At 45.3% G+C, this 288,358-nt stretch overlaps 1 protein-coding gene and 1 pseudogene across 6 annotated transcripts; one reads left to right on the top strand and one right to left on the bottom strand.

The window, feature by feature from the left end:
- Positions 1-24,020: 24,020 nt before the first annotated feature.
- LOC141246538 (uncharacterized) lies at positions 24,021-30,509 on the top strand (annotated as a pseudogene).
- A 45,525-nt stretch (positions 30,510-76,034) lies between these two features.
- TADA2A (transcriptional adaptor 2A) lies at positions 76,035-269,158 on the bottom strand. Of its 6 annotated transcripts, XR_012288948.1 has the most exons (17): positions 269,011-269,158; positions 262,634-262,740; positions 227,375-227,434; positions 211,583-211,674; positions 173,976-174,133; positions 158,722-158,810; positions 147,101-147,173; positions 130,705-130,768; positions 129,965-130,008; positions 123,248-123,358; positions 122,496-122,567; positions 111,129-111,261; positions 110,890-110,922; positions 95,371-95,414; positions 89,149-89,222; positions 77,249-77,571; positions 76,037-76,785 (listed from the first exon to the last, which is right to left on the bottom strand). XR_012288948.1 is itself a non-coding variant. In XM_073666415.1 (16 exons), the coding sequence occupies exons 3-16, from the start codon at positions 226,622-226,624 to the stop codon at positions 77,380-77,382; spliced, it is 1,242 nt and encodes a 413-aa protein (XP_073522516.1). In that variant the 5' UTR covers positions 226,625-226,655; positions 227,375-227,434; positions 262,634-262,701; the 3' UTR covers positions 76,035-77,379. The 6 variants fall into 6 exon arrangements, 5 of the variants coding, with proteins under 5 accessions (XP_073522516.1, XP_073522512.1, XP_073522518.1 ...); XM_073666415.1 differs by lacking the exon at positions 269,011-269,158 and adding an exon at positions 226,562-226,655 and having other exon boundaries at positions 76,035-77,571; positions 262,634-262,701; XM_073666411.1 differs by having other exon boundaries at positions 76,036-77,571.
- Between the last annotated feature and the right edge of the window lie 19,200 nt (positions 269,159-288,358).

Below are 288,358 nucleotides of genomic sequence, written 5' to 3'. Positions count from 1 at the left end.
AGTCTGGCTCTCGTCCAAATATGTCCGGCTCAAGATCCCTTCCTATAAGTTAGGGCCTCGGTTCATCGGCCCACTGGAGGTCATCAGTCAGATCAACCCGGTGGCCTATAAATTGAAACTCCTGGCCAACTTACGGATCCCTAACTCCTTCCATGTATCTCTCCTCAAACCTGTGGTACTTAACTCTTTTTCCAAGTCTACAGGTACGCCTCCTGCTCCGGTTTCTGCTGAGGACGAGTTTGAGGTAGAGAACATTCTTGCCACCAAAAGGGTAAGAGGAAAGACCTTTTTTCTGGTAGATTGGAAGGGGTTTGGTCCTGAGGAGAGAACGTGGGAGCCCCGGGAGAACATCCATGCCCCTCTCATCCTAGCTAAATTTCTGTCTGGCCTAAAAAAGGGGGGGCCTAAAGGGGGGGGTACTGTAGTGCCGGCGTCCCTGCCCTCTGCTAGGCAGGGACGCTGCTCCCCTCACCGCTCTGCTCCGTGCCCGGCTTCCTTCCCCCGCTCTGCTGTCAGCGCGCGCTCCGTCCCGGCGTCCTCCTCCTGCTCTGCTCTCAGCGCGCGCTCCTTCCCGGCCCCTGTGCTTAGGGCGCGCGCGCGCGCGCTCCCCTCCTCTTAAAGGGGCCGCGCGCGCCGCCCTAAAGAGTCCCCGGCCAATGGCCGGAGGACTTCATCATATATAAGGCACCTCCTCCAAAATGGAGGTGCCCGAGCAATGTTGTTTGCACCTGTGTCTCACCTGTGCTTCAGCCCTCAGGTCCCGTTGCCAGTTACCTGCCAGTTACCTGCCAGTTTCCTGCCAGTTTCCTGCTAGTTACCTGCCTGATTCCTGCCTGAATACTTGTTACCTGCCTGCCTGCCTGAGGTCCGACGGTCTGCCTTACAACTCCGGTCAGTCTGTCTAAGGACCAACTTGTCCGCTCACCTGGGAGCGCACATCAGCTACCTGCCTGCTTGCCTGAGGTCCGACGGTCTGCCTTACAACTCCGGTCAGTCTGTCTATGGACCAGCTTGCCCGCTCACCTGGGAGCGCTTCTCCGCTACCTGCCTGCTTGCCAGCCCGGAGGCTCCGTTGTCACGTGCTGTGACCACCAGCTATCTCAGAGACTCTTGCCCGCTCACCTGGGAGCGCATCTCCGTTACCTGCCTGCTTGCCAGCCCGGAGGTCCCGTTGTCACGTGCGGTGACCACCAGCTATTCCAGAGACTCTTGCCCGCTCACCTGGGAGCGCTTCTCCGTTACCTACCTGCCTGCCAGCCCGGAGGTTCCGCCGTCACGTGCCGTGACTACCTGCTATTCCAGAGACTCTCGCTTGCTCACCTGGGAGCACACATCTACCATCTGCCTGCTAGCCTACCCGGAGGCTCTGCCATCACAGGTCGTACCTACCCCTTACCCAGAGACTGCCCTGATCACTTGCCGTAACTCCCTGTCCGTTCATCCAGAGACTGCCACCCGCTCCCTTACAAGGGCCGCCCCCTTGTATAGTAGCTCAGAGGTTCCGCCTCCCGGACCCGTTACACCTACATCAGGTTGCAAACTGAATATAATTTTTTTCTGCATCTAGCTCTGAAAAAATATTTGGCCTTCTAGCAGTGTGTGGGACTTTCTCTGTTAGTCCATCTATACTGACCTCCATCAGGTTGCAAACTGAATATAATTTTTTTCTGCATCTAGCTCTGAAAAAATATTTGGCCTTCTAGCAGTGTGTCGGACTTTCTCTATTAGTCCATCTATACTGACCTCCATCAGGTTGCAAATTAAAAATAATTTTTATCTACATCTACAGTACCTCTGAAAAAATGTTTGGGCTTCTAGCTGTGTGTGGGACTTGTTGTATTAGTCCATCTATACTGACCTCCATCAGGTTGCAAACTGAATATATTTTTTTCTGCATCTACCTCTGAAAAAATATTGGGCTTCTAGCTGTGTGTGGGACTTGTTGTATTAGTCCATCTATACTGACCTCCATCAGGTTGCAAACTGAATATATTTTTTTCTGCATCTACCTCTGAAAAAATACTGGGCTTCTAGCTGTGTGTGGGACTTGTTGTATTAGTCCATCTATACTGACCTCCATCAGGTTGCAAACTGAATATATTTTTTTCTGCATCTACCTCTGAAAAAATATTGGGCTTCTAGCTGTGTGTGGGACTTGTTGTATTAGTCCATCTATACTGACCTCCATCAGGTTGCAAACTGAATATATTTTTTTCTGCATCTACCTCTGAAAAAATATTGGGCTTCTAGCTGTGTGTGGGACTTGTTGTATTAGTCCATCTATACTGACCTCCATCAGGTTGCAAATTGAATATAATTTTTTTCTGCATCTAACCCAGCCAATAGTTTTGGCCTAATACCACAGTTTGGCCACTCAGCTCTGCTCCGTTACCATCCATTGTTTTTTTGTGCAAACAACTCCAGAGTTGTGAATTAGTTAACCACCAAAATGAGTGGAAAAAGGCCTGCTGCTGGTGGAAAGGGGAATAGGCGTGTTGGGAAGGGGAAAAAAGGTTGTGTCCGTGGGGTAGGTGTTAAAGCAACAGTAACATCTGCAGAAGAAAAACCATCTTCCAGCCAAACTAAAATGTCTACTTCTTTTAGCGGACAATGTGATAAGATCCCTTTCTTACGGCCACGCCAATCGCTACAAATTCCAGATGAGGCACAAAAACAGCAGGTGCTTCAACGGATATCAAGTGCTCCTTTAAGTGGGCTCTCCTCCACATCAACTTCAACATCACAAATACTCCAGTCCTCAAAGGTGTCACCCCAATCGCACTTGCTTCCTCACAGCTCCCAAATCTCCAGCTGCCCGTCTGAGTATGAGGTAGAACAGATGGTTGAGTCTGCAGAGCTGTTTACTCATACTATAGCCTGGGAATCAGAGGTCGACTCCAGCGCTTCTGTGAATCCAGACGAGGAAATGATCTGCACTGATGCCCAGAATCTTTATGAGTCGGATCCAGGACCAGACGCAGAAGGTTCTGACCATAATGTAGACCCTCATTCCCAAACTGTAACTCCTGTTGGTGGAGACAATGAGGAAGACGATGATAAGACTCAAATACCTGATTGGAGCGACAACTTTAGTTTTTTGTCAGGGCAGGAACAGGTTGGCTCTGAGGACGACGGGTGTGATAACGCACAGGGTGATGATGATGAGGTTGGAGATCCCACTTACTGTCAACCCACAGTCAGCCAAGAGATGAGGTCAGCAGAGGAGGTGGAGGAAGATGCTAGTGACGACGAGGTCAGGTTGCGCCTTCCTGGACAGAGACGTAGTACTGGAAGCACGTCAACAACTGCATCCTCAAACACAACTCTGCCTCTCACCACAAGTCGTGGTGGCTTTTCAGGTCGCATGGGTGCTAAGCCTTGCATAGCCTTGGCATTTTTTCAGATCGATAAAGATGACCCAACTCGTGTTATCTGTAACATTTGTCAGCAAAAGCTAAGTAGAGGCCAAAAAATACATAGTTTGAGTACTTCATGCATGAACCGGCACATGGACATGAAGCATAAGTTGCAGTGGGAAGCTCAGTGTGCTACAATGCGGCCTAGCCGGCCGGGCCAACCACCGTCTGCCATATCTTGTGCATCCGCGGCCTCTTCATCCTCTGTGACTGGGGGGACAGCAGTCACACCTGTTTTGGGGCGCAGACCTGCCACCTCTTTACCCGCAACAGCCAGCGTGATTGGCAGGTCATCATTTTCCTTGGAGGTGGTAACACCAGCTGGTGTTGAGCGCTGTCCGACATCGATAGCACCACCTTTGGATCAAGGCAACCTAACATGTCCGCCTGCATCTTCCTCACAGACCGGCAGTTTGCCGGGGACACCCTTATCAACCCCGTCTAAGCACAATAGCCATCCCTCGGTCCCTCAGATGTGGACAAGTAAAAGACCATTTCCTCCTAGCCATGAGAAAGCTAAGAGGTTGAATTTCACCATCTGCAAGCTCTTGGCTACAGAAATGCTGCCTTTTCGCCTGGTGGACACAGATTATTTTCGAGACCTTATGTCCGTCGCAGTGCCCCAGTACCAGATGCCCAGTCGGCACTACTTCTCAAAGAAAGGTGTGCCTGCGCTCCACCAGCATGTCGCACACAACATCACCGCTTCTTTGAGAAACTCTGTGTGTGACAGGGTGCATTTCACCACAGACACTTGGACGAGTAGGCATGGACAGGGGCGTTACATGTCGCTGACTGGGCACTGGGTAACTATGGTGACAGCAGGACAAGGGGCTGCTGTCCAAGTCTTGCCGTCCCCACGAGTTGTGCGTCAATCCTCTTTATGTCAAAGTTCCTCCACTGCTTCTGCCTCCTCAACCTCCTCTCGGTCTTCCACCTGCACCCAAAGCCTGTCTGGTCATGCCACAAGCTTTCTAACTGCGCAGAAGGGATCCTGCACACCTCCTTACTATGCTGGCAGTAGGGCTCAACGTCATCAGGCGGTTTTTACATTGAAATGTCTGGGAAATGTGAGTCACACAGCTGAGGAGTTGTGGTCAGCTCTGGAGAACCAATTTCATGAATGGTTGTCTCCACTGGACCTGAAACCAGGGAAGGCCGTGTGCGACAATGCTGCAAACCTGGGTGCGGCCCTTTGCCGGGGCAATGTCACACACGTGCCTTGTATGGCTCACGTGTTGAACCTTGTTGTCCAGCAATTTATAGCCCACTATCCCAGACTAGATGGCCTTCTGCAGAGGGCACGGTCGCTGTGTGCTCACTTCCGCCGTTCGCATCCCGCAGCTCAGCGACTTACATCTCTACAGAAGTCGTTGGGCCTGCCACTTCACCGGCTAAAATGCGATGTGCCTACCCGGTGGAATTCAACTCTGCACATGTTGCAGCGACTGTGGCAGCACCGACAAGCCCTGGTGCAATACGTTCTGACGTATAGCCTGGGCCAACGAGATTCAGAGGTGGGGCAAATCACGCTGGAGGAGTGGTCTCAGATCAGGGACCTATGCACCCTTCTGCACAGTTTTGAAATGGCGACGAAGATGTTTAGTGCTGACGATGCCATTATCAGCATGACTATTCCGGTGATTTACATGCTGGAGCACATGTTAAACAGAATTCGGAGTCAGGTGGTGGCACAAGAGGAGGTGGAGAAAGTAGAGGAGGAGGAGTTGTATGCGGAAGGGCTAACATCTGCAAGGTCCAGACGGTCGGCAGCACCAAGGCGGCAGGCATGTGAGGGTGGGGGAGATGGTTTTACCAGGGCGCATGGTAGCAGCCAAACTAGTGAGGAAGGTGCAGGAGCCCAGGAAGAAGTGGAGGACGAACTGATGGAAGACTCATCAGATGAGGGAGACCTTGATCACATTTCTGTTGTGCGAGGTTGGGGGGAGAGGACAGAGGAAGGAAGCATGATTGTTACCTCGCCACCAACACAACAGGGACTTGGTGCTCCTGGATGCGCAACACACATGAGTGCCTTCTTGCTGCACTACCTGCAACATGACCCTCGAATTGTGAGAATTAGAAATAAAGACAACCAGCAGACACATAGCCCCCCTAAAAAATAACTTTTATTAATAATCTCTAAAAAGGACCTAAAAGTCCATAGACAAACAACAATAATACTCTAAATGATAGGACATATAGAATCAGGTAATACACCGACCGGGAGGGAATACAGATTCAAGCTGTCCCTGTTATGTCCCTAAATCCTGTCCCTACCTGGCAGCGGAGGTTGGCACCCTAATTTGTACTTCGTGGCGCCCCCGCTCAACGTCGGTATCCCTAATGTCCCTACAAGGACCCTTGTCTTAAATTAAACAAAACCACAATAGTGAGAAAGGGTAGAAAAAGTGAACGTATAAATACAGAAGCCGATAATAGGTCAATGATTATAGATGGCCAAATTCATTTGGTCGGGTAAACATAAATGTTCTAGGGTAGAGGAGCACAGTGCTTGTTTCTCCATAGCCAAAACAAATCAAATAGCAGCCAGAGCAATCAAATATGGACACATGCTACACTTTGATAGTCCAGCTATATACCTCAAAAGGCGGCTCAGAAAGCAAAATCCCACCCAGGTAGATGTCTCCCCATACATCAAATGGAATTTAAGTATTGGTATTTGAAAAAGCATAATATTTATATCAAAGTATCAGGTCCAGACTCTGTCTGTCATAGATGTACATAATAGAAGGACACTTATCATTATTAGTCCCTATACCTTTTCAAAGAGAGACACTCATCATTATTAGTCCCTATTCCTTTTCAAAAGACCAGAAAATGGCAATCAGAATATACATTTTCATTAGTAAAAAAACAATAACACTAAAACCTTAATGGTCCCCAATTCCAGCAGTCAGAAAGTAGATATCATTAGTAAGTAAAAAAAGACACTTATCCTTAGTAGTCCCAACGCGTTTCCCCCTAGTTTCCACCAGGGTTCATCAGGGGATCTGGGGAAGACCTCAATCCCTCACCCCAGATTGCCAGACAATGCTGCATGTGTAGGAAATTCTTGCACATATACCTCCCTTATAAACTCAACTCAGCCCCATAATTAGTGATAATCGCAAACGCCTGTGTACTGCTGTCATCGTACACATGCCCGGCGTCCACCGCCAAATGTAAGTCCGTGGACCGCACATGGAATGCACGCACCCGGAAATGACGATATGCTAATGACGCCCACCGGAAATGACGTCACCAGACTGCATCAGAGTATCTGAAGCGCATCTGGAACGCACACACCCGGAAGTAACGGTGTCTAACTAGCGTCCATCGGGATATGATGTCATCCAAATGTGGCGGTACATGGTTAGGAGGCAAAGTCTACACCCATCCCCATATACGTTTGTCAGTAATTGTCATGGTAGCCAGCAATGCAAACACCGGCCAGACGGGCATACCTCCCACCAACATACCCCATATATTTAAAGTGCCATAGACGGACAGGTCGGCACCAGGGCTAAGATGTCCAAAAGTTATTCAGCGCAAAATAAATGTACACGCTGTACACCGGAAGACAAAGGCATTCAGTATATAATAAATAGGAAGGTTGGAGTCTGACTATTATATAATTGAAGTGTTATCCACATATTACAATGTTGTTTATCATCCACAGAGTATTTAACGCTGTTAGAGTAGGAGAAAAATAAGTCCCAAACATATAAATACATATTTAACCACAATGGGTATATACATATGGTGATCATTAGACCAATACCATATAGGCTGGTTCTATTCGGCCCCTAATATCACATTCTTGGAATCAGATAAAACTCGAGAAGCTCAATTGTTCATTAATGCCCCCAGGGGCCATTGACTCCATCCAAAAGATCCAACGGGCCTCCCGTTGGAGTATTTTTTTATTCCAGTCACCCTGCCTGATTGACCGTGCCACAACCTCCAAAACCCTAAATGAAATGCATCTCACATCACCCCCATGTTTAGATATTATATGTCTGGCGAGTGGTGTATCCCTGCCTTGCCTAACGTCTCCAAGGTGCTCGCCTATCCGGACGCGTAATTCACGTTTCGTTTTCCCGATATAATCCATTGGACACGTACACTTCACATAAAACTTCACTGTATCGTAAACCTTCTGCGACCAATAGCCTTCTAGAGTGGGGGAGCTTCCATCCTCCGCCTCTTAAAAGAGGCATTCCTAAGGGACAGTTCCTTAGGGTGCGGAGGAACTGTTCCTCGTGGAATGACTTTCAATCTGAGTCGTGTAATCTATCTCATAGGCTTAGAACTAGGGGTTATCCTGAAGGAGTAATAGACAAGGCATATCAACAGGCAAGGACGACAGATAGATCGTCCCTCCTCACTCCAAGAGATAGATGTAACTCTGAGTCCATCACACGACTGATAGGCACCTATGATGATCAGTCAAGAAAAGTAATTGGCATTCTTGAAAAATACTGGGGGATCCTACGAGCAGATCCGGATGTGGTGGGCTTGGTCCCAAAAACACCTTCGGTTACATATAGGAGGGGGAGATCCGTGAAGGATACAGTCGTACATAGTCACTTTACGCCTCAGATGAAGGAGATCACATGGTTGAGAAGTAGGTCTAAGGGTACGTTCAGATGTGGTCACTGCTCCTTCTGTAAATTTGTCACACCTTCAAAGAGTTTTGTGAGTGCAGTGACTAAACGCACATACGAGATGAAAGATTTCGCCAACTGCAAAACGTCAGGAGTGGTGTACCTCTGCACGTGTACGTGTCCAATGGATTATATCGGGAAAACAAAACGTGAATTACGCGTCCGGATAGGCGAGCACCTTGGAGACGTTAGGCATGGCAGGGATACACCACTCGCCAGACATATAATATCTAAACATGGGGGTGATGTGAGATGCATTTCATTTAGGGTTTTGGAGGTTGTGGCACGGTCAATCAGGCAGGGTGACTGGAATAAAAAAATACTCCAACGGGAGGCCCGTTGGATCTTTTGGATGGAGTCAATGGCCCCTGGGGGCATTAATGAACAGTTGAGCTTCTCGAGTTTTATCTGATTCCAAGAATGTGATATTAGGGGCCGAATAGAACCAGCCTATATGGTATTGGTCTAATGATCACCATATGTATATACCCATTGTGGTTAAATATGTATTTATATGTTTGGGACTTATTTTTCTCCTACTCTAACAGCGTTAAATACTCTGTGGATGATAAACAACATTGTAATATGTGGATAACACTTCAATTATATAATAGTCAGACTCCAACCTTCCTATTTATTATATACTGAATGCCTTTGTCTTCCGGTGTACAGCGTGTACATTTATTTTGCGCTGAATAACTTTTGGACATCTTAGCCCTGGTGCCGACCTGTCCGTCTATGGCACTTTAAATATATGGGGTATGTTGGTGGGAGGTATGCCCGTCTGGCCGGTGTTTGCATTGCTGGCTACCATGACAATTACTGACAAACGTATATGGGGATGGGTGTAGACTTTGCCTCCTAACCATGTACCGCCACATTTGGATGACATCATATCCCGATGGACGCTAGTTAGACACCGTTACTTCCGGGTGTGTGCGTTCCAGATGCGCTTCAGATACTCTGATGCAGTCTGGTGACGTCATTTCCGGTGGGCGTCATTAGCATATCGTCATTTCCGGGTGCGTGCGTTCCATGTGCGGTCCACGGACTTACATTTGGCGGTGGACGCCGGGCATGTGTACGATGACAGCAGTACACAGGCGTTTGCGATTATCACTAATTATGGGGCTGAGTTGAGTTTATAAGGGAGGTATATGTGCAAGAATTTCCTACACATGCAGCATTGTCTGGCAATCTGGGGTGAGGGATTGAGGTCTTCCCCAGATCCCCTGATGAACCCTGGTGGAAACTAGGGGGAAATGCGTTGGGACTACTAAGGATAAGTGTCATTTTTTTACTTACTAATGATATCTACTTTCTGACTGCTGGAATTGGGGACCATTAAGGTTTTAGTGTTATTGTTTTTTTACTAATGAAAATGTATATTCTGATTGCCATTTTCTGGTCTTTTGAAAAGGAATAGGGACTAATAATGATGAGTGTCTCTCTTTGAAAAGGTATAGGGACTAATAATGATAAGTGTCCTTCTATTATGTACATCTATGACAGACAGAGTCTGGACCTGATACTTTGATATAGATATTATGCTTTTTCAAATACCAATACTTAAATTCCATTTGATGTATGGGGAGACATCTACCTGGGTGGGATTTTGCTTTCTGAGCCGCCTTTTGAGGTATATAGCTGGACTATCAAAGTGTAGCATGTGTCCATATTTGATTGCTCTGGCTGCTATTTGATTTGTTTTGGCTATGGAGAAACAAGCACTGTGCTCCTCTACCCTAGAGCATTTATGTTTACCCGACCAAATGAATTTGGCCATCTATAATCATTGACCTATTATCGGCTTCTGTATTTATACGTTCACTTTTTCTACCCTTTCTCACTATTGTGGTTTTGTTTAATTTAAGACAAGGGTCCTTGTAGGGACATTAGGGATACCGACGTTGAGCGGGGGCGCCACGAAGTACAAATTAGGGTGCCAACCTCCGCTGCCAGGTAGGGACAGGATTTAGGGACATAACAGGGACAGCTTGAATCTGTATTCCCTCCCGGTCGGTGTATTACCTGATTCTATATGTCCTATCATTTAGAGTATTATTGTTGTTTGTCTATGGACTTTTAGGTCCTTTTTAGAGATTATTAATAAAAGTTATTTTTTAGGGGGGCTATGTGTCTGCTGGTTGTCTCTATTTATTAGGCCCCTCATGTGATATTTTGTTTAGGTGTTTAAAGAGAATTAGAAATAATCCTGACTACTGGGTTGCCACACTGTTAGATCCCCGGTACAAAAGTAAATTTGCAGAAATTATTCCTGCCATAGAAAGGGATGCACGCATGCAGGAGTATCAGCAGAGACTGTTGCAGAATCTTACATGTGCTTTTCCACAAAATACCAGTGGTGCACGTAGTGAATCTCACAGTTCCAACTTGCCAACCGTGGGACCGTCAAGTGTTCAGCACTCAAACCGTAACAGAACCACAGTATCTGCTGGTAACATCAATTTTGCGGAATCATTTCACCACTTTTTTAGCCCATCCTTTGCAAGGCCACAGGAGACAAGAAGTCTGACACATAGTCAACGCCTAGAGACGATGGTACAGGAGTATCTCCAAGTAAATATTGAAGCCACGACTGTGTCACTGGACCCTTGCTCTTTTTGGGCTTCCAATCTGGATAAATGGCCGGAGCTAGCCACTTACGCCTTGGAGATCTTGTCATGCCCCGCAGCCAGCGTTCTGTCTGAACGTGTGTTCAGCGCTGCTGGTGGTGTGCTGACAGATAAGCGCACGCGGCTCTCCACTGATAATGTAGACAGACTCACGTTCATAAAGATGAACAAATCATGGATCCGAAACGACTTTTCTACCCCTGTGTCATCCTGTGGAGAGTAAAAGCTTGATGATTGGTTAAAATCACCCTACCAACCGTTTTAAGCTTTCAAATTACTAATCATGTTTATCTGTATCTTGACTGGAAAATAATTTGGGCTTTGTAGCAGTGTGCAGCACTGATCCTATTAGGCCATCTATACTAAAGCTTCACCAGATTTAAAATTAAAAATAATTTTTAGCTGCATCTAGCCCGGAAAATAATTTTGGGGCTCCGAGATGCGCAAGACACATAAGTGCCTTCTTGCTTTACTACCTGCAGCATGACCCTCATATTGTCAGAATTCGAAGTAATCATGACTACTGGGTTGCCACACTCTTAGATCCCCCAAACTTTTCGATCAACCTTTTCATTTTAATAAAGACCAAAAAAATGGTCATTTTTGAAATTATAAGCATTAGCAGGTTGTTAGAAACTGAAATCAAACAGTTTTCAACTCAAAACTTTATTCTAGGTGATGTTACATTTTCACATAGGACCCCTTGTTCGAAAGGAGCTTCTGAACTCTCTCGTCCATTGAATTTGTCAGGTTTTGGATGTTTTCTGCTTCAATTGTTTTGCATGAGGACAGAATACCCTCCCAGAGCTGTTGCTTAGATGTGAACTGCCTCCCGCCATCATAGACACTCCTTTTAATGATGCTCCAAAGGTTCTGAATGGGGTAGAGGTCAGGGGAGCATGGGGGTCACACCATAAGTTTGTCCCCTTTTATGCCATATCAGCCAGAGATGCAGATGTTTTATGTGCAGCATGAGATGGTGCATTATCATGCAGAAAAATGATCTTGCTGTGAAATACACGGTTCTTCTTCTTGAACCATGGCAGGAAGTGCTGTTTGAGAAAATCCACATACATTATGGAGTTCATCTTTAGCGCCTTCAGGGATCCTAAAGGGGCCGACAATCTCTCTCCCCATGATTCCAGCCCAAAACATTACTCCACCTCCTCCTTGTTGGCGCTGTAGCCGTGTTTGCGTGGGGTGTCCATCAACCAGCCATCCTCCACTCCATCCATCTGGACCACCGAGCGCTGCACGGCACTCATCCGTGAACAAAACAGTTTTGAAATCAGTCTTCATGTAATGTTTGGCCCACTGGAGCCGTTTCTGCTTGTGTGCAGTGGATAGAGGAGGTCGACAGGATGGCATACGCACAGCTGCAAACCTCTGAAGGACCCTGCATCTTGTTGTTCGGGGGACGTTGGAGGCACAAGCAGCTTCAAAAACTTGTCTGCTGCTATGACAAGGCTTTTTTGCCGCTGCTCTTTCAACCTGACGTAATTGCCTGTAGGAAAGAGTCCTCAATTTGCCCTTATCAGCACGCACACGTGTGTACTGTGAATCAGCTACATACTTCTTGATTGCCAAGACACTTCATCCTGATAATCGCACAATGTTGATTGTAGTCATGCCTTGACCTAAACACTCCACAATTTGTTGCTTCTCAGCAGCCGACACATCCTTTTTCTTTCCCATTTTGGCAGAAAATGTAGGCTGCTTAATAATGTGAGAGTGCCTTCTTAAGTAGTCTTGCCTTTCATTGGACACACCTGCCAAACTAATTAGCACAGGTGTCTGCAATTGCTTACAGTGATATAAAGAGCCCTGACACACATCACCATCAATGAGTTTAACTGACAAACAAACAAATTCTTCCCTTATCACTCCTAAACACTTTTTGCATAATAATTTGGAACGCAGTGTACATGTGCTTTTCCACAAAACACCAGCGGTTCACGTAGTGAATCTTACAGTTCTAACTTGCCAACCGTGGTCTGTATGGAGTTGTTCAATAAAGGGCCCAAAATTAAGATAACATAGATGGGAGAGGTCTCTATGAATAGGAATTCCTAAGTATTTGATACCCTGTGAGGGCCAGGCAAAGGGAAAGTTGGACTGGATGGAATCCTATATGGATTTGGGGAGGGAGACATCGAGGGCCTCAGACTTCGCTGCATTGATTTTAAAATTTGACCATGTAACAAAGTGATCTATTTCAGCCATAACAGCATGGATGGATATATGTGATTGAGTGATATATACTAGGACATCATCAGCAAATAGAGAGCACTTGTTCTCGGTGCCTCCCGCCTCAATCCACCTAATATTGGGGTTATGGCGAATTGATGAGAGCAGGTGCTCCATCACTAGGATGTATAAGAGAGGGGACAGAGGACATCCCTGCCTTGTTCCATTGGCGATTGTGAAAGGTGATGAAAATGTTCTGACGCACCCCCTGGGCCTTGGGACACCCGGAGCCGGACCCTTTTTGGTGGATGCTGGTGGTTGTAGTCTTCGTGGCGGCGACCCGGTTCCGTGGCTCAGGGCGGTCAAACTAGTGGCGGAACTATTTATGTGGTTTTGATGTTTAAATGTACGACTACGCCACCCGTGGATTGCGGTCAGAGTGAACCGCCGCTACAGGGCAGACCGCTGAGGCTGGTGTTGTGGGTGCAGCAGAGCGTAGCATAACTCCCCACGGGAGGAGTATAGCCTCAGGGCAGTGTATGTGGAGGATGGGGGTGATGGTGCAGGGCAGCAGCAGTAACGACACGGAGTCAGTGATGCAGTTCATGGCCTTTACTCACAGTTCTTATTATCCAGACCACGTCTGCAGGTAACGGCTGCCCACGTCGTACTGTGCTCACCAGGTGAGGGGCTCAGACAACTCCCAGATAACTTTGGAGCACTTCACAGGACCCCCTTTGTGTGTCCTTTGTCTGGCCTTTCTTACCAACACTTCTGTCCGGCTGCCTCGGGCCTCCTCTTGGTAAACTTGGCGCCAGTTTCCCTGACCCTATGTGGTGCCTTCCTAGCGGGTGTAGCGAGGGGCTGCGCCACATAAAATGTCAGAGCCTCCGGTTTCTAGCTGAGGGTCGTTTCCTGCCTCCACTAGTTCGGGGACCGGTCTCCCCCTTTGGCCTGACCCCTCCACGCAGGTGGATTCGGGCGTGCGGTGGCGACTCGCCCGTCCGCACCCCTGGGATCCCTTCATTCCTCGTTCCTGGAGCCTTCTCCGCTCCTCTTCCTTCCTTCTCCCTCTTCCAGGCCTGGGCCTCTGTTACTAGGCCCGCCTCCGGAGCAGAGCTCATGCAGAGCCCCTGCTCCCTGCCACTTCTGCTCAGACTTCTCTGCACTGAACTAAGATGGTGCCCACCTTTTATACTCCCTTCTCAATGCACCCAGGAACTGCTTCCTCCCTGCTCCTGCACTACAGGGTTCCCCTTCCTCAGTGTTCCCTCCCCCCACTCCAGCCAGGGACAGGGACTGTCGTGCCCATCTCAGGGGCATATTGGTCGCCCTGCCCCACGGCAATGTGATGTAATGCATGCAGGTGTCGGGTCCTGATCCACACTCCATCCTTACCTGAGAGTGAGATATCACACCTCTGGGTGAGGTGCAATACGTCTGTAGCAACCGAGCCCTCAGGGTGCTACAGTTCCATTTATCTTCAGCCTAGGTGACGTATTGTGATACAGGGCCGTGATTTTGGCTATAAAAGGGTCCCCTAGACCCCTACCCCAAGCTTTTTAAGAGAATCATATATGGCGTGCCAGGAGACTCTATGGAATGCTTTCTCAGCATCCAACGAGAGTATCTAATTACAAATTTTTAACTGCATCTAGCCCAGGAAATACTTTGTGCCTAGTAGCAGTGTCTGCTAGTCAGCGGATTATCCCGGCTGTTAAGCAAGCTACACCACCTGTAGTTTAGACACTTAATTTTTTCAAAGGAAATGCTTCGGGACCATGGGATACTTAGTGAAGAGCATCAGGAGGCACCCCAAGGCATAGGGGCTGGGACTGGCAGTAGGATGCCTTGCGGTGGACAGCCGAGCTCGATCCTTATAAAAGCTTTTTAACTGCAGCAGCTTTAGTGGACGCTACTGGAGCTGGAATTACGCGGCTGCTGGCATGAGACTTGCCCTCCAATAGATCCTTGTAAATGGATTTAAAGTGTATTCATTCAAATTAGAGAGACAATTTAAATTAAAAAGCTTAGAGCTGCCTCCACCACAGGGGGCTCGCTCGACCCACCAGCGGACAGGCACCAGTATTGGGAGAGGGGGGCTGGCCATCAGGGTTCACCGCGGCTCTGGCACAAACCCGGCGACACGGAGGTGGCACGGGCAGGAGCGGACTGGCCGTGTCGGCTTCTCACTTTTTGGATTTTAGAAGGGCATGACATGCCTATATCTGTGTCTCCCCCTCCTTTTACTCCTCCACCTCTTTTATTTTCGCATGACTATATGTACTTGTCACTTTTCCATGTGTTAGTTATGTCTTCTGAGCAGTTTGTCAGCTTTTGGACACCTTTGAAGGTGTTTTCTATGTGTTTCTATGTGTTTTTGTTTGCCTGCCATTGGTTTTAACGGTGTTCGAAGGTGTTCGACGAACAGTTCGACGAACAGTTCGGCGAACACACGGGTGTTCGACGAACCGAACCGAACTCGAACACTACGGGGGTGGCTCAACACTAATGATGAGAGCGTGCACTGGTGTTTTTTCAGATTTGTGGCTGAGGAATGTGTGGATCCGGGAGGTATTTTTTACTTGGAGTCGGCATATTCCTCACCCTCATCCTCCTTCCTCCCACCATTCCGAGTAGTAATGAGCGAATTTGTTCAAAATCTGATCTTACAACTTAAATTCGACACGAATATGGAACATTCGGATTTGTGATCAGAAAGGTGAGCAAAATTTCTTAAATTTTGGAAAAATCGGCAACGTTCGGTGAGTAAATGCGGACACGTGATTGCGGGCAACTACAGCATTTTTAACTGTTTTGCTAGCATAGTGCTTGTGTATGAAGAGCGGGGGACCTGGTAAATGAGTGAGGGGGCTGGCGATAGCTTAGAACAGGTCAGATCAGTGGCACGCTTGTAATTTTTTTTTCTTCCTGTAGGCGGTAACTTTAACCACTTTCTGACGTGTGAACTAATAGTACGTCATTGTGACCTGGGCCGATTGGACCAATGACGTACTATTAGGTCATGGTCTTTAATGCGGCCCGCGACTAAAGTCGCGGTGATCGCATTAAATTTCCGGCGCCATCTTACCTCAGAGTAGATGGCGGACGGCATCCCGGGGGGGTGTCGCAGTCTCCCCGCACCCAAGATCGCTGTGATTGGCTGTTCAATTCTGAACAGCCAATCACAGCATTCTCACTGTTTCCGGCAATCCGATTGCCGGAAACCATGATGTGCAGCCTAGGATCGGTGCTCCTAAGAGCACCGATCCTAGCCTGTTCCTAGGAGATCCCAGCCCTGACCCCAAAGCGCTATGATCGGTGCGATCGCCAATCACATCGATCGCACCGATTGTAGCATGACCGCGCGGTGACAGGGCGGTTATGGGGCGGTGACCGGCTTGTGACCTGCCTGTAACTGCCCCATGACCCCCTGCAATGTTATGAAAGCCCCCAGACTGTTCTGATTGGAGCGATCGATGATGACATCGATGGCTCCAATCAGAGTACCTGAATACAGGTAACCAGGCGGTCACAGGGAGGTGTCACCTCGCTGTGGTGCATGCTCTGCCCCAGCCATGTCTGATTGGTGAAATCAATGTCACCAATCAGATGGCTGGGGCAGAGCATGCACCACAGGGGGTCAAAGGGAGGTGACACCTCCCTATGACCGCCCCATCACCTGTATTCAGGTACTGTGATTGGAGAGATCAATGTCATCATCGATCGCTCCAATCAGATTACCTGACCGGGAGGTGACTGGGTGGCCTGTCACCACCCTGTCACACCCTTGTGACTGCCCTGCAGAACTTCACACTTGGTGAGGATTTCTACAGAGCGGTCACATCTGATCTGTCTGTAGCTGGGTGTTGTAGTGCCACAGAATCTTCTGTGACACTACAAGACCGTCTTCTCACCTGTTCATGTCGCTGCTGCTGCTCTGGTCTTATGGATCTTCTGCTCCGGTGTCCTGGGTCTTCTGCTTCTGACCTGCTGCGGTTCCTGCTCCAGATCCTGCAGAAAAAAGAACAGAGAAGACTTTGGTAAGTCCATCTCTGTTCTCCCCTCATCCACCCCAATCCCCCCTCTTTTTACCCCCCTTCCCACCAGTATTTTTTTTTTTGTGCGTCCTGCAGCGGCCGAGCGCTGACCAGTGACTACGTAACCGATCAACGTCCGTGCTCGCTGCTTTTCAGGATTTTTTTAATTCTCTTGCTTCGGGTCTCCAGCTCCAGCTTCGGTCCTGGTTTCCTGCTTCGGGCTCCAGTTCCTGCTCCGGGGACTATCTCCTGCTCCGGGCGCCGACTCCTGCTCCTGGGTCTTCTGCGCCGGTCCTGCTGCTGATCCTGCTCCAGAGCCTGCTGCTAAAAGAAGAACAGAGAAGACTTTGGTAAGTCATCTCTGATCTCCCCTCATCCACCCCAATTCCCCTCTTCCCACTTCCCACACATCCGTGCGCACATGCAGCAGCCGAGCGTTGATCGGTGACATAGTTCACCGATCCACACTCATGCTCGCTGTTTGCACCACATACAGTAGTCCCTTTTTCCCTTTTTTTCAGAAAAAAAGTTCACACCAAGCACACTGACACATACACACTCTAAATAAACTACTGACACACACACACTCTAAATAAAGTACTGTAAGGCGGCGGTTTTCACACCGTGCAGTAACTGAGGCAGTGACCCAAGCAAGTCCAACATAAACAGCTTTATTCAGCAACTCACGGGTAAACAGAAAAGTCCTCCGGTTCGCAGCTGGGTTAACACGAGTCCTTAAACAACGGTTGATGTGGGCAACGGCCGCGGCGGGCCGTTCAGAGCCTGACGGGTGCAGAGCCATCCCAGGCGTGGGTTCAGCCACACTCAATCCTGCTGAGTTTTCCTGCTAAGCTCCTAGCAGGTTCCAATACAGAACAACACTAATCCTTAGTGCAGGGTTTTTAAAGGACCTGTGGCAAGAGCCACTGGAAAACCCAGGTTGGAGGGAGAAGGCCGCCCCACTGCCTTCCTGTAGCCTCCCCCAAGAAATGAAGGCCCTGTCGGGTTTTACTTAATCTGCCTTAGCCAGAAAGCCTGACCAGGTCAATGCTCACCTTCATTCCTGCATTGCAGCTGCAGGTGAGTTTGTATCAAAAGAATCTAGTCGGCACTCCGTACAGCTGGGGTGGTGCACGTGGAAAACAGTGTTTCTAGGAAAAGCAAATCCCAGCACTCACGTGTTGATCATTAATTTGTTTATTCCACAACTCACAAGACGTTTCAACCTGTCCAAGGCTTTTTTCAATTGTGGTTAAATGCATTCAGTCAAAATATATATAGACAAATCCACGGAAATGACACAATTCTCATTAACATAAAAAAGAAGACCAACAAACAATATATATAACAAAACTAAACAAAAAATTAATAATAATAATAAACATAAATTACAAATCACCCACAAGTAAATTTATATACCTAAATAATCTCTAAACAAATATAAATACATTAATCTCAAAATATGAATTCCATTTAATTATTCCCACATATACATATAATATATTTTAATACTTTCTCAAATATATATTTTTCAATAATGTTATATTGCTTTTATTAAATATGTTTAATATTTTATAATTTTTTAATTATTATTAATGTTTTAAGAATTTTTTTGCTTTTTAATTACTGCTCATTATATTTATATATACAGTCATGGCCAAAAGTATTGAGAATGAGACAAATAGTAATTTTTCCAAAGTTTACTGCTTAATTTTTTGTAATGGCTATTTGCATATACTCCTGAATGTCAAAGAGTGATCAGCTTAACAGCAATTACTGTACTTGCAAAGTCAATATTTGCCCAGAAAATGAACTTTAACCCCCAAAACACATTTCAACATCATTGCAGTCCTGCCTTAAAAGGAGCAGCTAACATTGTTTTAGTGATTGATCCATTAACACAGGTGTGGGTGTTGATGAGAACAGGGCTGGCGATCAATCAGTCATGATTAAGTAAGAATGACATCACTGGACACTTTAAAAGGAGGCTGGTTCTTGGTATCATTGTTTCTCTTCAGTTAACCATGGTTATCTGTAAAGAAACACGTGCAACCATCATAGCACTGCACAAAAATGGCCTAACAGGGAAGAGTATCGCAGCTACAAAGATGGCACCTCAGTCAACAATCTATCGCATCATCAAGAACTTCAAGGAGAGAGCATCCATTGTTGTCAAAAAGGCTCCAGAGCGCCCAAGAAAGACCAGCAAGCGCCAGGACCGTATCTTAAAACTGTTTCAGCTGCGGGATCGGACTACCAGCAGTGCCGAGCTCTCTCAGAAATGGCAGCAGGCTGGTGTGAGTGCTTCTGCACGCACTGTGAGGCGGAGACTCTTTGAGCAAGGGCTGGTTTCAAGGAAGGCAGCAAAGAAGCCACTTCTCTCCAGAAAAAACATCAGGGACCGACTGATATTCTGCAAAAGGTACAGGGAGTGGACTGCTGAGGACTGGGGCAAAGTCATTTTCTCTGATGAATCCCCTTTTCGATTGTTTGGGACATCTGGAAAACAGCTTATTCGGAGAAGAAGAGGTGAGCGCTACCACCAGTCTTGTCTCATGCCAACTGTAAAGCATCCTGAAACCATTCATGTGTGGGGTTGCTTCTCAGCCAAGGGAATCGGCTCACTCACAGTCTTGCCTAAAAACACAGCAATGAATAAAGAATGGTACCAGAATGTCCTCCAAGAGAAACTTCTCCCAACCGTCCAAGAGCAGTTTGGCGCCCAAAAATGCCTTTTCCAGCATGATGGGGCACCTTGCCATAAAGCAAAGGTGATAACAAAATGGCTCATGGAACAAAACATAGAGATTTTGGGTCCATGGCCTGGAAACTCCCCAGATCTTAATCCCATTGAGAACTTGTGGTCAATCATCAAGAGACGGGTGGACAAACAAAAACCAACAAATTCTGGCAAAATGCAAGCATTGATTATGCAAGAATGGACTGCTATCAGTCAGGATTTGGTCCAAAAGTTGATTGAGAGCATGCCAGGGAGAATTACAGAGGTCTTGAAGAAGAAGGGGCAACACTGCAAATATTGACTTGCTGCATTAACTCATTCTAACTGTCAATATAACCTATTGGTACTCATAATATGATTGCAATTATATTTCTGTATGTGATATAAACATCAGACAAACACTAATAAAAACCAGAGGCCAGCAGATCATGTGAAAATATAATTTTGGTGTCATTCTCAAAACTTTTGGCCATGACTGTACAGCTAATTCCTTATAAACAACCTGCATCAAATAATTGAATCTACCCTTTCTTTCACTTCCCCTTCCATTACACTTTAAGGAAAAAGGGCATTCAGTAGCCCAATTGAAATATCAAGTATTAGAACAAATAGATACACCTAGGAGGGGAGGTAGTATTAAAAAAATCCTTTTACGTAGAGAAGCTTTTTGGATTTACACCTTGGGGACTTTATATACAAATGGCTTGAGTCGAGAGTACGATGTTAGTGGTATTATGTGATTGGATAGTAATTAATACATACATCCTATCTTCTTTTCAGACATCACTGTTGCGATGAATTCTTGAAAAAAACAGTATGAGAACAAACAGGTTATATATTGCTCTTACTACTTCTTGCTGTAATAGAATTTGGAAAACAGAGATGAGAGGAGATGCAAGATAGACGGCTTCCTTATATTTTTGCGGTAATTCCCGGAGTAACAGATGGACATTAAGGCTATGTGCCCACGATGCAGAAATGCTCAGGATTTTTTCCTGAGCGTTTCTGCATCTCCCTGGCAGAAAAAAACGCATGCAGATTGTACATGTGTTTTCCTGCCAGGGACATTCGGAAATGGAGCGTTATTCACTGACATTTCCGCATGCGGATTGACAAGCGCTTTCCAAGCGATTTTAGCATCACTTGGAAAGTGCTTGTGACAACTAGGTCACACTATATATATCCATGCAAACGGCATGGATTTATATAGTGTAACCCGAGAGAGTGGTTAAAAATAAAAAAATAAATATATACTTACCCTCCGATGGCCCGCGCTGGCTTGCTTCGCTCGGTCCCGGCTGCCGGCAGCGGTGGTTTGAAAGACCTGCCGACGTCAGTGTCGCGTGACCCGTCACATGACTCTGACGTCAGCGCAGGTCCTTCAATCCACCGCGAAGTGCCGGGAAGCAAGGAGGAGCGCAGCGCGGGCCGCCGGAAGGTAAATATACATTTATTTTTTATTTTATTCTTTGTCGCGTTTGGAGAGCTCCTGTGTGCCTAAACATTGGAGCTCCCCCACAAATGACCCCATTTTGGAAACTAGGCCACCCAAGGCACCTATCTAGATGCATAGTGAGCACTTGGAACCCCCAGGTGCTTCACAAATTGATTCGTAAAAATGAAAAAGTGAAAAAAAAAACACTTTTTCATTTTTATGAATCAATTTGTGAAGCACCTGGGGTTCCAAGTGCTCACTATGCATCTAGATAGGTGCCATGGGGGGACTAGTTTCCAAAATGGGGTCACTTGTGGGGGAGCTCCAATGTTTAGGCACACAGGGGCTCCCCAAACGCAACATTGCGTCCGCTAACAATTTGAGCCGATTTTCCATTCAATTTGTTAGCGGACACCATGTCGCGTTTGGAGAGCCCCTGATGTGCCTAAACAGTGGAGCTCCCCCACAAGTGACCCCATTTTGGAAACTATACCCCTCAAGGATTTTATTAAGGGGTATAGTGAACATTTTGAATCCAGAGGTACGACACAGAATTTGATAACATTAGGTCATCATATTGAATAAGTTGTCATTAGTCTTGAGCACAAGTGCTCGCTACTTGAGTTTGCATGGGGTACTCAGGTATGCACCATGTACAGCATGAGCTCGAGTGACATGCTCGAAACCCTGCCCCGTATGTTTCACAGTTATTAGACACCCAAAAAAAAAACATGCGGGGATCGCTCGTGCATGGCAGGCAATCCCCGCAAAGTTTTTTTGGCCGTGAAGCATATGGGGCGGAGACTCGAGCATGTCGCTCAAATACCCACGATACTCAATGCATACCAGAGCACCCGATGCAAACTCAAGTAGCGAGCACTTGCGCTCAACACTAGTCGCCATATCGTCATCTTTTTTATTACTTTTGAAAAAAATCCCAACCCCATCACAACTCTAACCCCAAACCCAGCCCTAACCCTAGCCCTAACCCTAGCCCAACCCTAACCCGAGAGTTTATTTTTTACGCCATTCCTCGTGCGGTATAAGTGATTAGACGACCTTATTCTTCGGGTCGGTGAGACTACAGAGATACGAGAATCATATGGGGTTTTTATGACTGACAGCTGTCACACACTAAAAGACGCATTTTTTGTAAAATCTAGTTTTTGCATCGCCATATTTTGAGAGCTATAATTTTTCCAGATTTTGGCAGACAGTTATATGATGGCTTGTTTTTTGCGGGATGAGTTGACGTTGTTATTGGTGCCATTTTCAGGCACGTGACATTTTTTGATCGCTTTCTATTCTGATTTTTGGGAGGCAGAATAAACAAAAACCAACAATTCAGGAATTGTTTTTTTTGTTTTTTTTTATTCTGTTCCGCGTGTGGTAAAATTGATAAGGCAGATTTATTCTTCGGGTCAGTACGTTTACAGCGGTACCACATTTATATAGTTTTTCTATGTTTTGCACTTTTACATAATAAAAGCAATTTTATAGAAAAAAATATTTTTTAGCATAGCTTTATTCTGAGAGCTATAACTTTTTTATTTTTCGGCTGATGGAGCTGTATGGCAGATTGTTTTTTGCGGGACGAGATGACGTTTTCAGCGGTACCATTTTTATTTATATTCGTCTTTTTGATCGCTTGTTATTCCATTTTTTGTTTGGCGGTATGGTGATAAAGAATTGTTTTTTGCTTCGTTTTTTTTTTACCGTGTTCACTGAAGGGGTTAACTAGTGGGACAGTTTTAAAGGTCAGGTCGTTCTGGACGCGGCGATACCAAATATGTGTACTTTCAATGTTTTTTTGTTTTTTTTTTATAATAATATTTATTGATGGGTACATTATATTTTTATTTTTGGTGGATTATTTTTTTTATTTATTTTTTTATATTTTTACAACTTTTTTTTTTTTTTTCACTTTCTGACAGTTTTTATACTTTTTTACTTTGTCCCACTATGAGACTTTCACTTTTTTTATTCTGATCGCCTGCATGGCATAGGGATGGAACACCATCCCTGTGTCATGCAGGCTGTCAGCGCTGGACAGGGAGAAGATAGTTTGGAGATGCACTGTGCATGTCCAAAAAATCTTCCTGCTGTCTGGTGACCCGGATGTTGTCATGACGACATCGGGTCATCATGGCAACATCCTGGAAGCCACGGCAGACAGCGCTGGAGTCCGGAAGAGGAGGTGAGCATCTGCGATCACCTCCTTTTGCCACCGCAATGCTGCGATCGACTGCGATCGACTTCGATCGCAGCATTGCGGGGGTTAATGTGCTGGGAGCGGTGCGGGACCGCTCCCTGCACATTTTCACAGCTGACACCCGGTACTATCAGCTGACACCCGGCGGCAATCGCGCCCGCACAGCCTGTGTGCGCGCGCGATCGCGATGACGTACTAATACGGGTCTGGCTCTTAAGTCCCAGGGCACAGACGCGTATTAGTACGTCTAATGTTGTTAAGGCATTAATTCATTTATAGGACATCTACCAATTATCTGCTATCATTGCTTTTCAGAGAGGGAGGGCTTGGCTTCTATCTGTATATATATGCTTTTGCATGGGCAGATATTTTAGGGGTCTCGTGCACACACACCCACACTGCACGTTTTCTGACACGCTGTCCTGGCCAACCGCTTCAGAGGTTTTTTGTCACACTCACTAACGGAATGGAACACGGTTTTCCATGATATTTTTCATGTACAGTTTAAATACTTGCGTTAATTGTTTTGTTGAAAGTGTTCTCATCTTTTCATTTTATGTTTGCAGTTTGCACATCATGGACGACGGGCAGTGTGCTATTGTGGTTTCTGCATTGCTGGTTGAGGAAGCTCGGCGTCAAGATGAGGCAAGGGAGCTACAGAGGCGTTCCAAACGAAAGCGTCGCATGTGGACCAGAGAGTGGCTGCAGAAGAGGTCTGAATTGTCCCACATGCAACTTGTAAGAGAGCTTCAGTAGAAGAATCCTCATGATTTCCGCAACTATCTAAGGATGTCAGAGGAATCATTTAAAGTGTTACTGGAAAGAGTTATGCCACGTATTCAACGGAAGGATACAGCGATGCGTGCTGCCATTCCGGCAGATGAAAGATTGGCAGTCACGCTGAGATTCCTGGCCACCGGACGCTCACTCCAAGACTTGCATTTTTCTGCAGCCATTTCAAGGCCCATGCTCAGCGTTCTAATTCTGGAGACATGTAATGCGATTTTCCACAGTCTACGTAGTTACATACAGTTTCCCAACACGGAGGAGGAATGGAAAAAGATTGTCTCTGATTTTGAGCAGCTGTGGCAGTTCCCTAACTGTGGTGGGGCTTTGGACGGGAAACATGTCCGAATCACTCAGCCACCAAATAGCGGATCCTATTTTTATAATTATAAGGGCTATTTCAGCTTCATCATTATGGCCCTTGTTAACGCCAATTACGAATTTATAAATGTAGATGTTGGCATGAACGGCAGGGTGTCTGATGGTGGTGTTTTAGAGCACACACTTTTTGGAGATCGATTGGACAACTGTGACCTACCCTTGCCTTCCAACTCAGAGACTACAGGTAACCTTAATTTTGTTTTTGTCGGCGATGAAGCCTTCCCACTTCATCCCAATCTTATTAAACCGTTCCCCCAAAAAAGTCTTACACAGGAAAGAAGAATTTTCAATTATCGCTTGTCAAGGGCACGTCGTGTTGTAGAAAATACCTTTGGTATCATGGCCAACCGCTTCAGAGTTTTTCATACGCCAATTAACATGAAGCTTACATCAATAGACTCTGTTGTTTTGGCCTGTTGCACGCTTCACAACTTTCTTCGTCGACGTAATGCAATTACGTACTGTCCGCCTGGCTTCGTGGACTCTGTGGAATTAGCCAATGGGGAAGTAGAGCTCGGTGAATGGCGTGCAAACGATCCTGCAATTGCAGGCCTTCAACCAGTGGGATATGGCAGAAACAGCCATGATGCGAAGACCTGCCGCGACAACTACTGCCAGTATTTTAACAGTCCTGGTGCTGTTACTTGGCAGCAACAGAACTTATAGTGGGCAACTACTGACATTTATACACTACTTTCAGTTTTGTACTGATTTGTCTAATAAACTGCGTTTTACTTTGGAAAAGCTTTATTTCTCATTGTTTCAGTAGTAAGGGCCCGTATATACATACATGTACTCCAGGGGCATACATAGGAATCATGGGACCCCGTAGCAGAAGTTCTAATTGGGGACCCCCCCCAAAAAAAAATTAAAATAATTGTTGGGGGCACAGAAGAGCAGATCTCACAACTTTCCAGCCTTTGCATAGCAATTTTCTTTCTTGCTGAACTCCTAGATTCCTCTTTCATAGCCCCATAAAATGTGATGCCAACAAAAGTGTCCCCCTTAACACAGTATGATACCGCGATGGTGAATTCCTCCTCTTTAGCCTCCACATGCACAGTGTAATGACCCTACTGTCAGGGCTGTGGAGTCGGAGTGGGAGTAGGAATAAAATGGACCGACTCCTAAAATATATAATAAATTGGGTACAGTAGTTCAATGCAGTTTGTGTGGAATATTTTTTCCATAAGAATTTGGGAAAGTTATGAAATGTCCTATAAATGTTCTATTCCTGATTGGGTCTGGACTATTAGTGAAGATGAATCTGTGCTGCAGTAAATTTATCACTTACACATGAGCCGTGTAAGAGGGAGTCGGTGTCATGGAAATGGAGGAGTCGGAGGTTTGGCTTACTGACTCCACAGCCCTGCCTACTGTACCCCACCTCAACTCCCAGGGCAAAGTATGGTGACCCCAACACAGTATAATCCACCAACTGTGACCCACTGCCTTCCATGCAGTATAGTGGGCCTACATACAGTATAATGGCCCCCACACCTATCCACACTCCACTGAGTGTAATGCACTCTCCATGGTCCTCCATACAGTATAATGCACTCGCTATGGTCCTCCACACAGTATAATGCACTCCCCATGATCCTCCAAACAGTATAATGCACTCGCTATGGTCCTCCACACAGTATAATGCACTCCCCATGGTCCTCCATATAGTATAATGCACTCCCCATGGTCCTCCACGCAGTATAATGAAGCCCCCCATAGGGTAAAAGGCAGCCCCCACCATAGGGTAAAAGGAAGCCCCCAGCATAGGGTAAAAGGCAGCCCCAGTCCTCCAGTATTATCAGTACTCACTGATTTACAAAAATAAATAAAGATATACATACTTACCGCTCCTCGTTCCCCGCTGCTTCAGTCTCTGCAGCGCGTGTCTCTCAACACCACAGCAGCTGCCAGCTCCACTGTCTGACACAGCGTGGCACGTCATCACGCCACTGAGTCAGAAGCAGAGGAGCAATGATGGGAGATGGAGTGTCACATGACGTTCCCTCCTCCATCATTGCTTTCAACCAGGGCCGACTCCAGGTTTTCGTGGGTCCCGGGAGAAAGAGTCTCAGTGGCCCCTTTAATATATACACCATTCATGATGCACAGATACGGCGGAGAAATGTAGGTATACAACACAGGGCCCAGCCTGCCCCTCATCCTTCACATATGCAGACATGCACGTAGACACACAAACACAGTATGCAGACACGCACATACACAGATACGTACATATTTGAACATGACGCGCCCCCTGGGCGGTGTGTGCGGGGAACACGGAGCCGGGCTTTTGTAGGATGGGGGGGTTGTAGTCACCGTGGCGGCGACCCGGTCCGTGCCCAAGGTGGTCAAACCAGTGGCAGTATATTTGTTTATAGGTGTTTATTATTAATCGTCCGCTCCGAAGTTTGATTAATCGCTGCCCACCGGCACTGTATTCAGGAATAGCCGCGCGCAGTGTGCTGTGCGGCTGTGTCTTGTAGTAATGACGCAGCAGGTGCGACACAAGCACAATTAAAGGTGCAGTGTCGCCCCTGCCGTCATTACTACAAGACACAGCAGCACAGCGCGCGGCCATGTCTGAACACAGTGGCGGTGGGCGGCGGCAATCAAACAGCGGAGCGGGGGGTGCAGAAGGGGGGCGAGTGCTATGGGGTCCGGCGGCTCACGGGCCCCATAGCAGTTGAGTGGTCTGTACGCCACTGGTGTACTCATATGTATACAGATACATCCATATACACATCCATATTCAGATACATAAAAATCTACACCCATATACACACATATATACAGATACCTACATATACACATACATAGTCACAGACACACAAGTATGCATACCTATCTAAAAATATAGATATATATCCATACTTAAAACCACCAACAGACCAGGCTTCCCGTGTGACCGGAGACTCTGTATCAATAATGCGTCATTTGTAAAACGCAACAGCGTCTCCAGTCTGACGGAGATACTTATAATTCAGGCCGCTGCCTTCGCGCGCGCAGTAGCGTCCTCTAATAGGCCGCGTGCGGCCATTATGGAGACGTTGATGCATCGTGGGCGTTCTTTACGGCGATGATGCGTCGTGGGCATGGTTTACGACGTAGTTGCGGCCTAGCTTATCAGGAGAGGTGGCAATATGGCAGCCAGGAGAAGGGCAACTCCATGGGGGGATGCAGAGTTGCACTACCTCATTGCACAGCTGGATGCCAGGGACTATGAGTGCCTTGAGCACTCAGAGCATCCAGTGCTCCATAAACAGGCGGTGCTGCAGAGGATCAGTCGGAGCCTGGCCCAAAGATTCGGGGTTCAGTGGTCCACTACCCAGATCCGAAAGAAGCTGGCGGATCTGAGGTACAGATCGAGTGACCACATCACCAGCATCCGGTCACAGACCCAGTCCCATCGTGGTGAGTGGTGTTAATCAGGGGTGTACATATGAATCATGGGGCCGCAAAGCAGAAGTTCTAATTGGGCCCCCCTCCAAAAAAAAATGTAAATAATTGTCGGGGTCACAGACGAGCAGATCTCACAACTTTCCAGCCTTTACATAGTAATTTTCCTCTTGCTGAAGTCCTAGATTCCTTTTACATTGCCCCATAAAGTATGATGCCAATAAAAGTGCCCCCAAACACAGTATGATACCCCCATGGTGAATTCCTCCACATGCACAGTATGATGACACTAATGTACCCCACCTCAACTCCCAGGGCAAAGCATGCTGACCCCAACTGTCAGGGCCGGCGTCAGCACCCGGCGTACCCGGGTAAGTGCCGGGGCCCTGGACCATCACAGGGGCCCACTCGTTATCGTGGCCCGGGCCTCTTCCCCGGCATCTGTGCAGGGCCGCCGATGCTGTCTGAGCCCTGCCTTCCTTCATGCAGCAGCAGCAGCAGTTTCCGGTCGTTGTGTTGCTGCCGCTCCGCCAATCAGGCCCCGTGCTGTCACTTTCCAGACATGGCCGCGCGCTGCATGCTGTGCGCTGCGTGTCGTGCGTTGCGTGCTGTGCGCTGTGTGCTTTGCGGCTGTGTTTGGTAGTAATGACACGGCATGGGGTACACTGCGCCTTTAATTTTGCTTGTGTGTCGCAACTGCCACGTCATTACTACCAGACGCTGCCGCACAGCGCGCGGCCATGTCTGGAAAGTGACTGCACGGGGCCTGATTGGCGGAGCAGCAGCACACTGACCGCACACTGCTGCTGCTGCATGAAGGAGACAGGGCTTGAACAGCAGCTGCGGCCCTGTACAGATGCCGGCGAAGCGGCCCGGGCCCCGATAACGAGTGTGTGTGTGTGCGTGTGTGTGTGCGTTCCGCCGCTGCGGAACAGACCACTGAAACTGATGGTATGTGTGCAGCTAGGTGATGTGACTCCCCACAGGAGAAGCATAGCTTCAGGGCAGCGTATGTAGATGATGGTGGTGTTTGTGCGCGGGAGCGGCAGTAACGACACAGAGTCCGTGCTATGCAGTCCAGGGTCTTTACTCACAGTTGTTAGGCTGTGTGCCCACGTAGCGTTTTTCAAGCATTTATGCTGCAGTAATCCGCCCCCCATGGTCCTCAATGACAAGCCGCACTGTCAATGCCCATGCTGCGGATATTTCCACAGCGTTTATGCTGCGCTCAAAAATCCACAGCATGTTCATTAATTTTGTGGAAGTCGCCATTGACTTGCATTTAGACGCATATAATTCGTGTCAGTACATTTGTACACGCGGATTATATGCGTTTCAATGAGCGGATGGTACCCAGGTCTGGAGGAGAGAAGACTCTCCTCCAGACCTGGGTACCATTGTACCTGTGAAAAAATGAATAAAATAACAAATAAAGATTATATTTACCTTCCGGCGGCCCCCGCAGCGCTTCTCCTCCTTTGCCGGCACATCGCGTTGCTCTGTAGGACCTGCGCTGACATCACAGTCATGTGACGGCAGGTCCTAGTGCAGTGTCCCGCGATCAGCTGGCAGCCAGGATAGGAGCGCGGCAAGACTGCGGGGGCCATCGGGGGGTAAGTATAGTTTTTTTTTTATTTATTAAGCCGCTCCGCAGCTTGATTGCCACCGCCGACACGATCTTCGGGCATGGCCGCGCGCAGTGCGCTATAAGGCTGTGTCTGTTAGTAATGACGACAGGGGCGACAAGCACAATTAAAGGCGCAGTGTCACCCCTGCCGTGTCATTACTACAACACACAGCCACACAGCGCACTGCGCGCGGCAATGCCGGAAGACAGTGCCTGTGGGTGGCAATCAAGCTGCGGAGCTAGGAGTGCAGGAGGGGGGCGAATACTATGGGCCCTCCCAGCTCACGGGCCCCATAGCAGTCGCGTGGTCTGCCGCCATTGGCGGTACGCCACAGGTGTTAACATAGGTTAGCACAGTATATGGCGGCACATTGGTTACAACTGTAATTACAGTGCAGTACCTTTGGTATGTAATAACTTATTTTTTCTCCAGCACCTGCAGACCCAGAGCCCCAGCAGGAGTCACCTGGTGACCCAGAAGCCCAGCAGGAGTCACCTGGTGACGCAGAGCCGCAGCAGGATTCACCTACAGCCTCGTCACCTACAGGCTCACCAGCTTCCCTCCGTGATATGGGTGCAGCTTTGTCTTCCGGTAATTCTTTCACATAAAATAAGGTGCATATGACTTGGAAAGTATAGGGCTGTCATGTACTATGAAGTATTGTATCTTTCCCTAGCCGGTGATGCCAGAGGATCCGGTCGGTCCTTATGCTCATCATCACCCGAGCAAACTGAAAACCGTAAGTGTTAAATAACAAACATGTACCTGTTAATTAGATGAATGTACAGAATTATTAGTCTTAAGTTTAACCATTCCCTCCGTAGAAATCCCTACATTAGACGACCTCGTGGCGTCACACAGGACGATGATGGCGTCACACCGGAGGATGATATCCCAATTGGCAGAAACAGTCAGACAGCATGAAGTGTTGTTGGCAACGTACGTGGCGGCCCAACAGCGGCGCGGCAGCCACTAATTTTTTTGTTTTTTGTTGTTATTTGTATTTTGTTATAAAAAAATGTTCAAGTTTATATCCGCTGTTGTGTACGCTTTGTTAAAAACAAATCACATGTTTCATCACTCACACCCATTATATCTATGCATCTGTATAGATGCACCCAGCAGGGGTGGATTAAGAGTAGCCAGGGCCAAGGGCATTTTAGAAGGTGTGGACCCCCCCAGGTACCCGATGTATCACGTGACATGTCACATGACCCCCTTTGATAGATCATGTGATAGGTCAAGTGAGCAGCACACAGATGTTCTGATCACATCTATAGACAGAGAATGACGAAAAAAAGGACACATACCATGATCTCTGGTGAGGTTGAATAAGTGTGGTGTCACAGTTCATGCATGCGCAGGTGCGAACTCCAGCGCCACACTCCTCCAGCCAGTTCGAGGATGCGCTGCAAGGGAGAGGGGAAAATTGAGTAGGAGTGTTTTTTGTTTTTTTTTGTATGGATGGAAGAACAGCAGAACAGGCAGGATGGGGAATATATACCAGGATGGGGAAGCATATAGCAGGATGGGGGAATATATACCAGCAGGGCTGTGGAGTTAGAGTAGGTGCTTATTTTAGTGGAATCGGTATAAAATTTACTGACTCGTCAAATATATAATAAATTGGGTACAATAGTTCAATGCAGTTTGTGGGGAATATTTTTTCATAAGAATTTTGGAAAGTTATGAAATGTCCTATAAATGTCTGTCCTATTCCTGATCTAAGGGTCCGGACTTTTAGCTGAGATGAATCTGTGCTACAGGAAAGTTATCACTTACACATGAGCCATGTATGAGGGAGTCGGAGTCATGGAAATTGAGGAGTCGGAGTCGGCGGTTTGGCTTACCGACTCCACAGCCCTGTATAGCAGGATGGGAGAGCATATACCAGGATGGGGGGGGGTTCTGGGAGCATGTACCAGAATGGGGAACTAGGATGGTGGAGCATATACCAGGATGGCGAGAGAGCATATACCAGGATGGGGAGAGAGCATATACCAGGATGGGGAGAGAGCATGTACCAGGATGGGGGAGCATTCGGTTTTAGTCATGGGGTCTGGCCCGGTGCAGTTTCAGTCATTACTTTGAGTATACAGAGCAACCGCTGTAATCCTGGCCCTGACTGACAGCCGGACTCAATGTAGAGCCAGTGTCAGTCAATGCTGGGGGCTCGGTTACAGCGGACGCTCTGTATACACAGAGCGGTGACCGAACCGGCACTGCCCCCATGACTGTAACCGAATGCTGGCAAGGAGAATAAAGTTCATTTTCTCCTCACGGCACTCAGCTGCTGGGAAGTGTAATAACGCTTTTAACCTGCAGGTTAATAGCGTTATTTCTGATCAAAGGATCCCTTTAATTTTGTAGCACAATACTTCAATGAAATGGTGCCAGAGTCAGTGCATGCACATACCACGCTATCCGGCGCTATTTTATTGAAGACACTGTATATCAGAATTCGCAGACACAGTGTCTTAAAAAAAAAATGGCCCAAGAAATGTACCACTAAAAATGCTCGTGACCCAGGTGTAGAACAGATTCAAAAGCTAGTATGATATACTGTGATACAGACATTGGACGTTATATATGTAGCGCCCCGAGGGTTTGGTCGCTACAGAGCTATTGCATCTCACCCAGAGGTGTGATATCTCACTTCCAGGTAAGGATGGAGTATGGCTCAGGACCCTAACACCCACATGCACTACACCACATTTCCGGGGGACAGGGCGACAATGCTCCCACTAGTGAGCACAACTGTCCCTGATCCCTGGCTGGAGTAGGGAGAGGGAACACCTAGAAAGGGGGAACCCGGTAGTGTGTGGGTGGGGAGAGTAGATCCTGGGTGCACCTCAAAGACTTGTGTCATTACTGTCGCCTCGCACCACCATAACCCCCACCATCTACACTCATGCTGCCCTGAGGCTATACTCCTCCAGTGGGGAGTCACAACATCTAGCTATACACCTTATCAGCCTCAGTGGTCTGCCCCGCAGCGGCGGTTCCTCATGACCACAATCCACAGGTGGCGTAGTCGGACATTTAATTAATCATAAAAGCCCATAAACAGATCCGCTACTGGTTTGACCGCCCTGGGTCACCGCCACAGTGACTACAGATCCCCCAGCAATTACAAGGCCCGGCACCGGGTACCCCATGGCCCAGGGGGCGCGTCATATACTATACACATTGTTATATCCATCTGATGTCTGTACCACAGTATACCATACACTAATCTGTATACTGGATGTGACATTTTGAACATGGATATACACCGTACTGATCACACCTGGACCTGCACACAGGACCTCACATATTATATATGGAGCAGTATAGTAAGTGATGTCCTGCAGGTTCAGGGTTGATCAGACAGTATAGGATCCTGTATGCGATGTCTGTGGTCGCTCTGCTGGGCTCAGTCTGATTTATTGCAGGACTCTGACCTTTGCTGCAGATCAGGTCACTCTGGGTCATCCCAGCATCACCAGATCTGCAGGAAAATTCAAAGTCCTGCAATAACTTATACAGAGCCCAGCAGAGAGGCTGCTGAACTGACACTATGGAATCCTGTGTGCACTCATCAGGAGGGGCTTTCACACCCGCCTGCTAATTGAGGTTATCAGCTGATGTTGTGCGGGGGCAGGAAGGCCGACTCCAAAGGCGCCTTTCACAGCCGCCTGCTAATTGAGGTTATCAGTTGATGTTGTGCGGGGGCAGGAAAGCAGACTCCGAAGGTGCCTTTCACAGCCGCCTGCTAATTGAGGTTATCATCTGATGTTGTGCGGGGGCAGGAAAGCCGTCTGAAGTCGGCTGTCACAGCCGCCTGCTAATTGAGGTTATCAGCTGATGTTGTGCGGGGGCAGGAAAGCCGACTCCAAAGGCGCCTTTCACAGCCGCCTGCTAATTGAGGTTATCATCTGATGTTGTGCGGGGGCAGGAAAGCCATCTGAAGTCGGCTGTCACAGCCGCCTGCTAATTGAGGTTATCAGCTGATGTTGTGCGGGGGCAGGAAAGCCGACTCCAAAGGCGCCTTTCACAGCCGCCTGCTAATTGAGGTTATCATCTGATGTTGTGCGGGGGCAGGAAAGCCGTCTGAAGTCGGCTTTCACAGTCGCCTGCTAATTGAGGTTATCAGTTGATGTTGTGCGGGGGCAGGAAAGCCGACTCCAAAGTCGGCTTTCACAGCCGCCTGCTAATTGAGGTTAGCAGCTGATGTTGTGCGGGGGCAGGAAAGCTGACTCGGAAGTCGGCTTTCACAGCCGCCTGCTAATTGAGGTTATCATCTGATGTTGTGCGGGGGCAGGAAAGCCGACTGAAGTCGGCTTTCACAGCCGCCTGCTAATTCAAGAAGAAGAGAGAAGAGGAAAGAATAGGAACATAGTATGAAAAGTTGAAGGAAGACCTAACATGTTGATCCAGAGGAAGGCAAAAAAAAACATGCTCCATTTCGGGGAAAAAAAATTCCTTCCTGACTCCACATACGGCAATCAGACTAGTTCCCTGGATCAACGCCCTATCAAGAATCTAGTATATATAACCTGTAATCAGAGTCAGACTCATGGTGCACGGTATGGCAGATCATTGCCATACAGTGTACCATGACTATGACCCCAAAGACTAAAACAAGGGAAGTAGGAAGAGGAGGGGAAGAAGACCAGCTGGGAAGAAGACCAGAGGACACAGGGAGAAGACAGAAGACAGGTGATGAAGCCTGGAGCGGGAAGAGGAGAAGGGGAGGAGGTGATCACCAGCCGAGAGCAGGGATGGGCATGGAGGGGAGGGAACGGAGCGTGGGGGGGATCGGAGGGCAGGGGTGAGGGGTCCCACCCTCGGGAAGAGGTAAAGCAGAAAAGACAACAAAAAACATTTTTATTTCAATCAGGGGGAGATCGGAGGGCAGGGGTAAAGTTAAAAAAGAGGACAATAAAACATTTTTTTTAAAAACAAACAAAAATGTGAACAATTCTAACAATTTAAATAAGTATTAAATTAACAATATTTACAAAATGATAACAAAAATAGAAATTAAACATCACTACAGTTTTTCGTATCGATTGTCTGTATTTGTATATCCATGCCTGGGGGAAACAAAAGAATCCGAAAACATGGGATACTGTGGGGGGGGGGGCCAAGGCTTTGTGGATGCCGGATCTTCTGCACTGGTGTGCTACGAAGTGGATCCGCCATATGGGTCCAAGAATGTTGTTGAAAAGGGCCAGGGTCGATCCGAGTGTGTACAGTAGAAGTCTCATTAAGTTCACCGGCTGCCGCTTTAGTTAAAGTCTCAAACATGACCCTTTCTGCGTGCGCCCTCTGTCGGTCATCCAGCCTCTGTAGTCTCTCGCCAGCAAATGTTGCAAAGCTGTCTCACTTGGCCTGGGTCTGTAGCAGTAGAATCTTGTTCGCCAAAGATATTAGATCTGGCGATGGCTGCAAGCTGGCCTTTCTTTTCCTTGATTTTCTTTGTCACCGAGGCACAAGGTCTTCACTTGTAGAGGCCATAGGGTCTTCATTCGTCGATGCCATAGGTTCCTCATTCGTTGACAGCACACTCGCCTCCTCCATACCACGTTCCGTAGCCGGGATGTCGTCATCTTGCCGATGGTGCTGTGGGAACACAAAATTAATGTTAAGATTTTGGTTACAACATCCAGCAGGTATGTCATGACCAGCATGGGTACACGTGCACTAAAAACAAATGTGAGGGGCGGCTAAACTATGGCATGTACATTGAAAGTATAAATGCTATTTACAGGGAAGCAAAGAAGGTACTTACATCTTCAACAGGGGAGTCAGTCCGGATATCAGGGTCTTCTTCCAGGGTCGGCCACATCGTACACGCCATTCGCCGAGGTAGCTCCTGGTCACAGGTGAAGGCAAGCAAGTCATAATACCATAATGTTGGCACATAAACCTCATCTGTGCCGGTACCCGACTTCTTTGACTTCTCCACCCTGTTAAGTTCTTTCTTGTATATGGTGCGTAGACCCTGGATTTTTCTCTTCACAAGCTCCTCATCCACCTTCTCATTGGTGCCATGCCTTTTAAAGAGGGCAATCAATTGCTGGTACGCCTCCCTCTTATTTTCTCTATTGCAGTAGTCAGTAGATTTTATTTGCCAAAGGCACGGCAGGGAGCGGTACAGGTCAATCATTTCCCTGAGGAATTCTTCAGTTTTAAAAGCCATCTGAAAAAAGGATAGCATACAGTGAGCATACATGAAACATTTTAAAACACAGTAAAAAATACCGCACACTGTTTGTTGACCCCCTTAAAATGGCCTCCGATGCATAAGCAAATGTATACTTGTTGGGTGTGGCAGAAACCCACTAAAATAACTTACCGTGTAAACAAAGCAATATAGGTGTCTGAAGAACCAAGAAATCGATGTGAAGTCACAGCTGAAGAAAATCCACAAACCAGAACGCTTGTCAGGAACAAAGCCCAGATGAATGGATACAGAATCACAGCCAAAGAACACTGCTACAATCCAAAAGCCAGGATGCAATCAGGAACAAAGCCCTGATGAATGGAGTCACAGCTGGAGAACGCTACTAGAATCCAAAAATCAGGACGCTGACAGGGTCTTAACAAAGCCCAGATGAACGAATATTGCCCGGAGAACACTGATACGATCCGAAACCAGAGCGCAGATAGGAACAAAGGAACGATCCGAAACCAGAGCGCAGATAGGAACAATGGAACGGAATTGCTGCAACGTGGCCTTATTTTAAACCTGCCACCCAATCAGAACGCAGTAGCGTCCACCAATCGGAGATGAGGGGGCGCGGAAAAGTAATTTTATGCACGCTTTTGTGACACAGTACAGGTGTGGATCGTTGAAATAGCTGATGTGTGAAAGCGCCCCAACGACCGAGATCGTTAGTTAAATTGCTGGGGTGGCCGAAATCGTTGGGAAGTTCTGCATGTTTGACGGCTCCCCAACGATCACGATAAGACTCTCCAGCGATTTCAAAACCGTGAAGTAATAGCGATCTCGCTAGCGATCTCGTTATGTGTGACAGGGCCATTAGGGAAGGGGATAGAAGATAACAGAGGACGAGTGTAGGAGCCTCTCTTATCTCGGATAACGACCTGTGGAATGTGAGAATAACTTGGAATGCAGGCTTTTTTATCCCCATGTGTTTGCAGTGATTTCTATAATAGTGGCTGGATGTCAAAACATACCTCTCTGAACGGGATAGGCTGAATTTGGATAATGAGATAAGTAGAAATAAAGGAACATTATGGTAAATCATTCTTACTAGAGATGAGCGTTGTTCGACTCGAACTGTTCGCCAATCTCAAATTCGGGCTGTTTTGGGCGGTGTTCGAGCCGGTCGGCGAACACAAACGATTTGAAAAAAATTTGGCTGTTCGAGGTTATGTTCGATAACTGTTTGTGCACCAAAATCATAACTGGATTTTTTCTCAGTAATGATGAAAATTAATGTTAATACGCAGTTTGAGTGTACAGCGGGGCGGGGGGAGGGGCAGGGGATGGATCTCTGCAGGAATAATGAAGATCTCCATTTTTTTTTTCTCTTTCCCGCATTTACAGTGGGGAGGTGCAATCTGTCAGCCTATCAGCAGCGCACACATGGAACGAAGTGCTTTTTTTCACACAAGCAAGGGCATGTGTCATTGGCAGTGTATGTCACATGTCCTTGCCCTATAAGACCCAGCCATTTTCCCCGTCGCCACCATTTTCTCACTGCTGCAGCTGCGTGTTAGACGGCACCACTGTTGCTGAGTGCGCTATACCTTGTTAATTTCAAGCCAATTTTCGCACAAATCTACAGATAGCTTGGGAGTAGGGAATAGTTGTGATTGCAGTCCTTTTAAGGAGTAGGTTACAGTATTTCCTATGACTTTTATCAGGCAGGTCTGTGCTCTTAAATAGATAGGTTGTGGGAGTAAAGATTAATTGTAATTGCAGTCCTTTTCAGGACTAAGTTACATCAGTTCCTATCAGTTTTTGCCAGGCAGGTCTGTGCCAGTGCTGTGCAAGTTTTTTTCACAGCATTTGGCTAAATCTAGCAAAGCTAATCCTTTTTGGCCTATTGCAGAGTGTGTTAGTCAGTGGAGTAGCCTATCTGTGTTGCAAGCTACACCACCTGTGTATAGAATACCAATTTTTTTACTTCACCTAGTGAAGTAAAACCTTTTGGGCATAGCATCATTCTATTAGTCCATCTATACTGACCTCCATAAGGTTGCAAATTGAATATAATTTTTTTCTGCATCTAGCTCTGAAAAAATATTTGGCCTTCTAGCTGTGTGTGGGACTTGTTCTATTAGTCCATCTATACTGACCTCCATCAGGTTGCAAATTGAATATAATTTTTTTCTGCATCTAGCTCTGAAAAAATATTTGGCCTTCTAGCAGTGTGTGGGACTTGTTATATTAGTCCATCTATACTGACCTCCATCAGGTTGCAAACTGAATATAATTTTTTTCTGCATCTAACCCAGACAATAGTTTTGGCCTAATACCACAGTTTGGCCACTCAGCTCTGCTTGGTTCCCATCCATTGTTTTTTTGTGCAAACAACTCCAGAGTTGTGAATTAGTTAACCACCAAAATGAGTGGAAAAAGGCCTGCTGCTGGTGGAAAGGGGAATAGGCGTGTTGGGAAGGGGAAAAAAGGTTGTGTCCGTGGAGTAGGTGTTAAAGCAACAGTAACATCTGCAGAAGAAAGACCATCTTCCAGCAAAACTAAAATGTCTACTTCTTTTAGCGGACAATGTGATAAGATCCCTTTCTTACGGCCACGCCAATCGCTACAAATTCCAGATGAGGCACAAAAACAGCAGGTGCTTCAACGGATATCAAGTGCTCCTTTAAGTGGGCTCTCCTCCACATCAACTTCAACATCACAAATACTCCAGTCCTCAGAGGTGTCACCCCAATCGCACTTGCTTCCTCACAGCTCCCAAATCTCCAGCTGCCCGTCTGAGTATGAGGTAGAACAGATGGTTGAGTCTGCAGAGCTGTCAGGGCAGGAACAGGTTGGCTCTGAGGACAACGGGTGTGATAACACACAGGGTGATGATGATGAGGTTGGAGATCCCACTTACTGTCAACCCACAGTCAGCCAAGAGATGAGGTCAGCAGAGGAGGTGGAGGAGGAAGCTAGTGACGACGAAGTCAGGTTGCGCCTTCCTGAACAGAGACGTAGTACTGGAAGCACGTCAACAACTGCATAAGTTGCAGTGGGAAGCTCACTGTGCTACAATGCGGCCTAGCCGGCCGGGCCAACCACCGTCTGCCCCATCTTGTGCATCTGCGGCCTCTTCATCCTCTGTGACTGGGGGGACAGCAGTCACACCTGTTTTGGGACACAGACCTGCCACCTCTTTATCCGCAACAGCCAGCGTGATTGGCAGGTCATCATTTTCTTTGGAGGTGGTAACACCAGCTGGTGTTGAGCACTGTCCGACATCGATAGCACCACCTTTGGATCAAGGCAACCTAACATGTCCGCCTACATCTTCCTCACACCCTTATCAACCCCGTCTAAGCACAACAGCCAGCCCTCGGTCCCTCAGTCCCTCAGATGTGGACAAGTAAAAGACCATTTCCTCCTAACCATGAGAAAGCTAAGAGGTTGAATTTCACCATCTGCAAGCTCTTGGCTACAGAAATGCTGCCTTTCCGCCTGGTGGACACAGAGAATTTTCGAGACCTTATGTCCGTCGCAGTGCCCCAGTACCAGATGCCCAGTCGGCACTACTTCTCAAAGAAAGGTGTGCCTGTGCTCCACCAGCATGTCGCACACAACATCACCGCTTCTTTGAGAAACTCTGTGTGTGACAGGGTGCATTTCACCACAGACACTTGGACGAGTAGGCATGGACAGAGGCGTTACATGTCGCTGACTGGGCACTGGGTAACTATGGTGACAGCAGGACAAGGGGCTGCTGTCCAAGTCTTGCCGTCCCCACGAGTTGTGCGTCAATCCTCTTTATCTCAAAGTTCCTCCACTGCTTCTGCCTCCTCAACCTCCTCTCGGTCCTCCACCTGCACCCAAAGCCTGTCTGGTCATGCCACAAGCTTTCTAACTGCGCAGAAGGGATCCTGCACACCTCCTTACTATCCTGGCAGTAGGGCTCAACGTCATCAGGCGGTTTTTACTTTGAAATGTCTGGGAAATGTGAGTCACACAGCTGAGGAGTTGTGGTCAGCTCTGGAGAACCAATTTCATGAATGGTTGTCTCCACTGGACCTGAAACCAGGGAAGGCCGTGTGCGACAATGCTGCAAACCTGGGTGCGGCCCTTCGCCGGGGCAATGTCACACACGTGCCTTGTATGGCTCACGTGTTGAACCTGGTTGTCCAGCAATTTTTAGCCCACTATCCCGGACTAGATGGCCTTCTGCAGAGGGTACAGTCGCTGTGTGCTCACTTCCGACGTTCGCATCCCGCAGCTCAGCGACTTACATCTCTACAGAAGTCGTTGGGCCTGTCACTTCACCGGCTAAAATGCGATGTGCCTACCCGGTGGAATTCAATTCTGCACATGTTGCAGCGACTGTGGCAGCACCGACAAGCCCTGGTGCAATACGTTCTGACGTATAGCCTGGGCCAACGGGATCCAGAGGTGGGGCAAATCACGCTGGAGGAGTGGTCTCAGATCAGGGACCTATGCACCCTTCTGCACAGTTTTGAAATGGCGACGAAGATGTTTAGTGCTGACGATGAAATTATCAGCATGACTATTCTGGTGATTTACATGCTGGAGCACATGTTAAACAGAATTCGGAGTCAGGTGTTGGCACAAGAGGAGGTGGAGGAAGTAGAGGAGGAGGAGTTGTATGCGGAAGGGCTAACATCTGCAAGGTCCAGACGGTCGGCAGCACCAAGGCGGCAGGCATGTGAGGGTGGGGGAGATGGTTTTACCAGGGCGCAAGGTAGCAGCCAAACTAGTGAGGAAGGTGCAGGAGCCCAGGAAGAAGTGGAGGACGAACTGATGGAAGACTCATCAGATGAGGGAGACCTTGATCACATTTCTGTTGTGCGAGGTTGGGGGGAGAGGACAGAGGAAGGAAGCATGATTGTTACCTCGCCACCAACACAACAGGGACTTGGTGCTCCTGGATGCGCAAGACACATCAGTGCCTTCTTGCTGCACTACCTGCAACATGACCCTCGAATTGTGAGAATTAGAAATAATCCTGACTACTGGGTTGCCACACTGTTAGATCCCCGGTACAAAAGTAAATTTGCAGAAATAATTCCTGCCATAGAAAGGGATGCACGCATGCAGGAGTATCAGCTGAGACTGTTGCAGAATCTTACATGTGCTTTTCCACAAAACACCAGTGGTGCACGTAGTGAATCTCACAGTTCCAACTTGCCAACCGTGGGACCGTCGAGTGTTCAGCACTCAAACCGTAACAGAAACACAATATCTGCTGGTAACATCAATTTTGCGGAATCATTTCACCACTTTTTTAGCTCATCGTTTGCAAGGCCACAGGAGACAAGAAGTCTGACACATAGTCAACGATTCGAGACGATGGTACAGGAGTATCTCCAAGTAAACATTGAAGCCATGACTGTGTCACTGGACCCTTGCTCTTTTTGGGCTTCCAATCTGGATAAATGGCCGGAGCTCGCCACTTACGCCTTGGAGATCTTGTCATGCCCCGCAGCCAGCGTTCTGTCTGAACGTGTGTTCAGCGCTGCTGGTGGTGTGCTGACAGATAAGCGCACGCGGCTCTCCACTGATAATGTAGACAGACTCACGTTCATAAAGATGAACAAATCATGGATCCGAAACGACTTTTCTACCCCTGTGTCATCCTGGGGAGAGTAAAAGCTTGATGATTGGTTAAAATCACCTCACCAACCGTTTTAAGCTTTCAAATTACTAATCATGTTTATCAGTATCTTGGCTGGAAAATAATTTGGGCTTTGTAGCAGTGTGCAGTACTGATTCTATTAGGCCATCTATACTAAGCTCCACCAGATTTAAAATTACTAATCATGTTTATCTGTATCTTGGCTGGAAAATAATTTGGGCTTTGTAGCAGTGTGCAGTACTGATTCTATTAGGCCATCTATACTAAGCTCCACCAGATTTAAAATTAAAAATAATTTTTAGCTGCATCTAGCCCGGAAAATAATTTTGGGGCTCCGAGATGCGCTAGACACATGAGTGCCTTCTTGCTGCACTACCTGCAACATGACCCTCAGATTGTCAGAATTCGAAGTAATCCTGACTACTGGGTTGCCACACTCTTAGATCCCCCACACTCTTCGATCAACCTTTTCATTTTAATAAAGACCAAAAAAATGGTCATTTTTGAAATTATAAGCATTAGCAGGTTATTAGAAACTGAAATCAAACAGTTTTCAACTCAAAACTTTATTCTAGGTGATGTTACATTTGCACATAGGATGCCTTGTTCGAAAGGAGCTTCTGAACTCTCTCATTCATTGAATTTGTCAGGTTTTGGATGGTTTCTGCTTCAATTGTTTTGCATGAGGACAGAATACCCTCCCAGAGCTGTTGCTTAGATGTGAACTGCCTCCCGCCATCATAGACACTCCTTTTGATGATGCTCCAGAGGTTCTGAATGGGGTAGATGACAGGGGAGCATGGGGGTCACACCATAAGTTTGTCCCCTTTTATGCCCATATCAGCCAGAGATGCAGATGTGTTATGTGCAGCATGAGACGGTGCATTATCATGCATGAAAATGATCTTGCTGTGGAATACATGGTTCTTCTTCTTGAACCATGGCAGGAAGTGCTGTTTGAGAAACTCCACATACATTATGGAGTTCATCTTTACCCCTTCAGGGATCCTAAAGGGGGTGACAATCTCTCTCCCCATGATTCCAGCCCAAAACATTACTCCACCTCCTCCTTGTTGACGCTGTAGCAGTGTTTGCGTGGGGTGTCCATCAACCAGCCATCCTCCACTCCATCCATCTGGACCATCGAGCGTTGCACGGCACTCATCCATGAACAAAACAGTTTTGAAATCAGTCTTCATGTAATGTTTGGCCCACTGGAGCCGTTTCTGCTTGTGTGCAGTGGATAGAGGAGGTCGACAGGATGGCATACGCACAGCTGCAAACCTCTGAAGGACCCTGCATCTTGTTGTTCGGGGGACGTTGGAGGCACCAGCAGCTTCAAAAACTTGTCTGCTGCTATGACTGGGCTTTTTTGCTGCTGCTCTTTTAACCTGACGTAATTGCCTGTAGGAAAGAGTCCTCAATTTGCCCTTATCAGCACGCACACGTGTGTACTGTGAATCAGCTACATACTTCTTGACTGCCAAGACACTTCATCCTGATCATCGCACAATGTTGATTGTAGTCATGCCTTGACCTAAACACTCCACAATTTGTTGCTTCTCAGCAGCCGACACATCCTTTTTCTTTCCCATTTTGGCAGAAAATGTAGGCTGCATAATAATGTGGGACAGCCTTCTTAAGTAGTCTTGCCTTTCATTGGACACACCTGCCAAACTAATTAGCACAGGTGTCTGCAATTGCTTACAGTGATATAAAGAGCCCTGACACACATCACCATTAATGGGTTTAACTGACAAACAAACAAATTCTTCCCTTATCACTCCTAAACACTTTTTGCATAATAATTTGGAACACAGTGTACATGTGCTTTTCCACAAAACACCAGTGGTTCACGTAGTGAATCTTACAGTTCTAACTTGCCAACCTTGGTCTGTATGGAGTTGTTCAATAAAGGGCCCAAAATTAAGATAACATAGATGGGAGAGTTCTCTATGAATAGGAATTCCTAAGAATTTGATACCCTGTGAGGGCCAGGCAAAGGGAAAGTTGGACTGGATGGACTCCTGTATGGATTTGGGGAGGGAGACATCGAGGGCCTCAGACTTCGCTGTATTGATTTTAAAATTTGACCATGTAACAAAGTGATCTATTTCAGCCATAACAGCCTGCTGATGGATATATGTGATTGACATCATCAGCAAATGCAGAGCACTTGTACTCGGTGACTCCCACCTCAATCCACCTAATATTGGGGTTATGGCGAATTGATGAGAGCAGGTGCTCCGTCACTAGGATGTATAAGAGAGGGGACAGAGGACATCCCTGCCTTGTCCCATTGGTGATTATGAAAGGTGATGAAAATGTTCTGACGAGCCCCCTGGGCCTTGGGACATCCGGAGCTGGACCCTTTTTGGTTGATGCTGGTGGTTGTAGTCTCCATGGCGGCGACCTGGTTCCGTGGCTCAGGGCGGTCAAACCAGTGGCGGAACTATTTATGTGGTTTGGATGTTTAAATGTCCGACTACGCCACCCGTGGATTGCGGTCAGAGTGAACCGCCGCTGCAGGGCAGACCGCTGAGGCTGGTGTTGTGGGTGCAGCAGAGCATAGCATAACTCCCCACGGGAGGAGTATAGCCTCAGGGCAGTGTATGCGGAGGATGGGGGTGATGGTGCAGGGCAGCAGCAGTAACGACACGGAGGTAGTGATGCAGTCCAGGGCCTTTACTCACAGTTCTTATTATCCAGACCACTCCTGCAGGAAACGGCTGCCCACGTCGTACTGTGCTCACCAGGTGAGGGGCTCAGACAACTCCCAGATAACTTTGGAGCGCTTCACAGGACCCCCTTTGTGTGTCCTTTGTCTGGCCTTTCTTACCAACCCTTCTGTCCGGAGGCCTCGGGCCTCCTCTTGGTAAACTTGGCGCCAGTTTCCCTGACCCTATGTGCTGCCTTCCTAGCGGGTGTAGCGAGGGGCTGCACCACATAAAATGTCACAGCCTCCGGTTTCTAGCTGAGGGTCGTTTCCCGCCTCCACTATTTTCGGGGACCGGTCTCCCCCTTTGGCCTGACCCCTCAACGCAGGTGGATTCGGGTGTGCGGTGGCGACTCGCCTGTCCACACCCCTGGGATCCCTTCGTTCCTCGTTCCTGGAGCCTTCTCCGCTCCTCTTCCTTCCTTCTCCCTCTTCCAGGCATGGACCTCTGTTACTAGGCCCGCCTCTGGAGCAGAGCTCATGCAGAGCCCCTGCTCCCTGTCACTTCTGCTCAGACTTCTCTGCACTGAACTAAGATGGTGCCCCCCTTTTATACTCCCTTCTCAATGCACCCAGGAACTGCTTCCTCCCTGCTCCTGCACTACAGGGTTCTCCTTCCTCAGTGTTCCCTCCCCCCACTCCAGCCAGGGACAGGGACTGTCGTGCCCATCTCAGGGGCATATTGGTCGCTCTGCCCCACGGCAATGTGGTGCAATGCATGCAGGTGTCGGGGTCCTGATCCACACTCCATCCTTACCTGAGAGTGAGATATCACACCTCTGGGTGAGGTGCAATACCTCTGCAGCAACCGAGCCCTCGGGGTGCTACAGTTCCATTTATCTTCAGCCTAGGTGACGCATTGCGATACAGGGCCGTGATTTTGGCTATAAAAGGGTCCCCTAGACCCCTACCCCAAGCTTTTTAAGAGAATAATATATGGCGTGCCAGGAGACTCTATGGAATGCTTTCTCAGCATCAACGAGGGAATCTAATTACAAATTTTTAACTGCATCTAGCCCAGGAAATACTTTGTGCCTAGTAGCAGTGTCTGCTAGTCAGCGGATTATCCCGGCTGTTAAGCAAGCTACACCACCTGTAGTTTGGACACTTAATTTTTTTAAAGGAAATGCTTCGGGACCCCGGGATACTCAGTGAAGAGCATCAGGAGGCACCCCAAGGCATAGGGGCTGGGACTGGCGGTAGGACGCCTTGCGGTGGACAGCCGAGCTCGATCCTTATAAAAGCTTTTTAACTGCAGCAGCTTTAGTGGACGCTACTGGAGCTGGAATTACGCGGCTGCTGGCATCAGACTTGCCCTCCAATAGATCCTTGTAAAAGGATTTAAAGTGTATTCATTCAAATTAGAGAGACAATTTAAATTAAAAAGCTTAGAGCTGCCTCCACCACAGGGGGGCTCGTTCGACCCACCAGCGGACAGGCACCAGTATTCGGAGAGGGGGGCTGGCAGTCAGGGTCCACCGCTGCTCTGGCACAAACGGAGGTGGCACGGGCAGGAACGGACTGGCCGTGTCGGCTTCTCACTTTTTGGATTTTAGAAGGGCATGACATGCCTATATCTGTGTCTCCCCCTCCTTTTACTCCTCCACCTCTTTTCTTTTCGCATGACTATATGTACTTGTCACTTTTCCATGTGTTAGTTAAGTCTTCTGAGCAGTTTATCAGCTTTTGGACACCTTTGAAGGTGTTTTCTATGTGTTTCTATGTGTTTTTGTTTGCCTGTCATTGGTTTTAACGGTGTTCGACGAACAGTTCGGCGAACACAAGGGTGTTCGACGAACCGAACCGAACTCGAACACTACGGGGGTGGCTCAACACTAATTCTTACCTTTTGAATTAGGACTTGTGGGAATGCGGCAATATACTGATTTATGTACAGGACAGTAATTAGATAGTGACTTGAAACGACTGGTGGATTTTAATATTATGGAGAGGAAAGAAAGGGTAGATTCAATTATTTGATGCAGGTTGTTTATACGGAATTAGCTGTACATATAAATATAATGAGCAGTAATTAAAAAGCAAAAAAATTCTTAAAACATTAATAATAATTAAAAAATTAAAAAATATTAAACATATTTAATAAAAACAATATAAGATTATTGAAAAATATATATTTGAGAAAGTATTAAAATATATTATATGCATAGGTGGGAATAATTAAATGGAATTCATATTTTGAGATTAATGTATTTATATTTGTTTAGAGATTATTTAGGTATATAAATTTACTTGTGGGTGATGTTTTGTCATTTATTATTATTATTAATTTTTTGTTTAGTTTTCTTATATATATTGTTTGTTGGTCTTCTTTTTTATGTTAATGAGAATTGTGTCATTTCCATGGATTTGTCTATATATATTTTGACTGAATGTATTTAACCACAATTGAAAAAAGCTTTGGACAGGCTGAAACGTCTTGTGAGTTATGAAATAAACAAATTAATCATCAACACGTGAGTGCAGGTGAGTTTGTGACTGCAATGCCCTCCAATGGATTTAATAGGTCTCTGTACACATTCTGGGGGATATATAACGTCCCTCGTATACGATCCCGGTCACTGCCTCACATATCCCCCTCCCTCTGTTCAAACTTGTGGGGTTGAACATTTGACACCATACAGGGTGCCCGGGACAGGGCATCCGCGTTTGCCTGTGACTTTCCAGGGCGATGTTCAACAGAAAAACTGAAATTTTGCAGTGACAGGAATGAACTGGTGACTCGCGCTTTCCTCTCTTTGGCATTCCTAATCCATACCAAGGGTGAGTGGTCCATCACCAAGCGGAACTGACACCCGAGTAAATAATAACGTAGCGATTCCAAGGCCCACTTAATAGCCAAACACTTCTTCTCTACCACGCTATAGTTTTTCTCTGCCGGGACCAGTTTTCTACTCAAGTAGGTGACCAGGTGCTCTTCAGAATTCACTTTTTGTGACAATACAGCCCCCTAGGCCTACCTCCAAGGCATCGGTCTGTGCAATGAAGGTTTCCTTGAAGTTGGGGCTGATGAGGACTGGCTGTCCACACAGGGCCATCTTCATGGACTGTAAGGCTTCTTCTGCCTGAGGGTTCCACCGAACCATTACCGATTTTTTTCCTTTCAAGAGACCGGTCAGGGCCGCCGTTCTCCCAGCAAAATTAGGTATAAACCGGCGGTAATACCCAAGGATGCCAAGGAACTCCCTCACCTGCTTTGTACTTGACGGTTTAGGCCATTTTTTATGGCCTCAACTTTATTGATTTGGGGCTTGATAACTCCTCGGCCAATCACAAAAACCAAATATCGGGCTTCCTCTAGCCCAATCGCACATTTTTTGGGGTTTGCCGTTAAGCCCGCAGCTCTGAGAAAATCCAGCACTGCTTGTACCTGGGATAGATGCGAGTGCCAGTCGGTGCTAAAGATGATAATATCATCTAGATACGCGGACGCGTACTCCTGATGAGGCTTTAGCACTATGTCCATCAACCTCTGGAATGTAGCCGGGGCCCCATGTAACCCAGAAGGTAAGACCACAAAGTGATATAGACCCTTCGGAGTTATGAAGGCGGTCTTTTCCTTTGCTGACTTCGTGAGAGGTATCTGCCAGTAACCCTTGGTGAGATTGAGAGTGGTAAAGTACTGGGCCTGCCCCAGTCTCTCAATCAGCTCATCCACCCTGGGCATTGGATAAAGGTCAAACTTCAACACTTCATTTAGTTTTCGGAAATAGTTACAGAAGCATAACGATCCGTCTGGTTTCGGAATCAGTAAGATGGGGCTAGCCCACTCACTCCATGATTCCTCGATGATGCCTAACTGGAGCATTTGTTTTACCTCAGCCATGATGGCTTGCCTCCGGGCTTCAGGTACCTGGTACGGTCTCATTCGGACCCTTACCCCAGGTTCGGTGACAATGTCATGTTGGAGAACTGAAGTCCTACCCGGTAGCTCTGAGAACACGTCGGTATTCTGCTGCACCAGTGAGTGAGCCTCCCATCGCTGCTGTTTAGTGAGAGCATAATTTATCCTGACCTCTACTCCGGATGCTGTAGAGAACTCTCTGGTGATACGCCCGGAGTGACGTCTGTAACTAAACACTCTCGATCTTTCCAAGGTTTTAGCAGGTTTACATGATAAAGCTGCTCAGGGTTCCTCCTTCTGGGCTGATACACCTGGTAATTTGCCTCCCCCACCTTTTCTCGAACCTCATATGACCCTTGCCATTTGGCCATGAGCTTACTCTCGGCTGTGGGTACCAGTACTAACAACCGATCGCCCTTGTTAAAAGACCTGACCGTGGCTCTTTTATTATATGTGCGCCGCTGGGCTGCCTGGGCATCTAACAGATGTTCTTTCACGATGGGCATGACCGCCACCATCTGCTCCTGCATACTAGCCACGTATTCAATTATACTCCTATGTGGAGTCGGCTCTTGTTCCCACGTCTCTTTGGCTACGTCCAACAGACCCCTAGGGTGTCTGCTGTACAATAACTCAAAGGGAGAGAACCCTGTGGAAGCCTGGGGTACCTTATGGACGGTGAACATCAAATAGGGTAGCAACATGTCCCAATCCCTTCCGTCCTTAGAAACCACCTTTTTTAACATGGACTTGAGGGTTTTATTGAATCGTTCTACTAGCCCGTCGGTTTGAGAGTGGTACACAGAGGTGCGTAATTGTTTTATTTTTAGCAGTTTGCTCAGTTCCCTTGTCACTTTGGACATAAAAGGGGTCCCCTGATCTGTCAGGATCTCCTTAGGTAGTCCAAGGCGACAGAACATGACAAACAGCTTCCGTGCAATCAGTTTCGCCGAGGTGTGGCGTAGCAGTATAGCCTCCGGGTACCGGGTGGCATAGTCGACGACCACTAGTATATGTTGGTGGCCACGAGTGGATTTTACAATGGGCCCTACCAAGTCCATTGCAAGCCATTCAAAAGGTACCTTTATCACTGGCAGGGGTACCAATGGGCTACGGAAACTTGCGGTGGGTGTGGTCAACTGACATTCGGGGCAGTATTCGCAGTACTTTTGGACCTCCGCGTAAATCCCTGGCCAAAAGAACCACTGCAAGATACGCTCTTACGTCTTTTTAACCCCTAAGTGTCCACCCAGCAGGTGTGTGTGTGTCAACTCCAGAACCGCCCGACGGTACGACTGAGGTACCAGTTTCTGTTCCACGATCTCGTCCCTGATTTTGTCTACCCTATAGAGCAACTCACCATTGACTACCATGAGTGGAAAAACAGTATCTGAACCGGGCTGTTGTGCTACGCCATTTACCTCTAACACCCTTTTCAGTGCCCGAATCAGAGTGGGATCCTGTAGCTGAGCTGTTCCAAACGTGACCCAGGACACTTCCAGCTTGGGGATCGATGGGGTCTCCTCGACCTCTCCTGCCAGCACCTCTAGGGGAAACCTATCAGGGTCACACTCTGTCCCTAGATTGGACACCCCTACGGCAGGTACACCTGACTCGAGTTTGTGGGGTACAGGGCCTGTAATACATTTTACCGGGGGAGAGTGGATTTTGTTTTTCCACAGAGTCCAGAACAGGGGCAAGTCTCTTCCCAGCACAGTCCCATGGGGAAGAGTTTTTACCACCCCCACCACATGTTTTGTGACGCCTCTTACTCGAAAAACCCTTTAGTTTACCCTGGGAGATGGGGGACTCTGAGTCGGGTCCTATGATGTAGAGATGGGGGTGCAGCCGTGGCCCGGACCCGACCCGTGCTTAGGGCCGTCACATTAAAAAGGATGGTGTGGGCTTATCCGGGTTGAGTGGCTGATTTACGACTACGCCACCTGTGGCACCTGGTGAAGACCACCAGCGCCGCTGCAGTCTGCTGAGGCCTGGTGTTATGGCGGCCAAAGTTATTCCTACTCCCCACAGGCGGAGCAAGGCATCAGGGCAGAGGGCAGGATGGAGGGGGTAGTAGTAGAGGATGACGGGCACCGCGTCGTGCGGTGTAGCACAGAATAGACAGTCCGGAGGCCATAGGGGTGAACTTCCAAGGCTTTATTCACTTTAGAGATGGCAGAAGGAAGGCGACTCCCTGCTCCCCGCGGAGTCCTGCGGTCACCAGGGACGGGGGTACGACAACCTCCGAGTAAGTCCAGAGTTCAATCGGGACCCTACACCAGAGTGTTCCTGAACTAAAGACCGAATCCTTTCCTGTCCGTGTGTATGCGAATAGGCCGGGTCTCCCTCTGAGCTCCTCTCAGAACAAGGGCACGGGTGGCAGCTCCGCTCCTTCCGATACCTGGTGGGATCCTCAGGGCCTACCGGGCTTTCCCGACCAGGACTTGGAGTAGCAAGGTCGGGTGTCGGGGGCCGGTACCCCTCTTGCAGCCGGACTCCCTCTGAATATATCAGCATGGCGAGGACAGGTGGCATACACCGCTCCATCTGCATCCTTCCTGGGATCCATTTGCTGTGGAGCCACACTCCTAAGCTCCGGGCCTTCTTGGTCCTGGTCATTGGTCGGGTTGAGACATTCCCCGTCTGCAACCTTCCCCTCGTCCCAAGGCCGGGGCATGAGGGCCGTGTCTCCCTCCCCTGCAGGTCCACACAGGATCCACGCTCAGGGTGGGAGGTCACAGTTACACACAGTATTTCACAGCACAAAATGACTGCTTGACAGACCAAGACCAAAGATGGCTCTTTATTAAATATGAAATTTAAAGTGTAACTAACTTGTAGGTCCTCCACCCTCACCCACTAACTGGTTCCCCTAACTCTTGGTTCCCCAGTCTCCCTGTAACCAGGGGAGCAGCACCTAGTGCATACTAGGCCTCTCTGGTGTAGAAATGTGGTGTTGGATGCAAAGGTTGGGTCACGAGTATCACACTGTTCTTGCCTCAGAAGAGGAATACTACACTCCATTAGAGAAGTGCAGCATCCCTGTGGCGATCGAACCCCCAGGGGCGCCACAGTTTTAAGTCTCCACATGGCGTGGACAAAACTACCTCCGCGGTTGGGTACTGTTGGAGGTCCCCATGGATACACACAACCCCGACTGTCCGTCCACTGGGGTTGTCTCCTGCCACCAGCGACCCATGTACCCAAGTCACTAGGCTCCCTGAATCTAGGAGGGCCTCCGTGGGGTGCCCATTAACCAGTACCTGGCACAGTTGGGGTTCACTGTCCGGGGGGCCGGACGGTCTGGGCATACATTGAGACCCGGCGGTTATACCCATAGCCCATGGGTTCCGTAGTCAGGGGGCAGTTCACAACCACATGTCCCAGCCCCTGACACCGAAAGCAGCTAATGGTGGAAGTACTGTTAGGTCTTATGACCGTTTGGGAGAGAACCGGTCTCCTGCCACTCTCATTCCGGGGTACCCCTTCAGCACAGGTACGGTGCTGACTGTCCTCAGCAGAGGGACGCGACACCTTTCCCGGTTCCTGGGTTGGCAGGGATCGGCGTGACAGCCGCGAGGGGGCAGAGTCCCGGTTAAAGTCCTGAGTGGCCGAGTAGCGCTCGATCAGGCTGACCACCTGGCAGAGTGTGCCAGGGTCCCCTTGTCCCACTCAATGTTAGATAGCGGCTGACAGCATCCTCACCAGCCGGTCAACCACCACCCTCTCCACCATCTGGGCTGGAGACAAAGTCTAAGGCTGGAGCCACCTCTTTACCAGCTGCAGGAGGTCATAAGCCTGAGATCGGGCAAGTCGGGTCTCCACATAGGCCCATGAAAATACACGCTGAGCCCTCATGTATGTCGGGCAAGGATCTCACCTTTGAGCCTCTGGAAGTCGACTGAGGTCGAAGTAGGCCTTTTGGGCACCGCCGACCAGAAATGGAGCCATCACTTCTGCCCACTGGCCGGCCGGCAGGTTTTTGCTGCTCTGCTGTGCGCTCGTAAATGGTCAGGAAGGCTTCCAAATACTCCTCCGGTCCCATCTTCCTCAACGCTGAGCAAACCTTGTTCCGGGCCTCGCGATGTTCTGAGGCTGGTGCAGTCGGTGTCTCCCGCAGGGCAGCAATCTGTTGCAGCAACAGTTCATTAGTTTTTTGCTGCTGCTGATTATGCTGCTGTTCCCGCTCCTGCTGTTGCCGTTGGAGACTCTGGTGCTGCTCCTGCTGTTGCCCCGGAGACTGCAGCTGCTGCTGCTGGGTAAGTACCAGCTGCTTTAACAGCTCCTCCATTTTGTCCAAGGGATTAGGCTGAAAGGCAGCTGGCCGGATTGTGGTCATGCAGCTGCCGGTGGGGTATGTCTCAGTCACTATGCCGGCATTCTCCACCAAGCTGTAAGGCAGCGGTGTTCACACCGTGAAGTAACTGAGGCAGTGACCCAAGCAAGTCCAACATAAACAGCTTTATTCAGCAACTCACGGGTAAACAGAAAAGTCCTCCGGTTCGCAGCCGGGTTAACACGAGTCTGTAAACAACGGTTGCCGTCGGCAATGGCCGCGTCGGGCCGCTCAGAGCCTGACAGGTGCAGAGCCATCCCAGGCGTGGGTTCAGCCACACTCAATCCTGCTGAGCTTCCTGCTAAGCTCCTAGCAGGTTCCAATACAGAACAACACTAATCTTTAGTGTAGAGTTTTTAAAGGACCTGTGGCAAGAGCCACTGGAAAACCCAGGTTGGAGGGAGGAGGCTGCCCTACTGCCTTCCTGTAACCTCCTCCAAGAAATGAAGGCCCTGCCGTGTTTTACTAATCTCCCTTAGCCAGGTAGCCTGACCAGGTCAATGCTCACCTTCATTCCTGCATTGCAGCCGCAGGTGAGTTTGTGACTGCAATGCACTCCAATGGATTTAATAGGTCTCTGTACACATTCTGGGGGATATATAACGTCCCTCGTATACGATCCCGGTCACTGCCTCACAGTACAGACACACACGCACTACATACATATCAAAAAATAAATGTCCCGCTCATCCCAAACTCGCTATTCAGCGGAGGAAGCATACGCTCTTCTTGCCTCCGACACTGACAGCGAGGGCGAGGATCCCACATTTTTTTATTTTTCTGACTCCTCGTCCTCCTTTTCTTCCTCCTCAGGTGCTGCTGGACCGCCCCGCAGCCGTCCCAGGAGAGAAGACTAACCAGCGCCCCCCACTACTGACCCCATATGGACCCCGCCCCCCCGAAAACTATGAGCCATTGATTCCTGATTTCGTGGCCTAATCAGGAATCAAGTTTGACACCACTGGCCTCACAGAAATAGACTTTTTCAAAGTCTTTTTCTCTGAGGATTTTATTAACCTCATGGTGGGCCAAACTAATTTGTACACATCAGTTTTTAGCACAAAACCCCTCTTCTTCATTTTCTAACTGGTCTCCTGTAGACGCAGTAGAAATGGTGAAGTTTTGAGACCTGGTCCTTCATATGGGGATCCTGAAGAAGCCAGAAGTTCGGCAATACTGGAGTGTTGATGTTCTGTATAACATTCCAGTGTTCCGAATGGTCATTACCCAGACACGTTTTGAGGCCATCCACAAGTTATTGCATTACAACAATAATGGAAGGTGCCCTGCACGCGATGACCGTCTTTTCAAAGTTCGGCCGGTCGTCGAACACTTCAACAACTAGTTTGCTGAAGTGTATTTGCCCCAAAGGGACATCTGTGTGGATGAGTCCTTATTTTCTTTTAAGGGGCGGCTTGCATTCCGGCAGTACCTGCCCATTAAGAGGGCCCGGTACGTTATCAAGCTGTATAAACTTTGTGAGAGCACCTCAGGGTACACTCACAAGTTTAGAGTTTATGAAGGGATGGACTCCCGGATTGAACCCCCTGAATGCTCCCCTGTTCTGGAAGTGAGTGGGAAAATTGTGTGGGACTTAGTGCACCCACTGCTGGATAAAGGTTATCACCTGTACGTGGATAACTTTTATACCAGTGTCCCTCTCTTCAAGTCCCTCTCTGCGCGACGTACCGCAGCCTGCAGTACTGTCCGCAAAAATCAGAGCGGCCTCCCAAAGATGCTAATTGGGCAGCTGCTCAGAAGGGGTGAGAGCAGAGCCCAATGTAGCGACCACCTGTTGGTGGTCAAGTACAAGAGGGATGTCCTTCTCTTGACCATGATACATGGTGATGGCAGCACCCTCAGCACTATACGAGGTTCCAATACACAGGTCGAAAAACCAGACTGTGTAGTGGGGTACAACAAGTACATGGGGGGGGAGTTGATCTCTCTGATCAAGTCCTCCAGCAGTACAGTGCTTTGAGAAAGGCCAAGGTATGGTATAAGAAGTTGGTGGTGCTCCTTGTACAGATGGCAATGCACGTTTTCCTTCTGTCACAATGTGCAGGCCAGACTTCTGAGTCGTACCTTCACTTCCAGGAGACAGCTATCAAGGCCCTGATATTTGGCAGTGGTGACGGAGTGGGCCCCAGTACTTCTGGGACTGAAAGACCGAGAATTGTACCAGGCCAGCATTTCCCAGGGGAGATCCCTCAAGTTGCAAAAAAAGGTAAGTCACAAAAGAGGTTCCGAGTGTGTTATAAAAGGGGAATAAGCAAGGACACCATTTATCAATGTGACACCAGCCCCAACAAACCTGGCCTGTGCATTAAAGAATGTTTCAAAAAGTACCATACTTCCATGCACTACTAAATTAATTTCTGACGTATGACAACCTGATGAACACTACACATCTGACGTAGTGTTCATCAGGTTGTCATACGTCAGTTGTGTAGTGTTCGTCAGGTTGTCCTACACAACTGACGTATGACACTACATTATAAACTTCACAAATCAGGTATCAGTTCCAAAAAGGGGGCACTTGTTGGGCATTTCCACTGTTTAGGCCCATCAGGGGCTCTGAGAACGTGACATGACGCCCACAGACAATTCCATCAAAGTCTGCATTCCAAAACGTCACTCCTTGCCTTCCGAGCCCTGACATGTGCCTAAACAGTAGTTTTCTCCAACACATGGGGTATCAGCATACTCAGGAGAAACCGGACAACAGATTTTGAGGTCCACTTTCCCCTGTTACCCTTGTGAAAATATTTTAACATTTTTGTGGAAAAAATGTTTTTTTTTTATTTTCACAATTCAACATCATAATTTTCTGTGAGGCACCTGGGAGTTCAAAGTGTTCACCACACATCTAAATAAGTTCCTTAAGGGGTCTAGTTTCCAAAATGGGGTCACTTGTGGGGGGTTTCCACTGTTTAGGCACATCAGGGGCTCTCCAAACGCGACATGGGGTCTGCTGTCAATATCAGCGAGTTTTGCATTGAAAACGTCAATTGGCGCTCCTTCCCTTCCAAGCCCTGCCGTGCGCCCAAACAATGGCTTTCCCCCACAACTTTTGTGGTCCAATTTCTCCTGGTACCTTTGTGAAAATAAAAAAATTGGGGTCTAAAATAAAATTTTAGTGAAAAAAAGTTATATGTTCATTTTTTCCTTTCACGTTCAATTAATTGGTGTGAAGCACATGAAGGGTTAATAAACTTCTTGAATGCGGTTTTGAGCACCTTGAGGGGTGCAGTTTTTAGAATGGTGTCACTTTTGGGTATTTTCTGTCATAAAGGCTCCTCAAAGTGACTTCAAATGTGATGTGGTCCTTAAAAAAAATGGTTTTGTAAATTTTGTCGTAAAAATGAGAAATTGCTGGTCAACTTTTAACCCTTATAGCTCCCTAACCAAAAAAAATGTTGGTTTCAAAATTGTGCTGATGTAAAGTAGACATGTGGGAAATGTTATTTATTAAGTATTTTGTGTGACATATCTCGTTTTTTTCACAAAGAAACGCAAGTGATAACGAAGAAATTTTACCACTACCATGAAGAACAATATGTCACAAAAAACGTTCTCAGAATCAGGGGGATACGTTGAAGCGTTTCAGAGTAATTACCTCAAAGTGACAGTGGTCAGAATTGTAAAAATTGGCCCGGTCATTAACGTGCAAACCACCCTCGGGGGTAAAGGGGTTAAGTCAGAAAATTGCATCTAGCCAATCAGAGCGCAGGAAGCATCCACACTGTCCAGACACAAGGGCTTCTGCAATTGGGCCATGTTTCCGCAGCGCCATTTTATCCATGTCACTACTGGAGACAGTCGCTGCTGAGTGAGGCCACAGAGCAGGTCGTTGCAGTAGTCGAGGCGGGAGATGATGAAGGCGTGCACTAGTGTTTTTTCAGATTAGTGGTTGAGGAATATGCGGATCTGGGAGATATTTTTTACTTGGAGTCGGCATATTCCTCACCCTGATCCTCCTTCCTCCCACCATTCTGAGTGCCCTTAGACAACTGATCCCACACTTGGACACTCTGAAGAGCTGTTTTGTTCATCTTTCCATTTATAGATTCTGGCCTCTCGCTTAGTCCGCTCGGAAGTGGAAAGAGCTTGGATATGTGGTGTGAAGGAGAGATTAGAGTCCAGGGTTACCCCAAGAGCTGTTCACTTTTCCATTTATAGATTCGGGCCTCTCGCCCGGCCCGCTTCAAGCAGGGAAACAGAAGATCACATGTAGCGATGCCCAAATATTTCTGCCATGGTCACCCTAAAGTGATGGTGGGAAAGTGCAATTACTGTTGCAAAAGGCGGATGATGATGAGACACAATGAACTGAAAGTCAGTAGGAGGACAAGTGTGCAAAAGTGTAAGACAAGGTGGGGGGACGATGAAGTCTATGGGCCGAATGCCAGGGTCCAGAAACAGTGTCTGCGGGCGACACCACTGCCTCTTCCCCTGTTGTGCGTGCACAGCAATCCCACATTCGTGGCGCATTCGAAGATGCCTCCCATGCTGCACCTGTTGTTGCACACTTGAAACCATCAGCAACCACGTCCACATCCTCATCCCAGCGCAGCATTCAGTTGTCCCTACCCCAGTCCTTTGACTGCAAACTCAAATATGCAGCCAACCACTCCCAGGCCGCAATTCTAAACTGCCATATTTCTCGACTGCTTGCACTAGAAATTTTGCCTTTTAGTCTCATGGAGGCAGAAGCTTTCCGCAACCTCATGTCGGTGGTTGGCCCTCAGTACTCGGTCCCCAGCCGCCACTATTTCAAACACGTGTCCCAGAACATTATCTGTACACTCACTAGCGGAGTTAGTGGGAAGGACCGCCTAACCACAAACACGTGGACAAGTGAATGTGGCCAGGGACGGTACATCTCACTGACGCATCACTGGGTTAATATTGTGGTAGCCGGGACCCAGTCGGACCCTGGGATGGAACACTTCTTCCTGACGCATAGGATTGTGGGCCCTGTGTCAATCAAGCTTCAACACAATGTTCACAAGGTAGACAGCAGCAGTAGTCAGTCTCCTAGTCAACAAGCAAATTATTCATGATGATAGAGGCCATCTCCTTAGCTTTCTGGTACATTTCTGTAGGAATGAGCTTGTCTCCAACCAGCCAGGAATATTTCCAGTGAATTATGGCACAACGCCATGGTATTAGCAGTGGCCCCAGTACCAGAAGCAAAGCCATTCACAATTTCCTTCTCAGGAATTTTATTTGGTAGACTGAGTGGCAGCCCAAATACATTAGTTTCTCACATAGGAGATGAAGATACTGAGTGGCAGTAGGTGCAAGTTTCTCCAGCATGTTAGACCGGATATTACGTAAGGTAATATATGGGAGATTAGTTCACAGATGTACGGAGGAGAAAGGTTATGGATGGCTTTGCAGGTCAGTGTTAGTAGTTTGAACTGGATACGCTGGGCAATTGGGAGCCAGTCAAGTGATTTTATAGATTGCTGGAGATAGTCCACAGTAAAAAAAAAAGCAGCCACAGAGTGTCCGGGAACCTTCACACAGACTTTTCTTAGCAAGGGCTGCTTCTCGGCAGGGTTAGATGGGCCCACCAGAGAACCGGAGAATCCTCCGGTGAGCCCTGCTTCTCCTTTAGGAGAATTCATAGCGCAAACCTTGCAGATGCTATTGGGCTCTTGAGTGGGGGCGAAAGGTGGACAGTAAGAATCAAATCGTCTGGTGGGCCCAATGTTCTTCAGTTGAACACTGCTTCTCAGTGACAGTTGTATTTCACCACAGCCATATTCTTTAGCTCGGAGAAAAGAATGGCATAGAGGAAAACTGTATCGACTCCGGCTGTCATTTCTCCATCACCATGTTCCTGCCATTGTCACTCACAACCATGCCTGGCTGTATTTTCAGTGGTGAGAGCCACAGATCAGCCTGCTGTGTTACAGCTTACAGCAACCCTGCGGTTTGTTACCTAAGCATTAGCATATTAACTTAAGCACAGCCTGTTGCCTCTTGGCCGAGGCAGTGCTTCCAAGTTGTGACTGATGTGGTCATTTCGGAGATGGAGGCTGAACAGTAGGAGGAGGAAGAGAAGGTGCAGGAGCGGTACAACGTGATTACTTTGAGGTTACATTGGCGAGTCTGGTTTTTATACTAAAGATCCTGCTGTGTTTTCATTTATTTTTGTTTTTACGCTTATTGGAGTGCGCCCTAATTTTTGCCAGCCCTTCTAATTGCTGTATATACGGAATAACAGTATAGGAGACCCACTCTTTAATAATGGGAAGGATAATTCAAATAGATTCTATATTCTAGAATATTACCTGTAATATCTGAAATTCGTTTACAGGTGAGGTATCGCAGTATGGTTAGCGTATTACACCGATTCCGCCAGGTATTATTGACTTATACTGCATGCTGCTAGTGCTGCCCAAAAAAATTAAAATCTATTTTATTCCCTATGGATGACACTGTTAGATGCATTTACAATAGGGACAGGTGCTAGGTAGTATCATCAGCTCCAGATGAGTGTTCATTCTCGTTGAATAAATGTCTTCCATAGTTCTTAACTTTTTTTTTATTACTTCTTTGCCCTTATATACAAGTCATTACCCTGGAAAGAATGATTTTTAATATTTTTTCCATTTTAGCTTGTTTTTTGTATTTTTTTTTATTGTTAGTCCGTAAAAATTGCGTGATACTCTGACAACATTGTTCACAGATATGCTATTTTCCAGCAACCAACTGTGAATAGGTTTGAACACACAACTGCCATACTTTAAATGTAGTGTGATATCTGACACATTCCCAAAAATGTATGTATTATTACAGCAGTCATATGGGATCACGTCTGATGGCCACTGTTTCATGCAGTCGCCTAATAGTACGGTACTTGTCAACGACCAAGTGTCAATTGGTTCAAAACACAGCTGGCTGACTTTAAATGGAGTGTAATATTTGGGATCACGTCTGATCATTGAAAAAAGTTTCTCTGCCTCCATAATACAGTAATGCAAATAAAATCAAAAAAATCTGTCTGTATTCTGCTAACAAGTAAATCGACAAGTAAAATAGGGTACTCTGGATTGCTTTTTAAGCAAATAATCAGGATTAAGAGCAGAAAAAAAAATTAGCCCATATATGTAGGGCTATATGGATATCTGTAACAGCAGAAGCAGCAGACAGAATGTGCAATGGACCCTATTGTGCTGTATACACTGCCACAAACCCTGCATTCCTGCCTGATTACCTCCTGCTATCACCACTGAATATATGCAGCTAGATTAGTCCTCAGAAGGACTTTAAGTTCAGATGGGTATGTATCCTTGTGTGGAATACCTATATCTAACTATTACACCACCAATTCTCTCCCTAGCTCAGCAGCATCTCTCCCTACTCTGCCTGTTTCTGGGTTAAACTGTGACGAGCATAGGGCCATCAAGTGTTATATAGACCCGATGACGCTATGCGGCCAGCCAATCACTGTAATGCCACAACCAACATGGCTACAGCATTACAGTGTGTGGCAAGCAATCCCTGCATGTCATTGGCTTTCTAAAGAGCACCAAACATGCAGGGTGGATAGCCGAGCTCCCGTCCGAGTATGCCGGAAATACTCACCGAGCATGTCGAGCAGTGAGATGCTCGGGCGAGTACAGAGCTCATCACTACTGGCCAATACATTTGATGGACCAGAATTTAAAGAACAAGATCTCCCCTGCTCCCCAGGTAACATATCGGAGAGGCATATCTCTTAAGGACAGAATTGTCCACAGCCATTTTGAATCTGGAGTCACCCAGCAGTGGTTGGATCAAGGAGTCAGGGGATGATTTCACTGCAACTGTAAGGCTTATGAATTCATTACACAAGGGAAAGAATTTGACAGCAATACTACAGGAATCACATACACATTTAGACATTTCAGCAACTGTCTATCTAAGGGAATAATCTATAAGGCTACATGTGAATGCAAATTGGAGTATATTTGGAAAAGAAAAAGGGAACTATGCAAAAGAGTGGGAGAACACATTAGAGACATTATCAACAAAAGAGACACTCCTATAGCAAACCATATGAACTTAATGCATCAAGGGAGCATAAAGAAAATCTGGTTTATGGGGATAAAGTCCCACCACCGGTTAGAGGAGACTGGGATACCCTTATCTTATGGAAAGAAACATGCTGGATTTTTGAATTGAATACTATTACTTCAAATGGCCAGAACAAGCAACTGTCCTTCACTCCCTTCCTGAGAGGATAAGCCAGATAAGGGTAAGTGAGTTAGGGACGGTCGTCATTGAGCGGGGGTGCCATTTGCGCAGGATTACTAGGGTGCCAACCACCAAGTGGGTAGGGTACGGCCAAGTGAGGGCCATAGTAGAGTCTATTATGATCAGGATACCCCTCTTCCTTTCCCCTCATTCTTTCTCTCCAGTTCCGTTTGGTATTTTAACAGGCCTGTTTCCATCCTCCCAAATATGGTTGGGATACATCTGGCCTCTTTATCTCATTTAGGCATCATCCATATGGGCATGGGTAGACAGACATTATTACTCCCCAACCTATTTGACTATACATCTGGCAGAGTTTGTCCATCATGCCCGTACCTATACACTTGTTTCTCATTCCTATAAATTATGACTTCACCCTCAAAGCTTTGTAGGGTGGTTATTATAATCTTCTAAAATATCATATTTTTTCCTCTGATCCCTTTTATATACAGTTGAAACCAGAAGTTTACATACACTATTTAAAAATACACATATGCATGTTTTTCTCAATATCTGACATGAAATCAGAATAAACCTTTCCCGGTTTAGGTCAATTAGTCCAACATGTGCATATCAAAAGAAGAATAAAAGCAAAAGACCTTGATGATGATGGCGGAAGCAGATAAAATTGTGTTGTAATTTCATCCTAATTCAGTTTGAGATAGCACCGATAGGCAAGCATAATATCTCAAACTGGATTATGATGAAATTATTTATGGGTTTTCTCCATGATATACAGTGGAGGCCAAAAGTATTGGCACCCCCTGCAATTCTGTCAGATAATACTCAGTTTCTTCCTGAAAATGATTGTAATCACAAATTATTTGGTATTATTATCTTCATTTAATTTGTCTTCAATGAAAAAACACAAAAAGAATTGTCCTAAAGCCAAATTGGATATAATTCCTTACCAAACCTAAAAAAGGGGGTGGACAAAAGTATTGGCACTGTTTGAAAAATCATGTGATGCTTCTCTAATTCGTGTAATTAACAGCACCTGTAACTTACCTGTGGCACCTAACAGGTGTTGGCAATAACTAAATCACACTTGCAGCCAGTTAACATGGATTAAAGTTGACTCAACCTCTGTCCTGGGTCCTTGTGTGTACCACATTGAGCATGGAGAAAAGAAAGAAGACCAAGGAACTGTCTGAGGACTTGAGAAACCAAATTGTGAGGAAGCATGAGCAATCTCAAGTCCATCTTCAAAGACCTGAATGTTCCTGTGTCTTCCGTGTGCAGTGTCATCAAGAAGTTTAAAGCCCATGGCACTGTGGCTAACCTCCCTAGATGTGGACGGAAAAGAAAAATTGACGAGAGATTTCAACGCAAGATTGTGCGGATGGTGGATAAAGAACCTCGACTAACATCCAAACAAGTTCAAGCTGCCCTGCAGTCCGAGGGTACAGTGTCAACCCGTACTATACATCGGCGTCTGAATGAAAAGGGACTGTATGGTAGGGTACCAGGAAGACCCCACTTCTTACCCCGAGACATAAAAAAGCCAGGCTGGAGTTTGCCAAAACTTACCCGAGAAAGCCTAAAACGTTTTGGAAGAAAGTTCTCTGGTCAGATGAGACAAAAGTAGAGCTTTTTGGGAAAAAGCATCAACATAGAGTGTACAGGAAAAAAAAAGGCATTCAAAGAAAAGAACACGGTCCCTACAGTCAAACATGGCGGAGGTTCCCTGATGTTTTGGGGTTGCTTTGCTGCCTCTGGCACTGGACTGATCGACCGTGTGCATGGCATCATGAAGTCTGAAGACTACCAACAAATTTTGCAGCATAATGTAGGGCCCAGTGTGAGAAAGCTTGGTCTCCCTCAGAGGTCATGGGTCTTCCAGCAGGACAATGACCCAAAACACACTTCCAAAAGCACTATAAAATGGTTTGAGAGAAAGCACTGGAGACTTCTAAGGTGGCCAGCAATGAGTCCAGACCTGAATCCCATAGAACACCTGTGGAGAGATCTCAAAATGGCAGTTTGGAGATGGCACCCTTCAAATATCAGGGACCTGGAGCAGTTCGCCAAAGAAGAATGGTCTACAATTCCAGCAGAGCATTGTAAGAAACTCATTGATGGTTACCAGAAGCGGTTGTTCGCAGTTATTTTGGCTAAAGGTTGTGCAACCAAGTATTAGGCTGAGGGTGCCAATACTTTTGTCTGGCCCATTTTTGGAGTTTTGTGTGAAATGATCAATGATTTGATTTTTTCTTCATTCTCTTTTGTGTTTTTTCCTTGCAAGCAAATTAAATGAAAATAATAATACCAAAGAATTTGTGATTGCAATCATTTTCAGGAAGAAACTGAGTATTATCTGACAGAATTGCAGGGGTGCCAATACTTTTGGCCACCACTGTATAGGGCAAAGTATAATTTGTGTACTGATCATCAGAAAATAAGTGCATGCCTCACCCAAATTATTAATAATATTATGGGAGGGTGCTTTGGGATGGACATTTACCCAGGTTGGGCTTTCTGGGTTTTTACTTGTTTAATTGTAATTAAAGTGTTTTGTTTTTCTATGTACTAAAATTTATGCATGTAGAGGTGCATCTGTACTTATTTGGTGATCACTGCAATATAGCATTTCTCTTTTCTTCTTTTGCTTAGCTACTTTTTGATGTGCTGTGGGTTGATTGCACTTATTAGATGGTGCTCTCCCTGTTTGTTGTTGAAAACCACTATTAGTCAGTGACTCATGTATATGCTTATACCAGGCTATATGGTCCGTTTGTTTTACTGACCATTCATCACTTTGCGCACCCCCTCCCACCCGGCTTTGAAAGAGTTTATCCCTCTACTGACATGATGAGACACGGATTGCTGGGCGTCTCATATCCATGGCAATGGCCGGGGCAGGGCATTATACTCACCTTCCGGTGAATGGGACCAGATATGATGCTACTACCGCTCCCACCGGATGTGACATTTGCGCTCCAAACTCGGGACTCGAAGGAGGAAGTGCAGGCGGTCTGACCGGATGGGTGTCCGACACCGCGGTCTGTTACAGTGCAGCGCTCAATATAAAAAGGGTGGGTTTGTGTACCTTCTGTAGCAGCACATTTTGGATGCCATTTTGCGTGCATGTGGCCTTCCTTCTCTGATCTAAGGATTGAACCTGATTCCCCTTGTAGACCGTGTACCGGGGAGGTCTCTCTCAGAATACAGCAGGCCGAGGACAAAGGATACTAGCAGACAAATTGTTAGGGAACACCTTTTTGCTAAGAACAAAACTAGGTTGCCCCGGCAACACAAGAAAAGAACATAGATAAACTTCACACACACCCAGCTCTGAAAAGCTGGGATCCCTGTGCTGCAGAACTGACAGGATCAGGATGTAATACAATATGAACTATAATTTGCCTAAACGGTGGCTCCAGCTAATACGGTAACCAAGTGTTACCCAGAACAAGGATATAATCAGATGGGTGCAAGAGGTAGCCCTTGCAGTGGTGCAGCGCATAAGTTCATAAACCTAACAATGTTGTTGAATTACAATACCGTTATTCTATCTATACACAAACTCACCCACTGAGGGGAGAAGCTAGCTAAGGTTAACCAAGCCCTGCTAGCAAACAATGTCTCTGAGAAACTGTGTTTGGCGCCAAATTCTTTCTATTTGCGTGCATGCATCCACCGGGATCCCTGTGATGGTGTCTGAGATCAGGACTTACCGGCCATTAACTGTTCTCTGAAGAAGCTGTCTGATCGTCCAATTGGGCACTTAGCTGAGAGACTGAGGAGAGGGTCTTGACCTTGTCACAGGAGCGCAGTTTCAGTCTGACAGACTAGCAGAAGACCCTTCATGTCACTCAACTGCCTTGAGGGGAATCCAACTCTGCAACCAACCATAGTCGTCCCCCCAAAGTGATTCTTTCTCTTTGGCTGGAGCCACAGGCAAAGTTTCACCTTCACTCAAAGTTCTGTTCTGCTCCCAGCACGCTGCAGACACAGAGCTTGTTGAATGCCGCACCACCATCTGCCTACACTCCTCACTCTCTGTGACTCAAACACCATCAAGTTCACCATAGAGTCCCTTTCAGAGGCAACAGAGACCTCTTGTGGCCAGAGGCTGATACCGCAGCACTGTCTGCACATCTCCCTCTCACACCCTGATGAATCCATGTGAGGAAACAAGGTGGGAGGTTCATCTAAAAGGATAGATACTCGGACCTATGAAGGCTGTCTGTGTGTCTCTAATATCCTTGAGTGAGATCCCTCCATTATTCTTGCCTTACAACCCTGTCATATTGATAATAAGGGGGTACTTTTGTAAGGTGACAAGGACTAGTCTGAATAATATTCCCTTTGCCTGTGAGCTATTTGTATTGGTCTGCTGAGACTATATATACCAGGACAGGAAAGGGCATTCTGACCACATGAGCTGCAGCATGGATGGTTGATACCATGTCTATTGTGAAACCCTGTTCATTTTTGCATTAACCATACAATTGATAAGGTGTGTTCTTGTATTTGCCCATCTGGTCTCTGGGCTATCCATACTATACAGGATGGGAAATTACTATGCCTAATTTGTGACACCTTGTGTGTTTGGGCTGGGTAATCAAGATTATGTGGATAAATTATCAAAATTTTCTATACAGAGTGAGCAGGTCACTCTCTCTTCCTTTTTTTCTGTTGTTTTCTGTTGAATTTTGGTATTTGAGCACTTTGATTATATATACTGTGTATTATATATATATCCTGTTTTGTGCACCCCATCCAGCACCTCCATCCTGTTTTGTGCGCCCCCATTCTGTGCCTCCATCCTATGCCTCCATTCTGTTTTGTGGGCCCCCATCCTGCGCCTCCATCCAATTTTGTGTGCCCCCATCCTGTTTTGTGCTCCTCCATCTTGCGCCCCCATCCTGTTTTGCGCTCCCCCAGCCTGCGCCCCCATCCTATTTTGTGCTCCCCCATCCAGTGGCCCCATCCTATTTTGTGCGCCCCATCCTGTTTTGTGCACCCCCATACTGTTTTGTGCTCTGACATACTGTTTTGTGCTCCCCCATCCTGGTATATGGTCCCCCATCCTGTTTTGTGTGCCCCCATCCCGCTCCCCCATCCTGTTTTGCGCACCCCCATCCAGCTCCCCCATCCTGTTTTGTGCGCCCCCATCCTGCTCCTCATCCTGTTTTGTGCGCCCCCGATCCTGCGCCCCCATCCTGCTTTGTGCCCCCATCCTGCTGCATCCTGTTTTGTGCACCCCCATCCTGCTCCCCATGCTGTTTTATGCACTTCCATCCAGCTCCCCCATCCTGTTTTGTGCGCCTCCATCCTGCTCCCCCATCCTGTTTTGTGCCCCCCCCCCATCCTCCATCAATTAAATAAAAAAACACTCCTAAAACGGCGCAGGAATCAGTGTCTGCATACCGCGCTGTCTGGCGCCATTTTGTTGAAGACACAATGTAAATGTGTCTTCACTAAAATGGCGCCGGATAGCGCCTATACTAGCCTCCCGCTATTCATTAGATTTCAAGAAAGGGACTATTCATCCTCTTCTATTCAACGTAGCTACTTAAGAGCAAAATCAACCTCTAGACATCAAGAACTTACGGCAAAAAATGTCAATCTAACACAAATGATAAGGTACGCTTTATTCATTCATACAATTCAAGATGGCGTTTAGATATACTTTATCTAAACATTGGCAGATTTTACAACTTGATCCGATACTTGCGCAATATTTAACACCTAAATCAGCCATCACATATAGGCATGCAAAAATCTGTTTTTTTTTTTTTTTTTTTTTTATAATGGCTATGCACAAGAAAATCTCTGCAATCCCAAATCAAAATGTTTTGGCTCAAAAGGTCCTTCTCCAGGTTCCCGCCCCTGTGGTTCCTGCATGGCCTGTCCTAATATTGAAAAAAACTTCTTTCTCAATTTTTCAGATTCAGTTGATAAAAAACTTATCAGATTTTACATCCTATCACATGCACAACCACAGCTGTTACATACTGTGCTACTTGTCCATGTACTTGTCCATGCAATGTTAAATACATTGGAGTCACATCCAGAGAGTTCAAACGCACAACACAAGGGAACAGGTCTTTGATATCATATCAGCCAAAACCTGTGATGATCCTAATACTTTAAAAACTCTACTTAAACATTTTAAATTATTTCGTGATTGTGATGAACCATTATTAAAAGTTAGAGGCATTCATAGAGTCCTCCTCAGCTCTAGGGAAGGTGACATAAAAAATATGCTTTAGCTCCTCTCTCTAAAGTAGTTTGTCCCACACGTACCTTTCTAAACGTCTTTCTGATTTTTTTAATATTCTTTTTAATTTGAATATTCTTAGTAGTATTTTATGTTTGTTTTTAACTTCCTGATTTTGTCTTTTAGCTCACCTCATATCTTGCCTCATCCCATCATATGAAGATCGATTTCATCATGTCTCTATACGGGTGCTTCTCACAAAATTAGAATATCATCAAAAAGTTAATTTATTTCAGTTCTTCAATTCAAAAAGTAAAAACTCATTATATAGAGTCATTACAAACAGTGATCTATTTCAAGTGTTTATTTCTGTTAAATGTTGATGATTATGGCTTACAGCCAATGAAAACACAAGTCATTAGTTCAGTAAATTAGAATAATTAAAAATCACCTGCAAAGGCTTCCTAAGCATTTAAAAAGGTCCATTAGTCAGTTTCAGTAGGATCCACAATCATGTGGAAGACTGCTGACTTGACAGATGTGCAGAAGGCAGTCATTGACACACTCCACAAGGAGGGTAAGCCACAAAAGGTCATTGCTAAAGAAGTTGGCTGTTCACAGAGTGCTGTATCCAAAGCATATTAATGGAAAGTTGAGTAGAAGGAAAAAGTGTGGTAGAAAAAAGTGCACAAGCAACCGGGATAACAGCAGCCTTGAAAGGATTGTTAAGAAAAGGCCATTCAAAAATTTGCGGGGAGATTCACAAGGAGTGGACTGCTGCTGAAGTCATTGCTTCAAGAGCCACCACACACAGACGTATCCAGGACATGGGCTACAAGTGTCGCATTCCTTGTGTCAAGCCACTCATGACCAATAGACAACGCCAGAAGCGACACACCTGGGCCATGGAGAAAAAGACCTGGACTATTGCTCAGTGGTTCAAGGTGTTGTTTTCAGATAAAAATAAATGTTGTATTTCATTTGGAAATCAAGGTCCCAGAGTCTGGAGGAAGAGTGGAGAGGCACACAATCCAAGCTGCTTGAGGTCTTGTGTGAAGTTTCCACAATCAGTGATGGTTTGGGGAGCCATGTCATCTGCTGGTGTAGGTCCAGGAAATTTTAGAGCACTTCATGCTTCCCTCTGACAAGCTTTTAGGAGATGGAAATTTCGTTCTCCAGCAGGACTTGGCACCTGTCCACACTGCCAAAAGTACCAATACTTGGTTTAAAAACAACAGTATCACTGTGCTTGATTGAATCTATGGGGTATTGTCAAGAGGAAGATGAGAGACACCAGACCCAACAATGCAGACGAGCTGAAGGCTGCTATCAAAGCAACCTGGGCTTCCATAACACCTCAGCAGTGCCACAGGCTGATTGCCTCCATGCCACGCCGCACTGATGCAGTAATTGATGCAAAAGGAACCCCAACCGAGTATTGAGTGCATTTACTGAACATATATTTCAGTAGGCCAACATTTCGGATTTTACAATTATTTTTCAAGCTGTTATAAAGTATTCTAATTTACTGAGATAATGACTTTTGTGCTTTCATTGGCTGTAAGCCATAATCATCAACATTAACAGAAATAAACACTTGAAATAGATTACTCTGTTTGTAATGACTCTATATAATGAGTTTCACTTTTTGCATTGAAGAACTGAAATAAATTAACTTTTCGGTGATATTCTAATTTTGTGAGAAGCACCTGAATATGGTGATCTATTTGGATTTCTCTTTCAATGTTAAAAAATATATATGCCCCCATTATTAACCCTATAGTAAAGGGTTTCAACGCTTTTTAGATAAAGACACAGCCAGAATAGTCTTTTATTGAAATAAAATGCCACACGGTTTTAATAATTTATTATTCTCCTTATCCCCGAAACCATAGTCTCCTGAAGACAAAAATAAAAAACAACCATATCTCTCACCTGTCTGCCATCATGACGTAATCCACATGGTCACATGGAGATCGGAGTTACTTCTACAGCAGCCACATCAATCACTGATGTGACTGCTGTAGAAGACAGCACTGTCCACTGACAGGAGTGTAATCACTCCTGGCAGTGTAGATCGCTGTGCTGCTGGCAGAGGTCACCCGAGTTCATCAGCTGATCAGCTCTGGTGACCTCATTACTTCATCAGTGATTCGTGGGAACATTTGTGAGGATATTCCCACACAGCACCGATGCTGTAAAGTGAGGTCCCGGAGCTCGTCCGCTGATCTCCAGCTGACGAACTTTGGTGAACTCAGCCGGCAGCTCAGTGATGTACACTGCTAGGAGCGAGCGTGCTCCCATCAGTGTACTGCTGGCTGCCGGGTGATCGGGTTGCCAGGGGACATCAGGAAGATGGCGGACAGGTGAAAAAGGTGGTTTTTTTTATTTTAAATAGATGTTACCGCACAATCACCGCACAGACGCCGGCTCGGCTGAGGAGACTACTTCTCCCTCAGCCGCTCCACTCTCGCTGTTATCAGTGGGAGAGACGGTTGGATCATGGGATAAGTAGTCTTCTTCCCTGACCCGGGTACCATTCTTTGAGCGTTTTTGCGCTGCAGAAACGCTACAAAGAATGGATGTGCTGCGGGTTTTAACGCAATGACAATCCTGAGAGGAAAATTCCACATCATGTGCACAGCACATAGGGATTGTCATTGCATTAGCTGGCAGACGGATTACCAAGCGTTTTTGGTGCATTTACGCGTGGAAAAAACGCCACTGATGGTGTGCATTCCACCGTGGTACGCACGCATCAGATAAGCGGTAATGTGTAGTGATGAGCGAGTATGTTCTGTTAACCCTTTCGCCGAGTATGCTTGGGCGAGCACTGAGTAGTTACAGCTGCTCGGTGTTATGTTTGAATCACTCCCTGGGGCATGATTTGCGACTGTTTGACAGTTTTAATACATGTGAGGAATGTGTAAGAAATAGACATTCCTCACATGTATTAAAACTGTCAAAGAGTCGCAAATCATGCACACGGGAATGATTCAAACATAACACCGAGCAGCTGTAACTACTTGGTGCTCGCCCGAGCATACTTGGCGAAAGGGTTAACAGAACATACTCGTTCATCACTAGTAATGTGACTTCCGGTTCTCAGTTATTTTTTCTGCATGTTCCACGCTTCTAGCGCATGCCTCCATTTCTTGGATCGTGTGCGTTTCATCGTGGAACGCATGTGTCATACAGGCATTCATGTGATTCCGGTTTTTGCCCACTTTCAATGCTTACATCATTTCTGACTTACTGTTTTTAGACATTTTGTTTGGGTTTGTGTTCCACACTAGAAAGCATCACCATCTTCTTCCTGTCACATGTGTGCGTTCCAGCTTGGAACATAAATACTATACAAGTACAATGTAACTCAATGGGAAACCCAACCATTTTTCTGACGGCCTACCCCCGGAGGTCTATAGGGGGACTAAAAATTTGTCAGATCGATGGAAACAGCGCTGAAATGACATGGGAACAGCATGGGGATGACCCCTGGAAGCATCTCTGACTCCCAGGTCACTGCTCTGAACAATGTTGTCAGAGTATTACGCCACTTTTACGGACTGACAATAAAGCATAAAATAAGTTAAAATGGATTTTCCTGGAAAAAATGTTAGGTCCGGGAATTTGGGTTAGCCACTCCATAACCTCAATTTTGTTGGACTGGAACCAAGATTTTGCTCGTTTACTGATGTGTTAGGGTCATTGTCTTGTTGAAACATCCATTTCAAGGGCATATCCTCTTCAGCTTAAGGCAACAAGACCTCTTCAAGTATTTTAATATATGCAAACTGGTCCATGATCCCTGGTATGCAGTAATAGGTCCGGTACCATAGTAAGAGAATCATGACCATATCATGATGCTTCCACCACCATGCTTCACTGTCTTCAGAGAGTACCGTGGCTTGAATACACAGTTTGGGGGTCATCTGATGAACTGTCTAAGGCCCTTAGACCCAAAAAGAACAATTTTACTTTCATCAGTCCACAAAATGCTTTTCCATTTCTCTTTGGGCCAGGTGATGTGTTCTTTTTCAAATTGCATCTGCTTCAGTAGATGTCTTTTTTAACAGTGGTACTTTGCGGGGACTTCTTGCTAAGAGATTAGCTTCACAAGCGTCTTCTAACTGTCACAGTACACAAGACACAGGTAACTTGAGACTGTCTTTGATCATGCTGGAGCTGATCATTGGCTGAGCCTTTGACATTCTGGCTTTTCTTCGATCCATTCGAATGGTAGTCTTCCGTTTTGTTACGGATCCGGGTGGTTTAACCTCTGTGCTGCGGTGCAAGGAGGGACTAGAGGGGTGTAACTAGGTATCAACTCGGACTGACCAAGGTCGCACGGAAGCTCAATCGACTCCATGAACCAGGGAAGGACCGAGCAGAGGGACCAGGTGCTACTCTGGACCAGTCCTTGCATGAGAGCAGGTGACTCCCACGGGTAAGAAGGCAGGGACTGACCGGTACAGCAGATGAGCACGGCAGACAGGCTGACGGGTGATCAGGGAAGATGGACTGGCAGACACCACGGGTAACTGGCAGGAGCCTCCAGGTGGTAGTCAGGCTGGCAGACTGGACCGGTGGTAGTCAGGCTGGCAGACTGGACCGGTGGTAGTCAGGCTGGCAGACTGGAGCGGTGGTAGTCAGGCTGGACCGGTGGTAGTCAGGCTGGCGGACTGGACCGGTGGTAGTCAGGCTGGCGGACTGGACCGGTGGTAGTCAGGCTGGCGGACTGGACCGGTGGTAGTCAGGCTGGCGGACTGGACCGGTAGTCAGGCTGGCAGCGGGACCTGAGGGCTGAAGCAGAGTTTAGAATACAGAGCTACAACCTTGGAGGAGGTGCCTTTTATATGAGAGGTCCTCCGGCCATTGGCCAGGGGACTCCTTAGGACGGCGCGCGCAGCCCCTTTAAGAGGGAGGGAGCGCGCGCGCCCTAAGCACAGTGCTCGGGAAGCGCCGGCAGCAGCAACAGCAGGAGGACCAGAAGACGCAGGGCCAAGAGCACGGCGGTAAGGGGCACGGCGTCTCTGCCTGCCAGGGGGCAGACACGCCGATGCTACACGTTTTCTTCCACATCTCTCTGATTTTGCTTTCCATTTTAAAACATCGGAGATCATTTTAGCTGAACAGCCTATCATTGTCTGCACTTCTTTATAAGTTTTACCCTCTCCAATCAACTTTTTAATCAAAGTACGATGTTCTTATGAACAATGTATCGAACGACTCAGGCTTTCAAGGAGAAATGCATGTACAACATGTGTTGGCGTCACCCTTAAATAAGAGCCACCTGATTCACACCTGATAGCTGCTTTTACAATAGGGACAGATGCTAAATAACAGCGGTATCAAAAGGGAAAATAATATATATTTTTTTGCAGGCGCATCACACAGTATAAGGCAATAATCTCTGGCTGGATGAGTGCAATACGCTATCCATAGTGTGATAGGTCACCTGTACACAAATAGCAGATAAGAGAGGTAATATTCTAGAATAAAAAAAATTGATTTTAACTGGCCTCAAAGGGTTTTTTTGGTACTTGACAGCACCAAACTTTGGAGGAACAAGCAACCCTGCCCTCTTTCATGAAATTCTGAGTGCCGATTGTGTTAAAAAACATGAATCTGTCTGATTTTTTGGAAAAAAGTAATCAAATTATAGTGTAAGATGTATGCGACCAGAATGAACACTCATTTCCAGCTGATGATAGCTGCATTTAGAATAGGGACATGTGAAAGGTAACAGTAGTATAAATATGGAACATATATTTTTTTTGTTTTCTTGCAGCAGCAAGAGTAAAAGGCAATAATCCCTGTCTGGATGCAGGTAATACGCTATCCATAGTGCAATAGCTCACTTATACACGAATTGCAGATAAGAGATGCAATATTGTAGAATATAGTGCAAGGGCTGCCAAAAATTAGGACGCACTCCAACATACCCCTTTGTAGAGAAATAGTGGAGGGCCTCAGTCAAATTTTTTTTCCCATTATTAAGAAGTGAGTCTTCTAGGCTGCTAATGCCCATGGGCTGAAAAACATTTACCCCTGGGGGGCATACATATATACTTTATAGAATGTTAGAGGTAGGACTCTAAAAATAGTTCCTACGAGCATCATAAATTTGGCCCCCTTGAACTTTTCTACCTTTTGCCACATTTCTGGCTTCAAACAAAGATATAAAATTCTAATTTTTTTGGGAAGAATCAACAAGTGGGACACAATCGTGAAGTGGAACGAAATTTATTGGATCCTACGGGCATCAAACACCCTTAAAAAATGATGTGGGTGTTGCATGATGATCACCCTGGTGATATGGTGGTGGAGGATGAGAAGGAGGAAGACATAAAATAGACAAAATCCTGAAGCGTATACTCATATCTGGGTGTAAAGGGCTGCATGGGAGTAGACTCCCAAAAAACTTTTTTTAAAAAATTCAAAACTGAAAAGTGGGGTGTGCAATATTATTCGGCCCCCTTGAGTTAATACGTTATAGCGCCACCTTTTGCTGCGATTACAGCTGCAAGTCGCTTGGGGTATGTCTCCATCAGTTTTGCATATCGAGAGGCTGAAATTCTTGCCCAATCTAACTTGCAAAACAGCTCGAGCTCATTAAGGTTGGATGGAGGGCGTTTGTGAACAGCAGTTTCAGTTCTTTCCACAGATTCTCGATTGGATTCAGGTCTGGACTTTGACTTGGCCATTCTAACATCTGGATATGTTTATTTTTTAACCATTCCATTGTAGATTTGTCTTTATATTTGGGATCATTGTCTTGTTGGAAGATAAATCTCCGTCCCAGTCTCAGGTCTTTTGCAGACTCCAACACGTTTTCGACTGGAATGGTCCTGTATTTGGCTCCGTCCATCTTCCCATCAATTTTAACCATCTTCCCTGTCCCTGCTGAAGAAAAGCAGGCCCAAACCATGATGCTGCCACCACCATGTAAGACAGTGGGGATGGTGTTTTGAGGGTGATGAGCTGCGTTGCTTTTACGCCAAACATATCGTTTTGAATTGTGGCCAAAAAGTTCGATTTTGGTTTCATCTGACCAGAGCACCTTATTCCACATGTTTGGTGTGTCTCCCAGGTGGCTTGTGGCAAACTTCAAACAAGACTTTTTATGGATATCTTTGAGAAATGGCTTTCTTCTTGTCACTCTTCCATAAAGGCCAGATTTGTGCAGTGTACGACTGATTGTTGTCCTATGGACAGACTCTCCCACCTCAGCTGTAAATCTCTGCAGTTCATCCAGAGTGATCATGGGCCTTTTGGCTGCATCTCTGATCAGTCTACTCCTTGTTCGAGATGAAAGTTTAGAGGGTCGGCCGAGTCTTGGAAGGAGTATCAGACCACTGCAAATCTACCATTTCAATATGATCGCTTGCACAGTGCTCCTTGAGATGTTTAAAACTTGGGAAATCTTTTTGTATCTAAATCCGGCTTTAAACTTCGCCACAACAGTATTTCGGACCTGCCAGGTGTGTTCCTTGGTCTTTATGATGCTCTCTGTACTTGAAACAGAATCCTGAGACTATCACAGAGCAGGCGCAATTATACAGTGTCTTTGTTTTGGGAGGTCTAACTATTCCCATGCACCTGTCTTCACACCCAGACATGGGTATACGCTGCCTGATTTTGTCTATTTGCTCTTATCCTCCTCCTTCTCCGCATCTTTATCCTCCACCACCATATGTACCATATCAACATATCTACGTCTCTTGCAAGGGGCATTGGAGTTTCTCCAAATTTTTGGCAGCTGTAGCTTCACTGAATAGGCAAGACCCACTTCCTAATAATGGGAAGATTTTTTGCAGGCCCTCCGACCTCTACATCTCTTGCAAGGGGCATTGAAGTTCCTCCAAATTTTTCACAGCCGTTGCTTCACTGCATAGGCAAACTGTATTGGCAGCCGTTTCAGTCACTGCATACGTAATCACAGTATAGGAGACCCACTCGTTAATAATGGGAACAACAAAGCATAGCCGACTGCTGGCCCTTTAAGAATAGTAAGGGCCGCCTGATGGCCCTATAAAAATAGTCTTTGTGACCTTCAGAGTCCCTCCATCATAAATGAAACAAGATGTGTCTAATGATGTGTCACACCACATGGCCAGATAAGGTTGTAAAATGATAAAATTACATTTCCCGGTGAATGCATTTGTCTTTGTTGTAAGCAATGCAAAAGTGCAAAAACGCAATAAAAACGCTACGTGTGAACATAGCCCAAGGTGTGGAGGAGCATTTTTGTTTTTGGTTATTTATTTTGCCTTTTATTCAAGTCATTAGACTGGAAAGGATGTTCCTTAATATATTTCCCAGGAAAATCCATTATGGTTTAGTTTTTGTATGTTTTATTGTGAGTCCGTAAAAGTGGCTTAATACCTTTGACAACGTTGTTGACAGCATTGACCTGGGAGTCAGAAATGCTTCCAGGGGTCTTCCCCATGCTGTTCCCATGTCATTTAAGCACTGTTCCCATAGATTTGGGCAATTTTTAGGCCCTCTGAAGACCGCCGGGGAGAGCCGCAGGAAAAATGCTCAAGTTTCCCATAGACTTACATTGCGCTCGCTACTCGGTCCGAGCACTTGAACATTCCAATTTGCTCGATTCGAACAACGAGTACTCGAGCATTTTAGTGCTCGCTCATCACTAATGGGGACACTTTCTTTCCGAGGACTCATCATCCCACTAATCATATCACGCTACTTAGCAAATCTCTGCTTCCCTGACAATGCGCATCTCGGCTTCATCATCGCACTGCACAAGCTCAGGGGGGGCAACAGTGATGTAGGACACAACAAACCACGAGATTTGCAAAGCTGGTGGTAACAGCATCTGTCACTGTTGCCACCCGGAATATGCACAGTGAGCTGATAATGATGTCAGGGGGTCCCAGCTTCAGTTCACATTGTCAGGAGGCAAAGGTTTGCAAAGTGCCGATGAGGGGACATAACATAAGTGCGACGATTAATCCAGGGAAAGAAAATGCCCCCTCGATTGGCCAAATTAAATAAACATTTTTATGGAAATTAGTTAAACAGAAAACAAAATAAAGGGGCTAGCTGGAAGTCGTTATAAAGGGTAGCTTAAAGACATTGCATTATTGTTTGGGACATGAGGAAGCTGTCTGGTTCCCTTTAATGATCACAAAGTAGAGGATTAATCTTTAGAAACTCCTTTCAAAGCACTTTTCCATTGCAAGTGTTTTTCTGCAATTAGTGTGGCAATATGGAATTTACTTTATCACCAATAATCAGAGGTATATCTGAATATCTGAACCATATAACCCGACAAATAAAAGATGACATATGTGCAGAAACAAATATACAAAAAATACAATTTTATTTAATAATGTGTTGCTCACATTTACATTATGTCTATTTTGTAGCCACAGTGAAATACTGTGTTGCATTTAACTCTTATAACCAAACTATATCAAACACAAAACATGCTGGCTTGAATTAATATTTTTTTATATTCCCTTTTAATGAATACCGTATACTATCAGCTAAAGCTCCTTACACACTAGTGTTACTTGAGTAACATGCTCATTTTTATGGTGAGCCATTGTTTAACGCATCTGCTTGGGTATTTGCTTCTTTGTAGGCTGGGTTCTCCGCACTCTGTTGGGTGCTTGCATCTGAATACCTAAAAAACTGAATACAGTAGCATAGTCTACATGTTAAATAAAACAGAGGGCTAAAATTTTGAACTCCACTAGAACCCCTTTCTAGTGGTGTTTGATTAATTTTGGAATCTAAAATATAAAACTTAAAGGTATGTCTAAAGTACATCTAACTACCGGTTTTCGGTTATTCAGGTGAACGCCCTTTGACAGAGTGCTGAGTGGGAAAGTGATTGTTGTGTGAATCATGATTAGAGATCCCGTTATCTATTGGTTATGGCACTATAGAGATTATCTATTTTCCTATTTTAAATAATGACATAACAGAATAATCGTAGTGTGTATGGGGTCTAAGAGGTAATTCTCAGAATAGCTACAATTGCAGCTAATAAATATTACTGACAAAAAAGGATCAAAGTTGGAGACTTGTTCAGATCCATGGGAGCTAGCCTATATTTTACAAATATTAAAGGAAACCTGGCATGTGAAATAATCTGCAGATATGGGGTTATTCGGCAGGTTAAAAGCGTTCCAAAGCCATGCGAATGCCGTACTGAAAGCTCAACTAACGGAAGGAAATTAACGTTAATCCTTCCGACAGCCTCGGGCTTTCAGTCATTGAGGTGAGGCTTCAAATCATAGCTCAGTACATAGTGAGTGGCGCCTGTAACCAAGCCCTCAGCACTGATCGTACTGATGCACTGCAGAGCCAGCAGTCAGTGTCGGGGGCATAGTTAAAGATGCCACTTCACTACGTACTGAGCAGTGCTTGAAGCCGCACTTCTATGACTGAAAGCAGGAGGATTTTCTCCCAGTAGTTGGGTTTTCAGTGCGTCAGCTGAACAGCTTCAGAAAGATATTAACCTGCAGATTAACCCCATAGCAGTAGGTTAACATTGTTTTTTCACATGACAGGTTCCCTTTAACAATTGCTGGAAACCTCAGTTGCATAACAAAATTATTCACCTGCAAGAAACTACAATGTTACCATACAAACATAAATTTACCCATGAAAACAGACAATTACCAGGCCATGTCTCTGATGAACATTACGATACTGAAATGAGTCATTTATGGCTGTGGTTTTGTAATGTATCCTTCTTCCAATAAAAAATCATAAATTTTGCGGGTTTTATTAACATCAATCTTTATAAGTGCTCGTGCTTGTGCCAACCGTAAGCTTCCCTGTTTGTTGCACTCATTAACAAGGGCAGCCTTATACTCCAGATAAGCTCCAGGGACCAATCTCACCACTTGACACAGCTGTAAAACAAAAACAGAAATATTTTAGAAAGTATTCTTGATTTTTATGTTGAGAGGAAAGGTTTCTTTGCAACATATTTTTTTCTTCATCCTCATGTACATGGGTAGTAGAGGGACTACAGAGTTAGCCCAGGGTCCCACTAGCGTATGGTATCCGATGCGATATGCTAAGGACACTCTGCTCCTGCCCTGCTGCGAGCCTGAGCCGAGTGTCAGTGCTGCGATCCTCTCGCACAGATAGGATCACAGCACAGCTGCAGACTTCTGTGTTTTCATTAGCTGTAAGCGATAATCATCAACATTAACAGAAATAAACACTTGAAATAGATCACTCTGTTTGTAATGACTCTATATAATATACGAGTTTCATTTTTTGTATTGAAGAAATTAAATAAATGAACTTTTTGATGATATTCTAATTTAGGGAGATGCACCTGTAGACATTGTAAGGGAATTAAAACAACAACAGTACACCATAACAAGTATGCAGCAACAATAACTAGGCATGAGAACATGTGCATCAATTTATTAAAGTTTAATTGTTGCATCTAACAGAGGAATAAATAGTTAAAAGTAGTATTCCTATATCAAAGATCCCAATATGTAGTAGTTGTAATAATAATATTAGCAAATACCTTCAATTAGAAATGTAGTATAGTTCTTATAGTAAACTATGTAATTTACTCCATATGAAGGGCATTGCAGTAGCTTAGGCGTCAATGGTTCTGACCACCAACAACTAACTAACTGTTGCTATAGGAGTGGTCGTATCCATGGATATCTAAGCTACTGCAATGCCCTGCACATGGGATAAGAAATATAGCTTATCAGAAGAACTATACTACATTTCTAATTGGAGGTATTTGCTATTATTATCATCACACCTACTACATATTGGGATAGGACCCTGGGGATGGGAATACCGATTTAATAAAATAAAATTAACTATTTTATTTTATGTATCTAACTCCTTATAGAGACTCATGTCTTCATGGCATCAAGTAAATACACAATTGTATTAAGATCAATCTTACATTAAGAAAATAATTCAAGCTCGACTAATCAAAACAATTTGTCATTGATCAGACTTTGCATAAAAATTGGAGAAATTCATGCCTAATAGAAATATAAATGGGGTTGGTTCTACACATGGTAGAAAACTAGAAGGCAATATCTGGTCTTGGCTCAGGGTGCAAATCCTTCTCAAACCCCAAAAAGGTCTGAAGTACCTAAAGGGAACCTGTCAGGTCCCACATGCCCTCCTATCCAGCAGCATACAGCTTTATGAAATTAAACCTCTCCCTAATTAGGCTTTGACTAGTCGATGGGGCGTTAGTTGCCCCAGACTAGTCAGCCCTCTTTCTATGTTATCACGCCCCTGTGGGTGTTTGCTTCCCGGCTTCAGAGACGCAGTGATGCTACCAAAATGAGCAGCATGCCTACGCAGATTTGCATTAGCTGGCAATGACACCAGCTCGTGTAAATTATTTTATCACGCCCACAGGGGCGTGATAACATTGAAAGAGGGTCGACTAGTATGGGGCAGGTAACGCCCCATCGACTAGCCAAAGTCCTCATTAGCATAGGGAAAGCAGAGGTTTTAAATCCTTTTTAAAGCATTTATTTAACGGAATTACATTACACAAGGATGGTTAGGGAGGGGGTATAATCACATATAGCTGAATGCTGATGGATTGGAGGGCACGGGGGACCTGACAGATTCCCTTTAAAGCCTCAAAAACAGCAGCACCACTCAGTTTTCAAGTTGGAAAAAAAATAAAGAAGTCTTCATTAATCCACATCTAATGACAAACTAAATATAATTTACACTGCTCAAAAAAATAAAGGGAACACTTAAACAACAAAATATAACTCCAAGTAAATCAAACTTCTGTGAAATCAAACTGTCCACTTAGGAAGCAACACTGATTGACAATCAATTTCACATGAGGTTTTGCAAATGGAATAGACAATAGATGGAAATTATTGGCAATTATCAAAACACCCTCAATAAAGGAGTGGTTCTGCAGGTGGGGACCACAGGTCACACCTCAATAAGTACCAATGCTTTCTGGCTGATGTTTTGGTCACTTTTGAATGTTGGTTGTGCTTGCACACTCGTGCTAGCATGAGACGGATTCTACAACCCACAAAAGTTGCTCAGGTAGTGCAGCTCATCCAGGATGGCACATCAATGCGAGCTGTGGCAAGAAGCTTTGCTGTGCCTGTCAGAGTAGTGTCCAGAGGCTGGAGGCGCAACCAGGAGACAGGCCAGTACACCAGGAGACGTGGAGGGGGCCGTAGGAGGGCAACAACCCAGCAGCAGGACCGCTACCTCCACCTTTGTGCAAGGAGGAACAGGAGGAGCACTGCCAGAGCCCTGCAAAATGACCTCCAGCAGGCCACAAATGTGCATGTGTCTGCACAAAAGGTTAGAAACCAACTCCATGAGAGTGGTATGAGGGCCCAACGTCCATAGATGGGGGTTGTGCTCACAGCCCAACACTGTGCAGGACGCTTGGCATTTGACACAGAACACCAGGATTGGCAAAGTCGCCACTGGCGCCCTGTGCTCTTCACAGATGAAAGCAGGTTCATACTGAGCACATGGGACAGACGTGACAGACTCTGGAGATGCCGTGGAGAGCGATCTGCTGCCTGCAACATCCTTCAGCATGACCGGTTTGGCAGTGGGTCAGTAATGGTGTGGGGTGGCATTTCTTTGGAGGGCTGCACAGCCCTCCATGTGCTCGCAAGAGGTAGCCTGACTGCTGTTATGTACTGAGATGAGATACTCAGACCCCTTGTGAGACCATATGCTGGTGCGGTTGGCCCTGGGTTCCTCCTAATGCAGGACAATGCCAGACCTCATGTGGCTGGAGTATGTCAGCAGTTCCTGCAAGATGAAGGCATTGAAGCTATGGACTGGTCCAACCGTTCCCCAGACATGAATCCGATTGGGTACATCTGGGACATCATGCCTCGCTCCATCCACCAACGTCACGTTGCACCACAGACTGTCCAGGAGTTGGCAGATGCTTTAGTCCAGGTCTGGGAGGAGATTCCACAGGAGACCATCCGCAACCTCATCAGGTGCATGCCCAAGCTTTGGAGGGAGGTCATACAAGAATGTGGAGGCCACACACAATACTGAGCCTCATTTTGACTTGTTTTAAGGACATTACATCAAAGTTGGATCAGCCTGTAGTGTGTTTTTCCACTTTAATTTTGGGGGTGACTCCAAATCCAGGCCTCCATTGGTTAATAAATTTGATTTCCATTGATGATTTTTGTGTGATTTTGTTGTCAGCACATTCAACTTTGTACAGAGCAAAGTATTCAATGAGAATATTTCAATCATTCAGATCTAGGATGTGTTATTTGAGTGTTCCCTTTATTTTTTGAGCAGTGTAGATACATATACACACACAGTGCTTAGCATAAATCAGTACACTCCTTTTGAAAAGCAAGATTTTAATCATTATATCCTTTAGCACAAGAACAATTTCCAACATTTTTGACAAGACAGACTCACAGAATGTTTTTTTAATCCATAACATGAAAGTAAGGTTAATAATATAACTTTCATTATAAAAGCTTAAATTTTACTCAAAATTAGTTGATGCAATAATGAATACACGCCACATCAAAAACTATATTTCTAGTAATTTGTATGGCCTCCAAGATTTTCAAGTATAGCACTAAGTCTTCTAGGCATGGAATGAACCGCTGGGTGAAGTTGGGTAGAAATGCGCATCAGGGTCTGAGGTGGATGTTGATGCTGTGATACACTTATTAACTATGAAGATGCACAGTCAAAATATGTAATAAGGGTGCTACATCAATAGGAAATTATTTAAACCAACAAAAAAAAAAAGCAATACAATGCACTCCTATGTACAAAAGTATATTTTATTCAAAACTACAAATCAATACTCCATGATTTGTAGTATTACAGTTTGAACGCTGCTGACTGGCATTATCAATTCCTTGGATATTTTTTTGTATCCCTTTCCTGTGTTATACAGTTCAACTATCTTTTCCTGTTGATCTGTTGACAATTCTTTTGCTTTCTCCATTACTCACAATCCAGAAACGTCAGTGGCTGGATGAAAGATGCAAGAGTCTGTCTGGATCCCAGATACTAACTCAGCTTTTATGCACACAGCTATTTAATGAATAATTACTTACCTGTGGTTAAAGCCTAGTTAATTAGAATTTTGCAGCCTAAACTTTAGCTTTGCTCCTAAGGCCATGTGCACACGTTCAATATTTGGTTAGTTTTTTACCTCAGTATTAGTAAGCCACAATCAGGAGTAGGTGAAAAATTGCTGAAGTGGTGACGTGTTTCTATTATACTTTTCCTCTGACTGTTCTATTTCTGGTTTTGGCTTAGAACTACTAAAGTAAAAAAAACCTCACCAAATACTCGAAGTGTGCACATTGCCTAACACTTTCATTGTGGTGTACTCATTTTTGCAACATTGACTTAAATTAATTTGTTAGGAAAAGACTGAGTTGCTTTCAGGTAATGGGATTTTCCAGTGCCCAAGACAGCACCACATGAGAGGGGATCAGACCCACAAGGACTGGGAATCTACTGAATAAAAGGGTGGCACCTCTCCCCCGCATCAATTGCGTTACAGAGCATGAGAGGACCTCCAAACAGTTGTATGCACATACCGTCACCAGACAATAAACCCAACATCTTCTAGACCACACACCCAAACTTAATTAGCGCACACAAACCCAGTTATAGGGAGTAAATATAAGGATGCAGTCAATGGGCTCTGGAAAATCCTATTACCGGTAAGTAACTTAGTCTTTTCCTTTCGCCCATGACAATGACAGCACCACCTATGAGATTTACAGAGAAACCAAATCCACCTTAGGGAGGGACTATTGCCTGTAGAACCCTTCTTCCAAAGGATAGATCCGCAGAGGAGGATAGATCAAGCTTAGAATGTTTATAGAAGGCCGAAGGAGAGGACCATGTTGCTGCCTTAGATATCTAACAACCAAGCAATGTGAACTGAGGTCTAAGATGGTAGACATGCAAGAAATAGGAGCATGTTCACACTAGCAAAAAGAAGCAAAACCTACAAAAGACAAAAATATATCTCATACCCTACCATCATTATATATAAATGTAAAGCAAAGTTGCATAATAAATATAGGGTACTTAGTGAACTATTTTTGATCAAAAAAAGTATACAAGCCGTCCCACCAGCGGCAAGGTGACCCTAAATGGGACGGTACCTATACTGCCTATATTAAAAACCTTACTGTATATCAAAGTTGAAGTAATGCATATAAAAGGGTAGACAAATAGGACCGGGTCCCAACTCCAGACCACCTAGGCCCGTGGTAAGCTACATATATACTAATCAGCTCAACAAAGGGGATGCCACACCCTTAAATTGCACAGAATGCAAACAAGACAAAAAACCAAGCAATGTGAACTGAGGTCTAAGATGGTAGACATGCAAGAAATAGGAGCATGTTCACACTAGCAAAAAGAAGCAAAACCTACAAAAGACAAAACATGCTCCTATTTCTTGCATGTCTACCATCTTAGACCTCAGTTCACATTGCTTGGCTTTTTGTCTTGTTTGCATTCTGTGCAATTTAAGGGTGTGGCATCCCCTTTGTTGAGCTGATTAGTATATATGTAGCTTACCACGGGCCTAGGTGGTCTGGAGTTGGGACCCGGTCCTATTTGTCTACCCTTTTATATGCATTACTTCAACTTTGATATACAGTAAGGTTTTTAATATAGGCAGTATAGGTACCGTCCCAATTTAGGGTCACCTTGCCGCTGGTGGGACGGCTTGTATACTTTTTTTGATCAAAAATAGTTCACTAAGTACCCTATATTTATTATGCAACTTTGCTTTACATTTATATATAATGATGGTAGGGTATGAGAAATATTTTTGTCTTTTGTAGGTTTTGCCTTAGATATCTGTTTGATTGACACCCCTGCCTTCTCTGTGCAAGAGGTTGCGATAGCCTGAGTAGAATGAGCTTTTATATTCTCTGGGACTGACACATCAATAAAGGAATAGGCTAATCTAATGGCTTCCCTAAATACACCTAGCTAGGGTACACCTTGACACCTTTCCTAGAAACTTGGAAAATAAACAAACAAGGACTGACTCTTCATCCACTTTTTGTCACTAACATGTACTTAACTAGAGCCTGTCTAACATATAGCATGTGAAATTTTTCTCTTTTGGGTTCTTAGGTTCATTTTAAAAAGAGGGCAGAATAATCTCCTGGCATCTATGAAACTTCCTGGCCACCTTCCTGAGATAGGGTTGTCTTAAGACCAGACCCAACCTATCTTCAAAATTCGGTGTAAATGGATGGTAAAATGACAAGGCCTGTATATCACTAACTCTACGGGCTGAAGTCAACGCTACTAGAATGACAGTCTTTAAAGTCACACAGATGACCCTTACATTGGTTCAAAAGGGGGTTTAGTAAATGCCTCTAGAACCAAGTTCAAATCCCAGGGAGGCACCTTCAGACTAGGGATTGATCTGGACATAACAAAAGCTTTAATAAACCTGGTTTTCAATCTGTTGGCTGCCAAGTTACAGTTATACTATGCCCCTAGGGTTGCAAATCTGGACTTTAAGAGTGCTGGTGGATAGCCCAAGCTCCATTTCTTTCTGGAAAAATACTAAGATAGAATTAATTGGTATTTTTCCATCCAGGCAGTCTCCCGAACTAAACAGGAACTTTTGCCCAAGTTCTACCATATATTTTGGTCGTCACTGTTTTTTTTACTCTTAAGGTAGATACCAAATTCGGCGAAAAACCTCTTTGGATCAATAGTGACCTTTCAAATTTCAGGCCATTAAATGAAGATCTGTCGCTTGCAGTAGCCAGACCGGACCTAAGATGAGCAGATCTGAGAATTCTGTCAGGATCCATGGATCAGAGATGAACATCATCCTCTTCCATGAAAAGCAGGGTCTTTTGGGTCAGAATGGGGCTATCAGAATTATTCTCACCCGGTCCTCCCCGACATCCCTCAGCACTGATGGAATCAATATTACTGGAGGAAAGGCATAGGCTAGGGTTGAAGTTACAGGGTATCTGAAAAGCATCTACCACATGGGGATTTTAGTTTGGATTTAGCGAGCAGAATTTGTTCACCTTCCTGTTCTGCCTGCTTGTGTGCAAGTCTCTGCTTGGAGGACCCCATAGATCTACAATCTGCTTAAATATTATCTGATTCAGAGCCCTTTCTCCTTGCCTCAGCTGATTACAACTTAGGAAGTCAGCACTGTCTTTTTCCTTTCATGTGCAATGCTGTTAAAGACAAAAGGTGTTGCTCTGCTATCTGAAAAATTTCTTCTGAGAGCGGGATCTTGTTCCCCCTTGATCTTTGATGTAAGCTACTGTAGTTCGATTGTCCGACAGGATGCGAACATGAAGTCCTTGAAGAGATTAGAGAATTTTTTTTATTGCATATTTTACCGCCAGTAGTTCTTTCATGTTCAACGAACACCTTCTCTTGCCTTCTGACCAGATATCCTGGACTACACAGTCTCTCAGATGCGCTCACCATCCATTTATGCTTGCATCAGTAGTTATGACATCCATCGGACCCCCACCAACAGATTCTCTACCCTCAGCCACCATAACATAGCAATGGTTGCTACTCTAGAAAGGCTACGTTTTTTCTTCCAAACAGCCTCTCTGAGCCTTCTCTCACCTACCAGTATCTCCTGCTGTATTTGTGTTCAGTGTAACTGAACCCACAGGAATGCTGGGATACATGAAGTCAGGATCCTCAATAGTAACTTTGCCATCCTGAGAGTCATGGTAGGTTTGTTGCCGATGATACTAAGGTCATAATTTTGCGCATTTTCTCTTTCGGTAGGAGACAGGTCTGATTTACTGAATCTAAAATAAGACCTAAGAAGCACTGAACTCTTGATAGCACTAATTTTGACTTTCCTATGTGTAGCAGCCAACCTAATCCCTCTAAGATGGTTCTGACCCTTGCAAGCTGACAATTGCAATGTTCTACTGATCTGCCCACCACCAGGAAATCATAAGTATGGGATTATTAGAATATCCTGCTCCCGAAGATGTGCTGTCATTTCCACTATGAGGTTTGTGAATACTCTCAGAGCCATGGCCAGACCGAAGGTTCAAGATCCTGATACTCTTGTTTATAGGCAGGGCCACTCTCAAAAATGTTTGATCTTCCGCATGGATTGGAACATGGTAATATGCATCTTTTAGGTCCACCACATTCATGTAGCAACCTGCAAACAGAAGTATTAGAGCCGATTTTATTGACTACATCTTGAAGGGTCGGTATAACACGAACCTGTTCAGACCTTTCAAATTCACAATTCTGGAGGTCAGGGCTGGCTCCAGGGTTTCGTGGGCCCGGGGCAAAAGAGTGTGAGTGGGTCCCTTTAACACATACCACAATTCATGATGCACAGGTACGGCAGAGAAATATATGTATAGTAAAATGCCAAAGATTTCACTTCTTACATTACGAGTGATATCTTTTGTAAATTCTACAATAGCTCAGAAACCGGTGAATCCTCACTGCGCACAGTGCATGTCCTGGGAGGGATACATCCGTTTTTAGACTGAACAGTATAGTTCTCCATACAGTATTTTGAACACCACATAGTCCTCTATACAGTATTATGGGCACAACATAGTCCTCCATACACTATTATGAGCACCACATAGTCCTCCATACACTATTATGAGCACCACATAGTCCTCCATACACTATTATGGGCCCCATATATTGCTCCATGCAGTATGGGCCCCATATATTGCTCCATGCACTATGGGCCCCAAATATTGGTCTTTACATAAAAAAAATGAAATACACACCTCTCCTCCGGACTCCTCAGCATTGCAGTCTTCCGCCTCTCTGCACTGTGACGCTCAGAGCAGAGGGCGTGCTGGCGACGTCATCGCGCGCTCTGACCCGAGACATCAGACTGTCAGAAGATGCCAGAGCTGCTGAGGAACAGGGAGAAGTATTGCAATTGCCAGGGCCCTGAGCAAGCAGGGGGGGCACACTTGCAGGCACTGGCACCAGGCTCCACCGCCTCACGGGCCCCATAGCACGGCGGGGTCCCCGAAGGGGAGTTTGACCCCCACCCCTCCGCCGCAGGTCAGGGCCCTGGCCCATCCTGGTATGCATGGCACCCTTATCCCCATCCTGTTATGTATGGCCCCCCCTCCCCACCCAGGTATGCATGCCCCCCCCCCCTCCCTCCCTGGTAAGCATGGCCCCCCCCTCCCACCCTGGTAAGCATGGCCCCCCATCCTGGTATGCATGGCACCCCATCCCCATCCTTGCATGCATGGCACCCTGTCACAGGTGTGTCAGATGTGACAGACAGTCACCCTGCAATTGGTTGCAGAAGATCTATTCGTTTGGCACTACTACCTACGTCCATGGGAGTAGGGAGTAGTGAATATTCATGCTCTTTATTAGCGGACACACGTGACCGCCGAGTCGCTGCAGGAAGCCGGCGGCTGGGCTGACACTGCGCGCTATTAAGGAGAATGAATATTCAGTGGGCACACGCAAGAGCTGCAGCCGCCGGCTCCTGCCTCCTGTGCCCCGCTCCTCCGCCGCTGCTGCTACAACTCCCCTCCCCATCCACAGCAACAAGTATCCATTTGGATTATAAAATGCACCCCCCTCCTTTCCTTTAAATTTTGGAGGAAAAAAGTGTGTGTCTTATAGGCAGCACAGTGGCTCAGTGGTTAGCACTGCAGCATTGCAGCGCTGGGGTCCTATGTTCAAATCCCACCAACGACAACATCTGCAAGGAGTTTGTATATTTTCCCCGTGTTTGTGTGGGTTTCCTCAAGGTTCTCCGGTTTCCTCCCACACTCCAAAGACATACTGATATGGAATGTAGATTGTGAGCCCCGATGGGGACAGTGCCGATAATGTCTGGAAATTGTCTGAATTGTAAAGCTCTGTGGAATATGTTGGCGCTATATCAATAAAAATATTATTATTATTGTATGAAAATACAGTATATACAGTGGGGAAAATAAGTATTTGATACACTGATGATTTTGCAAGTTTTCCCACCTACAAAGAAAGGAGAGGTCTGTAATTTTTATCATACGTACACTTCAACTGTGAGAGACAGAATCTAAAAATAAAAAAAACAGAAAATCACATTGTATGATTTTTACATAATTAATTTTATTGCATGAATAATTATTTGATCAATAGAAAAACAGAACTTAATATTTGGTACAGAAACCTTTGTTTGCAATTACAGAGGTCAGACATTTCTTTTAGTTCTTGACCAAGTTTGTACACACTGCAGCAGGGATTTTGGCCCACTCCTCCAGATCTTTCAGGTTTTGGGGCTGTCACTGGGCAATATTGAGTTTCAGCTTCCTCTAAAGATTTTCTATTGGGTTCAGGTCTTGAGACTGGGTAGGCCACTGCAGGACCTGAAATGCTTTTAACAGAGCTACTCCTTAGTTGACCTGGTTTTGTTTTGGGTCAGTCATATTGGAAGACCCAGCCACGACCCATCTTCAATGCTCTTACTGAGGAAAGGAGGTTGTTGGCCAAAATCTCGTGATACATGACTCCCCTTCAATACCGTACAGTTATCCTGGCCCCTTTGCAGAAAGCACCCCCAAAGTATGATGTTTCACCCACCATGTTTCACGGCTGGGATGGTGGTCTTGGGCTTGTACTCATCCTTCTTCTTCCTTCAAACACGGAAGTGGAGTTGATACCAACTAGTTCTATTTTGGTCTCATCTGACCACATGACCTTCTCCCATGCCTCCTCTGAATTATCCAGATGGTCATTGGAGAACTTCAAACGGGCCTAGACATGTGCTTGCATGAGCAGGGGGACCTTGCGAGCCCTGCAGGATTTTAATCCACAACGGCATAGGCTGTTACTAACGGTAATGTTTGAGACGGCGGTCCCAGCTCTCTTCAGGTCATTGACCAGGTCCTTCCATGTTATTCTGGGCTGATTCCTGACCTTTCTCAGAATCATCCTTACCAAGCGGCTTGCCTATTGCCCTGTAGCCCATCCCAGCCTTGTGCAGGTCTACAATTTTGTCCCTGGTGTCCTTAGACAGTTATTTGGTCTTGGCCATGGTGTAGAGGTTGGAGAGAGCTTGATTGAGTGTGTGGACAGGTGTCTTTCATACAGGTAATGAGTGCAGAGATGTAGGGCTTCTTAAAGAAAAACTAACAGGTCGGTGAGAGCCAGAATTCTTGCTGGTTTGGGGGTGATCAAATACTTATGTCATGCAATGCAATAAAATGCAATGTAATTTTTAAAAAAATCATACAATGATTTTCTGTTTTTTATTTGTAGATTCTGTCTCTCACTGTTGAAGAGTACCTACAATAAAAATTACAGACCTCTGCATTCTTTGTAGGTGGGAAAACTTGCAAAATCGGCAGTGTATCAAACACTTATTTTCCCCACTCTATATTATAATAGCATATGTATGCATATAGGGTCTTATGTGACAACATAAATGGTACTGACGAGTCTGAAAACACTTATTACCATACCTCTTTTTCTTTATCATTGAGCTTTTCTGTCCCAGGAAGTCCAGTTAAGTCTAGAGGAGGAGCACTTCTTCTTCCTAGAACATATATAATTATAGCATTTATTGAAATTGTGGCTGGTACTAAAGGTTTATTCACACATCCATTATCCAGCTGTGTACAGGGGATCAATATTTATTCTAAAAATGCATTAGACACAGTCATGGTAAAGCAAATGCTAAATTATCTGCAGAATTCATGCTTTTCTAATGATATAATCAGTCCAATGTAATAATCAATCTTGTTCAATCTGACAAATGAGTAGCGTGCACTCTAAGAGAGCTTTCACACTGTGCTTTGTCCTACATCTGTTAGTCTCGTCTGGACTTATGTCCAAACCCCCTGCAAGTCATATGAACCAATGGGGTAATTGACTTTAATGGCACCGACATAGTCAAAATGTGTTCTGTTGTGCATGATCTTCGTCCGCATACGCCTACTGGAGACGGACTAGAAGACGTAGTTTACTACATATAGCTGTCCACCTCCAATAGGTGTAGAACACGTTGACTTCGTCGGCTCAATTATAGCCAATGGCCCCTTCAGAAAAGAGGGAAAAAAAAAAGAAGATCCATGTAAACCATAGTGATCACCTCAAACTATTTTTTATTTATTAATAACAAAAATAAGCCACAAAAAGAATTTTTAAAAACACTTAAAAAGAACTAAAATGGTTATATGAACAAAGACAACCAACCTGGTCTAGATATAGGCCAGGTGATCCTATCCTGTGGTTTCAGATAAAAAAATATGCACTAGATACACAAAGTAAAGTGCATTGTGCAACTGTAACCTCATGTATATTAAACTCATGTATATTAAACTCAAAACAGGGACATATTGTAAACAGAATTGTCATAACTTCAGATTTGATATGCATAAGAAATACAAAGTATGTGGCTTTTTGTGTCTTGCTTTTGTTATTTGGTATTAATAAATATAAAATAGTTTGAGGTGATCACTTTGGTCTACATATATCCTTTTTTTCTTCTTTATGATACTTGAATTGATATGTAACAGATGACCCCTTTTTGTCTACTAGGTGGCTCCCTCCTTAATACGATATATAGAGTCAATAGCCCCTTCGGCGCATATACCCAAATCCCATTTTGGGGGTTCAGACAAAAACCCCTACGGGACCACTAAACGTGTCGAAGAAGGCAGTGTGAAATGGCCCTCGTACCGAGAAAAAAAATATTCAAAGCATCACTGTCTATAAGGACATGTATGACCATGTGATCTCCCTTTAACTATATATGCGTAGAACAAGTTTGCACAATTTTAAGTAAACAAACATCAGTACTTTCCACCCTGGCCTATATATGACAAAAGTGCGCTTAATGAATAAATACCGTATCTTGTGGATTATAAAAGATGCACCCCAAATTTTGAGGAGGAAAATAGGAAAAAAAATTTTTTAATACACTGATGCCTATTATAATCAGCCTACCTGGGGTGGGCGGTGATGATAGAGGGGGGTCCCAAGGCTGCCGCTGGCGCTTCAGGAGATGCTGCGGAGGCAGGACGGGGTGTTTTTATGGCAGCCACAGCCCCGCACCTTCCATACTGTCCTATGCGGTGGACTCCGGGAAAATGGCCGCCCGGAGTCCCGGGGTCCACTGCGTAGGACAGTATGGAAGGCGCGGGGCTGTGGCTGCTACAAAAAGTCGGCGGAGCCCCAACACCACCGAACACCTCCAGCAGAACCTGGCAGACAGCATGGGGACCGCAGTCATCTCCCGACTTCGAACACCCCGTCCTGCCTCAGCAGCATTTCCGGGACCCAGCAGCATCTCCTGCCTCTCCATCATCTTCGGGATCCCAGTCCACCGCGGCCGATAAGGTGATTTCGCTTTGTAAGAGGCACCCCTATTTTCCTCCCAAATCTGAGGGGGGAGGGAGTGCGTCTTATAAAGCGAAAAATACGGTAACTTGATCACAAATCTACAGCACAGCTGTGTTCAAAATAACAGCAGTGTGTTCAAAAACATGAGTTAAGCACAAAATCGTTATACTACTTTTTATTTCCATGCATTGGGAACATTGCACACTGTTATCTAATCCAAAACATGGAGAAATGTATCTAATTTTTAACTACTTTACCGAATATAACAAAAAATGAACATTAGGATGTTCTAAAAAATAGCAGCATCTGCATTTGTCTTTACAAACTCACAATATGTACATTTTTTTTTGAGGATTTAGCATTCCTGTGAATTACTAACCTAATATTTAGTTGCATACCCACAGTTTTTGTTAGAACTGCTTCACATCTATGTTGCACAGACTCAACCAACGTCTGGCTCCTGTCAACTGTTATTCCAGCTCAGGATGCTTTGACTACATCCCACAACTTTTGGCATTTGTTGGTTTTGCCTCAGAAGCTGCATTTTTTCGATCACTCCACAAGTGTTCTATTGGATTAAGGTCCGGGATTGGGCTGGCCACTCCATAAACTCAATTTTGTTGGACTGGAACCAAGATTTTGCTCGTTTACTGGTGTGTTTAGGGTAGTTGTTTCGTTGAAACACCCATGTCAAGGGCACATCCTCTTCAGCATAAGGAAACATGACCTCTTCAAGTATTTTAATATATGCAAACTGGTCCATGATCCTTGGTATGCGGTAAATAGGTCCGGCACCATAGTAAGAGAAACATGCCCATATCATGATACTTGCACCACCATGCTTCACTGTCATCAGAGTGTACCGTGGCTTGAAGGCAGCATTTGGGGTCATCCGGCAAACAATTTTATTTTCATCAGTCCACAAAATGTTTCTCCAGTTCTCTTTAGGTCAGTTGATGTGTTCTTTGGCAAATTGTTTCCGCTTCAGTACATTTTTTTTTTTTTTTTTTTTTTAACAGTGGGACTTCGTGGGGACTTCTTGCTAAGAGATTAGCTTTACACAGGCATCCTCTAACTGTCACAGTGCTCGCAGGTAACTTGAGACTGTCTTTGATCCTCCTGGAGCTGATCATTGGCTGAGCCTTTACCATTCGAATGGATTGAAGAATAGCTGGAATGACAGTATTCTGTTTTCTTCCAAGTCTCTTGTTTTGCTTTCCATTTTAAAGCATTGGAGATCATTTTAGCTGAACAGCCTGCTGGTTTCACCCTTAAATAAGGACCACCTGGTTCACACCTGTTTCTTCACAGAATGATTGACCCCATGAATTGAACTCCACACTGCTATTTTAAACACACACCCTTTCAATTATTCAAATACAAAGACTCAAAAACCTGCAGATCATGAATGCTGAGTCTGTTGGTAAATTGTTTGACATGTGGTAATAGAATTTATAGCAAAAACAATGATTAATCTGGTTAGTCATATTGGACTGCTATTATTTTGAACACTACTGTAATTAGCCTGAAAATAGAGAAGACAAAGGAGACACTGTAGATCAACTCCAGATAACAGTCTTCCAAACAATCACCTAGCCAAGCCTATACTTCCCCAGCATGTTTTGTATTATTCAGCTGCTTTTCTGTAAGGCCACCTATTCCCAGTTAGCATGGGAAAAGAGGTTGTACCCCTTCTCCATCTGATCTGGAATAGAGCTCTCAAAGTAATATGCCGGCTCTGATGGACGCGGTCACTGGAAGTGACGTTTTGTGTGTCATCACGGGCACCTGCATTCCACCAGCCGGATGTGTGTTCTGAAGAACAGAAATGCGGTCCAGGGACCTGACACACGTCACGCGCTGAAGGCGGCGTTTAGATGACACAGATAATTTGAAGGTGAGCAAGCTGGTGAGTCTTTACCACAGCAGCCAGGATGTCTGGCAGACGTTATAAAGGTCCAATAAGGTGGCCATAAGACAGAGAAGGCTCCCCTGATGATTCCTAAAAGTGATGAAAAAAGTGTCGGCAGGTTCTATAAGGGTTGATACACCACTATACAAACAAAGGCAGAGTAACCTTTAGTCCTCTCTCCTTGGTGTCCCGCGGTGTACTGGCAGGACCTGCGTTGACATAATTTAGTCAGCTGAAAATCAAAAACGCTACAGAAACGCTTAAAAAACGCTTGGTAGAAGGCCTGCCATGTTCCCCAATGATAATCTGCATGTGCTGTGCACATGCTGCGGAGATTTCCGCTGCGTGTTATCATTGGGGAAAAAAATGCAGCACTACCAATTATTTTGCGAAAGCGCTGCGATTTCGCCGCCATTGACTTGCATTGTATACTGTATATGTAGATGCAGAATCCAAGCGTTTCAATGTGCGGATGGTACCCGGGTGTGGAGGAGAGGAGACTCTACTCCGGACCCGGGTACCATAGAACCTGTAAAAAAAAGAATAAAATAAAAAATAAATGTTATATTTACCTTCTGATGGCCCCCGGTCTACTTGTCTTTTTTGCTGGCAGATCGCGGTGGACTGAAGGACCTGCGCTGACGTCATTTAGTCATGTGACGGGTTACGCAACCGCTGACGTTGGCAGGTCCTTCAGTGTACCGCGAGCTGCTGGCAAACCAGGACGGAGTGAAGCAGGACACCGGGGGCCATCGGAAGGTAAGTATAGATTTATTTTTTACCATTCTTTCGGTCACGCTATATAAATCCATGCCGTTTGCATGGATTTATATAGTATGACCAAGTTGTCAAGCACTTTCCAAGTGATGCTAAAATCGCTTGGAAAGCGCTTGACAACCCGCATGCGGAAATGCATGTGAAGAACGCTTCACATCCGCATGCCCCTGGCAGGAAAACGCATGTACAATCCGCATGTACAATCCGCATGTACAATCCGCATGCCCCTGGCAGGAAAACGCATGTACAATCCGCATGTACAATCGGCATGTACAATCGGCATGTCCCTGGCAGGAAAAACGCATGTACAATCCGCATGCGTTTTTTCTGCCAGGGAGATGCAGAAACGCTCAAGAAAAATCCGGAGCATTTCTGCATGGTGGGCACATAGCCTTACCTGGAGTTGATCTCCACTGTCTCCTTCCTCTCCTCTATTTGCAGGCTAAATATTTACTTTGTTGTTTCCTGCATAAGATTTGGTCACACTTGGCCCTTCTTTAAGGTATTTTGTGGCTGGATTAAAAACAGTCTTGCATATTGCACTGATAATTTTGGTCTTGGGAGTGAGGTGCTCCTTTGACACTAAACTAGACTTGATGCCCCATTGGGCATTTAGATAATAAGACCAGAAAGTTTGGCTTATGAGTGGTAATTTAAACCTTTTACCCCATATGTTGATATATCTTAGGCATTCAGCAATCAAAGCCATTCAGAAATTGAACAAGTGTTTTTTATACCTATCCACTATACAACCTGTATGTTATAGAGAAACAACTAGGTGGCTGGATCTCTCTCTCTCTCTCTCTCTCTTTATATATATACACATTGAGATGCCAGATTGACAATAAGTACACACGTAACCAAAAAAAGGTGATAATATTTGAGATCACCAGGGAGGCAAGGGTGGTCGAGCCTTTGGGTGGAAGGTAGTGCAATATAAATGTCACTATTTGTTTGTCTTAAGCACTATTTTCTGCACTTTATGAAATAATTTTTAAGAGATTGAAGTAAAAGTTAAATTTTATACAAATCCCAAGTGTTTGCTATACTTGAACAGGAATTTTGTTTTGGTTATATTCTACTATTCCCTTGCTTTGACATTTTCATTCTGGATAACCACTTTGGTTCGGAATCACAAGCTTAATCAATGTGAAAAGCTCACATGACTATGACACCAAGAAATTATTTGAAGAGTATTTCCTCATTCAGAATTGTATTCATATATAACAAATACAAACCCACATTAAATGGGTTGTCCGGTGAAAACAAGATGTCATCTATCTACAGGATAGGTGATAACTTAATGATTGGTGGGAGTATGACCACTGGGACCCACACCGATCAGCAGTCCTCAGTTACAAAAAGGAACATCAGGTTGGATGCCTGAACATTTATTCTCAATGGAGCTGCAAAAATAGCAAAGCAAAGCACTGGGCAGCCTCATCGGGTATAAATGGGACGACGTCAAGCTTGTGCACTGCCACTCGATTCTAATGCCTTTATCTGCTGATCTGTGGAGGGTCACAGCAGTGTACTCCATCGATTAATAAGTCATCACCTACCCAATGGATAGGTAATATCTAGTTTTCACCAAACAACGTCTTTAAAGAACAATATGTAAATTTACTGAATGAACTGCAGGGATAAATACCTGAACTGGAAACAATAGGAGCAATCTGAAGTAAACCAGCATCACTAAAAAAATACAAATAAACAAGAACATTAAGAAAAAACTCAGATTCAAGAGTTTAACAAAAATAAATAAATAACTCATCCAACAATGTTGACCACACACATCTTTTAGATGAACCAATATGATGTTAAATGGTCTAACTATGTGTGTTTAAAAAAAAATTTATAATATATATATATAAAAAAAAACAAAAATAGTAAACACAGCACAAAAAATATTTTGATGCAAAATTATATATATCTCTATAATATAACGGGAGATGCATGTCAGAAATCTTTATAGACAGCGCAAGAGCGACACGCCTGCGCAGTCTGGCTCCAGACAGAAGATCGCATCGAGCCGTTACAGGTAAGAGGAGTATAAGGCACCGAAGGTCGCAGTATGCGCAGGCACTGAACGTATACCGCGATCTCCGGCGCCATACTTACCTGACCGAGAGGAGCATTGCCGCGGCTCCTCTGTTCACCAGAGACCGGGGCAGGAGTGAGGCGTCGGAATCGGCACATTGCGCATAGCGCTATCCGGCGCCAATTTACTGAAGACACATTTGCAGTGTGTCTTCAGCAAAATGGCGCCGGACAGTACGGTATGGGCATGCGTGTACTCCGGCACCACACTCCTCCCCCGGCATCCGGCAGAACAGGACACAGCAGTGCTGGAGCACAGGGAAGAAAGGTGAGTATAAGTGTTTATTTTTTTTTGTATGTGTGTGCAGGGTGAAAGGGGTGAGGGGAGCCATGCATACCAGGATGGGGGGCGAGGGGTGCCATGCATACCAGGATTGTGGATGAGGGGTGCCATGCATACCAGGATTGGGGGATCAGGGGTGCCATGCATACCAGGATTGTGGATAGGGGGTGCCATGCATATCAGGATTGTGGATGAGGCGTGCCATGCATACCAGGATTGGGGATGAGGGGTACCATGCATACCAGGATAGGGATGTGGGGGTGCCATGCATACCAGGATAGGGATGAGGGGCACAATGCATACCAGGATAGGGATGAGGGGTGCCATGAATCCCAAGATGGGGATCAGGGGTGCCATGCATACCAGGATTGGGGATGAGGGGTACCATGCATACCAGGATTGGGGATGAGGGGTACCATGCATACCAGGATAGGGATGTGGGGGTGCCATGCATACCAGGATAGGGATGAGGGGCACAATGCATACCAGGATAGGGATGAGGGGTGCCATGAATCCCAAGATGGGGATCAGGGGTGCCATGCATACCAGGATTGGGGATGAGGGGTACCATGCATACCAGGATTGGGGATGAGGGGTACCATGCATACCAGGATAGGGATGTGGGGGTGCCATGCATACCAGGATAGGGATGAGGGGCACAATGCATACCAGGATGAGGGATGGGGTGCCATGCATACCAGGATAGGGATGAGGGGTACTATCCATACCAGGATGAGGGGTACCATACATACCAGGATAGGGATGAGGGATGGGGTACCATGCATACCAGGATTAGGCTGAGGGGGCCATGCATACCAGGATTTGGTATGAGGGGGCCATGCATACCAGGATGAGCGGTGCCATGCATACCAGGATTGGGGGTGAGGGGTGCCATGCATACCAGGATTGGGGGTGAGGGGTGCCATGCATACCAGGATAGGGATGAGGGGTGCCATGCATACCAGGATAGGGATGATGGGTGCCATGCATACCAGGATAGGGATGAGAGGTGCCATGCATACCAGGATAGGATAGGGTTCAATGGAAAATAATCCAATTCGATAGTGGCGGCGCTCCCCGTAGTAATGATTTTAAGAACTTCTTGTCCACAAATAAAATTTATTGCTCAAGCATAAGAATGTAAAAAAACGGATACAACGTGTTTCGGCAGGAACAACTGCCTTCCTCAGGTATCTTTATATCTATACACAGGTGCTTCTCAATAAATTAGAAAATCATCAAAAAATTCATTTATTTCAGTTCTTCAATACAAAAGGTGAAACTCATTATATAAAGTCATTACAAACGGTGATCTATTTCAAGTGTTTATTTCTGTTAATGTTGATAATTATTGCTTACAGCCAATGAAAACACAAAAGTCATTATCTCAGTAAATTAGAATACTTTATAACGGTTTTTAAAATCCAAAATGTTGGCCTACTGAAATGGATGTTCAGTAAATGCACTCAATACTTGGTTGGGGCTCCTATTGCATCAAACACTGCATCAATGCGGCGTGGCATGGAGGCGATCAGCCTGTGGCACTGCTGGGGTGTTATGGAAGCCCAGGTTACTTTGATAGCAGCCTTCAGCTCGTCTGCATTATTGGATCTGGTATCTCTCATCTTCCTCTTGACAATACCTCATAGATTCTCTATAATAGATTCTCTATGGGGTTAAGGTCAGGTGAGTTTGCTGACCAATCAATAACAGTGATACTGTTGTTTTTAAACCCGGTATTGGTTCTTTTGGCAGTGTGGACAGGTGGCAAGTCCTGCTGGAAAACGAAACTTCCATCTCCAAAAAGCTTGTTGTCAGAGGGAAGCATGAAGTGCTCTAAAATTTTCTGGTAGACGACTGCGCTGACTTTGGTCTTGATAAAACACAGTGGACCTACACCAGCAGATGACATGGCTCCCCAAACCATCACTGATTGTAGAAACTTCACACTAGACCTCAAGCAGCTTGCATTGTGTGCCTCTCCACTCTTCCTCCAGACTCTGGGACCTTGATTTCCAAATGAAATGCAAAATTTATTTTCATCTAAAAAAGAACACCTTGGACCACTGAGCAACAATCCATGTCTTTTTCTCCTTGGCCTAGAGTATGTTGTTTCTGGCATTGTCTATTGGTCATGAGTAGCTTGTAGCCCATGTCCTGGATACATCTGTGTGTGGTGGATCTTGAAGCAATGACTCCAGCAGCAGTCCACTCCTTGTGAATCTCCCCCAAACTTTTGAATAGCCTTTTCTTAATCCTTTCAAGGCTGTGCACCTTATTCTACCACACTTTTCCTTCCACTAAACTTTCCATTAACATGTTTGAATACAGCACTCTGAACAGCCAGCTTCTTTAGAAATGAAATTTTGTGGCTTACCCTCCTTGTGGAGTGTGTCAATGACTGCCTTCTGGACATCTGTCAAGTCAGCAGTCTTCCCCATGATTGTGGAGCCTACTGAAACAGACTAAGGGACCTTTTAAAACACTTACGAAGCCTTTGTAGGTGTTTTTCGTTAATTTTCTAATTTACTGAGATAATTAATTTTGTTTCAATTGGCTGTAAGCCACAATCATCAACAATAACAGTAATAAACACTTGAAATAGACCACTCTGTTTTTAGTTACTATATAATATATGAGTTTCCCTTTTTCTGTGGATGAACTGAAATAAATTAACTTTTTGATGATATTCTATACGTGTATATGTATGTATGTATATATGTACATGTGTATATATATATATATATATATATATATATATATATATATATACATACACACACACACACATTATATACACACACACATATATATATATATATATACACACAGTACAGACCAAAAGTTTGGACACACCTCATTTCAAGATTTTTCTGTATTTTCATAACTATGAAAATTGTACATTCACACTGAAGGCATCAAAACTATGAATTAACACATGTGGAATTATATACTTAACAAAAAAGTGTGAAACAACTGAAAATATGTCTTATATCATAGGTTCTTCAAAGTAGCCACCTTTTGCTTTGATGACTGCTTTGCACACTCTTGGCATTCTCTTGATGAGCTTCAAGAGTTAGTCACCGGAAATGGTCTTCCAACAATCTTGAAGGAGTTCCCAGAGATGCTTAGCACTTGTTGGCCCTTTTGCCTTCACTCTGCGGTCCAGCTCACCCCAAACCATCTCGATTGGGTTCAGGTCTGGTGACTGTGGAGGCCAGGTCATCTGGCGTAGCACCCCGTCACTCTCCTTCTTGGTCAAATAGCCCTTACACAGCCTGGAGGTGTGTTTGGGGTCATTGTCCTGTTGAAAAATAAATGATGGTCCAACTAAATGCAAATCGGATAAAATAGCATGCCGCTGCAAGATGCTGTGGTAGCCATGTTGGTTCAATATGCTTTCAATTTTGAATAAATCCCCAACAGTGTCACCATCAAATCACCCTCACAACATCACACCTCCTCCTCCATGCTTCACAATGGGAACCAGGCATGTAGAGTCCATCCGTTCACCTTTTCTGCGTCGCACAAAGACACAGTGGTTGGAACCAAAGATCTCAAATTTGGACTCATCAGACCAAAGCACAGATTTCCACTGGTCTAATGTCCATTTCTTGTGTTCTTTAGCCCAAACAAGTCTCTTCTGCTTGTTGCCTGTCCTTAGCAGTGGTTTCCTACCAGCAATTTTACCATGAAGGCCTGCTGCACAAAGTCTCCTCTTAACAGTTGTTGTAGACATGTGTCAGCTGCTAGAACTCTGTGTGGCATTGACCTGGTCTCTAATCTGAGCTGCTGTTAACCCGCGATTTCTGAGGCTGGTGACTCGGATAAACTTATCCTCAGAAGCAGAGGTGACTCTTGGTCTTCCTTTCCTGGGGCGGTCCTCATGTGAGCCAGTTTCTTTGTAGCGCTTGATGGTTTTTGCAACTGCACTTGGGAACACTTGCAAAGTTTGCCCAATTTTTCGGACTGAGTGACCTTCATTTCTTAAAGTAATGATGGCCACTCGTTTTTCTTTACTTAGCTGCTTTTTTCTTGCCATAATACAAATTCTAACAGTCTATTTAGTAGGACTATCAGCTGTGTATACACCTGACTTCTGCACAACACAACTGAAGGTCCCAACCCCATTTATAAGGAAAGAAATCCCACTTATTAAACCTGACAGGGCACACCTGTGAAGTGAAAACCATTTCCGGTGACTACCTCTTGAAGCTCATCAAGAGAATGCCAAGAGTGTGCAAAGCAGTCATCAAAGCAAAAGGTGGCTACTTTGAAGAACCTAGAATATAAGACATATTTTCAGTTGTTTCACACTTTTTTGTTAAGTATATAATTCCACATGTGTTAATTCATAATTTTGATGCCTTCAGTGTGAATGTATAATTTTCATAGTCAGGAAAATACAGAAAAATCTTTAAATGAGAAGGTGAGTCCAAACTTTTGGTCTGTACTGTGTATATATATATATATATATATATATATATATATATATATATATATATATATATGTATAGATAGATAGATAGATAGATAGATAGATAGATAGATGGAGAGAGAGAGAGAGAGAGAGAGAGAGAGAGAGAGAGAGAGAGAGAGAATCAAATCACACTAGCTTGAAACGGGTGCACATCCTCCAGGTATAGACCAAACCAATAGATGGACATAAAAAAATTGAAGACAGCACTCCTGTGGAAATTCCAGTGATTTAGTAGCTCAAAGGGGCAAAGGCAACGTTTTGGCTGTGTTTGAGCCTTTCTCAAGGCATATATATATGTGTATGTATGTATGTATGTATGTGAATACTTCGTTCTGTACAAAGTTGAATGTGCTGACAACAAAATCACACAAAAATCATCAATGGAAATCCAATTTATTAACCAATGAAGTCCTGGATTTGGAGTCACCCCCAAAATTAAAGTGGAAAAACACACTATAGGCTGATCCAACTTTGATGTAACGTCCTTAAAACAAGTCAAAATGAGGCTCAGTATTGTATGTGGCCTCCACGTGCCTGTATGACCTCCCTACAACGCCTGGGCATGCTCCTGATGAGGTTGCGGATGGTCTCCTGTGGGATCTCCTCCCAGACCTGGACTAAAGCATCCGCCAACTCCTGGACAGTCTGTGGTGCAATGTGACGTTGGTGGATGGAGCGAGACATGATGTCCCAGATGTGCTCAATCGGATTCAGGTCTGGGGAACAGGCGGGCCTGTCCATAGCTTCAATGCCTTCATCTTGCAGGAACTGCTGACACACTCCAGCCACATGAGGTCTGGCATTGTCCTGCATTAGGAGGAACCCAGGGCCAACTGCACCAGCATATGGTCTCACAAGGGGTCTGAGGAGCTCATCTCAGTACCTAATGGCAGTGAGACTACCTCTGGCGAGCACACGGAGGGCTGTGTGGCCCTACAAAGAAATGTCACCCCACACCATTACTGACCCACTGCCAAACCGGTTATGCTGAAGGATGTTGCAGGCAGCTGATCGCTCTCCACGGCGTCGCCAGACTCTGTCATGTCTGTTACATGTGCTCAGTGTGAACCTGCTTTCATCTGTGAAGAGCACAGGGCGCCAGTAGCAACTTTGCCAATCCTGGTGTTCTGTGGCAAATGCCAAGCGTCCTGCACGGTGTTGGGCTGTGAGCACAACCCCCATCTATGGACGTTGGGCTCTCATACCACCCTCATGGAGTTGGTTTCTAACCGTTTGTGCAGACACATGCACATTTGTTGCCTGCTAGAGGTCATTTTGCAGGGCTCTGGCAGTGCTCCTCCTGTTCCTCCTTGCACAAAGGTGGAGGTAGCGGTTCTGCTGCTGGGTTGTTGCCCTCCTACGGCCCCCTCCACGTCTCCTGGTGTACTGGTCGGTCACCTGGTAGCGCCTCCAGGCTCTGGACACTACGCTGACAACACAGCAAACCTTCTTGCCACAGCTCACATTGATGTGCCATCCGGGATGAGCACTACCTGAGCAACTTCTGTGGGTTGTGGAGTCCGTCTCATGCTAGCACGAGTGTGCAAGCACAACCATCATTCAAAAGTGACCAAAACATCAGCCAGAGAGCATTGGTACAGAGATGTGGTCAGTGGTCCCCACCTGCAGAACCACTCCTTTATTGCGTGTGTCTTGATAATTGCCAATAATTTCCATCTATTGTCTATTCCATTTGCACAACAGCATGTGAAATGGATTGTCAATCAGTGTTGCTTCCTAAGTGGACAGTTTGATTTCACAGAAGTTTGATTTACTTGGAGTTATATTCTGTTGTTTAAGTGTTCCCTTTATTTTTTTGAGCAGTAAATATAAAATATATTATATATATATATATATATATATATATATATATATATATATATATATATATATATATATATATATATATATACACATACATACATGCACACAGTACAGACCAAAAGTTTGGACACGCCTTCTCATTTATAGATTTTTCTGTATTTTCTTGACTATGAAAAGTGTACATTCACACGGAAGGCATCAAAACTATGAATTAACACATGTGGAATTATATACTTAACAAAAAAGTGTGAAACTACTGAAAATATGTCTTATATTCTAGGTTCTTCAAAGTAGCCACCTTTTGCTTTGATGACTGCTTTGCACACTCTTGGCATTCTCTTGATGAGCTTCAAGAGGTAGTCACAGGAAATGGTTTTCATTTCACAGGTGTGCCCTGTCAGGTTTAATAAGTGGGATTTCTTGCCTTATAAATGGGGTTGGGACCATGAGTTGTGTTGTGCAGAAGTCAGGTGTATACATAGCTGATAGTCCTACTGAATAGACTGTTAGAACTTGTATTATGGCACGAAAAAAGCAGTTAAGTAAAGAAAAACGAGTGACCATCATTACTTTAAGTAATGAAGGTCAGGCAGTCCGAAAAATTGGGCAAACTTTGAAAGTGTCCCCAAGTGCAGTTGCAAAAACCATCAAGCGCTACAAAGAAACTGGCTCACATGAGGACCGCCCCAGGAAAGGAAGACCAAGAGTTACCTCTGCTTCTGAGGATAAGTTTATCCGAGTCACCAGCCTCAGAAAAAACAGTTAACAGCAGCTCAGATTAGAGACCAGGTCAATGCCACACAGAGTTCTAGCAGCTGACACATGTCTACAACAACTGTTAAGAGGAGACTTTGTGCAGCAGGCCTTCATGGTAAAATAGCTGCTAGGAAACCACTGCTAAGGACAGGTAACAAGCAGAAGAGACTTATTTGGGCTAAAAAACACAAGGAATGGACATTAGACCAGTGGAAATCTGTGCTTTGGTCTGATGAGTCCAAATTTGAGATCTTTGGTTCCAACCACCGTGTCTTTGTGCGACGCAGAAAAGGTAAACGGATGGACTCTACATGCCTGGTTCCCACCGTGAAGCATGGAGGAGGAGGTGTGATGGTGTGGGGGTGCTTTGCTGGTGACACTGTTGGGGATTTATTCAAAATTGAAGGCATACTGAACCAGCATGGCTACCACAGCATCTTGCAGCATGCTATTCCATCCGGTTTGCGTTTAGTTGGACCATCATTTATTTTTCAACAAGACAATGACCCCAAACACACCTCCAGGCTGTGTAAGGGATATTTGACCAAGGAGGAGAGTGATGGGGTGCTATGCCAGATGACCTGGCCTCCACAGTCACCAGACCTGAACCCAATCGAGATGGTTTGGGGTGAGCTGGACCGCAGAGTGAAGGCAAAAGGGCCAACAAGTGCTAAGCATCTCTGGGAACTCCTTCAAGATTGTTGGAAGACCATTTCCGGTGACTCCCTCTTGAAGCTCATCAAGAGAATGCCAAGAGTGTTCAAAGCAGTCATCAAAGCAAAAGGTGGCTACTTTGAAGAACCTAGAATGACATATTTTCAGTTGTTTCACACTTTTTTGTTAAGTATATAATTCCACATGTGTTAATTCATAGTTTTGATGCCTTCAGTGTGAATGTACAATTTTCATAGTCCGGAAAATACAGAAAAATCTATAAATGAGAAGGCATGTCCAAACTTTTGGTCTGTACTGTATGCATGTTTTTCTCAATATCTGACATGAAATCAGAATAAACCTTTCCCGTTTTAGGTCAATTAGGATTACCATAATTTTTAATATTTGCCAAATGCCAGAATAATGAGAGAGAAAGAGAATGTTTTAAGGCATTTTTTATTACTTACTGCAAATTCAAAAGTTTACATACACTAAGATTATTATACCTTTAAATAATTCTGGACTGCCCATATGATGATGTCATGTGTTTGGAAGCTTCGGATACATTTTTATCGGTCGACCATGATGGCACGGGCACCATGAGAGAGGGGATCCGCCCACCAAGGACAGAAAACCTACAGGCTTAAAAGGGGTGGCACCTCTCTCTCGCCTCAGTTTGGTTTCCTGTCCTTGATGGGGGAACCAAGCAGGCTTACATGTTGAAGATGTCCGGATATGACTGGAGAGGCAAGCTGCCGAGCGGCGTCCCTGCCTGGGGTTGGCAGCTCCACCATCGCTCTGCACTTCAGTGGAGGACCAGCGCCCCTGCCTGGGGTTGGCAGCCCCAGCATCGCACTGGCGCTGGATGGTAGCGGGAGCTGCGCCCCTGTCTGGGGTTGGCAGCCCCAACATCGTACTGGCGCCGGATGGTAAGGGGGAGTGGCGCTCCTGCCTGGGGTGGGGCGCTCCAGCATCGCTCTGGCGCCGGGTGGGAGCGGCGCCCCTGTAGGAGGTTGCGGCTTCAGCGCCACACGATACAGCGGGGCCACGCACTTCCGGTCTTTCTATGTAGCCGCTGTGCACCACGGTGGTCACATGACCGGACCAGGTAATTCCGGCCACGTGAGTTCTGACGCCGAGGCAATGCTGCAATAACTCCTATGGCCAGCAGGTGGCGCGCCCAGAGGGCAGTCGCACCTCACATTAGGAGAAATGTGTTAAAAAAAAAAAAAAGGTGCTGCTATATAAGCATCATGCACAATTGCTCCAGGATTCCCAGCTACTTCTGTCTCAGTCATAAAATGGAGTCAGAAAATGAGCAGCAGCAGCAAATTCAGCAGCCGCCACCTTCACCATCTCAGCGACTGCTTGGGAAGCCCCAGGAGACACGACGCCCTCGAGTTACCGGTAACACCCGGACCTCAGGAAAGCGAGGATCTGCGACCAGGTCCAGCCATCGTAGCTCCAGCAGGATGGACGAATTTGTAGCCTCCAGGGATGATCCCCCGGCTGAGAAAGGTCCTTCCTCCAAACCGGTACCAGCCCTTTGAGCAGTCTGGGTAAGTGATCTTCGAGAAAGTTCACTTCATAATGGAGTGTGCCTTCTAGTCTATTCTTAATAGGGGAAGAAGTGTACCTCCAAATCCAAGCACAAGGAATGTGCATTATGCAAGGCCGTATTGGCGAACTCATATCCCAAAAGGCTGTGACAATCCTGTATTAACCAGACTTTGGCAGACGAGACCCCTAGTTTCGCCTCAGGGTTAAAAACCGTAAAAAAATTAAGAGAAAGGAGGATAGGTGAGGTCTCCCCAGCCCCTGATCTCTATGCCTATGAGGTGGACTCTGATGATTCATCTTCTTCCTCCTCGTCATCCTCGAACAGTGGTGCAGGTCAACATTGTTTACAGCTAAATGAAATTGACGGTCTGGTTAAAGCGGTCCACTCAACTATGGGCATTACAGATACCAGACCAGAAAAATCAGTCCAGGAAGTTTTTTTTCAGGGGACTGGTACAAAAGGAAAAGAAGGTGTTTTCCGATTAACGATAAACTTCAGGATCTGATACATAGGGAATGGCAAAAGATAGGAAAGACAGAGCACATAGGGCTTTATCTGTATAAAAGTAAATACCAGGTCCCACAATCAGTCTGACTCACCTTCTGAGGTTGTGTGAGTCACAACCAACTGTGAAGCACCTATCAGATGGCCGCTGCAGGAGACCCCGCTGATCAGTAGACAATGAGAGGAGATGAGAAGCCGGGCTGATCCTCAGCGCTGGTCCAGAGACACACAAGGGTTAATGATAAACCAAACCTTCTTTATTCCTTGGCCTACGCGTTTCGTGGCTACACTGCCACTTCCTCAGGGCTCTGAGGAAGTGGCAGTGTAGCCACGAAACGAGTAGGCCAAGGACAAAGAAGGTTTGGTTTATCATTAACCCTTGTGTGTCTCTGGACCAGGGCGGAGGATCAGCCCGGCTACTCATCTCCTCTCATTGTTTACATAGGGAATGGGAAAGACCGGAGATAAAGGGCTCTCTTCCCCCTTCCTTTAAGAGGAAATACTCCTTTGAGGACTCAGCCTCTTCCTCCTGGGAGAAAATCCCAAAGCTGGATGTAGCTATAACAAAGGCAACCAGGAAGTCATCTCTCCCCTTTGATGATATGGGGGCTCTTAAGGACCCTTTGGACAGAAAAGTTGATACTTTTCTCAAAGGGACCTTGGAAACAACTGCTGGGCCTTTAAAGCCGGCAGTTGCTGCAACTTGTAAGGCCAGGTCCTTGATGATATGGTTGGAACAGCTTGAGTACCATCTAAAAAATAAGACATCCAGAGAGGAGATATTGTCCAACGTCCCACTCATGCAGGGGGCAGCAGCTTTCCTAGCGGACGCCTCTGTGGACTCAGGTTGGCAACAAGATCGGCACCCAAGGCCAACGCAACCCGTAGAGCCTTGTAGCTTAAGTGTTGGCCGGGAGATATCCAGGCCAGAACAAGACTGTGCTCTATACCATGTGAGGAGGAACATCTCTTTGGACCAGTTCTGGATGAAATCTTGGATAAGGCAAGCGACAAGAAAAAAGGGTTCCATAGCCTATCCATGCCTGCTTATACACGTTCATTTTGTAAAAGAAGATTTGTCCGTAAAAGACCGCAGAGAGATCAGGATAAATGGGAAGATGGCAAGCCAAAAAGTAGAAAGCTTCTGTTTGGTTCTTCTTCCTCCCGGGGGCCCCGGAAGCCAGTCAATGACTCGCAGCCCAGGTAGGGGGGAGGCTGTTGGGCTTCTTGCCTGCCTGGACAAAAATTTTGGCCAGTATTTGGATCCTTGATCTGATAGGTTCGGGTCTGAGGTTCAAGTTCCAGGCAATTCCTTGTGGGTGATTCATCTTGATTCCGGTCTGTTCCTCAGTGTCAGAGCAGCTGGCCCTACAAAAGGAGGTGCTGGACTAAGTTCACAAGGCAGTCCTGGTGGAAGTCCCGGCATCCGAAAGGAGGTTGGGGTTCTACTCACCTCTCTTCCTGGTCTCTAACCTGGACGGCTCCTTCAGATGTATCATTAACTTAAAAACTCTTAAGTTCTTGATAATTCCCACATTTAAGATGGAGTCTGTTAATTCAACAATAAAATTGCTGCTTTCAGGCTGTCACATGGTAGTATTAGATTTTAAAGATGCCTATTACCATGTACCTATCCATGAGGAATACCAGAAATACCTTAGGTTGGCCTTGGTTATGGATGGGGAAATCAAGCATTTCCATTCTGGTCCCTGCCGTTTGGTCTTGCCATAGCCCCCCCTTGTATTTACTAAAATTATAGCTTAAGTCATGGCACGTGATATTTTGATTATACCTTATCTGGATGATTTCTTGGTGGTTGGAAATTCTGCCTTCCAATGTAATAAACACCTAAAAGAGGTGATCACCATCTTAGAGAGTCTGGGCTGGGAGCTAAATTTTGAAAAATCTAGGTTAGTACCCTCAAAACTTCAGCAGTTTTTAGGAATTATGCTTGATTCAGATTCTCAAGAATGTTACCTCCCGGAATCCAAAAAAACAAAAGATAAGGAATCAGCTGAAGAACTCCGTAATAAATCCGGTCATGTCCCTTAGAGCAGCAATGTCCCTGTTGGGTACAATGACATATTTCCCAGGGGTTCTGTGGGCACAATACCACTCCAGGGTTCTACAGTGGGATGTGCTATATAATGACGTTTTGCTTAAGGGACACCTGGAAGAAAGATGTCCTTGTCACCCCGGTCAGTAAAGTCCTTACAGTGGTGGAAGGACAACGTGAACCTATCTCGAGGGGTTCCCTGGGTACTTGAAACCACTAGAACAATTACCACCGATGCAAGTCCCTGTGGGTGGGGAGCCCATCTGGGGGATATGGTAGCCCAGGGGACCTGGTCAAATAACGAAAAGGGGTCTCTCCTCCAAATGCAAAAGAACAGCTGGCGGTAGACAAGGCGGTTAATAATTTCTTAGTTTTCCTCCAAGGTCAGAATGTAAAGATGCTTTCGGATAATAGAGTTGCGGTAGCATAAGTGAACCACCAGCGGGGTACACAGTCAAGATCGCTGATGAGAGTGACGGATCATCTCTTTCAGATCACGGAAAGTCATCTCCTTTCCTTAAAGGCCCACCATATAAGGGGAAAAGAAAATACAAGAGCAGACTACTTAAGCCGCTATCCTCTGAGGCAGGGAGAATGGGAACTAAAACAAGACGTTTTCTCCCAAATAGTCCGAAGATGGGGGCCTCCGGTGGTAGACCTGTTTGCCACAAGACTAAAACTGAAGACAAGGCTCTTCAGTTCCCTAAATCCCAGAGAAAATCCCCTGGCAGTGGATGCTCTCCTGATACCTTGGGATTTCAGCCTGGCCTATGCCTTTTCCTCATTGGCCCTTCTTTTAATGGTCATAAGAAAGATCAGGGTGGAGAAGGTGAGGGTTTTGCTGGTCGCACCCTTTTGGCCCAGGAGACCCTGGTTCTCAAGCCTGAGGAGCATGTCCATGTCCGATCCTTGGGTCCTGCCCGAGGTTCCGGATCGCCTCTTCCAGGGTCCAATAGTCCATCCTCAAGCATCTGGCCTCCACTTGACAGTATGGAACTTGAAAGGTCACTGTTAAGTCAGAAAGGGTTTTCTCTAGATCTAGCATCTACCCTAATGCGATGCAGAAAACCTGTTACAACTCGAATTTATGCCAGAACTTGGAAGAAGTTTTTGCCTTTTTCTGGATCTAGAGTTGATGAGGGGGTGCCAACAGGAAAGGTTTTGGAGTTTTTACAAAAAGTTCTTGAACTAGGGTTATCCACCTGCACCCTAAAAGTTCAGGTTTCTGCCTTAGGCGCCCTATATAGCTGTGATCTGGCGGGCAACTATTTGGTTTCTCAGTTCATTAAGGCAGCATTTAGATCTAGACTAGTGTTGAGCGCGTATGCTCTGTCCGAGTACGCTCGGGCCGAGCTCCGAGTATTTATAGCTGCTCGGTGATATGCTTAAATCCCTCCCTCCTGTGAGGAATGTGTAAGAAATAGACATTCCTCCCATGTAATAAAACTGTCAAACAGTCGCAAATCATGCACACGGGAGTGATTCAACCATATCACCGAGCAGCTGTAAATACTCGGCCCGAGCGTACTCAGCGAAAGGGTTAACAGAACATACTTGCTCAACACTAATCTAGACCCATCGTCAAAAGCAACTTGGTTCCCTGGGACCTAAATTTGGTTCTAAAGGTCTTGACTAGCTCGCCTTTTGAGCCAATAGAATCAGCAACCCTTAAATCCCTCTCCCTCAAAAAAGTGCTGCTAATAGCTTTAACCTTGGCTAGGAAGATTAGTGACATTCAGGCCCTGTCTACAGCTTTGCCATTTACTCAAATCCTGGATGAGAGACTAATTTTTAAACCTGATTCCACCTATCTCCCTAAAGTAGCTACTCATTTCAACAGACTTCAAGAAGTAGTCCTACCCTCCTCCTGTCCTAAGCAGAATAACCAGAAAGAAGCAGAGTTACATACATTAGATGTGAGGAGATGTGTGGTTATGTACCTCTCGGTTACCAAAGAGTTTAGCTCATTGTGACTTTAAACCCTTTCCTAACCCCTTGGTAGGATATAAACAAAGTCCACCATAGCTAGAAAAAAACAAGAATACAGCTTTAAAATATAAAGTACAAGTGCGAATGTAATTTATCAGTATTCCTAATCAAAGGCGAAATGGCGGCATCGGGGTGGAAGCCCAGATTGACACAGGTCCGCAGAATAGCAAGTTACACTATCAATAATTTGATTCACTTTTCTTACGCTCCTTACAATGTTTTATAGGCAACTATGCAATTGATTTATGGAACATACGACTAAATAATCATGCAGGTTTGATATAGAGCACATGACTTTCATTAGGAATACTGATAAATTTTAGATGCAGTTTATATTTTAATGCTGTATTCTTGTTTTTTATGCTCAAACTTAGCACTGTGCACTTTACAGAACTATGTAACCTCAATGAATGTGCTATAGGTCGTTGTATTTACAATATTTCGGACATTTCCTGTCTGCTTACTATGAATTGATACCTTTTATGCTGGTCTTTTAATAAGAACTTTCTAGATTTACTATACCAAAAAAGCTTTAATATTTTAACACAATTTTTTTCGTGCCTTCTTGTACAGGGACCTATGGTTTTCTGGTAGTTGTATTTCTAATATATTTTTGGAGGTGATTTTCACATATATATGACTTGGTGCATTACTGTAGTAAATGTTATGTATTAACTATTTTTTGTTATAACTATCTGGGCATGAAAATTCCAAGTCTAAAAATTGTGAAATTTTCACATTTTTTATGTTTTCATAAATAAACAAGTCATATTGACCAAAATTTACCACTAAAATGAAGTACAATATGCCACAAAAAAACATTATCGGAATCAATGGGATCCGTTGAAGCGTTCCAGAGCCATTATCACAAAGTGACACTGGTCAGATTTTAAAAATGAGCCTCAGTCATTAACCTACAAAGTGGCTGAGTCCTTAAGGGGTTAAACAAAAAAGTGTGTTTACCTGTTTATCACTGCGACCAGAGTTGCAGGAAACCTGTCATCAGTATCAGCCCCATTAGAACATGCAGAGAACATAATAAATTAATATACAATTATGTTCAGTACAACACCATAATATCAGAGGGCCAGGAAAATAGATTGTCCCATTTGCGATTTAAAGATGTGAAGGCTTCTCTCCCATTTTTTGATCCCACTTCACATTACTTCCCACTAAACACTGGCCTTTAAAAACAAACTTACATAGCTGCTTGTCTTTTGAGCCACTGTTGGCAAGCATTGCCATCATGTATATACTGAAGAACTTCCGATAGCATATTTCGTTTCAAACGCTCTTCTTCTCGAGACTTCTTTAAGCGATCATATATCTTTGAACCTTTCGCAAAACAGTAAAGGTAAATTATTGAATGGATGAAGCAAACACATAAAAGATAACTCTACTTTCAGGTAACTTTTCAGAACATGGTGTCCTTTGTGTATATGAGGAATAACACTATTTCTAGCCATTATACGCATCATGCATTTTCACCAATTTCCCCCTCTGGAAAAACAGCTCAACTCAGAGACAGAGCCTGTAGATTGGAGGACGGTGAAGAAGTGGCTAATAAGAGGGTAAAAAAGCTCATTTCCCTGATAAGAAATAGAACAATTTCATAAATTCATCTGTACTACTGATTTATGCAAAGATTATTGAAAATCGGCTCCCATTTTAAAAATGTAAACTTGCAGCAAGGAAATACATTTTGCAGGGATTTTTTTAACCCCTTTCCGACCTAGTCAGTAATCATACGCACCAGGTCGGAAAGGCCGGTTCAGCAGGGCTCCGGCGCCCACCCCGAACCGGGCACTTCTCAGCTGATTCTTACAGCTGACATGTGCCCGCAACAGCCCCGGGTGGAATCGCGATCCACCCGTGGCTGTTAACATGTTAAATGCCACTGTCAATCTCTGACAGCTGCATTTAACAGCACCGGAAGTGTGACCCCCGTCACATGATCGAGGGTCACCGATGTGTGGGCATGACAACCCGAGGTCTGCAGCAGATGCCTGTGGCTGTCATGTCTCAATTGCTATGAGCGCCACCTAGTGGTCAGCGCTCATAGCAAGTGAGAATTTCTACTTCATACAGGCAATCTGCCCATTGCCTGTATGCAGTAGAAGCAATCAGACAACTGCTGCTTCTAGTCTCCTCTGGAGACCACTGAAGAAAGCAGAAAGTGTAAAAAAATGTTTTTAAAAATATTTAAAAAAAAGTTGAAATCACCCCCCTTTCGCCCCATCAAAATAAAAAATAAAAAAAAAACACATACACATATTTGGTATCGCCGCGTTCAGAGTCGCCTCATCTATCAATATAAAAAAAGAATTAATCCGATCGGTAAACGGCGTAGCAAGAAAAAAATTCCAAACGCCAGAATTACGTTTGCTTGGTCACCGCAACATTGCAATAAAATGCAATAACAGGCAATCAAAACATCAGATCTACCCCAAAATGGTATCAATAAAAACATCATCTCAATGCGCAAAAATAAGCCCCCACTCGTCCCAAGATCCAAGAAATGGAGACGCTACGGGTCTCGGAAAATGGCACCTATTTATTTTTTTTTTTTATTTTTTTTTATTTTTTTTATAGCAAACTTTGGATTTTTTTTCACCACTTAAATAAAAAAGAACCTGTACATGTTTGGTGTCTACGAACTTGGAATGACCTGGAGAATAAGAATGGCAGGTCAGTTTTAGTATTCAGTGAACGTGGTAAAAAAAAAAAAAAAAAAAAAACAACAACTGTGGAATTGCATTTTTTTTGCAATTTCACCGCACTTAGAATTTTTTTCCCGTTTTCCAGCACACGATATGGTAAAACCAGTGATGTCATTCAAAAGTACAACTCGTTCCGCAAAAAATAAGCCCTCACATGGCCATATTGACCAAAAAATAAAGTTCTGGCTCTGGGAAGAAGAGGAGCAAAAAATGAAAACGCAAAAACGGAAAAACCCAGGGTTGTTAAGGGGTTAAAGTTGCATAGCCAATTAAAAATTGCATGCAGTACTACTCGTAATTTAATGAATGAAGTTATTGTGCAATTTTAGTTTAAAGCTTGGAATTAGAGGGAAGGTATGATAAAAAAAATAATTTTTCAACAAATGAAAAAAATGTAAAATATTAATGTTTTATTCATTTTTTTTTTAAGATTATCATTTGTTTTTAATGAAGTAAAATATGAAAAATAACTTAAAAAGATTAGGTATTTCCACTTTAAAGCATTAGGGGGAGCAGCTGCTGAAATTTGCAATGAAATCCTAGAGTACAACTAGCTCACATTACGACTGCAGTAAATGTGAGCTGGATCTGCGCACATGTGTGTGACATCCCCTCCTCTCCTTCTGGGTGTTTGCAACAGGATAAGAGAGGATGAAGTTTAGGATCACAGTGTGGAGCCATTTTGTTGGTGACTGCCAGTGATTCTGACAAATACAGTGTCACCGAGGCCGGACAGCAGCACCGATCCTATTAGTTAGTGCTGCTCGTTGTATTTATGATACTGGGGTCAGATATGTGGCGTGTATCACGCGCGTAATTAGATACGCTTAGAGTAACACGCTGGGATTAAATACAGAGCTCAGTGTAGTGTATCACATGATGGTATTAGATATTGATCTCAGCAGAGTGTATCACATAGGATGGGATTAGATATGCAGTATCTAATGTATGCAAGATGTGACCCCACTCCGTCCACTTCTATGGCAGCAGTGGTGTAATGTGTGACACTCAGTAGGGAGGGCAGAGTGGGCGGTTGCCATGGGCCCCGAGCTCCGAAGGACCCACCCAGAACTACATTACTGTAAACTGTATAGGTATGCGCCGATGCACTTAAACTATGCGGCAGAGCAGGGAGACATGAGCTCTCTGCACTGCCATGCAGTGGCTGAGCCAGGCTGGGTGAGGGGCCAAGCTCCAGGTCCCAGCCAGTCATTGCAAGTTCAACTGTATAGGCTAGATGATCCCATCAATCCCCCTCTGCGTCTGAGGCCACTGAAGCAGACATGGACAGCGGGCGCGATGACGTCACTACATGGCGCCCACTGTGCGGAGATGTGCGGGCGCTTGGAGCAGCGGGGGAATGAGAAGAAGAGGCGAGTATTGTGTATATATTGTATACGGGTGCACTAAATTAGAATATCATCGAAAAGTAAATTTCAGTTCTTCAATACAAAAAGTGAAACTCATATTATATAGAGTCATTACAAACAGAGTGATCTATTTCAAGTGTTTATTTCTGTTAATGTTGATGATTATGGCTTACAGCCAATGAAAACACAAAAGTCATTATCTCTAAATTAGAATACTTTATAACAACAGCTTGAAAAATGTTTTTAAAATCTGAAATGTTGGCCTACTGAAATGTATGTTCAGTAAATGCACTCAATACTTGGTCGGGGCTCCTTTTGCATCAATTACTGCATCAATGCGGTGTGGCATGGAGGCAATCAGCCTGTGGCACTGCTGGGGTGTTATGGAAGCCCAGGTTGCTTTGATAGCAGCCTTCAGCTCGTCTGCATTGTTGGGTCTGATGTCTCATCTTCCTCTTGACAATACCCCATACATTCTCTATGGGGTTAAGGTCAGGCGAGTTTTCTGGTCAATCAAGCACAGTGATACTGTTGTTTTTAAACCCGGTATTGGTACTTTTGGCAGTGTGGACAGGTGCCAAGTCCTGCTGGAAAATGAAACTTCCATCTCCAAAAAGCTTGTCGGCAGAGGGAAGCATGAAGTGCTCTAAAATTTTCTTGTAGACGACTGCGCTGACTTTGGTCTTGATAAAAACACAGTGGACCTACACCAGCAGATGACATGGCTCCCCAAACCATCACTGATTGTGGAAACTTCACACTAGGCCTCAAGCAGCTTGGATTGTGTGCCTCTCCACTCTTCCTCCAGACTCTGGGACCTTGATTTCCAAATGAAAATGGGAACTCTGAGACCTTGTGGAGTGTGTCAATAAGGGATGTGGAGTCGGAGACGTGGAGTCAGAATCGGTATAAAATGGACCGACTGATTCCTAAAATATGTAATAAATTAGGTACAGTAGTTCAATGCAGTTTGTGGGAAGTATTTTTTCATAAGAATTTGGGAAAGTTATGAAATGTCCTATAAATGTCTGTCCTATTCCTGATCTAAGGGTCTAGACTTTTATCTGAGAAGAATCTGTGCTACAGTAAGTTTATCACTAAAACATGAGCCATGTATGAGGGAGTCGGAGTCGTGGATTCTAATTTACTGAGATAATGACTTTTGTGTTCTCATTGGCTGTAAGCCATAATCATCAACATTAACAAAAATAAACACTTGAAATACATCACTCTGTCTGTAATGACTCTATATATGAGTTTCACTTTTTGCATTGAAGAACTGAAATAAATTAACTTTTTGATGATGTTCTAATTTTTTGAGATGCACTTGTATATATATTTTTTTTTTTGTGGGGAGTGCATTATTCTACACTGTGTTCCAAATTATTATGCAAATAATATTTTCTCAGGTTTTCCCAAATTACCTATATGAATTGCAGTCATTGTAATTTTCCAGTCAAATAACTATTAGAGTACAATTGAAAAGTTTTTGTACAAACTGCCTATGATAACAGTATATTTAAAAAAAAAATAAAACACTCAAACTGCACTCAAAATGCATGTTCCAAATTATTATGCACAGCAGAGTTTTCAACCTTTTCATTTTAATAAAGAACAAAAAAATGGTCATTTTTGAAATTATAAGCATTAGCAGGTTATTACAAACTGAAATCAAACAGTTCTCAACTCAAAACTTTATTCTAGGTGATGTAACATTTGCACATAGGACCCCTTGTTCGAAAGGAGCTTCTGAACTCTCTGGTCCATTGAATTTGTCAGGTTTTGGATGGTTTCTGCTTCAATTGTTTTGCATGAGGACAGAATACTCTCCCAGAGCTGTTGCTTAGATGTGAACTGCCTCCCGCCATCATAGACACTCCTTTTGATGATGCTCCAGAGGTTCTCAATGGAGTTGAGGTCAGGGGAGCATGGGGGCCACACCATAAGTTTGTCCCCTTTTATGCCCACAGCAGCCAGAGATGCAGATGTGTTATGTGCAGCATGAGACGGGGCATTATCATTCATGAAATGATCTTGATGGTCCAGATGGATGGAGTGGAGGATGGCTGGTTGATGGACACCCCATGCAAACACGGCTACGGCGCCAACAAGGAGGAGGTGGAGTAATGTTTTGGGCTGGAATCATGGGGAGAGAGATTGTCGGCCCTTTTAGGATCCCTGAAGGGGTAAAGATGAACTCCATAATGTATGTGGATTTTCTCAAACAGCACTTCCTTCCATGGTTCAAGAAGAAGAACCGTGCATTCCGCAGCAAGATCATTTTCATGCATGATAATGCCCCGTCTCATGCTGCACATAACACATCTGCATCTCTGGCTGATATGGGCATAAAAGGGGACAAACTTATGGTGTGGCATCCATGCTCCCCTGACCTCAACCCCATTGAGAACCTCTGGAGCATCATCAAAAGGAGTGTCTATGATGGCAGGAGGCAGTTCACATCTAAGCAACAGCTCTGGGAGGGTATTCTGTCCTCATGCAAAACAATTGAAGCAGAAACCATCCAAACCCTGACAAATTAAAAGGACGAGAGAGTTCAGAAGCTCCTTTCGAACAAGGGGTCCTATGTGCAAATGTTACATCACCTACAATAAAGTTTTGAGTTGAAAACTGTTTGATTTCAGTTTGTAATAACCTGCTAATGCTTATAATTTCAAAAATGATAATTTTTTTGTTCTTTATTAAAATGAAAAGGTTGAAAACTCTGCTGTGCATAATAATTTGGAACATGCACTTTGAGTGCAGTTTGAGTGTTTTATTTTTTTTAAAATATACTGTTATCATAAGGTAAAGAATATTTATACCGTGTTAGCCAGTAGATAGAACAATATTGGAATCTGAGAGTCCTCAGTGGTTGATACCTTTTAATGGCTAACTAAAAAGAAGATAAACATAGCAAGCTTTTGAGACAACTCAGGTCTCTTCTTCAGGCTAATAATGACACCAAATCTGAAAACAAATATATATGTACATAGGCAAAAGAAAGAAAAAAAAAAAGGAAAAAAAAAAAATCAGCGCTATGTGCTGTCGTAAATAAGACAGGTGACGTAAAGCAGAGTCAGGCTAGGGAGGGGGAGAGGAGCTGGGAAAGTTAAAGCAAGATTCTAAGATAGGCGAAACAAATTCTATTATTGGTATATGGTTAGTAACCTGTGGAGATCTGAAAATACTTAAGTGAGTTGTGGAAAGCGATAAATCAAAGCAAGAGAGTTCACATACATGTCAAAAGTTCATTGTCCTCAAAATGGAGTCTCTTGGAGATGTGATATCCCCAGTTGTCCTTTAAATTTGTATAACAACACATGAATATATGATATCCCCAAATGCCCATTTATTTTGTATAAAAGCTCATGAATCCATGTGATACATTTAATCCTGTTTTGAATGTGTCAAAGGTTATCAGTTTGTATTCTCAAATTCTTCTCTCTCTCCGAGATTTGAAGTTGCTTTTTAAGATGAGCAGATTCATATCTGTTAAACTGTGGTCAGGGCTGGAAAAGTGCTTTGCTACAGGTAGGTGCATACGCTTTTCTTTTATTGTGTGGCGATGAGAAATCATTCTTGTTCTGAATTTCTGCCCAGTCTCCCCTATGTACATGCCACCTGTTGGACATTTGGTACATATAATTAAATACACCACATTGCTTGTGATGCAACTGAAGTTACCTGGGATCTTGTAGTCCTGATCTGTCCCAGGAATCTTTATCTTGTCCGTTGTCATTATAGATGGACAGGTTTTGCACCAGTTCTGGTTGCAGGGAAAGGTTCCTGTAACTGCTGGAGAGGACAGGGCGCTTCTGACAACGATGCTTTTTAGATTTGGTGGTTGTCTAAAACACAAGAGTGGGGGATCCGGAAATATTGATTTTAGTCGGGCATCTTTTTGTAGGAGTGGTTGCAGTTTCCGTGCAGCTCCTCTTAGCACCTCCAGACTAGGGTTGTAGGTGACTACGAGAGGAACCCGGTTGTTGTCTTCTCTAGTTTTGTAAAGTAGGAGATGATTCCTTGATATTCTGGTGGCTCTTGTAATCTGGTTCTCAATTGCTCTTGGATGGTAGCCCTGGTTCAAAAAAGTCTTTCTGAGGTCCTCAAGGTGATTGTCTCTATCTGTAGGGTTGGAACATATCCAATTGTATCGGATAGCCTGGCTATACACAATAGAGCCAAGATCCCAGGTAACTTCAGTTGCATCACAAGCAATGTGGTGTATTTAATTATATGTACCAAATGTCCAACAGGTGGCATGTACATAGGGGAGACTGGGCAGAAATTCAGAACAAGAATGATTTCTCATCGCCACACAATAAAAGAAAAGCGTATGCACCTGCCTGTAGCAAAGCACTTTTCCAGCCCTGACCAAAGTTTAACAGATATGAATCTGCTCATCTTAAAAAGCAACTTCAAATCTCTGAGAGAGAGAAGAATTTGAGAATACAAACTGATAACCTTTGACACATTCAAAACAGGATTAAATGTATCACATGGATTCATGAGCTTTTATACAAAATAAATGGGCATTTGGGGATATCATATATTCATGTGTTGTTATACAAATTTAAAGGACAACTGGGGATATCACATCTCCAAGAGACTCCATTTTGAGGACAATGAACTTTTGACATGTATGTGAACTCTCTTGCTTTGATTTATCGCTTTCCACAACTCACTTAAGTATTTTCAGATCTCCACAGGTTACTAACCATATACCAATAATAGAATTTGTTTCGCCTATCTTAGAATCTTGCTTTAACTTTCCCAGCTCCTCTCCCCCTCCCTAGCCTGACTCTGCTTTACGTCACCTGTCTTATTTACGACAGCACATAGTACTGATTTTTTTTTTTTCATTTTTTTTTTCTTTCTTTTGCCTATGTACATATGTATGTGTTTTCAGATTTGGTGTCATTATTAGCCTGAAGAAGAGACCTGAGTTGTCTCGAAAGCTTGCTATGTTTACCATCTTTTCAGTTAGCCATTAAAAGGTATCAACCACTGAGGACTCTCAGATTCCAATATTGTTCTACTGTTATCATAGGCAGTTTGTACAAAAACCTTTCAATTGTACTCTAATAGTTATTTGACTGGAAAATTACAATGACTGCAATTCATATAGGTAATTTGGGAAAATCTGAGAAAATATTATTTGCATAATAATTTGGAACACAGTGTATATGGAAGCCTATGGGGAGTGCATAATACTATACAGAGGCCAATGGGAAGTGCATTATACTATATAGAGGCCTATGGGGAGTGCATTTTTTTTTATATATTTTCAGTAACAGCGCGGTCATCTGCTGAGGTTCTCCTACATCCACTATTGGTTGCGCAACCATAGTTGTAATCAGGGTTTCCTGGTTAGGGGCTCAATCAGAAGTTTTGCCACCCTGAACCAACATTCCTGAAGCTACATTCCTGGCCTGACACCACTCCTTCCACTTCTATGGGAGCAGTGGTGTAATGTGTGACCCCGCGCCATCCATAGAAGTACACTGTTACACCGCTGCTCTCTTAGAAATGTGTAACCTTGCTCCATCCACTTCTATGGCAGCTGGGGTGTTATCAGGCAAGGTAAAGCAGACAGCTGTGGACTCATTATCAGGGTACTAAGGTCCCTGGTTATTGGGCCCTTCCCAGCCTAAAAATACTAGCCGCAGTTAGCCCGAGTTGGTGCATCACATTAGATGGCGCTTTGCCCTGCTCTTCCCGATGCACTGGTGCGGTGGCAATCGGGGTAATGGTAGTTGGGGTTGATGACAGCTGTGAATTGTCAAAAATCACACCTGGCATCAAGCCCTGTGTTTTGTAATGGAGACGTGTCTATCAAACACCCCCAATACTAACCCACTACTAGAAAAAAAAAAACATTTTATTTGAATAAAGACTCTCCAACATTTTCCCTGGTTCACCAATTTAAAAAAAAATAAATAAATAAAAAAAATCCGTGCAGGTCTGACGTAGTCCATGGCGTTCCCAAGACGATACCCAAATCAGATGTCCAAAGGCTACCGAGCCTCATTCAGAGAACGACGCTGCATAGGCTGTAGCAGCAGCCACTCCGGGTCCAGCTGCGCTCCGCGAGACTATTCACTACATCTATTCACTACATAGAAAAAAACACACACTTGTACATACCTTCTCTGCGCCCCCATGCAGAGCTGCTTCCTTTTCAGCTTGTTCAGGGCACAGCAGTTGGATGATCTCCCTGCTGTGCCCTGAACATGTCGGCGGTAATGATCACCGCTCAAGGCCCAGACACTCACCTCACCCGGTACCTCAGCTCCCTGGCACTTACTCTTCCTGGCAGCATCTTAGCAGTGAGAGTGATGACAGCTGGAAAATGGAGCCCACAGCATACACTGCGGGCTCCACAAACATGAGTGCTATCTCCTCCCACAGCTGCAACCTCGACAGCCCAGGGGGCGTGCCCAGGTCAGTGCTAAGAGGCAGGAGAAGCGGCCTCAATGTTAGAGATGTGGTCGCTGTCCGACCGCAGTCTCTTATGCCCATGGCGGCCCTAAGTGTGGTGTGTAACTGTCCTGCTCGGATAATTACACACCCGTCAAATGAAAATGGCAGCCCTCAGCGGCTGAAATAAAAAAAATAAAAAAAACTATTAAAGCGTTACATTTAATTTTGTATTAAAAATAATTGCATAGACAATCAATAATCTTTAATACAAAATTAAAAATCACGGAATCTTCCCTTTAAAGGGGTTGTTCACTTCAGTACAATTGCTAATTCAATTCAGGGCCCCATAGAAAATAAAAACATTCCAGCCATGCTAGCGCTGCTGTTCACCAATTGGTGATGTGGTATTGTTTTCAGCAGCCGCCAATTGACTGCAGAAGTCACATGACACAAGGTCATATCACCTGCCGGCAACAGTAGTGCTGCAGGGGGAGAGTACGCATTGTTTTATTCAGCCTGTTAAATGCCGCTTTTTGAACTCTGACAGCAGGACTTACCATACGCCGGCATGGGGGCACGTCATTTTAAGTGCCCATGAAGTAATCACGGGTCGACGGTGCGTTGCTATGACAGCAGCGGGTCTGTTGAAGACCTTTGTGCTGGTCATTTCGAAGCTTCCTTGAAACACTGCCGCGGTTCTAAGGAGACCTTGATTTTCACTATATGCAGCATTACTGTGGCATTGCTGTATATAGGGCAAGTGATCAGACGATCGCAGCTACAAGTCCCCTAAAAGGACTAACAAGAACAGTAAAAAGTAAAAAAAAAAAGTTTTAAAAAATATGAAAAATCAAAAAACAAAAATATCAAATCACCCCCCTTTTCCCCAATTAAAATAAAGATAAAAAATTAAGAAAAAATACACTTGTTATTGCAGCGTTCAGAAAAGTTCAATCTATCAAAATATAAAAACAATTAACCAGATCTGTAAACACCGTAACAAAATTCATTAACACCAAAATGTTGTTTTTTTGTTTGCTCCAACACCGCAAAAAATGCTGTAACAAGAGATCAAAACGTCATATCTATCCCAAAATGGTATCAATAACAACGTTGTATCACCCCGCTAAAAACAGGCCATCACATATCTCTATCAACCGAAAAATGAAAACGTTACGGGTCTCAGAAAATGACGACGACACCAAAATGTTTGGTTTTTTTTGCAAATTTCTTTTTTTTTTTTTTACCACGATACTAAAATAATAAAAACTGGACATGTTTGGTATCGCCGTAATTATACTGATGAGCAGACTCCTATTTGAAGGCCATTTTCACCACAAAATATACACCATAGAAATCAATTCCCAAAAAACAATGTCAAAATTGCATTTTTTTTCCACAGTTTCTCCCCACTTGGAATTTTTTTCCTGTTTTCCAGTAAACTATTGTGATAAAAACAATGGAGGTCATTCAACAGTATAACTCGTCCTGCATACGTCTATTTTTGGGAGAGCTGTGGCAGGTCTTGGCAGACACCCTTTTGTCGAACTATCATGTTATTGTTCAAATGTATGGTTTTGTAACTGAAACTGAATTTTACTTATGTAATAATAAATATGTACTTTTATACCAGTAATACTCAGTCTCCTCTGAATTCATAAATGTCTAACAGGAGTTGGTATTATTCAAAGCCTCTGGGCGCTCACCGGTGCCAGCTTCACTGACGTACAAATAAATAATTGGCCTATTTTGTATTTCTATGTCTATGTAAACAGAAAAAGAAAGTTATGTCTCTGGGAAGAATGGGATGAAAAATCAGAAACACAAAAACGTAAATTGGCCATGTTGCGAAGGGGTTAAGTATACTGATGTGTATTGGCCAGATGGAAGCAAAACAGACATTCTTTTGGCTTTGGCCAATTGATAAAGTTCCAGACATATACACAGGCTAACAGCATACACACTAAAGGTAAGGCAAAAACACTGACAGGCATCCTATGAGGGCCAGAATTGTAACATAATGAATAACATAGGAAATGGAGCATTCCCTTACTCTGAAAGGTTGCGATGCCAGCTTTTCTGTATTCTTGTAACCGTTTGATCTCTCTACGCAGTTCAAATTCAACTACAAAAAATTCACAAAGACATTAACTGTTTATTCCTACATTCAGCAAACATTTAAAAGAAGTTTGTTCATATGTAAAATAATGATATTGGCTCATGAAGATCTACTTCTGGCTAGTTAGAAAATGCTAAAGATAATCAATAATAGTGGGAAAAAAGCTGGTAGCAGTGTAAAAAATCAAATAAGTATTTATATGGACTGACTGGCAGCACTAACTGACTGCCATAAGGTAAATCTTTGCAGGTCGGTGGTTGGTTAATAGCATGTTTACACAGGCAGACTGCAGTAAGCGATGAGCACGGTTCTCAACAGTGCGAATCCTGATTACACAGGATGATGCACCTCCAAGAACAACAATATTTTTTGTGCTGTGCAAAAGATCATTTCAACTGATGAACAAGCATTTTGCTCCTTCACCAGGTGATAGGCAGCCGGTTTACACGGCAAGATAATTGTAAACACTCCTTCACAATTATCTTTCAGTATAAATGCAGCTTAAGCAAAATAGTGGCAATCTGTTTAGAACACCATCAATAATACTTTGTTATAATGCTCACTAAAATAGACTTCTAATTGTTAATTTGATTATCATTTGTTTGTCCAGTCATTTTACATTATTTCATCCTCCATAAAATGGAGAGCTGTGCGATTACAACCAAAAGTTAAAAAAGACTGCTTACGTGCATGGCTTTCTATAAAACGATCATGTTTTCTTGCTCCTAAAATCCTAGCAAATCGCCTCATTGTTTCATACAGCTCTTGAATATCTTTGGAATATCTTCTTTCTAGAACTTAAATTAAATAAACTTGTTACCAATCTGTGCTTCAGAATAAACAAAACAGCAGTACATTAGGATTGGAAATCCATAAATTTACTTAAAAGAAAAAAAAAGATGAATATTCCAAAACGCTCAAGGTCTAAAATGAGCTTCGGTAAAAAAGTGAACTGAAAATAAGTGAATCTTTCATGAATTTCATGTATGAAGGAAATACATGGACTGTTCCACACTGGCTCTACCTTACTCCATGCTTTTAATCTCAGTTTATTTAGGAGAATTTTTGGCTTTGAGGCAACAATGTTTTTTTTCTTCTTAAATACTGCGTTCCTGGAGCCACAGGAACAATGTCGATGTAGCCACAATGGGGCTTGTTTTTCTGGCACCAGTAGTGTCACTTTTGTGGTATGAAAAAAACACACCTATTTGTAAATTGGGTATATAGTGCCAGAGATCAAAAAAGAAATTAAGATTTTTGGCACATCTTGTAAAATCTTTTTCGTAGTCTTCATTGGGGGGCACAGGCACCATGGGTTAAGTCTGCTGCCACCTGGAGGCTGACACTAGTAATACACGTTTACAAAAAAAAGTCGGCTCCTCTCCAGCAGATTATACCTAGCCACTTAGCCTTTCGATACCTGAAACAAAGGGGTGAACCCTGTAAAACTTAGAAAAGATGTGAACCAATGACCTAGTAGCCACCTTTCAGACTTGCAGAACAGATGCCTGATGTCGTGAAGTAGCCACCTTTCAGAGTTAATCAGATACGTGGTGTCTGACATCCCAGGAGGCTCCCACAGCTTGACTAGAGAGCCTTAACCTAATGTGCTTCCAAAACGGCAGATGGAATCCAGCGAGCATTGGTCACCTTAAAAGTAGCCAGGCCTCTGCACAGGCCTTCAGGAATGACAAACAAGGCATTCCATCCAATGCCTGAATGAAGCAGAGACAGATAAGTGGTGCTACATAGTTCTGACCACATCCTGCTAGTGCAAAGTTCTCTTAGCAGGATAATAGGGTGAAGGATAGAATGAAGGAAGTTCAACATTCTCATTAAGGTAAAAGCCAAAATTACCTTAGGGAGAAACGAAGGTACCGACCACAATACCACTTAATCTAAGTGAAGGATAAGGAATAGAGAGCATCGGGAGAAGGCAGTCAGCACCAATATCCACTTCATGGAAGTAACTGCTATAAGAAAAGCCACCTTTACAGGAGAGAAGGAATGGCGAGATGTCTCTAATCGGCTCAAAAGGCAGGGTCTGAACAGCATCCAAAACAATATTGAGGTCCCAATGATCAGGGGAAGGAGGCGAGAGAGAGAGAGGGAAGTACAGCGGCCTTGGGTGTGTTAATCCCTGGAGAAAAGTCTTATTCTCCATCTTGGAAGCCAGGTCTTTCGGGAGCAGAATACCCATGGCGAAAACCTGACTCCTGAGGGAACCTAGTCCCAAATGCAGGCCATACAAAAAAAGGTCGAAAACTGGACTCACACCAATAAAAATAGGTCTTCCAAGTGCAATGTTATATATGCAGAGAGGAAGGCTTTCATTCTCTGATTATGGTCTCGCTAACTCGATCAGAAAGGCCTGATGCCCTCAGCACTGCACCTTTAACAGCAAAGCCAATTGAACAACTGGGGATTCTGATGGAAGAAGGGACCCTGGATAAAGGAGGTCTGGACGGTCAGGCAAGGCCCATGGGTCAATCTTCGGTGTCAATCTGGTGTGGGCATGTGATGGGATCCCCCCCATCTTGATCTTCACGAGAAGTCTGGGTAGAAGGTACAGTGGTGGAAACAGGTACAAAAAGGCTAACTGTGAATAAATTGGTTGCCAACGTGTTGGCTGCGACTGCCAAAGGATTTCAAGAACTGGTCACAAGTCTTTGCACCTTGTGGCTCAGTATTGTTGGCATTATATTGACATATGGGGTGCATCAAGTAAGACAAATCTGGTTGAAGCCCTCTATAAGAAGAGACCACTCAAGACCCCTGAACAGAGAATTGACAGAAAACCGCTCCCCAGCCAGAGGCGGCTTGTGTCTGTAGTTAGAATTTGCCAATCAATAGGGCAGAAGGAGTGACATTAACCACCAGCAGAAAGACTGGTGGACGTTAAATGGTAGACGGACCAGCTATTTCAAGGAGCGTAGCAAATCCGAGTCCAAGTTGGAACTAGGTTCTGACCTCGGTGGAGGGGAAAGGAGACCGCGACTGTATCTCAGCAGACGCAGAGAGAAACCTGGACGATAAACTCATCCGAGATCGATTGGGCGGCTTACATGATCTGCTATGTTGGAGCAGTATAGCTAGTGGGTCAGACTCACTCTGGGCAGTGGTCAGAGTAACAGGAGAAGTAGAGGTCTTGGGCATCAGTTTCACAACCGTAACCATCGTCTGGAAATCCCACAACCCACTTGTAGGAGGGTAAGGGTGTTGAGGTTGCACCCTCATCTCAGGCAGAGGGGTTTTCTTGAGCGAGTATCAGCAGAGAGAACAGAGAAGTGCAGCTTACTCTGGATTGGCCTGAGGAAAACTTAAAAGGGGTTGCCCGATCTAAATTGCTAAGTCTCCAGTCAAATTGTGAGACTGCAGACTTATGAATCCCTGCAGTGCACGCACTGTGCACAATAAGAATTTGCTGGTCTCTGAGCAAGGATAGGCAGGTAGATATGCATTATGCATACTCTTGGTCAGAGCCAGTCTAGTGGGCACAGCCTCACTCCATACACTTGCATTGAGCAAGGCCGCGCCCAGTCTAGTGACGCGGCCGTCCAGTGGGCACAGCCTCACTCAATACAAGTTTATGGCATAAAGCATACGTACCTGCTGGTCCCAGATCAGAAAACGGCAAATCCACGCAGCGCACAGTGCTTATCATACATATGCTGTTACACATAGTGACTGCATACTTCTCAATTTAGAACGGACAACCCCTTTAAGCTTACAGGAGGCGCAGGCGTGCGAGTAATTGGGTCAAGTTGTGCGCGGTCTGATCTAGACTCAGACATAAGAGGAAGAGAAGGCCAAAAGGCATGGAAAACAAAAAAGTGATGCAAGAGAGCTGCAGGGGCACCATTAGTGTAGGTCCCCCTGCAGACAAACAACCTAACCGGTCCTGGAGAGACTACATCCTGCTGAGGCCTAGTCTTGATCTTGACTGAGAAAACCTAGACAGTTACTGTGAGAAGAGCCCGTTAGTGCAGTGCTTTGAATGGCAGCCAAGCGTCTGGGGCACAGCGTGGTGTGGCCAACGATAGTCAAAGTACAGAGCCAAGGAGTCATCAGTGTCCCAGAGAAAATGTTGCTGCTCAGAAACCCGAAAGCGTATGGTGAGGCGCCTCAGGCAGGTGGGAGCTTACCGGCCACGCTGATTGTCCATCAGACAACAGAGAGGGTATGGCATGCCAGGAACCGGCTAAGCTGCAGTGAAGCCTGGTATTCTTGTGAGAGTTCAAACCCCTGTTGCAGTTGCCGTTTTGACCTTCTCTTCTCCGCATCGGTGGTGTCGCTAAACATGGTCCCCCAGAGTCCTCTTAAGGTATCTCTCGCCCTTGCTGGTCACCCTATGGTTCATTTACACATTTTGACCACGTTGATGTACATGGGTTCACAGTTTGATCCTATCTATTTCAATGTACTTGTAGGATGCATCCAAAGAAACCATTGATTGATTGTTTTTAAGTATGTCATGTGAGTAATTCTTGTACCATGCCTTAAGGGCTATGCAGAACGGAGTGATAAATATTCTACTGTCTGTAAGATTAGCCTTTAAGTACCCCTAAATAGGATCAGTGCTATCCAGGGTAGATACACGTTAGGCTATTCATCATGAGGGTTATGGTCCCAGAGCACATTGAAACGGACTGCATTTCCCCTATTATGGATCCGGAAGGGATATATAGGAAAAAATTCCTGGTATTGGTGAGCGAGATCGCCGTGACGTTATGCGTATCATGGTGGTGATCTGTGGTCCACCAACCGGATGTGCGTTTTAAATGCCAGAAATAAGGTCCAGAGACTGGAAATGCTTCACATGCCGGTGGTGGGAACAAGGTGGCACAGTTGTGTTTAAGGATGAGAATTCAAACGCAGCAGCCAGGTTATCTGGCAGAATAATATGTTTGCCAAAGGGCCTTGAAGGTGGACTATGCATATAGAAGGCTCCTCTGATGATTCTTAAAAGGATGAAACGCGTCGGGAGATGTTAGATGGGTTGAAATACCAGACTGCATGATAGAGTAACCCTGTGATAGGGTCACAGATGAATCTCTGACAAAATGGGTGAGATCAATCCTTTACTTATTCTGAGACACCCATCTAACGTATGTGCTGGTGTTCAAAGTATTTGTTTGCGAAGGTGATATGAATTAGGGAGACAGATTTTGGTTGTCTCCTCTGCCTTTTGAAAATGAAACATTTACCAAGAAACATATGCTGCATTAAATTTGGGTATGGTTGGCCCCTTTCATTTTATGATATATTGCACTGAGGAATTGTGAGCTATGAAAGGTGATGCTCGATGGAGTGGGCATATAAAAGGTTTTTTTTTTGCCCAGCCTAGGCACATATAATATGGAATCACAATTACTCAGGACCTTTTTGCATGCAATTTATAACTGTTACGTAGCCCTGTTATGTTATTGAGAAATTGAACAGGTGCATTGGTTATATGCTGAAAAGGATACCTGTCTACTAGGAAAATACTTGCCGACCTATTAATTTAATACCTTCTGAGTATATAAATATCTGTTGTGTATCTGTTGAATACACGTCGTTTATACAGCGACATGTTCATTTTTGCCAAAAATACATGGTCCTATAAAGTCGTTGATACTAAAGATCAACCATATGAATAGGGTGGTCTAGTCAGCGGTGTAAAAGAAGGTGCAATGTAAAGTAGTTTTCATTATCTATAGCACTTTTTGTGAGTGAAATTTTAAGATTTTATGAAATAAAAGTTAATTTTTATGCAAAATCCCAATCATCTGCTATACCTATCACCGTCAGCGAAATTCTTCAAATGGCAGCAGGTGTCCCTAGCCAAGCGTCTGGGGCACAGCGTGGTGTTGCCAGTGATAGACGAAGTACAGAGCCAACGAGTCGTTAGTGTCCCAGAGAAAATGTCGCTGCCCAGAAAAGTGAAAGCGAATGGTGAGGAGCCTCAGGCAGGTGGGAGCTTACTGGCTAAGCTAATTGGCCAAACAACAGAGAGGGTATGGCCTACTGGGAACCGGCTAAGCCGCAATGAAGCCTAGTACTCTTGTGAGTGAATGCCACAGCCTAACGCAAGGAAGCCCAGGAGGGGAAAGGTGCAAACCACAAAACACGGGGGGCTCAATATCCACAGAAAGTAGGAGGTGGGGGTGCACGCACTAGGACACAGGGATGCACTAAAACTGAGAGGAGCGCCAAAGGTACAATTAGTATGTAGATCTAAATGTGGGGAACAGAGAGCACAATAGGGTGATACCCTATGGAGGGAGATTAAGAGAGTGCTGGTTACACTCACCTGATGGAGTTGTGACAGGCACAACTCCTATGAAGGCATGAAGAAAAACAGCTGCTGCTGCCCCGTGGCTGGAAGATAAATCCTCCAGGAGATATTGGATCCAGTCGGATAAACATGTAGGTGGGCAGCACTGCTGAAGTAAATCAATTCTTCAGAGATGATGATGATGAAAAGGCTTTTTATTAACAACGAGTTTCAATGCCGTACTGGCATCTTTTTCAAGTAAAAAAAACAAATGACATTTGTTCTTTTTACTTGAAAAAGACGCCGGTATGGCGTTGAAACGAGTTGTTAATAAAAAGCCTTTTCATCATCATCATCATCATCTCTGAAGAATTGATTTACTTCAGCAGTGCTGCCCACCTACATGTTTATCCGACTGGATCCAAAGGTACAATTAGGCCTGATGCCAAGATGCTGCTGGAACTCCGCAGATCCTCTGGAGCGCCCATAGGGGAGCCAGCACAAAGGACATACTTAAATGTCCTGAAAAAGCTTGATCCAGTCTGAAAGTCACGGCTCCATCTTTGCTCCATGTAACATGGCAAAGTGCCAAGCTATGGAGGGAGGGCAGAGGTCCAAAAGGCAAAAGGACTGACAGCCTAAGGTACCTGATCGCTGTCTACGTCGAGGTACTAACGTCCTGCAATCCCAAGTGATCAGAGAAGATACAGGCTGACCACTACAGGCAGTTCTCTACGTTGCTTAGTGGGGTGAAAGAGTGGTGCTGTTGTCAATCCTAAAGCGTAAAATAGAGAAAGATTAGTTCCTAACCTAGCAAATCCAAGGCAAAAAATCATATCTGAAATAAAAACCCGTGTCTGCCTCCTACATGACAGTAAGCTAAACTGAGTATATTGGTGCAGGTAGACAAGGCATAGTCTGCCGGTGAGGGGTGGACTTTTTTGTTGCAATGTATTATTAGTTTCAGCCTCCAGGGGGCAGTGGACTTAACCCATAGCTCCTGAGTCTCCCAATGAAAAACCCAAGAAAACCTGTTAGCAGAAGAGAAGAGCTGTCAGCTTCTATGTGGGGTGGGGGAAGCAGGACTCACTGGATTTTGCTTCGATTGCAGCATTTAGCATTTTTGAGAACAAAAGCTACTTACTTTGAAATTTTCTCAAATTTATAAGGCCATGTTCTCTTATTATTCTACAGAGGAAAAAAATAATGCAATCAAATCCAATACAATGTATATATACTCAAACTGCAGTCTGAAAAGTGTAGTTACATCTTTACATTTTACAATAAAACCAATTTATCCATGCTTTTTACTGCTTGTTACACTGTCTAGGTTGTGCAGAAATGCCTGGCCCTCTTCATCTCCATATACACAATGCATCAAAAAGGACTACATCTGTGATTATTACTATTTATCCATTTCTGATAAGTTTTTTTTTCCTCTTTCTACAGGTGCAGTTAGATGCCGGTAAATTGGACCAAGATTGGACCGCAATTCTGACTGGTGGGGTCAGCTTCATAGAAATATATGCAGCTGACATGCTCAGGTCGGGAGACCCACCAGCCAGTCCGTGAATTGCGGTCCAATCTCAGCCCAATTTATACGGTCGTCTCACTGCGCCCACTCTGTGATAAAGTGCTCATGCCTTCAAAAGTTATTCTTACTAAAATCTTCACTTCCTATCACCGAAAATTGAGACCTATAATATTGTATGATGAGCAAAAATGTAATCAAATAACTAAGAAAATTAAGTGTATTTAAAAGTACACTTGTCTACTGACGAAAGTCAAACACGTACATGAATACAACAGAAGAAAATAATTTGTTCCTAGTCACATCTCATCCCCTTGGCAATTTCAGAAGAATGAAATACACTATTACACTACCTTTTCCGCCGTTGTCTCTCTTTCAATCGAGAATGGTAAATGTCCACTACAGAAATTTTTAAGGCTGTAGAAAAAAAAACAATTGTGAAAAAACATGTCATTGGAAAAAAAAGCAACGATCACAAAAAAAGTGTATGTATAGAACAATTAATGCTTTGTTTTACAAAGTTTAAAAAATGAAAAAAATTACCATAAACAGTCAATAACCTAGTACGGTTATTTTCTGACCACACCTTCAGTATCATTTAAATCAAGTTAAGTATAATATTTGAAGAAAAAATTTATATATTTTTAACATTTTACATATCATAAAAAAATGGTGAAATCTTGACATTATCACACTAGTTACTAGGCCACACTTATTGTTCTCTAGGCAAACCTTTCATAGTAATTCTCTGATGCTAATAAGACTGTGAAAAGTAACACCTGCATTAACAGCAGATTACACTGGATCCACTATTTACAGGCCTTGCAGCCAGCGTGAAAATTGCAATTTTTATATTAAAATATATTATATGAAATGCATACATAAAAGATAATCCTATACCATCATGAAGCATACGCTGCTATTACATAATATGTGAACACAGCCATGGAACCAATGAAACAATTGTAAATGCATTGGTACACACAAATTTAGACATTAAGGGGTTCCCCAAGCAATGTAATAAAATAAAGAAATAAAATAAATATTACACATTTAAATATTAAACATTGTTCTACATATCTTTATTTAGCAAAAAGGTCTGTTTTATCTACTGTACTCTGTCAAGATTTCAATCATGGCAACTGCCAGGACATGCATTAGGACGGACTGTGTGAAGCACGAGACAGATGAACTAAAACTGTCAGGCTGACTGAGATGGATGTTCATTCTCAGCCAGCTAAATAATGGTGTCTATCTACTCCTTTAGACCTGCTCGCTCAGTGTCCTGTCAGGTTGACTGAACAGAGGAATGTACACTGCTCTGATATGACCTCTGTTTAGTGCTCCATGCAGCCCATCCTGCACCCGTCCTCAGATTTAGTGTTGTGATGGATGGCAGCTGTCATCTTGTAATCCTGACAGAGTGCAGTAGATAAAGCAGACCTTTTTGTATTATAAAAGGTATTTAGAAAAATGTTTAATATATGTGTATTATTTATTTTATTACATTTCTCGGAGAACTCCTCTAGGAGTCTGCATAGACAGATTTAACCCCTTCCCATGAAATTATGTAACTGTATGTCGAGATTGCAATTGCTTTCCTGCAATCTGACTTAAGGCTATGTGCCCACGTAGCAGATTTGATGCAGAGCGTTTTTGCCTCTCTCTGGCAGGAAAAGCCTTAGTTACTTACCGGTAACGGGATTTTTCGGAGCCCATGACAGCACCACGAGAGAGAGGATCCGCCCATCAAGGACAGGAAACCTACAGGTTAAAAAGGGCGGCCCTCTCTTCCCGCCTCGGTTTAGTTAACAGAGCATGAGAGTACCGCCAAGGTTAGTTATAACAAAACATAATCACATTAAGTACATTACTTTTCATCAATTTCCCGCAAGGGTGCACAAAAAGAAATCAAATCTACAGGAGTGCACAACACCAGTGAAGGGAGGGAATATAAAGGTGCTGTCATGGGCTCCGAAAAATCCCGTTACCGGTAAGTAACTAAGGCTTTATTCGGTCGCCCATGACAGCACCACGTGAGAGAATTACAGAGACGAAGGAAATTAGGGAGGGACCACAGCTTGAAGCACCCTTCTCCCGAAAGTGAGATCTGCAGAGCCACCCAGATCCAATCTATAGTGCCTATAGAAAGTAGAGGGAGAAGACCAAGTGGCAGCCTTACAAATTTCCTCAATGGAAAGCCCTGTCTTCTCCGCCCAGGAGGTTGATACCGCTCTGGTAGAATGCGCCCTCAATCCCTCCGGTATCTCTTTATCCCCTGAGGAGTATGCGAGGGAAATGGCCTCCTTGATCCATCTAGCGATTGTAGCCTTTGAGGCCTTACAACCCTTCCTAGCCCCCTGATAGCAAATAAATAGGGACTTATCCTTTCTAAAGCCACGTGATACTTCTAAGTACCTTAGTACGCACCTCCTAACGTCTAAAGTGTGAAGTCTCTCCTCTTTTTGGTTTTTGGGTGGAAAGCAAAAAGTTGGGAGAACTATTTCCTGGGTTCTATGGAATCGAGTGGCCACTTTAGGAAGAAAGGCTGGATCAGGTTTTAATATAATCCTATCGTCCAGAATTTGCGTAAATGGAGGGCATATTGAAAGGGCCTGTAGGTCACTGATTCTCCTGGCTGAAGTTAGGGCTACTAACAGGACTGTCTTTAGGAAAATAATTTTGGGGGAGACTAAATCTAGTGGCTCAAAAGGAGGACTGGTCAAGGCATCTAAGATAAAATTCAAATCCCAGGGAGACATCTTTACCTTGGTAATGGGTCTACACCTAAAGGAAGCTTTTAAAAAACGGGCTATCCAATAGTTATCTGCAATATTGGAAGAAAATAAAGCTCCCAACGCCGACACCTGTACTTTCAAGGTACTGGTAGTGAGACCTAATTCTAAGCCTCGCTGCAGAAATTCCAGAATTTTCCCAATAGGGGGCCCCTCCTCCACCTTAACTTCTGCAAAAGACAGAAACTTCCTCCAGGTCCTGGCATAAATACGGGTGGTAACAGGTTTTCTGCTAGCCAGGAGAGTATTCACTACATTTGCGGGGAATCCTTTGTTGGTCAATAACACCCTCTCAAATTCCACGCCGTCAAATATAGACTCGGGGTTGGAGGATGGGAAAGTGGCCCTTGAGTGAGGAGGTCCGGAATCTCCGGAAGAACCCAGGGATCTGATATGGACATCTTCCGGAGACAAGGGAACCACGGTCTTTTGGGCCAAAAGGGACATATGAGTATCACTCTGGCCCGGTCTGCCCTGATCTTTCTTATCACTGCTGGGAGCAGGATCATGGGAGGGAAGGCATATGCCAGAGGAAATCTCCAGGGAACCATTAAGGCGTCCACTGCCAGGGGTCCTTCTCTGGGGTCTAAGGAACAAAAATTTTCCACTTTCCGATTGGCTCTTGTTGCGAATAAGTCCACAGTCGGAAGGCCCCACAATTCTACGATTCTGGAGAATATTTGTGTATTTAGGGACCACTCTCCCTCTTTTACAGAAGTACGGCTGAGGAAATCCGCTGTGATGTTTTCCTTGCCTTTTAGATGAGTAGCCGAAAGAGAGAGACAGTGATCTTCGGCTTTCAGCAGAAGTGCGTTCGCTACCCTCATCAAGTTTCTTGAGCGGGTTCCCCCTTGGTGGTTTATGTAAGCTACCGTGACTTGATTGTCCGAGAGTACACGGACATGCTGGTTCTGTAAATATATAAGGAATGGGAAAGTGGCCCTTGAGTGAGGAGGTCCGGAATCTCCGGAAGAACCCAGGGATCTGATATGGACATCTTCCGGAGACAAGGGAACCACGGTCTTTTGGGCCAAAAGGGACATATGAGTATCACTCTGGCCCGGTCTGCCCTGATCTTACTGATCACTGCTGGGAGAAGGATCATGGGAGGGAAGGCATATGCCAGAGGAAATCTCCAGGGAACCATGAAGGCGTCCACTGCCAGGGGTCCTTCTCTGGGGTCTAAGGAACAAAAATTTTCCACTTTCCGATTGGCTCTTGTTGCGAATAAGTCCACAGTCGGAAGGCCCCACAATTCTACGATTCTGGAGAATATTTGTGTATTTAGGGACTACTCTCCCTCTTTTACAGAAGTACGGCTGAGGAAATCCGCTGTGATGTTTTCCTTGCCTTTTAGATGAGTAGCCGAAAGAGAGAGACAGTGATCTTCGGCTTTCAGCAGAAGTGCGTTCGCTACCCTCATCAAGTTTCTTGAGCGGGTTCCCTCTTGGTGGTTTATGTAAGCTACCGTGACTCGATTGTCCGAGAGTACACGGACATGCTGGTCCTGTAAATATATAAGGAACTCGTTGAACGCATGCTGCACCGCCAGAAGTTCCTTAACATTAGATGACAACTGTTGCTCACTGCTTGACCAGGTTCCCTGCACTAATTTCCCTTCAAAGTGAGCTCCCCAACCTGTAGCACTTGCATCAGTGGACAAGACTACAGTTGGACTACATTCCCAGGGAACCCCTTTAGCAAGATTGTCTTGTCTTAACCACCAACGAAGGGACCATATGGCACGAGGACCTAGCGTAAACCTACGGTCTAGATGCCCCTCTAAAGCTGCGTTATTGTACAACACATCCCACTGAAAGGCTCTTGAATGCAATTGTGACCAACGAACCGCAGGAAAAGTGGAGGTGAAGGTTCCCAATAGTGACATAGAAGGTTTACGTATACATTGTTCTACCAACTCCCGGATTCTATCAATTTTCTCTTCTGGAAGACAACATACAGTGCTGGCCAAAAGTATTGGCACCCCTGCAATTCTGTCAGATAATACTCAGTTTCTTCCTGAAAATGATTGCAATCACAAATTCTTTGGTATTATTCTCTTCATTTAATTTGCTTGCAAGGAAAAAACACAAAAGAGAATGAAGCAAAAATCAAATCATTGATCATGTCACACAAAACTCCAAAAAAGGGCCGGACAAAAGTATTGGCACCCTCAGCCTAATACTTGGTTGCACAACCTTTAGCCAAAATAACTGCGAACAACCGCTTCCGGTAACCATCAATGAGTTTCTTACAATGCTCTGCTGGAATTGTAGACCATTCTTCTTCGGCAAACTGCTCCAGGTTCCTGATATTTGAAGGGTGCCTTCTCCAAACTGCCATTTTGAGATCTCTCTACAGGTGTTCTATGGGATTCAGGTCTGGACTCATTGCTGGCCACCTTAGAAGTCTCCAGTGCTTTCTCTCAAACCATTTTATAGTGCTTTTGGAAGTGTGTTATGGGTCATTGTCCTGCTGAAAGACCTATGACCTCTGATGGAGACCCAGTTTTCTCACACTGGGCCCTACATTATGCTGCAAAATTTGTTGGTAGTCTTCAGACTTCATAATGCCATGCACACGATCAAGCAGTCCAGTGCCAGAGGCAGCAAAGCAACCCCAAAACATCAGGGAACCTCCGCCATGTTTGACTGTAGGGACCGTGTTCTTTTCTTTGAATGCATCTTTTTTTTTCCTGTACACTCTATGTTGATGCTTTTTCCCAAAAAGCTCTACTTTTGTCTCATCTGACCAGAGAACATTCTTCCAAAACGTTTTAGGCTTTCTCAGTTAAGTTTTGGCAAACTCCAGCCTTGCTTTTTTATGTCTCGGGGTAAGAAGTGGGGTCTTCCTGGGTATCCTACCATACAGTCCCTTTTCATTCAGACGCCGATGGATAGTACGGGTTGACACTGTTGTACCCTCGGACTGCAGGGCAGCTAGAACTTGTTTGGATGTTAGTCGAGGTTCTTTATCCACCATCCGCACAATCTTGCGTTGAAATCTCTCGTCAATTTTTATTTTCCGTCCACATCTAGGGAGGTTAGCCACAATGCCATGAGCTTTAAACTTCTTGATGACACCGCGCACGGAAGACACAGGAACATTCAGGTCTTTGGAGATGGACTTGTAGCCTTGAGATTGCTCATGCTTCCTCACAATTTGGTTTCTCAAGTCCTCAGACAGTTCTTTGGTCTTCTTTCTTTTCTCCATGCTCAATGTGGTACACACAAGGACACAGGACAGAGGTTGAGTCAACTTTAATCGATGTTAACTGGCTGCAAGTGTGATTTAGTTATTGCCAACACCTGGTAAGGTGCCACAGGTAAGTTACAGGTGCTGTTAATTACACGAATTAGAGAAGCATCACATGATTTTCAAAGGGTGCCAATACTTTTGTCCACCCCCTTTTTTAGGTTTGGTGTGGAATTATATCCAATTTGGCTTTAGGACAATTCTTTTTGTGTTTTTTTCATTGAAGACAAATTAAATGAAGAGAATAATACCAAAGAATTTGTGATTGCAATCATTTTCAGGAAGAAACTGAGTATTATCTGACAGAATTGCAGGGGTGCCAATACTTTTGGCCAGCACTGTAGCTGTTTCCTGGAATCTAATATGACCCCCAGATATTGTTGTACCTTGAGTTGAGATAGTCTAGACTTTTCTAAATTTAGAAACCACCCCAAACTCTTTAAGACCGACATGGTCTCCTGCAGGTGGGTCTCGCACTGAACCAACGAATTCCCCACTATCAGGAGATCATCCAGGTAAGGGATAATTAGAATGTCCCTTTCTCTTATATGGGCCATAACTTCCGCCATTACTTTAGTAAAAACCCGTGGGGCTATAGCTAAACCGAAGGGGAGTGCAGTGTATTGGAAGTGTTTAACCACCCCGTCTATTTCAATGGCCAGCCTCAAGTATTTCTGGTAATCACTATGAATTGGGATATGGTAATACGCATCTTTGAGATCGAGCACTACCATATAGCAGTGGGGAAAAAGTAACTTTATTACGGATTTTAAAGACTCCATTTTAAAGGTGTGTATTTTAAGGAAATTATTCAGGGATTTCAGATTTATAATTGTCCTGAAACTTCCATCCGGTTTCGGAATCAAGAAGAGCGGGGAGTAGAAACCAAGACCCTTTTCAGCTTCCAGAACCTCAATCAGGACGTGCCTTCTTATTAGGGTTTGTACTTCCGAAACGAGGGCAGCCTGGCGTTCTGGGGAAGAACTTTTCGACCTCTTTCATCAGACTTGTCTTGCTCCCTGAAATATCTCTTCCGGAAAAATTTCCTCTTCCGGAACGATCTCTTAAAGGAGGGTAGAGGTACTGATGGAAACCCCTTCTTAGGGTCCCCCCGCTTTCTCCAATAAGTCGTCCATGGTCTGACCAAAGAGGTATTCCCCTTCACACGGGATTGTACACAGTCTGGACTTAGTCTGTAAATCCCCTGGCCAGCTTTTAATCCACAAGGCTCGCCGAGCCGCATTTGACAGTGCTGCTGACTTTGCTGCCAACCTCACCGAGTCCACAGATGCATCAGCAAGAAAAGAAAGTCATAGATAGAAAGAAGGAGGAAACATTAGTAGAACTTTCACGAAGATTCCACTCACCCCACAGAACCTTCGGTACCGTAGAAGCAGAAGAATCCAGCATGCATGGCGAGGAATCACGCCGCACCGGACCGTCCTTCCTGCTCTTAGTGGTAGCTCTTCTAGCTGCACGACCAGACCCTAGCCGGGAATGACGCTGCGCCACTAGCTGTGAGGGCTCCCCAGAGGGCTGCTCCTGCAGCAGATGTTGTTGCCTAGGTGACAGCTCCTGAGAATCTTCCATAGCTTTCAATGTAAGAATGGGCTGGGAAGCACCTCTGTATGTTACCAGACCCTTTATATACTGGCCATACCGGTACCATGTGTGGGTGTGTGTTTCCTTTTTTTTTTCTCCAGGAGGGCATTACCTGCTCCTTGGTCTTCCTCCCCAGGTCCAGGTGGGATCCAGGTGGGCTCCTCGCCGCCAGGTCCTCAATCCCCCGGCGTTCAGCTGCTCGCGCCAAAAAATTCAAACGAGCCCCGCCCCTTCCGGTGACGTCACAGGGCTTCCTGCCCGGCGCACCGGAAGTCGCGTCAGAAGGTCCCGCCCGTCACGTGCGCCGCCGGCGCGACCTGGATCTCCTGCAAGCTGTAGCAGGGGGGAGGAAGCCCGCTAGCGGCCCCACACCTGGCGGTCATCTACCTCCCGTGAAGCGATGTCGCGCCCGCCGCAACGCTCACGGAGGCGCCCCACTGAGCCCTGCCGTGGCGTCTCCAGAGGACCGGGACGGACCGGCTCCAACCACCTGCTGTGGCCCTCTCTGGGACAGGAGTCCATCTTCTGCAAGGTCCCCCATCATGGACAGGAAACCTAAACTGAGGCGGGAAGAGAGGGCCGCCCTTTTTAACCTGTAGGTTTCCTGTCCTTGATGGGCGGATCCTCTCTCTCACGTGGTGCTGTCATGGGCGACCGAATAAAAAAGCATGCAGATTTCCATGCGTTTTGTCTGCCAGAGAGAAGCGTTTTTTCAGCGTTTTCGCATGCGTTTTTTCAAGCAGTTTTCCAAGCGATTTTGAGCATCACTTGGAAAAGTGCTTGACAAGTTGGTCACACAATATAAATCCATGCAACCGGCATGGATTTATAATGTGTGAACAACTGATGCTTTAAATGCAGCATCTATATTTAAAAAAAAAAAGAGAATTAAAACGTTAAAAATAAAAAAAAACCTGTATACTCACCTCTCCGGTCTCCTCCAGTCTCTTCCCATCAGCGATCCTGCGATCTTCTCTCTTCGGCGTCCCGCAGTGTACTGTCAGGACCTGCGATGACGCATTTAGTCAGCTGATGGTCAAGCGACCATCACGTGACCATCAGGTGACTAAATGACGTCACCGCAGGTCCTGACAGTACACCTCGGGACGCCAAGGAGAAAGGACGCAATCGGGAGCAGATCGGGGGCCGCCGGAGAGGTGAATATACAGGTTTTGTTTATTTTTTACTTTTTTATTTCTTTTTTTCACCGCGTGGTAGCCAGGATGAAGAGGAGTTGTAGTCTCCTCTTCATCCCGGGTACCACACGCACCGCGATTACGCTGCACATTCGCGGCCATTGAATTTAATTGAAACGCAGCAAATCCACATATACCTGCGGGTTTGCTGCGTTTCAATGTTCCTCAATGGCCGCGAATTTGCAGCGTAATCGTGGTAGAAATGTTCAGGCTGCGTTTTGCAACGTAATGCGAATTCGGCGCGCTAATTAGCGCATCATGTGCACAGCACATCCGAATTCACATTACTTTGCATGGCAGACTGTTTTACAAGCGTTTTCGCAGCCGTAAAAACGCCGCAAAAACGCTACGTGGGCACTTAACCTAAAGACACATTACAGAGAAGGAAGCATGGGCACAGGAGTTGTAATAGTGCCATCTGCAGTTGGAGCCAGTGGTTATACACAGCTAAGCTTCTGCTGCATCTGTTGGACTCAGAGCGAGCTCAGATCGCAGCACTTTAAACGGGTACTCGGGGGAGAAAAACAATTATTGTAATGGACATACCTTCATAAGCTATTAGGATAACATGAATAGTGCTATCCCCACGCCCCTCACACTACCTGTAATTCTATGTCATGCTGCAGCTGCTCCTCACTGCTACCTCTCCCTTATGCTCCATGCTAGTAGCAGCAACCAGCCCCCTGATGCTATCTGCTTGTATGTGGTCCAATACTGGCATGGTGAGGGAGTAGCCTGCTTCCAGTTGCTATTAGCAGCAGCTATCCCCCTGATAATATCGGATCACACACAAGCAGATGGTATCAGGTGGCAGACGCTACTAGCAGGTAGCAGGCTACGCCCCCTGATATGTGACATAATGTCCCATAAGGGAGGGGGTGCAGTGAGGAGCAAATGCAGCCTTGCACAGAATTACAGATAGTGTGAGGGTGGAAAACAGTACTATTCACGTCATTCCAATAGTGGCATGGCTATTACAATTTTTTTTTTTTTTATCTCCACGGAGTACAGCTTTAATTCCTCAGATGCTGCCATCACTGTTGACAATGGCGAGTCAGTAATTTGACAAAGGAAAATGACTCCCTCTCTATCGCCCATTGGTACCTCTGTGGTAGTATTATGGGGTGCTGATGGAAACAAGGAGGCCGAACAAAGGCTTTTTACCAAAACAACAAACCCTTCTATAACTTGTAAAAAAAATTTGAAAAAAGTTCGGGAACCAGAATACTACGAGAAAAAAAAAAACACTAGATTATTTTTAAAAAGTATTTTTTCTGCAAAATAACAATACAAACGGTTTTAAAAAAAACAAAAAATGTAAATTAATTTAATTTTTTTTTTAACCCCTTCACGACATAACTGTACGTCCCAAGTCATATGTCGTGTCCATATTTGGATGAAGGCTCGCATGCAGAGCTTGCATCTTTCCCAGGAGATGATAGCTGATTTATTCAGCCATCATCTGCCTCTAACAGCAGGCCGTCGTGGATGTTGACCTGTTAAATACTGCTGTCAATCTTTTGGCAGAAGCATTTAAAAGGCGCCGACCGGGGGCCATCATACCATGCCCCCGTGACATGATTGCGGGGTGCTGATGGTTTGCCAAGACAGCCAAGGGTCTGCTGAAGATCTCTGTGCTTGTCATTACAATACTCTTATGAAAGCCAGCGTTTAGCTAGGGTTCATAGGAGATTGTGATTTTAACTATATTTTTAACTATACATAGCAGTGCTCATACACTGGTATGTAGAGTACAAGCTATTGGTTGTTCGCAACTTCAAGTCCCCTAAGGAGACTAACAAGTAGAGTGAAAAGTGAGAAAAAAAACAAATCCCCACAAAAGTTGAAATCACCCCCCTTTTGTTCTATTAAAAATAAAATAAAAAATAATTAATTTGGTATTGCTGCGTTCAGAGAATATCCGATAAATCAAAATATAAAATAAATCAGTTTGGGAAATGGAGTAATGAGAAGAAAAATTGGTACACTAGAATTACGGGGTTTTTTTTTCAGCCACTGCAACATTGCAATAACAGGTGACCAAAACATTGCATCTATCTCAAAATGGTATCAGTAAAAAATGTCAGCTCAGGCCACAAAAAAGGCAAGTCCTTACCCAGCAGGTATCAAGAAAACGGAAAACATCTTGGAAAATGAAAACAAAAGCAAAATTATTCATTTATTTTTTTCCAAATTTTAGATTTTTTTTACAACTTAAATAAAAAAGATGTATCTACGTAATTGTACTGACCTGTAGAATCATATTGCCAGATCAATTTTACCGTTTAATGAACGTGGTAAATAAAAAAAACTCAAAACAATTGTGGAATGGCACTTTTTTGGAATTTCAACACACTTGGATTTTTTTTCCCACATTAAATGATAAAATAATGGTGTCATTCAAAAGTACAACTTGTCCCACAAAAAACAAGTGCTCACATGGCTATGTGGAAGAAAAAATAAAAAAGTTATGGATCTTGGAAGAAGGGTAGGAAAAAACTAAAATGAAAAAACGGAAAATAGCCCAGTAAGAAAATGGTTAATTTTACCTCCCAAAGAGTGTAATAAAAATTCATCAAAGCTTGAATGTACTGCAAAAGGGTAACAATAAAATCTATGCCTTGACAAGCAAAACTCACACAACTTTGCTGACAAAATATTGTAATTCTTAGGGCCCTCAGAATATGGCAACACAAAAACAAGTGATTTTTTTTCCAAGTGTTCATTCATTGTTCAAAATAATAAAAAACATATACAGTCATGGCCAAAAGTTTTGAGAATGACACCAAAATTATATTTTCACATGACCTGCTGGCCTCTGGTTTTTATTAGTGTTTGTCTGATGTTTATATCACATACAGAAATATAATTGCAATCATATTATGAGTACCAATAGGTTGTATTGACAGTTAGAATGAGTTAATGCAGCAAGTCAATATTTGCAGTGTTGCCCCTTCTTCTTCAAGACCTCTGTAATTCTCCCTGGCATGCTCTCAAACTTTCGGACCAAATCCTGACTGATAGCAGTCCATTCTTGCATAATCAATGCTTGCATTTTGCCAGAATTTGTTGGTTTTTGTTTGTCCACCCGTCTCTTGATGATTGACCACAAGTTCTCAATGGGATTAAGATCTGGGGAGTTTCCAGGCCATGGACCCAAAATCTCTATGTTTTGTTCCATGAGCCATTTAGTTATCACCTTTGCTTTATGGCAAGGTGCTCCATCATGCTGAAAAAGGCATTGTTGGGCGTCAAACTGCTCTTGGACGGTTGGGAGAAGTTGCTCTTGGAGGACATTATGGTACCATTCTTTATTCATGGCTGTGTTTTTAGGCAAGACTGTGAGTGAGCAGATTCCCTTGGCTGAGAAGCAACCCCACACATGAATGTTTCAGGATGCTTTACAGTTGGCATGAGACAAGACTGGTGGTAGCGCTCACCTCTTCTTCTCCGAATAAGCTGTTTTCCAGATGTCCCAAACAATCGAAAAGGGGATTCATCAGAGAAAATGACTTTGCCCCAGTCCTCAGCAGTCCACTCCCTGTACCTTTTGCAGAATATCAGTCGGTCCCTGATGTTTTTTCTGGAGAGAAGTGGCTTCTTTGCTGCCCTCCTTGAAACCAGCCCTTGCTCAAAGAGTCTCCGCCTCACAGTGCGTGCAGAAGCACTCACACCAGCCTGCTGCCATTCCTGAGCAAGTTCGGCACTGCTGGTAGTCCGATCCCGCAGCTGAAACAGTTTTAAGATACGGTCCTGGCGCTTGCTGGTCTTTCTTGGGCGCCCTGGAGCCTTTTTGACAACAATGGAAGCTCTCTCCTTGAAGTTCTTGATGATGCGATAGATTGTTGACTGAGGTGCCATCTTTGTAGCTGCGATACTATTCCCTGTTAGGCCATTTTTGTGCAGTGCAATGATGGCTGCACGTGTTTCTTTAGAGATAACCATGGTTAACTGAAGAGAAACAATGATACCAAGAACCAGCCTCCTTTTAAAGTGTCCAGTGATGTCATTCTTACTTAATCATGACTGATTGATCGCCAGCCCTGTCCTCATCAGCACCCACACCTGTGTTAATGGATCAATCACTAAAACGATGTTAGCTGCTCCTTTTAAGGCAGGACTGCAATGATGTTGAAATGTGTTTTGGGGGTTAAAGTTCATTTTCTGGGCAAATATTGACTTTACAAGTACAGTAATTGCTGTTAAGCTGATCACTCTTTGACATTCAGGAGTATATGCAAATTGCCATTACAAAAAATGAAGCAGTAAACTTTGGAAAAATTACTATTTGTCTCATTCTCAATACTTTTGGCCATGACTGTATAACTATATCAATTTGCTTTTGCTATATTTTTACTGACCTACAGAATAAAATGAACACCATTTGTGTAGCATAAATTTGTGAACAGTGGAAAATGAAACTTTTAAACAAAAAACAGTGGCAGAATCGCTGTTCCCTTTAAGGCCAAAACTGGCCTGCAGCTGCCACTGGAGGGCGCATGGGAGCTTACTGCATAGTAAATTACAATATATAATGGGTAACATTTCTCCTTGGGTAGAACAACATGGTAAGCATGTCACAGTGAGGAGACTTTTAAAGCCGCAATGCTCCTCTGGGAAATATGCAAATTGTCTCTTCAGAGAGGAAGAGGACCAGAACTCTAGTGCCACCTACAGGAAGTAGCTATCTTGTTAAAGGGTCACTATTGACTTTTAGGATTTCTACCTCCTGTAGGTGACACTAGAGTTCTGGTCCTCTTGCTCTCTTTAGAGACAATTTGCATATTTCCCAGAGGAGCATTGCGGCTTTAAAAGTCTCCTCACTGTGACATGCTTAACATGTCGCTCTCCACAAGGAGAAATGTTACCCCTTAGATACCGTCTGACGCCTCTCACCCAGCCAAACCAGATCTCACACTGCACTGACGAGCGGCAGTACCTTGAAACACAGTGTCTGCAAATTGAGATTCTGGTTCTGGCTTATATCCCAGGTCATGTTAAAGGCTCATTACAGGGTCACTATTGACTTTTAGGATTGCTACTTCCTATAGGTGGCACTAGAGTTGCCGTCCTCTTCCTCTCTGAAGAGACAATTTACAATATATAACAAAATGTAGTAAAGCACTAATACTCCCTATAGCGCCTGATCCAGGTAGGTAAAATGTGGAACACATTTTCTGTAAATGGTTCAGTTGTTCACACAGGTTTATTATAAGCAGCACCACCAGTCAGTCTAGTTTACACGTTTCTTTATTTTACAATAAATGTTTTTCATTTCCACTACTCCGACAACCCGCTCTCAATCGCTTTATTCCACCATGTAAAATAATAACAGCCTGCGGCCGCCTCCAGTGGGTGCGCCATTCCACCAATGTTGGCACTGGGTCTCCCGGTGAAGGAGTCAGAACTGCTGCTGCTGGCAGTTTCTCTGGATGCCAGTTTCGTACAAAGGAAGTGAAAGTGAAGCATCCGCTGATTGGCAGCAGATCTCACATGATATAATGACGTCACGTGAGCCCTGGTATCGCAGGAGCAAAGCCTGCGCTGGTGGTGAAAACAAGCTGTTATTGTTTTAGATGGGGGAATATAGTGATTAACAAGGAGATGTCTGAGTAGTGGACAATCCATTAACATGGCAACCACATTTTTAGATGTTTCTTTAAAGTAAATCTGTCACAATATTTGATCTATTTAAACTTTTAATATGGGCATACAGGTTACAGACTGCTGAAAAAAGTCCTACCTGTATGTCTCATATCAGATGCCTTGTTGTTGAGAAATCATCTTTTATCACTTTATATACAGTGCTGCTCACCATTATTGGCACCCTGTACAATACCTTCAGAAATAAATGGACATGTATCAAAGTTATATCCTCAGGATTTTTTAATTACCGTATTTTTCGGACTATAAGACGCACTTTTTTCCTAAAAAATTTTGGAGGAAAGTGGGGGTGTGCGTCTTATATTCTGAACCTTCTATTCTATACTGTTTTGTTGCTGTGGGTGGTGGGGTTATGGGGGGGGGGCAGCAGGGCGGAGGAGCGGGGTACAGGAGGCAGCAGCGGCTACGGCAGCCTACACTGTCCCCGCTGCTTAAGAAAATTAATATTCACTGCTCCCCATGCCCAGTAGAAAACGCAGCAAAGCAACCCCACAGTATTAAGGATTCTCCACCATGCTTAACTGTTGGTAAGGTGTTCTTTTCCTTATAACCTTCATTGCGCCGTCTTTAAACAAACTTGCTCTGCATTGCCAAAAAGTTCTATTTTTGTTTCATCTGTCCACAGAACACTTTCTTAGAAGGATTGTGGTTTGTTACGGTACTCTTTGGCAAAGATCAGTCATTCCTTTTTATGTCTTTTCTTCAGCAATGGTTTCTACCTTGGCCTTTGCCCATAAAGCTCTGCTTGGTGTAATGTGCGGCGTATGGTACTTGTTGAAACCATGCCCCTAGACTGCTCCAAGTTGGCCTTCAGGTCTTTGGATGTTTGACGTGGTGTTTTTTCCACCATTCGCATCAATCTTCGAAGACATCTCTTGTCAGGTTTCCTCTTTCCCCCACGTCCAGGGGGGTTCTTGGCAGTTCCATTTTTGGCAAACTTCTTAATAACATTGCGCACTGTTGAAAGTGGGATACCAAGGTCTTTGGAGATTGCCATATACCATTTGGAAGTCTTGTGTTTGCTAATAGCAGTTCTGATGTCCTCAAACAGCTCGAAAAGGAACAGAGCCTACCATGTGGCTTTTTTAAAACACTAAAATAATCATTCATTGGCTAATTCACGTCACATGGGCACCGACAATCACAAGTGAATCTCTTTGTGACTTACCACAGAAGAGTTAAAATGTGTTTCCATACTAAATTAATGTAAAGGTTTTTCTATTTCTCCCTCCCATTGTTTTTTGTTTTAAATTGTTTATCATTTGCTCTTTTGTATTTAACACGAGTTCTCTATACAAAAAACTGTTTCACTTGATTCATTTGTTTTCAGGAGATATTCCACATTATGTACTTAATCTTCATGGGTGCCAATAATGATGAGTAGGACTGTAAATGACCTCTTCCAAGTTATGGGGATGTCGCTGCCTGGAAGATAACTCCGCCTCAAGATCTTATTTTTTATGAAGGGGAGTTACCAGGGAGACAAGTAGCTAACAAAGAACAAAAGAAATTAACCTGGTCTTCTAGCAAACATTTTTTGCTCAGCTCTCAGCTCTGCTGTATTGCAACAATATTACAACACTGCCTGCCTATGAGATGGAAGCTGAAGCTGAGAGGAACCTGCAGATATGTCAGTTAGGCCACGGCCCCACTATCAGTATTTGGTCAGTATTTGGTCAGTATATTTTCTCTTTCTCAGGAATTGGAGCCAAATTCAGGAGAGGAAAAATCAGAGAAAAGGTATAATAGAAACAAGTCACCAATTCTGCATTTATCACCCACTCCTGGTTTTGGCTCCCACTCCTGAAAAAAAATACTGACCGAACACTGACCAAATACTGATAGTGGGGCTGTGGCCTTATAATCACGCACAGCTCTGCAGTGAGATCAGGAGAGCAGAGAGCGGCCATTACACATCACACTGGTAACTCCCCCTTCATGTAGAATAAGCTCTGGAAGCAGAGTTATCTTCCAGGCAACATCCTCTCCATAGCCTGGAAGAGGTTATTTATATAAAGTGGCAAAAGATGATTTCTCAACAACACATCTGATATGAGACAGACAGGTAGGATTTTTTTCAGCATTCTATAACCTGTATGTCCATATTCCTAATTTAGATAGGTCAAATGTGGTGACAGATTCTATTAAATTACTGTAGCTAAGCCCAGTTTCAGCTTTGCAACCCAGGTTCCAGAAAGTAAAGCTTTGGTGGGCAGACGTTTGAGAAGTTTGCTTACCATGTAAAATTTCTGAATCATCTTCAACAAAATCAATATCCCTTAGATCCCATTCTGCATAGTTGTCAAACTCCTTAAAAACAAGACAGACAAAAATTAGAAAAAAAAGAAAAATATACATATCTTGTAGCTTCTGGGCCCAGAGCAAATATGTTAAAGGACCTACACCTGCCATGAGCCACAAATACTGGAGCCTTTCTATGCATGAGAGAGGCCTTTAAGCTCCCTACTGAACCAGGGCTTTGGTGCAACTGCTACCTGTGCACCCCCTGTAGTTACATCCTGCCAGAACATGTGTAATAAATACCTTGTACAATACCAGATATGAGGATGTCATGATACCAAATTCAATAAAACGCTGCAAAGAAGTGAGAGCAGACTGGCTCCCAACAGGATGGCTATAACACTGGCAACATACAGCAGTTAGCATTGGAAAATGCTTGGTGACATGGCTGAAAGTAGTCTGCCAATCTAGTATCAATGGGGACAATCCAATATCAAAATAAAACGTCCTCATTCTAAGGGGAGATGGATTTATAGGCATGTACATAAATAAATTGGCCATGTATATATGACAGATTGTGCTACTCTCTCAAAGGACAGAAGATATACTATACACACTAAAGGTGCCACATACTGTACAGAAAGCATAAGTACACACTCATAAGGGCACAATATGGTACTATTAACCCTCCCACGTTCTACACATACATAATCCTGCCATGCAATAACCAAACAGAACTATAAGCAAAGCTTAGTTGGTAAGGACTAGAAGAGAAAGTTCTTTAAAGAAGTTGTCCAGTAATTTTTAAAAAAAAAAATAATTGCCCAATGTATTTGTGGTGCCCCTGCGGGTCCAGTCGCCACAGAGGTACTGCATCTCAGCCAGAGGTGTGGTACCCCACTCTCAAGTAAGGAGGGAGCACTACCCGGGACCCAACCACTCACATCCAACACCACATCACTCCAGTAGGGAAGGGCGAGATTGCTCCTGAGGCAGAGCACAGGCCTGGTCACTGTCTGGAGGAGGGAACTAGGTAGAGGAGGTGGGTAGAGGAAGTAGTTTAGGGGAGCACACAAGGAAGGACTGAAGGTAGAAGGGACCATGTAGAGTGACAGTTAGTGACGTGGGTCACATGACAGACAGTATAAAAAGACAGGTAGAAACATCTAGAAGGGCCCAGTTACTGAAGACCGTTGAGGAGTAGGGTCCAGACATAGTGACGGCCCAGTAAGAGGGGCCCAGTAGGAGAGAGAACGAGAGGAGCGAGGGAGTCAGAGAAGGGCTCCCGAGACAGAGAAGCGATCTTAGGGGCACGGGAAGTGCAGAGTCCACCCGTGTACCCAAATTCACGCCGGCCGTAGTCGGGAGATGGGATCAGGTCGCAGTAGGGGACTAGCCCCAGACTAGTGGAGGACTGAAAGAATCAGCTAGCTCAGCTAGCAAACTGGAGGCTGCGGTATCTCTAAGTGCCATAGCCAAAACCACACACATTCGCTGAAAAGGTGACCATATAGGACCAAGGGGACAGAGAGGACGTCACCTGACAAGGCCTACGGCCACTGGCTCGGGACACTGTGTGTGAGGCGCAGGGCAGGAGGGAGAGAGCCAGCGCAGAGAGAGACGACCCGGGAAAGGTACACAAGAAGGGGATCCCGATCAAGTGCACCAAAGTTATCTGAGAGTTCGCTGGTTCACTTCCCTGGAGGATACAGGACTCAGTGTGCTGTTATAACCTGCTGGCAGTTGTAACCAGGATCATCATAAGAACTGTGAGTAAAAACTTGAAGATTGCACTCCGTTGTGTCCTTGACTTAATTGCTGCATCATCTGCCTTAAACTACACCAACAAGAAAGCTACCTCTTTAACTGCCCTGGGGCCTAGCTCTACCCGTGGAGAGCTGAACTCTCTCTGCTGCGTCACCAACGGCCCCAGTGGATCTGAACAGCAGCGGCGGCCACCTATAGCCGCATACCACGGGTGGCGTCACGAAACTTTATCCCCAAAATTTTATTCCCCTGTTATTGACCGCCAGGGGCCACGGATCGGGTCATGCCACCGTGACTATCCTAAAAGAACCGACCGGCCCGGCGCCGAGTTCTCCACGGCCCCAGGGGGCATGTCAAATTCAGCATGTGGGCATAAGTATATTTATAAATACCTTGTGTTACTGATCATGCCTGTGAGCAGCGCTATCATTGGCCGCTCACAGGCATCACGTGACCCCGCGCTGACATCACGATAAGTGAGGCGCGACTCGGCACTGGGGTCCCGCGGTGGCTGCTGGGTTGTGGGCGGAGTTATTCCCCGCGTCACACCCAGCATCCCCCCGCGCGCTTTCCCAATGAATGGGGACAGAGCGCGCGGTGGATGCCGGGTGTTACGCGTGGGGTAACCCCGCCCACAACCCAGCAGCCACCGGTGGAACACGGAAGAGGGACCCTCGGCTGCAGCCTGGACTTGTCGTGACGTTAGCGCCAGCTGCAGCCCGGGGTCACGTGATGCCTGTGAACGGCCAGTGATAGAGGCCCCTCACAGGCATTAGCTGCAACGGAAGGTATTTACAGAGATACTTATGCCCACATGTTGAATACATTGGGCAACTTAAAAATAAATACCGGACAACCCCTTTAATGTCTTACCAATATCTACTCTATGTCTCTTGCTGGCACTGTAGATTTTGAAACTGTAAGCAGGTCTTTACGGTCTTGGCTGCCGCTTCTAAAAAATATTCCTGGACTAAGGCCTCATTCAGATGTCCATGTTGCAGGTACATGTTGTATCCAATTTTTTATTTTTTTTAAACAGATAGAACATGTACTCATTATAACATATGGCATTATTCACGCATCTGTGTTTTTCTGGCAGCAAGGTTGAAAAGTGGCAATACAAGTGTATGAGTCCGTGAAAAACACATACAGGACATGGATGGTATCTATGTGCCATCACTGTGCTGCATTTATTTAACATTGCAAAGAGTAAGAGAAGCTTTATCATTTATTTATCCATTCGTGAAAAACACTGACACACACTGATGGTAAAAACGGACACACACTGATGGTAAAAACAGACACACACTGATGGTAAAAACAGACACACACTGATGGTAAAAACAGACACACACCGATGGTAAAAACAGACACACACCGATGGTAAAAACAGACACACACCGATGGTAAAAACAGACACACACTGATGGTAAAAACAGACACACACTGATGGTAAAAACAGACACACACTGATGGTAAAAACAGACACACACTGATGGTAAAAACAGACACACACTGATGGTAAAAACAGACACACACTGATGGTAAAAACGGACACACACTGATGGTAAAAACGGACACACACTGATGGTAAAAACAGACACACACTGATGGTAAAAACAGACACACACTGATGGTAAAAACAGACACACACCGATGGTAAAAACAGACACACACCGATGGTAAAAACAGACACACACCGATGGTAAAAACAGACACACACCGATGGTAAAAACAGACACACACTGATGGTAAAAACAGACACACACTGATGGTAAAAACAGACACACACTGATGGTAAAAACGGACACACACTGATGGTAAAAACAGACACACACTGATGGTAAAAACAGACACACACTGATGGTAAAAACAGACACACACTGATGGTAAAAACAGACACACACTGATGGTAAAAACAGACACACACTGATGGTAAAAACAGACACACACTGATGGTAAAAACAGACACACACTGATGGTAAAAACAGACACACACTGATAGTAAAAACAGACACACACTGATGGTAAAAACGGACACACACTGATGGTAAAAACGGACACACACTGATGGTAAAAACGGACACACACTGATGGTAAAAACGGACACACACTGATGGTAAAAACGGACACACACTGATGGTAATAACAGACACACACTGATGGTAAAAACGGACACACACTGATGGTAAAAACAGACACACACTGATGGTAAAAACAGACACACACTGATGGTAAAAACAGACACACACTGATGGTAAAAACGGACACACACTGATGGTAAAAACGGACACACACTGATGACACACTGATGGTAAAAACAACCACGCTGATGACACACTGATGGTAAAAACAGACACGTCGATGACACACTGATGGTAAAAACAGACACACACTGATGGTAAAAACGGACACACACTGATGGTAAAAACAGACACACACTGATGGTAAAAACAGACACACACTGATGGTAAAAACAACCACGCTGATGACACACTGATGGTAAAAATAGACACGCCGATTACACACTGATGGTAAAAACAACCACGCTGATGACACACTGATGGTAAAAACAGACACGTCGATGACACACTGATGGTAAAAACAACCACGCTGATGACACACTGATGGTAAAAACAGACACGTCGATGACACACTGATGGTAAAAACAGACATGCTGATGGCACACTGATGGTAAAAATGGACACAAGGATGGCACACTAATGGTAAAAAACAGATACTGAAGGTAAAAACAAACAAAATTATGATAAAAACAGACATACTGATGACCCTGATGGTAAAAACTAACACAATGATGACACTGATGTTAAAAAAGGGACACTCAGATGGCAATAGTAAAAATGGACACATGTATGACAAACTGATGGTAAAATTGGACAGACTGATGACACACTGATGGCAACAATAGACACACGGATGACACATTGATCGTAAAAATCGACTTCTTGATTATTATTATTATTATTATTATAGCGCCATTTATTCCATGGCGCTTTACATGTGAAAAAGGGGTATAATACAAGAACAATTACAATAATCTTCAACACAATGTGACAGCGACTGGTACAGGAGGAGCGAGGACCCTGCCCGCGAGGGCTCACAATCTACAAGGGATGGGTGAGGATACAGTAGGTGAGGGTAGAGCTGGTCGTGCAGCGGTATGGTGGAGCGGTGGTTACTGCAGATTGTAGGCATGTCGGAAGAGGTGGGTCTTCAGGTTCCTTTTGAAGGTTTCCACTGTAGGCGAGAGTCTGATACGTTGGGGTAGAGAGTTCGAGAGTAGGGGGGAAGCACGGGAGAAATCTTGTATGCGATTGTGGGAGGAGGAGATAAGAGGGGAGTAGAGAAGGAGATCTTGTGAGGATCAGAGGTTGCGTGCGGGTATGTAAAGGGAGACTAGGTCAGAGATATATGGAGGAAACAGGTTGTGAATGGCTTTGTATGTCATGGTTAGGGTTTTGAACTGGAGTCTCTGAGCAATGGGGAGCCAGTGAAGAGATTGTCAGAGAGGAGAGGCCGGGGAATAGCGGGGGGACAGGTTGATTAGTCGAGCAGCAGAGTTTAGGATAGATTGGAGGGGTGCGAGAGTGTTAGAGGGGAGGCCACAGAGCAGGAGGTTGCAGTAGTGTTTTTGCAGATTCATGGTTGAGGAATGTGCGGATTCGGGAGATATTTTTGAGTTGGAGACGGCAGGAAGTGGAAAGGGCTTGGATATGTGGTTTGAAGGAGAGTTCAGAGTCCAGGGTTACCCCAAGGCAGCGAGCTTGAGGGACTGGGGAGAGTGGGCAGCCATTGACGTTGATAGATAGGTCAGTTGGGGGGGTTGAATGAGATGGCGGAAAGATTATGAATTCTGTTTTGTCCATGTTAAGTTTTAGAAATCTGGCAGAGAAGAAGGATGAAATAGCAGACAGACATTGTGAGATTTTGGTTAGTAAGGAGGTGATATCGGGTCCAGAGAGGTAGATCTGTGTGTCATCAGCATAGAGGTGATAATGAAAGCTGTGAGACTCTATGAGCTGTCCCAGGCCGAAGGTGTAGATGGAGAAGAGCAGCGGTCCTAGAACTGAACCTTGGGGGACACCGACAGATAGGGGGCGAGATGAGGAGGTAGTGTGTGAGTGGGAGACACTGAATGTCCGGTCTGTTAGGTATGAGGAGATCCAGGATAGGGCCAAGTCTGTGATGCCGATAGATGAGAGAGTCTGTAGTAAGAGGGAATGGTCCACTATGTCAAAGGCAGATGACAGGTCTAGGAGGAGGACAGAGTAGTGTCGCTTAGATTTGGCGGTTAGTAGGTCGTTGGTGACTTTAATCAGTGCAGTTTCAGTAGAATGGTGCGGTCGGAAACCAGATTGTAGGGGGTCAAAGAGGGAGCAGGAGGAGAGGTGGGAGGACAGTTCAGAATGGACATGTTGTTCCAGTAGTTTTGAGGCATAGGGGAGAAGTGATATGGGGCGATAGCTAGACACAGAGGATGGGTCAAGGGAGGGATTTTTGAGGATGGGTGTGATTGAGGCATGTTTGAAGCATGAGGGGAAGACACCAGTTGTTAGTGACAGGTTAAAGAGGTGGGCTAGGGCTGGGATGAAGATAGTGGTAAGGTTTGGGATGAGGTGGGACGGGATTGGGTCAAGTTTACAGGTGGTGAGGTGTGATTTGGAGAGTAAGGAGGAAAGTTGATCTTCAGAAATGGTGGAGAATGCGGTTTTGGAGGAGGAGGGTTGAGTAGGTGTGGGGAGGGGCTGTGGGGGCTTTAGGCAAAAGCTTTGTCTGATGGTATCAATCTTCTGCCTGAAGAATGAGGCAAAGTCTTCGGCTGAAATAAGAGGAGAGGGAGGAGGCACTGGGGGACGGAGGAGAGAATTGAAGGTGTTGAATAGTAGTTTGGGGTTGTGAGACAGGGAGGATATGAGAGATGTGAAGTAAGTTTGTTTTGCTGCAGTGAGTGTGGACTTGAAGATAGTGAGGGACTGTTTGAATGCGATGAAGTGCTCATGGGAGTGGGACCTTTTCCATCTACGCTCAGCAACCCTGGAGGCCCGTCGCAGTTCTTTAGTTAGGCTGGTGTGCCAGGGTTGTCTGTTGATTGTGCGAGCCTTGGAATGTGTGAGGGGGGCGACCGAATCGAGAGCTGCAGCGGATGTGGTGTTGTATAAAGTGGCAGCAACATCTGCATCATGTAAGGAACTAATGTCTGTAAGAGGGAGGAGGGATTCAGAGAGTGAGTGTAGGTCAAGGTGTTTGAGATTTCTGCGAGGGTATGCAAGTTTGTGGAGTGGGCATTGTTGCCCCGGGGAGGAGAGAGAAGAGAATGTGAGTAGGTTGTGGTCAGAAAGAGGGAGAGGTGAGTTAGAGAGGTTAGATAGGGAACAGAGGCGGGTGAAGATGAGGTCCAGCGTGTGGCCGTCTTTGTGGGTGGGTGTGGAAGACCACTGAGTAAGACCAAAGGAGGAAGTGAGGGATAGAAGCTTAGAGGCAGCTGAGAGGGAAGTGTCAATGGGGATGTTAAAGTCGCCCATGAGGATAGTGGGGATGTCAACAGAGAGGAGATGAAGTAGCCAAGTGGTGAAGTGGTCAAAGAAAGTGGTGGCTGATCCTGGGGGGCGGTAGATGACAGCCAGTTGGAGGTTGGATGGGGAGTAGATGCGCACGCAGTGCACTTCAAAAGAGGGGAGAGTAATTGAGGGCGGCAGTGGAATATGGGTGAAGGAGCAGTTTTCTGAGAGGAGGAAAGCTATTCCTCCACCGTGCTTGCCGGTGGGGCAGGGGGTATGGGAGAGGTAGAATCCGTCATACGAAAGTGCAGCAGGAGAGGCTGTGTCAGAGGGGGTGAGCCAGGTTTCAGTGATGCCGAGGAAGGAAAGCTTGTTAGTGATGAAGAGATCGTGAATGTAGGAAAGTTTGTTGCAGACGGAGCGAGCGTTCCATAGAGCTCCTGTTAGTGGGACTGGGGAAGCGGGGGCTGGGCGGATGGTTATAAGGTTAGAAGGGTTACGAGAGTTTGGGATAGATCGTGGGTAGGAGGTTGAAGTGATTGTAGGGATGTGGTGAGGAGGGCCAGGATTTGGAGAGATGTCGCCGGCAGTATGGAGGAGCAGAGAAAGCGTTAGTAGGTGGGAGCAGGAGAGGGCATGAGGTGGCTGTCTGTGTTTGGAGGCAAAGGATTGTATGTTTAGGAATAGCTCTGAGGAGGAGGTGAGATGGGTGGGGAGAATGGAGGGAGAGATGAAGAGTTCATTAATAGGTGTAGGGATTAGGGGTGGTTGTAAGAAGTGAAGGATTAAGGGGGTGAGAGTGAAAACAAAGACAAACATTGTTTACTGTGCCAAAGTATCCAGTTACCTTCAGGTTCAATTCAAATTTCAGACACTTCAGCTAATGGACACTTAAGGTGATGGACACAGACTAAAGTCTAACAGACTCCTGGCCCACAATATATTTGTAACAGAATGCATTCAGCTGTGAACAAGCGGGGAGTGGTCTGTACTCATCTTGATCAGCTGATTAGATTTAACCAGAGGCTGGATACTCAAAGACTGAGTAAACAAGGTCATAAATGAAAGTGGAGGGTAGCTGGTGTAAGTTGGGTGACATACCATTACAAAGTAGGAACAGAACGGTATAGAGAAGACGGCATGAAAGTCAGCATGGGAAAGTTGGGTGACGTACCATTACAAAGTAGGAACAACACTGCACAACACTGATGACACACTGACCATACACTGATCCAAAACACTGACAACGGTAACCATTTATTTCATGTTCGTGTTGAAATATGAACGTGTGAATGAGGCTTCGGAAAAAGTTTCAGCTGCTGAATTACCTTGTGTTTTGCAGCATATTTTGCGGCAGATTTTTATGTAAATTTTCAGCTGAGTATTGCAGTACCAGCAAAACCAGAATTATCTGTTCACACATCTTTTTTTTTTGCTGCGGATTTTGTGCCTTTGTTGGGTTTTTGAAAAATATAGAGCATGTCACTTCTTTTAGCATTTTTTTACACCCATAGGAAGTAATGGATGGTGAAAAAAACGCTGAAAAAACACAACTAAATTTTTTTCAGCGTTTTTGATGGAACAATAGAATGAGGTTTTTTTTTTTCATGGAACTTTATGTACATGCATAAATAGAAACAGAAGGAAAGTGAAAACACACGCTGAAAAAACTGAAATAATGCATCAAAACCTGTGTTTTTGACGTGGCAGATTTCCAGAGGAGTTTTGCTGCAGATTTCTGACTGAAAAAAAAATACAACATGTGGCAACATAGCCTAACTGACAGATGTTTGCCATTGTTGAGAGAGTGTGTGTAAGTTTGAAGGCACAAGGAGGATTTTTAAATCCATAACCATTGTATACACCACTATTCCCGAGTCACATAAAAGTCCTGGAAAGTTCAGTGCTTCCATCCACTATAGTGTAATTTCTGGAGACAGTTAATGACTCTACTACACAAATGGGAAATGTATGGAACAATGTCCCATGTAGACACATAATGGATAAAATAAATGTCCATAGGATCAGAAAGTAAGGTTTGTAACTTAAAAACGAATCTCAAAAGACACACCCGGAGAGATGTGGTGACTGACTGCTGCTCTAAATGGTCTCCGTATGTTTATAAGTGGTTTACCCCTATGTTTAGTGCTGGGTCCACCATTATTCAACTTCTTTGATAATATAGAAGATGTGATTAATAAGGGGGTTTCTATTCTTGCAGATGGCACCAAGCTATGTTGTATAGTGCAGTCTATGGAAGATGTTCATAAGTTACAGGCTGACTCGGACAAACTTATTGGGTATCTACTTAGTAGATGAGGTTTAATGTGGATAAAAATAAAGTGATGCATCTGGGCAAAAATAATGTGCATGCAACATATTTTCTATGGGGAGTAAAATTAGGATAGTCACTTGTAGATCACAGACTTAACAGCATGCAGTGACAATCAGCTGATTCAGAGGCATGGACATGCAGGACAGGGATGTAATACTACCACTTTACAAGATGAAAGTGCGATTTCATCTTGAATACGCAGTTCAGTTCTGGGCACCAGTTCACAGAAAGGATGCCCTGGAGCTAGAAAAGGTACAAAGATCCTCAAAACTGATAACGGGTATAGAGGGTCTTAGTTACGAGGAAAGATTAAAAGAATTACATGTATTTAGTCTTGAGAAGAAATATTTAAGAAGGGGATGATTAACTTTTACAAGTACATAGATGACCTAAACAAAACAAGGAGGTTTAATTTAAAACACTCTTAAAAGACAAGACGGCACTCCTCCGTCTGGAGAAAATAAGTTTCAATGTACAGAACAGAAAAGGCTTTTCTACCACGAAAACTATTAATCTGTGAATCAGACTACCTCAGGATATGGTTAAATTGGGAACAGTGACTGGTTTCAAAAGTTCAAAAAACAGCTTAGATGCTTTTAACCCCTTCACCCCCACCCAGCCTGTTTTCACCTTCATGATCAGGCAAAATTTTACAAATCTGCCAGTATCACTTTATGTGGTAATAACTATGGAATGCTGCTGTAGACTGTGCACCGGGGTGGTCTCTCTCAGAATACAGCGGGCCGAGGACAAAGAACACAACCAGGCAATTTGTTAAGAAACTAATTTTTGCTAACAACAAACACAGTGTTACCCTGGAAACGTAAGAAAGAAACACAGATAACTATCACACACACCTAGCCCAGATCAGCTAGGACCCTTGAGCTGCACAACAGATAGGCCCAGTATGTTCCATCAGATACACTATAATTTGCCTGACCTGTGGTTATGCCTAATGTGGTAACCAGGAGTTTCCCAGAGCAAAGGTGTAGTTAGATGAGTGCAAGAGGCGGCCCCTGCAGTGGTGCAGCGCAGAGATTCACAAACTTAACAGTTCTCTAAAATTACAATTCAGTTATGCTTTCTATACAAAAGCTCACCCACTGAGGGGAGTACCTAGCTAATATTTACACAGCCCTATTAGCAAACAAGGTCTCTGAGAATTTTATGTTTGGCGCCAAACTCTTTTTCCACTAGCTGTAAGCCATAATCATCAACATTAACAGAAATAAACACTTGAAATAGATCATTGTTCGTAATAACTTTATATAATATAAAAGAGTTTCACTTTTTGTATTGAAGAACTGAAATAAATTCACTTTTTGATGATATTCTAATTTAGTGAGAAGCACTTGTATTTACAATTTTTAATAATTTTATTTATTATTTTAAGTTTTTACCTTGTCCTAAGATAGGACATCAACTTTCTCTGCCCTGATCGCTGATCTAATACTCTGCAATCCTTTTGCAGGGCATTAGATCAGTGCATCGCAGGCAGGAAATTCTGAGTAGGAGCTTACAGGGCATCCTACCTGGGTGACCTGACGGCCACCTTCCAGCCCGGGGTCACTATGGTGACCATCAGCACAACGCTTTCACAATCACGATGGGGGCTGATAGGCAGCAACTTCCCTCTACGATTACCATCAATGTCGCTGTAACTATTGACAGCGGCATCAGAGGGGGTTAAACACCCATGATCGGTGCTACCACGATCGTCGGCATGGCTGCAGGGTGTCAGCGGCTGCTGACACCTGAACTCGATCGCAGCAGCTATCAGAGAGAGCCCAGGCGATCGAGAAGAAGTATACGTACGGCGGTTTGCGAGGACGCACGTGTGTAGAATTCTGGTTCTGAGAGTTGATCGATACTGGATCATGCATTGCATATGTACATATACCCCATTCCCTTTATCATCTCTCATCCCTTGGATGAATTTGATGGACACATTGTTTTCTTTAACCATATTAATTTTGTAATTATATAAAGAACTCACCTCTATGAAATCTGCCCTAGCTGGCATGTATCCTGCCATATCTCTAGAAAGCAGAGAATCAAAGGTTGGTCTTGGAGGGTCCTCAGAAGCTAAAAGAGACAATGTCACGTCACAAAAAAATACTGTCTGAATTTTTATAACTATTCTGTTTTGCTACCAGAATATCTTAATAAAGAGCTTTAATGTTGCGGTAAGTCTGATTTACTCTGGCTCTGCCATTACCAACACCGCTTCTGCTGATCTGTTCTTTTCTGATTAACTCAAAACGTAATGCTACAACTCAGAATCAAGCTGCTTATGAAATACATATTTAAATGCGGGGGATCCAGAAATGTAATTAGTTTTTCTTTTTAATTGGAAGTGGTTCCAGAAATATGACGTTTTATTAAGAGATTTCCATCATACAATAATGCATGTGCTAGAAATCCAAGCAGGCAAATTAATTCTTTAGCATAAAACGCATAAAAAAAAATTTTTTATTCGCGTGTGGCCAGGGCGCTTTGTGTATTATACACTGCATCTATTTGCCCTTATTATGTAGAGCACACTTTTCTACCTTCCGAAACATATTTGTTTCGGAACTTGGGCTGCTAGTGTCTCCATAATTTATTAACAAATCATTGTTTGTATTTTTTGTAGCAACGACAATTGTATCTTTGGTCTATAGGACACAAATAACAAGTAACATGTCCCTATGAGTTAACGTACAGCTACTCTTTCATTTTCAGTCTACCATATTAAATGCGATATTTAATCCTATTTAATTCAATGGGGACAAGTAGCAGTCACTAAAATTATTAGACAAAGGGCCATTTACACACAGCAATAATTCATGTGATTTACTTTCTGAGGAATAGTTAACTCTATGGTTAAAAATACAACAAAACCATTGATCAAATTAAATTAAATTTGTTTTATTGATTAAGAAATTTAAATCTTGGGTTCAAATTAAAACATTAATTTGGCCCTGAAATGCTGCCCTTAAAGGGGTTGTCCGGGTTTTCTGTATAATTTGTGTGTGGATCTAGGCTGCAGAATGCTGACAGTTTGTAATATACTCCCTGTCAGCATTCTGCATGGTGTCCTAAATAGCGTTTTCCTTTTACTATCTGGCAGAGACCGGTCAGTGATGTCACAACAGACATCATGCCCCAGTCTCTGTCAGACCCTCCTCCATACTCCTGCTCCAGCCTCCTGGTGCATCACACAGTGGGAGGCAGCATGGAATGACTCAGCTGATTGGACTAACCAGGAAGGAAAAGGCTTCTACATAGGTGAGTATAATGTGCTATGTGCATCCATCCCTCATCCGTCCATCCCTCATCCGTCCATCCCCCCAATCACTCCTACCTCATTCATCCACCCATCACTCCCTCCTTCATACCTCATTCCATCCCTCACCCATCCACCCATCCATTCATCCATCCCTCATCCATCCATCCCCCCAACCACTCCCTACCTCATTCATCCACCAATCACTTCCTCCCTCACCCATACCTCATTCCATCCCTCATCAATCCACCTTCCATCCATCCCTCATCCATTCATCCACCCATCGCTCCCAACCACTCCTCCCTCATCCACCCATCACTCCCTCCCTCACCCATACCTCATTCCATCCCACATCCATCCATCCTCCATGCATCCACCCCTCATCCATCCAACCATCCATTCCTCATTCATTCAACCATCCATCCCTCATCCATGTATCCACCCCACATCCATCCCTCCCTCATCCATGCAACCATCCCTCCCTCATCCATGCAGCCATCCATTCCTCCCTCATCCTCCATCCATCCATCCCTCCTTCACCCATCCATCCACCCACCCCTCCTTCACCCATCCACCCACCCCTCCTTCAATCCATCCACCCCTCACTCAATCCATCCACCCCTCACTCAATCCATCCACCCCTCACTCAATCCATCCACCCCTCACTCAATCCATCCACCCCTCACTCACCCACCCCTCAACCAGGAGGGGAGGCATACGGACCGAGCTGTGGGAGGAGGGGAGGCATACGGACCGAGCTGTGGGAGGGAGGCATGCGAACCGAGCTGTGGGAGGAGGGGAGGCATACGGACCGAGCTGTGGGAGGAGGGGAGGCATACGGACCAAGCTGTGGGAGGAGAGGAGGCATACGGACCGAGCCTCACACAAGGACATATTTATTAATTGTGCAGAGGGGGGGTATTTATTGTGCAGGGGGGGCATAGTTATTAATTGTGCAGGGGGGATATTGTGCAGGGGGGTATTTATTAATTGTGCAGGGGGGGCATAGTTATTAATTGTGCGGGGAGGCATAGTTATTAACTGTGCGGGGAGGCATAGTTATTAACTGTGCGGGGAGGCATAGTTATTAACTGTGCGGGGAGGCATAGTTATTAACTGTGCGGGGAGGCATAGTTATTAACTGTGTGGGGAGGCATAGTTATTAACTGTGCGGGGAGGCATAGTTATTAACTGTGCGGGGAGGCATAGTTATTAACTGTGCGGGGAGGCATAGTTATTAACTGTGCGGGGAGGCATAGTTATTAACTGTGCGGGGAGGCATAGTTAATAACTGTGCGGGGAGGCATAGTTAATAACTGTGCGGGGAGGCATAGTTATTAACTGTGCGGGGAGGCATAGTTATTAACTGTGCGGGGAGGCATAGTTATTAACTGTGCGGGGAGGCATAGTTATTAACTGTGCGGGGAGGCATAGTTATTAACTGTGCGGGGAGGCATAGTTATTAACTGTGCGGGGAGGCATAGTTATTAACTGTGCGGGGAGGCATAGTTATTAACTGTGCGGGGAGGCATAGTTATTAATTGTGCGGGGGGCATAGTTCTTAATTGTGCAGGGGGGCATAGTTCTTAATTGTGCAGGGGGTATTAATTGTGCAGGGGGTATTAATTGTGCAGGGGGGGTATTGTGCAGGGGGGATATTTATTGTGCAGGGGGGCATAGTTATTAATTGTGCAGGGAGGGATATTTCTTGAGCAGGGATGGTATTAATTGTGCAGGGGGAATATTTATTAATTGTGCAGGGGGGTATTTATTGTGCAGGGGGGCATATTTATTCATTGTGCAGGGGAGATTTAATCTGTGGGGAGCGAGTGGGGAGTGGGTGCAGACATATTGGTAGCGAGGGGGAAAATGTGTGCGGACACAGTATGGGAAGCGAGGGTGATGGGATGTGTGCGGACACAGTATGGGGAGTTGGGGGGTGGATGTGTGAGGAGGCCATATTAGGAGGTAGGGGAAACGTTTAAGGAGACTATTGAGGGGAATAGTGTGAGGAGACAGTATGGGGGAAGAAAAGTGTGAATGGGCACAGAATAGAGACTGAGTAGTGGGTGAGCGATAGCATGGGGGGGAAGTGTGAGGTCACAGCTAGAAGAGAACAGTATGCTAAGGAGGGGGAGTGTGATGAGGGGGCACAGTATAGAGACTGAGCCCTATAGGGGGGACACAGTGAGGACAGTGTGAAGAGGGGGCCCAGTATGGAAAGGAAAGGGCAGTGTAGAGGGCCTGTACCATAAGAGGGACAATGTGGGTGTCATATTTTGCACAGGGAATATAGTGGAGGGCAATTATATATTCAGGGGCTCAGCGTAGGGCAGATATTTTTATTCATGAGCATTATAATGACTCCGTTATCTCTCAGGGCTTTGTTTGGGGATGTGCTGCAGAAGACCGGAGAAGATGGAAGTCTGCAGAGAAAAGCTGTGGATGAGAAAAGTCATCATGGCGTCTGGGCAAGAGGAAGAAAAGAAATAACGACTCCAGAGACAGAGTCATCTATAAGGTACTTGGTTGTACATGTTTTTTGTGATGCTGACAGTTTTTTTTATTTTTATTTATGTTAAGATCAATAAAGATGTTGTCCACGTTTATGATAACTCTGCAGTCATTCTATGTGACTGCTGACTTCTGAATTCCCACAGTGTGCACTACAAGCTGACAGGATTCTCTTGTGCAAGATATTTGTATACATGAAGTCACATGCTGACTAGACATGTGTGGCCTCACTCAATGAAAATTAATTGAGGGAGGCGGGACAAGTCTCGCCGGCATGTGGCCAAAAGTATACAAATCACATACTTCTGCTCACATGACCATCCACTGTTACCACGGCAAGGGAGAATCCTAACAGTGTGTAGTGCATGCGCTGTGAGAATTCAGAAGCCTGCAGTCACACATAGTGACTGCAGACTTTCATTGCAAACCTGGAAGAGCCCATTAATATAAAATAAAGACCTGTAGCCAATCCTGACAGCGTGTAATATACTCACTGTCAGGATTCAGCTCTGCTTGCAGGTTCCATCAGTCATCACATGGCCACTTTACTCATATGCGATTTTCATACTTACGGTCACCTGACAACGAGCTTTTCTTCCTGCTTCTCTCAGAGACAATTAGGAAGAGCAGCTCGTCGGAATGTGATTAATGCCACGGCCCCACTATCAATATGTGGTCAGTATTCGGTCAGTATTTTATCTCAGGAGTGGAAGTCAAAACCGGATGAGGAACAATCAGACAAAAGGTATAATAGAAACAAGTAACCAATTCAGCATTATCACCCACTCATGGTTTTGGCTGCTACTCCTGAGAAAAAAATACTGACCAAATACTGATAATGGGGCCGTGGCCTTAGTGTGCAAATCGCATGTGTGCTGGGGAAGGAGCGCGGATGGAGGCTCCAGACTGAATTCTTGCCCCGGGTGCTGGAAGACCTAGATACACCTCTGCATATGGAATGTGCTTGGGTGGGGGAGGGGAGAGAGGCATATAGAATGTGCTGTGGTGGGGGGGGGGGAGGCATATGGAATGTGCTGTGGGGGGGAGAGAGGCATAAGGAATGTGCTGTGGGGGGGAGAGAGGCATATGGAATGTACTGTGGGTGGAGAGGCATATGGAATGTACTGTGGGGGGGGGGAGAGGCATAAGGAATGTACTGTGTGGGAGAGAGAGGCATATGGAATGTACTGTGGGTGGAGAGGCATATGGAATGTACTGTGGGGGGAAAGAAAGGCATATGGAATGTGCTGGGGGGAGAGGCATATAGAATGTGCTGGGGGGAGAGAGGCATATGGAATGTGCTGGGGGAGAGAGGCATATGGAATGTGCTGGGGGGAGAGAGGCATATGGAATGTGCTGGGGGGAGAGAGGCATATGGAATGTGCTGGGGGGAGAGAGGCATATGGAATGTGCTGGGGGGAGAGAGGCATATGGAATGTGCTGGGGGGAGAGAGGCATATGGAATGTGCTGGGGGGAGAGAGGCATATGGAATGCGCTGGAGGGGAGAGGCATATGGAATGTGCTGGGGGGGAGAGAGGCATATGGAATGTGCTGGGGAGGGGGAGAGAGGCATATGGAATGTGCTGGCGAGGGGGAAAGAGGCATATGGAATGTGCTGGGGAGGGGGAAAGAGGCATATGGAATGTGCTGGTGGGGAGAAAGGGAGAGAGGCATATGGAATGTGCTGGGGGGGTAGAGGCATATGGAATGTGCTGGGGGGGTAGAGGCATATGGAATGTGCTGGGGGGGAGAGAGGCATATGGAATGTGCTGGGGGGGGAGAGAGGCATATGGAATGTGCTGGGGGGGAGAGAGGCATATGGAATGTGCTGTGGATGGAGAGAGGCATATGGAATGTGCTGTGGATGGAGAGAGGCATATGGAATGTGCTGTGGATGGAGAGAGGCATATGGAATGTGCTGTGGATGGAGAGAGGCATATGGAATGTGCTGTGGATGGAGAGAGGCATATGGAATGTGCTGTGGATGGAGAGAGGCATATGGAATGTGCTGGGGGGTAGAGGCATATGGAATGTGCTGGGGGAAGAGGCATATGGAATGTGCTGGGGGGAGAGAGGAACAGAGGCATATGGAATGTGCTGGGGAGGGGGAAAGAGGCATATGGAATGTGCTGGGGGGGGAGAGGCATATGGAATGTGCTGGGGGGAGAGAGGCATATGGAATGTGCTGGGGGGAGAGAGGCATATGGAATGTGCTGGGGGGAGAGAGGCATATGGAATGTGCTGGGGGGAGAGGCATATGGAATGTGCTGGGGGGAGAGAGGCATATGGAATGCGCTGGGGGGAGAGAGGCATATGGAATGCGCTGGGGGGAGAGAGGCATATGGAATGCGCTGGGGGGAGAGAGGCATATGGAATGTGCTGGGGGGGAGAGGCATATGGAATGTGCTGGGGGAGAGAGGGAGAGAGGCATATGAAATGTACTGTGGGGGGGGGCATATGGAATGTACTGTGGGGGGAGAAAGGCATATGGAATGTGCTGGGGAGGGGGAAATAGGCATATGGAATGTGCTGGGGAGGGGGAAAGAGGCATATGGAATGTGCTGGTGGGGAGAGAGGCATATGGAATGTGCTGGGGGGGGTAGAGGCATATGGAATGTGCTGGGGGGTAGAGGCATATGGAATGTGCTGGGGGGAGAGGCATATGGAATGTGCTGGGGGGGAGAGAGGCATATGGAATGTGCTGTGGATGGAGAGAGGCATATGGAATGTGCTGTGGATGGAGAGAGGCATATGGAATGTGCTGTGGATGGAGAGAGGCATATGGAATGTGCTGGAGGGAGAGAGGCATATGGAATGTGCTGGGGGGTAGAGGCATATGGAATGTGCTGGGGGGAGAGGCATATGGAATGTGCTGGGGGGGAGAGGCATACGGAATGTGCTGGGGGGGAGAGGCATATGGAATGTGCTGTGGATGGAGAGAGGCATATGGAATGTGCTGTGGATGGAGAGAGGCATATGGAATGTGCTGGGGGAAGAGAGGGAGAGAGGCATATGGAATGTGCTGGGGGGAGAGGCATATGGAATGTGCTGGGGGGGAGAGGCATATGGAATGTGCTGGGGGGAGAGAGGCATATGGAATGTGCTGTGGATGGAGAGAGGCATATGGAATGTGCTGTGGATGGAGAGAGGCATATGGAATGTGCTGTGGATGGAGAGAGGCATATGGAATGTGCTGGGGGGGTAGAGGCATATGGAATGTGCTGGGAGGGGGAGGCATATGGAATGTGCTGGGGGGGAGAGGCATATGGAATGTGCTGCGGGGGAGAGAGGGAGAGAGGCATATGGAATGTGCTGGGGGGGGTAGAGGCATATGGAATGTGCTGGGGGGGGTAGAGGCATATGGAATGTGCTGGGGGGGTAGAGGCATATGGAATGTGCTGGGGGGGTAGAGGCATATGGAATGTGCTGTGGATGGAGAGAGGCATATGGAATGTGCTGTGGATGGAGAGAGGCATATGGAATGTGCTGTGGATGGAGAGAGGCATATGGAATGTGCTGGGGGGGTAGAGGCATATGGAATGTGCTGGGGGGGGTAGAGGCATATGGAATGTGCTGGGGGGGAGAGGCATATGGAATGTGCTGGGGGGGGGGGAGAGGGAGAGAGGCATATGGAATGTGCTGGGGGGGAGAGGCATATGGAATGTGCTGGGGGGGAGAGAGGGAGAGAGGCATATGGAATGTGCTGTGGATGGAGAGAGGCATATTCTCATATTCCATGGCTCTCCCACACACCCCACCCCCTCATATTTTTGCCTGTGCACAAAATCACTATGCCTGGCCCTTCACCGCTGAAGCCCTGCTACTCACCAATGGATGACGTTACTGCCACACTCCGGTCCACGTGGCTCCTCTTGTCCAGTAGCACGTGTAGATCGCAGTGCGGTCACCAGCAAAATGGCGCTGCACGGTCATTCTAGTCTTTATTCTGTATTGAGCACTATATGGGGCTCATTATACTGTGGAGCACTATGTGGGGCCAATTGTACTTTATGGAGGACTATATGGGACTCTAAGGGGTTCAATAAAATTACTATGTAAGGGCGGCAAAGTTATGGGATATGCTCTTCTGTGAGCACACTGAATATTTTTTTTTTTGGGTGTGTGGGGGGAGGGGGATGTCAATAAATGCATGGCCCCACTCTGTCTCCTTCTATGGAAGCAGTGATGTAATGTGTGAGCTGTCTACTTTTATGGGAGCAGTAATGTAGTGAACGGCGAAAGATCACACATTAATTGCCCCTCCCCCCAAAGAAATGATAATATTCTGCGGAGTCACATAGTACACCACTGCTCCCATAGGAGTGAACAGAGTGGTGTCACACATTACACCACTGCTCCCAATAGATGTGAATGGATCAGTGTTACACATTACACCACTTCACTGATAGAAATGGATGGACAGGGGTCACATTAATTGCCCCCCTCCCAAAAAAAAAAAAAATATTCAGTGCTCTGTCCACTTCTATGGAAGCAGTGGTGTAATGTGTGACTCCCGCTCTGAACTTAAATGGGAGCAGTAATATAGTGGACGGAGCGGGGTCACACATTACATTACTGTTCCCACAGTAATGGCAGAGAAAAGAGAGCGCACACACACATATATCTAAATTATATCAAGTAATAATGGGAGGGTATATAGATAATAGCGATACCAGAACTAGATTAGACTCCAAATACACTCATGCATGCACATGGTATCCTAGGTCATGTAATATAGGGATACAATCCTGTGAAATTTTTTTTAGCCAATATAGGCATCCCCAGGTACTACCTTTAAGTGTGCATGAGTGTATCAAAAGATGTGTTATACCCAAATGGGTTAATTAACATATAACAGTAATGTTATATTAGATACATTCATACCTGGTATATATAGAGACCTGCTCCTCAGTGTGGCGCCCACCCCGACGCGCGTTTCGGTGCGTCCTTCATGAAGGACCAGGTATGAATGTATCTAATATAACATTACTGTATCTAATATAACATTACTGTTATATGTTAATTAACCCATTTGGGTATAACACATCTTTTGATACACTCATGCACACTTAAAGGTAGTACCTGCGTATGCCTATATTGGCTAAAAAAAATTTCACAGGATTGTATCCCTATATTACATGACCTAGGATACCATGTGCATGCATGAGTGTATTTGGAGTCTAATCTAGTCCTGGTATCGCTATTATCTATATACCCTCCCATTATTACTTGATATAATTTAGATATATGTGTGTGTGCGCTCTCTTTTCTCTGCCACTATGTACCCACATTTTTGTAATAAAGGTCTTTGTTTTTAACTTATTGACCTCTTGTCGGATTTACTACTATATTGGGTTTTGTTGTTATTGTCTTCCGATTGGTCTACCAATTTAAGTAGCAGATATACATTTATTCCATTATGTTGATCTATTGGATCAGTAAGAATATACACAAATATAAATGTATATTATCTGCTTGTCCTTTGCAACGGTTTTCTATACATTAGATACTGTGTATCTAATCACATCCTGTATGATACACTAAGCTGAGCTCAATATCTAATCCCATGATGTGATTAAATACAGGGCTAAGTGTAGTTTATCTAAGCATGTATTACTGTAGGCGTATCTAATCGTTCATGTGATACACTCCACATATCTAATCACAGCTTATGATACAGCGAACAGCACGAACTGACAGAATTTGTGCTGCCTGCCGTCCTCAGTGACACTTACTACTTGTCAGTATCACTGGCAGTCACCAACAAAATGGCTCTTCATTGTAACCCTAAACTTCATCCTTATCTTTTTACAAACACCCAGAATGGGAGAAGGATGACATCAATCATAAGTGAGCAGATCCTGCCCACATTTACTGCAGTCGTAATGTGAGCTAGTTGTAGGTTTTCATGGCAAATTTCAGCAGCTGCTCCCCCTAGTGTTTAAAAGTGGAAATAAACCTTCTCAAATTATTTTTAATATTTAATTTTATTAAAAACAAAGGATACTATATATATTTTTTAATTCAGACATTAACACTTGACATTTTTTCAATTGTTGAAAACTTATTTAATTTTTTTTTGGGCAGCACCTTCCCTTTAAGGAGAATAGGACTCAATTTAACACCTGGATTTATCACTCACTACATGGAAAATTCACACCTCCATCAAACGAACTCTAGATAACTAAGTGAACATTTCCATCACCTCTCCATTTTAAAAACCCTAATTAGATTTTCTTTCCTTATCTTTAGGAGGTATCATCCCTTCCACCTCATGAACAAATGTCCTGTTGTAATATCTCTTAAATGTGTGCTCTTGTCTTATTAATTCAATTGTAAACGTGCCTAAAGGAGCCTCTGTGCTCTGAAAGCTTGCAAATATATATTTTCCTGGTTAGTCAATAATGGTTTTAATTCTAGAATACTTTTATAATTTTTGGGCATACAACTATTTACATAGATTTCCCTGGCTAAGACTGTACCACAATATAATTTTCTTTTGTACATCAATATACTTTAGAGAAATCAGCTTCTTTCTCCGCCAGGACTAAAAATTCATTTTCAAAATTCTCAATTCACGGTGTAACATGGTCGCCGGACAGGTCCTTAACGGGAGATATGTATTATAAGCAGTCATAAAAGATGGGTACGAGTGGCAGCTCACATATCCCCACCCCGAGCCGTGGTTTGTTGTAAATAAAATGCAGGCCAAGTGTCTCATTTGGTGTCTGTCTGGAGACGTGTGGATCTCCAGTGTGTTGGTCTGTGTCATGTCCATGAGAACTGGACACTGACCTGTAATGGGCGAACCCGCACCATTGCATGGACATTTTGCTTTGTGTTTTCCCTTTGTGCCGGAAAAGGCTGTCTTTTGTTTGCCTAAGCTAAGAGGTTTATGAAGTCCGAATAAACCTGCCTGAATATTTTTCTGAAAACGTTTCCTGTTCCTACCTGAAGCGCAGCTGAGTGAGTATTAAACCACTGCAACAGGTAAAATCAGTGTTCAGTGAAGGATGACTTTCCCATTACTGAGACAGGGCATGGCAGTTACTGATAAGATTCTATATAGACAGGACTTGGAGGAGAATAGAAGAGTGCTCTACCTCCTCCCTCCTTCTCCTATCTAAATAACATTTTAAATAACCAAAAGTAGCCTATTTGAGAAAATAGGAAGTGAAATGCTGCAGAAAAATCTGCAACATCAAAAACTCACCAAATACTCATAATAGAAACCTATCTTTTACTCTTTTAAAAGAAGCTAAAAAAGACAAAAGGGCCTGATTCATCAAAGTTTTCAAGCCAGAATTCTGAATTCTGGTGTAAAAGCTTTGAAAAGTTGCAAACTTGCAAATTTTGCCAATTTAATGCTAGTTTCTCCCAGCTCTGGGCGGAGGTGGTTGCAGAACTGGGGCGTAGAGGGGGTGAGATGCAACAGCTCATCTAATTCATGACGAGCTGTGGTGTTCCAGCCACAAGAAATCTCACCTAACTGGAGTGAGACTTCTGGCATGGCGCACACCATTCGTCAAATGCTCCAAATTCTTGAAGAGGCATGCATCTCTTCATGAATCAGCATGCCCACTTCATCAAGAGTGGCATGAACAATGCTGGTTTGATGAATCAGGTCCAAAGTATGCATAGCGAGTCGTTTTAATATTGCGGTGCATGTTAATTCTTTTTAGCATTATTTGTTCATATATGAAATATAGCAATTAATGGGATAATTTAAAAACTAACTTATTAAAAATTCAATATTAAAATAAGTCCAAAAAACACCAAGACAAAACAATACAAAATAAGCGGAACATATAAAAACACATGATCATTAAGTAAGTCGTAGTCAAAACGCATTGGTTTGGGGGTCCTGGAGTAACCCTGCATGTATCTTCTTTTAAAGAGATGAATAAATATTGACATTTCATATTTACCTGGCTGAATCCTTTGCTGGAGTTTTTTTTTTTTTCTTTGGATGGATTGCTGTACCTGATCCTGGGTGGTTCCGTGCAAAGACATATTGGTCTTCATTACTACATCTATCTGGTAAGCTGACTCCCTGGCCTCCTTCCCTTTTCCTTCATCCATCCACAGTTTTACATATAAAAACACAAGGTCGTCCTCAAATGTGGGAATAGGTCCACGTGATTCTTTTTATTACTCTGAACATGATAGGACAGACCACTGCTGTCACCAGCAACTCCCCAGACGAATCAATAAGAGGAAACAATCTGGATATATTACTTCCGAATTACAATCTGAATGAGTAATGGACACGACTAATGAGATTCCCTGTCCAGAGTAATAGGAGGAATCATGTGGACCTATTCCCACATTTGCATAAATCTATCACACTAATAAGGTATGTACAATTGGTAAAAATGGTAAAAACACAAATTAGATTTTAATAAAAGCTGTTTACAGCGATATAACAGGAGACTTCTAGGGCTCCAACCTGATAGCCATCACTCAAAAACTGAGTTTTAAGCTGTTCCGCTTCTTTCTCGTAGTAGGATATTCTACTACAATTTCTTTGAATACATGTGAATTGGATTAAAACTCAGTTTTTGAGTACAGGCCTTCAGGCAGGAGCCCTAGAAGTCTCTGCAAAAAAAATACAAGAGTTAACAAGATCTAAATGAATCCTTGACAACAAATTAATGCCAAATACCCCAGATCATAAAGAAGAGATCACAAAGGTACCCATTATTACACAATACCATACTAATAACGGGACCTTTAAGAAAATTATTAAAAAATACTACCATATTCCCAGACAAGACAAAATAATTGGGGAATATCTGCCATCAGTCCCCAAATTTTTCTGAAACTGTGCTCTACAGGAAAATGGCCGCCGACTCGGCAGAGCACAGCTTTAGGAACATGGCCGCGGCCACCGAAAGCCGCTCACTCTGCCCTGTCATTCCGCTCACAGCAATACCCCGGCCCCGCTACCCGGGCCAGGCCCCCAACCAGATACCGGCCTGCCTCACCTCTTCTTCCGCCGCCGCCCTGCGATCCCGCTCCACCACCACCGGTAAGTTGCGTTCGGACCATAAGACGCACCCCCCATTTTCCTCCCAAATTTTGGGGGGAAAAGTGCGTCTTATGGTCCAAAGAATACGGTACTTATTTTCCACCAAAAAATCAGACAATGTGATTTTCAGGATTCGTTTTCTCATTTTGTCTCTCATAGTTGAGGTCTACCGATGATCTCAATTACAGGCCTCTCATCTTTTTAACTTGCACAATTGGTGGCTGACTAAATACTTTTTTTCCCCACGTGTGTATATGGATACACACACACTTTTTTTTTCTGTATATACCACGATCATTTTCTATCATTCCATTATGGTGAGGCCCAACTGCACTTTGGGTAAATATAAAAAATATTATTAAATATTAAAAGTTATTATAATAAGTTTGTTTTGTTAAAAGTTTTTTTTTTTTTTATATTTTCTTGTCCCTTGTTCATTGGAACCAACACTCATTATTATTCATTTATATGCCTAATGGACTGAATGAGGCACTATCTGGAATTATTACTGTCTCTTTTTACAAACAAATCCCATATTTATAATGGATTACGATCAGACATTGATCCATTTGGGTGCATTTTGGGAAGTTTGCTTTATTAGCTGGAAGGAAGGTGGAACTACAAGCCTATAAAGAGCTCCCTGGTTCATCTTGTACTTACTCCCTGACGAAGGGGGACTGAGGATTCACCGAAACGCGTTGGTCTGCTTTTTTGGGTGCTTGGACTTGCCGTACAGTATCACGTCACCCGCCGGCTTCCAGTACGCACGATTAAGCCTAGGCTGGTAACCAGGGACTCTACCGGCTGGAGCCCCTGGCTCTGCTACGCCGACTTTCTCCTTTTGAGACGCCGTGTATCCTGTTTAATAAGTGGACCTCTCCCCGCCAGCATGTGTACCAGCATTTCCACGGTCGGCACCTACTGACATCAGGACGCCGACGTGGATAAAGAAAAGTGAGTATACTCGAAAGCGCCACCTTTGATCCACCTCCATCGGCCTCAGCATCAGAACAAGTAAGTTGCATTACTTACCATCAGCAGGATCACTACCTTATCCAGCAGTCAGGCTTTTTTGCAGCGCTACTTTGGTATAGATGGTCTTGGATTACTATAAGCAGAGTCTAACAGAACGCTATCAGGAACAGACTGCTACTTGTTCTATCAGGAATTGCCAATTTAACTTCACCAACTGGATTTCTTTATTATAGCACCATTGACTGATTTTTTTTTTTAAAAATAAATATTTCAATCAGGACCATTGAGATAATCATTGTTTATTATCTATAAATCTCTTGTTGTATCGCAGTTTACAGCTTTTTTACCATTTTTTTGTGTTATTAAAATCTAATTTGTGTTTTTACCATTTTAACCCATTGTACATAACTTATTAGTGCGATAGATTTATGCTCATGTTGCAAGTTATCCTTGTTTGGCAGATTATCACACAAGTTCTGCTCATCTATCTGCAGATTTTCCCATCCTTTTTCCCCTCCCCCTGTGGTCTCTACCTATAGGGCGCTTGTGTAATAGATAATTTTGATTCTATTCCCATATTTCATAATTTGGGCGAGTTTGTTCCATTTTCTTTATCAGATGACCTGATGTTATTAAGCCATCTTGTAATAATTTCTTACAGAGATGAGTATTCTTCCATCTTGTCTCTTAAATAGTAGTCTATCATGCTTAGGTGCTATTAGGATCACCATCTGTAGGTTTTTTGTACCTGGATCTGAATGTGCCGATAGAGTTGCACCTTGTGTTTTATATGTGCTGTTTGTTTCGTGTTGTCTTAGTGTTTTGGACTATTTTAATAAAATATATTTAATAAAAGCTATTTTTTTACTTATCCCACTACTTGGTTTGTCACGTTTGACAAGTGGACTACTCCTATTATCCAAAAAATAATGGAAGTTTGTGGTCTGTATCCACGCTGCCAACTGAAGAAGTGAAGTCAAATGCCAGAGACGATGTTAAAAAAAAGGTTTCTTTCATTTTTCTATGCATTTCAAAGTGAAACCCAGGTTTTCTTCAGGAACAAAATCATATGGCAGTGTGGATAAAGACCACAAACTTCCATTTTTTTATATTTCTCTGGTGAAATCACCGGTGGATCTACAGCAGCCGCACAATCTGGGAACAGGTCAGCATATTTTATTACTATCCTTATAATTATTACAGGATAAAACCAAAGTTTTGCACTATATTTTCTCCTCAACCTTTTATATCTATTATATAATTAGATACCCAGCCATCTTAACATCGTGTTCATATACCCTAACACTGCCTCTAGTTCTTGTAATTGAGCTTCTCCATCCACATCCACCTTGATATCAGCTCTGCCCACAATTTATTTGATAACTCAACCAGGCCTACTATATATACACATATAAAATTAAATGTATATACTTATGTATAGCATAAGCTGTAATAGTTTACCTTGAAATGGGACTGCGGTTTCCACATTCTTATCCTCCTCTGCATGTTTCATACTGAGTAATGTACTTGCAAAAAGTGGATTGTTAATGAAATGTTTCATGTAGTGGTTTTCACAATCATCCTTTGTCTTTGTGCGCATTTGATTAGCAACTTCTTGCCTAAAATATTTAAAAATAAAATTTAACAAGGCCGTTTTTACATGTAGGAGTTCGCAAGGTGTTGACATAATCTGTGCAAACTGACTCCCCCCTCTCAAAAGGAGAAAAAAATCCAAAAGTAGTCTGGAGGTAATTACATAGGTTGAAAAAAGACCTAGGTCCGTCACGTTCAACATTCCTCCCCCAATTGTACATTTTGTCACTAATTTAACTGTAACCCACAATGTTATGTGTGCTGAGGAAGTCATCCAGGCCTTTTTTGAAAGCTGTAATTGTGTCGGCCATTATTACCTCTTGTAGTAGGGCATTCCACAGTCTGACTGCTCTGACTGTAAAGAACCCTTTCCTGTTTAGGTGCCGGAACTACTTCTTCCACCCAGAATGAGTGCCCCATGGTCTTTAGTATAGTCTTTGGAAGGAATAAGTCATGTGTTAGTCCTTTGTACTGACCACACATATTTATACAAATAAATGAGATCTCCTTTGAGGCATCATTTTTCTAAGCTAAACAAGCTCAACTTTTCCAACCTCTCATCATATGAGAGGCCATCCATCCCTTGTAATATCCTGCTTGCCCACCTTTGAACTGACTAGCTTCTCAATATCATTTTTAAAATGTGGAGCCCAAAACTGGATCCCATATTCTAGATGTGGCCTAATAATTAATAGGACAATTAATTTGTCCTCACATCATATTACTGAAACACAACGGGACGTTTTGGGACTTTTATTACTATTATTATTAAATATTTATATAGCGCCATTAGGTTCCATGGCGCTTTACAAGTGTAGGGGAGACAGGGACACGAACATGAAGCATCAGACGAGGCGCACTGGTACAGTAGGGCAGGGGGTCCTGTCCACGAGGGCTCACAGTCTATAGGGGGTGGGTGGGGAGACAGGAGGAAGGGGGAGAGGAGAGGGTGAGATGAGACTTGTTTTGATTTCTTTACAGCCATAAAGGATCTGCATTTATTTTCTCGCAAGCTGATTTTGAAAAAATGACATTCCAATTCGGTTATGGATCTGGGCCTAAACAGTGCAGCTGAACGAAAGTGGTGAGCTTTTAATCTAGGAACTGAGGGGAGGGAGGGTAGTTGTGCTAATAAGAAGACAGAGTAGACAGAGTGAGACACTAGGGGTAAATATGGATTTAGGGGGGCTAGGACATCAAGGGAAGGAAGGAGGAGAGTTGGAGACTCTTGTGTCAGACACAGAATACAATGTGGTGATCATTATAGAAACTTGGCTTGACAAAAGCCATAACAAACGTAGAGGGTTATTTTCATTGAATCCAACTTAAGGATTGTGCTCAATGGCGACTCTGGGGTGAGCTGCATTAATGAAGAGTCAATATGGGTATATGTACATGGGGATGGCAATAATGGAAAGTGAATAATTGGAGTTTGCTATAAGCTTCCTAATATAGCTAAACAGGTAGAGGATGAAATGCTGCAACAAACTGAAAAGGCAGCATATAATAATAGGGTCCTTATTATGGGGGATTTTAACTATTCAGACATTCAATGGCACATAAGATATTCTAGCTGTGCTAAAAGCTGTAAGTTCATATCCGCAGTTCAAGACTAGAGATGAGCGAGCACGAAAATGCTCTGATGCTCGTTTCGAGTAACGAGTATAATGGGAGTCAATGGGAAATACAAGTAATTTTCCGGCAGACCCTACAAGGAGGTCTAGGGGGGCAGTGAAAATGTTCAAATAGATGGGAAAAGTGCTGAATGAAAGGAGAACAGCATGGTGAAAACCCCAGGAAGCATTTCTGACTCCCAGATCACTGCTGAGAACAATGTGACACTTTTAGGCTATGTGCACACTGTGTGTTTTTGATGAGTTTTCACAGCGTTTTTTCCGCGTGGAAATGCACCAAAAATACTAGGTAATCCGTGTGCCAGCTAATGCAATGAATGATCAGGAATTTTCCTGACAGGATTGCCATTGTGTTTAAATCCGCAGCACGTCCATTCTTTGTAGTGTTTCTGCAGCATTTCCCACCAATTGAAGTCAATTGAAGCGCAGCAAAACCACAGGTATAAATATATCTGCGTATTTGCTGCGTATTTGACTGACTCAATTCAAATCAATGAGTCAAATACACCACAAAAACATACAAAAGAATGGTACCCGGGCTGGGGAAGAAGACTACTTCTCCCATCATCTGACCTCCGCTCTCGCTGACAATAGCAGGAGCAGGCGCGGCTGAGGGGAGAAGTAGTCTCCTCGGGTGGTGTCTGTGCGCACAACAAACACCTTTTATTCTCACCTGTCCGTCGTCCTCCCGATGTCCCCTGGCATGTTCACTCCCGGGAGCATGATCGGTCCCGGCAGTGTACATCGCTGCGCTGCCGGGACTGAGTTCGTCAGCTGGAGATCAGCTGACGAGCTCCGGGACCTCACTTTACTGCAGCAATGCTGTGTGGGAATTTTCCCACGAATCACTGATGCAGTAAAGTAGGTCACCGGGGCTGATCAACTGATCTTCAGCTGATGAACTCCAGTGATCTCAGCCAGCAACACAGCAATGTACACCGACAGGAGTGATTACACTCCTGTCAGTGTATAGTCTTCTACAGCAGTCACATCAGTGATTGCTGATGTGGCTGCTGTGGAACACTGTGGATTACGTCATGACGGCGGACAGGTGAGGGATATGGTTGTTTTTTATTTTTGTTTTTTTACAGGAGACGAGGGATTTGGGGACTGGGCGAATAATAAATAAATTATTAAAACAGTGTGTAATTTTATTTCAATAAAAGACTTTATTCTGGCCATGTCTATTGAAAAACCGTCAAACCTTTACTACGCGGTTAGTAATGGGGATATCTTATAGATGAAGCACAGGTTCGTAATGGAGCGGCATGTCAGCCTCCAATACAAGGCTGACATGAACCCAAACCTTATTACCACACTCACCACTGCTATACGACAGTGGGAAGAGCGGAGGCTACGCTGCAGATTTGGCGCATCTTGTGGATGCGCCAGTTCTGGGGCAGTTGAGAGCTGATATTATTAGCCACGGAGGGGGCCAGGATCCATGGCCACTTCTCTGGCTATTAATATCAGCCCGCAGAGGTCTGTTTAGCCTTTGCTGGTTAGATTTTATAGAGGGGCCCTACATCAATTTTCTTCTGTGGCCCCCTGTAATCTAGCCAATAAAGGCCAAGCAAACAGATGTGGGCCTTTATTAATAGCCAGGGAACATTTTTGGCTAATGGCCCCTTCCCCGGCTACTAATATGAGCTCCCAGTGGACAGCTTTCCCTCTACCGGTTACGAAAATGATGTGGGAGCCCACGCCATTTTTTTAAATTTTAGGCTATGCGCCCACGATCCAGACGTAGCAGCGCTTTGGACGCAACATATTTTTGCTGCGTCCAAAATGATGCGTTCTATTGAACGTAGGTAAATCCGCATGTGTTCACTGAACCATGCAGATTTACTGCAGTCAGTGCATTCTAGTGGTCACATTTCTGTTGCGGAAACTAGCGACTCTGCAAGAGAATTTGACATGTTGCGGTCCTGAAAGACGCACCGCATGTCCGTATCCGTGGGTGATCTGCAGCCTCAGATGTACTCATAGTGGACATGGGATTTCTAGAAATCCTATCCACTAGCTTTAACATCTAGACGCTGCGGGTTTGATGCTGCATAAACATGCAGCTTCAAACCTGCAGCGGCTCCCAATCATGGCCACGTATTCATCCGCAGCATGTCAATTTCTGTAGTGGAGACGCCAGTCTCCGCTGCAGATTTTGACTGACTGATTCAAGTGTCATTACATGAGGTGGATCCGCATGTATTGACAACAAAAATGCGGCATAAGAACAGAGCATTTTGGATGCAGTGAAAATAATCTGGGTCCAAAGCGCTGCTGGTTGCTGATCATGAAGACGTAGCGGCTAACGAAACAGTGATGAGTTGTTATTAATAGCCAAGGAACATGTTTGCCTAATGGCACCTTCCTAGGCTAAAAAATAGCAGCTCTCAGCTGCCCCAGAAATTACATGAATGGGAATGCTAATGAGATTGGGTTTACCTGACACCTAGCGCCCTTTTGTTTAGTGATGACAAGGTGTCAGACCCTTTCATTACTAAACCTAAAGTAAAGAGTTAAACACACACACACACACAGTAAAACACTTTATTTGAAATACAACAGACACATTCATTAATCATTTAAATTAACCAATATACTCACCCCACGTCTGATGGTAAGCCAAGGGTTAAAGTGATGTCACACGTTTTTTTCAAATATCTTTATTTAACTCCAAAAAGCATTCATTGATGTAAAAAAGCAGGCATAAAAAAAGGGCAGAAAAACGCGCGTTTTTCTGCAGCGTTTTTCCTGACAAGAGATTCAGAAACATTAAGGAATTTTCTATATTAAAATACTGAACGTGCGAATATAGCCTTACTCCACTTTAAGGGCTGACAATAAAACATTCCAAATCTTTGAGAAATTGCATTTTACAGGGAAAAAAAATGTTAAACATTTCTTTCACGTATAATGACTTTATATAAGGCAAAATTTAAAAAGGATTTTAAAAAATTATAATTTAAGCACACCAAAATTTCTTTTTTATTTAAAAAAAAAAAAAAAAAAAAAAAGGAAATTTCAGTCTAACTTATAAAGTAAAAACTGCCAAAAATTAGAGACTAAGATACACCATGTATTAGACATAAAAGAGGGTCTCATACACATTCTGTTCAAATTGTTATGTATTGGTAATCCTAGACTCATAAAGGCTATGAACTAAGTGCAAATCCTGCCCAAAATTACAAGCAGGGTCATCCATAGACTCAAGAGTCTAGAAGGCAACAACTGGTGGGCCTCCTTTAAATATAGATCATCAAAAACACGTTATGTGCTGCTAACATATGGTGGTGTGTAAAAGTTGGGTCTAAGCCAGGCTTTGTTCACTGTTATCAGAGTGAGCCTGTCAGCACTTTCTGCTTACCGGCGAAAATGTCTGTCTGTTATGACCCACCACTTAAGAAAAGAACATGAATTCAAAAAACATAACTGAAAAAAAAAAGAGAAACAGGCCTTACCAACACCAGGTCAGATTACCAAAGCACCAGCAGGATGCAGCAGAATCCCATGATAAAGGCGAGGGCAAGCACAGGTGCAAAATACTGATGCGAAAGCGACCCTCCTCCGTGAATTGGCAGATGTGTGACTGGCTGTGTAGTATTACAAATGCACACGGATGGGGCTTGTGTAGGACGCCAGTCACACATATAGGTGTGATGCACAGTGTCTGGATTACAGCTTATTAATGACACCCATAATTTTAAGTCAAGCGGGCTGTCCAGCACTAAATACGTACACCCCACAAGACCGATGCCCCAATTTACTCAACCAACACTAAAGGGCCTGGCTGCATCCTGCAATTGATGAAAAATGTACAATAAAAAGATGAAAAATAATGTATAAGATAAATACATTACATTAGGTATTGGTCGATATTTTGGCCAAAATACGCAAGCTCGCAACCCACGTCAAGGGTCTTCATTACTTGCAACTCCCTACTCTAAAATTAAAAACTGCGCACAGAAAAAAACAAGAATTAAAAAAACAAATATTCTGCACCTGTGCTTGCCCCCTCCTTTATTATGGGGGTCAGCTGCACCCTGCTGTTGCTTTGCTAATCTGACCTGGTATTGGTAAGGCCTGTTTTTTTCTGTGATATAGGAGGTGGTGGAAACCCTGATAGACATAAGAGCAGCAATCCTTGGCGTCGGTAGTACATGTGCCGTGCCAGTGTGGGATTCAGTCCCGGAATCCACAATGTTCACACAGTGTGCAGTCATGGAAATGTAGAATCCCTGGCTACAAACGCTTGTCTACGGGTCGGTCGTTAAATGGGCAATCCAAGTAACCAAGTTGCTAAGGGCACGAGTGATTTTGCTGGTACAAGACAGGGAGGCCACCACGGGAATAATAGTGGTGACTGTAAACCGTGTACTGAGGGACTAAATTTCCACACCTATTTATTTTATTTTTATTTGAAAAAGACAAAATTTCACACAAACCAAGTTCTACAGTATATGTGACAGTATTTAATTTTTGAACCACCAAATTTCTACACCTGTACCAGGCCAAATTTTGTTTTTTATTTCAAACCAACGAAATTTCATACAAGCCAAGTTCGACAGTATATAACACAAGTAGAGATGAGCGAACTTGTGGTTGTTCGGCTTCGTGGGGTTTGATGAACATACAGTAAAAAGTTGGGCTTGGGGTCCGAACTTCACTCTAGACCCTAACCTAATACAAATCAATGGTGACATGAATTGCAGTGCTTAAATTGGCTGTAAAATGGTCACAGTCAAGGCTATGGGGACAAGAGCAGGACAATTGGGTTCTTTCACCATAGCAATCATGGTAAAATAGGAAGTAAATGAATAACATATACATTTTAAACAGTGGCTTCAGAGACTGAGGCTTGCTACTTCCAGTCCAGTTAACAATTTCACCCACAGAGCATGGCGCACCGTACCCCTACATTAGCAGTTTACAAATTTAACCCATGTTGAGGGTTGTTGACACATTTCGCCCATAGAAGCTGATAATAAATTTCACCCACACAGCATGTTTTCAAATTTCCCTGAGGAAACAGATTAAAAATTTCACACCCAGACAATGGGTCAAAGTACCCCAACAGCTCAAAAATGTCTGCTCCAGTAGCGTATATTACAAATGCCGCCAATGAAAAGCTTTTAGTAAGATCTTGGGTTGGACTGGCGTTCCGCAGTGAGGCTTGCTACCGGCAGTAAAGTTACAAATTTGATCCACATACCATATTGTTGACACATTTCCCCCACAGTTCCAAAATTTCACCTCCAGTAGTGTACAAGCAGCCGCAGATAAAAAGCTTGTCGTTTGATTCTTGATACAGCTAGCAGTCCGCCACTAAGCTTGCTAATGCAAGTCCTCGCCTCTATGCCTCAGGACACCTTCCAATGCTCTTGACTTGAGGTTCCGGGGTCCCAAAATGTTTCCCTTAAAAAATATGGGAAGCAACTGGACACACTCTCAGCCATCCAATTTCAAACCAGCCACAGGCAGGGTTGCAGGGTACACACGTGTAACAGAGAATCAAGTTGCTCTTCCGGAGACACAACCTGATAAACGTGTACCACATTCAAAATAAGCAGCAGTCAAGCAAATTGACCACTTCTCAACTGAGTCAGCAGCTGATACTGCAAGACAAAATAGTCATCCATGACAATTTAGAGGCTCTGTAATTGGAAGGAGTAATTAAATCCTTTAATAGGTTTTAGGCCCGGTCACAAAGCTATAGTAAAATGATTTTTTTCAGCACACTACTAATACAGACACGGCTGCAGAGTGCACAGAGGTTTTTGGGCACAGTACCCCCACAGAAGTTAACACATTTCACCCACAGATCATGTTTCCACATTTATCCCACAGAAACTGATAAATTGCACACCCGGACAATGGCCCACATCACCCCTACAGATAGGGTTGCCGAGAACACACAGCGGCTTAAAGGTACGTTACTCATACAGATATGCATGGTAAAAAAGGGAAGACATCAGCTCACCCACTCTGAAGTCTGGTGCTCAGAAAGCCAGTAGTGCTGCAGGAAAATTACCATCGAATAGAGAAAATCCAGCATCCAAAGATCTCCAAAAAAACACTTACCTTATTGAATCCATATAAAAACAATTCATCAGGGATGTTTCAGACCATTTCATGTATAAATCCGCTGAACAGAGAGCGCTTTATACCATATCCTGGTTGGAACACATGGTCTCACTGTGTCCAATCAGAGCAACTTGTAAACAAGATAAAAACGTATATTGTGAGCATTAACCCCTTTAAAGCCCAAGATGTATTAATACGTATCTGCGCCCTGGGGTTTAAGAGCCTGATACGTATTAGTACATCTGATTGTCACAGCTGACACCCGATGCTATGTGCAGGGAGCGGTCCCGCACCGCTCCTGGCACATTAACCCCCGCAATGCTGCGTCAGAAGTCTATCACAGCATTGCGGTGGTAAAGGGGAGGTGATCGCAATACTCACCTCCTCTTCCAGCATCCAGCGCTGTCTGCCGCGGCTTCCCGGATGTTGCCATGATGACTCGATGTCGTCATGACAACATCCGGGTCACCAGACAGCAGGAAGATTTTTTGGTCATGCGCAGTGCATGACCAAACTGTCTTCTCCCTGTGCAGCGCTAACAGCCTGCATACCACAGGTATGGTGCTCCATTCCTGTGCTATGCAGGCGATCAAAATAAAAAAAGGGAAAGTCCCATAGTGGGACAAAGTATAAAAGTAAAAAAACTGTCAGAAAGTGAAAAAAAAAATTGTAAAAATATAAAAAATAATCCACCAAAAATAAAAATATAATGTACCCATCAATAAATATTATGGAAAAAAAAAAAACAATAAAAGTACACATATTTGGTATCGCCGCGTCCGGAAAGACCTGACCTATAAAATTGTCCCACTAGTTAACCCCTTCAGTGAACACGGTAAAAAATAAAAAACGAAGTAAAAAACAATGCTTTATCATCATACCGCCAAACAAAAAATGGAATAACATGCGATCAAAAAGACGAATATAAATAAAAATGGTACCGCTGAAAACGTCATCTCGTCCCGCAAAAAAACAAGCCAGTATACAGCTCCATCAGCTGAAAAATAAAGTTATAGCTCTCAGAATAAAGCAATGCAAAATAAAAAAAATTTCTATAAAATTGCTTTTATTATGTAAAAGTGCCAAAACATAGAAAGCGATATAAATGTGGTACCGCTGTAAACGTACTGACCAGAATAATAAAGCTACCTTATCAATTTTACCACACACGGAGCAGAATAACAAAATAAAAAAAAAAAACAATTCCTGAATTGTTGGTTTTTGTTTATTCTGACTCCCAAAAATCGGAATAGAAAGCGATCAAAAAATGTCACGTGCCTGAAAATGGCACCAATAAAAACGTCAACTCATCCCGCAAAAAACAAGCCGTCACATGACTCTGTCGTCCAAAATATGGAAAAATTATAGCCCTCAAAATATGGCGATGCAAAAACTAGATTTTACAAAAAAAATGCATCTTTTAGTGTGTGACAGCTGTCAGTCATAAACACCCGATATGAATCTGGAATCTTTGTAGTCGCACCGACCCGAAGAATAAAGTTGTTTAATCACTTATACTGCACGAGGAATGGCGTAAAAAATAAACTCTCGGGTTAGGGTTGTGCTAGGGTTGGGGTTGTGGTTAGGGTTGGGGTTAGGGATGGGGCTAGGGATGGGGTTAGGGTTCGGATTTTTTTCAAAAGTAAAAAAAAAAAAAAAAAAAAAAAGATGACGATATGGCGAATAGTGTTGAGTTCAAGTGCTCGCTACTTGAGTTTGCATCGGGTGCTCGGATATGCATTGAGTATCGTGGGTGCCCGCATGATTTTTTTTGGGTGTCTAATAACCGTGAAACATGCAGGCGGGGACTCGAGCATGTCACTCAAGCACTCTTGATACATGGTGCATACCGGAGTACCCGATGCAAACTCAAGTAACGAGCACTTGCGTTCAAGACTAATAACATTAGGTCCATCAGATTGAATAAGTTGTCATCAAATTCTGTGTCGTACCTCTGGGTTCAAAATGTTCACTATACCCCTTGATAAAATTCTTGAGGGGTTTAGTTTCCAAAATGGTGTCACTTGTGGGGGGGTTTCCACTGTTTAGGCACATCAGGGGCACATCCACTAATTATTCAAGCAAATTTTACATTCAAAAGTGTCAAATGGTGCTCTTTCCCTTCCGAACCCTGCCGTATGCGCAAGCAGTGGTTTTCCCCCACATATTTTTTACTCAGGAGAAATTGCGCAACAAATTGCATGGTGCAATTTCTCCAGTTACCCTTATGAAAATGCAAAATTGGAGGCTGAAAAACATTACTGTGGGAAAAATGTAAAAATTTTATTTTTACGGCTCAATGTTATAAACTTCTGTGAAGCATCTGGGGGTTCAAGGTGCTCACTACACATCTAGATAAGTTCCCTGAGGGGTCTAGCTTCCAGAATGGTGTCACTTGTGGGGGATTTCTACTGTTTAGGCACACAGAGGCTCTCCAAACGCAACATGGCGTCCGCTAATTATTCAAGCAAATTTTACATTCAAAAAGTCAAATGGCGCTCCTTCCCTTCTGAGCCCTGCTGTGCGCCCAAACAGTGGTTTTTCCCCACATATGGGGTATCTGGTGCTCAGGAGAAATTGCACAACAAATTTTGGGGTCCATTTTTTCCTGTTACCCCTGCGAAAATAAAAAAAAAATGGGTCTAAAGTAACATTTTTGTGAAAAAAGTTAAATGTTAATTTTTTTCTCCCACATTCCAAAAATTCCTGTGAAGCACCTGAAAGGTTAATAAAGTTATTGAATGTGGTTTTGAGCACCTTGAGGGGTGCAGTTTTTAGAATAGTGTAATTTTTGGGTATTTTCTGTCATAAAGACCCCTCAAAGTGACTTCAAATATGATGTGGTCCCTAAAAAAATGGTTTTGTAAATTTTGTTGGAAAATTGAGAAATCGCTGGTCAACTTTTAACCCTTATAGCTCCCTAACAAAAAAAATGTTGGTTCCAAAATTGTGCTGATGTAAAGTAGACATGTGGGAAATGTTATTTATTAACTATTTTGTGTGACATACAGTACAGACCAAAAGTTTGGACACACCCTCTCATTTAAAGATTTTTCAGCATTTTCATGACTTTGAAAATTGTACATTCACACTGAAGGCATCAAAACTATGAATTAACACATGTGGAATTATATACTTAACAAAAAAGTGTGAAACAACTGAAAACATGTCTTATATTCTAGGTTCTTCAAAGTAGCCAGCTTTTGCTTTGATGACTGCTTTGTACACTCTTGGCATTATCTTGATGAGCTTCAAGTGGTAGTCACCGGAAATGGTCTTCCAACAATCTTGAAGGAGTTCCCAGGGATGCTTAGCACTTGATGGCCCTTTTGCCTTCACTCTGCGGCCCAGCTCACCCCAAACCATCTCGATTGGGTTCAGGTCTGGTGACTGTGGAGGCCAGGTCATCTGGCATAGCACCCCATCACTCTCCTTCTTGGTCAAATAGCCCTTACACAGCCTGGAGGTGTGTTTGGGGTCATTGTCCTGTTGAAAAATAAATGATGGTCCAACTAAACGCAAACCGGATGGAATAGCATGCCGCTGCAAGTTGCTGTGGTAGCCATGCTGGTTCAGTATGCCTTCAATTTTGAATAAATCACCAACAGTGTCACCAGCAAAGCACCCCCACACCATCACACCTCCTCCTCCATGCTTCATGGTGGGAACCAGGCATTTAGAGTCCATCCGTTCACCTTTTCTGCATCGCATAAACACACGGTGGTTGGAACCAAAGATCTCAAATTTGGACTCATCAGACCAAAGCACAGATTTCCATTGGTCTAATGTTCATTCCTTGTGTTCTTTAGCCCAAACAAGTCTCTTCTGCTTGTTGCCTGTCCTTAGCAGTGGCTTCCTAGCAGCTATCTTACCATGAAGGCCTGCTGCAGAAAGTCTCCTCTTAACAGTTGTTGTAGAGATGTGTCTGCTGCTAGAACTCTGTGTGGCATTGACCTGTTCTCTAATCTGAGCTGCTGTTAACCTGCGATTTCTGAGGCTGGTGACTCGGATAAACTTATCCTCAGAAGCAGAGGTGACTCTTGGTCTTCCTTTCCTGGGGCGGTCCTCATGTGAGCCAGTTTCTTTGTAGCGCTTGATGGTTTTTGCAACTGCACTTGGGGACACTTTAAAAGTTTTCCCAATTTTTCGCACTGACTGACCTTCATTTGTTAAAGTAATGATGGCCACTCGGTTTTCTTTACTTAGAATTTGTATTATGGCAAGAAAAAAGCAGCTAACAGTTTATTCAGTAGGACTATCAGCTGTGTATCCACCACACTTCTGCACAACACAACTAATGGTCCCAACCCCATTTATAAGGCAAGAAATCCCACTTATTAAACCTGACAGGGCACACCTGTGAAGTGAAAACCATTTCCGGTGACTACCTCTTGAAGCTCATCAAGAGAATGCCAAGAGTGTGCAAAGCAGTCATCAAAGCAAAAGGTGGCTACTTTGAAGAATCGAGAATATAAGACATATTTTCAGTTGTTTCACACTGTTTTGTTAAGTATATAATTTCACATGTGTTAATTCATAGTTTTGATGCCTTCAGTGTGAATGTACAATTTTCAAAGTCATGAAAATACAGAAAAATCTTTAAATGAGAAGGTGTGTCCAAACTTTTGGTCTGTACTGTATCTCTCTCATTTAAGGGCATAAAAATTAAAATTTTCAAAATTGCAAAATTTTTGCCAAATTTCCGTTTTTTTTTCACAAATAAACGCAAGTGATATCGAAGAAATTTTACCACTATCATGAAGTACAATATGTCACAAAAAAACAATCTCAGAATCAGGGGGATCCGTTGAAGCGTTCCAGAGTAATTACCTCAAAGTGACAGTGGTCAGAATTGTAAAAATTGGCCTGGTCATTAACGTGCAAACCATCTTGGGTTGTAAAGGGGTTAAAAGCAATACATAAAGATGGTCAGACACACAAGGTAATAAGATAGGAAAGAGGAGAAGGAGGGTAAGAAATAAAATCAATCATAATATATTAAATCGTGTCTTAAATTCATGCCTTGTGGCATTCTGGTTTGTAATATGTAAATCCACCAGGCCTCCTGTAGGAGTAATTTTCTACAATAATCTCTTCCCCTATATGGTCTACTCACCTGCTCTTTACCCATAGCAGAACAAGAGGCTGTGCCTCCTCCATGGTGAATCAAAAAAGGTTTGGAGGCTGCCGAACACTTGGATGTAAGTTTATTAGCCGCATGAGATATATGGTGTCTGATGCGGTTTTTTAATGGGCCTGTAGTGCAGCCTATGTATATTACAACTTTGGCACATAATCAAATAGACTACATAAGACGAATTAAAATCGATGAAGTTGCTTAATTTTATATGTTTTATTTGTAACCGATGAAATGAAATGGGTTGAATTATTAACATGTTGGCAGCATGTACAAATTGTGTGGCCGCATTTAAAATCCTATCATGTGAAGCAAAGTTAGTTTAGGGAAAATACTTTCATTTTTATATAAGCTAGGTGATTAAATACTGACTAAAGTAGGAGCTTTTCTGGACGTGAATCTTACTGGACTATAAACAATTTTGAGTTTAAGAGCTTGATAAAGCTTGGGAATGTGTTTTTGTGTAATTTTCTTGATTTATATAAACTGAGGAATAAAAGTATAGACAAAAGTAATCTGAATGAGAGTTGGACATTTTTCTCTTTGATAATATCTTGTCTATTCACATGTTGCACAGTATTTTGTGCCCTCCAAATCATCCAAGCTGGATATTTAGGATTTCGTAATCTCTGATGTACTGTAGCTGCCTCTGAATGAAACCTAATGTCAGAGGAAGTATTAATTCTTGTACGAATCAGTTCCCCCCAACGGGATATTCTTAATCGTTTGTTTGGGGTGGCATGATGTGGCCAACAAAATGGCATTGGTGGCCAAAGTTTTTTTTATATGGAACAACTGAAACTCCATTAGGGGAATGTAAAAGCGTGATATCCAAAAAATTTATGCTGTAATCCTGAATGTCAAAAGGGAATTGAAGGTTCATCTCATTGCAGTTAAGATAGTGTGCAAATTTCATGGTCGACTCTTTAGAAGCTTCCCTTATCAGGAGGAGCTTGTCGATGTAGCGATCATACCACCTGATATGGCAAGAAAAGGGATTGGAGGTCGAAAAGATAAACAGCTCCTCCCATCTAAACATTTAAATGTAGGCGATTGAGGGGACAAACCCGCCCCCATGGACAAAATTCCCATTAAATGAAAAATAATTATGTTGCAACAAAAAATTAACCGCCATTAAAAACTTTTGAATATTGCAGGGATAATTACTATACATGTGTAGATGGCGCGTTAAAGAGATGCTGATGAGGGATACTGGGATAAAATCCCACTAGATCACAAGAGAGCCATGTAGAGTTTTCTTGCCATTTCGTTCCATCTAATAAGGAGATGACATGTATCATGTCCCGAATATATGTTGTTTTACCAGTGGTTGAAAATACTGATCCACCTAGGAACGGAGCTTGCCTCCCAAACTTCTCATACCAGCCACAATTGAGCATAATGATGGAGGAAATTTGTTTTTTTGCACTTTGGGCAAAGAATGGTATATGGGAGTAATAGGAAATTGTGTAACAATTTTTCGGTTATAGCTCCCATGCTAATACCTTCTTTCAAAAGATTTTCAAGTTTTTGAAATTTACTAGTGGGGTTGAAGCTCAGTTCCTGACATCTTATAGTAAATCATAATTCATCCGTTTATGTAGTCCAGCATTCAGTAAAACCAGTGCTCCACCCTTGTCCGCTTGTCTAAGCGGATCTTAATTATTTTTAAGTTCTCGGATAGCCTCTCACTCTTCGTGTGAGATGTTAGATGGAATGTGTTGTTCTTGAACAGACATTTTCAATGTATGAGGTTCTTCTATCACTTCTTGAAAAGCATCTAGAATGGGGGTGCGGGATTGAATGGAATAATAAGGATTCTTAGTCCCGAAGGTGGAATTGAAGTTTGTAGTGTCTCTTGTTGTTTCGCTAGCAAGTGGTCTGAGTTCTGATCTAGCACATTATTGTTGGAAAGAGCTAATTCCAGCAATTGCAGGGAGAATGGAAGTAGTTTGATCCAAAATAACATTGGTAGAAACATCTGGATCTTCATTATCTTGGAAATTACAACTTAATGTTAGTGATCTAGCAAATGTATTCAAGTCCAAAGTTGTAATATAGACATCGAATTCATTTGTTGGTGCAAAACATGATGTGTTTCCGTCAAAATATAACTAGAAAGTTTAAATTACTGAATGTTGTATGATTTCCGGTTTTTGTGTAGGGAGGAATGAGGAGCTTTTATGTTTTCTCCCGCCCCCTCCTTTTCCATTTTTTTTTTTTATTAATCTTTGATTAATCTAGCAAGTCATCATTAAGGGACTTTGTGCCACTCTAGTTGTAAACAGTATTCCTACGTGTAGCACTGAAAAAAGGTTGATCTGCAGACGAGTTAGAAAGGTCTTCTGAAGTGGTATCATCTAATATAGCCAGGGAAGAATCCGTACCCAAAAAACTAACTCTTTTAGAAAAAAAAAATCTAAGTGCCTCCTTTGTTCCCATAGGTTTTTTGAGGATGGGTTGGATGCATGTGGACTCCGAGTTGGATTTAGTTTCCACAAATATACCTCATCCTTGGAATAATCCAGGAGATTTTGTTCAAATTTAGACTTATTTATAGTCGTTATTTTATCTTCTAAAAGGAGTAATATTTTCTTTGATAGAGAGATTCCAAATCTCATTGTTTTGAGGCAGAAAACTCACTTATGATACCCTTTAAAAGCTCAATGTCTTTTCTAGCGGTATTCAAAACCTGTTCCTCCCACAGATATGGGTTCAACAATACACAGTTTTCAATAAAAGATGTTTCATTTCTGGCAAAGATTGCTCCTAAAGCAAACTGTGACAAAATATCTTTGTAAAAAAAAAAAAAAAAAAAACTTTGATGGGAAGTCAATTTCTGATCAACCAAATTTTACACCTGTACCAGACCAATTTTTTTTTTTTTTTTTTAAACCAACAAAATTTTACACCAACCAAGTTTTAGAATGTATATGAATGTGACAAGTCAATATTTTGAACAAAAATATTTTAACTGTACCAGGACAAGCAGTTTTTAAAACGTTTAACCCACTGTAATTTTACACAAAGAACGTTAAACTAAAAACTGTATGGATCACTAATTGAATCAGGAAAACATTTTTGAACTTTTTTTTGGAGTCTTATATATCAACAAAATGAACCCCAGACCATGGAAAACTGTATGGATGAGCAATAGAATAACTATACATTTTTGAACAAGATTTTGAGGGTTATAAACCAACGAAAAGTACCTCAGACCAAGTAATACTGTATGGTTGCGAAGTTTAAGTCGGCAAAATTTTTAAAGAATTTTCTTACTTTTATAGATCACAGAAAAGTACGCCAGACCATGTAACACTATGGGTGAGAAATGTAATCCAGCTAATTTTTAAATGCTTTTTTTGGAGTGTTCGATATCACAGAAATGTAACCCAGACCACGGAATACTATATGGCTGAGAAATTTATCCCTGAAAAAATCTGAATGCTTTTTGGGAACGTTATATATCCAAAAAATGTACCCCAGAACACAAGAGTGTATGGGTAAGAAATTTAACCCAGGAAATTCTCAACTATTCTTTGGAGTGCTCTATAAACACAAAAAAGTACCTCAAAGCACGTAATACTTGATGGACCAAAATATATTCAATTCGCCCCCACCCGCCCAAAAAAGCTGCAGCTACACATTTGGCAACGGACTGCACCACCCAAATCCCTGTCTAAATCCCTGTCTACAGGCTGTATTCTGTCACTCTCCCTCCCTACAGTAAATGCAGAATGTACGCCTGTACAAGCACATTCTCCAATACGTACTGTCACAAAGCTGTGCAATGGAGTAGCAATCTTCGAATGATTACTGGCTGTGTAACAGGCACCAAACGTGCAGGGCGGGGATTAGAGTTTGAAATCAAGCACTGCCCAATGCTCGCCGAGTAACTAGCATATCCGAGCACTCAGATACTCGAGTAATATCCAAGCATCACCGAGCATATTCCCTCATCCATATTCAAGACAATTACCTCTCTCAGCTGGTAGATGAACCATCCAGGGGAGATAATCTGCTGGATCTGCTCCTGTCAAATAGGCCAGATACAATTTCACATCTACAGGTCAGGGAGCATTTGGGATGCAGTGACCATAATATGGCACGTTTCAATGTAATCTTCAATAAAACATTTCAAAAGGGAAATGAAAAAAAAAACTGGAACTTTAGGAAAGCTGATTTCAAGAAATTAAGGGAAGAGCTTAATCGTGTAGACTGGAACCATGTCATGGTAACTGGGGATACTGAACATAAATGGGGCATGTTTAAAGAAGTTGTCCACTACTTGGACAACCCCTTCTCATACCCCACGCTTGGCCCAGATAAGCTTAAGCTCACCACCCGTACCGGTGCTGTTCCAGTGGTGTCGGCACTTGCGTTCCTGGGGCTCTCGTGTGGTTGTTATGACATGTGAGCCCGGCGCTCAATCAGCGTTGGCGTCACTGGCCCCGCCTTTGAACAAATTGAACATCAAGAGGATGTCAGGGCTGCGGCTGCTCTCTCACTTCCTCTTGATGTGAGATTTGTTCATAGGGGGAGACAGCGACGTCAGCGCTGATTAGGCGCCAGACTCACGTGTCATAACAACCGCAAGCGAGCCCCAGGAACACGAGTGCCGAAACCACTGGAATGGCGCTGGCACAGGAGGGGAGTATAAGCTTTTTCATTTGATCAGTGCCAAACAATTAGATCAAGAAGGGATTGTCTTAATAGTGGACAACCCCGTTAAGGATATATTACTAGAATACTGTAGAAAACTTATACTCTCTGATTATAACATGTCCAGAAATAAAAAAAAAACATTATGGAAAAATAATACAGTACAAAGTTTATTAAGACAAAAACAAGGGGCATTCAAAATCTTGAAGGCCGAGAATACAGAAATAGCATTTCAGGAGTATAAAGATCTCAATCAGAAATGTAAAAAAAAAAAATCAAGCTAGCAAAGTTATCTACAGAGCAACAAATAGTAAGCGACATTAAAAAAAATCCCAAAATATTTTATAAATGCATCAATGCCAAAATGAAAGAAACGGATGGTATTAGCCCCTTAAAAGATAATAAGTTAAATATAGGAGGACAAAGAAAAGACTGATACTAAACAGACACTTATCATCCGTGTTTACCAATGAACCAATTAACCAATGAACTGACTGTTCCAGGGACAAAAATCAAAGATCACCACCTGATATAACTGGTTTAATACAAGAAGTACGGTTGCGTCTGATCAAACTAAACATTGACAAATCCCCTGGGCCAGATGGCATTAAACCATGGATATTGAGGGAATTGACCAGCAATTAACAGACCGATGTAGCTCATCATTTTAGACTCTTTTGTAACAGGGTTGGTGACACAGGATAAGAGGATGGCTGACATGGTACCGATATTTAAGAAAGGCAAGAAGGTGGATACAGGCAACTACTGTCGAGAAAGTCTGACATCAGTACCGTACAAAGTTTTCGGCAGAATTATAAATGAGATGATTTGCACAAATATATTGCAGAGAATAATATAGTAAACTAGTTATTGAATCCGTTCTACGCCCGGGTGGGGAGTATTTTTATTAGTGAATGGTCCCCCATCCTGGTTCGTGCTCCCCCATCCTACGCCCCCATCCTGTTATGTGCTCCCCGATCCTGGCATATGGTCTCCCATCCTGCTTCCTTATCATGCGTTGTGCTCCCCCATCCTACTCCCCATCCTGTTTTATGCTCCCAGATCCAGGAATATGTTCCCCCATCCTGCGCCCCCATCCTGTGCCTCCATCCTGCGCCCCCATCCTGATTTGTGCGCCCCCATCCTGTTTTATGCACCCCCATCCTACTCCCCTCCCAATCCTGATTTGTGCTCCCTCTTCCTGGTATATGCGCCCCCATACTGTTGTGCGCTCCCATCCTGTTTTGTGCGCCCTCATCCTGCACCCCTATCCTGTGTTGTGCTGCCTCAATCCTCCATCAATTTAAAAAACAAACCAAAAAAAACACTCCTACTTCTTCTATCACTCCTCTGCAGTGCGTCGCCTGGGTTATTTTACTAAAATGGCGACCAAATCAGCGCCTGCATACCGCGCTGTCCGGCGCCATTTTGTTGAAGACACACTGCAAATGTGTCTTCACTAAAATGGTGCCGGACAGCGCGCAATGAGCATGCGCTGATCCCAACGCAGCACTCCTCCCCCGGCCTGAACAAAAGCGCTGTGGCAACACTCCTCCCGGTCAGGTATGTACTTATGGCGCCAGAGATTGCGGTATGCGCTCAGTGCCTACGCATACTGCGATCTCCGGCGCCATATACTCCTCTTACCTGTCACCTGTAACGGCTGATGTGTTCTTCTGTCTGGGGCCAGGTCGCGCAGGCGCATCGCGCTTGCGTAGTCTATAGAAGCTTCGGACAGACGGACACATCTGCCATTATATAGATGACAACCTCTATGGATTCATGAAAGTTAAGTCATGTCTAGCGAACATGTTAGGTTTCTATGAGGAGGCAAGCGCAAATATGGATGTTGGTAATGCGGCTGATGCAATTTATTTGGACTTTGCAAAGCCATTTGATACTGTACCACATAACAGCCTTATACTGAAACTACAAAAGCAGGGACTAGAGGAAGCAATATGCAGATGGGTAAGGAACTGGCTACAAGACAAGAAACAATTGTTGTAAATGGTACATTCTCTAAATAGGATATAGTTAGCAGTGGGATCTGTGCTAGGACAGATTCTTTTCAATCTTTTTATTAATGACCTTAAGGATGGGATTGAGAGTAAAGTGTCAGTCTTTGCTGACAACACCAAACTATGTAAGATATTAAAAAATGACCTTAATAGTTCAATATTACAAGATGATCTAGATGAGATGACTGAATGGGCATATACTTGGCAAATGAGATTTAATGTAGATAAATGTAAAGTAATTCACCTAGGACAGAGAAATCCTATTGCTGTATATACATTAAATGGGAGTATTCTCGGGACTACAGCACAGGAGAAGGACTTGGGTATTTTGGTTACAAGCTGAGCAGCACAACTCAATGTCAAGCAGCAGCGGCAAAAGCAACAAGATTTTAGGGGGTATAAAAAGGGAGATATTATTCGGTGATCCCAACGTCGTTACCCCCTCTCTAAATGACTTGTAAAGCCACATCTAGAATATGGGATCCAGTTTTGGACTCCACATTTTAAAAAGAATATTCAGAAATTAGAGTCAGTTTAAGGGCGGGCAACTAGATTGTTACAGGGGATGGAAGCCCTTTCATATGATGAGAGGTTGGAAAAGTTGGGCTTGTTTAGCTTAGAAAAAAAGACGTCTCAGAGGAGATCTCATTTATATGTATAAATACATGTGATCAATACAAAAGGACTGGCACAAGACATCCCTTCCAAAGACCATACTAAAGGACCAGGAGGCACACATTAAGGATTGAAGAAAGGCGATTTCGGCAGCTAAATAGGAAAGTGCTCTTTACAGTTAGAGCAGTCGGACTGTGGAATGCCTTTCAGCAAGATCATAATGGCAGACACAATTATAGCTTTTAAAAGAGGGCTGGATGATTACCTCAGTACACATAACATTATAGGTTACAGATAATTTAGTGACAAAAATGTATAATTAATGGAAAGGTTGAACAAGATGGACCAAGGTCTTTTTTCAAACTATATAACTATGAGTCCAATCCCATGTCTACAGGTATTTTTCCTCAACCCATTTCAACCAAGTTCACCACTTCCCCCTCCCCCCTTGTCTCTATGCGCCCAGGTTGAGATTTTCACAAAATGAGTTTTGGAGGACTTTAAAGCTGTTAACAAGAGGAGGCGAGAACCTCACTCCCGACTAACGGCATGCATTAAATGAATTGAAGTCCTTAGATGATGATGTTGTATTTAAACCAGCAGATAATGGGGGGAAAGTGGTGATTTGGCTGGTGTAAAAATATGAGAAGGTGGCCTTTAAACTGTTGCACAATAAAAAAAGATACATACACCCCTTTGTCTCAGTCCTGTGCAATCCTTTTCAACTAACCTTCGGGATATTCTCAAACAGCAAATGAAAAGGGTATCATCTATAAAAAGATCTTTGATGGGTTTTTAGTTACGTACAGTATTTTGCAGATTATAAAGCGCACCCCAAATTTTGGGGTGGAAAACAGGAAAAATGTTGTTTTTAAAATAAAATGGTGCCCCTTATAATCAGTTTTACCTGGGTGGGCAGCGGCAGTGGAGCGGGGATATAGTAGACAGGAAAGTCATATTTTCAGGAACATGATAAAATAGTGAATGCAAAGCATGGTTTCGAGTCGCTAGGCAATTGCCAGAGTTCTGCCAAATATCTATATCATGTCTATCTATGAGCAGATAAAATCGTGATAGGAAAGAGGATGATAATATCTCCCACCTGGTACTTTCAGGGGTGAAGATATTGTAAAAGTTCGGGATCTCATAATTTAAGACTAAGCTGTATCCTATAGTTCCCTGAAGTCCAGTCATGTTAGAAGTTACCAGAGGAGAGGTATGTGGGTGTAGCTTGTGTTAATAAAAAGCCAATGCCAATTATGATACTTGTTCAATGACAGGAAGATACATTGCTGTGTAAGATTGATCCACGTTTCACTGGAGTTCTTTCCTTCATAAATCTGAGTCATTTCAGTGACCCAGGTTTAGTAATTTTCTTTCATTAAGCCTTTTTATGTTGTGTAATTGTAAATGTTGTATTATTTTATATCCTTTGTAAAATCTTTTGTATATTTTTATAAACACTGCCTACTTTTTGGATTAAATATATAAAAAATGTATAGCTTTGTTCCTATTGATCTATAACCCGCATCTCCAAAGTCATAAGCTACCTGTAATGGGTGTCCAAATCGGCCTATAAAAGCAATCGATGGTGGCAGTTAGGTTTTTTTGGGGTTATTGTGGCGCTTGGCAGTGACCGTACCGGGGTATATATGTATTACATTTATTTAAAATTAGTGGTGTATTTATTATACGGTCACTGAGTTTTCTGATAATCAGCATAGCAGTGAAAACCACTGTTGCCTCATCCATCAATTGCGTATTGTCCTAACGATTGGAGGCAGTGGAATGCTGTTCCTTGACAAAAACTATTTATGACCACTGGTGGAGACCTTGCCCTCCTATGTCAGAGACACTACTGACACCCTAAAATGTGTCGATGGACTCCATTTGTAATCCAACATGTCCCTCATTACTGCTTATGTTGAATCCTTATACATAAGTATAAGACATAGTGATTGCTTGGAGGCCTCTTTTTCTTCATACAAGTAATTTGGAGCCCGATATGCCGAGACTGGGTTTGAACCTGTTGCTACGCATTCTGACACACAAGTTTTTTGTATATTTAAAGACAGATGTTTTCTACAAAAACAGGGTACCGCAATGGGAGTGGTGTGTGCGCCTTCGTATGCCAACCTCTTACTGGGCCTCTAGGAGAGGGGCATTTTTTGCGATGGCGCATCCCAAGTGCCTGGATGGTACTGTTATATTGATAATCTTTTGATGATTTGGCAGGGCTCAACTCATGCTCTCCCGGCCTTTATGTCGGATAAACTGCAATGACTAAAAACATCAGTCTCACCTATACATATAACCAACGGGAAATCAATGTTCTTGATATTAAATTATTGGTCCAAAAGTTACGGTTCAATTCATACGGATGTACTCTGGAAAAAGATCTTGGTTAATGCACTTCTGCATGCTTCCTCCACCTATATGGGTTCAATAATTCAAGCAGTCGTCCCCCAGAGGGTCAATTTCTTAGGATGAGGAGAATCTGTCATCCAATGCATATTTTGAGGAACAAGAAGCAGACCTTAAAGAAAGGTTTCGTGCAAGAGGATACAGTGGGAGAAATATCAAGAAGGGTTATGATCGTTCCAAGAAAAGCTATAGACAAGATTTATTAATCTCTACCCACAACAAACAGTGTAGAGATTCATCGATACACTTTATCTTTACCTGCAATCACCGGAAGGAGACCACAAGTAGCATCAAGATAATAAATTGGCCAATTTTAAAAACGGAGCCCACCTTATCAGGGATGTTCCCGGATTTACCACATGTGACTGCTAGGAGAAGCAAAAATCTTAAGGATATGTTGGTCAGAAGACACTATGTGGCCAAATCACCTGCACTATTTAATGCTGGCAGACGGAAGTTGGCATGTTACCCTTGTGGCGACTGCCTTGCATGTGCTTTTTCATTTACTTCAGCTGATGTTTCCAAGGAATTCAAAATTACGGATTACATCTCTTAATACCACTTACGTGGTTTACTATGCGAAATGCACATGTAAACTGATATATGTGGATCTCACCTCCCAGGAACTACTGGTACATACAAGTGAACATGTGAGGGCATGTTAACAGCCCGTGGAATAGAAAACATGACTACTCTCAAAACAATTCCCAGGAATTTTAAGATCTGCAATAACTGTAAGCACAACAATTTGAAGATCAGTTTGATAGATTATGATGTGCGTCCAGAGGGGGTGACACCAAAAGTCTTCTGCACCAAACCTGAGTGTTGCTGTATCATTACACTAAGCACATTGGCATATGCTGGTTTCTATGAGAATTTAAATTTGATCATTTTTTTAATTATACTTTGGTTTTAGGAACTGACCTGGTTGGAGTAGTGGCATTGCAACCACTAGGGGAAGCACTGGCAGATAGCATAGTCAGGGAAAGCTAAGAGTCAATAGACAGGAAAGCAGTATAATCTTGTAGGAAGGAGCAGGTGAAGGAAAAGCTTGACTAAAAGCTGGGAGCTCAATAATTTGGCAAGGAGGAGGTGCCAGACCAGGTTTAAATAGGGTGTGCATTTAGGAGCTCACAGGATTAAGCCAATCAGGAGCAACACAGAGTGAAACTGCTCAGGAACACCACAGATACTAGGATCTAGTTTAGCCAGGAACTGTTCAGTGAGCAGAATAGCTCAGAAAAAAGAGCTACCGCCTGGTGCACAAGAGCTGCTGGGTTTGAGTCCTCACAGTAGTCCCCTCCTTCCAAGATGGCCTCTGGACATCTCAGATGCTGGCTTCTCTGGATGTCTCGGATGAAAATCTCTTGTAAGCATGGGTGCATGGACATTGTACTCCGGTTCCCATGAATTATCTTCTGGTCTGTAACCCTGCCATTGTACTAAATACTGAATCTTCTAGAGTCTGGAATTTTATCCACAATGTACTCTTCTTCCCCATGAATCATTTCTGCTGGAGGAGGTGGTTGAGCTCTTCTTGGAAACGGGGTTCTCACTCAAAGGTTTGAGCAAGGATACATGGAACACAGGATAAATTTTCATGCTGTTAGTAAGCTTTAAACAGAAAGCAACTTGGTTAATTTGTGCAAAAATTTGAAAAGGTCCTATGAATTTTTTGACCTAATATCGACGACGGTACATTTGTTTTCAGGTTTTCTGCAGATAGCCAAAAATTGTCACCAACCTGAAGGGAAGAAGGCGCTTTGCGATGTTTATGTGCTGTTTTGTATAATCTTCTTTGGGCCTTCTGTAACAGCTCAATTAATTCTTTCTGAGCTTTCTGCAACTGTCAGTCTGTCAGAAACAGCAGGAACTCAAGTATTACATGGAAGATTAGGAATGAATACTGTATGCAAGCCATAATTAGTAAAAAAGGGACTTTGGGATGTAGAACTGTGTTTGAGGTTATTGTAGGCAAATTCCGCTGTTGGTAAATAGTCCACCCAGTCATCTTGCAGGTAAGAAATAAAAGCGCGGATATTGTTTGACAGTTTGGTTAGTTCTTTCAGTCTGGCCATTGGATTGCGGATGGAAGGTAGACAAATTGACAGTAACTCCCAAAGCTATGCAGAAGCTTTTCCAAAATTTTGATGTAAACTGAACACCTCAATCAGAAATTACATGCAGCCTGAATATTTCTGACCATTAATTCTGCGGTTTGTTCAGCAGTAGTAATCCCTTTAGCTGGAATAAAATGGGCCACCTTTGAGAGCCGATCTACAACAACCAGGAGGAAAGTCATTTCTTTAGATGGAGGTAGGTCCACGATAAAATCCATTGAGATTGATCCACAAGGCCTGGAAGAGGTTGAAGGAGTCCTAAAGGAGAAGATTGGGGCGTCTTGTTCCATGCACATGTTAAACAGGAAGAAACATTTTTTCACATCCCTCCTACCAAAAAGAACGGAGCAGTAGCTGTTCAAGTTGTCATGACTCCAAGGTGTCCTACACGTTTGAAATCATGGACAAGTTTGAGGACTTCAAGTCGAGCAGATTCAGGGACAAATTTGTTGCTTCTGCATCCAAAAACCCCTCCTTAAAAGAAAGATCAACATTTTTGGAAGAATGGTTAAGAAAAAGGTCAGTTTGGTATCCATCTTTAATTTCTGTAAAAATTCTTTAGTATTCAGTAACCCCCCCCAAAAAATTTTGGGCTCAGAATGGTATAGTCCGTGTTAGACCTCTCCTGAGGTTCAGTAGATATCCTGGACAGCACGTCCGCCTTGCCGTTTCTTGAACCAGGCTGACAAACTATAAAATTAAACCTGGAGAAAAATAAGGCCCAACATGCTTATCTTGCAGACAACCTCTTAGCTGTTAGTATGAATTCTAAATTTTTGTGGTCAGTAAGGACAGTCTCTGGATGTTTAGCCCCTTCCAAAAGATGTCTCCATTCGGAGAAGGCAACTTTAATAGCTAAAAGTTCTTTATTTCCAATGTCATAGTTCATTTCTGCAGATGATATGGTATGAGAAAGGGATGCACAAGGATGAAGCTGCATCTTACCTCCAACACACTGTGGCAAAATGGTTCCCATTGCAGAGTTTGAGGCATCTACTTCGACAACAAACGGCAGTTCGGGATTTGGATGGACTAGTAATGGTGCGGAAGTGAAAAAAAAAAAAAAAAAAGTCTTAAGTTTGTCAAACGCCCCTTGTGCCTCTGGAGACAAGAAAACACTTATTTGTGAGTGAAGTAATTGGCAAAAAGATTTTGAAAAGTTTTTAATGAATATTCTATAGAAATGTACAAATCCTATAAAGCGTTGGATGTCTTAAATTTCTTGAGGTATGCCAGTCAACTACTGCTGTAAATTTTACAAGGATCCAAGCTCAGGCCTTCTGGGGAGATGATTTATCGCAGAAATTGAGTCTTGGTTTGTTCAAATTCACATTTTTCGAGTTTGATATAGAGATGATTCCCCTGTAGATGCACCCGGACTAACCGGACATGCCTGCAATGCTCCTCCAAGGTATCTGAAAATATCAAAAGGTCATTGAGATAAACAAATCTATCCAAAAAAAAAATCTCAAAAAAAGTCATTAATGAAGTGCTGAAAGGTGGCAGAGGCATTTGCTAAGGTCGAAAGGCATAACCAGGTATTCAAATTGTCCATATCTAGTTCTAACGGCGGTTTTCCTCTCATCTCTCTGGCGGATTCGTATCAGATAACCACTCTTAGGTCGAGATTGATGAACATTTTGGTAGAACGCAGTCCCTCCAGCAACTTAGGAATTAAGGGGAGTGGGTAGCGATTTTTAACGGTAATCTTATTTCTCAGTAATCAATACATGGCCGTAGGGTTGAGTCTTTTTTCTACAAAAAAGAAGGATGCTCCAGCTGGCGAAGAAAAAGGTTGAATGAAGCCTAAGATTTCATCTATGTACTCTTAGTATCTTCAATTCTGGTTCAGAAAGATTGTAAATTCGCCCTAACGGAATGAATGCTCCAGAAAGCAATTAGATGGGACAGTCGTAAGAACGATGAGGTGGCAATTGATTGACTTTCTTCTTACTGCAGACCTCACTGAACTGCTGGTACTGATGTGGCAGTTTATCATAATTTTGATGCGAAATCTCAGATACTTGAATTTGTTTGAGAACAGGTAAATTAGCATGGTAATCTCAGAGCGAAAGGTAATGGTCCTCGATGCCCAGTTGATAGAAGGGTCATGGATTGAGAACCAGGGAATTGCTAGAATAACTGGACATTTTGGAGAGGAAATAAGATGAGAACTAACAGCTTCATGATGATTTGGTTCAATGCAGATTTCAAGTTCAATTGTCTCGCGAGTACCAAGGTCGAGATACATCCACAGTTTCCATATCGATTGGCATGGATTTAGTCCTACTTGCAATGTTGTTATGAAGTGTGAATTGTAAGTCTATGAAATTCCCTCCTGCTCCAGAATCTAATATGGCAGAACATTGTATTTTTGGCTCCCTATTATGGTATGGGAATGACAAAATGAGAAGATGGTGCCTCTTTGCCTTTGTCCTGCAATACAGATGAGATGGTCAGCATAACCAGATCTAGCTGTTGAGAGGTATAAATTGCATGCAGTTTTGGCATTGGTGAAGGCTATAGTCTTTTTATTAGGACAGTTAATGGCAAAATGACCAGAGCCCCCACAATAGAGGCATACATTTTCTGTACGTCGCCTCTCCTCTACTGCAGAGAGATGTTTTCGGATGACATCAATTTGCATAGGTTCAGGCACACTTTCAATTTCCTGTTGGTTTTTTAATGCTGATTGAGTAAAGGAATAGTTAGGGTTATTTCCAAATACTCGCAGTCTTTCATTTCTTCATTCAGTGAGTCTCTGATCAATTCGGATGCACAATTGAATAAAGTCTTCTAAATTATCAGGGGTCTCGACCCTTGCAAGTTCATCATTTATTAACTCTGATAATCCTCGTCGAAATTGACTCCTCTGGGCAGCTAAATTCCATGTGGTGTCTGCCACCCAGCGGCGGAATTCTGAGGTATATTCAGCTACAGAGCGCCACCCTTGACGTAAATTATGCAACTTTGTTTCAGCTTTAGAACAATGATTCGGGTCATCAAACACTTAGTTTCCATCATCACAGCTATGGATCAAAGCCATTTAGGTCACAATTCTTTTCCACATAAGGTGAAGCCCATACAAGAGAGTCATCAGTCAGGAGATTAATGATGCACAGAACCTTTTTTCCTGACACTGCTAAATGGAGAAGGTTGCATATGAAAATAGATGTGACATTGATTAAGGAATCCACGGTAATGATGATGATCCCCACTGAACTTTGCAGACTGTGGCATGCGTGCATTTGATTCCGGGCCTGACTTGCGCAAATCCAGAAGTTGCCTCTGCAACAAAATAATTTTATTTTGCTGACCCAACACCTGTGTTTGCAAATTAGAAATGTTTTCTTGGTACGTGACACAGAACTTGTTGTCTCAGGGTGACTACAACACACTCCATATTGTGTGCAAGATTATTCTGTTAGGAACTGACCTGGTTGGATTAGTGGTATAGCAATCACTAGGGGCAGCACTGGCAGATAGTGTAGTCAGGGAAAGTCAGAAGTCGATACACAGTAAAGCAGTATAACCATGTAGGATTTAGCAGGTAACAAGGTCAGGGAAAGCCAGGAGTTGATACACAGGAAAGCCATGTAATCTTGTAGGAGGCAGCAGCAGGTGAAGGAAGAGCTTGACTAAAGGCTGGGAGCTCAATAATCTTGCAAAGAGTTGGTGCCAAGCCAGGTTTAAATAGGGTGTGCAATCAGGAACTCGCAGGATTAAGCCAAATCAGGAGCAACACAGGATGGAGTCGCTCAGGAACAATAGAGATACTAGGATTTAGTTAAGCCAATTACTGTTCAGCGAGAATAGCTCAGAGGGAAGAGCTACCACCTGGTGTACAAGAGCTGCTGGGTTCGAGTCCTGACAGTCTCTTTGCTTGGATTTTAATTTGTGTGTTGTCGTGTCACTAGTTTTAGTTCCTTTTGTCATGATGACTCTTTCGATGATTGTGGTTCTTTTTTCACTATTTTGAATGGCCATTCCGTCATGAATTCCATTGACTCCATATCATTACCCATGTGGAAACCAACTGGAATTTAAGAAAAACCGTTGTGCATAGTTTCGGTTTTTATTTTATGTTATTGTGTAAAGTTACCACAGCGATGCACTATGATCTTCATACTTTTTCCTTATAAATGATCTTGTAATTATTCTTACATCTCTTTTCCCTTTGGTTTCTTTATACATATTGTCCTTATCTAATTAGGTTATTTACGTTATGATATGGATCACACTCTTTGATCATATGTCCTTATGTAATGCTGGATTCACATCTTTTCTGGCTATATAGGTTTTTAGTGATATGGTTTGTGACAGTCACTGGTATGATTTATGAGGGGAGGTATGTGTCACACAGGTTGCTAGCCTGTGTGATCTGAAACCAATAAACTTTCTGCCAGCATGTTATATGCTGGAGGGTTAACTCACTTAAAGGGCGTGGTTTTAGGGGAATGACAGTGATGGGAGGGAAGCCATTCCCCATACCTCCACCTCTGGGTGTGGCTGAGCAACATTTAAATATTCAGTACCGTTTTTTTTTCTTTGAGTTGTGTTTGGAGAGGCAAGGTCTCCAGACTGGACAGCCATAGCTCAGGAGGGAACTGAAGGCTGGACATAACCTGTGTGGGCGACCCGCACACACATATATTGACTCTGCTATTTTGTTTTGTTGTTTAAGCCAAGTAAGGCTGCATTTATTTTGCTGGAGTGCAGAGCTTTACGGTGTTAATAAAGCCTGCAAAGAAAACCCGGACTCCTGAGTCTACTTCTGGAAGTGGCCGAGCGAGTCGTCCTACCACAGGTTGTATAATTAGCTACCTACATTTGTAGGTTCACATACAGCATGTCTTGAGCATTTTAAATTATTTTCAGTTTTTGCTCTTATTTTGTATGGGAGCTTTTCCTCTTTTTCCAAACATACACTGACGAGCAAAAGGGTAACAATGTTTTGAACTTTTGACTATCAGGTTCCATATGTCACCCCATCCACTACTGCTTCAAAAGCGATAGACTACCCTCACTTTATATAGACAATCTTGGCTCATACATAAATTTGACTTGCAGCTATTTAGCATATGATTAGTTATGCATATTCTTGTCATGTCACTGCATTGTGACCGTTTTGCTCCTATAAATCTAAATTTTAAGTTTTTATTATATTGTTAGTATTTTGTAAATCCACCTTTTGCCTTTCAACACGGCCTGAATCCTTCTCAACATGCTCTCACTCAGATTCAAACACGTCTCAACCAAAATCTCTTCTAAGAGTGTGTGCACACTGTACGGATTTGCTGTGGTTTTGATGTTGCGTTTTTATGCAGCATCAAAACCACAGTGGCCAGATGTTACAGCATAGTGGATGGGATTTCTAGAAATCCCATGCCCAATATGCAATTTTGTGTACCCCGCGGAAACTGACAAGAGGCGGGTCTTTCCAGACGGCAGCATGTCAATTTCTTTTGCGGAAAAGCATGCAGATTTTCCCCATAGACTTGAATTAGATGAGAAAAATCCGCATGCATAAAAACTGCATGTGTGTTCCGTTAGCGTTTCCGCAGCGGAAACGGACACAAACGCTACATGATGATCAATAAAGTTCGTTTAAATAAAACCTATTCTCTGAAACTCTGCAAATTTCAACACGAAAAAACGCATGCAGCAAAACCACATGTAAAAACAGCACCAAAAACTGCAATTAACCTAATTTGCAGAAATGGTGCAAAAATTCTGCAGCATCAAAACCGCATCAAATCCGCACCGTGTGCACATACCCAGAGCGTTGCCAAAGTTGGTGCATACAGGTCGACTCACTTAGGTATGTATACAGTTTTCTCTTGAACTCTACCTACAAGTGTTCAATTGGGTTTAGGGCTGTGGACTCTGGGGCCAATCCAGCACCTCTACTTTATTATTATTGAAATCTCGACGTATGCTTCTGGTCATTGTCCTGCTGGAACACTATCGTCTTTTTATACCCATAGTACTCGAGTTTTCTTAAAGTTCACTTTCATAGACACATCTTTCTGGCATAATTCGGCTCACCATCACGAATGTAAAAATCTTTCACTTTATCCACTATAGATTTATCTAATGACTTGCCTGCTTTAAAATCAGGACAACAAATTAAACTTTTTTTTTTTTTTTTTTTTTAATTTGGAAAACATAGACCCTGCACTTTAAAATCAAGGCTGAACAGATCTGAATTCAAGATTTTCAAATTGACACTGTTCATATGGTTATGTTTTGAAGTATGATCTCTTTGAAATCACAACTTGAATTTTGGTACAGCTGTGGCTAGGATCATAGGAGGCACATGTGAATTTTTGGATTATTTTATAGGATATAGATTTTTTAGAAATGCTTTTCAAAACTTTGTGCGACTACGCATAGGTAAAATATTAAGAAAGACACTTGTGACACATTGGGTGGAAGCCTCAACAGTTCTGTGTGAAATGGTGTTTTTTTTCCATTTTTCTATATTGGTTCTGGCTTGAGTTATGAGGAGAAACGTAAAAAGCATGTAGCATAGACATTTTTTCAAAACTTTGAAAATTAATTTTAAGTATACAGAAAGTTTTTCTTCACAATTTGCATTCTCTAACAAAAGAACAAAATCTCAAAAGAATTAAAAACAAAAAGGAAAAATTGCATTGGTTCCCTGTTATGTTCTGGTCTGAATTAGGACCCATTTCATATTCTTAAGCCACCTGCGGTACCTAACCCTGAAGCCGCTCCAGCAGCACCTCAGCCTGAAGCTGCTCCAACAGTACCAGAACTTATTTGCACCTGCAATTCTGTGCCTCTCTTGCAGGTGACTCAGCTCCTATCTGGACGGTTACTCTGGTTCTGAGCCTGCATGACCCCTTAGTGGCAGAAATGTAAGCTGGCACATTCAGACGGGCTGCACTGCGGGAATGAAGAGCCTTGGAATTCCAAAATGTTTATTAATATCAACGCGTTTCTGCACCGGCCCGGCGCCTTTCTCAAGGTATAAAAACCAAGTGACTATCAATTATACCTATTCCTTACCAAACTTGTGTCCCTCTCCAGAACTTCTGCAGTTACCATCTAACTTCCCAGCTTTATGTTCCACGTGGAAGTGGAAATCCTGCAGGGCTAGAAACAAACGGGTAACACAAGCATTTTTCCCCTTTTTCTCTTTCACATCCACCTGGAGTGAGGCATGGCCTGACACCAATTTAAATTTGTGCCCTAAGAGATAGTATCGCAATGTGCCCACCGCCCACTTTATGGCCAAGCATTAGTTTTCCTCACATTCCGACAGTTTCCTACTCAGATAAAGAACAGGATGCTCCTCTCCTTGCATCTCCTGGGAATTTACCGCTTCTAATCCGACTTTGGAGGCAACCGTCTGGAGTATAAATTCCTTCTTAAAGTCAAGGCTACCAGGACTAGCTGCTTACACAGATACATTAATTTCTTGAAAGACAGTCTCCGCCTCCAACATCCATTTGGCCATAACCCATTTTGTCCCTTTAAGGATGTCTGTCGGGGGTGCAGTCACTATGGCAAAGATTGGAATGAATCTCCTGTAGTATCCCACGATTTCCAGAAAAGCCCTAACTTGCTTTTTTGAGAGTGGTCTTGGACAATTCTGGATTGCATCCACTTTATTGACCTAGGGTTTGATTTCATCTCTACCTAGTGCACTACCAAAAAATAAATAAACAAAACAAACAAGCGCTGTGTGTCCACCAGAAATCATAACCTATAAACATGACACAATCAAGGTGTAATAAAACAAAGTTTATTAATTACTTTAAAAATAACAAAGAAATAAAGTTCAAGAGAAAAATGCCCTACAAAGCAGGCACAAGGGGTATCAGCAGTACAAATATATTAGAAATAATATGCTCATTTGTCAAACACTTATTTTTGTATATATGATGCAAATTATGAGACAATAATGCATGACTACACCTGTACAAATCAGCAATAATAAATAGTAAGAGTTTAACCCCTTAAGGACGGAGCCAATTATGTCCTTAATGACCAAACCAAATTTTACAATTCTGACCACTGTCACTTTATGAGGTAATAACTCTGGAACGCTTCAACGGATCCCCCTGATTCTGAGACTGTTTTTTCGTGACATATTGTACTTCACGATTGTGGTAAAATTTCTTCAATATCACTTGCGTTTATTTGTGAAAAAAAATGGAAATTTGATGAAAATGTTGAAATATTTGCAATTTTCAAACTTTGAATTCTTATACCCTTAAATCAGAGAGATATGTCACACAAAAGAGTTAATAACATTTCCCACATGTCTACTTTACATCAGCACAATTTTGGAACCAACATTTTTTTTTTTTTGTTAGGAACCTTCTCATTTTTCCAACAAAATTTACAAAACTATTTTTTTTTTAGGGACCACATCATATTTGAAGTCACTTTGAGGGGTCTTTATGACAGAAAATACCCAAAACTGACATCACTCTAAAAACTGCACCCCTCAAGGTGCTCAATACCACATTCAAGAAGTTTATTAACCCTTCAGGTGCTTCACAGGAATTTTTGGAATGTGGAAGAAAAAAAATGAACATTTAACTTTTTTTCACAAAAATGTTACTTTAGACCCAATCTTTTATTGTTTTTTTTTGCAAGGGTAACAGAAGAAAATGGACCCCAAAATTTGTTGTGCAATTACTCCTGAGCACGCCGATACCCCATATGTAGGGGAAAACCACTGTTTTGGCGCATGGCAGGGCTCGGAAGGGAAGGAGCGCCATTTGACTTTTTGAATGTAAAATTTGTTTGAACAATAAGCGGACGCCATGTTGCGTTTGGAGAGACCCTGATGTGCCTCAACAGTGGAAACCCCCCCACAAGTGATAACATTTTGCAAAATAGACCCCTCAGGGAACTTATCTAGATGTGTGGTGAGCACCTTGAACCCCCAGGTGCTTCGGAAAACCTTATAAAAACATTGAGCCGTAAAAATAAAATTTTCACATTTTCCACACAAAATTGTTTTCCAGCCTCCAATTTTGCATTTTGGTAAGAGTAACAGGAGAAATAGAACCATACCATTTGTTGTGCAATTTCTTCTGAGTACGGCGATACCCCATATGTGGGTAAAAAAAAACACTGTTTGGGCGCACGGCAGAGTTCAGAAGGGAAGGAGCACTGTGTGACTTTTTGAACGCAAAACTGTCTGGAATCGAAAATGGACACCATGTCGTGTTTGGAGAGCCCCTGATGACCCTAAACAGTGGAAACTCACCCGAAGTGACCCCATTTTGGAAACTACAACCCTCAAGTATTTTATCAAGGGGTATAGTGAACATTTTGAACCCAGAGGTACGGCACAGAATTTGATAACATCAAGTCATCATATTGAATAAGTTGTCAGTCTTGAGCACAACCCTAGCTGCAAAGAATGTTAAAAAAAAAAAAAAATTTTCAGTTAATAATTTTTATCTACATTAAGGGAGGGGGGGGCAAAGGAGGTTCTGATTTTTTTTTTTTTCTTTTGATCACTGTGATGAACCCTATCACAGTGATCAAAAGGAACCAATAGAGAAAATTCTCTAATTGTTGCCGGGCACAGGCCGGTGGATCTCGGCGGGCGCACTACGCATGCGCCCGCCATTTTTTCTTACAGGAAGATGCCGGAGGGCCAGGGAATGATAAGGGGGAGATCTGGGAACCGTGCAGGTACCAGGTGGGCTCAGGGGGCTACATTTCGCTCTCCTCTGTCATGTATATCATGTCAGAGGAGAGAGAAATCATTGCAAATAAATAAAATTAATAAACCACGGGCACACTTTTTTCCGTGATCGCCGTTTTTCACTGAATAATGGTGATCACGTGATCGGGGACTGGAAAAATCGGCTCTGATTATATTCTCCAGGGTCTGTTACCCCCGGTAGCTGAGGCCCCGGAGAATTTCCGACTCTAGAGGGCGCTACATCCTTATTCCTCAGCGACTCATTTTCACTGCGCTGAGGAATAAGTACCCTTAATTGCCGCCGTAAAAATTAATTACGGCAGTCAGTAAGGGGTTAAGGTAAATAGTCATACAAATAAAGTTCCTAGTGCTATATCATATATTGCTCATGTGAGAAGTTACGTCAGAGAGCAAATACTAGGGTATACCATGTGAGCAGAGCATAAGTACATATAGAGATGAAAGATCATTATATATTGCTCATGAGAAAAGTCACAATGTCAGAGAGCAGATACTGAGGTATACTATGTAGACAGAGGAAATACAAAATATAAAGATAAAAGAATACTGACCCCAGAGTGCCTGCACGTACCTGACTCACATTTCGCCGTGTGCTTTGACGAGGGTGAGACACCCTTTTTATATGTATATATGCCTTGTCTACATGGCATATCTCAGTATCTGCTTTCTGACATTGTTACTTCTCTCATGAGCAATATGATACAGCACTAGGAACTTTATTTGTATGACTATTTACCTTAGACTTTTACTATTTAGGATTGTTAATTTGTACAGGTGTAGTCATTATTGTCTCATAATTTCCACAATATTTACCCAAGAAAGTGTTTGACAAATGAGCATATTTCTAATATATTTGTACTACGGATACCCTTTGTGCCTACTTTGTTGGGCAAATTTCCCCTGATCTTTATCTCTGTTATTTTTAAAGTAATTAATAAACTTTATTTTATTACATCTTGATTATTTGTCATGTTTATAGGTTACTCTACCTACTACATACAGTACAGACCAAAAGTTTGGACACACCTTCTCATTTAAAAAAATTTCTGTATTTTCATGACTATGAAAATTGTACATTCACACTGAAGGCATCAAAACAATGAATTAACACATGTGGAATTATATACTTAACAAAAAGTGTGAAACTACTGAAAATATGTCTTATATTCTAGCTTCTTCAAAGTAGCCAGCTTTTGCTTTGATGACTGCTTTGCACACTCTTGGCATTCTCTTGATAAGCTTCAAGATGTAGTCACCGGAAATGGTCTTCCAACAATCTTGAAGGAGTTCCCAGAGATGCTTAGCACTTGTTGGCCCTTTTGCCTTCACTCTGCGGTCCAGCTCACCCCAAACCATCTCGATTGGGTTCAGGTCTGGTGACTGTGGAGGCCAGGTCATCTGGTGTAGCAGCCCATAACTCTCCTTCTTGGTCAAATAGCCCTTACACAGCCTGGAGGTGTGTTTGGGGTCATTGTCCTGTTGAAAAATAAATGATGGTTCAACTAAACGCAAACCGGATGGAATAGCATGCCGCTGCAAGATGTTGTGATAGCCATGCTGGTTCAGTATGCCTTCAATTTTGAATAAATCCCCAACAGTGTCACCAGCAAAACACCCCCACACCAGCACACCTCCTCCTCCATGCTTCAAAGTGGGAACCAGGCATGTAGAGTCCATCCGCTCACCTTTTCTGCGTCGCACAAAGACACGGTGGTTGGAACCAAAGATCTCAAATTTGGACTCATCAGACCAAAGCACAGATTTCCACTGATCTAATGTCCATTCCTTGTGTTCTTTAGCCCAAACAAGTCTCTTCTGCTTGTGGCCTGTCCTTAGCAGTGGTTTCCTAGCAGCTATTTTACCATGAAGGCCTGCGGCACAAAGTCTCCTCTTAACAGTTGTTGTAGAGAGGTGTCTGCTGCTAGAACTCTGTGTGGCATTGACCTGGTCTCTAATCTGAGCTGCTGTTAACCTGTGATTTCTGAGGCTGGTGACTCGGATAAACTTATCCTCAGAAGCAGAGGTGACTCTTGGTCTTCCTTTCCTAGGGCGGCCCTCATGTGAGCCAGTTTCTTTGTAGCGCTTGATGGTTTTTGCAACTGCACTTGGGGACACTTTCAAAGTTTGCCCAATTTTTCGCATTGACTGACCTTCATTTCTTAAAGTAATGATGGCCACTCGTTTTTCTTTACTTAGCTGCTTTTTTCTTGCCATAATACAAAATTCTAACAATCTATTCAGTAGGACTATCAGCTGTGTAGCCACTAGACTTCTGCACAACACAACTGATGGTCCCAACCCCATTTATAAGGCAAGAAATCCCACTTATTAAACCTGACAGGGCACACCTGGGAAGTGAAAACCATTTCCGGTGACTACCTCTTGAAGCTCATCAAGAGAATGCCAAGAGTGTGCAAAGCAGTCATCAAAGCAAAAGGTGGCTACTTTGAAGAACCTAGAATATAAGACATATTTTCAGTTGTTTCACACTTTTTTGTTAAGTATATAATTCCACATGTGTTAATTCATAGTTTTGATGCCTTCAGTGTGAATGTACAATTTTCATAGTCATGAAAATACAGAAAAATCTTTAAATGAGAAGGTGTGTCCAAACTTTTGGTCTGTACTGTATATATAAAACTTACCTTGTGATATTGGTTCCTATCATGACTAATATCCCATTGTGAACAGATTCCGAACATTATGCGAACTGCAACGGTATACGTCCGCCGATCGGTGAATATTTGCCAGTCTTTCAAAAGCCAGTTTACAGTGGCAGACTGCATTTATTATACACTTAGGGTGATATGCAAAAGACGGCAGCACTTTTTTTTTTGTAAAGAACAGAACCAAGAATGATATTTTAAGAAAATGAAAAATAATTGTATCCACCGAACGATCATGTTGATCATTTGTCAGGTGGCCTATTTACATTGCACAATTAGGAATTCCAATAATCTTTCAGTATAAATTCACCTTTAGTGAATCAGTCTATGCCCAGCTGTAAGATTCAAGAGTTGTTTTTTTTTTATTATTTGTTTTTTTACAAAGAAAACTTACCAGTTTCCAAAACCACAATCCATCACAGCTTCTAGAAGAGCCATCTCCTCCTGGGCTGTCCAACTGGGATCCAGCACAGGAAAATCTGATGTCTAGGAGACAAGATTAATTTTTACATGTCAAAGAAAGGGTCCTTTACTAGTTTGAACTTGTTACATTTGACATTAATCTATGCAGACACACTCTGTATGTGCGGTAGATAACTCCTGTTATTGAAGTCTTAAAGGGGTTGTCCGGTCTAAATTGATAAGTCTGCAGTCAATCTGTGTGACTGCAGACTTATGAATTCCCCCAGCGCACACTTGCCAGTTTCTGAGCCTGGAGTGTTGGTGTTGTATGCGTTATGCATACTCCCGGGAAGAACCCATCAAGTGGCCGCGGCCTCGCTCCATACACTTGTATGGAGCGAGGCAGCGCCCCATCTAGTGACACGGCCATAAAGTGGGTTCTGCCTGGGTGTATGCAAAAATCGCATACATCACTGCCGATCCCGGCTCAGGAACAGGCAAATCCACGCAGATCACAAAGCGTGTGTTAGGGAAATTCATAAGTCTGCAGTCACAGAAAGTGACTGCAGACTTTTGATTTTAGACCCGACAACCACTTTAAACAATGCTATAAGGAAGTGTGCATAACTTATAAAATACAGAGAGTTGCAGATCCCAAAATATCAGCCCTAAATGCACTAATACAGCGTTTAATTTATTGCAGTGCTGGAGTGGTGCTACTAATGTAAGGCTCCAGCACTTAGTCTCATACTTACCAGACGCCGTCTTCATCTTTTAATCGGCGCTGCTCCGGTCGGTCTCCAGCAGTTTGCGACCTGCCAGATCGCTCCAGTGTTTGCTGGGCAATCCACAAGTCATAACTCAATGTAAGTCTATGAGTGTTTCATTGTGGCTCTTATAGACTTAGATTGACAGCTTGTGACCGTTATCTCTGACTTCCAGTCAGTAAAAGTTGTGGTCACAAAATGGTGGCACGGCACAGCACCAGAGCGGGGAACATAGTTACATAGTTACATAGTTTATAAGGCCAAAAAAAGACAAGCGTCCATCCAGTTCAGCCTATTTCTTGTGCACTGCAGCTATTCCGCAGCGTTGATCCAGGGGAAGGCAAAAAAAAACATGCGGTATAGGCCAATTTACATCATTGAGGAAAAATTCACTTCCCGACACCAATCTGGCAGTCAGATTAAATCCCTGGATTAATTAACTATCACTCAGCATAAGATGTTATTTTATTGTTCTCAAGAAAGGCGTCCAGGACTCTCTTGAACTCATTAAGTGAGTTGGACATCACCACTTCCTCTCCCAGAGAGTTCCAGAGTCTCACGGCTCTGACCGTAAAGAATCCCCTTCTATGCTGGTGCAGGAACCTCCTTTCCTCCAGACGCATAGTGTGCCCCCTCGTCTTTGTCACCATCCTTGGTATAAACAGGTCATGGGAGAGATCTCTGTACTGCCCCCTGATGTATTTATACATGTTTATGAGGTCTCCCCTAAGCCTTCTCTTTTCCAACGTAAATAGGCCTAATTTTGACAACCTCTCTGGGTATTCTAGTCCCTCCATTCCCTTTATTACCTTAGTCGCCCTCCTTTGTACCCTCTCTAGCTCCAATATGTCTTTCCTGAGCACCGGAGCCCAGAACTGTGCACAATATTCTAAGTGCGGCCTTACCAGCGCTTTATACAGAGGAAGAACAATGTTCTTATCATATGCCCCTATTCCTCTTCTGATGCATGCCATGACTCTATTTGCCTTCGCAGCTGCTGCCTGACACTGGGCACTCCAATTTAATTTGCTATTAACCAAGATGCCCAGGTCCTTCTCCATGTCAGATTTGCCCAACGGTTTCCCATTTAATGTGTATGGGTGACTGCTGTTTTTCTTTCCCATGTGCATGACCTTACATTTATCGGCATTGAACCCCATTTGCCATTTTTTGGCCCAACTCCCCAATTTATCTAAATCCTCCTGTAGCTGTGCCCTATCCTCATCTGTATTAACTACTTTACAAAGTTTAGTATCATCTGCAAATATTGCTATTTTACTATGCAACCCTTCCACTAGATCATTAATAAATATATTAAAAAATATAGGGCCCAAGACAGACCCTTGAGGCACCCCGCTAGTAACCCTGACACACCCTGAGCTTACTCCATTGATAACCACCCTCTGCTTTCTATCACTCAGCCAGCTATTTACCCACTTGCACACATTATCCCCCAGACCAAGCATTCTCATTTTATATACCAACCTTTTGTGTGGCACGGTATCAAACGCTTTGGAGAAGTCAAGGTATACAACATCCACTGACTCTCCCCGGTCCAGCTGTGAGCTCACCTCCTCGTAGAAGGCCATCAGGTTTGTTGGCAGGAGCGATCCCTCATGAATCCATGTTGATATGGAGTTAGACAGTTATTATCATTAAGATATTCTACAATAGCATCTCTAAGAAATCCTTCAAACAATTTACCCACAACAGACGTTAAGCTTACTGGTCTATAGTTCCCAGGGTCACTTTTAGACCCCTTTTTGAATATTGGTACCACATTTGCTTGGCGCCAGTCTAGTGGGACAGTCCCTGTCCATAAAGAGTGCTTGAATATAAGATACAGCGGTCTGTCTATCACATTACTTAATTCTTTTTGCCATCTGGGCCTGGTGACTTGTCTATTTTGATATTATTTAGGCGTTTCTGAACTTCCTCCTGGGTTAGGTGGGTGATATTTAGCAGAGGGTTTACTTTATCACTCTGCATTTCCTCCGATAAATTGTTTTCTTTTGTGAAAACAGTGGAGAAGAAGCTATTGAGTAGGTTTGCTTTACCCTCATCGCCCTCTATGATTTTACCCAGGTTATTTTTCAATGGGCCAACTCCATCAGTTTTAATCCTTTTACTGTTTATATAGTTAAAGAACAGTTTGGGATTCGTTTTACTTTCCTTGGCAATTAGTCTCTCTGTCTCCTCTTTTGCTATTCTTATTTGTTTCTTACAGATTTTGATTTTTTCCCTATAAGATATTAGCGCTTCCTCGCTGCCTTCTTGTTTAAGTTTACCGAAAGCCCTTTTTTTGTTTTTCATTGCCCTCTTGACTTCCTTATTTAGCCACATTGGCTTCCTCCTATTCCTAGCCCTTTTATTCCCATAAGGTATGTACCTTCTACAGTGACTATGTAGGACTGTTTTGAAAATTTCCCATTTTCTATCCGTGCTCCTATTACTAAAGATACTATCCCAGTCTATAAGGTGAAGGGCATCTCTTAGCTGATCAAACTTTGCCCTCCTGAAGTTCAGTGTTTTTGTGACCCCCTTGCTGGGCACCCTACTGAAGCACATGTGGAATTGTATAATGTTGTGGTCACTATTTCCCAGGTGCCCCCCGACCTGCACCTCAGTTATTCTGTCTGGCCTGTTAGTTAATATTAAGTCTAAAAGGGCCGTCCCAGACAGTTGAAGATGTCTGGTGGTCAGTATAATATTAGGTGCAGGATTAGTAGCACCACTCCAGCACTGCAATAAGAGAAAGAACAAAAAAAAACGCTGGAGTGGGGCTTAAAGAAAGTACTACTTTACAAACAACCGCAAAAAGGCTTCCAATGCACAACAGGAGTCTCCAAAGTGTTCTCTCCTTACATTTCAGATACAATTCTGTCACTGGAATACCTGTTCAAGGAGGGCATTCCAAGGATATTTTTTTTTTGGTGTTATTACAGTTATTTAGTCTTCCTTCCCTTAGCTATTATGCTACATTGAAACAAGAATGCAATGCAAATTTTTATCTTCGCAGATGCATGAAATAATACGATTTTCATAGGTGTATCGACTAGATTCTTGATGACAAGCAGCAATTATCATAACAAGCCTATGTAATACAGGATGATTCTTGTGGTTTGGATGGCAAAAGAGAAATGTTTGCTTCAACTATTATGAAGCAAGTATTCTACCACAAAAAGATCTATAACGGCATGTGACCGCCAGATAAGAAGAGATTCTGACAATGTAAGGATAAAATACTGACAATTTTATTTCAACTAATGGATAAAAAATGTAATAAAATAGACAAGGAAATAAACCTCCAAACAAAGGGGGGATAGGAAACACAGTACGGTCTGATAAATAATAAACAATGTAATGATACAGAGCAGCACACAGGAGCATACACCTAAACGAGGTCAGGTAAAATAACCCAAATAATGGGGAGACCTATTTATAGAAATTGAAATACTTCACCAAATCTTGCGCAAGTGCTGCGAGGGGAGTATATCCAATGTTCGTCAAAGTTATGTAAAACAAGGAAAAAGAGCTCTAAAAGGTATTAGAGTTAGGGGAAAGGAATGATGTATAGGAAAAGGAAATAGGGATACTTCATAAAGAGTGGATCCTATCTAGATTGTGAGCCCCGATGGGGACAGCGACGATAATATATGTAAAGCGCTGCGGAATATATTAGCGCTATATAAAAATAAAGATTATTATTATTATTATTATTATCCTGGAGCGCTAAAGGACTAGCTGTGTCCTCCCCACACCCGACGAACGCCATTTCGCTTGATCGCTTCTTTGATGACGCGCTCCCGGAAGAAGCGATCAAGCGAAACTGCGTCCGTCGGGTGTGAGGAGGACACAGCTAGTCCTTTAGCGCTCCAGGATCCACTCTTTAACGAGGTATCCCCATTTCCTTTTCCTATACATCATTCCTTTCCCCTATAGGGACTTAGCACATTAACTCTAATACCTTTTAGAGCTCTTTTTCCTTGTTTTACATAACTTGACTAACATTGGATATACTCCCCTCGCAGCACTTGCGCAAGATTTGGTGAAGTATTTCAATTTCTATAAATAGGTCTCCTCATTATTTGGGTTAATTTACCTGACCTTGTTTAGGTGTATGCTCCTGTGTGCTGCTCTGTACGATTACATCGTTTTATTTATAAGTCCGTAATGTGTTTCCTATCCCCCCTTTGTTTGGAGGTTTATTTCCTTGTAGATCAGGGGGTGCAACTATAATAGGTGCAGGGGTTGCAGTCGCTTGGCCCTTGATTCTGGGAGGCGGGGGGGGGGGGCACATCAAAGAACCCTTTGAACCATATGTTTATGCATACCATGCATTATACCATGGGACCCCAACTTCTGAGCTCAAGAGTCAAATGTGGCTTGAGAGCCCATGAGGTGTGGATCGTGGCTGTCTGTCACCCCTAGACGAAGCATTTCATTGCGAAACGCGCGTCGGGTGTGGTGGGTCCCCGGAGACATTACTAAGGTAACGCATAGCACACTCTTTCCATGCTTAGAGTTGTTACATGTTCTTCTATGAATTTCCCTTACCTTTCTTGGGGTGTGTGATTCAGCTCTAAGCTAATGTTACTGCTGCATAAACAGTCCTTATACATCTATATTTAACTAGACACTTTACTTGATGGATACCATAGTATGCATCTACAATGTTTATTGTAATGTCTTTGTAGGCGTTTTTACACCATATCCGGGTGTACCCAGTTTTTCTGTGTATTTGGGTTGTCTCACTTTTAAGATGTTTTTAACAATTTTTTCTGTGATTAATAAAATTGACCTTTTTACATAAACTGGGCCTTTTGCTTAAAGCTATTTTTAAGAGTCATTATGAGCTCAAGAGCGAAACGTGGCTTGAGGGCCCATGAGGTGTGGATCGTGGCTGTGTCAGCTCGGTGCATTATTACTAGGACTAGAAAACAGCTAACAGGCATGTCCAAGATGGTGACTTCGTTGAGTTGCCCAACACAGAAGAGCACATTGAATGGGCATACACTGGCCATGGGGGTAATAGGATAATATAGTGAGTTAGAGGGGTGCTTGAAGCTGAATGCGATAATGTGCTGGGAGAGTTTGTTGTGAGCATATCGGATTGGGAAACTGGAAGCCCCTAGATGCAAGATTACTGCATAAGAGGGAAGGGGACCTAAGGTAACATTGTGATTTTTGTGGGGAAGCTTTGGCTGTCCTACCAGTAATAGGGGGTTCTAGGTTGATTCACTACCATTTCTCATAGCTGAATTTGGCTCTTACAGACTTATACTGTAATTTTCTTATACCTCTATGGCTTTTCAGTCATTTATTTTATTCATATACAAAATATATATTTAGATATATTTATTTATATTTGTGTGTTTACTTATTTTAGATAAATACTGACTTTCAAGGCAGTCCGTATCCAACTTAAACCTTTGCTTTTTGTACCTATTTTTCAATAGAAGTGCGTTGCCATCTTGTGGATGGCACAGCTTCGCACTGATCCATTTACACCACACCTGCTTCTAATGCGCATTCGCAGGCAAAGAGACCAGAAGCACGCTGCTCCCGGGTCCAAGCTACGTCTGTACTAGAAGACATCTTCACTAGCTATCATTGTCACTCTGGTCTGTGCTCTAATCAGGGTGAAAATGCTCAGATCAGAGCAAAAACCAGTGTGACCGTGAATGACAGAGAAGCTGCTGGCAGGCAGGGAGAACTGTAATATACTTATTGCTGCTGTAGCAGCTATGATCTGTCTTCTGAGCAAGTACAGAGGTGTCCCCGGAAGCCGCTTGTATGGGGACACTTCCTGGTTTCTCTGATCACCTAGCAGTGAGATGTCAAAAATGATACATGCAGTGATTATCCTGCCACCACTCTTAGTATTTGCAACAGATTTTTCTGCACCAAAAACCAAAGTGTGCACATAGCCCATCATTGAGAGAAGAGTAGAGGACAGCAGAGAGCCAGAAGCAGGACCCCTCTAACAGATAAATAACAGTTTTGCAAAGCACTCAGCAAGGTAAAGGAGTTACAGAGATTCTGCAGCAGCAAAAAGGTAGAAATTTGTTTTATGAAGCCAGTAGCTTAAATTTTGTATTTAGGAAATTAACGAGCAATAAAAAAAATAAAAAATAAAAAAAATTTGAATTAGACTTACCGGTAATAAGTTTTCTAGGAACCCTCTACGACAGCACCACAGGAGGTTGACTCACCCACCCTAGTAGGAACAGGAAACACAAAGAGGTCAAATTGCCCCTCCCCACTTCCTATCTCCAGTGCTTTTCTAAAGAACCACACCAGCAGGAATGCTTCAACCATTTATTTAGAAATATGGAATACAAGTAATATAACATATAGAAGGGATGGGAATTTCCCATGCTGTCGTGGAGGCTTCCTAGAAAACAAATTACTGGTAAGTCTAATCCTATTTTCTTAAGTCACCCTCCACAATAGCACAACTGGAGGAATACCAACAAATAATGTCAGGGAAGGATGATAGCCTTTGGAAGAAAGTTTCGCCAAGCTAGAGGTACCGTCACACTTAGCAACGCTACAGCGATCCCGACAACGATACGACCTGGCAGGAATCGTTGCTGCGTCGCTGGTGAGATGTCAAACAGTCAGATCTTCCCAACGACGCAGCAACGATACGGCGACCCGTAGCGACCTGTATAACGATGCAACGCAAATGCATGCCTATGTGTCTCAGTTCTGAGTCGCCAACGAGGTCGTTGGTAAGGTGTCAAACACACCGATGCATGCAACTCAGCGGGACCTCAACGATCAAAAAATGGTCCAGGCCATTTCGACACGACCAGCGATCTCACAGCAGGGGCCTGGTCGCTGCTACGTGTCAAACGTAGCAAGATCGCTGCTAAGGTCGCTGTTGCGTCACAAAACTTGTGACTCAGCAGCGATCTCACTTAGTGTGACGGGGGCTTAAGCCTTTGTTAAACATCAAGTCTAATCTACACTGCTCAAAAAATATAAAGGGAACACTCAAATAACACATCCTAGATCTGAATGAATGAAATATTCTCATTCAATACTTTGTTCTGTACAAAGTTGAATGCGCTGACAACAAAATCACACAAAAATCATCAATGGAAATCAAATTTATTAACCAATGGAGGCCTGGATTTGGAGTCACCCCCAAAATTAACCCCTTCGGGACTCAGCCTATTTTGACCCTAAAGACCTTGGCATTTTTATCAATTCTGACCAGTGTCCCTTTACGAAGTAAAAACTCTGGAACACTTCAACGGATCCTAGCGATTCTGAGAATGTTTTTTCGTGACATACTGGGCTTCATGTTAGTATTAAATTTAGGTCGATAATGTTTGCGTTTATTTGTGAAAAAATCAAAAATTTGGCAAAAATTTTGAAAATTTCACAATTTTCAAATTTTTGATTTTTATTCTGCTAAACCAGAGAATGATGAGACACAAAATAGTTAATAAATAACATTTCCCACATGTCTACTTTACATCAGCACAATTTTGGAAAAAAAATATTTGGGGGTAGGAAGTTTGAAGGGTTCAAAGTTCATCAGCAATTTTTCTTTTTTACAGCAAAATTTACAAAACCATTTTTTTTTAGTGACCACATCACATTTGAAGTCCCTTTGAGGGGTGTACATGACAGAAAACACCCAAAAGGGACACCATTACAAAAACTGCACCCATCAAGCTACTCAAAACTACATTCAATTAGATTATTAACCCTTCAGGTGCATCAAAGGAACTAAAGCAACATGGAAGAAAAAAAATTAACATTTTTATTTTTCGAACAAAAATTTTCTTTTAGCCTAAATTTTTTAATTTTCACAGGGGTAACAGGATAAAATGCATCCTAAAATTTGTTGGGCAATTTCTCCTGAGTACACAGATACCTCATATGTGGTCATAAACCACTGTTTGGGCGCACGGCAGGGCTCAGAAGGGAAGGAGCGCCATTTCACTTTTTGAATGGAAAATTAGCTCCAAAAGTCAAATTGCGCTCCTTCCCTTCTGAGCCCTGCCATGCGCAAAAACAGTGGTTTATGACCACATATGAGGTATGGGTGTACTCAGGAGAAATTGCCCAACAAATTTTAAGATGCATTTTATCCTGTTACCCATGTGAAAATTAGAAAAATTTAGGCTAAAAGAAAATTTTTGTGAAAAAAAGTGTACTTTTTCTTTTTCACTGATCAATTTGTGAAGCACCTGGGGGTTTAAAGTGCTGACTATGCATCTAGATAAGTTCCCTGGGGGGTCTAGTTTCCAAAATGGGTTCACTTGTGGGGGAGCTCCAATGTTTAGGCACACAGGGGCTCTCCAAACGCAACATGGTGTCCGCTAACAATTTGAGCCGATTTTCCATTCAATTTGTTAGGGGACACCATGTCGCGTTTGGAGAGCCCCTGTGTGCCTAAACATTGGAGCTCCCCTACAAGTGACCCCATTTTGGAAACTAGACCCTCTAGGGAACTTATCTAGATGCATAGTGAACACCCCCAGGTGCTTCACAAATTGTGTAGTGTATGTCAGGTTGGTGTGCAGTGTGGTATAGTGTAGTGTATACACCACACACACACACACCAACCTGACAGCCTCCTCAGCTGAGTACGCCCTAGACTGGGATGAGCGGGACATTTTGTGTGCTGTGCGCGTGTAAAAAAAAAAAAAAAAAATCTAAACTTTATTATAGTGTGAGAGTGTGAGTGCTTGGTGTAACCTTCTGCAGTCACGTGTGGGGGTGGTCAGGTGTAGGGGGCGCGCTCAGTCACTCGGGGCACGCTCAGGCACACGGGGCGCATGAGGGGGCGGTCAGGCGTAGGAGGGGGCTGAGGAGATGGAGGAGCCAGCAGCAGCAAGGGGGGTGATCACTGGGGCAGAAAGAGGGGCAGGAGCCGGCAGTAGCAGCCGCAAGGGGGGTGAACCCTGGGGCAGAAAGGGGGGCAGGAGCTGGCAGCAGCAAGGGGGGTAGGAGGCCAGCAGCATCAGGGGGTGATCACTGGGGCAGAAAAAGGAGCGGGAGCCGGCAGCATCAGGGGGTGATCACTGGGGCAGAAAAAGGAGCAGGAGCCGGTAGCATCAGGGGGTGATCACTGGGGCAGAAAAAGGAGCAGGAACCGGCAGCAGCAGGGGGGTGATCACTGGGACGAGTGATCACTGGTACGGGGGGGGGGGGGGGAGGGTGATCACTGGGAGGGATGGTGGGTGATCACAGGGGATTCACAGTGAGCCTGCTGCTGCCTGTGATCACCGTACACCGGCTGGCAGAAGGAGAGCACCAGCCGGTGGATGCAGACGTGGGAGATGGAGCGGAGGTCAGGGTGCAGGTATGAAATTGGACTGGGGTGGAGGTGGTTGGAGAGGGGTGGAGGTGGTTGGAGGGGGAGGGGCTGGAATCGGACAAGGGGGGAAATATTACCGGCGGTGGATCGGCGGCGGCAGATCGCTGGCGGCGGCAGCAACAGATCGGTGGGTGACCAAGCTCCACAGCTTCCACGGACGGGAGGAAGCTGTGGAGCTTGGTCAGCCATTGTAAAAACGACCCCCTCCACATCTGATTGGAGGGCTAGCGTCACATGGACACTAGCCGCAATCAGATCTGGGGGGGGGGGGGCAGAGCTGACACTCCCCCCAGCCAGTGGCTGATGCTATATGCATCAGGCCATGCCCAGATCATAAATATTTCACCAATTTCCATTGGTGAAATATTTAATTCATTCAGATTGGCAGTTTCACGTTTACTTTAATGAAACTGCCAATCTGAGGGGTCCTAGGCACGGGGGGGGTTAATCCACCCCCCGTGGGGTCAACTACAGGTTGTCCAGTTGCAGTAGCAACTGTGACACCTGAGCGCCCCCTCTCGCAGGCGCTGCAGGGGCGCGATCCCGCCATGTCACAGACGCTGTGACATGGGTCGGGAAGGGGTTAAAGTGGAAAAACACACTACAGGCTGATCCAACTTTGATGTAATGTCCTTAAAACAAGTCAAAATGAGGCTCAGTATTGTGTGTGTCCTCCACGTGCCTGAATGACCTCCCTACAACGCCTGGGCATGCTCCTGATGAGGTTGTGGATGGTCTCTTGTGGGATCTCCTCCCAGACCTGGACTAAAGCATCCGCCAACTCCTGGACAGTCTGTGGTGCAACATGACGCTGGTGGATGGAGCGAGATATGATGTCCCAGATGTGCTCAATTGGATTCAGGTCTGGGGAACAGGCGGGCCAGTCCATAGCTTCAATGCCTTCATCTTGCAGGAACTGCTGACACACTCCAGCCACATGAGGTCTGGCATTGTCCTGCATCAGGAGGAACCCAGGGCCAAATGCACCAGCATATGGTCTCACAAGGGGTCTGAGGATCTCATCTCGGTACCTAATGGCAGTCAGGCTACCTCTGGCGAGCACATGGATGGCTGTGCGGCCCTCCAAAGAAATGCCACCCCACTCCATTACTGACCCACTGCCAAATCTGTCATGCTGAAGGATGTTGCAGGCAGCAGATCGCTCTCCAGGCGTCTCCAGACTCTGTCACATGTGCTCAGTGTGAACCTGCTTTCATCTGTGAAGAGCACAGGGCGCCAGTGGCAACTTTGTCAATCCTGGTGCTCTGTGGCATTTTTTTGGAGGACCGCACAGCCCTCCATGTGCTCGCCAGATGTAGCCTGACTGCCATTAGGTACAGAGATGAGATCCTCAGACCCCTTGTGAGACCATATGCTGGTGCGGTTGGCCATGGGTTCCTCCTAATGCAGGACAATGCCAGACCTCATGTGACTGGAGTGTGTCAGCAGTTCCTGCAAGATGAAGGCATTGAAGCTATGGACTGGCCCGCCCGTGCCCCAGACCTGAATCTGATTGAGCACATCTGGGACATCATATCTCGCTCCATCCACCAACGTCACGTTGCACCACAGACTGTCCAGGAGTTGGCGGATGCTTTAGTCCAGGTCTGGGAGGAGATCCCACAGGAGACCATCCGCAACCTCATCAGGAGCATGCCCAGGCGTTGTAGGGAGGTCATTCAGGCACGTGGAGGCCACACACAATACTGAGCCTCATTTTAACTTGTTTTAAGGACATTACATCAAAGTTGGACCAGCCTGTAGTATGTTTTCCCACTTTAATTTTGGGGGTGACTGCAATTCCAGGCCTCCATTGGTTAATAAATTTGATTTCCATTGATGATTTTTGTGTGATTTTGTTGTCAGCACATTCAACTTTGTACAGAACAAAGTATTGAATGAGAATATTTCATTCATTCAGATCTAGGATGTGTTATTTGAGTGTTCCCTTTATTTTTTTGAGCAGTGTATAATGTTTAGAGAAGGTATGGACCGAGGACCTGGTAGTAGCGCTACAGATCTGCTCGAAGGAAGCTCTTGCCCTTGTGGCCCAAGAGACAGATATGGCCCTAGAGCTGTACATTTTTACAGAGGTGATATATTTTGGTTCTTATATGTTCTGCAAATTGCTCTTTTAATCCAGGTAAGGGTATTCTTTGCTGTCTTCTTGCCATTATTTTGACCATAGTGATGGACAAAGATTCTGATCCTTCCTCCAGGCTCTAGACTGCTTAAGATGGTGAAGAACAACTCTTCGTATTTCTAAGGAGTGCAACGGTTTCCTTATCGTTTGATGGATTCTGGCAAAAAGGAATGAAGAATAATTTTTTGAGACATGTGGAACTCTGAAAGTCACTTTGGGTAGGAATGACAGGTCTAAGTGGAAAATAATTCTTGTCTTCCAGAATCTTTAGGTAAGGTTCACTGATCGAGAGTGCCTGAAGTTCACCGACTCTCCTAGCCGTTGTAATTGCAACTAGGAAAGCTGGTTTCCAAGACAGTCTAAGTTCAGAGAAGATATTAGATCAAATGGATGCAGCGTCAAAACCTTGAGGACGATATTCAGATCTCAGGACGGGATTAAGGTGGCCAGTCTCGGATGTAACCAGAAGGCTGCCGTCATGAATCTCCTTATCCAATGATGATCTGCCAAGTTCTGATTAAAAAAATGAACTTAGGGCTGAAATCTGGACCTTGAGGGTATTTGGCCATCTTCTAGACCATACTGTAGGCAAGTTAAAACTTGGGCCATATCCATATGAAGGAGGTCCGGAGGATTAGAGCCACACCATGATACAAAAGTCTTCCATATTTTGCTATAGATGGCATTTGTGAACAGTTTCCTGCTTTTTTGAAGGATACCTATGATTCTGTCTGAGAGGCCCCTTGATTTTAGGAATGTGGATTCAGAAGTCAAGGAACCAGACTCAAGCTTTGGATGGTAGATTGGACCCTGGTGAAAAAGGCTGCTGATGATTAATGGTAGACTCAGGGGACCGTCTAACAACAGGCTGCTTAATGTCCCAAACCAGCTTCTTTGGCCAGAGAGATGCTACAAGGATCGTTCTGACACTTTCTGACCTAATGGTTTGAAGTATCCTTGGCAGAACAGAAATCAGTGAGAAGGCATAAGCCAGCTCGAAATTCCAGGAATGATCATATGCGTCCACTGCTATACAGGCATTGTTTGAGTTCAGAGAGAAGTAACGCTCTGCTTTTACGTTCTGATGGCCTGCAAATAGGTCTAAGTCAGGATGGCCCCATCTCTCAACTATCATCCGGAAAGTTTTCATATCTAGACTCCATTCACCTGGTTGAACATCCTCGCTGCTCAAGTCTTACTGGATATTGGCAGAGCCCTTCAAATGCAGTGTTGATAGACATGATGCCACTCTTGCTGAGATCAGCATTAGATTCTTGAATTTTGAGCTCCCTTCATGGTGCATGTGAGCTATTGTGGTCATATTATCAAAATAGACCTTTATATGAGTCCCCTGAATTAAGGTTACTTGGGCCTTGAGAGCCTCCTCTATGGCTTTTAATCTTCTGACGTGGGATGACCGAAGACTGACTTCTTGTGTCCAGATCCCCTGGAAAGAAGTGTGGGAGATTATTGCTCTCCATTCTCCTCTGCTGGCATCTGTTGTAATGGTTGTCGGAGGATTCTGATTTCAGGACACCCCTTTCACTAGATTTTTTGACATGAGCCACCAGACGAGCGAGAATTCCACCCGACTGGGCAAAGAAACTTTCTTTTTCAGGGACCTGGTGGATCCGTCCCACCATGATAGAATGTGCGTCTGTTTAACTTTCATTTGGGCCTGAGACTATGACACCGCTTAAATGCATGAAGTCATTGAGCCTAAGACCGACATCACGGCCCTCAAGGACACCTTTTCTCTGATCTTATAAAGCCACTATTCTGGATTTCATTTGAATCAGTTTTTCTTCTGGAAAGAAGGATGTTTGTTTCTGAGAGTTCAGAAGGATGCCTAGGAAAATTTTCCTGGTGTAAGGGACCAAGTCTGATTTTCGAACATTCACCAAACACCCTTCAAACATCACAATTTATGTTTTTTGTAGTCCTCTCCTTAGCCTGAGAGTCCGAGTCTAATTCTTTCTCCAAACTAGTCTTCCTCTTTTTGGGGGCAGGGTTACAAAATGGGAAGTAGAGGCTAAGGACAACAGGATCTCCAGGCGAACCATCCCCTTAATTTTTTCCTTTAAAGAGGGCTGTTTCTCCTTTACAATCCTATCAGTACAATCCTGACATAGTCGTTTCTTATAGTAAGATGGACGTTTCCTAGCACAGATGGCATATTTAAGATTTGTAACGGTCTGCAGGAACCTTCTCTACCTGAAAAAGAGAGACAGACAATGGGAATAAGAAAGATATCCTGCTGCAAAAAAAGAGAAAGACCCACCCATGCCAGAACACTTAAGTTATGTGCGGACGATGAGGAATTGTTTGCAGAAATTCTGCGCATTTTTGATGCCTTTTTTTGCATTTACATGCGTTTTTATGTGCATTTTCGCCTGAGGATTTACCATGAGTTTTTTCCAATGCATTGTATAGGAAAAACGAAGGTAAATCTGCACAAAGAATGGACATGCTGCTTCTTTTTCCGCACATGAAATCATGTCAGGAAAATTACTGATCATGAGCACAGATCTTCCAAACTCCCATAGAAAATTCTGAGATAAGGTTTGCAATGTGTTTTGGGGGCTAAATCCGCATGGATTTGCAGCAGCCAAAACACAAACGAACAGTGTGCAAATACCCTTACAGGGCTTGGTTTCACATTGGGCTCTGCAGATGAAGAGGAAAGAGAATCCTCCATAGCAAAAGGACAGGTCGTACCTTAAAATGTCTTCCATCCAGGACAATTACGTCCAAGTATCCTAGGACCCAGCTCGGCATCATCCCACAGATGATCACTCCTCTTCTCCCTGTTCTTGAAGGTAAGGGAGATTCGCTTAAGTAGCCTGGCAGACCATGGTCCTCCAAATAAGCAAGTAGAAAATGCTGGAAAATGTCCACATGTTCCACTCTGGAAGGCAACTGGAAGTGACGCTAAATGGGAGCGCGGTTGTGTCTGACGTCACTTTTGGTACACACGCTAGGCCCAGCACATGGAAGGGGAGGAGAAGACGCTAGTTAGCTCAGGGGAGGCACCCATCCTGCAACTATTTTGCTTTGCCATAGAGCGCAGGAGAAATGGCGTGTCCTGAGTCCCTGGGGAGACAGGAGCAGCCATGAAAGAAAAAAAGCAAAACAATCAACTTTAGCTGCCAGGCTGACCAAAAAAAAAAGTACCATCTGCAGTGTCTGTCTACGGCCACATAGTACTGCAGGATGACCTCCTCATCCCATAGCAACAGGAAAAAAACAGTGAAGTTAGGAAGTGGGGAGGGGCTATTTGACCTCTTTGTGTTTCCTGTCCCTATTAGTACAGGGAATCAACCTCCTGTGGTGCGGTCCTGGAGAGTACCTTGAGAGAGAAATTTTGTGTGAAAGTGTACATAGGTTTTAAGTTACTCCTGTAACATGGCCACTCACGTTTTATAAGTGGCAATTTTTGTAAAGCTTTTGAGTTTTTAGCCAAAGTCAAAAGTTTTCTATTGAGTTGCACTCTATGATTGCGTTATTCTAAATTATTAAAATCATATTTACCATGATCTCATAATTATGATCACTTTGGTGTTTCTTATACTCAAAGCCTCTTGAAAAGCACTAAAAGGGAAAAAAAACAACAAAGAAAATTACATTGCTTATAAAATCAATACCATTAAAATAATATAAACTACAATGAACTTAAAGGGAACCTGTCACGGCCTAGCTACTATCTACACTGTCCCCATGTGAATCACTAACCAGCAAAAAAGGCTTGCGAACTACACAGTCTCGCTATGCTCCCCGCGTGTGCGCTGTGAAGCTGGTAATCACACAGCCTCACTGCGCGGAGGCGAGACCAGCGGCCGGACATGTACAAATGCGCATGCGCCCCACAATAATAGCACTCGCTGGGTGCTATATTCAAATATATGGGTGGCGTCAGCAGTGACTGAATGGGAGAATCACACCCCTATGACTGAATATGACACGGTATTATAATGATTTTATAACCTTTGACATACTAACAATTTTAATGAAAAAAGCTTGCTAGTAATGCACATTGCCTCACTAATAACTCTCTGGGGGCAATGTAGATAGTAGCTAGGACGTGACAGGTTCCCTTTAAGATATGAATAATGCGTAAGAATTCACACATTTTCAACTTATATTACTCCATGTGAATAACAATTTAGATTGCGAATTAATTCTACTCAAAACAAGAAGGTACAAGAGTAATGACAGATCCATATCAACCCCTTAATGTACCATGACAGGCATATCCAAGAGTGCAAGAACTGAGCCCATCCCACATATGTCATCGACCTCCAAGGGCGCATTCAGATGTCTGTACAAATTGGTCTGAGACAGGACCATAATGCACGGCTTGGCTGCGGGTGTAATAATAATATTAGTAAATATCTCCAATTAGAAATGTAGTATAGTTTTTTGGATTTGCTAGGTCTCTTTCCTCATGTGCAGATGTAATAGAAGGAGAAAAGTCTTTCAGAGAATCAATGCGAGATGTATGTAATAAGGAGAAAGAGCGCCATCTGGTGAGCATTTTAAGTTTGCACGCCGGACCTGGTCAGGTGACCTCCAGCACAGGATTTCAAAATTTAAAGGTCGAGCGCGCAATCCCTGAGGTGATTTCGGCGCCAGACACAGAGAGAGACGTGACGCAGGCCGGACATGCTGAAGGAACCAGCGAGAGACACCGGGGTGAGAGACCCGTAAGGCAAGACGGGTGGCTGCCGGTGAACGAGCGCGGGATTCAGCGCAGCGGTCCCTCGGGTGTCACGGCTACGGAAGAGGACCGAGACTTGGATACGACATTAAGGAAATGTACAAGACCCTCCTACCCACGACGTGGTCAACCGCCCCGATTGACAGGACAAAGAGGATAGAAAGGAGTCGTGCCGGAGACGAGTGTCATCACTGAACAGAGCTGTCACTTCACTCACCATACCGGGAACAATTGGGTTTAGGGTATCAGGTTGGGAGGGGGACGGGTGAGGTGGAACAAGCAAAACGGGATCTAATTGACTGTCAGAAAAAAAGACTCAAAGGCCTAGCGGAAATAACTGGAGACCCCCGCTAGAGCCATTTGCAGAACCAATGGACTTCAGTGCTAATCCCATAATTGGGCTAGATACAGTATTTTAGAGAAGGATTTTATTGCTATTGTTATTGCTATTGTGATGTATTGTGTGTTATTGCTATTGTGATAGTGTTCTCATTACTAACCCCTGTTGCAATCCCTGTCAGCTTGTTTAATATATATACATATATAAATTGTTATTTATAGCTATTTGACTGCCCTCATTTTGTGACTGCGCAGTGCATTCTGACACCTGCAGTACACAGGCATTGAGGGACCTTAGGTTGTGATCACTAAAAACTAGCTGTCACTATATCAGTGGATGTAACAATGGATACCCAAGATCCTGCAATGCCAGCACATGAGGAAAGAATCATAGCAAATCAGGAGAACTATACTACACTTTTAATTGAAGGTATTTATTATTATTATTATTATTATTATTATTCCTACTACATACAGGGATAGGATCTTGGAGATGGGAATACTCCTTAAATGCAGCTGTCAATCACTGACGACAGCATTTAAGCCACACCATCCTGCCCAGGTATCCATTCCGTGTAGCTTGTCGGCCCCGCTTGATATGACTTCAGAGTGCAAATGGGTTGCAATAGATGTATAGGGTCTGCTGAAGTATACATTAGCGGCTATGATTGTTCTCCAGCTTCAGGCTGAGCTTTGTAGCAGACTAATTAAGAATATACAACCCCTGGCAAAAATTATGGAATCACCGGGTTCGGAGGATGTTCATTCAGTTGTTTAATGTTGTTCAAAAAAAGCAGATGACAGACATGACACAAAACTAAAGTCATTTCAAATGGCAACTTTAGGGCTTTAAGAAACACTAGAAGAAATTAAGATTAAAAATGTGGTACTCAGTCAGAGCAAGTAGAGGGAAAAAATTATGGAATCACTCAATTCTGAGGAAAAAATTATGGAATCACCCTGTAAATTTTCATTTCCAAAACTAACACCTGCATCAATTAGATCTGCTCGTTAGTCTGCATCTAAAAAGGAGTGATCACACCTTGGAGAGCTGTTGCACCAAGTGGACTGACATGAATCATGGCTCCAACATGAGAGATGGCAATTGAAACAAAGGAGAGGATTATCAAACTCTTAAAAGAAGGTAAATCATCACGCAATGTTGCAAAAGATGTTGGTTGTTCACAGTCAGCTGTGTCTAAAATATGGACCAAATACAAACAACATGGGAAGGTTGTTAAAGGCAAACATACTGATAGACCAAGGAAGACATCAAAGCGTCAAGACCGGAAACTTAAAGCAATATGTCTCCAAAACAGGAAATGCACAACAAAACAAATGAGGAACGAATGGGAGGAAACTAGAGTCAATGTCTGTGACCGAACTGTAAGAAACCGCCTAAAGGAAATGGGATTTACATACAGAAAAGCTAAACATAAGCCATTATTAACACCTAAACAGAAAAAAACAAGGTTACAATGGGCTAAGGAAAAGCAATTGTGGACTGTGGATGACTGGATGAAAGTCATATTCAGTGATTAATCGCGAATCTGCATTGGGCGAGGTGATTATGCTGGAACTTTTGTTTGGTGCCGTTCCAATGAGATTTATAAAGATGACTGCATGAAGAGAACATGCAAATTTCCACAGTCATTGATGATATGGGGCTGCATGTCAGGTAAAGGCACTGGGGAGATGGCTGTCATTACATCTTCAATAAATGCCCAAGTTTACATTGATATTTTGGTCAGTTTTCTTATCCCTTTTCTTATACCATTTTTCATGATATCATTTTTCATGATGATGAAGCATCCTGCCATAGAGCAAAAACATTCCTTGAAAGAAGACACATAAGGTCAATGTTATGGCCTGCAAATAGTCCGGATCTCAATCCAATTGAAAATCTTTGGTGGAAGTTGAAGAAAATGGTCCATGACAAGGCTCCAACCTGCAAAGCTGATTTGGCAACAGCAATCAGAGAAAGTTGGAGCCACATTGATGAAGAGTACTGTTTGTCACTCATTAAGTCCATGCCTCAGAGACTGCAAGCTGTTATTAAAGCCAGAGGTGGTGCAACAAAATACTAGTGATGTATTGGTGTGTTCTTTTGTGTGTTTTTCATGATTCCATAATCTTTTCCTCAGAATTGAGTGATTCCATCATTTTTTCCCTCTGCTTGGTCTGAAAAAAATTACCCTTACTGGGTACCACATTTTTTATCTTGATTTATTTTAGTGTTTCTTGAAACGACTTTAGTTTTGTGTCATGTCTGTGATCTGCTTTTTTTCAACAACATTAAACAACTGAAAGAACATCCTCCGAGCCAGGTCATTCCATAATTTTTGCCAGGGGTTGTATACTACAACAGTATTGCAGGATATTGTAAAAGCAGTTAAATGGGCACAGGTTCATGTCCCCTGTGGGCCCTATAAATATAAGAAATAAAATAAAAACAAAAGTGATCAAAACTTGATAATGTACCTCAAAATTGTACCAATAACTACCACAACATGACAAACTAAAAACAAACCCTCACTCATCACATGGACATAAAAATAAAAAGCTATGGCTTTTGGAAAAAGGTAACAAATCATTGTTTATTTTGTATTATTTATTTTTACTCACTTATATAGGTCCTCAGCACTTTCCAGACATTATCGACACTGTCCCCATTGGGGCTCACAATCTAATTCCCTATCAGTTTGTGAGGAAACCCACACAAACACGGGGAGAACATACAAACTCCTTGCAGATGTTGTCCTTGGTGGGATTTGAACCCAAGACCCCAGTGCTGCAAGGCTACAGTGCTAACCACTGAGCCACCGTGTGGCTATTTCCGACTCCGGAATTTTTAAGCCACTCAAATAGTTATAAAAACTATACACATTCACTATGACCATAATCCTAATAACCTGGAGAATCATGTTGCCATGTCAGTTTTATCGCTCAGTAAGCCCGATTCATCAAACCTTTTACAACAGAATTATGGCGTAAAAAGGTTTGAAAAGTTGCTAAACGCACTAATGCGCTAAAATTGTGTGACTGATGGCATCACACAATATTCATCTAGATCAAAGTGGGCCAGGAAGGGCGCGTTCATTATGCCACAAGTATTACTCAAGCCATTGACTGGAGTAGGATTTGTAGCAGGGCGCACACAAAGGTGAACCCCACTTGCCCGACGGTCCTGATTTATTAACGCCTTCACAACCTTTGGACGTATGCATACATCCAGGTCAGTAGGTACTTACAGACGTTGGATGTATGATTACATCATATATTTAAATGCGGCACTGCATTAAGGTGCCTACTGATTCTCACAGCAGGGCACCTGGAATCGTTGTCCCAGGGAAGGTGGGGGGTGGCAACGCCCCCCAGCAACTACGATCGCGTTGATTGGCTGTTCAATTCTGAAAAGCCAATCACAGCGTTTCAATACAGGAAAAAGATATCTTTGTACCATGTTAACCAGTAGAGAAATATTAAGATTTGAGAGTCCTCAGTGGTTGATACCTTTTAATGGCTAACTGAAAAGATGGTATCAAATTGCAAGCTTTCGAGACTACTCCGGTACATTCAGGACACAACGGACCTATTGAATAAACTAACAGTAGGCGGTCCTCTACCAGATGGAACCATCCTGGCTACCATGGATGTGGAATGTTTTTACTCTAATATCCCACACCAGGATTGATTAGATGCCTACAAAGTCTTCACGGAAAATGTAGGAATTGATGCTGATTCTGTGGTGAAACTAACAAAATTCATCCTCACCCACAATTACTTTGAACTTGATAACAACATATATCTACAACAGACTAGTACAGCGATGGGAAGTAAAATGGCTCCACAGTACGCAAATCTTTTCATGGCCAAGCTTCAAAGTGATTTTCTTTGTCCTTATGTCCCATCAGGCCTCTGGCCTACTACCGTTAAATTGACGATATTTTAATCATCGGATGAAGTCTGAGCAACAGCTGAAGATTTTCCATCAACACTTTAATCAATTTCATCCCACCATCAACCTAAGGCTACGTGCCCACAATGCAGAAATTTCCTGAGCATTTCTGCATCTCCTTGGCAGAAAAAACACATGCGGATTTTACATGCGTTTTTTCTGCCAAGGATAAACGTTTTTCAAGCGTTTTTGCATGCATTTCTGCATGCGTTTTTTTCAAGCGCTTTTCCAAGGGATTTTGAGCATCACTTGGAAAGTGCTTGACAAGTTGGTCACACAATATAAATCCATGCAACCAGCATGGATTTATAGTGTGTGACCAACTTATGCTGCTTTAAATGCAGCATGAATAGTAAAAAAAAAATAAATAAATAAAATAAAATGTAAAGAATATAAAAAAAAAAACATTATACTTACCTCTCCGGCGGCCCCCGGTCTCCTTCTCCGGTGGCGTGCTTTGTCCTCGGCGTCCCGCTGTGTTCAGAAAGAGCCTGCGCTGACGTCATTTAGTCAGCTGACAGGTCACGCTTTCAGAACACCGCGGGACGCCGAGGACAGAGGAAGCCATCGGAAAGGAGACTGGGGACCATCGGAGAGGTAAGTATAATGTTGTTGTTTTTATTATTTTTTTTTACATTTTAATTCTTTTTTTTAACTAATGGTATCCGGGTCTGGAGGAGAGTCTCCTCTTCTCCAGACCCGGGTACCATACGCCAGGGGTCGACAAAGTTGTTCAGAATCTAGGAGCCAGCCAAAAAATTTAGGAGCCAGAATTTTTTTTGTTGACAAACTGTACATATAGACCCCCTCACACACGGCGTCTCCCCGGGGAGCACGGCCTTTGTATGTACTTACACAGGTAGCGGCCCCCCGGCCACAGCGATCCTTCCCCCCAGGGCCGGCTCCAGGTTTTTCTGGGCCCCGGGCGAAAGAGTCTCAGTGGGCACGATTCATGATGCACAGATACGGCGGAGAAATATTATATATATATATATATATATATATATATATATATATATATATATATATATATATATATATATTTATTTATTACACATGGCCCAGCCTGCCCCCTCATCCTTCACATACGCAGACATATGCGCGCGCACACACGGTACGCAGACATATGCGTGCGCACACACGGTACGCAGACATATGCGTGCGCACACACGGTACGCAGACATATGCGTGCGCACACACGGTACGCAGACATATGTATACATACAGACATACACATAGATAAAACAGACAAATATATATACACAGTCATATACACTCACATTCACATACATGCACTCACACAGACCCATTACTAATATTTTTAATATGGGGATTGGGGAAGCCTCACTCACCTGTCCCCGGTCCAGTGTCCTGTCCAGCAGCTCCTCGGGTATGGGGCAGTGCAGGGCCCCCGGCGTGTCACAGACTTCATGGCCCTGGAACATCAGAGGGGCCCACTTGCGGTCGGGTCCGGGCCCCTCCCGCCCATCTGTGCAGGACCTCCGCTCCGACGATGTTTGATTGCCGGCACTTCCCCCAGACATGGCCGCGCGCTGTGCGGCTGTGTCTGCTAGTAATGACGCGGCAGGAGCGACACACAAGCACAATTAAAGGTGCAGTGCCGTCGACCCTGCCGTGTCATTACTAGCAGACACAGCCGGACAGCGCGCGGCCATGTCTGGGGGGAGTGCCGGCAATCAAGCAGCGCCTGCGTCCCTGAACAGGTGCCGAGGAAGCGGCCAGGGCCCCGACAGTGAGTGGGCGGGCGGGTGTGTGAGCCCGGCCCCGACAGTGAGTGGGCGGGCGGTGTGTGGGCCCGGCCCCGACAGTGAGTGGGCGGGCGGGCGGGTGTGTGGGCCCGGGCCCCGACAGTGAGTGGGCGGGCGGGTGTGTGGGCTAGGCGCCAGACAACATTTTCTAGGCGCCACTGGCGACCAGGCGCCTGGGTTTGTCGAGCCCTGCCATACGCGCATTGCATACATGTATCCATGCGGATGTTATGTGGTTAAATGCAAGTCCATGGCGGTGATTTCGCCACGATTACGCACAATAAATGGTTGTGCTGCTGATTTTTCCATAATGGTAATCCGCAGCGGAAATTCTCGCAGCATGTGCATAGCATATGCGGATTATCATTGGAAAACATGGCAGACAACTTAACATGCGTTTTTAATGTGTTTTTGCAGCGGAAATGGCGCCGCGGAAACATATTAAATCCGCATTGTGGGCACACAGCCTAACACTCAACTACTCCTGCACTGAAATTAACTTTTTGGACACTATCAAGCTACAAAACAATGAAAGAGACGTCCCTGTACCAGAAACCAACTGACTATCCAACATTCCTTTTCAAGGTCAGATTTCATCCAAAACACACACACAAAAAAAAAAAAAAAAAAAAAAAAAAACCTTATTGTCTACAGCCAAGCCATAAGATACAGGTGCTTCTCACAAAATTCTATAATCAAAAATGTAATTTATTTCAGTTCTTCAATACAAAAAGTGAAACTAATATTATATAGTCATTACAAACAGAGTGATCTATTTCAAGTGTTTATTTCTGTTAATGTTGATGATTATGGCTTACAGCCAATGAAAACACAAAAGTCATTACCTCAGTAAATTAGAATAATTAACAAACACGTGCAAAGGCTTCCTAAGCATTTAAAAAAGTCCCTTAGTCTGTTTCAGTAGGCTCCACAATCATGGGGAAGACTCCTGACTTGACTGATGTCCAGAAGGCAGTCATTGACACACTCCACAAGGAGGGTAAGCCACAAAAGGTCATTGCTAAAGAAGTTGGCTGTTCACAGAGTGCTGTATCCAAACAGATTAATGGAAAGTTGAGTGGAAGGAAAAAGTGTGGTAGAAAAAGGTGCACAAGTAACCGGAATAACCGCAGCCTTGAAAGGATTGTTAAAGAAAAGCCATTCAAAAATTTGGGGGAGATTCACAAGGAGTGGACTGCTGCTGAAGTCATTGCTTCAAGAGCCACCACACACAGACGTATCCAGGACATGGGCTACAAGTGTCGCATTCCTTGTGTCAAGCCACTCATGACCAATAGACAACGCCAGAAGCGTCTTACCCGGCCAAGGAGAAAAAACCTGGACTGCTGCTCAGTGGTCCAAGGTGTTTTCAGATGAAAGTAAATCTTGCATTTCTTTTGGAAATCAAGGTCCCAGAATCTGGAGGAGGAGGAGTGGAGAGGCCACAATCCAAGCAGCTTGAGGTCTAGTGTGAAGTTTCCACAATCAGTGATGGTTTGGGGAGCCATGTCATCTGCTGGTGTAGGTCCTGAGTGTTTTATCAAGACCAAAGTCAGCGCAGTCGTCTACCAGGAAGTTTTAGAGCACTTCATGCTTCCCTCTGCCGACAAGCTTTTTGGAGATGGAAATTTCATTCTCCAGCAGGACTTGGCACCTGTCCACACTGCCAAAAGAACCAATACCGGGTTTAAAAACAACAGTATCACTGTGCTTGATTGGCCAGCAAACTCGCCTGACCTTATCCCCATATTGTCAAGAGGAACATGAGAGCCACCAGACCCAACAATGCAGACGAGCTGAAGGCTGCTATCAAAGCAACCTGGGCTTCCATAATACCTCAGCAGTGCCACAGGCTGATTGCCTCCATGCCTTGCCAATTGATGCAGTAATTGATGCAAAAGGAGCCCCAACCAAGTATTGAATGCATTTACTGAACATACATTTCAGTAGGCCAACATTTCAGATTTTAAAAACATTTTTCAAGCTGGTGTTAAAGTATTCTAATTTACTGAGATAATGACTTTTGTGTTTTCACTGTCTGTAAGCCATAATCATCAACATTAACAGAAATAAACACTTGAAATCACTCTGTCTGTAATGACTCTATATAATATAGGAGTTTCACTTTTTGTATTGAAGAACTGAAATAAATTACATTTTTGATGATATTCTAATTTTGTGAGAAACACCTTTATGTTCCAATATTATGGATAGAAACAAACACCTTGGTACCCTCAAAAAGACCTTTCTGAATCAGGGCTACCATCCAACAAAAATTGAAAACCAGAGCCACTAGAATATCAAGGAAACCTCTCCTACTGTTACACTCGCGCCCGGACTGACTGGCATGAGCGTGATTAGTAATCCCACTGTACCATGAACCGAGGAGTGCCTGGAGGGGCATAACTAAGTATCAACATGATCTGACCAAGGTCGCACGGTGGCTTAGTCGACTCCGTGGACCAAGGAGGAACCGAGCAGAGGGACCAGGTGCGACTCCAGGTCAGACCCTGGTCACAGTTGTTGACCCACACCGGGTAATGCAGGAACAAGCAGGTTAGACTGGCATACAGGCAGGTGGGTATTGGAAAGTACGGCTGGTACGCAGACAGGTGGGCACTGGCAAGCACGGCTGGTATGCAGACAGGTGGGCACTGGCAAGCACGGCTGGTATGCAGACAGGTGGGCACTGGCAAGCACGGCTGGTATGCAGACAGGGAGATACTGGCAAGCACGGCTTGAGTGCAGACCGGGAGGTACTAGCAGGTTGGAGCGCAGGCTGGATAGGGACCAGTACAGACTGGGAGACAGGTACAGAGCCGCAGATGCGGTAGACAAGCAGAGTAAAGCGAAACCGCCGGAGCGGAGGACAAGGCAGAGCAGAGAGGAACTGCTGGTACGGTGAGCAAGCAGAGCAGAGCGAAAACCGCAGGTGCGGTGGGCAAGGCAGAGCAGAGCGGAACTGCCGGAGCGGTGGACAAGGCAGAGCAGAGAGAAACCGCAGGTGCGGTGGACAAGGCAGAGCAGAGCGGAACCGCTGGAGCTGTGGGCAAGGCAGAGCAGAGAGAAGCCGCCGGAGCGGTGGGCAAGGCAGAGCAGAGAGAAGCCGCAGGAGCGGTGGGCAAATCAGCGCAGAGAGAAACCGCTGGTGCGGTGAGCAAGGCAGAGCAGAGAGAAGCCACCAGACCAGAGAGAAACCGCTGGTGCGGTGAGCAAGGCAGAGCAGAGAGAAGCCGCCGGAGCGGTGGGTAAGACAGAGCAGAGAGAAACTGCCGGAGCGGTGGGCAAGACAGAGCGGAATGAAACCGCAGGTGCGGTGGACAAGGCAGAGAGGACAGGGCTCTGTTCACATGGAACAGACTGGAAAATACAGGAAGATACGGAGGAAGGGAAAAGGGACAAGCAGAACCAGATACACACAAGGTACTTCCTATGAAGTAGCAAGTGGACACAAAACTCACAAACAGAAGTACAGAGACAACGAGTAGGAGTTAGGTGCAGGTTCAGATACTGCAGGAAAAGGGAAGGTACGGACATAGAGACAAACCGGTAACAGGCTAGGATACAGTTCAGACAGGAACTGCTACTGCAAAGAGATACAAGAACGAGCCTGGGTATACAGCCCCCAGAGATGGCGGAAACGGACAAGAAGTCACAGAAAACAGGTCTGGGTATGCAGCCCCCAGAGATGGCGGAAACAGACAAGAAGCAGAACTGGACCTGGCAACTTCAGAATAAGGAGCACACTGAATGTTAGTGTTGCTCAGGCATCTCCTACTGGGTGGAGGGGGTTTAAATATCCAGTGACTCACAGCAATAGACTGGAGACGCATTAGGGGTGCGCCCACAGCAGCTATAAGAATCAGGAAGTAACCGGGCCGTCGCCCTAAGCAGTCAGTCAAGAGACATGCACACAGCATGAACTGGAGCAAGATTTGCAGGCTGGACTGACAGGTAAGATTGCGGTCTTGCATAGTGGGAGGTGGTGCACTATGCAAGCACGCCGCCAGGGATGTTACACCTACATTACAAAACTTAACAAGAAAGCTATCAAGTGCCTCTAGAAGTTGTCTACAATCCAAATCTGGAGGTGCTAAAGGGGAGCTGCACGGAAACTACAACCTTTACTACAAAAAGATGCCAGATTACAGTCCATATTTCCAGCCTCCCTCACTTCTGAGTTTTAGGCAGCCCCCAAATCTAAGAAGTATCATTGTCAAAAGCTCCCTGTCCTCTCCACCAGCTACAGGAATCTTTACCTGCAACCAGAAAAAGTGTAAAACCTGTCCATTTACAATGACCATACGTAAAATAAAAGATCTCCAACTCACATCAGGACTACAAGATACCAGGTACTTTTAGCTGCATCACATCTAATGTAGCATACTTAATTATGTGTACCAAATGTCTATCTGGGGGTCTGTATGTTGGAGAGACAAGGCAAAAACTTAGAACAAGGATAAATTCTCATTGCCACACAATAAAAGAAAAAAGAATAGATCTACCTGTAGCAAAACATTTTTGTATCCCTGATCACAGCATCATGGACATGAAGTTACTGACCTTAAAAAGTAACTTTAACCCCTTTGCAACCCATGCCGTATTAGTACGCACATTTGCGTACCCCCCGTTCAGTGAGGGCTGCTGCGCTGAGCCCTCACTGAACCGAGCACATGTCAGCTGATTCTTACAGCTGACATGTGCCCGCAACAGCCGCGGGTGGAATCGCGATCCACCCGCGGCTGTTAACATGTTAAATGCCGCTGTCAATCTCCGACAGCGGCATTTAACGGGTGCTTCCGGGTAGCGCGTCATAAGCCCCGCCCATCGGCGACCCCGTCACGTGATCGCGGGTCACCGATGGGTGGGCATGACAACCCAGGGTCTGCAGCAGACGCCTGTGGTTGTCATGAGCTGGTCGCTATGAGCACCACCTAGTGGTCGGCGCTCATAGCACAGGACCATTTCTGCTGCATGCAGGGGATCTGCTCGTCCCCTGTATGTAGCAGAGCCGATCGGATAGTTGCTGCTTCTAGTCTCCTATGGAGACTATTGAAGCAAGCAACAAGTGAAAAAAAATGTTTTTAAAAATATTAAAAAAATAAAAAAAATATAAAAGTTTAAATCACCCCCCTTTCGCCCCATTCAAAATAAAATATATAAAAAAAAAAAACCTACATAGACATATTTGGTATCGCCGCGTTCAGAAGCGCCCCATCTATCAATATAAAAAAAGAATTAATCCGAACGGTAAAAGGCGTAACGAGAAAAAAATTCTTAACGCCAGAATTACGTTTTTTGGTCGCCGCAAAATTGCAATTAAATGCAATAACGGGCGATCAAAACATCGGATCTACCCCAAAATGTTATCAATAAAAACGTCAGCCCGGCGCGCAAAAAATAAGCCCTCACCCAGCCCCAGATCCCGAAAAATGGAGACGCTACAGGTCTTAGAAAATGGCGTATTTTTTTTATTTTTTTTTTACCAAATTGTGGAATTTTTTTTCACCACTTAAATATAAAAGAACCTATACATGTTTGGTGTCTATGAACTCGTAATGACCTGGAGAATAAGAATGGCAGGTCAGTTTTAGCATTCAGTGAACGTGGTAAAAAAATTAAAATAAAAAAACTGTGGTATTGCACTTTATTTGCAATTTTACCGCACTTGGAATTTTTTTCCCGTTTTCCCGTACACGATATGGTAAAACTAGTAATGGCGTTGAAAAGTACAACTTGTCCCGCAAAAAATAAGCCCTCACATGGCCATATTGACCAAAAAATAAAAACGCTATGGCTCTGGGAACAAGGGGAGCACAAAACGAAAAAGGTAAAACTGAAAAAGCTCTGGTCCTTAAGGGGTTAAATATCAGAAAGACAGAAAAATTTTGGAATACAAACTCATGACAACCTTTGACACACTCAGCGCAGAAATGAATGTGTCACATGGATTTGCGTGTCTTTCAACATAAACTAACAAAATATATTGTTGAGTTACTTGCACTGCAGAAAAAAGTCTATGCAGACATCGCTTAAGTGTAGAAATATGAATTACACCTGAATTTAATATGATGTATACAGACTGTACCTTGTCATCTGCCACTACCGCACTCTAATCAGAATGTCTATTTATCCATTCCTCCTACAGGTACGTGACCCAACTTTCCCATCCTGACTTCTCCCTACCTCTGCTCCTACATACAAATGTTAGTTGAAAAACATACCTACTACTACCCCTACTCTTATTTATGAACTTGTTTACTTGGCCCTTTAATATCCGGGCTCAGCCTTAATCATCTGAGTAAGTTGAGCACAGACCACTCTCCTCTGCTTCATACCTGAATGCATTCTGTTGCAAATATATTGAGAGTTACTTGTCTGCATAGACTTTAGTCTGCAGTGCATCACTTAAGTGTAGAAAGATTAATTATACCTGAAGGGTACTGAAGGCAACTGGATATTTGGACACTGTAAACAATGTTTCTTTATGTTTTCACAGTCTCCCCTATAGTCTTCCAATTTCTACAAACGCCCTTAATTCCTACACCTAGTAAGGAACTAGTCATCTCTCCCTCCATCCTCCCCATCCATCTCACCACTTCCTCATAAATATTCCTTAACATTCAATCATGTGTCTCCAAACACAGAGCCATCTCATGCTCTCTCCTGCTCCCACCTACTAACACTTTCTCTGCTCCTCCTCATTGCCGGCAATATATCTTTCCAAATCCTGGCCCTCCACACCACATCTTCACAGACACTTCTACCTCCTATCCACCACAAATTTCCAGAACCCTTCTAACCATCCGCCTAGCCCCTGCTTCCCCAGTCCCACTTACAGGAGCTCTATGGAATGCTCACTCTGTCTGCAACAAACTCTCATACATCTATGATCTTTTCATTAGTAACAAACTTTCCTTCTTCGGCATCACCAAAGCCTGGCTTACCCACCTCGGACACAACCTCTCCAGCTGCACTTTCCTACGGTGGATTCCATCTTTCTTACACCCCCCGTCCCAGCGGCAAGCATGACAGAGGAGTTGGTTTTCTCCCATCAGATAACTACTCCTTCTCCCCAATTCCACTGCCACCCTGCGTTACTCTCCCCTATTTTGAGGTGCACTGTATGCGTTTTTACTCCCCCTCCAACTGGCTGTAATTTCCTGCCCCCCAGGGTCAGCCACCACCTTTATGGACCACTTCATTTCCTTTCAGACTGACATCCCCATTATCATCATGGGCGACTTCAACATACCAATTGACACTTCCCTCTCAGCTGTCTCTAAGCTTCTCACTTACTCTTTCAGCCTCACTCAAAGGTCTTCCGCAGCCACTCACAAAGATGGCCACACTCTGGACCTCATCTTCACCCGCCTCTGTTCCCTATCTAACCTCTCTAACTTTCTGACCACAACCTACTTACATTCTCTTCCCTCTCCTCGTCCACAATTCTCACTCCACAAACTTGCAGACCCTCGCAGAAACCTCAAACACCTCGACCTACACTCACTCTCTGAATCACTTCTCCCTCTTACAGACATAAGTTCATTACACTATACAGATGCTGCTGACGCTCTATATAAAACACAAAAGCTGCAGCTCTTGGATCGGCTGCACCTCTCACATACCAAAACTTATGAAATCAATAGGCAACCCTGGCACATTAGCCTAACCAAAGAACGGAGGCAGGCTTCCAGAGTTGCTGAGCGGAGATGGAAAAGATCCCACTCCAAAGAGCACTACATCACATTCAAACAGTCCCTCACTACCTTCAAGTCCACACTCACTGCAGCAAAACAAACCAACCTATTTCTCATCTCTCATATATGCCCTGTCTCACAACCCTAAACAGCTATTCAACACTTTCAATTCTCTCCTCCGTCCCCCAGCGCCTCCACCCTTTTCTCTCATCTCAGCTGAAGACTTTGCCTCATTCTTCAAGCAGAAGATTGATAACTTCACACAAAGCTTTGGCCTACAATCCCCACAGCACCTCCTCATAACTACTCAGCCTTCCTCTCCAAAACCAGCCATCACGGAAGATCAACTTTCTGCTCTTCTCTCAAGATCACATCTCACCACCTGTCCACTCCAACCGATCCCGCCTCAACTCATCCCAAACCTAACCACAGTCTTTACCCTTCTCTTCAACCTAATCACTAACAACTGGTGTCTTCCCCTCATGGTCTTAACATGCCTCAATCACACCCATCCTCAAAAAGCCCTCCCTTGGCCCATCCTCTGTGTCTAGATATCGCCCCATATGACTTCTCCCCTATACCTCGAAACTACTGGGACAACAAGTCCATCTTGAACTGTCCTCCCACCTCTCCTCTTGCTCCCTCTTTGACCACTTACAATCTGGCTTCCGACCGTATCATTCAGCCGAAGCTGTCCTGACTACACCAACGACCTACTAACCGCCAAATCCAAGTAACACTACGCTGTCCTCCTCCTCCTCCTTGACATGTCATCAGCTTTTGACACAGTGGACCATTCCCTATTATTACACATTCGGTCATCTCTTGGCATCACTGACTTGGCCCTAGCTTGGATCTCGTCATACCTAAAAGCAGGGCTGTGGAGTCGGAATCGGAGTCGGTATAAAAAGGACCGACTCCAACTCCTAAAATATATAATAAATTGGGTATAGTAGTTCAATGCAGTTTGTGGGGAATATTTTTTTCATAAGAATTTGGGAAAGTTATGAGGTGTCCTATAAATGTCAGGGTCAAGACTTTTAGTTGAGATGAATCTGTGCTACAGTAAGTTTATCACTAAAACATGAACCATGTATGAGGGAGTCGTGGAGTCGGAGTTGGAGTCTGTGTCATGGAAATTGAGGAGTCGGAGCTGGAGTCGGAGGTTTGGCTTACCGACTCAACAGCCCTGCCTATAAGACCGGACATTCAGAGTCTCCCACTCACACAACACCTCCTCACCCTATCTGTCAGTGTCCCACAAGGTTCACTCCTAGGGCCCCTGCTCTTCTCCATTTACAACTTCGGCCTGGGTATAGCTCATAAGAGTCTCACAGCTTCCAGCATCACCTCTATGCTGTTGACACACAGATCTACCTCTCAGGACCAGATATCTCCTCCCTACTAACCAGAATCCCACAATGTCTGTCTGCTATTTCATTCTTCCGCTCTGCTAGATTTCTAAAACTTAACATGAACAAAACAGAATTCATCACCCCCCCCCCCCCATCTCACTCAGCCCGTTCATCTCACTCAGCCCCCTCAACAAACCTATCAATTAAAGTAAATGGCTGCTCACTCTCCCCAGTCCCGCAAGCTTGCTGCAACGGGGTAACCCTGGACTCTAATCTCTCTTTCAAATCACATATTGAAGCCCTTTTCTCTTCCTGCTGACTCCAACTCAAAATAATTCCCGGATCCTCACACTCCTTACTCAAGAATATGCAAAAACACTAGTGCGTGCCCTCATCACCTCCAGTCTCGACTACTGCAACCTCCTGATCTGTGGCCTCCCTTCCAACACTCTGACACACCTCCAATCTATCCTAAACTCTGCTGCCCGGGTAATTCACCAGTCCCCCCGCTATTCCCCAACCTCTCCCCTCTAACAATTCCTTCACTGACTCGCCATTACCCAGAGTCTCCAGTTCAAAACCCTGATCATGGCATACAAAGCCATCCACAACCTGTCTCCTCCATACGTGACCTAGTTTCCCGGTACATACCTACACGCAACCGCCGATCCTCACAAGATCTCCTGCTCTACTCCCCTCTTATCTCCTCTTCCCACAGTCGCATACAAGATTTCTCCCGTGCATCTGGAACTCTATCCCAACATATCAGACTCTCGCCTACAAAAGGAACCTGAAGACCTACCTCTTCAGACAAGCCTACAATCTACAGTAACCACAGCCCAACCATTCCACTGCACGACCAGCTCTGCCCCCACCTACTGTATCCTCACCCATCCCTTGTAGACTGTGAGCCCTCGCAGGCAGGGTCTTCTCTCCTCTTGTACTAGTCAGCGACTTATATTGTTTAAGATTATTGTACTTGTGTTTAAGATGTATAACCCTTTTCACATGTAAAGCGCCATAGAGTAAATAATAATGTTATTAAGGAATGTGCTCCTGAGACCTGTGGGGTCATCAGAACCCTGGACCAAACCTCAATCACAGGACAATATAAAACTTTCACACTCCTTATCTATGAATTGCTCCAATATTTAGGGTCACAACTCTTTATCCTCCCTCCCATACTCAAAGTTTTGCTTCATGTTACTTGTCTCATTTATTGCATTATTCTTGTGCACAGTTGTGTATAAGGCTATGTGCCCACGATGCAGAAATGCTCCGGATTTTTTCCTGAGCGTTTCTGCATCTCCCTGGCAGAAAAAAAACGCGTGCAGATTATACATGCGTTTTTCCTGCCAGGGACATGCGGATTGTACATGCGGATTGTACATGCGTTTTTCCTGCCAGGGACAAGCGGATGTGAAGCGTTCTTCACTTGCATTTCCGCATGCGGGTTTGTCAAGCGCTTTTCCAGGCGATTTTAGCATCACTTGGAAAGTGCTTGTCAACCTGGTCACACTATATAAATCCATGCAAACGGCATGGATTTATATAGTGTGACCCGAGAGAATGTATAAAAATAAAAAAGAAATCTATACTTACCTTCCGATGGCCCCCGGTGTCCTGCTTCACTCCGTTCTCCCTTGCCGGCAGCGGTACACTGAAGAACCTGCCGACGTCAGCGTCGTGTGACCCGTCACATGACTATGACGTCAGCGCAGGTCCTTCAGTCCATCGCGAACTGCTGGCAAGCGAAGAGAAGCGCACCGCGGACCGCCAGAAGGTAAGTATATATTTATTTTTTCATTTATTCTTTTTTTTACAGGTTCTATGGTAACCGGGTCCGGAGGAGAGTCTCCTCTCCTCTAGACCTGGGTACCATCCGCACATTAGAACGCATGGAATGTGCATCTACATATACAGTGATGCGTAATCCATGCGTTCCAATGCAAGTCAATGGCGGCGAAAACGCAGCACTTCCGCAAAATAATTGGTAGTGCTGCGTTTTTTTCCGCAATGATAACCCGCAGCGGAAATTTCCCCAGCATGTGCACAGCACATGCAGATTATCATTGGGGAACATTGCAGACCTTCTACCATGCATTTTTTAAGCGTTTCTGCAGCGTTTTTGCCGCTGCGAAAACGCTTAAAAAACGCATCATGAGCACACAGCCTAAATGTGATTCCTCAGATTTTGTTTTATTCTATGCCTGATGAAGAGACCTGAGTAGTCTCGAAAGTTTGCAATTTGTTACCATCTTTTCAGTTGACCATTAAAAAGGTATCAACCACTGAGAACTCTCAAATCTTAATATTTTTCAGTGTTTCAATGAAATTGCCTGAAACACTGCAAGACCATCGATCACAAGCTAGAGCCTAGCAACTACAGCGTCACCAGGGCCAGCTCTGATTGGTGCGATCGGACGATGACGTCGATCGAACTAATCAAAGTGCAGAGATGCAATCTGAACACTCACCGACCACTCTGCACTTACTCATTCTGGCTTTCAGACGTAAGGAGAGCAGTCACTGAGGCTGTGCTGGGCCTTGTAGTGCCACAGAGTTTTTCAAGCCTGTGCCATCACTGAAGAAGAGGTTCATGATCCTTCCCTGATCTTTTATAATCCACCCCAATCCCCCTTTATCCGCCCCCCCCCCCACCTTTGTGCCGCTGAGCGCTGATCTGTGCCGCAAACCACTGATCCGCACTCGTGCTCACTGTTTTCTATGATTTTTTTTGTCCCTGTCTGTCTATTTCTTCTCCCCCCCACCTTTGCACCACTAGGGAGGAGGAGGAGGAGTTAGAAGTGAGGAGGAGGAGGAGGAGGAGTTAGAAGAAGTGAGGAGGAGGAGGAGGAGTTAGAAGTGAGGAGGAGGAGGAGTTAGAAGTGAGGAGGAGGAGGAGGAGGAGTGAGGAGGAGTTAGAGGGAGGAGGAGGAGTTAGAGGGAGGAGGAGGAGTTAGAGGGAGGAGGAGGAGTTAGAGGGAGGAGGAGGAGTTAGAGGGAGGAGGAGGAGTTAGAGGGAGGAGGAGGAGTTAGAGGGAGGAGGAGGAGTTAGAGGGAGGAGGAGGAGTTAGAGGGAGGAGGAGGAGTTAGAGGGAGGAGGAGGAGGGAGGGGGAGGAAAAGGAGGAACTGAACAGTGTGATTATATTGAGGTTACATTGCCGAGTTTGGTTTTTATACTAAAGAAAAAAAAATAAAAACACAGTAGGTTCTAGGTCTTCAAATGTGTACTGGAGTACGTCCTAATTTTATGGCATCCCTTGAAATTGCTGCATATGCAACAACAATATAGGAGACACACCCCTTAATAATGGGAAGGACAATTCTATATTCTATATTATTAACTGTCTTATCTGAAATTCGTTTACGGGTGAGGTTTCGCAGTATGGATAGACTATTACACTGATCCAGCCAGGTATTGCCTTATACTGCGTGCTATTGGTGCCGCCCAAAAAATTTTTTACATCTATTCTATTCCCTATCGATAACGCTGTTAAATGCATTTACAATAGGAACAGGTGCTGCTGCTAGGTGGTATCATCAGCTCCAGATGAGTGTTCATTCTGGTCGCATAAATGTCTTCCACAGTCCATAGCTTTACTGTTTGTATTTCTTTGGCCTTATACAGGGTGGTCCAAAAGTAGGTGGACTGAAAGTGTAATAAGGTTATGAAGGGGTAGATTTATCAAACACTAAATTGCAGCCGCGTGTCTGGATCATCCTCCAATAAACCATGAATTAGACGTGGACGATAAGCTTTCCACCCAATAGATTTCAGGATTCGCATGATAGAAGCTCGTGAAATTCCCAATTCCAAACAGGCTCTTCTGGAGGACTTTTTTGGACTTTGAATGAACAAATGTTTCAGCACAAGTTGTTTATTATCTTCTGTACAGGCTGTTTTGGGTCGACCAGTTTTTGGAGCATTAAGGATTGAGCCAGTGGCATTGGATTTGTCACGAATGCGGTAAATGGTTTGTCTCTTTGGGGCTTGAGTACCAAATGTTTCAACCCAATTTGCTCTAAAGGTTTCAGCATTTTGAGATTTCCAATACTCTGTTAAAATCTAATTTCTTTGATCTGTATTTAAATTATTTGCCATTATGTGTTATCTGAATTATCTGAAAAGAAAACAGATTTGGGGGAGATCTATCTGTGAAAACTAGATCTGTGAAAGTGGCTCAGTTGCCCTTAGCAACCAATCAGATTCCACTTTTCATTTTCCAAAGAGTCTGTGAGGAATGAAAAGTGGAATCTGATTGGTTGCTAAGGGCGACTGAGCCAGTTTCACTTTACACCTTGTTTGATAAATCTCCCCCTTCATAACCTTATTACACTTTCTGTCCACCTACTTTTGGACCACCCTGTATACAAGTCATTACCCTGGAAAGAATCTTTAACATTTTTTCCATTTTAGCCTGTTTTTTATATGTTTTTTTTTGTCAGTCCGTAAAAGTGGCGTAATACTCTGACAACATTGTTCACAACATTTGACATTTGTTAGCGGCCAACTGTGAATAGGTTTGAACCCACAACTGCAATACTTTAAAAATGGAGTGAAATATTTGGCACGTTTCACAAAATTTCTGTATTATTACGGCAGTCATATGGGATCATGTCTGATCATTGAAAAAATTTTCTCTGCTTCCACAATACAGCGAATAAAATTAAAAAAATATGGCTGTATTCTGCTAACAAGCAAATGGAGCAGTAAAATTGTGTACTCTGGATTGCTTTTTCAGCAAATAATCAGGATTAAGATAAAAAAAAAATTAGCCCTGGCCCCTGATATCTGGGCCTATCTATACGGATATCTGTAACAAAAGGAGCAGACAGAACATGCAATGGACCCTCTTACACTGCCGCAAACCCTACTTAACTCCTGCTATCAACACTGAATATATGCAGCTCTATTAGTCCTCAAAAGGACTCTTAGTTCAGATGGATATACAAGTGCTTCTCACAAAATTAGAATATCATCAAAAAGTTAATTTATTCAGTTGTTCAATACAAAAAGTGAAACTCATTACAAACAGTGATCTATTTCATGTTAATTTCTGTTAATGCTGATGATTATGGCTTACAGCCAATGAAAACACAAAAGTCATTATCTCAGTAAATTAGAATACTTTATAACAACAGCTTGAAAAATGTATTTAAAATCCGAAATGTTGGCCTACTGAAATGTATGTTCAGTAAATGCACTGAATACTTGGTCGGGGCTCCTTTTGCATCGATTATTGCAAAGTGCGGCATGGCATGGAGGCGATCAGCCTGTGGCACTGCTGAGGTGTTATGGAAGCCCAGGTTGCTTTGATAGCAGCCTTCAGCTCGTCTGCATTGTTGGGTCTGGTGTCTCTCATCTTCCTCTTGACAATACCTCAGATTCTCTATGGGGTTAAGGTCAAGCGAGTTTGCTGGCCAATCAAGCACAGTGATACTGTAGATTTTAAACCCGGTATTGGTTCTTTTGGCAGTGTGGACAGGTGCCAAGTCCGGATGGAGAATGAAATTTCCATCTCCAAAAAGCTTGTCGGCAGAGGGAAGACTGAAGTGCTCTAAAATTTCGTGGTAGACGGCTACGCTGACTTTGGTCTTAATAAAACACAGTGGACCTACACCAGCAGATTACATGGCTTCCCAAACCATCACTGATTGTGGAAACTTCACACTAGACCTCAAGCAGCTTGGATTGTGTGCATCTCCACTCTTCCTCCAGACTCTGGGACCTTGATTTCCAAATGAAAATTGGAACTCTGGGACCTCATGGAGTGTGTCAATGACTGCCTTCTGGACATCTGTCAAGTCAGCAGTCTTCCCCATGATTGTGGAGCCTGAAACAGACTAAGGGACCTTTTTAAACGCTTAGGAATCCTTTGCAGGTGTTTTTTGTTAATTATTTTAATTTACTGAGATAATGATGACTTTTGTGTTTTCATTGGTTGTAAGCCATAATCATGAACATTAACAGAAATAAACACTTGAAATACATCACTCTTTTTTAAATGACTCTATATAATATATGAGTTTCACTTTTTGTATTGAAGAACTGAAATAAATTTACTTTTTGATGATATTCTAATTTAGTGAGATGCACCTGTATACATATACTCCTGGAGTACCACTACCTACAGTGGGGGAAATAATTATTTGATCCCTTGCTGTTTTTGTAAGTTTGCCCACTGACTAAGACATGAACAGTCTATAATTTTAAGCGTAGGATAATTTTAACATGGATAGAATATCGAAAAAAAACAAGAAATCACATTGTATAAATTAGATAAATGTATTTTCTCACTACAAAATGCAAATACGTATTTGATCCCCTACAAACCATTATGAGTTCTGGCTCCTACAGACCAGTTATTGTCTCCTAATCAACTTGTTGCCTGCATTAAAGACAGCTGTATTACATAGTCACCTGCATAAAAGACTCCTGTCCACAGACTCAATTAATCAGTCAGACTCTAACCTCTACAACATGGGAAGACCAAAGAGCTTTCTAAGGATGTCAGGGACAAGATCATAGACCTGCACAAAGCTGGAATAGGCAACAAAACCATAAGTAAGACCCTGGGTGAGAAGGAGACAACTGTTGGTGCAATAGTAAGAAAATGGAAGAAATACAAAATGACTGTCAATCGACATCGATCTGGGGCACCATGCAAAATCTTACCTTGTGGGGTATCCTTGACCATGAGGAAGGTGAGAGATCAGCTTAAAATTACACAGGGGGAACTTGTTAATGATCTCAAGGCAGCTGGGACCACAGTCACCAAGAAAACCATTGGTAATATATTACGCCTTAAAGGTTTAAAAGCCTGCAGTGCCCGCAAGGTCCCCCTGCTCAAAAAGGCACATGTGCAGGTCCATCTGAAGTTTGCCAATAAACACCTGGATGACTGAGTTATTGGGAGAAGATGCTGTGGTCAGATGAGACAAAAATTGAGCTCTTTGGCATTAACTCAAATCGCCGTGTTTGGAGGAAGAAGAAGGATGAGTACAACCCTAAGAACATCGTCCCAACCGTGAATGTCCCACCACATTATACTTTGGTGGTGCTTTTCTGCAAAGGGGACATGATGATTGCACCGTACTGAAGGGAAGATGGATGGGGTCATTTATCGCGAGATTTTGGCCAACAACTTCCTTCCCTCGGTAAGAACATTGAAGATGGGTCATGGCTGGGTCTTCCAGCAAGACAATGACCCAAAACATACAGCCAAGGCAACAAAGGAGTGTCTTTTAAAGAAGCACAGTAAGGTCATGGAGTGGCCTAGCCAGTCTCCAGACCTTAATCCCATAGAAAACTTATGGATGGAGTTGAAACTCTGAGTTGCCAAGCGACAGCCTCAAAATCTTAATGATTTAGAGATGATCTGCAAAGAGGAGTGGACCAAAATTCCTCCTGACATGTGCGCAACCCTCATCATCAACTACAATAAACGTCTGACTGCTGTGCTTGCCAACAAGGGTTTTGCCACCAAGTATTAAATGTTGTTTGCCAGAGGGATGAAATACTTATTTCTCACTGCAAAATGCAAATAAATTTAGCTAAATAATACAATGTGATTTTCTTGATTTTTTTTGGACATTCTATCTCTCAATGTTCTAATTAAGCTACCCTTAAAATAATACTGATCATGTCTTTGTCAGGGGCCAACTTACAAAAAAAGCAAGGGATCAAATACTTATTTCCCCCACTGTATATGTAACTATTACACCGCCAATTCTGTCCCTCACTCAGCAACTCCTCTCCCTGCCCTGCCTGTTTCCAGGGTAGACTGTGACGAGCATAGGGTCACCAGGTCTTATACAGTTATATGAAAAAGTTTGGGCACCCCTATTAATCTTAAGCTTAATGTTTTATAAAAATTGGTGTTTTTGCAACAGCTATTTCAGTTTCATATATGTAATAACTGTTGGACACAGTAATGTTTCTGCCTTGAAATGAGGTTTATTGTACTAAAAGAAAATGTGCAATCTGCATTCAAACAAAATTTGACAGGTGCATAAGTATGGGCACCCTTATCATTTTCTTGTTTTAAATACTCCTACCTACTTTTTACTGACTTACTAAAGCACTTTTTTTGGTTTTGTAACCTCATTGAGCTTTGAACTTCATAGCCAGGTGTATGCAATCACGAGAAAAGCTACTTAAAGTGGCCACTTGCAAGTTGTTCTCCTGTTTGAATCTACTCTGAAGAGTGGCATCACGGGCTCCTCAAAACAACTGTCAAATGATCTGAAAACAAAGATTATTCAACATAGTTGTTCAGGGGAAGGATACAAAAAGCTGTCTCAGAGATTTAACCTGTCAGTTTCCACTGTGAGGAACATAGTAAGGAAATGGAAGAACACAGGGACAGTTCTTGTTAAGGCTAGAAGTGGCAGGCCAAGAAAAACATCAGAAAGGCAGAGAAGAAGAATGGTGAGATCAGTCAAGGACAATCCTCAGACCACCTCCAGAGAGCTGCAGCATCAACTTGCTGCAGATGGTGTCACTGTGCATCGGTCAACTATACAACGCACTTTGCACAAGGAGAAGCTGTATGGGAGAGTGATGCGAAAGAAGCCGTTTCTGCAAGCACGCCACAAACAGAGTCGGCTGAGGTATGCAAAAGCACATTTGGAGAAGCCAATTTCTTTTTGGAAGAAGGTGCTGTGGACTGATGAAACCAAGATTGAGTTGTTTGGTCATACAAAAAGGCGTTATGCATGGCGACAAAAAAACACAGCATTCCAAGAAAAACACTTGCTACCCACAGTAAAATTTGGTGGAGGTTCCATCATGCTTTGGGGCTGTGTGGCCAATGCCGGCACCGGGAATCTTGTTAAAGTTGAGGGACGCATGGATTCCACTCAGTATCAGCAGATTCTTGACAATAATGTTCAAGAATCAGTGACAAAGTTGAAGTTACGCAGGGGATGGATCTTTCAGCAAGACAATGATCCAAAACACCGCTCCAAATCTACTCAGGCATTCATGCAGAGGAACAATTACAATGTTCTGGAATGGCCATCCCAGTCCCCAGACCTGAATATCATTGAACATCTGTGGGATCATTTCAAGAGGGCTGTCCATGCTCGGCGACCATCAAACTTAACTGAACTGGAATTGTTTTGTAAAGAGGAATGGTCAAAAATACCTTCATCCAGGATCCAGGAAATCATTAAAAGCTACAGGAAGCGACTAGAGGCTGTTATTTTTGCAAAAGGAGGATCTACTAAATATTAATGTCACTTTTCTGGTGAGGTGCCCATACTTATGCACCTGTCAAATTTTGTTTGAATGCAGATTGCACATTTTCTTTTAGTACAATAAACCTCATTTCAAGGCAGAAACATTACTGTGTCCAACAGTTATTGCATATATCAAACTGAAATAGCTGTTGCAAAAACACCAATTTTTATAAAACATTAAGCTTAAGATTAATAGGGGTGCCCAAACTTGTTCATATAACTGTATAGACCCAATGACACTGTGCGACCAGCCAATCACTGTAATGCCCACAACCAACATGACTACGGCATTACTATGCATGTGTCACGGGTGTGTCGCCACGAAGATCGTCACGATTACACAGCCTGACTTCTCGCAGCTGAGTTTTTGGTGTTTTGTGTTTTTTGGCAGTGAGGGAGTTAACTCTCTCTCTCTGTGCTAGACGAGGTCCAGCCTCGCCCAGCTGCAATCAATGCTGCAGTAGTGGGACTCCTTCAAATGCCTGCCGGTCTGTTAGGGAAGTGTCGGTGAAAGCATTTCATACAGACAAACAGAGCGGATCGTGGTATTTTGGAGTTCTGAGCTAAGTGTATTTGGTGTGGTTTTTCCCTTCCTCGTTTTATCATTTATCTCCTTTCCCGTTGGTGTTCCCTCTGTAGTTGTGGTGTAGTTTTTGTATGCAAGGTGGTTTTTGGTTTGACCCTTGTACTGTCCCGTTCGTCTAAGTACTGTGTGTTGGCATATTATTTCCAATCCCCTATTGTTGTGATCGGGGTCCTTCTCAGGACTAGATTACTGAGGTGCAGGGATCCTCAGGAGGTAGGGGTTACGCTGGCGGCCTGGACCTCTGTACCTTTAACAGTACCTCCAGGTAGAGCAGGGGTCTCAAACACGCGGCCCGCGGGCCGCATGCGGCCCCTGAGGCTGCTTTATGCGGCCCGCAGGCACAGACCCCTTGACGATCCCGACCTGGTCCAGGAGGAGCCGCCGACAGCAGCGCTGCATTGCCGCACAGAGACTGTTTCCCAGCACTGCATTTCCAATGCCAGCCGCTGGCCAATCAGAGGCCAGCAGCTGATATCTGCGTGTCGGCGCAGCGAGTATGACGTCATTGCCATATGCAGATGTCAGCTGCTGGCCTCTGATTGGCCGGCGGCTGACATTGAAAATGCTGTGCTGGGAGACAGTCTCTGTGCGGCAATGCAGCGCTGCTGTCGGCGGCTCCTCCTGGACCAGGTCGGGATCGTCAAGGGGTCGGACTCTGTGGTGCCTGCGGGCCACATCTGCAGGAAGGCCGCCGAGGGAACGGAGGACAGGTGAGAATCATCTTTTTTTTTTTCTATTTTATATGTGTGAAGAACAGCACAGGGGGCACAGAGCCACAACATGGGGACCGGGATGGGGCACAGAGCCACAAGAGGGGACCTGGATGGGGCACATAGCCACAAGAGGGGACCTGGATGGGGCACATAGCCACAAGAGGGGACCTGGATGGGGCACATAGCCACAGGATGGGGACCTGGATGGGGCACAGAGCCTCAAGATGTGGACCTGGATGGGGCACATAATGGGGACCTGGATGGGGCACAGAGCCACAAGATGGGGACCAGAGCCACAAGATGGGGACCTGGATGGGGAACATTGCCACAGGATGGGGACCTGGATGGGGCACATAGCCCCAAGATGGGGACCTGGATGAGGCACATTAGTACAAGATGGGCGCCAGGATGGGGAACGTTGCCACAGGATGGGGACCTGGATGGGGCACATAGCCACAGGATGGGGACCTGGATGGGGCACATAGCCCCAAGATGGGGACCTGGATGAGGCACATTAGTACAAGATGGGCGCCAGGATGGGGAACGTTGCCACAGGATGGGGACCTGGATGGGGCACATAGCCACAAGATGGGGACCTGGATGGGGCACAGAGCCACAAGATGGGGACCTGGATGGGGCACAGAGCCACAAGATGGGGACCAGAGCCACAAGATGGGGACCTGGATGGGGAACATTGCCACAGGATGGGGACCTGGATGGGGCACATAGCCCCAAGATGGGGACCTGGATGAGGCACATTAGTACAAGATGGGGACTTGGATGGGGAACATTACTACAAGATGTTTTCCATTATTACTATATGATGCTAATTGTAAGACAATATTACTGTATGTGGCCAATTGGGGGAAATAAAATTGTAAAAAAAATAAAAAATAAAATAAAGCATGAAAAAATATTGGGCACTAAAAATGCTGTTTTATATGTAAACTAAAGTAAACACAAAAAAGTGCACGTTTATTATCGCCACATCCATAACGACCCAAGCCATAAAAAAATAAACACTGCAAAAATGTTCAAAAGGTGTATACAAAAAAAATGGTATCACTAAAAATGTCACATTGAACAAAGAATGCGGCCCCCCAAATTCAAATTTTTTCCATGTGCGGCCCATATACCCAGCCGAGTTTGAGACCCCTGAGGTAGAGGGATTAGTCAGGGCCCCAGCTTAGGGTCAGCTTAGGCCCCTGACCTCCTGTACGCAGTGTCAGTGTGACATTTTCACCGACCCACTAAGATTCTCTCCAGCTACCATGGATCCAGTAGCCAGTCTAGCTGGGCAGTTGCAGAGTTTTTCCATGGAGCAGGCGGACGTTAGGTCCAAGGTTTTGTATCCCCAGGAGCAAGCCGGACCAGAACCTAAAGTAGCTCTCCCTGACAGGTTCACTGGGGGACGGGACAAGTTTTTTGTTTTCCGGGAGGCATGCAAGTTGTACTTTCGGCTGCGGCCTCGGTTGTCGGGGAGTGAAGAACAAATGGTGGGAATTGTCATCTCGCTCCTACAAGGGGTCCCACAATCTTGGGCGTTCTCTCTTCCCCCAGGCTCCCCGGCTCTCCAGTCAGTGGATAGGTTTTTTGCAGCTCTGGGTCTCGTATATGATGACCCGGATCGGATCTCCCTTGCTGAATCTAAGTTACGTAGGATCCAGCAGGGAGATAGTCCGGTGGAGGAATTCTGTTCGGAGTTCCGTAGGTGGGCCACGGACACCCAGTGGAATGACCCGGCTCTTAGGAGCCAGTTTTGTCAAGGTTTATCCGACAAATTAAAGGATGTGTTGGCTCAGTATGACCCTCCCGCGTCACTGGAAGCCGCTATGGCCCTTGCTATTCGCATTGACAGACGGCTTCGGGAGAGGTGCGGGGCAACTCCGCCCCCTGTGATGACTCCACCTTCTACAAGGATTCCTTATATGGAGGGTCCCCTGGTCAGTCCAGAGGAGCCTATGCAATTAGGAGGGACATCATTTCGGGGGAGGGGACCGGTGGTGCGCCATAAGACAGGAAGGTGTTTCTTCTGCGGGAGAAAGGGACATTTTATTGGGGGCTGTCCATCCCGTCCCTTGCAGAGTGAAGAGTCGTCGGAAAACTGTTGATCCCAGGTTGTGTGGTGGACGGCAATCTGGGAGTAGGTATTTCGTCCCTAGGTTCATCTCAGTTTCTCGTACCGGCGGAGGTGGTGGTGGGTACGAGAACTGAGAGGATATCTGTTCTTCTGGATAGTGGGGCCGGGGCTAATCTGGTGGACGCTCGGTTTGCCCGGGTTCAAGGTATGCGATTGAGTGAGTTGGCTAAACCCATCCCCATATTCTCGATCGATGCCAGGCCCCTCGGTCAGGGAAGTTTTTTGCAAGCTGTGCATAACGTAAAACTTCAAGTGGGGGCGATACATAAGGAACTGTTGTCTTGGTCTTCCTTGGTTAACTAAGCATAACCCGGTTATTAATTGGCAATCTAGAGAGATAAGCCAATGGAGTAAATTCTGTAATAAAAACTGCATGAATACGGTCATCGGTGCGGTTACTCCTAGGGTCTTACCTCCATTTCTGGCGGACTTTGAGGATGTATTCTCGGAGAAAGGGTGTCAGGAACTACCTCCTCATCGCGAGTATGACTGTTCTGTAAAACTGCTCCCTGAGGCCAAGTTACCTAAAGCTAGGTTGTATAACCTTTCTGGTCCTGAGAGGCAGGCCATGAAGGATTATATTTCTGAAAGTCTGGCTAAGGGGCATATTAGACCTTCATCTTCACCGGTGGCCGCGGGGTTCTTCTTTGTGAAGAAGAAAGATGGAGGCCTACGCCCTTGCCTGGATTTCCGTGAACTTAATCGGATAACGGTCCGAGATCCGTATCCGCTCCCACTTATTCCCGATCTCTTTAATCAGATCGTAGGCGCCAAATGGTTCTCTAAGTTGGATCTCAGGGGGGCGTACAATCTGATTAGGATGAAGGAGGGGGATGAGTGGAAGACGGCGTTTAACATTCTGGAGGGGTATTATGAGAACCTTGTCATGCCATTCGGTCTGACTAATGCCCCGGCGGTGTTCCAACACTTTGTTAATGACATTTTTCGCCGCCTGGTGGGACAGTTTGTTGTCATATATCTGGATGATATCTTAATTTACTCGCCGGATCTGGTGTCTCATCAGGAGCATGTTAGGCAGGTGTTACAGATCTTGCGGGATAATAAACTGTATGCCAAATGGGAAAAGTGTGTGTTCGCCGTACAGGAACTCCAGTTTTTAGGCTTCCTGGTTTCAGCGTCCGGTTTTCGTATGGACCCTGGGAAAGTGCGGGCAGTTCTTGAGTGGGATCTGCCAGAGAATCTTAAGGCACTACAACGTTTCCTGGGGTTTGCTAATTATTACCGGAAGTTCATTCGTAATTTCTCGTCCATGGTTAAACCTCTCACAGACATGACAAAAAAGGGGACGGATTTTTCTAGGTGGTCTGACAAGGCTTGTCAAGCTTTCTCCTCCTTGAAAAAATATTTTGCCTCGGCACCCATACTCATTCAACCTGATGCGTCACAGCCATTCATTGTAGAGGTAGACGCTTCCGAGGTAGGGGTGGGAGCAGTATTGTCACAAGGTTCGTCCCCTGGTAAGTGGCATCCGTGCGCCTTTTTCTCTAAAAAATTGTCGTCCGCTGAGAGGAATTACGATGTCGGCAATAGGGAACTCTTGGCCATTAAGTTAGCTTTTGAGGAGTGGCCCCATTTTTTAGAGGGGGCAGTCCATCCGGTCACCGTCATCACCGATCACAAGAACCTGCTATATCTGGAGTCCGCTAAACGTCTGAATCCCAGACAAGCTAGGTGGTCATTGTTTTTTACCAGGTTTAATTTTGTCGTTACATATCGTCCTGGGTCAAAAAATGTAAAGGCGGATGCCTTATCTCGTAGTTTCCCTGGGGCCGGGAATACGGACGACCCGGTTCCTATCCTTCAGGAGGGGGTGGTGGTTTCGGCAGTATGCTGAGCTTGAGGAGGAGGTATTGGAGGCTCAGGGGGATGCCCCTGTTGGACCTCCAGGGAGACTGTTTGTTCCAGATCAGTTGCGACAAAAAGTGATCGAGGCACACCATAACTCAGTTTTTGCAGGACACCCGGGGAGTAAAGCAACGGTGGATCTCCTCTCGCGTCGGTTTTGGTGGCCTAACTTACATAGGGAGGTGGTAACTTTTGTCGCGTCCTGTGGGGTTTGTGCGCGCTCTAAGACCTCACATACCCGTCCGTCTGGGGCCCTCTTACCTTTGAAGATCCCGGAGCGTCCTTGGACTCATCTGTCTATGGACTTTATTACGGACCTCCCGCCGTCTTCGGGTAAAACGGTCAAACTCGTTGTAGTGGACAGGTTCAGCAAGATGGCACATTTTATCGCTCTTCCTGCTCTTCCTAATGCTAAAACTCTTGCGCAGGTGTTCATTGGGGAGATTGTGAGGCTTCACGGGGTACCCTCCGATGAGGTGTCAGATCGGGGGTCTCAGTTTGTGTCCAAATTCTGGAAGGTATTTTGTACACGGCGGGGGATGCATTTGTCGTTCTCATCGGCTTTTCATCCTCAGACCAATGGTCAGACGGAACGTATGAACCAGAGCTTGGAGACATATCTCCGGTGTTTTGTGTCAGAGAACCAGGAGGACTGAGCTTCTTTCTTACCTCTGGCGGAGTTTGCTCTTAATAATAGGCGGAGCGAATCCACTGGTAAGTCCCCGTTTTTTGGGGCATATGGTTTTCACCCCCAGTTTTGTACTTTCAGTAGAGGGGGCTCTTCGGGGGTTCCTGAGGAGGAACGATTTTCGTCATCACTCGCTTCAGTATGGAGTGGGGTGTCGAAGAATCTGAATACTATGGGGAACCGATACAAACGTATGGCTGATAGGAGGAGAGTGTCTGGTCCGGACCTAAGTGTGAACGATCGGGTATGGTTGTCTACCAGGAATATAAAACTTAAGGTTCCCTCCTGGAAACTGGGTCCCAGGTTCATCGGGCCGTACAGGATCAGTTCTATAATTAATCCGGTGGCATTCCGTCTTGACCTCCCCCCTACGTTTAAAATTCACAACGTGTTCCACAGATCGCTTAAGAGGTATGTGGCGCCGGTGATACCGTCACCTTTACCTCCCCCTCCAGTGGTGGTCAATGGTAACTTGGAGTTCCAGGTATCGAAGGTCATCGATTCACGCTTTAATCGCCGGTCCCTTCAGTACCTGGTTCATTGGAAGGGGTATGGTCCTGAGGAGAGGATGTGGGTTCCTGCGTCGGATATTAACGCAGACCGATTAGTTCGGGCCTTCCACACGACTCACCCGAATAAACCTGGCCCTAAGGGTCCGGAGGCCCCTCGTAGAAGGGGGGGTACTGTCACGGGTGTGTCGCCACGAAGATCGTCACGATTACACAGCCTGACTTCTCGCAGCTGAGTTTTTGGTGTTTTGTGTTTTTCGGCAGTGAGGGAGTTAACTCTCTCTCTCTGTGCTAGACGAGGTCCAGCCTCGCCCAGCTGCAATCAATGCTGCAGTAGTGGGACTCCTTCAAATGCCTGCCGGTCTGTTAGGGAAGTGTCGGTGAAAGCATTTCATACAGACAAACAGAGCGGATCGTGGTATTTTGGAGTTCTGAGCTAAGTGTATTTGGTGTGGTTTTTCCCTTCCTCGCTTTATCATTTATCTCCTTTCCCGTTGGTGTTCCCTCTGTAGTTGTGGTGTAGTTTTTGTATGCAAGGTGGTTTTTGGTTTGACCCTTGTACTGTCCCGTTCGTCTAAGTACTAAGTTGGCATATTATTTCCTGTCCCCTATTGTTGTGATCGGGGTCCTTCTCAGGACTAGATTACTGAGGTGCAGGGATCCTCAGGAGGTAGGGGTTACGCTGGCGGCCTGGACCTCTGTACCTTTAACAGTACCTCCAGGTAGAGGGATTAGTCAGGGCCCCAGCTTAGGGTCAGCTTAGGCCCCTGACCTCCTGTACGCAGTGTCAGTGTGACAACATGGCAAGCAATCTCTGCATGTTAATTGGCTCTCTAAAGAGCGACAAACATGCAGGGCGGGGACCCGAGCAACCATAGGCGGATTATAATGAGGGCAATCTGGGCTACCGCCTGGGGGCCCGGGCCTCCTGGGGGCTCAGGGCTCCAAGGTGTCTATGGCCAGATTGCCCTCATTATATGTGCGGCGCAACGGCACATGCCGGCAGACAGTGGCGGGGGGGCCCAGGAACCGCTCCCTCAGCAGCGGAGCACGGCCGCTACTTCTTCTTCGGCCGGGCCAGCACTGCAGCTGTTAACTTCCCTGTGCTGGCCCGGTCGCGTCACAGCTAGGAGACACGGCCCTGTGCGCGGCCGTGTCTCCTAGCTGTGACGTCACGCAGTGCGCGCCCGGCCTGCACTGCTGCACCGGAGAGGAGCAGGAGGACTGGAGCCGGGGGATGGTGAGTGTGAGTGTGTGTGCAGGCAGATATCATTGTGTGATGTCTGTGTATATGTATTTTTTTGTTTCAAATGTGTTTATGCGTGTATGTATATGTCTGCATATGTTTGTGTGTGCGTGACTGCGTGCGGCCTCCCGCTGTCTCTGGGGGGGCCGTGCGGCCTCCCGCTGTGTACAGATGGCGCCGTGCGGCCTCCCGCTGTGTACAGATGGCGCCGTGCGGCCTCCCGCTGTGTACAGATGGCGCCGTGCGGCCTCCCGCTGTGTACAGATGGCGCCGTGCGGCCTCCCGCTGTGTACAGATGGCGCCGTGCGGCCTCCCGCCGAGTATAGATGGCTACGTGTGATCAATATTGAGTCATAGCCTTACATTAATTGTATGTGCCCACGATGCAGAAATGCTCCGGATTTTTTTTTGAGCGTTTCTGCATCTCCCTGAAGGAAAAAACGCATGCGGATTGTACATGTGTTTTTCCTGCCAGGGACAAGCATAAGTGAAGCGTTCTTCACATGCATTTCCGCATGCGGGTTGACAAGTGCTTTCCAAGCGATTTAAGTATCACTTGGAAAGTGCTTGACAACTTGGTCACACTATATAAATCCATGCAACCGGCATGGATTTATATAGTGTGACTGTAAAAGAATGGTAAAAAATAAATATATAATTACCTTCTGATGGCCTGCCGACGTCAGCGGTCGCGTGACCCGTCACATGACTAAATGACGTCACGGCAGGTCCTTTTCAGACCATCGCGAGCTGCCGGCAATCCAGGACGCATCGGATAAAGACACCAGCTGCCGTCAGAAGATAAGTATAATATTTATTTTTTATTTTATTCTTTTTTATACAGGTTCTATGGTACCCGAGTCCGGAGGAGAGTCTTCTGTCCTCCACACGCGGGTACCATCCGCACATTGAAACGCATGGAATGCGCATGTACAGATGCAGTGATGCGGATTCCATGCGTTCCAATGCAAGTCAATGGCGGGAAAACGCAGCGCTTCTGCAAAATAATTGGTAGTGCTGCGTCTTTTTCCGCAATGATAATCCGCAGCGGAAATTTCCGCAGCATGTGCACAGCACATGCGGATTATCATTGAGGAACATGGCAGACCTTCTACCAAGCGTTTTTTAAGCGCTTCTGCAGCGGAATTGCCGCTGCGGAAACGCTTAAACGCATAGTGGGCACACAGCCTAAAGAAAATTATTATTAATATTGTGCCAAATTAATTTCACGTGAACTATCACATGATCTATCACAGGGGATCATGTGGCATGTGATACATCAGGTGTGTGTGTGCGGGGGGCGGGGACGCCTTCTAAACTGCCCGGGGCCCTTGCTACTCTTAATCCACCACTGCGAGCAACCAAGAAATACTCGAGCATGTCGAGAACAGTGATGCTCGGGAGAGTGGCGAGCACGCTCACTCATCACTAGAATTCACCATCAGACAGAACAATGAGTAGGAACGTACCTATATTGATTTCTTGGGGTCTGAGCCAAAGTCAAATTAACAGACACTCAGGCTTCTGCACTACCTCCTATCCATGCTTTACATTGCAGCTCTGCTTCTAAAGCTTGGCAGCATAGGTTCACCACTATATTCTTAGCAAAATGTTAGAGCATAAAATGTAGATGATTCATACACAAACAGCTACTGAAAAAAAACATTTTACACATTCTAATATGTAAACACATCTGCAGTTTAGACAGGTTTGATAGCAAGGGCAGAGCGGCAAGCATTGCTATATTCTTGCACTCAAAAGAATGGAAATATTGAGAACATACATCAAATACCTGATTTGCTCTTCAGATACAGGCTTCATACATTAGGAAAGGGTTCACACAGAAAGGATGAGACTATCAACTTTGGTGCAGTATTTTCCATGAAATTTGCCACATTACTTAAACAAGTCCAAAATCTGTGCATAACAAAACCTGACAAAGCTGGAAAGGACTTACCTGCAGACAGAGTAGAAATTCAGGAGGTCCGCACTCAGCACACTTAATATAAGGCTCCAGGAGATAAGAAGAGCAGCCGCGGCATGGTGGTTTATCAAAAGCATCACCTAGAATTAGTGGAAAAAGAAAAAAATATCTCTAGAAGCTACAGCAAGTAGAAACTACAGAACACACCAGCCCCCTCAATTGTGATAACAGGTGGGCAACATCACCCCTTTGTCAAAGTCTGCCAAACATCTGAACGTGCTGCATACAATCAGTTTATGTCGCTTCCTGCAATTGTCTTCAAACTAGACTGATAAAGGAATAGCAAAGATGTCACAGCGAGCTAGCAGGGATAAATTGAGCCTGCATCTTGGACACGTGAAGGGAGCAGAAGAGATGTCACCGCATGACCACAGGCAGAGATGGAGTCCGCAGAGAGAGATGAAGCCCACATCATGGACACGTGATGGGAGCAGCAGAGACCGAGCCCATCGTGGACACGTGATGGGAGCAGAAGAGATGTCACCGCATGACCACAGGCAGAGATGGAGTCCGCAGAGAGAGATCGAGCCCATCGTGGACACGTGATGGGAGGAGCAGAGACCGAGCCCCATCGCGGACACGTGATGGGAGCAGCAGAGACCGAGCCCCATCGCGGACACGTGATGGGAGCACCAGAGACCGAGCCCCATCGCGGACACGTGATGGGAGCACCAGAGACCGAGCCCCATCGCGGACACGTGATGGGAGCACCAGAGACCGAGCCCCATCGCGGACACGTGATGGGAGCAGCAGAGACCGAGCCCCATCGCGGACACGTGATGGGAGCAGCAGAGACCGAGCCCCATCGCGGGCACGTGATGGGAGCAGCAGAGACCGAGCCCCATCGCGGGCACGTGATGGGAGCAGCAGAGACCGAGCCCCATCGCGGGCACGTGATGGGAGCAGCAGAGACCGAGCCCCATCGCGGGCACGTGATGGGAGCAGCAGAGACCGAGCCCCATCGCGGGCACGTGATGGGAGCAGCAGAGACCGAGCCCCATCGCGGGCACGTGATGGGAGCAGCAGAGACCGAGCCCCATCGCGGGCACGTGATGGGAGCAGCAGAGACCGAGCCCCATCGCGGGCACGTGATGGGAGCAGCAGAGACCGAGCCCCATCGCGGGCACGTGATGGGAGCAGCAGAGACCGAGCCCCATCGCGGGCACGTGATGGGAGCAGCAGAGACCGAGCCCCATCGCGGGCACGTGATGGGAGCAGCAGAGACCGAGCCCCATCGCGGGCACGTGATGGGAGCAGCAGAGACCGAGCCCCATCGCGGGCACGTGATGGGAGCAGCAGAGACCGAGCCCCATCGCGGGCACGTGATGGGAGCAGCAGAGACCGAGCCCCATCGCGGGCACGTGATGGGAGCAGCAGAGACCGAGCCCCATCGCGGGCACGTGATGGGAGCAGCAGAGACCGAGCCCCATCGCGGGCACGTGATGGGAGCAGCAGAGACCGAGCCCCATCGCGGGCACGTGATGGGAGCAGCAGAGACCGAGCCCCATCGCGGGCACGTGATGGGAGCAGCAGAGACCGAGCCCCATCGCGGGCACGTGATGGGAGCAGCAGAGACCGAGCCCCATCGCGGGCACGTGATGGGAGCAGCAGAGACCGAGCCCCATCGCGGGCACGTGATGGGAGCAGCAGAGACCGAGCCCCATCGCGGGCACGTGATGGGAGCAGCAGAGACCGAGCCCCATCGCGGGCACGTGATGGGAGCAGCAGAGACCGAGCCCCATCGCGGGCACGTGATGGGAGCAGCAGAGACCGAGCCCCATCGCGGGCACGTGATGGGAGCAGCAGAGACCGAGCCCCATCGCGGGCACGTGATGGGAGCAGCAGAGACCGAGCCCCATCGCGGGCACGTGATGGGAGCAGCAGAGACCGAGCCCCATCGCGGGCACGTGATGGGAGCAGCAGAGACCGAGCCCCATCGCGGGCACGTGATGGGAGCAGCAGAGACCGAGCCCCATCGCGGGCACGTGATGGGAGCAGCAGAGACCGAGCCCCATCGCGGGCACGTGATGGGAGCAGCAGAGACCGAGCCCCATCGCGGGCACGTGATGGGAGCAGCAGAGACCGAGCCCCATCGCGGGCACGTGATGGGAGCAGCAGAGACCGAGCCCCATCGCGGGCACGTGATGGGAGCAGCAGAGACCGAGCCCCATCGCGGGCACGTGATGGGAGCAGCAGAGACCGAGCCCCATCGCGGGCACGTGATGGGAGCAGCAGAGACCGAGCCCCATCGCGGGCACGTGATGGGAGCAGCAGAGACCGAGCCCCATCGCGGGCACGTGATGGGAGCAGCAGAGACCGAGCCCCATCGCGGGCACGTGATGGGAGCAGCAGAGACCGAGCCCCATCGCGGGCACGTGATGGGAGCAGCAGAGACCGAGCCCCATCGCGGGCACGTGATGGGAGCAGCAGAGACCGAGCCCCATCGCGGGCACGTGATGGGAGCAGCAGAGACCGAGCCCCATCGCGGGCACGTGATGGGAGCAGCAGAGACCGAGCCCCATCGCGGGCACGTGATGGGAGCAGCAGAGACCGAGCCCCATCGCGGGCACGTGATGGGAGCAGCAGAGACCGAGCCCCATCGCGGGCACGTGATGGGAGCAGCAGAGACCGAGCCCCATCGCGGGCACGTGATGGGAGCAGCAGAGACCGAGCCCCATCGCGGGCACGTGATGGGAGCAGCAGAGACCGAGCCCCATCGCGGGCACGTGATGGGAGCAGCAGAGACCGAGCCCCATCGCGGGCACGTGATGGGAGCAGCAGAGACCGAGCCCCATCGCGGGCACGTGATGGGAGCAGCAGAGACCGAGCCCCATCGCGGGCACGTGATGGGAGCAGCAGAGACCGAGCCCCATCGCGGGCACGTGATGGGAGCAGCAGAGACCGAGCCCCATCGCGGGCACGTGATGGGAGCAGCAGAGACCGAGCCCCATCGCGGGCACGTGATGGGAGCAGCAGAGACCGAGCCCCATCGCGGGCACGTGATGGGAGCAGCAGAGACCGAGCCCCATCGCGGGCACGTGATGGGAGCAGCAGAGACCGAGCCCCATCGCGGGCACGTGATGGGAGCAGCAGAGACCGAGCCCCATCGCGGGCACGTGATGGGAGCAGCAGAGACCGAGCCCCATCGCGGGCACGTGATGGGAGCAGCAGAGACCGAGCCCCATCGCGGGCACGTGATGGGAGCAGCAGAGACCGAGCCCCATCGCGGGCACGTGATGGGAGCAGCAGAGACCGAGCCCCATCGCGGGCACGTGATGGGAGCAGCAGAGACCGAGCCCCATCGCGGGCACGTGATGGGAGCAGCAGAGACCGAGCCCCATCGCGGGCACGTGATGGGAGCAGCAGAGACCGAGCCCCATCGCGGGCACGTGATGGGAGCAGCAGAGACCGAGCCCCATCGCGGGCACGTGATGGGAGCAGCAGAGACCGAGCCCCATCGCGGGCACGTGATGGGAGCAGCAGAGACCGAGCCCCATCGCGGGCACGTGATGGGAGCAGCAGAGACCGAGCCCCATCGCGGGCACGTGATGGGAGCAGCAGAGACCGAGCCCCATCGCGGGCACGTGATGGGAGCAGCAGAGACCGAGCCCCATCGCGGGCACGTGATGGGAGCAGCAGAGACCGAGCCCCATCGCGGGCACGTGATGGGAGCAGCAGAGACCGAGCCCCATCGCGGGCACGTGATGGGAGCAGCAGAGACCGAGCCCCATCGCGGGCACGTGATGGGAGCAGCAGAGACCGAGCCCCATCGCGGGCACGTGATGGGAGCAGCAGAGACCGAGCCCCATCGCGGGCACGTGATGGGAGCAGCAGAGACCGAGCCCCATCGCGGGCACGTGATGGGAGCAGCAGAGACCGAGCCCCATCGCGGGCACGTGATGGGAGCAGCAGAGACCGAGCCCCATCGCGGGCACGTGATGGGAGCAGCAGAGACCGAGCCCCATCGCGGGCACGTGATGGGAGCAGCAGAGACCGAGCCCCATCGCGGGCACGTGATGGGAGCAGCAGAGACCGAGCCCCATCGCGGGCACGTGATGGGAGCAGCAGAGACCGAGCCCCATCGCGGGCACGTGATGGGAGCAGCAGAGACCGAGCCCCATCGCGGGCACGTGATGGGAGCAGCAGAGACCGAGCCCCATCGCGGGCACGTGATGGGAGCAGCAGAGACCGAGCCCCATCGCGGGCACGTGATGGGAGCAGCAGAGACCGAGCCCCATCGCGGGCACGTGATGGGAGCAGCAGAGACCGAGCCCCATCGCGGGCACGTGATGGGAGCAGCAGAGACCGAGCCCCATCGCGGGCACGTGATGGGAGCAGCAGAGACCGAGCCCCATCGCGGGCACGTGATGGGAGCAGCAGAGACCGAGCCCCATCGCGGGCACGTGATGGGAGCAGCAGAGACCGAGCCCCATCGCGGGCACGTGATGGGAGCAGCAGAGACCGAGCCCCATCGCGGGCACGTGATGGGAGCAGCAGAGACCGAGCCCCATCGCGGGCACGTGATGGGAGCAGCAGAGACCGAGCCCCATCGCGGGCACGTGATGGGAGCAGCAGAGACCGAGCCCCATCGCGGGCACGTGATGGGAGCAGCAGAGACCGAGCCCCATCGCGGGCACGTGATGGGAGCAGCAGAGACCGAGCCCCATCGCGGGCACGTGATGGGAGCAGCAGAGACCGAGCCCCATCGCGGGCACGTGATGGGAGCAGCAGAGACCGAGCCCCATCGCGGGCACGTGATGGGAGCAGCAGAGACCGAGCCCCATCGCGGGCACGTGATGGGAGCAGCAGAGACCGAGCCCCATCGCGGACACGTGATGGGAGCAGCAGAGACCGAGCCCCATCGCGGACACGTGATGGGAGCAGCAGAGACCGAGCCCCATCGCGGACACGTGATGGGAGCAGCAGAGACCGAGCCCCATCGCGGACACGTGATGGGAGCAGCAGAGACCGAGCCCCATCGCGGACACGTGATGGGAGCAGCAGAGACCGAGCCCCATCGCGGACACGTGATGGGAGCAGCAGAGACCGAGCCCCATCGCGGACACGTGATGGGAGCAGCAGAGACCGAGCCCCATCGCGGACACGTGATGGGAGCAGCAGAGACCGAGCCCCATCGCGGACACGTGATGGGAGCAGCAGAGACCGAGCCCCATCGCGGACACGTGATGGGAGCAGCAGAGACCGAGCCCCATCGCGGACACGTGATGGGAGCAGCAGAGACCGAGCCCCATCGCGGACACGTGATGGGAGCAGCAGAGACCGAGCCCCATCGCGGACACGTGATGGGAGCAGCAGAGACCGAGCCCCATCGCGGACACGTGATGGGAGCAGCAGAGACCGAGCCCCATCGCGGACACGTGATGGGAGCAGCAGAGACCGAGCCCCATCGCGGACACGTGATGGGAGCAGCAGAGACCGAGCCCCATCGCGGACACGTGATGGGAGCAGCAGAGACCGAGCCCCATCGCGGACACGTGATGGGAGCAGCAGAGACCGAGCCCCATCGCGGACACGTGATGGGAGCAGCAGAGACCGAGCCCCATCGCGGACACGTGATGGGAGCAGCAGAGACCGAGCCCCATCGCGGACACGTGATGGGAGCAGCAGAGACCGAGCCCCATCGCGGACACGTGATGGGAGCAGCAGAGACCGAGCCCCATCGCGGACACGTGATGGGAGCAGCAGAGACCGAGCCCCATCGCGGACACGTGATGGGAGCAGCAGAGACCGAGCCCCATCGCGGACACGTGATGGGAGCAGCAGAGACCGAGCCCCTCATGGACACGTGAAGGGAGCAGCAGAGACCGAGCCCCATCGTGGACACGTGATGGGAGCAGCAGACTACCAGTGTGGGGCAGCCAGAAGGTGGCATGCAGACTGTGCCACAACTTGTGCGCAGTGTCTGACTGTACCAACAGCTGTCCTGTAATGCACAGGGCTGCACAGCCAGTAGTGTGTCCATCACGTGATCATGGAAAGCAGTGCAGGCTGCTGCTGATGGAACAAGCAGAGCTGCTGACAACCTTCCACATAGGAAAGCTGTAACTTTACAGCACGGTCACAGGGAACCCCTCACAGAGAAGGTGTGGGGGGAGTTTAGGACTAAGGTTTCTCTTATAGGTGGAGCAGTTTCCTTTAATACCGGAGTAGAGCCGAGGTAATGCAGCGTCCGCCCTACAGGGGGTGTCGTGCCTCCTGCACCCATCACATAAGATTGACACGTGCCCACCCATCTATCTACTGTGCTGCACAGCGCGCGATGCCACGTCACAGCGAGAGGCCTAGTGCGGCCGCAGCGCGGAGACACCGACACTGAGCGCCATACCAACCTCTGAACGGAGCCAAGCGGTCCATGGTAGCGTCTAGAATGGAGTTGATTCTTTGAGGGAAAGATGTCACCGGAAGGGGCGGGGCCTCCCACAGTCCACTGCCGACCAGGTTGCGTGTAGATAGAAGGCGATGTTTTGTGCTCCTTATTTTAGCCACTCTGATCTACACAGCTCAGTGCGGAGGTGAGGAGGTCGGAGATGTAAGGAGCGCGGTCCTCAACAATCCCCTCCGCTCCGCTGTAGACAGTTTAGCGCTGCCACCACTAGGTGGCGCTGGCTCCAGGATCCTCATACACTCTGCTGCAGGAGTCCTCAAACTTTTTAAACAGGGGGCCAGTTCACTGTCCCTCAGACCATTGGAGGGCCGGAATATAGTTTTTAAAAAAAACTATGAACAAATTCCTATGCACACTGCACATATCTTATTTTGTAGTAAAAAAACAATACAGGAACAATTACAATATTTAAAATGGAGAACAAATAAAGTTAAATCAACCGGTATTTCAATAGGCAGGTAAATGTCCCCAATAGGCAGCATAGGTCCCAAATAGGCAGGTAAATGTCCCCAATAGGCAGCATAGGTCCCAAATAGGCAGGTAAATGTCCCCAATAGGCAGCATAGGTCCCAAATAGGCAGGTAAATGTCCCCAATAGGCAGCATAGGTCCCCAATAGGCAGCATAGGTCCCAAATAGGCAGGTAAATATCCCCAATAGGCAGCATAGGTCCCCAATAGGCAAGTAAATGTCCCCAATAGGCAGGCTGTTTCCCCCTTATAATGCCATATGCAGGCTGTTCCCCCCTTATAATGCCCCATGCTGGATGCCACCCCCCATATAATACCCCATGCAGCATGTCACTCCCCTATATAATGCCCCATGCAGCATGTCACCCCTCCCCATATAATGCAGCATGTCACCCCCCCATATAATGCCCCATGCAGCATGTCACTCCCCATATAATGCCCCATGCAGCATGTCACTCCCCCATATAATGCCCCATGCAGCATGTCACCCCCCATATAATGCCCCATGCAGCATGTCACCCCCCCATATAATGCCCCATGCAGCATGTCACTCCCCCATATAATGCCCCATGCAGCATGTCACCCCCCCATATAATGCCCCATGCAGCATGTCACCCCCCCATATAATGCCCCATGCAGCATGTCACTCCCCCATATAATGCCCCATGCAGCATGTCACTCCCCCATATAATGCCCCATGCAGCATGTCACCCCCCATATAATGCCCCATGCAGCATGTCACCCCCCCATATAATGCCCCATGCAGCATGTCACTCCCCCATATAATGCCCCATGCAGCATGTCACCCCCCCATATAATGCCCCATGCAGCATGTCACTCCCCCATATAATGCCCCGTGCAGCATGTCACCCCCTCCATATAATGCAGCATGTCACCCCCCCATATAATACCCCATGCAGCATGTCACTCCCCTATATAATGCCCCATGCAGCATGTCACCCCCCCATATAATGCAGCATGTCACCCCCATATAATGCCCCATGCAGCATGTCACTCCCCCATATAATGCCCCATGCAGCATGTCACCCCCCATATAATGCCCCATGCAGCATGTCACCCCCCATAAAATGCCCCATGCAGCATGTCACGCCCCCATATAATGCCCCATGCAGCATGTCATTCCCCCATATAATGCCCCATGCAGCATGTCACTCCCCCATATAATGCCCCATGCAGCATGTCACTCCCCCATATAATGCCCCATGCAGCATGTCACTCCCCCATATAATGCCCCATGCAGCATGTCACTCCCCCATATAATGCCCCATGCAGCATGTCACTCCCCCATATAATGCCCCATGCAGCATGTCACTCCCCCATATAATGCCCCATGCAGCATGTCACTCCCCCATATAATGCCCCATGCAGCATGTCACTCCCCCATATAATGCCCCATGCAGCATGTCACTCCCCCATATAATGCCCCATGCAGCATGTCACTCCCCCATATAATGCCCCATGCAGCATGTCACTCCCCCATATAATGCCCCATGCAGCATGTCACTCCCCCATATAATGCCCCATGCAGCATGTCACTCCCCCATATAATGCCCCATGCAGCATGTCACTCCCCCATATAATGCCCCATGCAGCATGTCACTCCCCCATATAATGCCCCATGCAGCATGTCACTCCCCATATAATACCCCATGCAGCATGCCACTCCCCCATATAATGCCCCATGCAGCATGTCACTCCCCCATATAATGCCCCATACAGCATGTCACCCCCCCATATAATGCCCCATGCAGCATGTCACTCCCCCATATAATGTCCCATGCAGCATGTTACTCCCCCATATAATGCCCCATGCAGCATGTCACTCCCCCATATAATGCCCCATGCAGCATGTCACTCCCCCATATAATGCAGCATGTCACTCCCCCATATAATGCCCCATGCAGCATGTCACTCCCCCATATAATGCCCCATGCAGCATGTCACTCCCCCATATAATGCCCCATGCAGCATGTCACTCCCCCATATAATGCCCCATGCAGCATGTCACTCCCCCATATAATGCCCCATGCAGCATGTCACCCCCCCATATAATGCCCCATGCAGCATGTCACTCCCCCATATAATGCCCCATGCAGCATGTCACCCCCCCATATAATGCCCCATGCAGCATGTCACTCCCCCATGTAATGCCCCATGCAGCATGTCACTCCCCCATGTAATGCCCCATGCAGCATGTCACTCCCCCATATAATGCCCCATGCAGCATGTCACTCCCCCATATAATGCAGCATGTCACTCCCCCATATAATGCCCCATGCAGCATGTCACTCCCCCATATAATGCCCCATGCAGCATGTCACTCCCCCATATAATGCCCCATGCAGTATGTCACTCCCCCATATAATGCCCCATGCAGCAGCATGTCACTCCCCTATATAATGCCCCATGCAGCATGTCACTCCCCCATATAATGCCCCATGCAGCATGGCACTCCCCCATATAATGCCCCATGCAGCACGGTACCCCCCCATATAATGCCACATGCAGCATGTCACTCCCCCATATAATGCCCCATGCAGCATGTCACTCCCCCATATAATTCCCCATGCAGCATGTCACTCCCCCATATAATGCCCCATGCAGCATGTCACTCCCCCATATAATGCAGCATGTCACTCCCCCATATAATGCCCCATGCAGCATGTCACTCCCCCATATAATGCCCCATGCAGCATGCCACTCCCCCATATAATGCCCCATGCACCATGTCACTCCACCATATAATGCAGCATGTCACTCCCCCATATAATGCCCCATGCAGCATGTCACTCCCCCATATAATGCCCCATGCAGCATGTCACTCCCCCATATAATGCCCCATGCAGCATGTCACTCCCCCATATAATGCCCCATGCAGCATGTCACTCCCCCATATAATGCCCCATGCAGCATGTCACTCCCCCATATAATGCAGCATGTCACTCCCCCATATAATACCCCATGCAGCATGTCACTCCCCCTATAATGCCCCATGCAGCATGTCACTCCCCCATATAATGCCCCATGCAGCATGTCACTCCCCCATATAATGCCCCATGCAGCATGTCACTCCCCCATATAATGCAGCATGTCACTCCCCCATATAATGCCCCATGCAGCATGTCACTCCCCCATATAATGCCCCATGCAGCATGTCACTCCCCCATATAATGCCCCATGCAGTATGTCACTCCCCCATATAATGCCCCATGCAGCAGCATGTCACTCCCCTATATAATGCCCCATGCAGCATGTCACTCCCCCATATAATGCCCCATGCAGCATGGCACTCCCCCATATAATGCCCCATGCAGCACGGTACCCCCCCATATAATGCCACATGCAGCATGTCACTCCCCCATATAATGCCCCATGCAGCATGTCACTCCCCCATATAATTCCCCATGCAGCATGTCACTCCCCCATATAATGCCCCATGCAGCATGTCACTCCCCCATATAATGCAGCATGTCACTCCCCCATATAATGCCCCATGCAGCATGTCACTCCCCCATATAATGCCCCATGCAGCATGCCACTCCCCCATATAATGCCCCATGCACCATGTCACTCCACCATATAATGCCCCATGCAGCATGTCACTCCCCCATATAATGCCCCATGCAGCATGTCACTCCCCCATATAATGCCCCATGCAGCATGTCACTCCCCCATATAATGCCCCATGCAGCATGTCACTCCCCCATATAATGCCCCATGCAGCATGTCACTCCCCCATATAATGCCCCATGCAGCATGTCACTCCCCCATATAATGCAGCATGTCACTCCCCCATATAATACCCCATGCAGCATGTCACTCCCCCTATAATGCCCCATGCAGCATGTCACTCCCCCATATAATGCCCCATGCAGCATGTCACTCCCCCATATAATGCAGCATGTCACTCCCCCATATAATGCCCCATGCAGCATGTCACCCCCCCATATAATGCCCCATGCAGCATGTCACTCCCCCATATAATGCCCCATGCAGCATGTCACTCCCCCATATAATGCCCCATGCAGCATGTCACTCCCCCATATAATGCAGCATGTCACTCCCCCATATAATGCCCCATGCAGCATGTCACTCCCCCATATAATGCCCCATGCAGCATGTCACTCCCCCATATAATGCCCCATGCAGCATGTCACTCCCCCATATAATGGCCCATGCAGCATGTCACTCCCCCATATAATGGCCCATGCAGCATGTCACCCCCCATATAATGCCCCATGCAGCATGTCACTCCCCCATATAATGCCCCATGCAGCATGTCACTCCCCCATATAATGCCCCATGCAGCATGTCACTCCCCCATATAATGCCCCATGCAGCATGTCACTCCCCCATATAATGCCCCATGCAGCATGTCACTCCCCCATATAATGCAGCATGTCACTCCCCCATATAATGCCCCATGCAGCATGTCACTCCCCCATATAATGCCCCATGCAGCATGTCACTCCCCCATATAATGCCCCATGCAGCATGTCACCCCCCCATATAATGCCCCATGCAGCATGTCACTCCCCCATATAATGCCCCATGCAGCATGTCACTCCCCCATATAATGCCCCATGCAGCATGTCACTCCCCCATATAATGCCCCATACAGCATGTCACTCCCCCATATAATGCCCCATGCAGCATGTCACTCCCCCATATAATGCCCCATGCAGCTTGTCACTCCCTCATATAATGCCCCATGCAGCATGTCACTCCCCCATATAATGCCCCGTGCAGCATGTCACTCATCCATATAATGCCCCGTGCAGCATGTCACTCCCCCATATAATGCACCATGCAGCATGTCACTCCCCCATATAATGCCCCATGCAGCATGTCACTCCCCCATATAATGCCCCATGCAGCATGTCACTCCCCCATATAATGCCCCATGCAGCATGTCACTCCCCCATATAATGCCCCATGCAGCATGTCACCCCCCCATATAATGCCCCATGCAGCATGTCACTCCCCCATATAATGCCCCATGCAGCATGTCACTCCCCCATATAATGCCCCATGCAGCATGTCACTCCCCCATATAATGCCCCATGCAGCATGTCACTCCCCCATATAATGCCCCATGCAGCATGTCACTCCCCCATATAATGCCCCATGCAGCAGCATGTCACTCCCCTATATAATGCCCCATGCAGCAGCATGTCACTCCCCCATATAATGCCCCATGCAGCATGGCACTCCCCCATATAATGCCCCATGCAGCACGGCACCCCCCCATATAATGCCCCATGCAGCATGTCACTCCCCCATATAATGCCCCATGCAGCATGTCACTCCCCCGTATAATGCCCCATGCAGCATGTCACTCCCCCGTATAATGCCCCATGCAGCATGTCACTCCCCCGTATAATGCCCCATGCAGCATGTCACTCCCCCGTATAATGCCCCATGCAGCATGTCACTCCCCCGTATAATGCCCCATGCAGCATGTCACTCCCCCATATAATGCCCCATGCAGCATGTCACTCCCCCATATAATGCAGCATGTCACTCCCCCATATAATGCAGCATGTCACTCCCCCATATAATGCCCCATGCAGCATGTCACTCCCCCATATAATGCCCCATGCAGCATGTCACTCCCCCATATAATGCCCCATGCAGCATGTCACTCCCCCATATAATGCCCCATGCAGCATGTCACTCCCCATATAATGCCCCATGCAGCATGTCACTCCCCCATATAATGCCCCATGCAGCATGTCACTCCCCCATATAATGCCCCATGCAGCATGTCACCCCCCATATAATGCCCCATGCAGCATGTCACTCCCCCGTATAATGCCCCATGCAGCATGTCACTCCCCCGTATAATGCCCCATGCAGCATGTCACTCCCCCGTATAATGCCCCATGCAGCATGTCACTCCCCCGTATAATGCCCCATGCAGCATGTCACTCCCCCGTATAATGCCCCATGCAGCATGTCACTCCCCCATATAATGCCCCATGCAGCATGTCACTCCCCCATATAATGCAGCATGTCACTCCCCCATATAATGCAGCATGTCACTCCCCCATATAATGCCCCATGCAGCATGTCACCCCCCCATATAATGCCCCATGCAGCATGTCACTCCCCCATATAATGCCCCATGCAGCATGTCACCCCCCCATATAATGCCCCATGCAGCATGTCACTCCCCCATATAATGCCCCATGCAGCATGTCACTCCCCCATATAATGCCCCATGCAGCATGTCACCCCCCCATATAATGCCCCATGCAGCATGTCACTCCCCCATATAATTCCCCATGCAGCATGTCACTCCCCCATATAATGCCCCATGCAGCATGTCACTCCCCCATATAATGCAGCATGTCACTCCCCCATATAATGCCCCATGCAGCATGTCACTCCCCCATATAATGCCCCATGCAGCATGCCACTCCCCCATATAATGCCCCATGCACCATGTCACTCCACCATATAATGCCCCATGCAGCATGTCACTCCCCCATATAATGCCCCATGCAGCATGTCACTCCCCCATATAATGCCCCATGCAGCATGTCACTCCCCCATATAATGCCCCATGCAGCATGTCACTCCCCCATATAATGCCCCATGCAGCATGTCACTCCCCCATATAATGCCCCATGCAGCATGTCACTCCCCCATATAATGCAGCATGTCACTCCCCCATATAATACCCCATGCAGCATGTCACTCCCCCTATAATGCCCCATGCAGCATGTCACTCCCCCATATAATGCCCCATGCAGCATGTCACTCCCCCATATAATGCAGCATGTCACTCCCCCATATAATGCCCCATGCAGCATGTCACCCCCCCATATAATGCCCCATGCAGCATGTCACTCCCCCATATAATGCCCCATGCAGCATGTCACTCCCCCATATAATGCCCCATGCAGCATGTCACTCCCCCATATAATGCAGCATGTCACTCCCCCATATAATGCCCCATGCAGCATGTCACTCCCCCATATAATGCCCCATGCAGCATGTCACTCCCCCATATAATGCCCCATGCAGCATGTCACTCCCCCATATAATGGCCCATGCAGCATGTCACTCCCCCATATAATGGCCCATGCAGCATGTCACCCCCCATATAATGCCCCATGCAGCATGTCACTCCCCCATATAATGCCCCATGCAGCATGTCACTCCCCCATATAATGCCCCATGCAGCATGTCACTCCCCCATATAATGCCCCATGCAGCATGTCACTCCCCCATATAATGCCCCATGCAGCATGTCACTCCCCCATATAATGCAGCATGTCACTCCCCCATATAATGCCCCATGCAGCATGTCACTCCCCCATATAATGCCCCATGCAGCATGTCACTCCCCCATATAATGCCCCATGCAGCATGTCACCCCCCCATATAATGCCCCATGCAGCATGTCACTCCCCCATATAATGCCCCATGCAGCATGTCACTCCCCCATATAATGCCCCATGCAGCATGTCACTCCCCCATATAATGCCCCATACAGCATGTCACTCCCCCATATAATGCCCCATGCAGCATGTCACTCCCCCATATAATGCCCCATGCAGCATGTCACTCCCTCATATAATGCCCCATGCAGCATGTCACTCCCCCATATAATGCCCCGTGCAGCATGTCACTCATCCATATAATGCCCCGTGCAGCATGTCACTCCCCTATATAATGCACCATGCAGCATGTCACTCCCCCATATAATGCCCCATGCAGCATGTCACTCCCCCATATAATGCCCCATGCAGCATGTCACTCCCCCATATAATGCCCCATGCAGCATGTCACTCCCCCATATAATGCCCCATGCAGCATGTCACCCCCCCATATAATGCCCCATGCAGCATGTCACTCCCCCATATAATGCCCCATGCAGCATGTCACTCCCCCATATAATGCCCCATGCAGCATGTCACTCCCCCATATAATGCCCCATGCAGCATGTCACTCCCCCATATAATGCCCCATGCAGCATGTCACTCCCCCATATAATGCCCCATGCAGCAGCATGTCACTCCCCTATATAATGCCCCATGCAGCAGCATGTCACTCCCCCATATAATGCCCCATGCAGCATGGCACTCCCCCATATAATGCCCCATGCAGCACGGCACCCCCCCATATAATGCCCCATGCAGCATGTCACTCCCCCATATAATGCCCCATGCAGCATGTCACTCCCCCGTATAATGCCCCATGCAGCATGTCACTCCCCCGTATAATGCCCCATGCAGCATGTCACTCCCCCGTATAATGCCCCATGCAGCATGTCACTCCCCCGTATAATGCCCCATGCAGCATGTCACTCCCCCGTATAATGCCCCATGCAGCATGTCACTCCCCCATATAATGCCCCATGCAGCATGTCACTCCCCCATATAATGCAGCATGTCACTCCCCCATATAATGCAGCATGTCACTCCCCCATATAATGCCCCATGCAGCATGTCACTCCCCCATATAATGCCCCATGCAGCATGTCACTCCCCCATATAATGCCCCATGCAGCATGTCACTCCCCCATATAATGCCCCATGCAGCATGTCACTCCCCATATAATGCCCCATGCAGCATGTCACTCCCCCATATAATGCCCCATGCAGCATGTCACTCCCCCATATAATGCCCCATGCAGCATGTCACCCCCCCATATAATGCCCCATGCAGCATGTCACTCCCCCATATAATGCCCCATGCAGCATGTCACTCCCCATATAATGCCCCATGCAGCATGTCACTCCCCCATATAATGCCCCATGCAGCATGTCACTCCCCCATATAATGCCCCATGCAGCATGTCACCCCCCCATATAATGCCCCATGCAGCATGTCACCCCCCCATATAATGCCCCATGCAGCATGTCACTCCCCCATATAATGCCCCATGCAGCATGTCACTCCCCCATATAATGCCCCATGCAGCATGTCTCTCCCCCATATAATGCAGCATGTCACTCCCCCATATAATGCCCCTTGCAGCATGTCACTCCCCCATATAATGCCCCATGCAGCATGTCACTCCCCATATAATGCCCCATGCAGCATGTCACTCCCCCATATAATGCCCCTTGCAGCATGTCACTCCCCCATATAATGCCCCATGCAGCATGTCACTCCCCCATATAATTCCCCATGCAGCATGTCACTCCCCCATATAATGCAGCATGTCACTCCCCCATATAATGCCCCATGCAGCATGTCACTCCCCCATATAATGCCCCATGCAGCATGTCACTCCCCCATATAATGCCCCATGCAGCATGTCACTCCCCCATATAATGCCCCATGCAGCATGTCACTCCCCCATATAATGCCCCATGCAGCATGTCACTCCCCCATATAATGCCCCATGCAGCATGTCACTCCCCCATATAATGCAGCATGTCACTCCCCCATATAATGCAGCATGTCACTCCCCCATATAATGCCCCATGCAGAATGTCACTCCCCCATATAATGCCCCATGCAGCATGTCACTCCCCCATATAATGCCCCATGCAGCATGTCACTCCCCCATATAATGCCCCATGCAGCATGTCACTCCCCATATAATGCCCCATGCAGCATGTCACTCCCCCATATAATGCCCCATGCAGCATGTCACTCCCCCATATAATGCCCCATGCAGCATGTCACCCCCCATATAATGCCCCATGCAGCATGTCACCCCCCCATATAATGCCCCATGCAGCATGTCACTCCCCCATATAATGCCCCATGCAGCATGTCACTCCCCCATATAATGCCCCATGCAGCATGTCTCTCCCCCATATAATGCAGCATGTCACTCCCTCATATAATGCCCCTTGCAGCATGTCACTCCCCCATATAATGCCCCATGCAGCATGTCACTCCCCCATATAATGCCCCATGCAGCATGTCACTCCCCCATATAATGCCCCATGCAGCATGTCACTCCCCCATATAATGCCCCATGCATCATGTCACTCCCCCATATAATGCCTCATGCAGCATGTCACTCTCCCATATAATGCCCCATGCAGCATGTCACTCCCCCATATAATGCCCCATGCAGCATGTCACTCCCCCATATAATGCCCCATGTAGCATGTCACTCCCCCATATAATGCCCCATGCAGCATGTCACTCCCCCATATAATGCAGCATGTCACTCCCCCATATAATGCCCCATGCAGCATGTCACTCCCCCATGTAATGCCCCATGCAGCATGTCACTCCCCCATATAATGCCCCATGCAGCATGTCACTCCCCCATATAATGCCCCATGCAGCATGTCACTCCCCCATATAATGCCCCATGCAGCATGTCACTCCCCCATATAATGCCCCATGCAGCATGTCACTCCCCCATATAATGCCCCTTGCAGCATGTCACTCCCCCATATAATGCCCCATGCAGCATGTCACCCCCCCATATAATGCCCCATGCAGCATGTCACTCCACCATATAATGCCCCATGCAGCATGTCACTCCCCCATATAATGCCCCATGCAGCATGTCACTCCCCCATATAATGCCCCATGCAGCATGTCACTCCCCCATATAATGCCCCATGCAGCATGTCACTCCCCCATATAATGCCCCATGCAGCATGTCACTCCACCATATAATGCCCCATGCAGCATGTCACTCCCCCATATAATGCCCCATGCAGCATGTCACTCCCCCATATAATGCCCCATGCAGCATGTCACTCCCCCATATAATGCCCCATGCAGCATGTCACTCCCCCATATAATGCCCCATGCAGCATGTCACTCCCCCATATAATGCCCCATGCAGCATGTCACTCCCCCATATAATGCCCCATGCAGCATGTCACTCCCCCATATAATGCAGCATGTCACTCCCCCATATAATGCAGCATGTCACTCCCCCATATAATGCCCCATGCAGCATGTCACTCCCCCATATAATGCCCCATGCAGCATGTCACTCCCCCATATAATGCCCCATGCAGCATGTCACCCCCCCATATAATGCCCCATGCAGCATGTCACTCCCCCATATAATGCCCCATGCAGCATGTCACCCCCCCATATAATGCCCCATGCAGCATGTCACTCCCCCATGTAATGCCCCATGCAGCATGTCACTCCCCCATGTAATGCCCCATGCAGCATGTCACTCCCCCATATAATGCCCCATGCAGCATGTCACTCCCCCATATAATGCAGCATGTCACTCCCCCATATAATGCCCCATGCAGCATGTCACTCCCCCATATAATGCCCCATGCAGCATGTCACTCCCCCATATAATGCCCCATGCAGTATGTCACTCCCCCATATAATGCCCCATGCAGCAGCATGTCACTCCCCTATATAATGCCCCATGCAGCATGTCACTCCCCCATATAATGCCCCATGCAGCATGGCACTCCCCCATATAATGCCCCATGCAGCACGGTACCCCCCCATATAATGCCACATGCAGCATGTCACTCCCCCATATAATGCCCCATGCAGCATGTCACTCCCCCATATAATTCCCCATGCAGCATGTCACTCCCCCATATAATGCCCCATGCAGCATGTCACTCCCCCATATAATGCAGCATGTCACTCCCCCATATAATGCCCCATGCAGCATGTCACTCCCCCATATAATGCCCCATGCAGCATGCCACTCCCCCATATAATGCCCCATGCACCATGTCACTCCACCATATAATGCCCCATGCAGCATGTCACTCCCCCATATAATGCCCCATGCAGCATGTCACTCCCCCATATAATGCCCCATGCAGCATGTCACTCCCCCATATAATGCCCCATGCAGCATGTCACTCCCCCATATAATGCCCCATGCAGCATGTCACTCCCCCATATAATGCCCCATGCAGCATGTCACTCCCCCATATAATGCAGCATGTCACTCCCCCATATAATACCCCATGCAGCATGTCACTCCCCCTATAATGCCCCATGCAGCATGTCACTCCCCCATATAATGCCCCATGCAGCATGTCACTCCCCCATATAATGCAGCATGTCACTCCCCCATATAATGCCCCATGCAGCATGTCACCCCCCCATATAATGCCCCATGCAGCATGTCACTCCCCCATATAATGCCCCATGCAGCATGTCACTCCCCTATATAATGCCCCATGCAGCATGTCACTCCCCCATATAATGCAGCATGTCACTCCCCCATATAATGCCCCATGCAGCATGTCACTCCCCCATATAATGCCCCATGCAGCATGTCACTCCCCCATATAATGCCCCATGCAGCATGTCACTCCCCCATATAATGGCCCATGCAGCATGTCACTCCCCCATATAATGGCCCATGCAGCATGTCACCCCCCATATAATGCCCCATGCAGCATGTCACTCCCCCATATAATGCCCCATGCAGCATGTCACTCCCCCATATAATGCCCCATGCAGCATGTCACTCCCCCATATAATGCCCCATGCAGCATGTCACTCCCCCATATAATGCCCCATGCAGCATGTCACTCCCCCATATAATGCCCCATGCAGCATGTCACTCCCCCATATAATGCAGCATGTCACTCCCCCATATAATGCCCCATGCAGCATGTCACTCCCCCATATAATGCCCCATGCAGCATGTCACTCCCCCATATAATGCCCCATGCAGCATGTCACCCCCCCATATAATGCCCCATGCAGCATGTCACTCCCCCATATAATGCCCCATGCAGCATGTCACTCCCCCATATAATGCCCCATGCAGCATGTCACTCCCCCATATAATGCCCCATACAGCATGTCACTCCCCCATATAATGCCCCATGCAGCATGTCACTCCCCCATATAATGCCCCATGCAGCATGTCACTCCCTCATATAATGCCCCATGCAGCATGTCACTCCCCCATATAATGCCCCGTGCAGCATGTCACTCATCCATATAATGCCCCGTGCAGCATGTCACTCCCCTATATAATGCACCATGCAGCATGTCACTCCCCCATATAATGCCCCATGCAGCATGTCACTCCCCCATATAATGCCCCATGCAGCATGTCACTCCCCCATATAATGCCCCATGCAGCATGTCACTCCCCCATATAATGCCCCATGCAGCATGTCACCCCCCCATATAATGCCCCATGCAGCATGTCACTCCCCCATATAATGCCCCATGCAGCATGTCACTCCCCCATATAATGCCCCATGCAGCATGTCACTCCCCCATATAATGCCCCATGCAGCATGTCACTCCCCCATATAATGCCCCATGCAGCAGCATGTCACTCCCCTATATAATGCCCCATGCAGCAGCATGTCACTCCCCCATATAATGCCCCATGCAGCATGGCACTCCCCCATATAATGCCCCATGCAGCACGGCACCCCCCCATATAATGCCCCATGCAGCATGTCACTCCCCCATATAATGCCCCATGCAGCATGTCACTCCCCCGTATAATGCCCCATGCAGCATGTCACTCCCCCGTATAATGCCCCATGCAGCATGTCACTCCCCCGTATAATGCCCCATGCAGCATGTCACTCCCCCGTATAATGCCCCATGCAGCATGTCACTCCCCCGTATAATGCCCCATGCAGCATGTCACTCCCCCGTATAATGCCCCATGCAGCATGTCACTCCCCCATATAATGCCCCATGCAGCATGTCACTCCCCCATATAATGCAGCATGTCACTCCCCCATATAATGCAGCATGTCACTCCCCCATATAATGCCCCATGCAGCATGTCACTCCCCCATATAATGCCCCATGCAGCATGTCACTCCCCCATATAATGCCCCATGCAGCATGTCACTCCCCCATATAATGCCCCATGCAGCATGTCACTCCCCATATAATGCCCCATGCAGCATGTCACGCCCCCATATAATGCCCCATGCAGCATGTCACTCCCCCATATAATGCCCCATGCAGCATGTCACCCCCCCATATAATGCCCCATGCAGCATGTCACCCCCCCATATAATGCCCCATGCAGCATGTCACTCCCCCATATAATGCCCCATGCAGCATGTCACTCCCCCATATAATGCCCCATGCAGCATGTCTCTCCCCCATATAATGCAGCATGTCACTCCCCCATATAATGCCCCTTGCAGCATGTCACTCCCCCATATAATGCCCCATGCAGCATGTCACTCCCCATATAATGCCCCATGCAGCATGTCACTCCCCCATATAATGCCCCTTGCAGCATGTCACTCCCCCATATAATGCCCCATGCAGCATGTCACTCCCCCATATAATTCCCCATGCAGCATGTCACTCCCCCATATAATGCAGCATGTCACTCCCCCATATAATGCCCCATGCAGCATGTCACTCCCCCATATAATGCCCCATGCAGCATGTCACTCCCCCATATAATGCCCCATGCAGCATGTCACTCCCCCATATAATGCCCCATGCAGCATGTCACTCCCCCATATAATGCCCCATGCAGCAAGTCACTCCCCCATATAATGCCCCATGCAGCATGTCACTCCCCCATATAATGCCCCATGCAGCATGTCACTCCCCCATATAATGCAGCATGTCACTCCCCCATATAATGCAGCATGTCACTCCCCCATATAATGCCCCATGCAGAATGTCACTCCCCCATATAATGCCCCATGCAGCATGTCACTCCCCCATATAATGCCCCATGCAGCATGTCACTCCCCCATATAATGCCCCATGCAGCATGTCACTCCCCCATATAATGCCCCATGCAGCATGTCACTCCCCCATATAATGCCCCATGCAGCATGTCACTCCCCCATATAATGCCCCATGCAGCATGTCACTCCCCATATAATGCCCCATGCAGCATGTCACTCCCCCATATAATGCCCCATGCAGCATGTCACTCCCCCATATAATGCCCCTGCAGCATGTCACCCCCCCATATAATGCCCCATGCAGCATGTCACCCCCCCATATAATGCCCCATGCAGCATGTCACTCCCCCATATAATGCCCCATGCAGCATGTCACTCCCCCATATAATGCCCCATGCAGCATGTCTCTCCCCCATATAATGCAGCATGTCACTCCCCCATATAATGCCCCTTGCAGCATGTCACTCCCCCATATAATGCCCCATGCAGCATGTCACTCCCCATATAATGCCCCATGCAGCATGTCACTCCCCCATATAATGCCCCTTGCAGCATGTCACTCCCCCATATAATGCCCCATGCAGCATGTCACTCCCCCATATAATTCCCCATGCAGCATGTCACTCCCCCATATAATGCAGCATGTCACTCCCCCATATAATGCCCCATGCAGCATGTCACTCCCCCATATAATGCCCCATGCAGCATGTCACTCCCCCATATAATGCCCCATGCAGCATGTCACTCCCCCATATAATGCCCCATGCAGCATGTCACTCCCCCATATAATGCCCCATGCAGCAAGTCACTCCCCCATATAATGCCCCATGCAGCATGTCACTCCCCCATATAATGCCCCATGCAGCATGTCACTCCCCCATATAATGCAGCATGTCACTCCCCCATATAATGCAGCATGTCACTCCCCCATATAATGCCCCATGCAGAATGTCACTCCCCCATATAATGCCCCATGCAGCATGTCACTCCCCCATATAATGCCCCATGCAGCATGTCACTCCCCCATATAATGCCCCATGCAGCATGTCACTCCCCATATAATGCCCCATGCAGCATGTCACTCCCCCATATAATGCCCCATGCAGCATGTCACTCCCCCATATAATGCCCCATGCAGCATGTCACCCCCCATATAATGCCCCATGCAGCATGTCACCCCCCCATATAATGCCCCATGCAGCATGTCACTCCCCCATATAATGCCCCATGCAGCATGTCACTCCCCCATATAATGCCCCATGCAGCATGTCTCTCCCCCATATAATGCAGCATGTCACTCCCTCATATAATGCCCCTTGCAGCATGTCACTCCCCCATATAATGCCCCATGCAGCATGTCACTCCCCCATATAATGCCCCATGCAGCATGTCACTCCCCCATATAATGCCCCATGCAGCATGTCACTCCCCCATATAATGCCCCATGCATCATGTCACTCCCCCATATAATGCCTCATGCAGCATGTCACTCTCCCATATAATGCCCCATGCAGCATGTCACTCCCCCATATAATGCCCCATGCAGCATGTCACTCCCCCATATAATGCCCCATGTAGCATGTCACTCCCCCATATAATGCCCCATGCAGCATGTCACTCCCCCATATAATGCAGCATGTCACTCCCCCATATAATGCCCCATGCAGCATGTCACTCCCCCATGTAATGCCCCATGCAGCATGTCACTCCCCCATATAATGCCCCATGCAGCATGTCACTCCCCCATATAATGCCCCATGCAGCATGTCACTCCCCCATATAATGCCCCATGCAGCATGTCACTCCCCCATATAATGCCCCATGCAGCATGTCACTCCCCCATATAATGCCCCTTGCAGCATGTCACTCCCCCATATAATGCCCCATGCAGCATGTCACCCCCCCCATATAATGCCCCATGCAGCATGTCACTCCACCATATAATGCCCCATGCAGCATGTCACTCCCCCATATAATGCCCCATGCAGCATGTCACTCCCCCATATAATGCCCCATGCAGCATGTCACCCCCCCATATAATGCCCCATGCAGCATGTCACTCCCCCATATAATGCCCCATGCAGCATGTCACTCCCTCGTATAATTCCCCATGCAGCATGTCACTCCCCCGTATAATGCCCCATGCAGCATGTCACTCCCCCATATAATGCCCCATGCAGCATGTCACTCCCCCATATAATGCCCCATGCAGCATGTCACTCCCCCATATAATGCCCCATGCAGCATGTCACTCCCCCATATAATGCCCCATGCAGCATGTCACTCCACCATATAATGCCCCATGCAGCATGTCACTCCCCCATATAATGCCCCATGCAGCATGTCACTCCCCCATATAATGCCCCATGCAGCATGTCACTCCCCCATATAATGCCCCATGCAGCATGTCACTCCCCCATATAATGCAGCATGTCACTCCCCCATATAATGCCCCATGCAGCATGTCACTCCCCCATATAATGCCCCATGCAGCATGTCACTCCCCCATATAATGCAGCATGTCACTCCCCCATATAATGCAGCATGTCACTCCCCCATATAATGCCCCATGCAGCATGTCACTCCCCCATATAATGCCCCATGCAGCATGTCACTCCCCCATATAATGCCCCATGCAGCATGTCACTCCCCCATATAATGCCCCATGCAGCATGTCACTCCCCATATAATGCCCCATGCAGCATGTCACTCCCCCATATAATGCCCCATGCAGCATGTCACTCCCCCATATAATGCCCCATGCAGCATGTCACCCCCCATATAATGCCCCATGCAGCATGTCACCCCCCCATATAATGCCCCATGCAGCATGTCACTCCCCCATATAATGCCCCATGCAGCATGTCACTCCCCCATATGATGCCCCATGCAGCATGTCTCTCCCCCATATAATGCAGCATGTCACTCCCTCATATAATGCCCCTTGCAGCATGTCACTCCCCCATATAATGCCCCATGCAGCATGTCACTCCCCCATATAATGCCCCATGCAGCATGTCACTCCCCCATATAATGCCCCATGCAGCATGTCACTCCCCCATATAATGCCCCATGCATCATGTCACTCCCCCATATAATGCCTCATGCAGCATGTCACTCTCCCATATAATGCCCCATGCAGCATGTCACTCCCCCATATAATGCCCCATGCAGCATGTCACTCCCCCATATAATGCCCCATGTAGCATGTCACTCCCCCATATAATGCCCCATGCAGCATGTCACTCCCCCATATAATGCAGCATGTCACTCCCCCATATAATGCCCCATGCAGCATGTCACTCCCCCATGTAATGCCCCATGCAGCATGTCACTCCCCCATATAATGCCCCATGCATCATGTCACTCCCCCATATAATGCCCCATGCAGCATGTCACTCCCCCATATAATGCCCCATGCAGCATGTCACTCCCCCATATAATGCCCCATGCAGCATGTCACTCCCCCATATAATGCCCCTTGCAGCATGTCACTCCCCCATATAATGCCCCATGCAGCATGTCACCCCCCCATATAATGCCCCATGCAGCATGTCACTCCACCATATAATGCCCCATGCAGCATGTCACTCCCCCATATAATGCCCCATGCAGCATGTCACTCCCCCATATAATGCCCCATGCAGCATGTCACCCCCCCATATAATGCCCCATGCAGCATGTCACTCCCCCATATAATGCCCCATGCAGCATGTCACTCCCTCGTATAATTCCCCATGCAGCATGTCACTCCCCCGTATAATGCCCCATGCAGCATGTCACTCCCCCATATAATGCCCCATGCAGCATGTCACTCCCCCATATAATGCCCCATGCAGCATGTCACTCCCCCATATAATGCCCCATGCAGCATGTCACTCCCCCATATAATGCCCCATGCAGCATGTCACTCCCCCATATAATGCCCCATGCAGCATGTCACTCCCCCATATAATGCCCCATGCAGCATGTCACTCCCCCATATAATGCCCCATGCAGCATGTCACTCCCCCATATAATGCCCCATGCAGCATGTCACTCCCCCATATAATGCCCCATGCAGCATGTCACTCCCCCATATAATGCCCCATGCAGCATGTCACTCCCCCATATAATGCCCCATGCAGCATGTCACTCCCCCATATAATGCCCCATGCAGCATGTCACTCCCCCATATAATGCCCCATGCAGCATGTCACTCCCCCATATAATGCCCCATGCAGCATGTCACC

Source organism: Phyllobates terribilis, unplaced genomic scaffold (genome assembly GCF_046119375.1).
Source record: "Phyllobates terribilis strain yellow unplaced genomic scaffold, ASM4611937v1 Scaffold_2__4_contigs__length_985480577, whole genome shotgun sequence".
NCBI lineage: Eukaryota > Metazoa > Chordata > Amphibia > Anura > Dendrobatidae > Phyllobates > Phyllobates terribilis.
The sequence above is the reverse complement of the archived record's forward strand: the minus strand, read 5'-3'. Positions and strand labels throughout refer to the sequence as shown.

What these genes read in the sequence shown, in the direction of transcription:
- TADA2A (XM_073666411.1), bottom strand. Translation starts at nt 269,035, where the DNA reads ATGGACCGCTTGGCTCCGTTCAGAG. An exon ending in TGATTCAGAAATTTTACATG is followed by an intron (nt 130,769 to 147,100) that starts GTAAGCAAACTT and finishes TTTTTTCTACAG; the next exon opens with CCTTAAAAATTTCTGTAGTG. An exon ending in TCAATGATAAAGAAAAAGAG is followed by an intron (nt 77,572 to 89,148) that starts GTATGGTAATAA and finishes TTTGTTTTACAG; the next exon opens with CTGTGTCAAGTGGTGAGATT.